The sequence below is a fragment of the Sebastes umbrosus genome, chromosome 1, assembly GCF_015220745.1.
Source record: "Sebastes umbrosus isolate fSebUmb1 chromosome 1, fSebUmb1.pri, whole genome shotgun sequence".
NCBI classification, from domain to species: domain Eukaryota; kingdom Metazoa; phylum Chordata; class Actinopteri; order Perciformes; family Sebastidae; genus Sebastes; species Sebastes umbrosus.
The window spans coordinates 25,633,825-25,886,070 of record NC_051269.1 but is presented as its reverse complement, the minus strand read 5'-3'; the positions used below and the strand labels follow the sequence as shown (position 1 = coordinate 25,886,070).

The window sequence follows — 252,246 nt, the reverse complement described above, 5'->3', positions numbered from 1 at the left end:
CGCGTGCTCACTCACTGTTGTGTGTATATCGAGCACGCGCACCACACCGCGAGCCCCCGCGGGGCCGCGCAGCTCGTACCCAAAACCACCAGGAGCTAGTGATGGGAAGTCCGTCTCTTTATAGTGGGACAGATCATTTGGCTCAGCTCACCAAGAAGAGCCGGCTCTTTCGGCTCCCAAACGGCTCTTCATTTTACCACTTCTGCCTTTTATAATTCAGCCAAATTTAGCGCTGTTTTGACCTATGATTAGTATGTGTGCACATATGTCACTTAAATTATTCAATATAATTATACTAAACCTTATAATTTCCAGAATACCATAATTTTACATGCTGCTTCGTTTCCGACTGTCACTCATCTTGTCTGCTATTCGCGCACCGTACTCTTCTCTCTTTCTCTCCTCCTCTCCCTCCTGCTCTGTACCTGTAGACCGTCAGCGCGCCGCACACCCCCGCCCCTCCCTGCTTGATGGTATGATTCTTGTCTTTCATCACCTGATTGGTCGCACGGACGTCAATAACACAACATTCTGTCACAGTCAGTGCATGGAGTGCCCGTGGCGCGGAGAAGATCATCCTATCGAGTGACATAGATGTTCATTGTTCCTTCTGCAAATCACATCCTGAAACTTGCTCTCGTTTATTCTGGTCCTGTAAATTTACATGTGAATTGTGGAAAGATGTCAACAATTTTATACTTGTTAACATTTTCTCAGATTTTGCACTGCACTATAGAAATATTATATTTGGTTGCTATGATTACAGTGACAAAGACAGTAATGCATTTTTTCTTATTAATTTAATTAAGTTTCACATTCAATAGTGTAAATTTACCAAAAAAAAGCCTAATTTCTTTGTATTTATGAAAGAAATGGAATTATATCTGTCAACAATTTCTTCCACAGAAAACGAAAAAGCAATGAAAACAATGAATGTATGCAATATCTTTAATGTTTTTAAGTGAAATTATTGTCATACTCTCGCGTTCTTTTTTTTTTTTTTAAATGTTATGTTGGTTTTGTTTCATTTCTTTTATGTTTGGCACAGCTCTTTGTTTATGTTTTCGCTAAGCTTCTTCTGTATGTAAATGTGTTTAATGTTTTCTGCTGTTACTATGTATACTGTCATTTTGAAATAAAAAAATAATAATAATAATAATAAAAGAAGATCGTCCTATCATTCTGCCTTGAATTAATAATAATAATTTAAAAAAGAGAGCCGGCTCTTATCGTTCACTTAAAGGAGCCGGCTCTTTGAACCGGCTCGTTCGCGACCAACACATCACTACCAGGAGCGAGTCTCTCCGCGCGTTCCCGTGCGCGGACCGAGGACGCAGCAGCAGCAGCTAAAGCTAAACGAAGCAGCAGCAGAAGAGCTAGCAGCTAGCAGCAGGCCCAGATTACTATTCACGGAGTCCTCCGTCGTTCATTTTGTTCAGGCGGAGACCTCCTGACCGACCGGACCAGCAGGGATTAGACAACGTGCACCATCATATATATGAGTGTGGAGGGGGGAGGAAGAATAGCGCAAGATGGTTCGGGAAACCAGACACCTTTGGGTGGGAAACTTACCCGAACACGTCCGCGAGGAGAAGATAGTGGAGCATTTCAAACGGTAGGTCTACCGTTGGTACCGTTGGTAGGTGACGCAAGAAGAAGGGAACGTCCGTTTGGCTACAGCAGCGCGCGCTAGGTGGCTAGTAGCTAGTAGCAACGGGCTGCAGCTAATGCTAACACGGCTAAGCTAACGTTAGCATGTTTAACTTTTACAAGTCTACGGGTTTCTTATAGTGCTTGCTTGTGCTATGTTGCAACACAGCGATGTTTGTTGAAGCGAAATGTCGAGATTGAAACCACTTAAGTGTAAATGTTTACAGTTTTTATAGCATTTTGGCGAACTTTTAGTTAGCTAAAGTAGCTAGGTGTAGCTAGCCACCAAAGCTAAGCTACCACCCAACCAACCAACCATTTTGTGGGAAGAAGTGGAGACATGATCAGTACGAGACCAAGAGGCAGCTAAGTGTGGACAAGCAGGGTCAAATAACATGAGATGTGCTATTTTAAACACTGGAAAACGTGTGACTCGTGTAGTTTATATCTCTGCTCAACTGGGTTTGTTGGATTAAATATTAAAATGTAGAAAATCAGTGATCTCATCGAGATGATTATATCAAATGTTAGCAAGTTGTTTAGCAGCTTGACGTCGACAGCCATGCTTTAAAAACACGGCTAAAATACACTCTGTTGTTTTCTAATTTGGCCAAGTAAATTACAAACCAGATGTTGCTCCTTTAGTAACACAACACAAGTACTTACTAGTTGAATTTAAAGAGAGATGACAGCATTAATGCTTCCCCTTGGAACTAATTTAAAACCATGTAATGTTATATATCTATATCGTTAACTTGAGTAACACATAAACAAACTCACAGATGTGCAACACAACAAACAGTACAGTCATAGTTAACAGGGGGTATTGTAGTATAGCATTACTAGTGACAGCTGTGTTTGTGGATTAAATATTAAAATGTAAATAATCTGCGATCAGTGAGCTCACTGAGCTGATTATATCAAATGTTAGCAAGTTGTTGAGCAGCTTGACGTCGGTAGCCATGCTTAAAAAACATGGCTAAAATATACTGTTGTTTCTGTAATTTGGCCAAATTTACAAGTAAATTACAAACCAGATGTTCAGTTCAGACAACTTTATTTATCCCCAAGGGGGGCAATTCATTTGTAGCATTCCTAGTCCATACATCCATACATACAACAGACAACCAATAATTAGTTAGGTCAAAGGAAACATATTAAAGGCATGGGGCAGTTGGAGGGACAAGTTGCAATAAGAACCATATAAATACATAGGATTATGGCAATAAAAAGCCAAAAAATAAGAAACAATATGTGAGAACAAAATATCTTAAAGTTCCTCTAAATAAGTCATTTAAAATGGGTATGGTCTGTGTTCAGCAGCTTAACAGCAGAAGGGATAAAGGACTTGGAGATGTTGCTCCAGCTAGTAACGTTACACAAAGTATGTACTTGTTGAATTTAAAGAGAGCTAACATAAATGCTTCCCCTTGGAACTATTTTAAAACCATGTAATGTTACATATCTATATTGTTTACATGAGTAACACATCAACAAACTCATAGATGTGCAACACAACAAACAGTATATCCAGTCATAGGAGCTATTGTGGTATATAGCATTACTAGTGACAGCTGTGTGTTTGATTGTGCTTTTTATAGTTTTTAAACACTGGCATTGGACATGTGTTATGTCCCGAGAGGGGCTGTTTGATTAACGTTAGTACATTAAAGTTTGTTTGGAAAACCTCCCAACACTCCAAACAATAATTGTACCAAATGTGGTCACGAGCATAACAATGGCAGAGACTGTTTCCTGAAGTTCAGACAGTTCATTCCTGTTTGGTGGCCTAAAGGGAAACTTCAGTGTTAACTTGCTTTTGGTTCATAATTAGAGGTGAATTATTACTGTTTTGCCTTTATTATCAGTGCTGCTTCTGCTCTCTTTACCATACTCTGGCATACAGAGAAACAGCTGCACTTGTGTTAGTATGTAATTTTCTCTTTTGTTTTCTTTGTAATTTCCTCAGGTATGGACGTGTGGAAAGTGTTAAAGTTCTGCGGAAGCGAGGGTCAGAGGGTGGCGTTGCAGCCTTTGTGGATTTTGTGGATATCAAAAGTGCGCAGAAGGCTCACAATGCTGTCAACAAGATGGGAGACAGGGACCTTCGGACTGACTACAATGAACCTGGGTCAGTCCCTAGTGCTGTCCGGGGCCTTGAAGAAAGCTCCCCCTCGAGCAGTCGAGACGTTACAGGATTCTCTAGGGGAACAGTTGGTCCAGTGTTTGGCCCACCTGTGTCCCTTCACACCAGAGAGGGACGTTATGAACGGAGAATAGATGGGTAAGTGGACACGGCCTCCCCTTTAAATCCAGGGGATTCTAAGTATTGGATAGGTGTAAAACCTAATCACATAGTGGGGTTATTCGTGAGGAATAGATGCCTCAAGGGGGTTGCACAAAGGTAATTAGGGATCGTTCCACTTTTCATCATAATTGACTCGCCTTTCCCACGGGATCTCTAAGTAAATTAACTTACACATTATCATTTGGTAAGGTAACTATAATTCAAGGTTTGACATCTGGTTTGGATATTACATCTGTGAGGAATATCCTGGTGAGTTTTGGATTTATTACATTTTGTGGGAAACTACCTTGGGGAGCTTTTGGATACTTTTTAAACATTTTCCTACTAAATATCGGATCTAACCTCGATTTTTACTTGGAATCGCTTGAAACTGGAAGTAAATCCCTAATTATGGAGGATGTACTTTTCTTTGAAGAATCTATTCAGGTAAGGATGTCCCATCTTGTGTTGTCACAATTTTTTTTCATCTTGGCCACAGCCAATGGATGGACTACTTTTACCATTTTTTGCAACTGTGGATACGGCCTGTTCTGGATTTAAGTTTTGAACAAGTGGATAGAAGAACTTTACATTTGTTACACATCACAAGAAAGACCGATGTAGTGCATATATCCTAGGCTATCTCAGTCATTTTAGGGTGAGATTAACTATATATAATAAGCACTTTTTGTCCCAAATGTGGAAGCTATACCAAGAAGACTTTGCAAGAACACGGAGGATCCAAACAATAAGTTTGTGGAGCTATTCTTGTTTTGGATTGATGGCCATGAAGACCCATGAAGACCGCATAGTTGGGATGTACCCTCCTGGATGTACGCACCCCATGTTGGATGTACTGATGTGCCCATAGTATGGATAGGTGTAGCTGCCATTCATTTGGATTACTCGAGTGTGGATGTAGCTGTGTAAAGCCTCAGCTTCAGTGAGTAGAAGAGCACCTCGAGTATGTTACAGAGAGCTGAAGACAACTTTTTCAAAGTAACTTGAAATATTGCTACAAAAAGAAGAAGCCTTCCAGTATGAACAAGCGACAAGATCCTTGGATTGTGGAATTAAGACTTGCCTGTGAGCCCATGAGGAGTTTATGTGCTGTGATCATAGTGTCTGTCAAGCTTGTGTGATGTTAAACTACTTGATATTATCAGTGGAATACATTTTTCACCCCTTTTTTTCCAAGTAACGTAACTTTTGGAACATACTGTTTCCTCATACTACAAGACAAGATCCAGTTGGATGTATTTTCCATTCGGGCACCAACTTACTGTTTAGTCAACCTGGAATTCCCTGAATTACCGTGAAGTTCATCATCTTTTTTAAAAAATCCATATTTATTTATTAAAGTCTCATGTTCCTATAGTTTTTTTTTTTTTTAACCACATGTCCAGAAATCCATAAAGAGGTCCATTTCTGTGATTGTTTTGTTTTTCCCTTTTTCCATCCAGTGAAGAGAATAAAGTAGCCTAACTGTGGATTATACATCAACAATCTACTGGCCTGGTGCTCCACAGTATTTGAAGATAACGTGCAGTGTGAATCAAGAGAAGCGTTTTTGCCTAATTAGATCAATTGATTTTTCCCCTTGCTTTTTCATTCGGGCTCTCACATTCTGATCCACCTAGATTTTATTTGGATTAGTTTCGGTAACTTCTTTTCCAAAAGGTTGGTATTGCTCTGCCCTCTGCATATTTTCTTTCTCTAACATTCCTTAGTGCTTTGTCTAATATTAGGTTTTGCACTGCTTTTAGGGAAAAGATTAATTTGATGCAAGAGAGGAAAAATATATATTTTATAAAATGCATATATACAATGCATATATGTATTTGTCATTTCTTTATGCAAGTGCCTCTTTTTTTCCAGCATCACATAAATACTACAAAGTATAGTTTTCACATTAAATACATTGATCTGAACTGCATGGCATTTTAAATTTCAGTACCACAGAGCTCCTGGATAGGCTGAATATTTAAGAGAAATGTTTGATTTTTACATTTTCTTTTTCTTACAAGCAATAGTTCATGAACAGTCAGCCTCTGAAATCAGCTCCCCTGGACACCCAGAGGAGCCAAAAGTGCTCAATGTTTTTGTTTTTGCAATTGAAAGAGATTAAGAACAGAATTTCAACATTGCTGAATTATGTGATTGTATAAGTAGATCTTCAAAATGAAACCAAGAACATTGTAGTGACAAAGTCTGGGATGGCTTTGTTTCATGTGACTGTTTATGAATTTACAGTATAGAAAACTGTGCTTGTTGATGCTGTCAGATAATTAAATGTAACTTTAGGCTGACAGTTTAGCAAGCGGAGCAGCGCCACACAAGTAAAGTCAGTTTTATTTCAATAGCCCAATATCACAAATCACATATTTGCCTCAACTGGCTTTACAATCTATACAGCATATGACACCCTCTATCTGTAGACCCTCGTCTATATTAGTGTTTACAGACAGTGCCAGCATTTGATAGGTTGACCCCATTATGTCATGTCTTGAAGAGTCAAATTATTCGGCCTATTTGTCAAGTTGTGAGGAATTTGGTATTGTTTTTTTAATCATTGTTAATACTCCTCTAGTGCCGAAAACCGTGTATACTTCCAAATGTGACATTTGAATGAAAATATCATGCAACTTTTGTTGTGAAACTTGTTGCTGAAAAGTTAAAAAGCAGTTCTTTAAGTAAAGGATGTACAGCGAGCCGGTCATTGTTGTGAAAGAATCCCCGACAGGGCGATATGGACGCCATCTCTCGTCGCCCTAAAGGGGATCCTTTCACAACAATGACATGCTAGCTGTACATTATCCCGCTTATTACACGGCTACTTACTGAAGAAATCAATATTTTGACACAAAAACGGTCTGCCAGAGTCCAACATCTGAACTGCGCCCATGGCAATGGTCTGCTATACATAGCAACAGTCTGCTATACAGAAATTATAGACAGTGATTGACCATTCGGAATCGAGTATTCAACACAGCCGTGTCATAATTTATGTTTAGCGCTTCTTTCTTCTTAGTTGATCAACTGGAACCCCATAGAAGAGACCAGTTTTTGGTTTTGATGGTAACAAATCCAAATTGACAGACATACTAATGAATTTTTACCAAGGCAAGAATGACAGGATCTCTACATTAAAATACCGGCACTGCTCTTTATAAGAGTATTAAGCTGCACAGCTTATCTGGCCTGCTCTCAGCTGTGTCCTTGCTTTACCGACCATTTGGATTTTCACTATTGTGCACCTAAATGCCAAATAATTTAACAGGAAATTGTTTGTTATGCCTTTTTTTTTTTTTTTTAATCATAGTAACTCTTTTCCCCCCTCTGTACCCTGTTCTTATTTCACAGTACCTCAGAAAGCCGTGAACGTGCATATGATCACAGCCCATATGGACACCATGAGCGCAGTGGCACTTTCGACAGACCGCGTCACTACAACGCTGAGTATTACCGAGATCGTTCCTTGTTTGCTGCTGCCGGCCCAGGGAGCAGTGCTATCGCGGGGAGCTTTGAGGCATCAGACCCACATTTTGACTCTAGAATTCGAGACCCCTTTACCCTTACTACTAATTCTTCACGACGTGACCTATACAGAGATGACAGAGGACGACGGGTTGACAGAACCTACCATCACCGTCGGAGCCGATCATCTCATTCCTCACAGTCAAGGCATCCTTCCCCACAACGGACCACGGGACAAACCCCCAAAACTCCTCATTCCCCCAAAAGAGCTCCTTTGTCCCCTGGGAGAGGTCCCCGATCTCGATCTCGCAGCAGATCTTCCAGCTCTGATTCTGTCAGCAGCACCAGCAGCACGGGCAGCGGCAGGTGTGTACATTTGTTTTGTGATGATATTAATGCTTCATGTTTCATGGGTTTGTTGACTGGATTTTGTCATTGGACAAACCATCAATGGGTATCAGCAAATCTTTTTTTGACTCAGACAGACAAGTGTCTAATCATTGTTCTCTTTTTTTGTGACAACAGCGATTCAAACAGCAGCTCAAGTGATGGATCTCGGGCGCGCTCCGTTCAGTCGTCAGCCACACACGCGCCTACTCAGTCTTCTATGGGGCTCGACTCAGATGAGCCACGCAGAAGCTTTGGAATTAAAGTGCAAAACCTACCAGTGCGCTCCACAGGTGAGTTTCTACATGGCAGCCTCTCTCAAAGAGTCATACCAATAACCATTTACACTTTTCATACTTAAGTGCCGGTGAATTGTCCTATTCTGAAAGGGCTAGAGAACACCGTCTAGCACAGAGTGATCATGTCCCCATGTTCAGAAATGTACATTTCTGTTGGTGTACACAAATCTTATTTTAATCAAATGAACTTTGTGTTATGGACTTTAATGGTTGCCAGAGGGCATTGTTTAAAATTGAGGATTGAGATTCATCACCTGAACTATTGGTGGAATTTCTAATGCATATTATATACAACAGTAGTCTCCATGTGTAGTCTCATGTGCCGTTGATAGCCATTTGTATACAGTTTTTTTTTAATTACGTTACGTGTTCAGTTATCTATTTTTTACATGCCAAGGGCTGGAGAGTATTTTACCAACTTAAGTGTACACATCATTAGAAGACTATTTCCCTACTCCACAAATTTTAAATCATTCTTCAAGTTTGGAATTGGGTAATGTATAAAATATGCAATAAAAAAGCCAAATCTGATAGAAAATTTTTATTTATCTTTCAAAATCAATGAATTTATCAATTGTCATTCACATATGTTTTTTGTCTTGCGCTGTATTTTGTGTTCTTGGTTGCTTGTTATAGCCATCCATTTTGGATGTGATCCCACTGGTGTATAGGTCACTCTGCTTCTAATATTTCCCATAGATGTGCTCTTGACAGTGTACTCGTGTGATTAGAGCAAAGGTTCCCAGGCCACAATCTTATATTCTGTACCTTTAAAATCTTTGAGTTTAAACTCTGTGATTTGTTCAAATCAAGGCAGTTAGTACGACTTAAACAAGATGCAGTGTGCTCAACAGCAGTCGAGAAATAGAAAATTCAGGTTGTAGTAGGAAAGTTAAAACATCTTAATCAGGCTTTATTCACTGCTTTTAAAGAATCAAATAAAAATAATATATTGCCGATTCAATCCATGACACTTGATTCCCCACAACAAAGAACTTAAAACAAGTGTCAGCCAATCATATCTGCTTGCCAGCCACATCAGTGTCACTGTAACAAGTATTTACAGTCCAGTTTCAATAAGAAATTGAGAATCTAGAAAAGTGTAAGCAGTGACTAGTGGAGGAAACAATGAAGTCAGCACTGTGGACAGTATCATTCCCAGGTTTATGCGCAAATTAATTCTTATTAAAAGATCCCTTTAGATAGCATTTAGACTTTGTCGCTGTTATGATTTTAATTCTATGGGAAATCTGTTTTCAGTACTCCTTTTGAAGATGGGCATTGGATAGTAATCTTTTTTTCCCCTCCACAGACACAAGTTTAAAAGATGGACTTTTCCATGAATTCAAGAAACATGGGAAGGTGACCTCAGTGCAGATCCACGGAGCATCAGAAGACCGCTATGGTTTGGTGTTCTTCAGACAGCAAGAGGATCAAGAGAAAGCCCTTACTGTCTCCAAAGGAAAGCTGTTCTTTGGCATGCTTATTGAAGTCACGGCCTGGAATGGTCCTGGTAAGTGATGGCAAATAAACAAAACAGTATTGTGATGAATGGTTGGTGCCAACAAATGAATTCAACAAACATTATTTCATAAAACCATGTTTTTGTGCTTATGGTGGAGAATATGAGTTTGACATTTAGCAGCATGTCAGTAATGTTAATGATAAACCTCTTCCCTCCCTCAGAAACGGAGAGTGAAAATGAGTTCAGGCCCTTGGACGGGCGGATAGATGAGTTCCATCCAAAGGCCACAAGGACACTGTTTATAGGCAACCTTGAGAAAACCACCAGTTATCAACAACTCCTGGACATTTTTCAACGCTTTGGAGAAATTGTGGTATGCTACCATTTGACTGTGTACTGTGAATTGGTACGTTTTAGAAATTGATAATGGTCTCTAATTGTTCTGGTTTTTCTCCTCAAGGACATTGACATCAAGAAAGTAAATGGAGTTCCACAGTATGCCTTTGTGCAATATTCTGATATTGCCAGTGTCTGCAAGGCCATTAAGAAGATGGATGGAGAGTACCTGGGGAGCAACAGACTAAAGGTAGTGTTTTTACAGTTAACAATAGTAACATTTCTGCTCTGTGTAGGTTTTCAATCTAATGTATTCTGTGTATATAATATGCATTTTCTCTTTCTCCTTGAAGCTTGGGTTTGGGAAGAGTATGCCCACAACGTGTGTTTGGCTTGACGGGTTGGCAACCAGTGTTACAGAGCAATACCTCACACGGCATTTCTGCCGCTATGGACATGTAGTTAAGGTAAGATGTTATATTTTTTCTTTCTAAAGATTTGCACCTTTTTAATTTAATGCTGTGTAGTTTTCAAAACTCTAAATGTATGTTTTTGTGCTTTTATTTAGGTTGTCTTTGATAGATTGAAAGGGATGGCCCTCATCTTGTACAACAACACAGATTTTGCTCAGGCAGCTGTAAGGGAGACCAAAGGTTGGAAGATTGGTGGCAATAAAATAAAGGTAAACAATAACAGTTATTGAGTTTATTAATGAAACATATTTTTCATGCGTGTATGTTTATGAATTTATGTGTGTTGACAACTTATTTTTTTTTAATAATTATGAAAGGTGGATTTTGCAAGTCAAGAGAGTCAGATGGCATTCTACCGATCTATGCAGACATCTGGTCAAGACATTAGAGACTTCTATGAAATTCCTACTGAACGACGGTAAATTGCTCATTGATTATTGCAAGTGATAATGTCCACAACAAAATATATTTTTCAAAGTGTCACAATTCTGTCAGTTAATAGAATGAGATTGCTATTTTGAACAGTTCTTTCAGAGGAAATTAACCCTAATAAAATATGTCTGATGTCAGGTAATCTTTAGAATCACAATTCCATTGGAAAATATTTAGGCACTTCTTAGTGCAGTTTTATAAATTGATAAATTATTTAGGTTAACAGAATTCATTCTCTTCCTATTCTCTCCATTCACTCGACAGAGAGGAACGCAGACCTCCATACCATGAATTTACAGCAGAAAGGGCTTACTATGAGAATATACGAACCCCTGGCATCTATCCAGAGGAAGCTCGAAGAGACTATGCTGCTCGAAGCAGAGAGCGTTTTCCTGAACTGGAACACTATCAGGGGGAACACTTTGACCCACGTTATGAAGATCCAAGAGACTACAGGGACTACAGAGACCCCTTTGAGCAAGACATCCGAAAATACACATATATTCAAAGAGAGCGAGAAAGAGAGCGAGAACGTTTTGAGGCTGACCGCAGCAGGTGGAGCCCTTCCCATCCAAGACGACCTGTTACTCCTACAGTATCGCCTTCACCATCTGAGCGTGCTCCCAGAGATTCAGAACGGCGTGTTTACAGCCAGTCCTCTGAGCGAAGTGGTAGTGTGAGCTCAATGTCACCACCACACTTTGACAAATCTGAAAAGACCCTGCTGGAAGTTGCCTCAAAGAGTGACAAGAGTGACAAAAGCAGCCAACCAGATCGTGTGGCAGGTGCTGAGAAAACCAAACGTGCAAAACGAAAAGAGAAAGGCGATAAAGACAAAGCTGAGAAGATTAAATCAAGGAAAGCAAAGGGGCAATCCCCATCCAACCCACTACCTGAAACAGAGCTTGAGACTGGTTTTGATGGAGGGTCTGGAAGAGGAAAGGGATCAGACCAGGACGCTCATGATAGGCAAAAATGTAAGGGGGATGGTGAATCTCTTACTGGAAGTCAGTTGGCAACTGCTCATCATGACTCTGTAAAAAGTGAAAGGTCTGAAATGAGTAAAGGTGAGAATTCAGACTTGGATGGAAAGAATCGACTCAAGAAACATCTAAAGCCTGATATTGGAAATGATGGGAAAGATTCATCAGCAGACTCAGATCGCCGTGCTGCAAGAAAAAGGCGCTTTGCTGATTCAGGTGGCAGGACTATTCGTCAGAAAAGAAGCAGGCATGAGGAGGAGGACGCTATTCCATCCTCTGACTTTGGCGCTAGTGCCACATATTTGAAGGAGTCGGATCCAGACAAAAACAAAGATTCACAGCGGAGAGATTCAAGACTCAAAACTGATAAAAGTGGCACTCAGAAGGATGGTCAAGAGGACCTTAGAGGACAAAGGGAGAAGTCAGAGGGATCTTTGGACCCACTAGAGTCAAAACGACATCCAGGGCACACTTCATCCAGGAGGTTTTCACATGAGGGGATTACAGACCAAAGCAGTATACGAGAACAAGAACACCATGCTGTTTTCAAATTTGGTGCTCAGAATGCCGACACTGACAAAAGTGTAAAGAACAAGGAAGACCATGTTGACATTGACCTCTCTCAGAGTTACCGCAAGCAAATGGAGCAAAATAGACGGTTGCACCAGCAGCAACAACAGCGCGAGTCTGACAAATCTGACAAACCAGGAAGTCCTCAAGGAAGTGAAACAGAGGACTTGGAACATCGCAGTCTTGTGCATGAAGTTGGTAAACCTCCTGAGGATGTCACAGATAATTTCCCGTCACACAAGCTAAAGAAACTAGACCAATTTGAAACTGATCCGGGAATTAAGAGGGAGCGTGTCTACAGGAGCTTTAGACAAAAAAGTGAAGATCCTGACTGGAACAACATCTCCTCTCCAGGACATCAGCACTACCCTCACCATGCAGATGAGGACTTTGTGGACCCTTCTCAGAAGGAGTTGAGTAGAAATGAGGAAAAGATTCACCCAGATCTGGAGTTATTAGTCAAAAGGACACATAACACACAGGTAAACAAGCCAAACACGCCTTTACTTACTGTGGAAGAAGAGCGACAAAAGAGATGGGAGAGCAGAGTAAAACAAGACTTGTTACCTGACCTGAACTTTCCTAGGACTCTAAGTAAAAACATTCACAATCGCAAGCGTTTGGAATATGGTGTTTGGCATGACTTGGAGCCTGGGGAAGTACGATCCGACTCTGAGGAGGACAGAGAGACCAAACCACACTCTCCCATGCCCTCCACATCTATGCCTTTTTCCGAGAGGCCAAGGGTTGACAGGTTTTCAGACCCCAAACTAGCACAGCTTGAAAGGAACAAATTCTACTCCTTTGCACTTGATCAAACCATCACGCCTGACACAAAGGCTCTGCTTGAACGTGCAAAATCTCTCTCATCTTCAAGAGAAGATAACTGGTCATTTTTGGATTATGATTCTCACTTTGCAGGTTTACGCAACAGAAAGGAGTCTGAGAAGGTAGAATCAGCACCACGACCTACGCCCTCCTGGTACATGAAAAAGAAAAAGATTCGAAGTGGATCTGAAGATAAACTTGATGACAGGAAGGAGGAGCCTAAGCTGGAGGAACCGGAACGCAGTGAGCTATTTGCCTCCCGCTTCCTTCACAGCCCTGTCTTTGAGCTGGACTCTAGGCGACTACAACACTTACGCAAACATGAAGAACCTGAGCATACACAAAACCAACAACCTGGTCAGCAAGGGTCAGTAGATGGTGAACTTGACACGGGGCCAGTTGTCCTTTTCCACAGTCGTTTTTTGGAACTCACACGACTGCAACAACAGAAGAATAAAGCCCCTCAGCTGCAAGAGGCAAAAGTTGACGCAGTGCTCACGGATGAGAATAAAGTGGAAAAAGCACCTGTTCAAGAGCAACAAGCTTTGCCGTCACCTGAAACAACAGAATCTATCATGGAGCCAGAAATTAAACCCATCAGTCCTGCTGAAGAGCTGATTTCTGAACCCCGACTCATATCTACTTCTATCGCCCATCTATCTGTGGTCAAGGACTTCCCTCCACCAGAAGAGAAATGTGTTGCGATAAATCTAGCCCCTGATCCATATACCCCTCTGTCTGTCATAAAGGAAGAAGTAAAAGAAGAGTTAAAAGAAAATGAACCTGTTGTACCCATGCACCACCCATTAACTGAGGTGTCATCTGATTCTGAACCTGCAACAATAGCAGCACCCGAACCCAGTTATTCAGTGGATGGATGTAAACCTTCTCCACCTGAAGTGAAATTGGAAATTATTACTGAGGATGTAAAACCCCTCTCTACAGAAATACCATGCCGTCGTGATTCTCGTGATGAGTTTGTTAGCATTTCAGAAGCAGAGCTGGAACCTGAGACAACACAACCAGAAGTGCCTGAGGCCCCTAGTCCTGTACCACCTAGTCTTCTAGAGGAAGAAAAAGAGACCCATTCTGTTTGGAAAGCAGTAGCAGAGCCTGAGGGAGAGAAGAAACCTCAAATTAGTAAAGTACAGATGCCCATTGATAATGACATAAATGAGGAGCCAGTCTCTCCTCAGAAAGAGCATAAAATAAAAAATAAGAAGTGCAAACAATCCCCTGCTCAAGTTGCTCCAGTTCCCGTCACATCTACCTCTGGTTCTGAGAAACAAGCAACACGCAAGAGTGAGCGCATTGACAAAGAGAAGCTGAAACGTGGATCATCCCCAAGAGCTGAATCAAAGTCCACAGGCAAATCTCCTATTCACGGATCAGAAACTGATATGTCAGAGCCGGGCATATCGGCAGGAAGAGCAAGACGAAGAAATGTTAAATCTGTGTATGCCACTCCAGTTGAAGATGATGCGCCAGTTCGTTCTGGAAAGGAAATTACAGAGTCACCGCGCTCTGCACGAAAGCGAGGTACAGACAAAGATGCAACACAACAACAAAATATCGAACAAGATCCACCTGCTCCAACCCCTGCAAATAAACGGGGCCGTCCTCCCAAGAATCGCAGACAAGGCGACGAGAGTTCAACAGTTAAAGTAGAAAAATCAAAAATGGACAACAAAGACACAGATTCAAATGAATCAGAAGGAGGGGAACGAATTCCAAGAGTGGCAAAAGGTAAAACCTCCCCTCATGGCACAAAGGGTTCATTAAATCCAATGTTCACAGTCCTAGGATCTGGATCAACAAGGAAGGGGGAAAAGACTGAGGTGGCTGAGGATGATGATCAGGAAATGGATTTCACAGATGAAGATCCTCTGGCTTTGCAAGAGTCATCAAGTTCATGTAAAGAAGATCCATCAATAAAAGCTGACCAAAAAAAAGAGGAGAAAGACAAACAAGGAAGAGAATTGGGCAGAGATAAAGATGTTTTCCATGAAAAGGCTTGTGAAGAAAAATCAAATGGAAAAGATGCAGATTCCCCAGTCTTAGAAGACAAACCCACCTTGGAAAAAGACAGGAGTGTTAGAGGAAAAACCAAGCTGACAAGGACTCCCAAGTCTCCTGTTCTCAAGAACCTCAAAATCAGACTAAATGTGACAGAGGTGAAAGATCTTCTTCAGTTAGGAGATGATGAACTTGGGAATCAAGAGGATTCTTCAAAAAAGTTAAGACCTGGCGACCACAGTGATCATGTTTCAAAGTGTCCTGATGCCAACAAAGAAGGCTCCAACAATGAAGAAAAGGAAAATGACACTTTGGAAAAAAAGGAGCTCCTGGAATCACCAAAAAGCTTAATTTCACAGGCGCTGGAATTGGAGCAGGCTGTGGAGAACATTGCTAAACTTACAGATCCAACTTTTCCAACAGAACCACCGACGCCGCCTGTCCCGCAAACAGAAGTAAAAAGTGACCCAGAAGAAGAAAAATCTTCTAATCCTGCTAGTGAGACAGAACTCATGGCTGCTATTGACTCGATAACTGCAGAAGATGGAACTGTAACCTTAACCCAAGCACCTCCACCGAGTGCTGATGTAGGTCCAGAACCTGAGATACAAGACTTGATTCCGCCTGCCAAGGAAGATGAACCTGAAACAAATACACCTGCTATACAGGAAGAACCTGTGTTCCCTACCACACCCAAAAAGGGCACCAAGGGAAGACCTAAAACACCAAAACGTTCTAAAGGCCAAAAGCAAGTAAGAAAAGATTTAAAAGAAGGACCCTCAATAAGTGAGGAATTGACAACTCCTTTAGCAGATAGCCCACCTTCCGGTGTAAAGACTGTTCCTGCAACAACTCCATCAGCAGCAACTCCATCAGCAACAACTCCATCAGCAGCAACTCCATCAGCAGCAACTCCATCAGCAGCAACTGCTGCGGTTATTACTCCTACTACGTGGAAGCCAGAACCTGAGCCTTTAACTGTCAAGGCTACAGATGTAAACGCAGAGGCAGAGTCATCTTCTGAGGAACAGATTCAACATCTTAAATCTGTTAACCCCCAGTCTAAGAGTCAAATATGCCCGAAGCCTCAACACGTGCCACCTGAGTCCATCTCCCCTTCCCTTTCTCCACCAACTAACAGGCCAAATATCAGACCCATTCAAACAAGTAGAATTCCTGTTTCTCCACCAGATTGGCACCACCAGTCTAAAGATACAGGAGTCTCCTCTTCACCTCTCATGCCGTTGGCATCCAAGGAAAACCAGCCTTTACCCTCAGACTCTGACAACATGGATACTGATCATGGCACAAGTGACTTGAGACAGATTCTTATGAAACACAAAAATATTTCATTGCCAGGAAGTAGTTCTATTCCGAGTAATCTACCCACTCTGCGAGATCAGAACCTCTCTGAAAGTAATACCCCATCAGCTGTTGTGCCAAATAAGTCACCGCTACCCAGTAGTGGAATGGCAGCTCATCCAGCTCCATCTATCATTCGACCTCCAGCCTCACTACCATCTACTGAGACAAAGTCTGTGATCTCTGTTATTGCATCCACTGCAACCTCTGTTATCAGTCGTGTTTGCAACCCTCCTGAGCCCGAGGACAAAGTAAGCATGAACATTGGAAATTCCTGTGTGGACATGACTCTACCCAAAACAACCTATAGGCCCAGCAAAGATGATACTGGATCATACCATGGGCCATCTGGCGATGGCGGGGGAAGTGCTGCGCGCTTCATTGTTGAGAGCCCTACTCTTGTTACAGGAGCTTGTCCAGGTCTGAGAGTTCATACATCTGAAGGAGTGGTAGTATTGAGCCACTCGGGCCAGAAAACAGAGGGACCACAGCGGATTAGTGCAAAAATAAGTCAGATCCCACAAGCATCAGCAGGTGACATGGAATCTCAACAGTTGGTATCCATGCCCCAGATAAAACAGGAAATGTATGGTCATTCTCATTTAGGTCTTCAAAAAGGGCCTTCATTGCAGACAGATCATGGGCATCCTGGTAAGACGCAGTCAACTTTGTCTTCTATTAAACAAGAAAGCACTGGTTTGGAAAAGATGGAATCTACTTACCAATCTGGACCTCAAGGTGTAGTGAAGCGTCTCACACAGGGTAACCAGCAAGTCATGAGTTACCATCAAGAGTACATGCCAATAAAACATCAAAAGAAAATGGACAGTGCTGATCCTCACAGTACAGATGGAGCTAAACCACCTTGGACCTCCGCTATAAGTCCTGCAATAAGCCCCCATTTGCCCTCACCACCTAGCAACCATGTAGGTTTTGTTACAGCGGCTGGTGACAGAGCTCCCTCCCATATCAGTGGTATCAAACAGGAACCGCGATCCCCTCGCAAGTCGGGTCATCCACACTCTCCATTTACCAAGGTGTCCTCACCCGTAGGCTCCTCGTCACCCAAGGGCATACCAGTGATGTTATCCACTGGCCTTCCTGCCATGCAACAGTTTATTACTGGTGTACATCACCAAGAGCAGTCGGTTATCATGCCAACTCACAGTGTGCCTGGAGGCTTGGGACGGATGTCTCCCCACCGTGTTACCCAGTCAATTCCAGTGGGGCATCTTGTCCAAGGAGACGTTCGGGTCAATACTCCACCTCTCTCTGTGATGAGCTATGGGATGCATAGTGAGCCTCTTGCCTCTCCCTGGTCGGGTCAGATGCAGTCACGGCCCACCTCACCCCAGGCTGTTGGCAGAGACAAGGTTCTCAAGGTGAACCCCGGTTCTTTGAGGGGTCATGAGGGGGAGCAAGAAGAAACCAGACGCTTCCACCAGACTCCAGGAAGACAATCTACTGCACAGTTAAAACAGGAGGCTATGCAGTCAGATCCTCGCGGGCCTCTGCGGAGTAATGTCCAGTTAGAAACTTACATGGCACAAAGAGACATGCGTGTGCTCTTGCACCAGCAGGGAGAGCGTTTGGCCACAGACCCTCATTCTGGACACATTCAAGAGACTCTTCCCTCCTCTTCAGCGCCTCCCAGCCTACCATTATCCTTGTCTCCAAGAGCACATGTTTTGCCAAAAGGTGTGTCTGAGAAGGATATAACAAAGCCATTAGAGGCAAAGAGGCCACACTCTCCTCTTCCTAAAGATGGTATGATGGGGATCAGACAGTCTGGGCAAGCAATGGCATCTCCCCAGAGAGTTCAGCTAATGCCACCAGGACCCAGTGGCTCATTCCAAGAGTACTCAGGGATGTACTCAAACCCAAGAGGCATCCATTCTCAAATACCAGAGGTGTCTCCTGTTGGACTTAACCAGCCAGCACTGAACGTCACACCAACCATGGTGAGTTCCCTGCACTTAACACTCCATTTTAGTAGGTACACCTAGCTAAAAGTAATGCAGTCTAATAAACAGTCCTGCAATAAATACTACCATCTTTGTTGAAGCTGTTGATTAAACTTCATGGTCATTCTTAATGCTGCTGTTTGTGGTGATAATCGGGATGGACAATAATAAACTGGCCAACTGAGTATATATGCGAAGGTGGGTTGATGTCTTCATGTTAGAGAGACTGTTCATGACACATTACACTATTGTTTCAAATCCCTAGGGTGCAGACCTCCAGACAAAACCAGATGGCAAGATGACGCAGCCTGTTAATATGGTGCAGTTGCTCACGGTAAGACGTAACTCATCACAGCAGTTTAAATTGTGTTCAGGGTAATTGGTCCGAACATGACCTGGCTTTGTCTGACACACTTGTCTTTGTTTTGTCTCACATATAAACAGAAATACCCTATTGTGTGGCAAGGCCTGCTGGCACTGAAGAACGACACAGCTGCAGTCCAGTTGCATTTCGTCTGCGGCAACAAAGCCTTGGCTCATCGATCACTGCCTCTACAAGAAGGAGGCGCATTGCTTAGGATTGTCCAGAGAATGAGACTAGAGGCTTCACAATTGGAGAGTGTAGCCCGAAGAATGACGGTATGTGTCTTTTGTCTCACTCCCATTGAGTAATTTTTCTGTTTCATTAAATGGGAGTCTAACAACATTTAAATTTTTCCGTCTACAGGGGGACACTGACTTCTGTCTTCTCCTCGCTCTGCCATGTGGACGAGATCAAGACGATGTCCTAAACCAAACTCAAGCTCTTAAGGCCGCTTTCATCCAATACCTGCAGGCAAAGTTGGCTGCTGGTATCATCAATATCCCCAACCCAGGTTCCAATCAGGTGAGACTGTTTATAAGGGCTGGGGGAAAAAATCAATTCAACTATGTATCGCTATTTGTTTTTTAAGATTTTGAAATTGATTTTTTTAATGCTAGAATTTGCTTCATTTGAGTATGCGGAGGAGGAAGTTACCGCTTTTTTTGTTGCTTTACATACATTTAAGTATGGAAACACTTTGGGTTTCACACATTGCCAGGAAAAGCAGAGCTAGACATCATGGCTAAAGCTGCATGCTAACTCTGTCATGGACAGGAAATGTTATCATACTGCGTTAACGTGCGGTCAAGCCAGCCGTCACTCGCATCTCCATAGTCAAATCGGCTGACTTTACAACTGTAGAGCACCCATATACTGACATTTATGTTAAATGCATTCAAACGGCCCCGATGGAGCTGACCATGGATGTATAAAGAGAACGGAGCTAACGGGAGAGCTAGCAACAGACTCGGCGAAGTTAGCGGAGTTACGTCAAGTTTTCAAAATAAGGTGTTAATAAAGGGAACTGTATATACCAAATACATATATGGAAATAAGATTGATTGATTATATTCACTAGAAGTATAAAGCATTACATGACCCCTATAAATTATAAAGAAAATACCACTAATTTGTGAAGGAAATGTCTTTATTCTTTGATTTTTGGGTTGCTGGATTTTTGTTTTTACAAATAATTCTTGACAATGACTGATATATTTGACTTCAGAACATCTCTGACCACATACATGTTGAAAATCAAATATTTTTACTGTATTAATTTAGATTTTTCAAAACTTTGAAAAAAAAATGTCCAAAGTAAAAGTCCCTAGAAGTGTGTGATTCAACTTTTCCCCATGGTCTAGTGTTAAAAAAGTTAACAAAAATCGCAGTAAATCGTAATATCGAATCACAAAAATTAAAAAATCAAAATACATATTGATACGGCACCCAAGTATCGTGACATTATCGAGTCATGAGATAGGTGTATCGTCCCAGTCCTACTGTTTATGTGTACAGGATTTTCGTCTCTGTAATCTGTTTTCATGTTTTTTTATTTTTGAAAGTTTAATAATGATTTTATGAAAAGAGATTCTTTTAACTAAAGTGACATGTATGTCTCCTTTAAAATTATTATCTTTTTTCTGTGTGTTTTCTTTTCATTCACATGACCAGAAGTATACTCTTTATACTTTATGAAACACCCCTCTGGTATCAAATCGGTTGGATTTCTCTGTAACTTCATATGTGTAATTGATGTTTTCTTTGTTTTTCCAGCCTGCCTATGTGCTACAGATTTTCCCACCATGCGAATTTTCAGAGAGCCACTTATCCCAGCTCGCCCCCGACCTTCTCAACAGGATCTCCAGCATCTCACCACACCTCATGATTGTCATCACCTCTGTGTAACCTCCACTGCTGGGAACCGTACCATCCATGGATGTTCTTGCTGATGAGCCTCAGGAAACCAGAGGAATACTGAATGAGAACTTATTTTTTTTTCCTGGACACAATGGGAATGTGTAGGATATACCCTATCAACGCTTTTTTCAGTCTTTTTCTTTTGTCTGGTATTTTTGTCCTTCTCAAAAGAACTCAGGGATGGACCAAACCAGAATCAGTCTTATTTGACCATTTCTCTGCTGTATTTCTATTTATTGGAGTTTTATTTTAATGTTCGAAGATGCTCTGAAGAAAATAATCAGGATGTTTGATGAACAACAATGAGTGACTATCTGGGTGGCCTTTTTTTCTTTCATCTGTCTTTTATTAATTGTCATATTCATTTCTTCACAAGAGTGGATCATGGAAGCTGTTGCACCGCAACGGCAAAAAAAGACATTTCAACATGTAATTTTAAATGATTATGTACAGACTTCCTCGCCCAGGCTTTCTTTTAGAGGGCGAAGAATTAGGTGTAAAACCATGGAGACCCTGTAGAGGACCATGTTCGTTTAACAGCTCCTTTAAATCCACCAGCTCTGCTCATCTTCTCACAATACTGAAGCGGTCACACTTCTGGCGCCTGCCTTTGCATTGAACAAGCTACATTATGATTTGGGAGTTTTTGAATACAGGACTTGTAAATATTTTAAATATTTAAACTTTGACAATGGAACTTGGACAACTGAACAGAGACTTGAACTCTGGGACAAACCAGGACGCAGAGTGTGGAAATTTAGATGGATATCCTTGATTTTTGGGTGTAAATACTTGTAACACAAGAAGGTTGGCAAACTCTCCCGTGGAGTCTGCTGATGGCACTTCATATTTTGTAACTCAAATAAAACAAACTCCAGAAAACTTGAATATTTAAGATATAATCCTTTATTTTTTTATGTCATGTGTGTTATTTGTCAAGAGTCTTCATTTTTAATGAGCTAAACTTTGATGCATGATTTCCTTCACTTAATACTCAAGACATGTTATTAAAACCACGGTTAGATTTCATACCATACAACAAAGGTTTAAGTAAACAGAAGGGCTGTTAACAGTTTGCTGAGTTTAAATGTAAAATGGTATAGCACTTTATTATTAAATAATCATACGGTGATTGACCAGCACAATAACATGAATTATGTGTAGGTGAATTGACAATTATAAAACATTTTACATATAATTTGGAATCGAAATTAAATTGTACCTCAGTTGCATTTGTTCATATATGAAAACAAATGCATTTATTTAGTTTAGTTCAAATGTATTTGATCTTGATGGGTCAGGAACACCACCGATTTTACCCATCAGTCTGTATACAGATCTTGATGAGTACTACTACATGTGTGGAAAAAGTTTACTTTTGTGGCTCCAGAGGGAGCTGCGTGAAATCTGATATATTGCCTCAAGTGATGTCACTCGAGTCAGCATCAGTTTTAGTCTTAAGACTACAAGTTTGAAAATGAAAAAGATCTGTGAGGCGTTAGAAATGAGTGATGTGGGCGCCTGGGTTAGCTCAGTTGGTAGAGCGGGCGTCCATGTATCAAGGCTTGGTCCTGACCGTGGCGGCCCGGGTTCGAATCCGGCCTGTGGCCCTTTCCGCATCCACTCTCTCTCTCTCCCCCCTTTCAAGACTCTATCCACTGTCCTCTCAATAAAAATGGAAAATGCCCCCAAAAAAATAACTTTAAAAAAAAAAAAGAAATGAGTGATGTTACCAGAACTCTGTAGCCTGCTGCTCATCTCTGCATGAGGATACATTAGCTGCTAATAGAATAACACACCTAAATCTCCTAACTGAGCAGGATGCATTATGGATAATGTAAGTGCTTTGACAAGGAAGAAGAAAGCATGGACTAAAAATGACGATGCTATGTTCCAAATCACATACTTTTACACTACAGCTGCCCTTACAAAGTATGTACTGTTGCCTACAGTATAGATACAACTATGACACACTACTTCCTCATAACATTGCCCCTTGAACTTTGACCCTCTTGCTCATATATCTGCTGTGCAGAGGATTGTGGGTCAGAATAGTCAGAAAAGTATGATGGCTTGCATACTGTAAAATACAACCAGATGTACTGTATTAGGACATCCTGGTATTTTTGACATACTAATTATGTTTTGGCATACTAAATATTGTTTTAGTATCACGCACATGATATCTGCTGCATTCATTTTGCTATATTATTTCAAACTGACCGACAGTGTTACAGGAGTAGAATACATGATACTGAATATAAAAGAGAAGGCTGTGTGTTACATTTACCTCAAGGGGGAGTTCACTATGTACTTAAAATGACATGTCCTAGTGTTTCACAGCTACACTGGAGCCAAAAAGTGCCACCCGCTGGTCTTCGTACTGGGAAATGTTCCTCTTCATGATGTCCATACAAGGTCCCAGCAAACGCTCAAACGCCTGGATGTCAATTACTGAAAGAAATAGAAAGTAAATCAAGATTATGTCATCCCATTGCAGGCTTCTGTGTTCCTGTCTAACAGATGGGAGTATGAAGTTTCCAAAAAAATGACTGAAGCCGTCTAAAGACAGTTGAAATTGGTGCAAATAGTGATGTAACAGACAGCCTGGAATTTAAGACAGTGCTGGGATTTACATTTAAGTCTTGCCATTATTGGGATCCACTACACACCTCTGTTGTCGAGGATCAATATGATGTCAAACTGGAGGTTAAAAGGAAAACAAACAGTGTATTGGGAGGATATTTAAATAATGAGGATCAGTGGATGTAATGTTTTTAATCACAGTGAAATGGCAGCTATCCAGATTAATTGTATTGATTTGTCCAACCTGCTTCTGTCGAAATTTAACCTCTGTAATCCACTGCAAACTGAACAGCTTTAGTCTTTTACTACTGCTTAATTGAAATTGGAAATCAAGACAAAAGTGTGAGAGTTGGAAAAACTGTGATACTGACGATGACGATGATGATGATGATGATGATGGGAGAGCTGAGCTCTGATAGGGTGCGATTTAAATGTCTGGAGGCGGAGCTCAGTTCTGGTGTTGTATAAATACTGTTTGAATTTCACTCTGTGGTCATACACATTGCTTATTTTAATATTTGGTCAGGTAGTGTGCCTCTTGACCCTGACGGTTTGTGTTGTTAACAAGTAGGAGCACCTGATAAAACGGCAACAAGCTGTGTGCGGATCATGACTTACTGCCTTTGCTCTCGTCTCCGCTGCACTACCCCTCCTACACTCACAAACCTAAGATGACTTTGCTGCTACTCCCGACAAAAAGAACAACAAACACTGGTGTTTTACCTAAACATTTGGTTTCTCCCACAGCGTAAACTGATGCTGCACGAGGTTTGTTGGTGACCAGAGCCAGCTCCCCGAAATACTGGCCTCTAGAGCAGCGTGCCACCTCCACCTCTGTGTTATCCTGCTGGCCTGCCTTCGTCTGTAACACACACATAAAGGAACCGGTGAGTGCTGCAGTCATTTAGTAGATAAACATCACACATTACCAGACATAAAAAAACAAAAAAATGTTGTCTACGTAATGGAAAAAACGAGCAATCAAATTCACAGATAAAATCGTTTTAAAGAGGCAACTAAAATAGATTCAGTACTAATACTCACTTTGCTGTTTATCGTTATCTTCACCTCTCCGGATTCCACGATGTAGAAACAGTCGGCCTCCTCCCCCTGCACGTACAGAGAGCAGCAGAAACACCACATTTATTAAGTCCAACTAGGGCTGGGCGATATGACCAAAATGTTCTATCTCAATCTAGGTAATTTCATATCTCGATAACAATATATATAATCACGATATAGTATGTTTTCTGGTAATTCAATAATTAAATACATAGTCTATATGGAATAACCGCATGGTAAAGTCTATTTTTGTATACTTGTGTGTCAATTAAATACTTGAAAATTATGTATTTTCTCATTTAAATAAGAACTTTATTGCATACATATTTCCTTCTACACACTGCGTATAATATGGAGTAAATAGATTAAGACAATAGTTTTATTTAATTACACTGGGGTATTCCTATAATTCTTAGCAAATCAGAGAAATATGAGTTAATATGTGCTTGTTATTATCAATTTAGACGACATAATTGTGTATCACGATATCTCGTCATTTGATTTCATCACGATACAATTCCATTGAAAGACGATAAATTATCATATTGAATTTTCGCCCACTCATAAGTCTAACCTGTTATTGATTAACACAACAACAACACTATACCTGCGTTATTAAGCGCTCTCCATCTTTGAACCCTCGTGCTCCCAAAACATCCACAATCTTCATCCTCTCAGACAGCTTTGTGAAAAGAAAATGAAGCATGATGACACAACAAATACACTGCTGACTAACCTGAAGTATAAGATGACTAAATATCCACTTATTCTACTATTATCTTCTTTGTGTTTCTAATACAAACCTCAAGACACTTCAGAAGGGGAACACACTCGATGAAGGCCTCATACATCCTCCTCTTCTTCGCATTATTTCTAACAATCAGTCTGTGAAATGTGGCTCGATCCTGAAAGAGCACCAAACCAAAAACGTGTTATTATTATTTTAGCCTCAATTCTACTTCTTTATTCAAGATCATCCTCCTTTGTGGGACTCACCAGGCCCCACAGGGCACCTTCCTCTGTAGCGACGATTGTGGCAGCTCGCGGCGTGTTGTACATGAGAGCCAGCTCACCAAAACTGCCCTTATTGTCATACTTTCCAACGCACACGCTCACTCCGTCCTTCTGCACAAAAATATCATACACACCCCTAGAGAGGATATGACACACAGACGGGGGAGTAGAGGTTATTATAAGACGATAGTTACAACATTATAAAAAACATTAAGAAATCTGTCACTCACTTCTGTATGACATAGAAATTGTCTCCGTCCTCTCCTTGGTCTATGATGTGCTCCTGAGGTTGGACCAGCACCTCGAACATGGCGTCCAACACCTCAGAGAACTGCTCCTGGAGGACATTAGGTGAGGGAAGTTTATTTGTACAGCACCTTTCAAGTCCTTTACATACAAGATATAAAACATTAAGACGAGATATAATAGTAGAATAATACACTAAGTTTTTAAAATAGTGCAATGAAATAGAAGATAAAAATAAGTGGAGTAAAATAGAACAAACAGGAGGAAAACGTTGTGGTGCAGCTACAGTGCAGTGTAAGATATGAATTAGTATCGTGGCAAACCAGAGGAACAGCCAAGTCAATCCAGCGCGTGGGGGCAGGATCAGGTTGGAGGAGGTGATAGAGGGATTGTTTTATCCAGATCAGGTGTTGCAGCCATTTGGCACATGGCATTGGTCACACCTGCAGCCCATCAGGTCATCAGGGGAGGCATTTGTTCACTAAGGCCCTGTTTACACTTATACAGATATTTAACAAAACTGATATTTTCCCCTCCGTTTAAAAAACTTCCAAGTAGCAGAGGACCAATCAGGCAACACCGCTTGGGCTTCAACCAAGAGGCTGGTGCAGGAAAACCAAGCGGATCTCCCTTACTACTGGAGATAATAGTGGTCCCCAGCAGAGGTAACCGCAATGTCTCATCTTTCTGCCCGACCCCTCAGGATAGACAAACAGCCCCACCTTGAGAGAAGGCTGAAGGCCAAAGTCCCTGGACGGGAGGAGTCCTTAGTTAAAGGTTGACCCCAACCCCTTTCCCCTGAATTCTTTGTTAAAAGGACACTTTATGTCTCTGAGTCTCCTATTCTATTGGGGATCTTATCCCCGAGTCCCCTGGGTTTCCACGGTATTCACAAATTGTATTTAAATACATGTTATTCCTATGGTCTAAGACAGTCCAAAAAAATATTAGCAAACATGAACAACTCTCTCCCAAATCCAAAACTAGAGTGCTAAAACTCAAACTAGTGATGTCATCGGGTATAGATTTTCTAGATGACACTGACACATTTTCTGTTTCACAATGTGAACACTAGAATAGAATAAAGTTCATTTGGGTATAAAAAAAGAAAAACTTTCTGTTTCCCATTCATCGTCTATGGAGCAGCTCCAGACTTTACACCCTATGACATCACAAGTTTGAGACTTACTTCTCTGGTTTCTGGCTTTGAGAGAGAGGAGCTCATGTTCACTAATATTGATTGAACTTTCCTCGGCCATGGAAATAACATATTGAAATTCTTAATTTAGTTGGTGTTCCTCCTGCAAAACTGAAAAGTCTTCAGCCTCGATTTAAAAGAGGGGAGAGTTTGAGTAGAGTTTGTTCCTGATGTGTGGAGCATAACAACCAAATGCTGCTTCTCCATGTGTGAGTTTGGGGACAGTAAGCAGAGCAGCAGAAACCATTCAGTGCTTTGTAATCTGTAAATCATTGTTTGACAAACACAGGAAGCCAGTTTAAAAAAAAACTTTTGTAGTGAGGACTCTGGCAGCAGCAGTCAGAACAAGCTATCTGATGTTTTTTATACACTCACATTAGGTGCCTCTGTGACCAATTTGAGTTTTAGACCTATAGAGTGAGGACATTTTTGGAAAGTGAGGACATTTTTGCCGCTCCTCAATTCTTCAAAGGCCTGTTTGAGGGTTCAGACTTAGTTTTAAGGTTCAGATCAGAATTAGGATTAGGTTAGGGGACTATAATAATGACTCAGAGTCAAAGACACTTTGTTTGTGTACTTGAAATAGATACACCACTTGCAGAGGTTAAAGAGGAAACGTCCATCGTCTAAATGTCCAGAGTCTCCAGCCCTCGCCACTTTGGTCACCTTAACAATGGTCCTTCGAGCCAGAGATCAGGACACCCTAACAGAAATATGAGTGAGGATAACCAAGGCCAAGCCTACTCCTGTGGACCTTATAATGTGCCTGAGTCCACTGGCCTACACCAGCAACTTGGAGCCAGAGATGCTTTACAGTCTGATAATGGAGCCAGACTTAAAACGGCATCATTAGGCCTTGGGAGAGGAAAGGGGAGATCAGCCCCCACCTACTTAAAAGACTATATACCAGATGCAACAGGCTGGCAGCACAGGGGCAGAGAGCAGCCTACCTGCTCTCGGACTGCAAGAGATGGACGAGAGGGGAGCAGTTCCCGACATAGCTCCTCCTCCTACTCTTATAAGAGCAGATGCTCTTATCAGTCCCTGAGAGACGCTACACAAAGGGCTATGCTGGAGGAGAGGCTTAAAGGTATGGAGCTGGATGAGCTCTATAAACAGCAGCATGAGGAAGAAGAAGCGGAAACTTATTGCAGGTCATTTGATGACCAAGCTGGTAATGACTCAAGCCAAAGTTCCTGTTCTGCTCACCACCTGACCCACCGACTGCCGAGTCTTCAGTCGCCGACTGCCGAGTCTTCAGTCGCCGGCTGCCCTACCTGGCCTCAAGACCCCATGTTCATCTCCCAGCAGGGTCCTGCCACCATGGTCCTGTCGCCTCTGTCAACCATGGTTGTCCTCCAGAGGGGTTCTGCCACCTCTCCCGAGGGGTCCCGCCTCTGTCAAGATCTTCATCCTCCTGAGTGATATGGCTTCTGTCTCCGTCCTGCTGCCGTTGCCGACCTCCACAGGGGCTCTATCTATCATCCATCTCCTCCTAAACACGTCACACCGAATATATGCTCCTGATGGCGCTGCAGGATGCAACACTGAACATTATGTACCACAATCACAAGCTCAAGGTGACGATGTATCATGAACAGGTTCAAAACTGCAAGCAGTTTTTGGGGGTGGCAACGTTGGAAAGTCTTTCATGTCTGCTTACATCCCAAATGAGCTCTGAGAGCAGCCACTGGCTCACCTGTGCCTAGTTGCCTCTGAACTAGGCACAGGTGAGCCCAATCAGCACACAATCAGCGCTCCTATAACTAGGAGGACTGCCCTGCTAACAACCAGACCTGATCCCCTGTCTTCGAGTATCAAGCATACTTGATATAGATACACCACTTGAGGTTAAAGGGGAAACACATTGAAATAAAGTCTTCTTTGGGGGAATTTCCTGGCTCTCTCTCCCTAATTGTGGTTGCCTCACATCCATGGCCTAAATGTCCCGAGTCTCCAGCCCTCGCCACTTTGGTCACCTTAACACTTAGTCTAGATAATAGTTACTCTTTTTGTAAGGAAAATAACTGCCAAACATGTTTCAGCCCGGTCTGGGCTGGGCTCGGGACTAAATTTGACATTCAAATTTAGTCTAAAAAAGAAAACCGTCACCATCAGAGGGACAACCAGTGTGTTGTACCTGCTCCAGTGTTTTAAACAGTAAAATGTCTCTGCACGCATCCTGAAGTCGACGACGCTGCTCGTCCGTTTTGGGATAAACGAGCCGAGGCTCTGCGTCATCGTCCTCGTCGTCATCGGGGTTGTACGCCTCTGCACAAACTGCAGCGGGACAAAAACAAATGAAATACTCCTCCGTGGTCGACATGAATTAATATTCATCACACATATTGTTCCAGTTACTGACCTGAAACTCTGCGGTTGTATTTACAGGCGGTGGACTCTGCAGAGAGACACAGAGGTGGACATATTAGACTAGATTTCACAGGAAGCTCCCATCATACATTATTATAGTTCCTGTGACATGTATGTGATGTTGTTTTTAAATATGCACAGTGAATTGCTTGAGTTAATGAGTGAAGTTTTGTACCACATCTGCTAGTTGTAGGTGGAGCGGACAGTTTTTTTAGCCAGCGTTTTGTTCACATGGACGTTTGCCTGACTGTGACCTTGTAGGTCAAAACTTTGCATCAAAACAACATTGCAAATTTCAGGTTCTCAATGTCCTTTGTGTGATTTTGACACCATTTGGGGTTTGAAACATCCACAAAATGTCATTTCTTAAAGTTACATCTTTCCTTTGGAGAACATGAAGCAGAAAACAAACACAAAATGATGTAATAATACTCACTAACAGTGTCTTCCTCCTCCTCCTCTTCGTCGTCCTTCTTGGACTTATTTGACTTTGTCTCAAAGGTCACTCCTTTCCGTGCATGTTTGGCGCTGCGTTTCTTGGCTCTCTGGTCGTTTCTTTGGCCCTCCAGAAGTCGTGTAAAGTGCTGAACCGCAAATTCAACCAAGTCTGGCGGCCCGCGGCGAAGCACCTCCACCGTGTATCCCTGCAGCAGCTCTTTCAGACCAGCCGGTATCTCCACATTACCCATCGTACGGGTTCAGAGGTCACGGGTTGGAGTTAGATAGTTCACAAATCTAAATATCAAATATTTTGATTTGAAATATCAACTCTAAGCGTCAGCAAACAAACATACTTCTGCACGGAGCAAACTGACTCGACCTCCTCTCGTCCCACTCTCTCTAACATTTCAGCAGCTTATTGATTTCTTTATTTAGCACGGCCTGTCGGAAAGTATTGACCAGGACTTTTCACGTCAGATGTAATTAAAGGCTGTCAGATGGATTACGACTCAGAACTTGATGATTTGGCAAAGAAACAACAACGGAGAGAGAGAGAGAGAGAGAGACACAGAGAGATATCATCAGATAGATAGTTGTTGTTTCAAATAGAAATACATTTGTTAAATGCTGCCGGTAGAAAAGCAATTACTAAAAACACCTTCAATTGATGATTGAAATTGACATTTATTACATCTTCATGACAGAAAGGTGAACTGGTTCTACTTACTACATTCTGTGTATTTTCATTACACATTTGAATTCTTATATCTTATTATTTCTTTTCTCTTTTTATTCATTCAACTTATTGTCTTTTACATTAACTATTTTCACTCAGTTTATTATCATCCTTTGTTGCAGTTGTTTAAATAAGCTAGGGATGCACTGATACTGGGTCGGATATCTGGCTGATACGGACTCAAATAGCTTGATTGGGTATCGGCTACAATGGGGGCCGATCTATTCAATTCTATGTGTATATACTATGTACATTATATACTGGAATTTGAATTCCTGTTTACGTTTTGACTAATCTTTTGTTACATTAAAAAGGTTTACACTTGATCTGTAATTCCTTAATTTTCAAGTGTTTTACCAATTTGCCAGTGCACGATTTATTTTAATGATATATAACAATTCAGTACATTTATATCTACGTATTTATTAGTTACATTTTGTTTTACAAAGTTAGGAAGGAAAACAATGTTTAAGTTAGGCTGATGTTGTCTCACACATAACAGAATGATCCTAGTCACTTCCACACAGTGACGCATAGAGCTTATTATTTAAACACTGGTATCGGATTGGTACTCATATCAGCCGATACCCAAAGCCCAGGTATCACTATCGCTATCGGGATCGCAAAAAGTTGGATCGGTGCATCCCTAAAAAAGCATGGACAGTCAAGTCCTCCATGTTTTATAACAATCAACAAATAATTAAGAAAAAAGTGCATGACAGTCTAATTTCTAAATATGGATTCTGTTTTTTAATTTCTCTACATGAGGACATTCATATAATGTTCAATCAATCTCATTATGACTACTCTCATAGTTTCACATTAACACAAACAGAAAGTGTAGCGAGCATCGGTGGTCACGGCGTGGAGGGTGACCTCACGGGAAGAGGACAGTTTGAAAGGCGTGTTTGGACTTTTTCAAACTTGACAACATAAACATCCTAAATGGGTCTCTTTGTATTTCCTGTTGCAGTGGTTATTAATGCAGTAGCTTACAGGAAGTGATCTTGGACCAAAGCTGTTGCCCTAGCAACAGAATGGCGATGAACAGGTCTATTGCTGAGAGACTGAACACACACAGTACAACATAAAGCACCTTTTCCCTGATATGCACCCCTGCTCGCAGATAACAAAAGGTAAGGCACGGCATGTTCACTTCACTCCTTTTCTTCTATAAAAAAATAACACAAAAGAAAACATGTAAAAGAAAAAGGAGTGAGAACATTCAACAGTCTTTGTGTCTGTGTGTGTTTGTGTTTGTGTACTGGTACCGAGTCATCCCAACATCTCTGGTCTGAACCCTCCGCAGGTCTGAATGATCCACATGCTCTACACAGCACCATGAGGATTCAAAGATAATCAAGCATATTATTGGAAAACTGTTAAAATCTCTTTGTGATTCAGTGTGTCTGTGTGTGTGTGTGTGTGTGTGTGTGTGTGTGTGTGTGTGTGTCTGTATGTGTGTGTGTGTGCCGCTAATAATAAACAGTTCTGTTCCTGGGATTGACATACGAGGCGATGCCGAGTCTTCATCACAGGTTCGGAGCTGCCCAGTTCAGGAACTTCATTGCGAATTCAAATCCTAAGAAACAAGCCTGAAAAAAAAGAAGGTACACACAGACAAAACTCTTTAGTTTGTGTATAATAGTGAATAAATAACAGATTTTAACATTACTTTGTTTTCTTTGGACAAAATGTACAGTTTTTAATATTTATTTTTAATTGCAGCAGAGCTAAATAAAGAATTAATGTGCCCTTATTTTGTATTTACATCCTTTATTGCTGTGTTAAAATACTTTTTGATGAATCCAGATCATGAAGTCTCTTTAAGTGTAGATCTAACCTGTAACAGCAGGAGTTCACTTTTACTGTGAGCTGATAACAGCTTTAAGACGCTGGCGATGTAATTAAAACATCCCAGTTTGCCGCATGATCTTCTTCACTTCTCTACTCTCCACTAGGGCAGCAATTAACTAACTGATTTTTATTATTGATTAACCTTCCAGTTATTTTCTTTGGTCTGTAAAATGTCAGAAAAGAGTAAAAATGGCCGTTATTCTTTCCTACAGCCGAAGTTGACCTCCTAATATTGCTTGTTTTGTCCAAAACAAAAACATATTCAGTTTACGATCACATGAGACAAACACAGGCAAATTTAAATGTTTGGCATTTTTCTTTGACAAATGACCCAAAAGATTCATTATCAGTCAGTCAATTAATCAACCGTTTGAGCTATACTCTCCACTGCCAACAATAAAAGTAAAAACGCACAAAAAATACTGTAAATTATTCTAATTGGTGAGTGTTCGCTAAATGCACAATGAAATATTGTCTGACAAACACATGATTTTCTAAAGATTTTTTAAAAGTTGTTATGGTAAGAAGTGTAATTTGTTTTAACATTCTCAGAAAAAAGCATGGCAGCTATGAGCGCAAACATATTTGATATTGTGACGACATCAAACAAACATGCATGTGCATCTCTACAGCAGCTGAAATACACTGATGAGGGCCCAGAGATGCACAGTTAACGGATTGGAAATTGGAAACATACTTCGATTCCTTGAGCATTTTTAATCTACTCAAAAATCATTCTGGTGGGAGAAGGAAAACCGATTTTGGTAATTTGAGGTGTTAAAATGTGGCACATGCTATTCGCACCCGACCCGGGCACACTACATAAAGTATGTGTATATGTACTGTATGTATATTTTTCCTGAACCTAACTAAATTTGTTGCCTAAACCTAACTAAACTGCGCCTGAAAACTGAAAATAATAATAATAATAAAAAAAAGAAAGAAAATAATAAGTCAACTAAATATAAAAATAGGCTTCTCAAGGGACTCGGATCCCGGTCTCCTGAGTCCAAATCCTGGGTTTGACCCACTCCTCCACCACAACCTACTCCCTGCATGCACTTTGTTGCTCTTTATATATTACTATTACTAGTACTACAAAATCTTTCTGCTAGAAAACTCTTCGGCTAGCTTACTATTGTTAAATTAAGTAGCATATTCAACTTGGCCGGATGTAAATAGACAAATAGGTGCTGTGTCTCAACCGGGTGCAAATAGACACTCTGTTAAAATCTACTGTGTGTTGGTGAATTCATTTATAGTTTGTATTTGGTTTTAATCTTAAAAAACGCTGTCACTACAGATTGGTGTAGTGATTGGACTCAATTCCATCTATAGCTTAGTGATACAGATGTATGTCATTTTCTAGCATCCATCACATGCTGCTGCTACTAATGATGAGATTTATTCTCATTGCATGACATATTTATGAGCACATCTTCTTTCTTCCTGAACTTCTCAAACTGAACACTGCGTGGTGTCCAAATGCAACATCGAACAGAAGAATAAGTCAAGTGTACTCACTGCGTTTGCAGGGAAAGCTCTGAGCATGACAGCGTTGAAGCCTTTATACAGAGAACGCACGCCCTCCTCTCGGAACAGCTCCCGCAGAACGTCCCGGAAACCGTTGGGATATTTTCCTTCAGGAGCTGAGGGGGGGGGACACACATCAGAAGACTCACTCACAGACTCATTTTTAAAGACAAACCTGCTGTGATGTTAAAATATGTCCTTTTTCAGACTGTAAGATATTCATTTAGTCTGAACAAATAGTAAAATCTAAAAACAAACCTGTTTGGAAGCGAGACTTGACTACGTCGGCTGGAATTGCGACCGCCCAGTTAAAGATGCCAGCCATCCCCCCAGCAAACAGAATACTGGGAACGCTGAGCTCATTATGGCTGCAGGGAGAGAAACAACAGGTTCAACTACTCAGACGAGGATTTTTACAATACAGCAGGCAGTCGTAAACACTGTGAGAAAAGAACAAATATTCACCTTTTTCCTGCTGGTGTGAGGAGGTTCTTCAACCACTCGTAGGACGTGAAGTACATCCCGCTTGCTGGAACATCTGAGTTACAAAAAAAAAGAAAAAAAGAGTGACTTCAGCGGCACTATAAACTATAAAATATAGTTATATCTAACTGATCAATAACTAAATGGATACATGTGAATGTTTTCATATGAAAACATAGAGTACTTTACTTCTTCTGACAGAATAGATGGGTGGTTTGATATGAATTTAAAGAGTCTAATCAAATCCGATGACCTACATATACACCATGTGTTGTTCTTAATACAAAAACACACAGAGGCTTTAAAATCCTGACAACATGACTAAGACAAACTGCCTCAAGAAAAAGGAACAGCGGCTACAAGTTGAAGCTGGATGATGATGATGATGATGATGATGATGACGATGATGTGTGGCACATAAATGAAACTGCATAATCCAGCGAGTTAGCGATGTTCTCCTATAACAATGTCGGACTCACGATGGACGGTTAAATACAACAAGAATAAAATCTGATGTAGCAGAACCACAAATATTGTTTTTTTTACTCCATGCGTTCTTCTTCCTTGTCAAAACCTGGCTCCTACATTACCCACAATGCAACTCAAACACCGCCATTTCTGTTGGAGATGCAGGTGTGTTATGCTAGAGGCGGCTAACGTAGCCTTGATCCGCTAGCCTCATGCAGAGATAAGGATCGGGCTACAGAGGTCTGGTAAGCTCACTTATTTCTAACTCCACACCTCTGTTTATTTAATTTTCAAACTTGTAGTCTTCAAAACCAACCGACGCTGACTCGACTGACATCAGACTTCACGCAGCTCTGGAGCCACAACAGGCTTTGTACAACTTGTTTCACATTATGCATTAGTGCTCCCCAAGAGCTGTAAACAAACTTTGATCAGTGAAATCAGCAAAGTTCCCCTTTAAAAAGGTACCATGTGGAGTTTTTAAGCCTCTAGTAGCTCTGTGGAGCGCAGTTTTTATGAGCGATTCCCCATTTTTATGCACACGAGGTCACATGACTACTCCACTGAGCTGCAGGTGGTAGAAACGTGCCCAGAAATGCAACGATGCACCAGCAAATGCAAAAAAAATACTCAAACAGTAACGTTGTTTGTTTACAGGAAAACTCCAAAGGGCACTTTTAAGTGAAGTGTTCTCAATATTTTATCGAGCCGCTGTAAATGTCAAACTTAACAGCAAGTTGTGACCTCTGCTCTCAGGTTTAGTGTGTATCAGAGTAAAGCAGCACCTCTCATGAGAGTCAGAGCGGTGCCTTTGTAGATCCCTCTGATCCCAGACTGTCTGTACAGCTGTTTGACACAGTCCATGGGTCCCGCATACTTCACCTCTCCTGTTGAAGCCTGGATCTGCACACAGAAACACACACACACACACATATTATTTTACACTCACTGTCATTTCATTTTGGCGTGTGGAATCTACTATTATTCAGTGCTGAGGACACAGTGATTAGATCCTGTATTTATGTTTAAACACATGACCTCTGACCTGTAGGAGGCATTTGATGCGCTCTCCGGGAGCCATGATGGCGGTGGTGAACACGCCGGATAACATTCCCGCAGCAAACAGCTGTGGATACCTGCAGGAGACAACGTACTTACATATTACCACCCATAGAGCGTTTGTAACAGGTAAGTGAACAGTGCGACCGCCTACGACAGAGCGATCACCTACGTCAGGATATCATCAGGGGTTTTCTGTTGCAGTTTCTTGCCCAGTCCAAACCCAAAGAAACAGACAGCAAACATGGGCGTGACTCCGATGATCGGGGCCGTCATACCTTTATAGAGTCCTTTCACACCCTGCGAGGGAAGACGATGGCGAGGAAACATCAGCATGAGAGGAATGACATTGTATGAAATATATCCCGGATATTGAGGCAGCATGCATCCTCACCTCTTTGGCTAAGGTCTTTTTAAGACAATCAATGGTTCCAGCATACATGAGGCTCTCTCCAGGTTTGGGTTTTGGCTGAGTCTGTAAACGCACCTGAGAGAGGAGAGAGGATGCACTTTGTATTGACCTCACACACACAAAAACACACAGAACCAAGCATCAACAGTTTGGACCTCATTTTGTGCACTTTGAAAGTCCATAAAGAAATGGATTGCACAGAGAACCTGACCTCAACACCACCCAACACCTTTAGGATGAGTCTGAACTCCGACTACTCCGGCACACACCGATTACAATACGTACCCACCGCCCTATTTTTTTTACAGAAATAAAACCCTTTCAGTTCATTGTGGCATATCAGCGGCATGTTATCGATCGATAGTCTGACGACAGACGCTATAATCTGAAAGTGAATGCATCTGCTCCATAAGGAGTCAGCTCAGAGTAGCAGGGGTCAGATTTCACACACACACACACACACACACACGGGACGGGAGAGAGTTGACAGACCGAGAGATGGCAGAGGATTTGATGTCGAAGCGAAAATCAAACACGCCTATTTGGCAATACAAGACACAGCCACTTGACGTTAAAGTTTATTAACTGGTGGGAAAATTTCCTCACCGTCACATCCCTAGCAGGTATCATGTTAATGTGTTACTTGGTGACATCATCACGTTACGGGAGAAAAGGCGGGACTTCAAGCGAGGCGTTTCAGGCAGTTCAGGTGCAGTGTTTCTGTAGGGGAGAGTAACTCCCTTTGGAGTGGACTTTGGGCTTTGTAAATTTGCAGACTTTTGTACGCACAAAAAACTATATAAAGCACAAAAGGTTCCCTTTAAGGTGATCATTGTGTGCTGTGTTTACAGCTTACTCTGCTCACAAGTGGCCAGAAAAAAGCAGGTATAAAGACTCGTTACCATGGTGTGAACTGACCAGGAAACTTTATAGTGATAAAATAAACATGATGAAACTCAAATCTATCGTTGGCTTTTATAAACTGCAATTTCTTCCAACATATATATACACCAATATATCTGGCATAAGCTAATATTAGCCACTGACTGCAGTGTAGCTAAGCTAATTATCTAATTACTGTAGTGTCTAAGTCAGGGGTCAGCAACCTGCAGCTCCGGAGCCACATGCTGCTCTTTAGCTCCTCTCCAGTGGCTCCCTGTGGATTTTAAAAAATGGAAATGAATAACTGTTTTTTTTTTTGTTTTATGACTATATTCTCGTAATAATACGACTTTTTTCACATAATATTATGACTTTATTCTGGAAATCTCAGATGTTTCTTCCCTCAATGTGGCCCTAATACTCCGTCGTACATTTGCACTTTGGCCCTCACTACATTAGACTTATATACTATATACTTAAACTATAAACTGTGTTACCTTCATCACAATGATCACATGTTTTGCGGCTCCAGACAGATTATTAATTATTATTTTTTGCCTATAATGGCTCTTTTGATAGTAAAGGTTGCTGACTCCTAATCTAATACAATGATAGTGGATGGCAACATTCCTGCATTCAGGTGAGATCATCATCAGCAGCAGCAACAGCAGCAGCAGCAGCAGCAGCAACAGCAGCAGCAGCAGCAGCAGCAGCAGCAGCGAGCTGAGTCATGTTAACACAGTGAATGTGGGTCAGAGGTGCTGCTGCTCCTCTGAGCTCTCTGCAGCACCACTAATATTTACATGAGTGAGTGCTACAGTGTGTTTGACATATGTTGGTCTCTGGTCTCTGTCTCTCTGCTGTCTCCTCTCTGCAAGGTGACCGGATGAACTCTGGTGTTTGTGTCCTGATGTAATGTGAGAGCATACTGTAAGTGAGACACACCAAGGTGCAGTAATCACCTTGATGGTGTCGAGTGGATGTCCTGTGAAGACGAGGCAGACGCCTCCGAAACCTCCTGCGAAGAAGTTCTTCATGGGACTGATCTGCTGCGGCTCTTTGGACATTTTGACTGAAACACAACAGACTGGATCAAACACCGACACCGGAAACAAACTCAAACACACACTGAGACAGATTTAAAAGAGAGGAGGTATAACGTTATGTGTTACCTGGTCGACGGTGAGTCTCTGAGGTGTGTTAGTGTGCTGCTCCGCCTGTCACTACTGACTGCTGGACCTTTCACCCACTTATCAACCCGGACCCGTTTCAATGCGACACAGGTGTACTCTGGTACGTCTCTGTTTGGTGTCCGGGGGGAAATAAACAGCTTGTGTTTGAAACTTGAATAACATATTCCTTTATGTTGATATATATATATATATATATATATATATATATATACAGTATATATATATATATATACATTCATACATACATACATACATACATACATACATACATTCATACATATATACAGTACATACATACATACATAGATACATATATATACAGTATATATACATAGCTACATACATATATACATACATACATACATACATACATACATACATATGTATATATATATACATACATACATATATACATACATACATACATACATATATACATACATACATACATACAAACATACATAGATACATACATACATATATATATACAGACATATATAAATACATACATATGTACATACATACATACATACATACATACATTCATACATATATACAGTACATACATACATACAAACATACATACATACATACATATATATACAGTATATATACATAGCTACATACATATATTGAAGGAACTGGCCTTCTACCTCCGAGAGGTCAAGGCCCAGTTACGTGCTGGTTAATCTTGTGTGACAAAGAGATTTTCCAAACAGACGGGTTAAAGCATAATAATACAATTTATTCCGAACAATTAATGTTGCATAAGTAAAAATAAAAGAGTTTACAGATATCTGGATCCAATCAACATGTCCCTGACAACATACAGTGCATGGGTCAGTTCGCGAAGTCTGAACCCCGAGCTCTCCCTGATCCAGTCTTTTATGGTTTACACAATATCAATAGTCATGAGGTGTGACGCGTGATGCCTCTGCTGCATTCCTCCTTCCTCGTTATCACCTTCTGGCTCCGTCCTCATGACCTTGGAACATAAAACATCATCTGCCACACTCCCCTCTTTTCTCACCCTTGACTCTATTCATAAAACATCCAATAGTGAGGCCTTTGTATGCATTTTTAGAGTATAATAAATCCAACAGACCCTCTTTTGAACTTAACTAAGTTCACCTACAGATAATGTTACATACAGATATATTTATTATACGCATAGATAATGTTACGTACAGATGTTTTAATTATAAGCATCATCACACAACCTCTTCAGGATCAACATCTTCACTATCCCCCACCATTTCCAGGAGACCCTGTCTCTCCGCTTGGAACATGGCCATCTGATAAGAAGGAGGTGCATCCGGATGCTTTTGTTGCACAGCAGAAATAATCACGCGCTCAGTGAGGTGGCGAATACATGGAATACAGCAACAACCACATAATACTAAGCATGCACACACAGCAAGGATTGAGGAGAATAGAGATACCACCATGGACTTCCATTTCCCAAAGGTACGGTCTAACCAGTCGTTAATGGGGCTGTTGATACCTGAGTCATCGTGCATGGATTCAGACAGCGTCCGGAGCCCCTCTAGCGCCTTAGTTACAGTCCCGTCCGGCGCTGTATTGTTAGGGATGAAAATACAACATGAGTCTTGGAACATTGAGCATACACCGCCTTTCTCTGCCAGCAGCATATCTAATGCCATTCTATTTTGGATCACCATCAGTGACGTAGGAGCCATTTGTTCAGCTAGTCCGGCAATTGCATCACGGGTTAGATTAGTCAAACGGAGAACATTATAGTGGATGTAGTTAATGCGGTCAACATTTTTGTTAGGAGTGATAGGGATCAGAGCGCTCATTATAGGTATGTTTTCAAAACCTGCAGCTATTTGGTCAGCTAGTTTATATTCATTAGGGGAGCTACCTCACTACATCATTCTTTATAATCTTGGTTTAGCCTTCCCCCCCTTGTAGCCCACACCTTCCACCCTGCTTCTGAGTGAAAGCATTGTCTATTGTTAAAGAGTTACTTGTGATTAGCCAGTTTTAGCAGAGTGCAGAGGCGAGGATGATAAGTAATGTATCTAAACTAGTACAGTCTGTGCTTTCCCAGGTTATTCAGATTTATCTGAGTACACAAACTCTACACAAGGGTCATGGTATTTTCTCTCACATTCCCTAAAACATTTAAAATACATGACAAATCACATGAAGAAAGTTTGTACAGAAGAACGAGGACAAGAGAGGTAAACACAAATGCTACAGCAAACGCTACTAGCAGTTTGCCGTACTGCATGATGCTTCTAGTTTGTTTTCCTGCGCGCAACTGAAAAACTTTTATCTGGGTGATCCTATTTTATACTGGTTTGGGAAAGGAAGTGAAATTTCTCTCTGGTGGATTCTCCCCACCCCTGGTTTCTCTTTTTTATCTATTTTTATCTATTTTTGTCTATTTTTGTCTATTTTAGCATTTATTCTAAGCAACAATTTTTAATACAATGTGATATATAATGTTTTTCAAAAACCACCTAGATGAGTCCACCTAAACAACCATGTTAGCCTGATTTAACTGTAAATACAGGCAAGACCTTGTAACCTTCTTTCCCTTATGTGTATCTCATCACAGTCACAGTTTATACAGTATATGAAAAATAAAAAATTATACGTGACCCTCTTTTCACGTAGCCTGGGCTCCTTGTGGGGCTGCCTCCTCTGCTTCAGGTCCTGTCCTGCTGCTGGAGCACTGTGTTAGGTGCCACCAGTTGAGTCCTTTTCCTGCGAGCTGCACAGCTGTTGCAGTTCTGGCCAGAACCTTGTGTGGGCCTGTCCAACGTGGCTCCGACCACTTCCTCTTTAACACCTTCAACCAAAGGTGTTCCGGTGGTCCGGGGTCAGGTCCTGGAACGTCCTCTGTGACAGGGGTGACAGGTTTGTCACCTGTATAGGAGAGAGCTGACACAAGAGCATTAACCTTCAAATAGTATGGTCGGTAACCGAGGTCAGGAAGGGGAGAGGGATTTTGGGACGGCCCTGGGAAAGGTCGGCCACACGTAAGCTCAAATGGTGTGAGTCCTGTTATTGTGGATGATACACAGTGCCAAATTTGTGGTGTAGTCCCAGAGCCTTTTCAACAGATTGCAGGTCTTTATTTTTGAAATGTGAACCATTATCTGACCTGATCAATTTAGGAAACCCATGTTTCGGAATGTACTCATTCACCAGATATTTAATGACTGATTTTGCGTCCTCTTTTCCCGTAGGGTTGGCCTCAACCCAACGTGAAAATGCGTCCACAATTACTAGGAGGAATCTTTTCCCCCCAGCCCTTACTCCCATATCTGTGAAATCCATAAAGATTTCCTGTCCCGGGGCAGTGGGAGAAGGATGTTTTCCTGCCCTAGGAGTGATGGTCGGTCTGATGTTACATGTACTACATACGTCACACTTATTCAAGAAGTCAGTTATAGTAGCATGTTTCCGGGGAATCCACCAGTGGCGGAGATCTCGTAACATCTGTTTGTGGCTTTTATGGTCAAGTCCATGAGTCTGAGTCAGTATTGAGGACATCCAACAGGGGGGCATAACTATTTGATCTCCGTTATACCATATACCATCAAACTGTTCTATAGCTCCCTTATCTTCCCAGATGGTTCGTTCTGCTGCTGTGGCAGATTCCTGAGCTTGTATGATGGAGAAATCAGTTATCTCAGAACCGAGATCTGCTGTGGTCATGACCATCATAGTAGGTAAATACCCTGCCGCCTTTTTAGCGGCTGCATCAGCTGCTTCGTTTCCTATACTCTCTAAATCAGTGCCCTGACTGTGTCCTTTCACTTTGATCACAGCTACCCTCTGTGGTAACTGGATTGCTTCCAACAACTCTTTCATCAACTCCTCATGAGCCATAGGTTTATTCTGACTAGTCTTAAAACCCGCTTGCACCCAGCCAGACATATCTCTGTGAATTGCATTGCACACATACGCAGAGTCTGTGAAAATATTCACTGCCTTCCCTTCCGCTAACCGCAGAGCACAAACTACAGCTGTAAGTTCTGCTGCCTGAGCAGATTGTTTCCCATCAAGAGGTAACACATTATATGTCAGCCTTTGGCCTTCATATGTAAATGAGAAAATGTCCTGTAAATGATCTGCTAAGGGCAGGCAAAAGAAGGCGTTAGCCAAATCTATACATGTGAAAGATGTATGGGCTGGGGTGAGCATCGAGAGAGCAGAGTGGGGGTTCGGTACTGGTGTAACAGGAGTCAAAACCAGGTCATTGATGGCTCTTAAATCATGAGCCATTCTGTATGAGCCGGAGGGTTTGATTACTGGCAAAATGGGAGTGTTCCACTGAGAGTAAGATTTTCTTAATACTCCCGCCTTTATCAGTCCTTCAATCGTAGGAGAGATACCCTGGGCTGCTTCCACTTTATGCTTATACTGAGGTCTCCAGATAGGGCAGTAAGTCTTCATCTCGAAAGTTACCGGTTCCATGCTGCACCTGCCAACATCAAAGGGGCCCGTAGACCACAGTGAGGAAGGGAGAGTTGCCAACATGGAAGTGGCTCCTTCACCATCTAACATCTCCCTACCGTGGTGGCGTGTTAGTAACTCATGTTTGCAAAGACCTGACACTGCATTGTAAAAAGAGAGTCTATATATGTTAGAGGATGGTGAGATTGAAACCCCCAAAAGGGAAGTGGGAACCCAGTCTGTCAGAGCGACTGCTGCTTTAACCATGGGGCCTAAGTCTTTAGCCTGATGTTTTGGAGCTATGGCTAGGGACACATGGGGAACAGCTTCTTCTGACATGCGATACCATTGTTCTTGTGCTGGGGTTAATTTTACTGCGGCTGCTACTCCTGCTGGTGCTATATAAACATCTCTTACTCCTATCCCCCAGGTTGTATCTAACAGGTTCTGTTGGAACTCATCTTGATACATAAGATCATTATTTCTGTCATAATTCAGAGTGCAGTGGAGAGGATCGGGAACAGGGAGGTAAGGGTGTAGAGCCCTAATCCATGGTTGCCACATGTTGTAAAAGTCAATCAGAGGGTTTCTGTCGGCTAGCAGGGCCCAATATATGTCTGCACAGGGTGGTGGGGCATCAGGTGAGGTATCAGGACTCAACATGCACATGCGATCAGCACTGGAGGGCGAGGAGCACACCATTTCTTCTCCTCCGGGGAAACTCACTATCACAGCTTCTGGTGAACAATGTACAGAAGCCCCCAGTGCTGCCAAAACATCTCTTCCCAGGAGATCACGTGGACAATCAGGTGCATACAAAAAGGGGTGCTCCATCACCTGTCTCCCAAGCCGGACAGGAAGGGGAACAGTAAAAGGCAGTCTTTGTTCAGTGCCGGAAAATCCCAAAACGGAAACATAGTGAGAGGAAAGGGAACACATAGGTTCAGCTAAGGTGGAGTAACGTGCTCCCGTATCCACCATGAACCATCTTCGCTTTCCGTTCACTGTCAACTGGAGACAGGGCTCTGCCAGCCCCTACCCCTCCATCTCCGTCGGGCACCCCTATGGGAACATTCCTGGTGTATATGGACCAGGTGGAGGTCCCTGCGCAGAGTACCCGCTGTATGCCTGCATTGGAGCTAGCTGTTGGTTTGGTGGAGTCTGTATTGTTGGCTGATATGACTGCTGTGGAGGCCCTCTCATCTGCTGTTGTTGTTTCTGAGGACAGTCACGTGCCCAGTGATCCGGGCTTTCGCAGATGTAACAACTGCCTCCTCTTGGTTGGGCATACCCCCTCCCCCTGCCTCCTCCTCTCCCTCTGCCTCTATTCCGGCCTTCATGATAAGGGGGCTGCTGATATGGGGCAGCTTGGTAAGGAACATGATACTGGGGTTGATACATAGCCTGTGACTGGCCCTGCAGTGGATAAGGATTCTGTGGCGGGGCTGGAGCTGGTGCTACATTTTGAGCCATCTGGGTATCTTTTTCTTTCCCTCCCTTTTTTTTTATCTGTCGCACGAGTCCGTGCATCTGCCAACTGTAATTTAGTCAACTGAGCTACCATCTCTTTTAATGACTCACTTTCCTCTTCCTCCTCCTTGGTTTCTGCATCCTGATGATGACAGAAATGTGTTTCCCATCTTGATGATTTTGCCCCTGCCATATCTGGATTCTCTTCCATCTTTCTCTTAACTCCTTCCGGAGCATGTTTTAACAGAGCTATTCTGAACAGAGGCTGCTGTGATTCTTTATCTGGGTTCACCCCCGTAGCCCCCGCCCACTCTGTCTTTGCTCTTTCTATGAACGTGCGTCCACTCTCCCCGTTCTTAATCTTAAACACCAAGCTGTGGAGCTTGCCCGCTGGTATGGGATACTTTTGTCTAATAGCATTACCGAAGGAGGTAGCGTAGGGGTTAAAGTTCCAAAGTACCACCTAACACTTGAAACAATGGTGCCATAACTTCGTTTGTATAATCACTGTCCTGTGGGGTTGGTACCGGACTAGGGGTAGGAGGAGGATAAGGAGGGGGGTTGGGATGTGGGCCAGGTGGGTACTGCTGATGGAGGGACATGTAATGTGGCGGCTGGCTAGTATGTGGGTTTGGTGGTGGGGGTGCGCTAGGACTGGGTGAGGGTTTCACTAGTGGTTTTGCTTCAGCGGTTTTTGCGTGGGTGGCTTTCGTCTGGCTGCCTAAGGCTGATAGTGCAGCCATCTGTATCACATTATATTTTACCAATATACTTGCCAACTCGTCTTCTTCCTTCCTCAATTTCCTCCTTACAAACATATTTCCCTTTTCTTTGTCTTCTCTTGCTTGCAGCAGCTTTCTATGAACCACCTGTATTAATGCTCTCATTACTGGCATAAATTTGGCTTCACTTCCCGTGGCTGGAAAATGCCCTTCCTTCACTGTCATGTTATACCACTCATCTAGGTCTTCAGTCTCTTTATTTCTAGTCTTGGGATCAAATGTACAGATTACATTGGTCCTGACTTTAGCCCATTGCTGTCCAAATGATAAACGGGGAGGCCCACAGCCACCCCGTTCCTCACAGTCTTTGTCAAATTCTCCGTCCATTCTGTCCAGTACTATTTCACACAGGTTTATTCAGTTTATGACAGTAACTAGATTCAGAGTAAATGGGTCGCTATGCCCCTCGCTGTGATCCTACCAACATAAGCTTCTACTGGACACTTTGATGTTCCAGCGATGTTGGCCCAGTATCAACAGTAAGTTTTAATTTTCCTCTGAATACTAGTTATTAATGTACACTCATACAGTTTTTATTACTAAACGGGCAGCTTTCCTCCTCTTAGTCTTTACCAAAAGGGCAGCTTGCTCCCCTAAATTAATTCAGCTTTCCTCCTTTTAGTTCTACTAAAAGGGCAGCTTTAATTCAGCTTTCCTCCTTTCAGCTTTACTAAAAGGGCAGCTTTAATTCAGCTTTCCTCCTTTTAGCTTTACTAAAAGGGCAGCTTTAATTCAGCTTTCCTCCTTTTAGCTTTACTAAAAGGGCAGCTTTAATTCAGCTTTCCTCCTTTTAGCTTTACTAAAAGGGCAGCTTTAATTCAGCTTTCCTCCTTTTAGCTTTACTAAAAGGGCAGCTTTAATTCAGCTTTCCTCCTCTTGGATTTACCAAAAGGGCAGCTTTAATTCAGCTTTCCTCCTCTTGGATTTACCAAAAGGGCAGCTTTAATTCAGCTTTCCTCCTCTTGGATTTACCAAAAGGGCAGCTTTAATTCAGCTTTCCTCCTCTTGGATTTACCAAAAGGGCAGCTTTAATTGAGAAAGTCTTTACTTCTGCAACATTTATCACTACAAAGGAGATTCAGCACAACAAGAGAGATAATTTAGAGTAAGCCAATATGCAGAGTTCGATAAAACAGGTTCTGCTCACCTTTAAGATTTCAGGGATCCCTTTCTCTCTCTCGCCGGTCTGTCCGTCCTTTGGACACGCTTCTCAATGCCGAAGATCACGTCGGGGTCACCAATTGAAGGAACTGGCCTTCTACCTCCGAGAGGTCAAGGCCCAGTTACGTGCTGGTTAATCTTGTGTGACAAAGAGATTTTCCAAACAGACGGGTTAAAGCATAATAATACAATTTATTCCGAACAATTAATGTTGCATAAGTAAAAATAAAAGAGTTTACAGATATCTGGATCCAATCAACATGTCCCTGACAACATACAGTGCATGGGTCAGTTCGCGAAGTCTGAACCCCGAGCTCTCCCTGATCCAGTCTTTTATGGTTTACACAATATCAATAGTCATGAGGTGTGACGCGTGATGCCTCTGCTGCATTCCTCCTTCCTCGTTATCACCTTCTGGCTCCGTCCTCATGACCTTGGAACATAAAACATCATCTGCCACACTCCCCTCTTTTCTCACCCTTGACTCTATTCATAAAACATCCAATAGTGAGGCCTTTGTATGCATTTTTAGAGTATAATAAATCCAACAATATACATACATACATACATACATACATACATACATACCTACATATGTATATATATATACATACATACATATATACATACATACATACATACATATATACATACATACATACATACAAACATACATAGATACATACATACATATATATATATACAGACGTATATAAATACATACATATGTACATACATACATACATACATACATACATTCATACATATATACAGTACATACATACATATATACATACATACATAGATACATATATATATATACATAGCTACATACATATATACATACATACATACATACCTATATATGTATATATATATACATACATACATATATACATACATACATACATACATACATACATACATACATACATACATACATATATACATACATACATATATATAAACATACATATATAAATACATACATACATACATACATATATACATACATATATAAATACATACATATATACATACATACATACATACATATATATATATATACAATATTTCAATCCTGTTCATTATATATGTATTTTTCACTCTCTATGTTCAACAACAATATTTTATTATGATGTCCTGTAAGTAGTTGATGATCTTTTGGGAGGTGTGATTCTGTTTTGAACAGGAATCCTTATATGAATTGAATAAAATGAAATGTAATTTTAAACAATTATTGCCATGTAAAATAAAGGCATTTTAATTTTGTTCAAACACTACAGTGTGTCTTGGATTATTTTTGAGGGAGACTTGCATTTTGTACTTTTTTCCACCCATTCAATGAGCCCTTCACAAGAATGAGCCCAATACACCTGAAGGATCCAAAGAGCACCTGTATGTGATTACCACAGAGACCCAGCAGCACTTCTACTCCATTGTCTCCTTATATGAATTGTTCAGCATTGAGTTTGTCAATGTACTTATTTTCTATTGCTGAGTTGCATATAAGAAAACTTGAATAAATAAATTAAGTTAACTGATACAAATGAAAACAAATAAAATAAATTAATATATACATAAAGAAAACTGTTTTATTGTGTTATTATATTATCTAATTAATACTGTGCTAATGTAAAATTCAAATTAAACTTTATTCATGTTTATTTACATAATAGAACTGGCAAATGCTCTGTTTATGTAGAAATTAATTCCATTTAAAAATTATTATCTTTTAGTTTTCATCCATTATACCTCTATTGGTGTATATTTAGATCATGAAGAAGAAGAGGAAAAAGAGGGTGTTATATAATTTAAAATTTAAATTACAATTAACAATGTATTACATACAGATGAAATAAAGATACTAAAGATAAATAAAATATACTGTATGAGCTCATTAACTGTATATATCTATGATACTATACTGTATATTTGAACAAGAAATCATAATATGTTAGGCCTATTTATGTAGCTTGTGCAGATTGTGTACAGTATGTCTTTAAATTTCACCTGCAGTCAGTGCTCTTCTCGTAAATCTGTGTTCTTTCTTTTTGTGATGCATCATTTTCAAAATTACAATATTATTTACAATAAATTCCACACAAGTATATATCTTTTTCCTTTCTTATACATTATGTATAGTATAAATATAAATATAAATAAATATATACATAAGAATGGAAAAAGAGGATTGGGTTAAACTGGAACATGAATACAATTTGTTTGTTTATAACAGTTTTACCTACAACATATTCACAAAACTCAGATTAATGTTTTACTATGTTGTAAACTTTACCAAAATGTACAGTCGCACAATCAAAAACAACAGATCCAACCACTTCCACTGTTAAAATATAGCTTTATTAGTTTTATTATAACACAGTCGCAGCACTTTAGCAGACAATGTCAATCATGGAAAGAACAGACCCTCATCTCTCTCTCACGCACTGTAAACAGACACACAAATAATCAATGAACGGACACTTGGACATTAACTAAAAACTGATATCACTGCTGGATTGCTTCTACCATCTCGATACGGGGTAGCCATGCCAGGGACAAAAACAGATATGTTAAAGTGTGAGATGAGAGAACATTAATCACAACATCATGGGGAAGAAACAAGGAAAGGTACGTGTTGCCGTTACAGTATTAAAACCACAAGGAGATAAAAGAAATGCCCTGTATTCCCTCTCCGTTGTCTTGATTTTCAGCAGGAGCATCAGATAATAACTGGAAATCAACAATACTGACTAATGCATTATTTTGGGTAACAACGACAGAGCACTCTTCCCCTCCAGGAAGCCAAGACTCAGTATATTACAGCGATATTACAAGTTGCTATGTAAAGCCTTATTGCAGCACAGTTAGTTTGAAAGTGAACGCAGCATACAGACATGAATCTGTAAAGAGTCAGTGACTTCTGATGCTAGAGGAGCTTTGCATATATAAGTACAGAGCGATCATCTTAAAGTGTTTGAAAAGCAGTAAAGAGACAAAAGTACCAGAAAGAAACTGCAGACGGAGCCACAGGAGAGACTCAACATGTAGCAGCGAGTTACTCAGCTATAAGCTTAGTAATGATAACACATGAGTCTGTGTGCTTTTTTCTCACTAGAATAGGAAACTGGTTCAACTGGTTCTACTTGACTTGAGTTCTAATTATAATGAACGAAGGGGTGAATGAAAGAGGAAGTCAGTTTTTTAAGAGTATTATACTCTATTAAGGAAATGATGCTTGCAGTAACACACGGTAGTTTGGTCCCACTACAAGGGAAGCACATAAAGTATTCTCACAACACTTCAAATAATGGCACCTTTATCTGTAACATGACTTCAAATCAGTTTTTTTTCATTCAAAATATTTGAATTTGTTCTAAAATTCAATTTGGTTAAAATATATTTTGGTTAGAATACGGTTTAGTCGTGGCTGCTGTTACTTTTAATTCAAAATACTATGAGTACATACAGTTAAGTCTATGGTTTTTAAGGTAATTATTGCTTGAAATTCACTGTGAAACAGCTCCACTGTTTGGCCTATATTTTGGCTATTTTTAATCTCCAAGTATGACTAAACCTCACAGGTTTATTGTGCATTTGTCTTGAAGCACAACAGTGAAAAAAACTCCCACTCCTCTAAAAAAAAACTAAAACTTCACTTCAGAAGGGAGACGCTGTGAAAAACAGGAACATCTTTCTGAAATAAACATCACATGCATGCTGCAGCCCCTGGACTACAAGTCCAAGAAAACATTGGCAAAACTGATTAGCTTCTCTCAGCACAGGCTGGCACAGATTAATACAGGGCGTCCCATCGGTTCTTCATCTTTCAAGCTTTATTGTACCTCCCTGCAGTAGACAGGAGCAGACTACAGTGTGTGTGTGAGCGTGATACTGATATGGTTAGTCCTGGTTCTCGCAGATCTGTGGGAACTCCTTGTAGATCTGCTGTACAATTAGCTTATCCATCTGTTTCGCTGTAGCGCTCCCTTCATCCTCTCCTGGATCTTCCTCCTCCCTGAGAATCCTCTGCAGCACCCCCTGCAGGTCAGACAGGCGGTGCTGGTGCTCGAGGTAGTCCGTCGAGCGGATTATGGAGTGCATGAGGGAGAGATACTCCATCCTCACCTTCACAGGGAGGGCAAGAGAAGAGAATATAATCAGACATGGTAACTAGCTGGTGATTAAGCAGATACCATTAAAAAAATATTTTTACATTTTAGGAAAACCGCTTAATCCAAGAGGTATCAATCTTCTCATCTTACTCTCAGCAAGAAAGCGAAATAGATTGTTTCCCAAAGTGTGAAACTATTCCTTTAAAGGCTGAGAACAATCAGTAGCTGTGCGTTGTGTCCAGGTCTCACCTTGTCTCCAGGTGAAAGGTCAGATATTTGTCGAACGGCGATGTCAATCATCACCATCATGTCAGTGCGGTAGAAGATGTCGGCGGTCTCTCGGCTGGCGAAAACATCCTGCAGAAACTTGAGCACTGAGTGCGGTGCAGGCGGGGTGTGTTTGAACATACACACAGGGTCGTCTGGAGAGGACGGGGGGGCAAAGAGTGAGTGATGACATCAGTAGACAGAAGGCATGGATGCAAAATGAGAAATACGACAAACGGTGGTATTTTACCGCCTCTGTTCAGAAGCAGCACCACTTTCTCTGACAGGATCTTGACATTTTGCTTCTTCAGCTCCTGCATGATCACGTTGTTGCCGGGTGCTGGGTGACACAGACAAGGCACAGAAAAAAACATGACAGATCAACGTCAACATGTATATTTGTGATAAATACGTATGTAAGCTGTTTTGTTGAGTTGTCGCTTAACAAAATGAGTGAATTTAAATTCCCCCTGGTAAGCAGTGATGCAGCCATCTAGGGCTTTTATTGTGAAAGGTAAGAAAGGCCATTGTCAATATGGGGGCAATAAGCGTATTTTTTCCCAAATTAAGAAATACAAAGTACTTTGTGGCCGTTTGTGTTGTGATGCGCTGCTCTGCTCACATTAAATACATTATTTTTGCACCGCAACTAAAGATTTGTCTCAATCACGCTGCTCTCTCTCCTCTCTGTCTGCCATTTTTGTCTTTCAGCGCAATGCATGATGGTATATAATGCCCGGTTAGTGACCATCATTGTACACTGCTTTTTACTAGGCATTTAGGGATACTTTAAGTCCGAAATATAGGGTATACTAATTCTCACTATACATTCGAACAGCACTACAAAAACTCGCTATATAGTCCACTATATAGTGAGTGATTTGGGACGCAGCAAACATACATTTCCTGCTATGAGAAGTCAAAATGTCTGTTCTCACCTGTGTGGTGCAGGTTGAAGGACAGCACGACGTTCAGGAAGATGTCAGGCAGCTGCTCTGTGGGATCAGAGGGAAGCCCGTCCTCCACCACACCCAGCAGAAACTGGACAAAGTCGTCATTCAAGTGTTCTGAAAGTAGAAAGAGTCAGGATTATGTCTTAAAGCCTCTGAACACCCACACAGGTGTTTTCAGTTATCCTGGCTGATTAGACCTCTCCCCAGGTTGAAGGTAGGCCAGAGATTTGATGGCAATTTATTAGGTCACAGGAGACTGGTTAGAGAAAATGTCTATACATGCCCACACACACCTGAGAGGAGGTCAAATCAGCCAGATTAACTGAAAACAACTGTGCGGGTGTTCATAGGCTTTAAGTAAAGAACTCATTAATGCAGGCATGTCAGGAAAACCTTTTACAATCTGTTGGATAAAGTGAAAAATGTATCGTCATGAAGCTAAACATAAAGAAGTTTTTCACTCTTTTGGAAGCATTGTAAATCAGTGACGCTCCGTTTTTGTGTAAATAATGTTATATGCAGAGGTACAACTGAAAACATACCGTAGTGATGATATGGCACCTGTTCGCCCATGGAGAAGATCATAGTAAGAACCAAAGCTGTGTAACACATCTTCTGGTGCTCTGAGGAAAGAGTTAAAACAGTTAATATCACGCTTGGGGAGTACTACAGATGAACAGTGAAAAGTAAATGTGTTCACCTTGTGTGTCATTCTGCAGGTCCCTGGCCAGCTCCATGGGGAGGATGGAGTTGAGGAGGGTGGAGATGAGAGAAGCGTCCAGGCTGCACATCGCCCCGAACACTTTGAGCAGCAGCAGCCGCAAAGACACACGATGCTCCTGCACGGTCACATGATACACTGAAAATCACCAACATGCTCACTAACACTGTAACGACACAACTTACCGTATAAAGATGATGATAATAATGAAGAATAAACGTTTAAATTCATGTTTTTCTTGAAATAGTTTTAAGTTAAAAGCATATTGTTATTATAATGTCTCACCATCTGATAATATGAAACCAGAGACAGCACATTCTCATAGTGGTTGTCCTTGCACATCCTCTTACACACTTCTGGATCTGCATCAGTCTGAAAAATAAAACAGCTTTTAGTTGTAACAGCGATGACATAATAACATCACAACTATATAACTTCCTAATCTGTTCGACATCGTTGTGGTCCCTGGACACAGCAGAGGAGGATTACGGAGCACATTAACAACTCATCTGGACATCCCTGAGGTTCGGGACAAACTGCCAACAAAGAACATTTGGCAGCCCGAAGCGTTTACAGATTCAGTCTTTGACCACACGGTTGGATTTGTAAAGTCGTCTGAGCCGGTCTGATCCCATCAAACATGTCTGGTATTTACAGCACGACAGCTGGAACCGGGTCCTGTGGTCACATCCCAGATTCATCCCGAGAGAAAACTTTTCATATTCGTTACGATGAGGATAAAACTCTGGTCCTATGATGTTTGTTAAATAAGTAGCTTAATATTTTTTCCAGCTCTCACTGAAAAGTGTCTCACCTGCATTGAAACACATTACTGTGCATATCAATACATAATGACTCATGTTGGATTGTTCCCCCCTCCTCTCTGCTGCTGTCTTTCAGGGGTTCCTGATCTCTGATCAGTGGGCGACCCTGCCCTCTTATTGAAGGGAGGCTCGAGGAGAAGGATCTCTATTCCTCTAGACCAAGCAGCCTTATGCATGTCATGTAGTTTTCTGGGTCATTAAAGGTCAGAGGGTGATGTATCCTGTACAGATTGTAAACCCCCTGACGCACATTTGTGATTTGTGATATTGGGTTAAAAATTGACTTGACTTTTCCTGTTGTTGATGTTTCATGGATCACAAGAGTTCTTGTGTGTTTATAAGCTGATTTTTTTGTATGTTATTCCTGTTTTGTAAAGTCTATTTTGTGTTCTTGTGTAACTATCCTGCTTGTTTGATATTTAATGTGTGTATTATGTAATATGTTACTGTGTGGCACTTCCCGGCAACCTATTTTTTGAAAAGTGCTATATAAACAAATCATAACTTATTTATGACTGACAGACATAAATATCCCTGAAATGTTCATGTTTGACAACAGTCAGTCAGGACTTCAGTCACATCTTCTAACACTTCTGAAAACAGACTGTTACAAACATGAATGGTAACAGGAAGTCAGAGGTCACCGGCTCCCTGCATCATACCAGTATCTTCAGCAGCTCCTCGAGGTAGCAGGCGATGAGAGCGTGGTCTTCATGAAGCGCCCAGCTACGCTGCTGAGAGTCGTCCCGGTGACGGGCGAGGTCGCTGAAGATCACCTCCAGCCTCTGCTCATCGTGACACACCTGACCCTGCGGCAGCGCTGCACTCGAAACCTACAGAGACAGCAAACATCGTGACACACCTACTTCTGCTACAACTTGAAATACCAGACCAGAGGAACATCTTTTCTGACATAGAAAGTATCTGCTCAACTTAAGTGTGGTGATAAGTTCGTCACTATGAACGACTCCTTTCACATTATAAATAGTAATTTCATCCATTGGTAATATAAAAATATTGATTACAGCAGCTTTAAAGGATAATACCGGTGTTTTAAAAGTTTGTGTCAATCGTACTGGATGCTTCTGTGCTCTGTCTGCAGGCAGGCAACATAGTTGGAGATATCAATGCTTCAGAAGAGGCTGTTCTCTGTAATTCATTTTTAAAAGTATTACAAAAACAGATATGTAGGCATGAAAGTGATCTGAGCTACAATCCTCAATTAGGTTTTGTTTAAAACTCTTTGTATTATCAGTGTTTTGTTAAGCCCCAATTGAGTGTTAAAAGCACACAGCAGAGAGCTCTAACAGAGCACAGAGTACTTCAGGCTTTATAACTGGCTGAGCGGGGTCAGAGTGTGCACACGTGTCACCATGTAAATAAAGGATGCAGCCAAAAGCTTCCAGCATTTGCTGTTTTGAGGTTACATGACACACTACCCATCATTAACCACCTTGCACCCACAGGAGGAAATAGAAATGTCTGCCAGGAAGGAATCAGTTCAGCAGTAAATTTCAAGCTTGGTCAAACTAGGGTTTAAAAACAGGAAGTGAGTGAGTGATACTGTCTCCCCCTGCGTCTCAAAACGACTCTGGGAAATGTCAGCTAAATGCAGACTGAGCTGTAACTCTAAACGCCACCGGTGTTCTCCTTTAAGCTGGTGGCGCTCCATGATGCTGAATGAAAACAAATCTGACCTTGCTCTGCACCAGTGAGAGGAGAACCTGCTCCAGGTCAGAGGAGGCTTGAGGTAGAGCTGTCTGCAGATGGCCGACCACCACGCCAACGGCGACCCGAGACAGCTCGTAACTCAGGCCCGTGTTCTTCCGCACCAGCTCGATCAGTTCGGCCCCGATGGTCATGGGAACTAGATCAGGGGTAGTGGGGCTGCCAGGAGGGCTTTCAGCGACAGACGGGGGGGCGACGGGCCATTCAGTTTCCGGCTGCTCCTCCACCACGGCGGGCTGTGAGGGAGGAGGGGTGAGCCGGGGAGGCTGTGGAGCCGGGCTCTTCTTTGCAGGAGCCGGCTGAGGAGGGGAGTCAGCGGGAGGCACGTCTGGAGGCGGCGCAGTGGGCTTCACGCGGGATGGCACGGGAGGAGGGGGGGTGCTGGACACACTTGGCAAGCTGACATCAGAGGAGACCAGTGAGTGGGAGGAGCCGGACTCTATGGAGGTGGTGCTGATCGAGAGGGAGGGAACAGGGGACGGAGCGAGAGAGGACCCTCTGGAGGGGACCTCCGGCTCGGCTGAGAAAGAGAGAGAGAGAGAGAGAGAGAGAGAGAGAGAGATCCAGTTACAGAGAGGAGAGTGAACAGAAATGACCGGACTAAGAATAGAGTGTGTTTGTGAAGTGTAGAGCATCAACGCTGCAATCTGTGAGACTGTAATAAACTTGTAAGTGATGTTGTGAATACTGAGTAGAAAAACGTGCCCACAGCGCTGCTCTCTGAGTTCTCACCTGGACGCCGGCCATTTCGCTGTTTCTCAGGGGGAGGTGGGGTGATCGGAGCCGCACGCCGAGCTTGAGGAGGCACCTGTAGGAAGTGAAACTGATTATATATATATACAGCGTGTGTGTCTGTATTTGTATATTGTTCTATACTGCACAACATGAGCATATTTAATTGTCTCTACTGTCAGAGAATCATTCCTTGGTGATGTCAGGATGGTTTAATATCTCATGATCTATTCTGTAACATTTCTAACACTCCTGTTATTGTTTTGGCTGAAGAGACATTTTAATCCTAAAGACGGGCTGATTATTTTGTATTCTTTTGGTTTCACTTACTCTCTGAGCACTTTTTATATCTTAGGTTTTTGCTACAACCTGGGAGGGATTGTATAATAGGGCTGCAACTGGTGATTGTTTTCATAATGGATATATTTGCCGAATATTTTCTAGATTAATTGTTTGGTCTTTAAAATGTCAGAAAATAGAGAAAAATGTCGATCCCAGCCACACAAAGTCCAAGGCGATGTCTTTAAATGTCTTGTTTTGTCAGTCCAAAACCCAAAGATACTCAGTTTAAAATGATATAAAACAGAGAAAAGCAGGAAATCTCCGTATTTGAGAGGCTGAAAAATACGGCACAGTTAGAAACCGACGTTATTAACGCTTTACTGGAAGATGAATAAGGAAACAGGGTAGAAAATGTACTGCTCATAAGTATCCAAAAATGTATATAACCTCTCTAAATGTTTGATGCCTGCATATTTGATCCAATTTGTGGTTTCAAATAAAACATTTAAATACCTGATAATTGCCCTGTTCTGCCTGTATGTTGTCCACGCTTCCTGACAGCGGCACGCTCCCCTGTCGCCCGTAGTCTCGGTTAAGGCCGTTGGGTGGAGGAGGAGTTTGACTGAGAGATATTTCACTGCTGGAAGATGGGAGGCCTTGTTTGGGACCGGAGGACGAGGAACTTCGTCGTGCGAGCGTCTCCTTTCTGTGATGGATCAGCTTTCTGCAACAGAAGACCAAACAATTATTCATATACAATAACATATAAATATAACAATATAGTATTTTATAATCGACTCACTGTAGAACGTCTCTCTGCTCCAGATTGTATTTGCCTCCATTTTTTAAGGCCACATTGTGGATTCCTTCGATTGCTCTGTCAATAGACTGCAACACCTCATCCTGCTCTGGAGCCTAAAGAGAGAGAGAGAGAAAAAAGGGGACAAATTAAATATTCATTATTATCATTAAAATTTAAACAAAAAGGGGAACAGACTTGTGCCTCGGGGGGCATGTGTGTGACTCCAGGCAGAAACAAACTAGGGCGCTTATCTAACAAAAACAGCCTTTTAACCAGTGTCACACGTGCTCAGAGAGGCCTCACATTCAGGCCCATTAAACCTCCACAGACGATGTCATTATCAACACGGAGAGAGCATTCCTACCCTGCCAGTCAGTGTATATGAGCTTGGATTTTCACAAAATACATGCTCTGACTAGTTCACTGTATGGACCCTTGGAAACAGGAGACTGCAGAGTACATGTGGGTGTGTCTGAAAGAAAAGTGGAAGGAAGAAGCTACTTGAAACTGAGGCTAAAACTGGTCTTCCTCAAAAATGGATCAGACAGCTGCAGCTGATCAGAACCTGCTGCTAGAGTCCTCACTAAGACCAAGAAAGTGGATCACATCAGTCCAGTTCTGAGGTCTCTACACTGGCTCCCTGTCTCTCAGAGAGTTGATTTCAAAATACCCCTGCTGGTTTACAAAGCACTAAATGGTTTAGGGCCAAAATACATTTCTGATCTTCTGCTATGTGTTATGAACCATCCAGACCTCTCAGGTCATCTGGATCAGGTCTGCTTAGTGTCCCCCAGAGTCACAACTAAACATGCAGAAGCGGCGTTCAGTTTTTATGCACCAAATATCTGGAACAAGCTCCCAGAAACCTGCAGGACCAACTCTAACTCTGAGTTCTTTTAAATCAAAGCTTAAAACGTTCCTGTTTGCTGCTGCCTTTTATTAAACCAGATAATGATCTTATACTGCACTAGAGCTTTTACTCTTGTGTGTTATACTCTATTTTAGCTTCGATCCTAGCTTTTATTTTTAGCTTGTTTTTATTTTTTCTCATCTTTAATGTTTTTATAACTGTTTTAATTATGTCTTAATGTTCTTTTGCACTTTGTCGCAATGTTCTTGAATGTTTATGTAAAGCACTTTGAATTGCCCTGTTGCTGAAATGTGCTATACAGGGAGGACGGTCTGCAGGACAGATAATGCACTATATTCAATTTTAACAGTTTTCTTCTGCACTATATTCACTTTTTTTAATAGTCTTTTATCACAGCTGTTACTCTGCACTATATTCACTTTTAACAGTTTTTTCTTCATGTCCTTGTATTTTTATATCTGGTATATTTTACTAACTTACTAACGTTTTTACTGCCCCTTTACTAACATGTTTTGCACTGTGATGCTGGAAACTTGAATTTCCCTCAGGATCAATAAAGTTACTATCTATCTATCTATCTATCTATCTATCTATACAAATAAAGCTGCCTTGCCTTGATAATAAAATAGGAGGAGCAGATGAGTTTAATTTAAAAACAATGTCTTTCTGGTCCTTGGATCTGTGCTGTCTCATGTTATATTGTATATCATCCTATATCCTGTCATCCTTCCCTGACTGCTCTCCTGTATACCTCCTCTCTGTCGCAGTGAGCAGCTGCAGTGCAGAAGGCCATGCACCTACATAATGCAACCTTCACAATAATTCATGCTTTCTTCTGCAAGCATGCATATGTTTCCTCCTGACAACAATAATTCACCCTGCAGTACATAATACAGCACAGTAACATGGGATCTGTCTCTCTCTATCTCATCACTTCAACCTTTAATGTTATACGCATTCACTTCACTTCACTCCAGGATGCGACGTGGTGGTCACGTTTTGCACTCATTGAGACAACAAACCAGATAAAAACAGGGTCATGTTGTTGTTGTTTACCTGTATTTTCTCGATGTATGACGACGGGATGTAGCCGGTTTCCCCCGAGCTGCAGCGGGAGCCCAGCCACCAGTGTTTGTTGCTCCTCTCCAGGATTAGGAAGCTTTCTCCGGCCGCGAAGTGCAGCGAGTTGGGCTCCGCGGATCGGAAGGCGTACAGAGACCGGTACATACTTTAATAACACACTTTAATAACGCAGAAATGAGCCGAAACAGCGTGAGAACCGGTGTCAGGAAGATACGGGGTGTCAGAGGGGTGAATCTGCTCTGCTGGAGGAGCTTTAGAGAGTGTATTGAGGCATGGCCCCGGTGGATCGACGCTGTCTATTTACAATGTAGCTGCTCCGATCATCTGACCTGTGACTGTAACCAGGGACAACCGCAGGGGGCGCTGTTGATCCACGAACACCAGGATGAACACGCCCCCCAGACATCTTAATCGATGGCAGAGCCAGATTGTTCAATATAAAGTCACTCTTAATGTCCTTCATGTTAATACCAAACACAATATTTTCTCTCTTGTGAGAGGAGCTAGTAGTTGGATTTTAGTTGACAGCCAGTCCTGCAAATCTTCCCAGAATGCCCCAGAATATATACAGAGGAAAAACAGATGATCAGTAGTTTCAATCTCAGTCTCACAAAAGTTGCAGTTATTGTGATCAACATTAAAGGGACTGTTTGTAAGATTCAGAAATGCTTGTTAACAGCGGCACCTGTGTCCGTTAAGTCAACGAAAGTCAGCGTCGGGCTCGAGCTTGTGCTCGCTCTAAATAGACATGAACGAGCATCGCTCGAAACAGTGAGGCGACACACGTCAGCTAAAACCACAATATCACTCTATATTTCAGCTGCGTGGCAGTAATGTTAGCTGACCAGACGAAGGTCTCTCCATGAATCACTGCTGATCTTAGTGTTGGCTTTTCCTGCCTCAGCCTCCCGATCGCGGCCGGAGGGAACAGGGGAGACACCGGCACCCGGTCGGAGACGATAACGTTTCTCGCTGCGGAGCCCCGTCACTTCACAAAATACGGGAAACCTCTGTTGGTCTGGAGGAGCTGCAGCAGTTATTTCTGCACAAACGTCCACTGTACATTCACTACATATTCTCAGAGCTACTAACTCTTCTGCAGTGTGTAGTGTGCGCGCATGCACGTGAGGTGGAGCGAGAACGAGCGCGTTGTGTGAGCGAAAGGCAGGCAGGCAGAGGAGCAGAGACTCCGGCCCTGGAGACCAAAGCTACGGTCTCCCCCGCATCCTCCGACCTTGGCCAACACTATTTTGCAAGACGGGCTTCACTAGATAGAACTTTGCGGTTTTGGTGCTTCTGTGTAGTTTGAGTCTGCAATAAAGTTTGAATTGAATTGAATATCTGGTGATATCAGATAACTGTCATTTAAAAATATATGATGTTACTTTTCCCTTAACAAACACTGTCAAATTCTTAGTGATTCTTTTATTTAACATGATATAATGCATATATATATATACATAGGTATATATATGTATATATATATATATATACACATATATATATATATACATATATATATATATATGTATATATTATACTTGATCGATTTAGCAGGTTACACAACACCGGAAGCAGGCGGCTGGTGTTACACAGAACTCTGTCCCCCCTGTGTGTTGGTGAAGTCAGTCGGTCAACATGTCCAGTGCGGTTTGTGCCAGATTCCTCCTCCAGAGATCAACTCAGGGCTTTCTCTTCTCCTCCAGAGCTGCACCCGCTCTCTCAAGGTATGGTAGTTAACTCATTTAAGGTTTATGATTAATTTAAACTGAATATTTAAACGCAGTGTTTTTAGCTTCAGCTACTGTTCCTCACATAACTGTCAGAGGTCGAGTTGCATCATGGGTAATGTAGGCGCCTGATTTTAATAATGAAGAAGGATGAAAGCATGAAAAATAAAAAAATTCTGGTTCTTCTGCACCGATTTTGATACTTTCCTTTTTTAACTGTCCATCTTGAGACCGGAAATGTTATAGGAATGAAGTGCTAAAATTGTGGAGTACTTTTTTTTTAATGTAAATCAAACCAACTTTTAAAGAAATTATATTTCTAAATCTTGTATTGTGATATTTGGTGAAAATCATTTTCCTGTTTTCATAAAAAAAAAAAAAAAGTGGATGATCTAATAAACAAAAAAAACAACTGTCCCTCATCTTGGCTAGTTTCATCCCCCCCTGTATGGAGACGAGGACATTAAACAGTCATGTTATTGTTATGAAATGCTTAAACTATCACAGGAATTTGAGATGCTCAAATATACGTTTTATCAAACAAAAGGCAATATTGGTTTAGAGACATATCTTGTATAGCATTATCCCCATAAAAAACAACATTACAATCACTATCACAGTCATGTTCTTTAGATTATAGGTCATACTAAGTCATGGGTTTGGCACCGGTATGTTCTCTTTATACATTCATGGTTGGCACAAAGTTTGAAAGTAGTTTTGTGCCTGATGAGGATCTGATTGATTGAAACATTACTCAGCAACAATGAATAAAGAAATGTTGAGGGAACAAAGAGTGCTGATTCTACTTTTTGCTGTGTCATCTCCTGTGTGGAGTTGTTTTTCTCTCGATGTGTGTTCTTTTCTCCAGTCCATTATAACTCCCAAGATTCCCATTAGGACAGCATCTCTGGCTCCATCTGGTGGAGTCAACTGTTACAATCAGTCTTCAGGCGTGTCACCTCATGAGTCGACTGCTGCTGTGCTGCTTTAAAAACCAGCAGGCGAGACAACATTTGACTATAAAGTGCAGTGTCACATATCCAAAAACAAAAGGAACTTTTTTTAGTAGTCAGGAGTGTAAGAACAGGATCAAATTTGCTGCAGCTCTTTAGATGAGCAGAAACGTTTGTGTCTCGGCTGCCTCTTTTCTGCAGAAACAAGCCTAAAGCTTTTGGCTGTCAGTTGGTTGGCATTCGATTCTTGGCTTTTAAACTGGGTCACATGGCAACAGTTCTGCAGTGCGGCCTGTCTTTTGTGAAATGTGAAGTGATGGAGAATGTGCAAAGATGAAGAGTTGCCCAATAATTACATAATTAAAGAGACTGTTTCATGCCACAAGCACTGTTGGCTCTATTAACGCTCACAATATGTAATAGAAATGACCAGTCTTGTGTACTTAATATGGCATCGGTTGACAAATTTACCTGTCTTTTGTTCCAGCCCATTTCTGTGTCGTGCACATAGACTGGGTCCCAGCGATGATGAAATGTACCAGCGTACCTCGGTGTCCGTCATGCAGAAGGAGCCGGGCACAGGGGCCATGATCCACAGCTACAGCTCCAGAGGATTCAACATCGACGGCAACAAAGTGTTCGGGCCCTGTGCTGTGCTGCCTCCTGCTATCCTCCAGTGGAACGTGAGATCAATATCCAAACTGCCTTCACAGTTCGTAATTTGTTGTGTCATCTACTGCTTCGTATTGAATTTAAACAACTATCTGTGTTTATCGTTTTAAATATCTCTCTCTCTCTCTCTGCAGGTTGGCAGTCATAAAGACATCACAGAAGAAAGTGTCTCACTTTTCCACATGCTGGAACCAAGAATAGGTAAAAAATAAAAGCACGCACACATACAGATGGGTGACAAATTAAAAGAAAAACCAACGTCAAGTGTGATGAACAGCATTCATCCAAAAGATATTCACTCATTTGGTGTTTTGATGATGGTGCTGGTGGAACATGTTGGTCCAAAACCCCCCATATATGTTAAATTTGGTTGAGATCTGGCGACTGTGAAGGCCATAGCACATGATTCACATCATCTTCATGTTCATCAAACCATTCAGTGATGTGTGTCCTGTATGGAAGCATGGTGTATTTAACTAAAACAAATCCTGATGTCATTTGACTTATGTTCTTGTGGTTTATGCAGAGATTCTTGTGCTGGGCACAGGTGCACGTGTTGAACGAATTAACCCCGCAGTCCTCGCTCTACTCAAGCGTAAAGGCATCGCTGTGGAGGTGCAAGACACGGTAAAGTATGCTCAGTGTCTCAGTGAAGTGCATATGTTCTTCCTGACGGCATGAAAGACTTTCAACAACACTTTAAAGGCTCAGTGTGTAGGATTTAGGGGGATCTATACGCAGAAATGGAATATAATATTCATAAGTATGTTTTCTTTTGTGTATAATCACCTGAAGCTAAGAATCTTTGTGTTTTCATTAGCTTAGAATGAGCCCTTCATATCTACATATGGAGCTGGTCCTACAGTAGCCCAGAATGGACAAACCAAACACTGGCTCTAGAGAGAGCCTTTCACGTTTTTACGTTGAAGTGGCGGCTTGAATTTGGTGGTGCGATTGCACCTGAAGACCACCGTAGGTTCTTCTACACTCTTGGAAAGGGAGGAGGGGTATTCAGGTAGTTGCAATCTGTAACCTCACCACTAGATACCACTAAATCCTACACACTGGTCCTTTTAAAACTAATCGAGCTGCCCTAATATACCTTTCTTTTTCATCTCTGCTGTCTTTGCAGCCAAATGCATGTGCAACCTTCAACTTCATGATCAGTGAGCGAAGAATGGCGGCCGCTGCTCTGATCCCTCCGCCCGTCAGCACGGCGCTGGAAGTGAGACAGGAATAAAGGTGTTGCGATGTCAACAGAAACCAGGACTGATTTCTGCAGATGGAGGTTAGAGGTATATGAATGATCCCAGGTCTGTGGGATGTTTATTCTGCTTCTGCACAAAGCTTCCAAAGGAACAAACTCAGTGACATCCAGCTCTGAAGAATCACTGTATTTGGTTACAACTGTTATTTTTTGGAAATGAAGGTGTTAAAAACAGCGGCTGTCACCATTACCAGGAGATCTGAGCAGTGAGCTGGTTCTTGTATAGAAATACTGTGTTATGTGTATGTAATATATGTATTTAAAAGCTTTACATGCGACTAACAATAACTCAATTGTCATGAATTTAATGTGTTTTCGTGGAATATTTATTATTTTAAAAGATGCTATTGTCTGTGAAACAGATACAAGGGATACAGATACATATGTAAAAAAAAAAAAAGTTCAAGTTCTTTGTGTATGAATCTGTCCCAGCGCTCTACCCGAGGTGTTGGTGGTGGCTGTCCTTCATCTGGATAAGCCTCTTTACTCTGTGCGTCTGTCGGCCTCCTGCAGCGCTGCCACCTACAAGCTGCCTGTGTGCAGCACATGACAACATTCAGTGGCTTTGTCCTTCTCACACATAAGCTGCCATAGATAAGAGAATCCACAAATCCTCTACATATCACTGGGATTCATCTCTTAATCATCTGCCTCTGTGCCGCATGCCCAGTGTCGGTCTGAATGTTTAAATCCCTGTCGTTCACATGCGTGATTACTTTCATCTGCTGCTGCTACTGCTGAGAAATTCAGTCACAAACTGGCTCCAGTTAAATATGTGCAGTTACTTAAGAGTTAATTACGTTGTCAAGTTAAGAGGTAAAGTTGACAGGAATGAATATGAAGCTGCCTTTACTAGATACAGTAATAATTTAGTAATGATAATAATTTCAGTCAGTTTCAGCTGACATGTCTATCAAAAATGGACAGTATTTTCTCGACAAATAAAATAAATTTTAACTACCACAAAAGCCAGCATGCTCAGGATTTGACTTTGACGGTTTAAACCATTAAACCAAAGAACTGTATAGCAAAAAAAGTTGTATTGATGGTTACAGAGCATCAACTTGTCTCATACCAAAACATTGCAAATGCAGAAGATTGAAAGTTAAAAGGACAAAAGAAAAATATGTTTTCCAAACTGTCAAAAAACTGAATTTCACAAAAAGGAGAAACAGCAAACAAATTAGACACCCAACATTAGTGTTCTCATGATTCACCCTACATGCTACTTAACACACCCTCTGCTTCACAGCTGTGTCGCAGTATAATCATCCATAATGTCATCATGGCCTCCCAGCTGTTGAGTTATTAGGTCTTGATGTTGAGTCCTCAGTCGTCATCAGAGTTGTGAGACGCGTGTCTCTGTGATCCTCCGAAGCAGAGCTCTGCTCCTGTGATCCGGCGGTACATGTCTCTGATGTCCTCACATTCAGCCTCACAGTGGTTTATTGCGTCATATGAGCGGGACACAAATATCTAGTGAAGACGGAGCAGAGAGGAGAAAATTGTCACCAGCAAGGGACCCACCACACTTCACCCCATTTAATTATTTTGCACATAAATCTCCTCATTACCTGACTGTTTATTCCATCTTCATTGGGAACTAGAATTTTGCTGACTGAAACAAATCTAGATTCAAGGTGGTGACAGGAAATTACATCAATTAAATGTTGTTTGAAATGCACTTTTACTGACACAGCCATGAGAAATAAAAATGAAAGATTTAAAAGCGCCACTAACTTTTGCATGATGGGCTCGAGAAGCTCCAGGCCGGGCTGAACTTCTTTCTCTGGGTTTCTTGTTTCTGCAGCCGTGCTCACTGTGGCGATATACATCCCGTCTGAGGCCACATTGTGGACATAGGACACTACAGATATGTAAATGTCTGCATGGACAAAACAGAAAGAGTTTCCATAAGATAAAATTCAAACAAAATAATTTATGTACATAGGATCTGTGGACTGCAGCGCTAATATACGTGAATACATGATTTATTTGTCATGGTTTGTACCAGATTTCCTGTTGAGTTGCGTTTGAGGGATGATGATTTGGCAGGAGTTGGCCTCGTGGGTGTTTTTAACCGGATGATTTAATAAACAGATGACTCTTATCACACGGCCCACTTTCCTCACTCGACTAGGGACGTAGCTGGGGTCGCAGATGAGCTGTTTACAGTGGAACACCTGTTAGAGAGACAGAAAGACAAAATCACTGAGTGCACAATGCTGTAGACCCTTTTCACACAGGCCTTTTTCGTTGAAGACATTTTGACGTGTCAGTAGGAAAAGCACAGGTGTAAATAATACTATTAATGGCTTAATTTCATTTAGCTGCTTTGATTTCAGGTTCCTGGTATCATGCATGCTGGCTCACTGAAACACTTGAGTATAACAGTGCCATCGGTAGTGTTATTAGTAACACCTGTGCTTTTCCTACTATGACAAGTCAAAATGGCTGCTGTGAGAAAGGGTTCTATTGTTGCTGCTGGACACTTCCTCCAAACATCCCAACTCCTCCACTCGTCCTCCACGTAAACACACTTGCCTTCCCCTCAGATTTCACAGCTTTCACTTTGCCGTTGTCCATCACGAGCTCGTCCACTGTTCTGTTCAGGAGGAAAGTTCCTCCGTACTCTGCACTCAGTCTGAAACACACAGAAGCAGGTTGGATAATATGAACACAACATGATCCATACTAGTGACTGTATTCTCATCTAGAAGGCCGTCATCTGACATTGATATACAGTAACTGTTTCAGTGTGCAAAATCACACGACATGTTACCTACTTGATGTTGGTCGCACTGCACTGAGAAGAGAAAAACTTTTTCTGAAAGTATTCACAGAGAAATCTGATTATTTTGTAACCTGGCAAATCCCTGTGGTAGTTCTCCCAGCCCGTACACAGGGTAGATGTAAGGACTGGTGTTGTGGCGGGCCAGAGACTCAGAGTACAGCCTGATCCGTCTGATGGTGTCCCCACACGGCTTGTCCAGATAACTGCAGGGTCACCAGGACACAGTAAACCAGATCGGTTTTAGTTTAACGGATCGCCAGTCATCATTTGTTATGTAGTTTATATATGTTCCTGTGACTGACCTCTCATTGCCGTGTAAGGCTATGGCATGACCTGTGAACTCCATGACATCTTGTCCCAGGTCAAAGCGGCAGAAGAGGTCCCGTGTGGTCATGTTGCTAGGATCCACGTCATGACAGGTCCGAGGGTTTCTCTCGTCAAAGCTCTGGGCGAAGAGCAGCAGCTTCCTGAACCTTCTCTTGTCAAACATGCCCAACAGATCTGAAACAGAGATGTTTTATTGAACATTATTAAAGAGTTAAAAATCATGCTCATTTTCAGGTGCATACTTGTATTTAGGGTTTCTACTAGAACATGTTTACATTAATGTTCAAAAAACACTTTACTTTATACCGGCTGTGCAACCAAATCAAACTCTTTGGACTCCGCTCCAGCTTTGCTCTAACTAGCTTTGTCTGAGGGCGTGCCAAACTACCCACTAGGCAAAGTGTGTTACTTGGTGACATCATCACGTTACAGAAGAAAAGGCGGGACTTCAAGCAAGGCGCTTCATACAGTTGTGGAGCAGTGTTTCTGTGGGGGAGAGGAACTCCCGTGGATTTTGTAACTTTGCAGACCTTTTAATGCACAAAAAAACTAAATAACACACTAAAGGAAAGGGAAAAAGCCCAAAAGCTTAAAAAGTCATCTTTAAATGGAGTTAAAATTCATCCTTAAAGTTTAAACAATCTTCAAGTTCATCACCTGAAGCGTGCATGGCATCATCCTCTGTGCCGGGGACTTTGTGCACTTTGCCTGCTTTGTATACGTAGCTGCCTTCAACGACTTTGAAGTCCAGATATCGAGTAACATCAGTGTGCACCAAGATTTTCACCAGCTCACCTAATACAAAGACACAGCAGAGGTCACAGAAAATGACTCATTTATAGTACAATAATGCACAAAGCAGATTTCAGATGCACTCTTCTCACCATTGGCAAGGAAAAATTTGGGGATAAGGTCGATGTTCCACTCTTTTCCACGGCTCATAGGATTATCAGGGCCTGGCACCTTAAACTTCTTGTATAGCTGTAAATGTAGAAAAATATTGAATAGTAAAAACCACAAATGAGCGATGCAGCAGCAGCTTTGCCAAATGGAGGATATACATGTTGTTTGTGTTTATGTGAACACACCTCCTCAAGGGGAGAAACGGATGCACTCTCTCCTCCATAGTAAGGATTCTTGTCAATGTGAAGAACCTTTTTGCCACTTTGAGACAATAAACCAGAAAGGACGCATTCCTGAGAGAGATAGTGGAGCAGTTAGTCACACACTGTGCATCTGTAGATCAAGACTAGCACAATGACGCCATTTAGTTGTTGTAAATCCCTTTAACAGCAAACGGGAGCTCAGGAGGTCTGCATGTGAATGACCAGTACAAGCTCATGAACAAACTTATCTCATAAAGAGTAAGACTAGTTTAGGGAACACATGAAAGAAAAGGTCATCCAGTATATCTTTAGGTTCTCAGTACAAAATGTTAATTGTAATGTAATTATAATTTTTTGCTCATACAGTAGACTACCTATTTTACAATAGGTACAAGTTTTCTTACCTTAAGTCCAGTTCCAAGCACAATGATATCATATTCCTCCATCCTAACAGCCTCTCCACTCTGTTGGAGCCGGTTGCAGTATTGTGAATGTGTCCGGGTGCATACTATGTGAATACAGATATGATAATTATAAGTGACACACATGTAATAATCCTCTTAAGACTGGCACTTCTATGCTTGTGTGTGTGTGTGTGATTGGCTTTAAGAGGTGGGGTTTCCCAGTTACTGCAGATTGAGGTATTAAGGGAAGAGGGTGGACGAAGTATTCAGATCTGTCATTCAAAATCTACTTTCTACTTAAGTAAAAGTACATAAGTATTATTAGGAAAATGTCCTTTAGGTATCAAAGTAAAAGTATTCGTTCTGCAGTAAAATGTCCCCTTTGACTGATGTATTTATTATATATGACATTATTAGATTGTTAATGCTGATGCGGCAATGTGTAAGAAACATTTTACTGTTGTAGATAATCTAACTACTTTGTACATATTTGGGTAGTTTAATACAAAGGTTTCCAACCTATAGGGTCAGGCCCCTTCAAAGGGTCACAAGATAAATCTGAGAGGTCATGAGATGATTAATGTGAGATTAAAAAATAATAAATAAAGTTTTGATACATAAGTGTGTATTCATTTGTTTGGAATTTTTATTAGCTTTTTGGAGAAATATTGTAACAGTTTGGACCTGGTTATTTAAATTAAACCATGTGAGAAGTTTGTAGGGGAAATGTTTCTTTGGTGGAGCTGCTAACAACACTAGACATCTGAAATGTGACAAAAAGCCCCAACTGGTTTAATCTTTAACAATGTATTGTATTTTATATGCTAATTGTACTTTTTTTTTTTTTTAAATATAAAATCTTAATCTGTAAAGTAACCAGTATCTATAGCTGTCAGATGAGTAAAATGGATTAAAAAGTACAATAATTCCCTCTGAAATGTAGTGGCATAGCAAAAGTACCATAAAGTAAAGTACAAGTACTGTACTTGGTTATTTATCACTGGGTACCATTATATAAGATAAAGAAATTTGCAATAAAATATGTAAAATAAAAATATTAAATATTATATATATACTGTACACACACACACACACACACACACACACACACTTGTAAGTAATACACTAAAACACTAATATGAGCAACATGCATGTCGTATTTTTGTTTCTCTTTCCAACACAGACTAAATTATAAATTAATTCAATAATACATTAATTCTCAACAACAACAGTAAAGAAAAACAGCATAATTTACCATAAGATAAGATAAGATAAAAAAAGATAAAATAATCCTTTATTAGTCCCACAGTGGGGAAATTTGCAATAAAATATAAAAATATATAAAATAAAAATATTAAATATTATATACACACACACTCACTTTTACAAGTAATAAGCCAAACACTAATAAGAGCAACATGCATGGAGTATTTTTGTTTCTCTTTCCAACAGAGTCTAAATTATAAATTAATTCAATAATATATTAATTTTCAACAACAACAGTACAGAAAAACAACATAATTTAGAAAATAAATGAAGAAATTGCGGTGGGATTGCTGGCAGCTGAAAAGCTGACGCTGAGCTGCTAAAAAAACTCCATTACCCATCATGCCTTGAGAAGAAGATGTGGACCAGGAAGTGTATTTGGGGTTGCGCAGGGTTGCGCTTGTTAAATACGCCGGCGCACTCGGGCGGCGTGGTGGAAAATACGTTTGATATTATCGCCTCGACTCCGCCCACCCGGTTGGAGTTCCGGTCTACGCCGGGTATAATTGAAAGCGCATCCTGTGTGTCATGTACCGTTGATGTTTCTTCCAGTCGCTGCTGGTCATCTTCATAAACTACAACTTTACTCTGCAGTTTGACTGTTAAACAAGTCAGAGAAATGTCTTCAGCTCAGACAGTAAGTGGTTATACTTATAGTTGGTTTTACGTGTTAAACAATAACTGTTTCTGTAGCGTTATTGCGAAGTTAGCACCTTAAAACTACCGCATTGTTCAGGTTCAGTTGTCGTTAGTTGTCAGTCAACGTTACTATGGTAACTTTAACACTAGCTATCCAGTTAGTTGAGTAGTTAGCTAGATAGTTAGTTAGCTGGTACCTCCAGATAGGTGAATGTGTTGAGTACTGTGAATGGCATGTAGTCTAACAACACTTTGTCTCAGTTTTCTTGTTGAGGTAAAATTAGCACAGAACAGAAGAGGTGTGTCAGTAGTCCACGCCTAGCTCTCTGACAGGGACACAATAACCTTTAACTTGGCCAATAACCAGGCTGACTTTCACTTTCACCAGCCCAACTAATGCTAAGTTAGTTGCAATAAATTGACCTTATTCTTATTTTATTTAACCTTTATTTAACCAGGTTAGTCCCATTGAGATTAAGAACCTCTTTTCCAAGGGAGACCTGGCCAAGACAGTCAGCAGCAAGAACACAAAGTTGCAGACTCACAGACACAAATAGAGATAGAATACAATTCACAAACACTAAAAGTACTAACATGTACATTTAAGGAGAACTATCTAAAGACAAATGGGAGGACAAAAAGGAACTTTTCTGGGAGTCAGCTGTACAACAAGGGGGCTAAAAACATTGGCATCCCATAGAGTCTGCTTCTAAAGCCTTCATTTTAGATTTTAAAATGTTTAATGATACCAGCTCCTTGATTTTTAGGTCATTTTGGAGCAAATTCCAGGCTGAGGGTGCATAATATGCAAAAGCCCTTTCCCCAGTCTTTGTCCGAGCTTTTGGGACAGAGAGCACAAAGAGGTCCTGTTATTTGCGTAATAAAAACACTTAAGTATTGTGGGAGCAGACCCAGAATCACCTTATATATAAGGATGTACCAATGGGAGAGCCTACGGGTTGCCAGTGCAGGCCATCCCACCTGAGAGTACAACTCACAGTGGTGAGTCAGAGCTTTATAAAATGAATCTTTCTCAAATAAGCATGGATAAAGAAGGTGACCTCAGTCATTGTTCACAGCAGACTTGCAATGATCATCATCACTATTTTAAAGTTAGCTACAGCTTTTTAAATGTTATACAATATAGCAAAAGTCGGGCATGTATAGCTAAACAAAACAAATTAAAATTATCTTAAAAATATGAATTGGTGCTGCCAGTTTGGCTCCACCATCCACACTACTTGAAATGTGTTAGGTGAGAAAAGCAATACTTGACAGTTTCATGTTGAGTTAGTAGTTAATAAACTGTATCAGGGTGACTGCTTTTATATTGCTATGCACTGTCTTTTAGTGATTCACATCATAATAAAATAGTTATTTGAAGTTATCATGACATACATTGGGGTTGCTGTCAGGGGCTACAACTCTCACTTGTTCCTTTAGTGTAGGCAATATGAACTTTATAATATTGAGAAAAGAGTTATAAGTGTTCCACCCAAAGTTAATGTCATCCATCTGTCTTCTGGATACTAAGCCGTGGTTATAGTTGGCATTCAACCTTACTTGTTCTTGCATGTTTGTCACAGTTTTCAGACCCAAACCAACACAAGCGTGTAACTGTTCAGTCCAACCCTGGATTCCTGGAGCGATTAAGTGAAACTGCAGGAGGAACAGTTGTTGGTGTCGGACTGTTTTTCCTCTCATTCTATGTCCTCTTCACCAATGAGGTAAAAAGCATGCACACAGTGGAAAACAGTTACGTTCATGTATATCATATCAAACCCACAATGCACACTATTAAAGTCAAATTGCTGTGTTGTGTTGAAGTAACAGCAGACTAACATTGTATGCTCTCTGTGACTGTTTCTGTTCTCAGGGACGGGCTCTGCAAACAGCATCTTCCCTGCATGAGGGTCTCTCTCAGGTTGTGTCTTTGGAGCCTTTCTCCAACCTCGACCTGCAGAACAACAACCGTTTAGTTCATCTGTCTACAGAGCTGCGCACCTCTCAGGTAGACCGTACTCTCTGTTGTGTCAAACTACTCTCTCCAATCACACGCTGATAATGACTTCACCGTTAATTATATTTTTGATTTAATTATATTCTCAAGTGAACAACTGGGATCAGACTGAACACTTTGCATATACTTAAGTTTATTATTTATGTACACGCTGTTTATTTTTATTTTTATTTTCTACTCTTCAGCTAAAATCTGTAATTTATTTCTCTTAAAACATCGTACAGTTTTGTGACGTGTATAGTGGAACATTGTTATTCCTATTGTCTATCTGTCTTTTGGGTGATATAAAACCTCTAGTCAAAAACAACAAATCCCACCTGTATGTGCATTAAATAAATCTATATACAGTATGTTGATCCAAGTTTCTGTGGAGAAAAGAGGTCAATACAATACAATTCACTATATTGTTTGTGTGTTTAAACCTCAAAAATGAATATCTGAATAAAACAAATTCTGTATCGGTCTGCCAGCTGATATATATTCTTGTAACAAGCATAGTACAGATTAGGGGGTAAAACAGGTTGTAGTTTTCAAACATCTCAATTGTTCTGACCATGTTTGTTTTATCCTGTTGCTGACAGTTTTATTAAGTGGCTTGCTAAGTTGCGATACGCTTCAGTACATTTTACGACAGGTGATTAATCATCTGCACCTGTGTCTGTGTAGCCCCTCGTTGACCCCAACTACAGAGTGGTGGTGCAGGCGGTGAAGCTGAAGAGGCAGGTGGAGATGTATCAGTGGGTGGAGTACCGGGAGAGCAAGTGAGTCTGTTGTCTGCATATGTCAACATTCAGGGTGGGGTCAGGGGTGAAAAGTGTGGCTTGAATACAGAGCATTATTCACCCGAAGTGAGTTTGTTACTGTGTGACTAATTTCAGGGACTATCAAGAGGACGGTGAGACCAAAACCGAGACAACGTACAACTACAGTGAGTTGTTCTTGTTAGTATTTGGTAACAACATGGTGCGCTTGACTCTGGTTGAAGCTTTAGGAATTGTGTAGATGTGCAGTGTGAATTGAAGAAGGGCTGACCCGAATGCTTCGAAGCTTCGACAATTGCCATGGTAATCGACCTCCAAATCAGTATTCAAATGCTTCGTTTCTTGTTTTTATATATAAGGATGTAATAATAAAGTATAAATCCCCAAATCGCCCATGAAATAGGTAATAATCAACATTTTTCATTATTCATATTCAACATGAATTATTATTAGATATTCTCAGATGGATAGATGGATATTGTTGTGTGTAGAGGTGCGTGTGTGTGTGTGTGTGTACAGCCCTAAATTGAAGCAATGTGATTCCTTTTCTTTAGACACCGAATGGAAATCCGAGGTGGTCAACAGCCGTCATTTCGATAAAGAAATTGGTCACCAGAACCCAAGGTACTCAAATGTTAAGATTATTCTGTTCTATTCGTGACATTAGAAATGACATTTCTTGTGTGTTTGTGTGCAGTTAATCTTGAATTTAATCTTTGAATCCTAGTGCCATGGCGGTTGAGAGTGTGACAGTCGAGGCTCCTGAAGTCAGAGTTGGACCTTTCAGACTGTCTAAAGGTATCTTTACTGACATAAACGCACTACATACAGAAAGTACACAGATACTGTATTGTGTGTCACATCGTTTTGATTTTACTCCTAATGAATGAACTGATCGCTCGCTCATCCTCAGGCCTGGTGGAGCAGATAAAAGACTTCCAGACGCTGAGTCTGAGGGATTTTTCCGCCTTTGACGTGGTACCTTTCCTCACCATAGATGACGACTATTTCTATCACACTCAAACCCCTCGCAGGCCGGAGGTGAGCATTGTGATGTCTTCTCCCAGATACTTAAACTTCTGGGCTCTGATGGGTTATGTATTCTACATTGGTGCAATTATTGTATTTTATTCTGTATTTAGTCTTTGTTGTTTTTTCATGAGGTTGGGGATGTGCGTGTGAGATTCTCCTTCGCTGGACTGAGTGGCGAGACGTCTCGACTCGGCCCGGCTCAAACTGTGAGTGCCGCAGATGACTGGTTAAAATATTAATTTCACCTGTGATGACGTATCGGTGGATCGTTGACTTTAAGTATTTTCTGCATACATTTCCACTGTGTCCTTACCATGTAAAGCCGATATCACGGTATTTATCATGCATCAAAATCTTTGAAAAATGAACTACTGTTCAAACTACTGCTGAAACAATTAATTCTGTGGACCAGTTGATCAACAGACACATTCATTTGAATAATAAATTGATTGTTTAAGTAATATAACAAATGTTCACTGGTCCTAGCGACTCAAATTAGAGGATTTTTTTGCATTTTGCAGTTTTATATCCTGATGAGAAGTCTTCAAACAGCTTCTTTTGTCTGACTAACAGTCCAAAACCCAAAGATGTTCACTGTCCCATGACAAAAGGAAAAGCTGCATATCCTCACAATTGAGCGAGAATGTTTGACATTTTTGCTTGAAAAATGACTTTAACGATTAACCAATGATCAAACTAGTTCTGACGATGGAATAATCGACCAGTCGTTTCAGCACTAATTGAATCTATTAGTTGATTCAGTGCACATACTGTCTTAAATTGTGATCTTGTTCATTGTGATGAACAATAACTTGTTTTTCAGGTCAGTGTTGTGGCCATGCAGAGAGGAGAGCAGCTGATGTCTTTCAAAACCAAGTCAGGAGACACTCTGGAGATCCTGTACCCGGAGGAGCTCTCTGCAGAGGTCAGTGTGGATCTCATTTATTGGAAACTGCGGTTGTTTTTGATTAGGGCTGTCAATCGATTAAAATATTTAATCGTGATTAATTGCAAATTAATTATTTTTTTGGAGGGGAGGGAATTAATGTTATAACATGCATATCCATATGTGTCTAGTTAACACATATTTTCCACTTGCTCTTTGGTTCTGGTAGTTGATGCAGTCATGTTGTTTTCTGTAGGAGGTTTTTGAGAAAGAGCTCCAGTACAACAGTATGAAGACATGGGGACTCCGGGCTGCAGGCTGGGCCCTCATGTTCCTCAGTATTCAGCTGACCATGCGCATCATCTACACACTGGGTAAACAAACACTCACTGCTGCACATACACATCATACATGGGTTTCTTTCCCTGCATCTCTCGTTCATAACACTCTCTGTTTTGTGCCTACAGTGGATTGGGTTCCCATTCTCAGAGAGCTGGTGTCCGTGGGACTGAAGATCTTCGCCCTGTGTGTCTCCTGCTCTCTGTCTCTTCTCACCATCGCAGTAGGTTGGCTGTTTTACCGGCCGTTAGTGGCTGCCGCTCTGGGAGCACTAGCTCTGGTTCCGGTGTTTCTCGCCCGCTCACGACTTCCAGCCAAGAAGAACGAATGACTAGTAAACTGATGACTGGCTATAGCTATTCATCAGAGGAATGAGAAGGTATTGTATATAAACGTTTTTTCCACAGCAGGGTTACAAAGCATACTGAACATGCTTTCTTGGGTAAAACAAATTCTATGGTGATAAATGTGTTTTGTTCCAACAGGTACAGTATTAGGCTAATCCTAAATCAATCACTGTTCAAGGGGCTTGAACATAATATTTTTGTAGCTACAGCGGGCATCACTTCATCACCCTGGAGCTTTATTCATGGTTAAAAAGAAATCACACATCAACCACTGCAGAGGCCTGTACTACGAAGCAGGGTTTAGCGTTAGCGAGGTAACTTCAGGGTTAACCCTGGGTTTTCCGTCCTACGAAGGTGGATCACTTCTTACCGGGGTAGATCGCCATGGTAACTTATGCTGAACAGCTAACCTGCTCCGGAGCTAGGTTCCAGATAAGAGATCAACTCGTATAAAAGCACCGCCTACTGACCAATCAAAGCTCTGTGCGGTGAATGTATGATATTACACACATATGAAAAACTTTAAGTCATAATCCAGGCTAAAACAAACACAGTTTAAACCGACAAATGCAGGAAGGACAGCTGGATTTATGTTGTGGGTGTTTACCGCTTTGAATTATGTTTTTATATTTATTTTTTTACTTGCTCTTGAGTCTGTTTCACACCGCTTGAGAGGGGGGGTGCAGCTGAAAGAAGGTTGAAATAGTCATACACGCCAAGTCAGTGCCACAGGGTATAAAGAGGTGTGATCCATTCATCTAATACACTACTAAAAGCTATTTATAGCTATACAACTTTATCTGACTTTTGAGTGTTCCGTTAAATTAATAACTCTGTTAATTTATGCATTCATACATTGGGAGTTTTTTTCTTTTGCCAGCTGTCCTTCCTGCATTTGGCAGCTTCAACTGTGTTAATTTTAGTCTGGATTATGGGTTTAACTTCTTCGTATTTGTCTAATATAGTTTGCTCTTCCTTTGTAAAATGTGCCGCTCTGTCTGTGGACTTGTCCATGTTTTATGATTGGTCAGATGCTGCAAACGCCACCCCGTTCATGTGAACGCTCTCACAGCCAGACTGAGAAACCCTGGGTTGATTTACCGAGTTGTTAAACCCCTTCGTAGGACCGTGGGGATCTCGTTTGTTAGGGTTAGTGAAGCCAGTTAACGAGAAGATACCCTAGGTATGTTGAACTCGCTTCGTAGTACAGGCCTCTGATGTTGTCCCGTCAGACACAAGAGGAAGCTGTTGTTGTTGCCGTTAGACTGCAAATGTTATCAGATGTTTCAAAAGTTCATCCACCCACGAAAATCCTCACTGCCTCACATCCTCGTCTTAATATTTTGTTGCTCACAATGAGCCACATAGGATTACTGTTTGACTGCAAATATAACTTTTCAAAGACTTGTCACTCCCTCCACAAAACCTACTCAGTTTACAGGTTATTGGGTATATCTCGCTAAAACATATGCAGTCTAACAAAACAGCCCTACTAGAGTTGTTCCGATACCAGTATCTGAAATGCGTCCGATACCGCCCAAAGTTCAGGTATCGGGAAGGAATAAATGGTATCGGAACATCTTTAAGCCTTACAGTTAATTCTACCATCATGAAGGTTATAATGTTCAGCTTTTGTTTAAATAGTTTTAGAGGTGTTGATTCAACTTTACGGTCATTTTGGAGGGCTGTAGTTTGTGGTGCTGTTGAACTGTGTTATGTTATACTGAGAGGTGATTATAATATGTGGTCTACACTCATTGATGTAAATGAGGTGGACAAAATATTTGTTTAAAAAAAACCACATTATAACCTTCATGTTTATTAGACTGCATTAGTTTTAGCTAGGTGTTCCTAATAAAATGGCAAGTGTATTTTCCTCATGTAAAACACAAGTTATCATGATATTTTTTTATCTGCAACACTTGAGGAAACATTTTGTTTCATTTTCAAAATATAACATTGCTCATATCATCAGGGATTTGTTCACGAATTACCAACTGCATGACTTGAAGTGATGTGTAAACATTTTTCAATTATATTCAGTTTTCATTTGGAAAATGAAGAATGTCACTGCTTTGTCTAGACAAAAATACCAAAAGAGAGAAACTGCAATTTTGTTGTATTATTTGCATGTTAAATAAAGCACTTGTTTACATTTCCTGTTGGGTTGCAAATCAAAAAGGCCTGGACGTACAGAGGCCGACAAGTTGAGCCTGAACGTTATCAGCTCACAGAGATAGCTCAGCAAATATCTTCATCTTAATTTTGTATTAACCAATTGAAATGATGGTTATGTTGACAAAGTATATATAAAAAAAAAAAAAAGATTTTTGTAACTCTCAAATAACAATATCACCTTAAAAAAAATCCTGCATCTGTCGGACCATATCGATGATAACCAAAGATCGGCTTGTATTAATCTACAATGCCACTGTGACTGACCCCAACTCTGAAATACATAGTGACTTAGATGCTTATGAAAAAAGGCCAATGTTGAATTGGCTGTATGCTGAAAAATGTTTATCCTTGGAAACATTTTGTCTGAAACCTGCTTTAAGTCTTTATTCTGTATCCCAGTGGGACTATAACTCCCTGGGTTAAGTGTCATTCAGTGTTTATCACATAAGTGATGCAAATTATCAAGATTCTTACAAAGTAATTTATTACACAAAACACTAAGTTTCCATTTGCGTTTTAACAAAATGAGTTTCCAGTCTCATATTGTGCACGTGATCATAATGCACATAGGATTTGTATATGAAGCACACAAACAAATTTCGACTTCATGTGTGCGTCTTGTTTGTTGAAATAATTAAAGGACTATTGGTCACAGTGTACAGGTACTTCACCCTAGTTGGCTGTGGAAACATTCCTCAGATCAGCAGGCAGGGCTTAAGCACTTAACTGTAGTTGGCAGGTATGACACAGCGGGTCCCCTGGCTGACCTCTTTGATTACATAGTACATGTTGATAAAGGAGGTTTCATTATGGCAAATTTACTCATGTTAAAGTACAAAAAAGTATCTTCCATAACCTCAAAATTGAATACTGACAGAACCTGACTACTTTTGCTTAAGACAAAAAAAGTAAAAGCATTACACCTTTAGTAAAAACTGGGGAGAACAGTCTTTTTGTGTGGGTGTGTTTGGGGGTAGGTTTGACCTAATGCTCCTTCTTTCCCCCCCGTAGGAAGCAGTCCTCGTGCCCCCGTTTACAGTAGGACACATTTATTGCTCTTCTTTCCCCGCCTGGCCTGTAGTGCAGCCCTGGTAGCCATCTCAAACACTTCCCTCACGCCATCCTTTGTTTTTGCAGAGCACTCCATGTATCCAAAGGCACTGATCCTGTTAGCCATGTCCCGTCCGTCCTCTGGTTTCACAGGTTCCTTAACAAAAAAGGTCAGTTTTAGGAAACAGGCATTCAACACTAGAAGACTATTTATGTGTTTGTTTATAATTCTTTTTACCTGCTTCATTTTGGCAAGCTCCCTCCGGGTGTGCTCATCGTTACGCAGGTCCTTTTTATTTCCCACCAGTATAATGGGAACATTGGGGCAGAAGTGTTTCACCTCAGGAGTCCACTTCTCAGGGATGTTCTCTAAATGAGGGGACAAAGGACACCATCAGTCAGCACACAGACACCGCTACATGGCGCACGTAGGTGAAGTTTGTTACAAAAGGTTACTCACGAATTTCAGAATGCGACAAATGTTGTATTGTAAGCAAAAAACTGACACATGTGACACGACACGAGGAGTGAGCTAATATGCTTCCCCATGTCCAACAAATGTGCCTGTTTAACTGTTTTGTTTGTAGCTGGTTTTTAAGATGACATTAGAGCTATTTTTAAATCTCAGACTGGTCTGTCTACTTCTCTCCTAAATCTAATACCAGTTCATTTAAATTACATCTGAACTGTTTACTCTCTAAATAATCCTTTTGCAAAGCCTTTGCTGTCATTTAGATGAAATGTACATGTAAAAGAGAAAAACTCTCTGTTTCAACTTACCAAGACTGTCAGGGCTGTCGATGGAGAAGCACATGAGAATGACATCAGTGTCTGGATAGGAGAGCGGGCGCAGTCTGTCGTAGTCCTCCTGACCTGCTGTATCCCAGAGCGCTAACTCGACCTGCCATAAGAAAAGGTAACACGTTATTCAGGTCTATAGGTTTGACATTATGCAGACTTAATGAGTGCATACAAATCAATATCCTGTATTCAGAAATACTCATGTATTACACTGCTACTTATTTGGTGTACATAAAAAACATCTAATTTACAATGATTGATTAACCATTTTACATGAAACAACAGCTTAACAAGTATATATTTACTTTAGCGAAGACACAATGTCCTCACGATGTTGCTCTTAGCAATCACTATCTATGCAACCATTTTCTAATAAAGACTGGGATACTGGTATTCACATTACAAAGATGAACATTCACTATTCCCAATATAATAGACTCTCATCAGTATTCAAAATTAGGGCTGTAACTAACGATTGTTTTCATTGTCGATCTGTTGATTATTTTCTTGATTAATCAATTAGTTGTTTGGTCTATAAAATGGTGAAAAATGTTAGTGTCTCCCAAAGCCCAAGATGACACCCTCAAATGTCTTGTTTTGTCCACAACTCAAAGATATTAGTTTACTGTCATAGAGGTGTAAAGAAACCAGAAAATATCACATTTAAGAAGCTGGAATCAGAGAATATTTACGTAAAAAAATCAAAATAGTCGGTGATTAATAGTTGACAACTAATTGATTAATTGTTGCAGCTCTATTCAAAATCTCAATTTACTGCTCACTATACAGTAAATTACTGAGTCATTGTCATTTTACAGGTGTGATTGTGATTTTTGCATCTATAAAATCAGACACATGGCATTGTGGAATTGTTAATGTGAATTCTGAGTGTGAAATGTACGCACTATGTAGTGACTTTAAAAACTCCCACATTTGAATGAAAAAGTAGTGTTTCACACAGAAATCAGACAAATAAAGTAAATAAATGCAATATTCATTAAGTAAGAGTTATGTCAGACACAGCAGTGAAGATAAATTTGTGCAATGTAAACTTATTTAATTTTTCTTTAAACCATATTATTTAACAGTTTATCCAAAGTATGAACCTAACTTGAGTAAGAGCTGTTATTGAGACTAATATGTGCTTACCCATTATACTCATGTCTTCAACAAGCATTTCATCAAAAAAAAAAAAACCTCAAGATAAGTCAACTTTATCCTATTAATCAACACATCAAATCACATACAACCTGTACGATTGTTGGTAAGAGGGAGTGGAAAGCGAATACAACCAGCACTCCAGCTGTTGTTGTAAGTTACTGATGATGATGATGAAGAGCAAAATGATTCATACCTGTTTGCTATCAACTTCAATGTCAGCAACGTAGTTCTCAAAGACCGTGGGCACATAGACCTCTGGAAACTGGTCCTTACTGAACACAATGAGCAGACAGGTCTTCCCACAGGCTCCATCTCCCACTATGACCAGCTTTTTCCTGATTGCTGCCATAGCTGCAGACAGTGGACAGAAAAAAAACAGTTTACAACATGAGCACACTATCTAACAGGGAGGTCAATTTTATTGCATTCAGGCATTATGCAACTGCTACCTCTACGCCTGTGAGAAACGATGAACAGCCACTAACCTTCAGCTGTGTTGACACAACCCTGAAACCGACACCTGAGGCTAACTATTTAGCTTTCTGTGGCAGCATCAACATCACGGCTGTTTATAGTTTTATACCAAATTATGGAGTAGCTTTTCACATCTATCAATAAACTGTTCATCTGTCAAATGTTTCAAAAGTCACTTAAAAGGTCATTTAATTGCTGTCTTGTAATTGCTTTTCCCCATGTTGTCCATGTATCTGTTTTTATGTTTTTTATTTTTGGTTGGTTACGATTGCCCAGAAGTCTTTATAGATATTTAAATCAATATCCTCCTCACAAATACCAACCATACACTTCCACGCAATACACACAAACTTGTCTTTTTTTTTTTTACATGTTTATTGTATTGTTATTGTTGTTATTATATATATATCTTGTCCTAATTGTTTGTTATCACTATTATGTAGTCATATTATTTCTTTATATTAATCTTGTCTCTAGGTGGAGGCTTCAGATAAGCCCAGTGTGTTTGTTTATTTGTTTTGCACAATTTAAGACTATACAACATAACAAAAAAATAAATGAATAATATACAGTGCAGGAAGAGGCAAAAAAACCCACTGGGCTTATCTGAAGCCTCCACCTAGAGACAAGATTAATATAAAGAAATAATGTGACTATATTATAGTGATAACAAACAATTAGAATAAGATATATATAATAACAATAACAATACAGTAAATATATGAAAAAAGACAGGTGTGTATGTGAGTGTGTGTTACGTGGAAGTGTATGGTTAGTGTTTGTGAGGAGGATATTGATTTAAATATCTATAAAGACTTCTGGGTAATCGTAACCAAACAACATTGTGAGTGGGAAAAAATACAAAACATAAAAACAGATACATGGACAACATGGGGAAAAGCAATTACAAAACAGCAATGAAATGACCCTTTAAGTGACTTTTGAAACATTTGACAGATGAACAGTTTATTGATAGATGTGAAAAGCTACTCCATAATTTGGTTCCCCTAAATCTTATCGAAAATTGACCTGTACTAGTGAGGAATTTGGGAGGATGAAGATCTAGGTTGTTTGCCTCTTTCTGCACTGTATATTATTAATTTATTCATTTTTTGTTATGTTGTATAGTCTTAAATTGTGCAAAACATATAAACAAAATAGTCAGTCGATCAGCTTATACAGTAGGATTTTACACAAGGAAGGACACGTGTTTGCAGCATGCACAGTCATGTTGATTTAGGGCTTAAAATGTAAGTCAGACTAGGAACTCTCCTCCATGATGATACATTTCCTCTCCAGTGTTTCTGACCCACCCTGGATCAAGATTGACAAATATACTCCATTTATACCGTTTCTCCAACATCACAATTACAGCATTGACTAAACTAACCTAGAAGTTAAACATGTTGCTGGCTGGTACCAACAATAGTGAATCATAGTAGAGTAGTCTGACCTAGATATCAGTCAGCTTGGAGGTTCTGTTTACAAAAGACTAGACGCTTAGCTACAGTAGCTAACCAGCCAAGGCTTGTTAAAGGAGGTTAGAACACGCGTCATATCTGCACATGCGCAGTAGAATCTGGTCGCCGAAATTGAGCCAATCACAACGCACGACCGCAGCTTCAGTCACACTGCGCATGCGTCATAAGGGAGACTAGTTACCCATCCTCTTTTAATAGGCCTTGTAACCAGCTAGCTAGTGTTAGCCGGCTAGTGCGCTAAGTTTACATCTTTTATGATATCATTTCAAAGGTGGTGCAGGATACATGTGAGATATTTATGATAAAATACATCTAATAGTGGTGTTTGTGTTCTTTACTAACTACTCAACCAAACCTTTTTTCCTTAAAGCCACAAACCGGTACAGCTAGCTTAGCTTAGCATAACGGAAGTCCCTCTATCGGTCCGTTAGCTAGCTGGCTAGAGGCAGCACAATATCTGGTGAAACTATAGGTTAATAATATATATAAAGATATGTTATTGTTAATAAAACGTACTGTAAAGGTACCGCACACACATATGTGCTTGTAGATGTAACAGGCTTACCTATTGATTGGTTTAAAATCTATCCACTTGATGTTTAAGTTGGTGCTTTGTTGGCCTCCGTCGCTGCTCCCTGACTGCTGCTGCTGCTGCTGCTGGAGGATTAACAGGAGGGAAGTGAGGGGGTGGGGAGAGGAAAACAATACACTGCTCTACAAACATTACAACATTATACCTTACAAATGTACTACAGTATTATGATTATCATAATAAATATTATTATTATTGTAAATGTGATTATTATTGTAAATATGATTATTATTTTAAATATGGTAATAATGATAACAATAATAATAATGCTTATTATTATTATTATTATTATTATTATTATTATTATTATTATTTTACACTTAGAGAATTTATTGGATCTTTTTTTGTCAAAAATAACAATACAGAACAGCACCATCATTTACAGGAGGGAAGTGAGGGGGTGGGGAGAGGATAACAATACACTGCTGTACAAACATTACAACATTATACCACAGAAATGTACTACATTATTATGCTTATTATTATTATAATAAGCATAATAATTATTATTATTATTGTAAATATGATTATTATTGTAAATATTATTATTATAATAATAATAATTATTATTATTTTACACTTAGAGATTTTATTGGATCTTTTTTTTGTCAAATATAACAATACAGAACAGCAACATCATTGACAGGCATTATGACTTTCACAATGTCCAGACAGACATCAAACTGTATTATTATTATTATTATTATTATGGATTATGGGCAGGGGGTCTTTATAAAACATTTAATTTTTTTGCATATAATTTTCTATGATTGTCAAAACATTAAAAATATACCTTATACATTTAGTAAATTATTTGTATACATATGATTATTATTATTGTTATTATTATAAATTTGATTATTATTATAATTATTTTCTTTTTTTACACTTATAGATTTTATTGGATCTTTTTTGTAAAGAAATAATAATACAGAACAGCAACATCATTACCAGGCATTATGGCATTCACAATATCTGGATAACATACATAAAAATGATGGATTATGGGCAGAAGGTCTTTATACAGCATTTAATTTTTTGCATATAATTTTCCATGATTGTCAAAACATTCAAAATATACCTTATACATTTACTACATTATTTTTATTCATATGATTATTATAAATTTTATTATTATTATTATTATTATTATTTATTTTTGACAGTTAGAGATTTTATTGGATCTTTTTTTTAGCAAAAATAACAATACAGAAGCGCAACATCATGACAGGCATTATGGCATTCACAATATCCAGACAGACATCAAACTGTATATTATGGATTATGGGCAGGGGAAAAATTACAGATTTCTTAAGGCACATTGTATGATACATGAGGGAGGCAGAGCTCTTACACCTCATAACAACAATTATATTGTACATAGATTAAGGAAATTATTGTTATTATTATACATTTTATTTTTGTTATTATTATTATTATTATTATTTTTTTACACTTAGAGATTTTATTGGATCTTTTTTTTGTCAAAAATAACAATACAGAACAGCAAGAGAAAAACAAATCAGTTTAAGTGGAGAGAAAAAAGTCTTAATATAACAAGAATAAAATCATAACTTTTCGAGAAAAAGAGTCGCAAGATAACGAGAATAAAGTCATAACTTTACGAGAAAAAAGAAAATAACATGTAAAATTATTACTTTATAATAAATTATTATGACTTTATTCTCATAATATTACGACTTTTTTTTCTCGTATGAGTTATTCATTTCCACAAATTAAAAAAAAAAATCACAGGGAGCCACTGGAGAGGAGCTGAAGAGCCGCAGGTTGCAGACCTCTGGTCTATGTGGACAGCTCAGGCCTGTATTGAAGCTCAATGCCTGTAGAACTGATGTAGTACCACATTTCCTCCACTAGGTGGAGACATAGACCGTGTCTTCAGATGGACGGCTGTTGGCTGCTGGATGGAGACAGACTGCAGATGCTCCTTCATGTCCTGCAAATGAATACAGACGGCTGGAATCGACCCAAACAGTGTTGATATGAACCTCAAACACAACTTTTGATTACAAAACAACACAGGTAATACACCATTTATGATTATGGTTGTATAAAGTGATTTTTTTTCTTTTCTTTTGGTCGTAGATAAGACTTGGATGTCTCAGCTTTTGCAATGACATATTGTTGTGTGGCTATAGCATGAAGTACTAAATTGCTACCACTCATGTCTATAGTTGCAACTTCCATCAGTACAGGGGGCACTACAATGTTGAGCTGCTATGGCTGAAATGAACCTGCTTTGGGGCTTCAGGGTAAAAACTAGCTGCTGGGCCCCATAAGTGCTCATTCTCCTCTCTGTGACCTGTGTAGGCCTCCATTACTCCTGGAATAACAGGCCTACATGGTCCCAGGTTTGCTGTTTGGTAATTGATCAGTTATTGGTAATTTGATGAAAGAAATGTCTATGAAACACAAATTAATTCAGGAATATGCACCATTTAAGCACAATAGGCTTTTTCACAGCTGACATTTTCACTTGCCATAGTAGGAAAAGCACAGGTGTTACTGATAATGATTATTCAGTTCAGGTATCTCAGTAAGTCATAACATAATGATTATTAGGTTCAGGTATCTCAGTAAGTCAGGACCCTGACATTTTGACATGTCATAGCAGGGTAAACACAGGTGTAATTGATAACATTAATTATGGTCCCATTCTACTTAATGTGTCACATGTGAGCCAGCATACAGGGCTCTAGTTAATGTTATCAATTACACCTGGGTTAACCTGCAATGGTCTAAATGGCTGCTGTGAAAATATGTCAAAAAGACATTTACCAGCTAAAATAATGAAGGTTTTTTTAAAAAAGATTTGGACATTTCAAGATCAAGTAATGAAGCAGGACCCACCTTAATGCTGTTATCATGCCAGTGCTTTAGTAGTGCATGTTTTCATATTTCCAAGACAGGGCCTGCGGGACCCACCTTGGCAGATATTGTAATGTAGTGATGCTACGCAGCTAATAAAATGACCATAAACCAGTTGAGGTGTAGTGAACCTGCAGGGGCTTGCAGGGCCCCTATTGGTCTGGATCCCTGCTGGGGCAGTCACCTACTTTGTCCATAGTAATCCACCTACTGTATGTGAGATACTTGTACTTAACTTGAGTATTTCCATTTTTACTCCTCTCCATTATTTTTAGGGCAATATTGAACTTCTTACTCTACTACATTTATTTTCTTGGTATACTGTAGTTACTTTGCAAAATCTGATTTTATGAAACACAGAGCTTATAAAAAGCATTGTGTAAAGAAGTCAAACTATTAGCCTCACCTAAAGGAAATGCTGTTTACACATTGACACATCTATAATTAGAATCAAATAATATAATATATAATAATATAACACCCTGAAAGGGGCTATTGCATCATGAGTACTTATACATTTAATACTTTTTGCTCATAGAAAACTGCTGCGTATTAAATCAAGTGCTTCATAAACTAACAGCCAGCCACTTCACTTTTGGGTATAGATATTTTCTATACAACCAATGTGTTTATGATTAAATTGAGAGCATAAAATTGTTTATCTATCCTCTTATTGTTGCTAATTTTGCTAAAGTCAATGAATAATCGTGAAAAATATTCGTGATTATTATTTTGGCCATAATTGTACAGCCCTAGCCTCGACCGGTTGGGTTATGAGAGAGAGAGAGATAGAGAGAGAGAGAGAGAGAGAGAGAGAGAGAGAGAGAGAGAGCGTTGTGGTATTGCTTCTTTTACATAAAGTAAAGGATCTGAGTACTTCTTCCACTACTGTATGTACAGTATGTGGTAAAATCTGCATAAACGTCAGCTACTTATCCTCTGTCAGTTGTTGACCTGGTGCAATAAAGAGGATATTGATCGCAGGGCAGAAATGTCTATGTTTTCATGAACCTGATAACGATTATAAATAATGATTTAAAAAAATGGTTTGAATGTTTCAGGCTGAGAGGTTGAGCCAGGCAGAGAAAGAGAGTCCGTTGTCAGTTGCTGCAGCAGTGTATTAATAACTGCAGCTCTTACTCTAATCCTGATAAGAGGCTTTCTCAGCAGCACTGCTCAGTTCCACCTCGTGGAAACACAACTCAGGCGTGTTTCTGTGAAAACAGCAATACTAATACATCCCATTCATCTGTATGTTCAAGTTGCCAGAAAAAAATTTCTGAGGTTTATTTTTTTCTGAAATCCACAGGCATGTAAGATCCTCTTCTGAGAAAAAATAAAAAATAGCTAACAGCTTTTTTTTTTTCCACTAACAGACTTTAATGTTCGTCTAATGATTTTTAAGAAGATATTTGATTTTAGGAAAAGTATTCTGCACATAAAAGAAATACAAAATACACACTTTACCTTGTCTTTTATTATATCTTTTAAAATTACTTGTCACCCATGTGTCATGTCATGTGTCATGTAGTGTCAGCCTGACCTCATAATATTGGTAACAACATGTCTTATCAATGTACCCTTGAATTTTTAATTATACTGTGATTGGCATTGTCCAATAAAATCCAGACATGAGAGTCATTACAGTGTTACTCAGCAGGGAACAAACCTCTTGTGGCTCCAAACAAAATAATGATAAAAACGCATGCTGTGTCAGGTCAGCCACGACATAAAAAGGAGGGTGAAAAGACAAGAGATTGTGTGATGACTATGATAGTGCCCAAAAGTGTTACATGAGATCACTGTTGACTTGCCTGAGGAAGAACTTACAGATCGAAACATTGCCTTAAAAACAGTGTGCGGACCTCCTCGGTGTCCTGTGTATCTCTGTTGGCTCAGCCGTGGTTCATCAGGTTCATTGATTTTGTGAAGAGTGAATAAACATTGCTTTGTTCAACACTCTTAGTGAACCTCGGGGCCCCGCACGATAAGCTCCAAAACAAAGGAAAACAAGACATAAATCAAAATTATTCCGATGATATCTCTATGGGAACAACAAAACAACCAGTGGCTGTTTTTTTCTTTTTTTACTGATTTATGGTCTGAAACATGCAAAAACCTATGTGACTCTGTTCTTACTGGTGGGAAATAGGGCCAGGAGACACATATTGGCATTGTAGAAACAAAATCAATTTAAAGTAGCTGAAACAAACAGATGATAATAATAAAAATATTACTCTCAGTAGCACTGTAAGACTGAGCTAATTCATGTCAATGTTCTTCCTCTGGGCCGCTTGCCGTTGCCTGGGTGTCAAACTGTCCCAGATTTCCAGTGTGTGGTCGTGGAGTGTGACCCTGACTGACCCACGGTCTCTGTGTCCTGCACCAAAAAGACTGAGACCCTCATATGTGGAAGGGGTAGTCCTGCAGGTAGCGCAGCAGAGGCATCGGGAGTGGCAGCAGGTCGGGACAGCTAGTGTGTCTGTTGATGGTGAGGCGCGTCAAGTGCTGCAGAGAAGGGAAGGCCTCTGGTTTGTGCAGCGGGTGCGTCAGCTTCAGAGGCACTCCGTTGTCCTTAGCCGTGTGCTTGGCAGGGTCACGCTTTGTTTGGGGATGGACGCCGTTAGACGCCTGGCCCTGCGGCGTGCTGCCTGAGGCTGTGTAGTGCTGTATGAGGCTGAGAACATCTGGGAAGGACTGCAGGGGAGGCAGGCCGGGGGAAATGGAGTCCAGCCAGAAAGAGCCCCTGCTGTACTCGATGCGTACACTGGTGGGTCCGCAGCGGGTCTTCACCGACAGGGCCAGCATGTACCGAGGATGACTGCTGTCCCGCACCAGAAACGTGCCTTCAGACTGTTCTAGGAGAGCTGCCCGAGCTTCACTCGCTGAGCTGGAGCCCCAGTACCAGCCTGGGATCACACACATGGATATTTTACTTTTACATGAATGTAGCTTTGGTAAATATAGCCATATGACTGGTGTTACTGGTAGTGGGGTTAGTGGACATTATGTCACCCCTCCCCAAATGTGTCATATCAAATGAATAATATATGAGATGGACTCAAAACAAAGTCAGGTGTTGTATTTCAATGAAATAAAAGTCAGAATCAGTGAGCCTGCTGGTGTACCTGACGTCTGTAGATAGTGGAAAGTGGTGGTGATGCAGCGGAGGTCCTCTGCTGGGTCACAGGGTGGAGGAGAGGGATGTGAGCGGCAGGAACCTCCTCGCTCGTCATGATGGACGATGGCCAAAGCCCGGGCAACCATTTCTGACTGACAGCAGCCCTGTTAATATACGCGGAACATCACATGTTAGTCAGGTATTGATGGCAGAGGCGGCTGTAGTTCAGTCCGTGGGGACTTGGCTTAGGAACTGGAGGGTCGCCGGTTCAAGTCCCCCTGTAGTGTGGATTGGTAGCTGGAGAGGTGCCAGTTTTCCTCTTGGGCACTGCCGAAGTGCCCTTGAGCAAGGCACTGACCCCCTAAAACTGCTCCCCGGCACTGTATAGTAGCTGCCCACTGCTCCTAATATACTAGGATGGGTTAAATGCAGTAGCTAAATTTCACTGTGTGCTATATACAATGTGTGACACTACAATTGGATTTACATTACAAAGTTTTTTGTGCAAGCTTACAGGTATATTTTATCTGTTACTCTCTCAAGTAAAGTAAGTAATGGACATTTTTAATAGATGTTAAATATATTTTTTGGTTTCCTTTGTCCAAAATGAGCAAACAGGCACAAAACCAACCAACCAACCAACACGGTGGAAGAAGTACTCAGGTCTTTTTTTACTTAAGTAAAAGTAGCAATACCACAGTGTAGAAGTACTCCTACAAGTTCTGCATTAAATTGTTTATAGTATTAGCATCAAAATATACTTAAAGTGGACCTACAAAAAGTAAAAGTACTCGTGCAGAATGGCCCATTTCAGAATATAATAATGTATATTATATTGTTGAATTATAATTATTGATGAATTAACGTGCTCATCACTTTAATGTTGCAGGTGAAGCTAATTTTGATTACTTTATATACTGCTGTGTAGCTTGTGAATTTCACCAAAGGATAATTTTTTAATTTCTTTATCCATAACAATACATCATAATTTATTTGTTGGTTATATTGTGTATTATTAATCTGAATCTGCAAAGTAATTAAAGTAATCAAATAAATTAAGTAGAGTAAATAGTAGTACAATGTTTGCCTCTGAATTGTGGTATAGAAGTATGAAGTAGCAGAAAATGGAAATATTCAAGTAAAGTACGTCAGAATTAAGTACATTACTTGAGTAAATATAGCCTACTAAGTTATATATATAAATGGTAAAACAACCAAAAGCACACACAACACAGAATTAAAAATAACTAATAAATGAGCTCCAGCAGTTTAGCAATCATTCAGACAATTACATTATTTATATAAATAAACAGACTTTGGAGAAACATGAACAAATACAGTATGTATGTCACTGGTTTAAAATAATCTTACCTAAAATCAAAGAGAATCATAAATCCAGTTTGGTAAACAGTTGAAAAACATTCCAGTGAATAATCCAGCAGTTCCTCACAGTAAATAATAAACCATCATGGCTGAATAGTCTCTGATGAAGACGAAAAAGAGAAAATATTCCTTTTTACTATCTGCTCTACTCATAAAAAATGAGAAAAGATAATATCCCTGTGTGTTGTCTGGTGGTCTGCTGTAAGTGAAACTGAGGCTGTGAGCTTTATATTCAGTCAACGGCAGAAAACAGCTCAGTTCAGTTTGTAGTTCCAGGAATCAGTTTCCAGGAAAAGGTTTTGTGTTTCAGTGCCCGCAGTGACAGACAGGCTGCTGCTGCTGCTGCCTGCAGCCTCACTGAGCTCAGTCAACACAAACCAGCAACACACAGCTCTTCCTACACGGATTTCAAAATAAGATGTCACAATGTGGCTCCTAAGTGGCAACTGTGAAGAAAAGCTCTTATGAAGCAGGATGAAAATGTAAAATTGGAGTTCAGGTGTTATAGACAAGCTCGTCCTAAACCTGCTGTGAGAATTAAAACTAAGTTATTTGATCATTTCGACTTTGTCTGGTATATTTCATAATGCCACTTTACATCACAAATTTTGAATTAAAAATAGCTGGAATTAAATAAAAAATGACTTGCAATTGGCTACTGTCAAATAGGGTAGGATAGGCAGGATAAAACATGTCACAATAATGAGCTGAGTTGTAAAACTTTATTGGCTTAACTCATAATTGGCTATATATGTTATATTATGACTTATTAAGACCACATTGAGGGTAAGAAATCGGAGATTTCTAGAATAAAGTCATAATATTACGAGAAACAAAGTTGTAATTTAATGAGATTAAAGTCACTCTATTTCAAGAAAAAAAGTTGTAATATTTCAAGAATAAAGTCATACCTTTACGCGAAAAAAGTCGTAATATTACGAGAATAAAGTCATACCTTTACGCGAAAAAAGTCGTAATATTACGAGAATAAAGTCATACCTTTACGCGAAAAAAGTCGTAATATTACGAGAATAAAGTCATACCTTTACGCGAAAAAAGTCGTAATATTACGAGAATAAAGTCATAACTTTACGAGAAAAAAGTAATTTCCTCCTCCACAAAAGAGGCAATTTCCCCCAGGAAATATTAATTAATTATTATTATTAATTAATATTAAGTATTTTGTTATTTGTGAACCATATACTAAAGTATAACTTAACAATATGCTCCACGTTCCTCATTTTCACACAGGCTGCTCTATTTCCCCTCTCAAATAACATGTAACATTACTACTTTATAATATTATGACTTTATTCTCATAATGTTAAGACTTTTTTCTCGAAATCTCAGATTTTTTTTTTTTTCCTCAATGTGGCCCTAAAACTGTCGTATTATATACCCTCAGTTGCCACTTTATTAGGTACACATATCTAAAACTAATACAGTTTAATACAACAGACCTGCAATGAATCCCACCTTTACATAGTTTTTGTTGAACATTACAACCTTCATCAGCTAGGTGTACCCAATAAACTGGCACCTATATGCATGGGGGCAGCTGTGGCTCATAGTTAGAGCGGGTCGTCCTCCAAATGTTTGATCCCCAGCTCCTCCAGTCCACATGTCGAAGTGTCCTTGAGCAAGATACTGAACCCCAAATTGCTCCCGAAGGCTGTGCCATCGGTGTGTGAATGTGTACAAAGTAGGCTTGGTTTACTGTTTTCATTTAATCCAGAATTAAATCTGATTGTAGAGTTTTAAATATGATTTTGTTTTGTGTCCACCATCACCCGTTGTTCCTTCTACACTGACATTTTTCAACATTTTATGTTGAAGGTCCGTAGTCTTACTTCCGGTACTGTCTGAGTTACCTCTGTCTGTTTTGACGCAGCTGCCGGCAGTAATGTGTTTAATGCTGCTTTTGTGTTCAATGGAAATACTGTTTATTCAGCCTTTGCATATCTGTGTAACACTGTGTAAAGATTTATATCTATAGGTCACTTTAATCATAAATTAGTTAATAATGTGCAGTAAGCCAAACATTAAATTATTAACATCTCTTCCCACCATGCTGTGAATAATAACCTTTCAGCCAGTGTTTATTTATTTCTCTCTTTCTGTGTATTATCATGCAGAAAATTGCCTGCAAATGGTATATTTGTTTTCCTGGAAATTAACTGAACCGTGTCGTGTCAGAAGGCTTCACGAAGTCAAGGTTCACCATCGCACGCCACACGGCTCCCATGTACAAAGAAAATGACCACTTGAAAGCTACCATTCAGCCGTTTCCAGGAAAACGTGTTCACATCAACCGTCTTTCCCGAGAGGTTTGAAAAGAGCAGAACTGCACAGCTGAAGGCTTCTGGGTAGAGAGACTTCCTGGAAAACACACACAACCAATTGACCTCTACTGATCCCCACTGCTGCTGCTGCTGCTGGCCTGCATGACTACAGCATATCACACACACACACAGAGTCAGAGAGAAATGAGGACAGAAACGCTACAAAATAAAGAAAATATTTTATTGTAGGACCATGTAAAACAGCGGCCTTCAGTTGAGCGTAGTCAAACCTCGCTCAGGTGACTGAAGAAGGCATCTGTAAATGTGATGTGGATGAATGTGAATGTAAACCTCGGGTAAAGGCTGCCTATACCAGGCAAAATGAAGGATAATCCACCCTAAAACAGAAATGTCATAGCCATTTCCCGATGATTGTGAATCAACATTAGTGATATTAATAATTCCAGAGACAGGAGAAGGCAAATCAAATAGGAAATGGTGCCTTTAACTTGGACACAAATGGGCAAATATTACTTAATCAAGAAAATAATATAACTATAAAAAGCATTTTAACCCTTTAACACCCAGTTGTTATCTGAGGGCTCTACACTTTGGCTTTTGTACGGATTAAACAAACAAGATATAATGGGTTAATTAATGAGCTTTAGACGTGCTGGTAGGCCAATTTTGTTACCTTTGGACAGAACCAGGCTAGCTGTTTCCCCCTGTTTCCAGTCTTTATGCTAAGCTAAGCTAACTGGCTGCAGCTTCGTATTTAACGTTTTGTGAGAGGTATCAATCTTCTCATCTGACTCTCAGCAATAAAGTGAATAATTGCGTTTTCCCAAATGTCATATTCCTTTTGCAGTAAGCTCCACACTGTCTGGCAGTAACACACTTATTGTGTATCAGATTGTTAAAAGTCTTTATTGAAGCTATATTCATGTTTTTATTATATATTTTGACATATTCAAACCTAAGACTGCATGTTTTTAATGGCTTTCACCATTACATGAAATGGAAATATTATAGATGTTTTGTGCATAATTTTTTTTACACATTTACCCCAAATTCAGCCAGACATATTTGGTACCTCTGGAAAGTTTTGTTTCTCCACTACAAGTGAAAATAAATAAAGTGAAAGTTTGGCTGCACAATAGTTAGTAATGTCTGACCCGCTGGTGGGTGAGTAGGGTTTAAAAAGATAAAACAGGCTTGTTTTCACAATTATCTATCTCAGAATACTAATAATATTGACATTTGATCATGACTTTAATGTGTTTTCATGTACAATTTAATTAATAAACCAAAAGATGTGTCCACATATCAGCCAATCAGCCGACTATTCTCAAACTACCAACAGTGTTCAGGTTTGACAAAGCATTTTAGTTAAAGATTATTTTTAAGAGAGTCTTAGCTTCTATCACTTTCAGAGAAATCTTCACATTTAGAAGCTTTCTTTCACCACAGGAAAATATATATGAATTCTGCTTTATGGTGGATCTATGTTTTCCAGGCCTGCAACTAACGATTATTTTTATTGTCGATTAATCTGTTGATTATTTTCTTAATTGATTGATAAAGGAGTAAAGAAACCAGAAAATATTCACATTTAAGAAGCTGGAATCGGAGAATTTTGACTTTTTTTTTCTTAAAAAATTACTCAAATCGATTATCAAAATAGTTGGCAATTAATTTAATAGTTGACAACTAATCGATTAATCGTTGCAGCTCTAATGTTTTCCTGTTTTCAGGGTGAAACTTGTGTCCGCAAGTAAAAAGAAGAACTATCTAGAAGCTAAACAGTCAAATAACAAGTCAATTCATAGATATTGTGTTGGTGTATTCGTGTATAATGTCGCGTGTGTGTGTGTGTGTGTGTGTGTGTGTGTGTTTGTATAGTGTCTAACTATCTTCCCCGTTCTCCCCTGCACCCTTGATGAGGCGTTTGTTGCCTCTCTTCCCTCCCGGTCCGCGGGGCTTGGCAAAGGCCTGCTTTAAGGTGTGCTCCATCGGGTGGACCTCCTCGTACAGGAAGTCTTCTGTCAGGCCGTCTCCATTGTCTATCTCCATCTGCACACACAGAATAACACACAGATTAATGGCTACTCTTTAATATGATGACCAGTTTATTGTGGCCTTGTTTATCTCTACAGTGATATATTATTTATTATAATTTAATTTGTGGGTGATTTGTGTGTCCTGTACCTTTTTGGTGACCTCCAGCTGGTAATCTCTCTCCACCTCGTCCAGTAGTCTGTTCTTACAGCTGGAATACAACATGCGCTCCTTGATACTACAGGTGTACCCAGGCATCGAATATATGAACACTGGAAGAGAGATAAATTCGTCACTTACGCAGCTGATATTTACGACTTCACTGGATCTGATTTACTGATCATTTCTGCTGTTAAAGCAAAAACCTGTCTCAGACGCTAAAAAATACACTCACAATCACTCCAACCTTTTCTAAACCACACACTACTCCAGGGGTGGATCACAATGGGTTTATCACTTATAACAAATGATTGCATACAGCCCGGTCGCACGAAAAGGCGTATGAATGACACGATAATTTGCAAGGCATTTAGCGTGCAATAAGAACACCGTTCTTGCTTTTGGTGTGTCATTTGTACGTCATGTAGTCTGTAGTGAGTTCAATGTAAACGCATCCGTGTAAATAAGCCACACTTAGAGCTAGTGACGTAGAATAAAAAGTGAGAAAGACCGCTTACGGTGGGTGTGAGGGGAGGTGGATGGGTCCAACAAACACAGGACTTTCAACCAGGAGATCGGTGTTTTGTTTTGTAAGTTACATGTTTTCCATACTTATGTGACGTTGTGCGTATTTGACTTAATTTATGTACGTATTTTAAGCCCAACCATGATGTTTTTCCTAAACCTAAGAGAGTGGTTTTGTTGCCTAAACCTAACTGTGGTCGTTACTGTAGTTTTGTTGCGTGGTGTACAAATGACACGCGAAACGCCTAAAATGCGTTCTCGTGACATGTGGAATGTCCTTGTAATGTTCTGCTATTTATACATCTTCCCATGAGATCGGGTTGAGTGATAAAATAGTCACGAGATCCATTGTTAATATACGTAAAACTATGGATTTGTGCAGCTTTAAGCTTTGGTTTGGGACCCACATGGTGTCGCTTGATAAATTATGTGAGGTTAAGGGAGATTATAAGACTAACATACTTTTTAATAAAAGATATTCAGTTGACTTTATTGTAATTTCTGTATTATTCACATGGAGCTCCCTTCTGTCTCTTGAAAACAGAAAGCTAAATGTTAGAACTTGATATGTCTATACGATAAGTAGACAACATGATGTTACTGTCCCTCCCTGCATTAAACCATCGCTCTGCTCACACCCGCAGTGAGACCACTGACCCAGCGCCTCCTGCAGCTGGCCCTGGTGGGAATGTTTGAAGACGAAGAAGTGGTATCTGGGTGAGTCTGAGGGAATCCTGTAGGGCAGCTCGCGGGTCTCTGTAGGTTTGGTGTGAACCAGCTCAATGGTCTCTCTCTCTACATCCAACCTCTGCAACACAACACACAGAAACAAGCTTTGTTCAGGGGTCAAGTCACGCAGAGCCAAAATAAAATATCCCGACAACGTGTTACATGTTGCAGGCTGGTTTTGTGTCCGGGCTCACCAGCTGTATGTAGTTGATGCGTCTCTGCTGGAGTTGCTGCAGAGCTCGTTTGGCTTCTTCTTGTAACGGGAATGCAAGACCTTGAAGAGTCTGTGGCCTTTTGTCTAAGCCAAACTCCATTGTAACCTACAGGATAAAAAAAGACATAGAAGACTCCGTGTTGATTTGACCCGACACATGACAGAAAATTAAAAGCCAGTGAGATAAACAGATGTAACAAACCCTCGCTCGTGCTGTTGGAGTCCCAATTCGTCTACGTTCATCCTGTGGACATAAGAAACAGCTTTTAATATCTCTTCTTCATGCACGCACAGTTGTATTTGTATTAGGAAGAAATTGTACGTACCCACACAACTTTATCCTGCAGGAAGGAAGTAGAAGAATGAGTACACATAATATACGTATGCGGTTCTTATCATATTCAGACAGTTGTTTAAACTTTTACCTCTGTGACTTTAATACGTTGTAACTCCTGCTCGGCTGCAGTGAGCGGAGCCGGGGAGCAGCAGGAGGACATGTGTCGCAGGTATCCCTGGAAGCACACGTCATCCTGCAAACAGTCACACAAACAGGATGATAGTTAATCACGTTTAAGATTCAATGATCAGCTGTCATGCTGGAGGGATTTCTACTCACCTCAACCGTGCCAAACATTTCATCTTTAATATGACCTCCTCCAAACTCTTTCTTCAGCGTGGCACGGGTCGCTGCATACACCATCTTCTGCCTCACCTAACGGGTGCCGGGACAGACAGGACGATATAATGACATGGTTTCGTATTTTGCACAGCTGTGCAGAATGATGAGTGTGCAGAGTTTGACACTAAAAGGCCGTTTTTTACAACAATGCTGCTGAAGGGGGAAAGTTTCTCTGTGCTGAAATCTGTGTGTGCAGCAGTTTTAACTTTTGAATTCAACAATATTTGCGTAATCATAGATTCTGGGTTTTTCAATGAGGGAGAAGTAGTAGATATAATAGTGTTTTTATATCTTAAACATGATTATATTCTCTTATACACAATGGTGTTTTATATCGTACTTGCTACGTTTTTATTTAGTTTTTGATCGGGTATATTCCTTTTTGGTAGAAACTGTAATTTAAAGGTGCTCTATGATATCCAGAGCATTAATATAGCAGTATATTCTGTCAGCAGTGCTGTTGTTTGCGCCGTTAGCTGCGAGCCACAGGCTCAGCCGTTGCCATGTTGAGAGCCCTGCAGTGGCAATAGAAATGCTCCCAATCTGACATTTCCAGCCTTAAAGGTAGAATGATGTAACTACAGAACATATATGTTGTATGTTGTGTAATACCATTTATTACACCGCTTTGTTGAATACTCGATTCTGATTGGTCAATCACAGCCTTCTACGGTCTGTTATTTCTTTATAGCAGACCGTTGCTATGTATAACAGACCGTTACTATGGGCGCAGTTCTGATGTCGGACTTTGGAGGATCATTTTTGTGTCAAATAATTTATTTCTTAACTAAGTAGCCGTGTAATAAGCGGGATAATGCACAGCTAGCAGGCCAATATTGTGAAATAAACCCCTTCAGGGCGATGCAGAACTCCTCCGCTGCTCTGTCGGGGTTTATTTCACAACAATGACCGGCTTGCTGTGTATTATCCCTTATATAAACAATAAATCATAAAGCATTTTTTAAATTAAAATATTTTTCAATTGTGGTTATTGGCACAATCTCAGCTTAGCATTTTTTCTGCCTGCACTTGAAAATAACTTCAAAATGTCACCCAAAATCAAGTTTTATGTTTTTTCGATAAATTTTAATTTAGTTAAGTTTATGTTTTTTAGAATTAGGGTATTTTTTATTACAATAATTTTGGCAGCAGACTTTGAATGCTTAAATTTGATCAGTGATCAGTGACAACATGTCAATCAGCCGCTCCAGACATACTGGTGATTGGTCAGGTGACCAGGCGATGAAGATCCACTCGTATCCCTGTGCATTCTGGGAGTCCAGGCGGTAGAGGATGTAGCAGGGCTCCTGAGGCGTGAGCAGAGGAAGCAGGAACTGATCGTAATCCTTGTCCCAGCTGTGTGCTGGCTCTCTGTAGGAATCTAACACCAACTCCTCTGCAGACACAAAACATGTATCAGCATCTCAGGATTTAGAACAAGTCAACTGAAAGCTCAAATCCTTCTGAATACTACAAACATCTTTACCATTTATGATGACAATCTTCATTACTCTGATGGCACCTCCCCTCGCTCGGGCCAGAAACTCTTTCAGCTCAGATGTTGCTAAAGTAATACAAGGTGGACAAGTCAAAACTGAGGATGGGGGGCTGAAAGCAAGTGAGACAGAGTTGGGTAAGTAAGAACCTGAGACTCCACTTCAGGGAGAAAATTTGATCCGCTGCCAGATAGTCACACCATCACCTACAGTGACTCACACAGGGGACGCATACGTACCAAAGAACCACTGAGAGATTTCAGTCTGAGCGATAAAACAGCCTAATTTCCCCTCAATTTTCAAAATAGCGGCACTGTAAACCAGATTTAGCTGTTTATTGCACCCACTGCCTCTCTGTCACCATGGTTACCAAACACAGAGGTCTCATAAATGATGTAAGATCAGGTGAGAAAGGTGAGAGAGGTATGCTTCTGCCAACCCGTCCCCCAACGCTCCAATTACCAAATGCCAAAACACACACATATAGCTCTTAAACTATCCATAAATGGTGCTAAATATCATGATTACTGGTATCACAACATAGAAGACAGACATTTTAACTGTGAATCAGTCGTATACTGTACAGGCTAACACTTCTATAGATGTGGAGACAATTATTTAGATCTACAGGTTTATGAAGTCAGTGAAGTTAGGGGGTCAATTTAAGATGATCTTAAAATAGGATGTTATCAGTGAGATTGTGAGGATGTGCCATGACACAGCTCAAAAACTAAAAAGAAAATTTAAAAAAACACTAAAAAACAGGAGACAACTTGACTAATACACAAAAACAATTGGCTTCAAGAAAACTTTCCTTTAAAAAAATTAATTTACCGTTAATTCCAGTTTGGTGTGACATCTTTTGGCCGTCAGCTTCACGCTCCTCTCATGCAGGAAGGACCAGGTCCAGGTCTCTGTGTCCTTGCTCCTCTCGCTCAGCAGGTAGGCTGCCTCTCCACTGATGGCAGACAGATGGACCCATGCGCATCAGTGACATAAACGCCTCGAGGGCGACTCGGGAGACTCCTAACACTTGAAACACAATCTGCGGAACTGCGGCTGATGAGTAATAACGTGCCTGTCAGTGGATATGCCACCCTAACCACTGATCTAAAACTCTCTGCGTATCGATGACCACAACTTTAAAAAGTCTCGGTGGGGGAGCGTCTCTCAAGTCACACACTGTCCTGTACTGTACTGTGTGTGAGGCCGTGTAGGAATCCACCGCTCATGACATCAGTGGTCAGTACAGTGTTTTCAGATGCTGTCAGGGCGCCACATGTAATGACATTTTATCACTCATTCACACACAGAGCGGCTGATCGGCTCAGGCAGACGGCATGATCTCAAATTCCATTCACCTGGTCACAGAAATGTGACACCGAGCGACAATCTGACCTCTACATTTCAACATTGTTTAATAGAGCAGGAATGGGGAGGTTTCATGTATTCGTGGTCTGTACAATTTGACCTAATAATAAAAAAAAAAAGTGAGATAAGGGTAGGCACCTGAAGTAACACCAGCCCGCTATTAAAACATGAGAGTGTGAATTTTCTTATGCCAAAATATAAACACCTTTTATCCCAAAGTGTGAGGTAAAGAGCTCCAGATGACTTGTGTGAACACTAGAGGAGTTGGCTCCTGAACAGGCAGTACTAATGGATCCATTACTGGCCACTGACAAAAACACAAACACACTCATCAAGGTAACACAGACTCACAGGATAGTACAGTGTGTATGGTAATGGGGAGCGAAAGATGGTGAAAAAGAAAAAGAAATGTAAGGTGCCAAATGTTCAAACACCTCATTTCTCTCCCTCCACACAGCTTTCGTGCACAAAGAACGCACATGCGGAGGGAGGTGAGAGAAAGATAAGTGTGTACCTGTGAGGTTACCTGTGATGGGATCATTCATTATTCACTCAGTGGTGAGTACACAACCCAAGCATCTATACATTATTCAACAGAACCCCCACCCCCCTCCTCTACTTCAGGAAGACACACTTTATGTGCACAAAAAACACCCATTCATTAAATTGATTAAAACTGCGTTTCTCTCACGTTAGTGTTCACAGATTGGTTTACTGACTGAGGAACTTGTGTTTGCAGCTGTTTAGTGAGCTCATGTCGGTGTACAGTAGCATCATTGTTCTGAGAATATACTAATCCCATAATTATCTAAATTAGTCACATTTATAAAGACTTTGTTTTTATTCATTGTGTTTAAGGTTGTAATCATTCATATACAATGAGCAACTAATTAATATCAGTCTTTTTTATTGGATAAAATGATGTGAAAAATCCAAATTTTATAAGTAAATGTGCCCCATTTATTGGTTTATTGGTGTTTAAAGCTGAAACAATAAATCAATTATTTAATTGATAGAAAATTAATCTGCAGTATTTTGACAATAAATCAATCATTTGTTTTTTTCAAGCAAAAGTGACCAAACTACCTAGTTACAGTTTCTCAATTTTGAGGATTTGCTGCTTTTCTTCATCTTATATGATAGTAAACTAAATAACTTTGGGTTTCATATGGTTGGTCGGACAAAAGAAGCATATATGCTGCTAGTTAAACAACATACTGGTCGCTTTATCTTGTTTTTATCGCTCGTCTTGATATATATGTTCTGCTTCCTCTGTTGTTTGTTGTTTGAACTTATTTACTTGTATTGTTATGTTGCACACAGCTGAAGAACTGCTTAACAGATTTCATTGTTCTTAGCAACAAAAAAAACCTAATCTGTCAGATTAATCGATAATGTAAATAATCATTAGTTCAAGCCCTAGTACTGTACATCAAGATCTATTTGATGTATGATAAATTTAAGGATGTCAAAAAAGGAAAAAAACTGTGGCTCCTATTTTTATCTAAAACACTTTATTATCCAATATTCAAACATTAAAAACACTGATTAGTTAAATTTCACATGAAATATCAAGATATAGCATTAAAATGTTCACACAATGTAATGTACCTGAACTGTACTGTACAACTGAGGTGGGATTTTGTTGTCCCAGCACCATCAACCTTTTTAAAAGTTTAAAAATACTTCAGGTGAAAAGTAATAAAGTAAAATAGTGTTTCTCTGATAAACTATCAGACCACAAGATTCTTATCAGGCCAAGGAAGGCCGTCCAACACATAATCCTACGTCTCTGCATGATTTACAACGAGGACTCACTCCGGCAGCGTCTCTCTATGAGTCATCAACACACGGGAGCCAAAATGTCTGTTGAGAGAACAGAAGAAGGAGATATTACTTTCATTAAATTAGTCCAACAGCAGCTGCTGTACATGAGAGACTGACGTGATACGTTTGATCTCACCATGTGAGTGCAGGCACTGGCGAACGTCATGTATCTGGGGTTGAACTGCAGCGTGTTGATGGGTCCGGGATGTTTCCCGTCCAGCACGGCCACCTTCATCCCACTCTCAGTGCTCCAAACGTGGACTCTCCCGTCCTCTGAGCCTGCACAACAAGACACATGTTTATCACAGTCGCAACAGAGAGACCAAAACAAAGAGACCAAGATATTAGAACTGAGGTGTTCCTGCTCACCGATCATGACAAACTGAGAGTCGGGAGTGAAGCAGGCCTCCAGGGAGATGCCTTTACTGTTGTTGTAACCCTTAAAACAAGCAGATAGGAAACACCTTCAAGTAATCATAGTAATATACAGACAGATGTAATTCAGTAGGTTTCTAATCACTGTACATATCTTACAGAAAAAGTGTGCAGCACAGCTCCATTGAAAGCATTCAGGACACGAATCATCCCTCCATTGGTGGAGAGGAGAATCTGTTTCCCATCATTACTGAACTTGAGTCCAGTCCAGTCACAGACGCGATTAAACCTTGTCTCAAAGGAGGCAAAGGGACCCTTTTCAAAGAAAGATAAATATAACAAAGAAAAAACATAAAGCAGGTGCATGAAGGTCAAATCCTACTGAACCGCTAACACAGAAATTAGCATTTTTACCTTGTCGAAAGCACGGAGGTCGTATAGTTTGATGGCCTGTGATTCCACCCCGGCAGCAAATATCAGCCCATCAGGGTCAAAGGAACATACAGGTTTCCCCAGCGGATTAGTCAAACCCTGAAACACAAACACACACAAATAAATCCAGAGAAAAGTTGCAACAGAGAGTCTGGATTTAGATATTTCAGCCTTGCTAATTAATGACTGCAGTTTCTGTCAAACATTGCTCTTATTAAAGGAATACTTCACCCACAAAATGACCATTTGTATATGAATTACTCATCCTGCGTTACCTTGAACTCTTGAAGAAAACTTTGTTTTTCTCAAGGTTTTCTTCAAGAATTCAAGGTAACAGGCGGTGAGTAATTGATATACAAATGGTCATTTTGTGGGTGAAGTATTCCTTAAATATCTCTCCCTATTTAGTCTTTGTTTACAGTGTAATGTCTTACAGTTGAGACGGCAGATCCAAGTGTAGCAGCGGTTCCTAAAGCAGGTCTGGGGACACCCAGTGGTCACAGGACAAATGCTTATTTAAAAGTGGGGTTGGAAACTAAACTGCTGATGTACAGGACTGTGATGTGCAGTAATCTGGGAAGTCCTGACCTAAAGTAGCAGTAGCTGTAATTAAACATTTGAGTAAGTTCCCACAGAGAGCAGAGGAAGTATAACTTTCCAGCCAGATGACTTACTTGACAGTTTGGAGCGCGCAGATCCCAGATCCGTATCGTTTTGTCCAACGAGCCCGAGATAAACGTATCATCCACTGGTGACATGGAGAGAGCAATAACTCTAAAAGATAAATCACAAACACAAACTTTAATCATTTAGTAACAAACTATCATTTTAGAGAAGCTAAAATAAGACAAGAAAAGAGCAGATAAGACAAAGTGAAACTTAATGATGCCTGTGGAGGACTGGGTGCATGCTAATATTCTGTGTTTATGCTGTGCAGAAATGCATTTTAAGAATACAATTTTCTTCGTGTATTTGCAAAACATTGAGTGAAATTGTGAACATATTTGTTTCCATATCTGTGATGATCATATTAGAATAACAACTTAAAAGATGTAGGGAGCATAAAAATGTACATGTGTAAATGCACGTTGTATCTTCTTGGTTTGCACTAGGTTTGACATGTCAAGTGTTGGAGCATAAAAATACAGGATCTGCAGTAGAGCTGCAACAATTAGTCAATTAATCGATTGGCCAATCAACAGAAAATTAATTTGCATCTGTTTTGATAATAAATTAATAATTTAAGCCATTTTGGGGTTAAAATCTCTCAAATGTGATTTTGAGTTTTGGACTGTTGGTTGGACAAAACAAGACATTTGATGTCAGTAAATTGTAATGGGCATTTTGAACTGTTTTCTGATGTTTTAGAGACCAAATAATTTATTGAGTAATCAATAAAATAATCAGCAGATTCATCAATTATGGAAATAATTGGTGGATGCACCCCTAATGTGCATAATACTGTATGTACTTGGATGGTACTTTTCAACCTCTTTGTATTCATATTCTTATATATATATATATATATAATTGCTTTGTGAGTGTAAATAAACTACTTTGTTAACATGCATACCACATTTTATATTTTTATCCTTTTTTTACTCACCTTGCAGTGTGACCTGGAAAATACCGGATGTACTTGTTGTCAGTGAGAGACAGGTATCGGATGGTATCTACAAAAAAACAACAATGATATTTCATTTTCCAAAACATACCAGAGCACATATATTTGCACTATATTATAGTTTATAGCCTATTGATTGTTTGGTGCTTTGTGCCAACAGCTGACTGTCAGTACTGAGTTATTACCATCTAGTTTGTTGGAGCTGTAGACCACTGTCTGTGCATCTCCATGTGTGTAGCGGATGAGGTCTACTCCATACTTCTTGCTGTACAGGGTCCCATTAGGTCTGACAAGGGACAGTCACAGATTATTTACACCTGATAATCACACTGCCATGATCCAGACACATTCATGTGGACCAATAAAGATATTTAGACAATTCAGATATGAAAACGATCATTATTTTCATATATTTATATATATATGAAATGAATGATTGTTTTCATATCTAAATAAAAAATGTGTATATGCATTACACACTTGTTTTTGTAATGTAATAATAACATTGTCCACTCACTTTCCTTCTCTGATGTCATACAACACAATGCAGTCGTCGTCGCTGCTTGATATTGCATTTTCACCATTTGAGCTGAAGTCCACACAGTTGATTTTTTGTGCATTTTCTCGATATGTTCTTGCAACCCTGAAACTTCTCAACACGCTGTCTGTGATCTTCATGTCTGCAGAGTTTCATACTAAACAGCCTTTATACTGTGTTAAAACGCCTCTCCATCAGGTCCCACTGGTTTAACGAAGCCGGCCAGTCATTGATGGTCTAATAATGCATGAACAGTATCATTTAAGAGCCTCCACGCGGAATTAATCCTTACATTTTCAGAAAAACAGAAAATAAAACCAAACACAACATTCAACCAGAGAGCAACCTGGAGTGACAACCTGATACACTCGTTTTGTACATCATTATCTACCAGGTGGGCGGTGTTCTCCAATCAACATTACATTCAATAGCTTCAACAACGAACCGGGCAGTGGCGGTGACACAAACCAGTACACAATACCAGAAAACGGAAATACGTCACACAACCACAGGAAATTGTTGCTGCATAGTTTTTTATTGAAGAAAATTAATTTAGAAACATTAAGCCATTGTAATCTAAACTCAATACTTCTAACATACAAGGCACAATTGGATAGGGAGGATAACTTAAATTATAAAAAATAATATAATAACAAAAATGAAAGAGGGTAGAAAATAATTCAAGGAACATTTATAATTTATAACTGATTTTAAAGGTTAGATCTATTTTTTTCTGCCATCACTTAATCCAAATTTTTTTGTGAAAGCACATTTTTGGAGTGGGTTCACATAAATTGCAACTTTTTTTGTGATTTTTAATCCAGTCCACAATTTAAAAAGATGGTATCCGTTTGACTGAATGAGTGTAAATTTCAGCAAAAATATTTTTTATTATATTTTTTATTTTTTTATTTCTGTGTTGGAGAAATTACATTTCTAATTTATAACTGTTTTTTAAAGGTTAGATATATTTTTCCTGCCATCACTTAATCTTTATTTTTTTGTGAAAGCGCATTTTTGGAGCGGGTTGAAATAAATTGCAACTTTTTTTGTGATATTTAATCCAGTCCACAAGTCCAAAAATTGCATTTGTTTGACTGAATGAGTGTAGATTTCAGCAAAATATTTTACTTTTTTAAATACAACTATTAAAATATCGGATTTTTGTATTTTTATTGCTTTTTTTTGTGTGGAAAATATAGTTTGTATAATTTAGTTTAGTTTAGTTTAGTTTATTTAGTTTATTGATCACATACACATTGATATGGCAGTGAGATTCTTTGTTCCTGTTTGTTACTCTCTCGTCCCTGTATAATAGAAAATCGATCAATCAATCAATTGAATAACAATAATGAAGTAAAATATAATCATGCTTTTATTGTGAAAGGTGCGAAGCCAGAGACCGGAAGCTGTGAGCATGTGTCCTCTGGATTTTGTTTGTGCCTGCTAGTTAATGTGAACTGTGAAGCTTACACTCCAAAATGAACAGCTGTAGAAGAATAGCCTGTAGTGACTGGACGTCCGGCCTGAACACCGCCTTCTCTCGGGTCAGATGGAGACGGAGCAGCGCCGCTAGAGAGGCTCCAGCTCCAGGCTCAGACCCAGCAGAGAAGCCCCGGCTGAGGGCGATCGACCTGGCTCGGAAGGTCCAGCAGGAGAGGACAAAGACGAAGCCTCCACCGGCCGAGGAGGCGGCTCCTCTGAGCGGCCAGCAGAAGAGGGTGATGGAGCTGAAGCGGTTCAGTCTGCAGCTGCAACATGTTCACCCCAACGTGCTGGCCAAGCACCTCCACAGAGGCGTGCTGTACCAGGACAAGGATATAGTGGTCATCAACAAACCTTATGGTGTTCCTGTCAGAGGTAAAACCATCAGGAGCTGAAAGCTGTTAACATTATTATTATTATTTACACTGATGTAAGTTTGAGTTACAGTGAAAGAGAGTTTGTGTGAGATTTGGTTAGAGAAACAGCATGTAAGGTTATTTCTTTAGAGCTGAAACGATTAGTTGATTAATCAATTAGTTGATTGACTGAAAAAATGTCAATTAATCCTTTGCCATTTTTCAAACTAACTGCCACAACTTGTCTGGTTCCAGCTTAATTCACATATTTATATACATTGATCAGCCATGACATTATGACCACTGACAGGGGATGTGATAACATGGATTATCTCGTTACAATGGCACCTGGCAGGTGAAGGGATATATTAGACAGCAGGTGAACATTTTGTCCTTGAAGTTGATGTGTTGGAAGCAGAAAAAATGGGCAAGCGTAAGGATTAAATGGTATCGGAACATCTTTAATGGTAACCACATAGAGTGTAGTATTGTAGTATCTGTATTAGAATGGGTTTGAAGATATTGGCAGACATGTGAGTATCTGGACCTGAATACATGTACATGTGTTGCTCTCAGATGACGGAGGGGTCACATCCATCGCCTCTGTGCTTCCTGTTCTCTCCAAAATGATGGATGGGATGAAGATCAAGTCTGACTCTCAGCTGCTCCCCTGTCTGAAGCTGGAGAAGGAAACACCAGGAGCTCTCCTGCTGGCCAGGAGTGAAGACATAGCGGCGCACATAGTCAACCTTTTAAGAGATAACGACGTGCAGAGAAAGTACTGGTAAGATGCATTGTGGGGTTAAAATGGGACTAAAGATTGTGCGTCCATATTGTCACACCAACATGTTAACATGTTAGTCATTCTTTCACGTGTTCTCTGCTCCTCCTCAGGGTCGTCACAGTCGGTGTACCGGTTCCATCTGAAGGAGTGATTGACATTCCCATCATAGAGAAAGAGGTCACAGGCTCTCGGCCTCACTACAAGGTGTCTCTTCTTCTGACGCTGTAATAATTAGTTGTTAGTTAATCAACAGCCGGAAAATTAATTCAAAATGTAATAATTATTACTGTAGTCATTAGTAAAATAACAAAACAATCGCAAAGAGCTGGGGTTTTTTTTCTGTGTTTCATGTTAAACAGTAAATTGAATACTTTGTTGTTGTTTTTTGCTGTTTATCACATCGAGTTAACCGACTGTATATTGGCTGTTTACAGTTTCAAGTAAATTACTAGACAATGATTAAATAATTATTAATTTTGGTGTTACAATATTGTCGAACTATTCATAATAACTTTTTTTTTTTTATTTCAGATGGCACTCAGTCCTCTCTTCAAAATGAATGAGGAAGGCGACGGCGTGACCAAAGTCCGCGCCCATCGGCAAGCCTATCCTGCTGTGACCAAGTACAGAGTCCTGGACAGCAGCAGTGGTTGCAGCCTCGTTGAGCTCGAGCCTTTTACTGGTAAGACTGGAGCTTTTTCTGTCCCAGGAGTTAACAGCCAATTCAGTTTGTTACATTTCTTTTTAAGACAACTAGACACATTTTTGTCTACATGTCGGCTTCTTTTTTCGAGTCCTCACTAAGACCAAGAAAGTGGATCACATCGCTCCAGTTCTGAGGTCTTCACACTGGCGTTTTTTCTGTCAAAGAATTGATTTTAAAACACTACTGTTGGTTTATAAAGCACTGAATGGTTTAGGGCCAAAATACATGTCTGATCTTCCGCTATACTATGAACCATCCAGACCTCTCAGGTCATCTGGGACAGGTCTGCTTTCTCTCTCTCTCTTCTTTTAAATCAAGGTTGAAGAGTTTTTCTGTTTGCTGCCTTTTATTAAATCAAATAATTCTTAATTTCTTACATTGCACTGTAACTTTTCTTTCTTGTATTTTATACCTGTCATATTCTATTTTAGCTTGTTTTAATTTAATGATGAGTAGTGAGGAACCCACAGTTTGCTGTTCAGCGGATTGTTTAGGTCACTAATTGTATCTTTTATAGTGTGTTTTAATGTTTTATGTGAAGCAGCTTGAATTGCGTTGTTGCTGAAATGTGCTAAAAAAATAAACTTGCCTTCCTTTCTTGTGTCCTCAGGAGTGAAGCACCAGATGAGGGTCCACATGGCACTTGCTCTGACATGCCCCATTCTTGGTGACCATAAATATTCCAACTGGAACAAACTGGCCCCCCAGGTAAAATATGTTTACAATGTACCACAGAGAATCTGTTTACAAGTGCCAGATGCCAGTAAAACTTTAGCAGCAAACTACTAACAATCAGCAGACGCCCCTTAAGCAAGAGTGATTTATCATCAGCTGCTTTTTGATGCTGCTCTGTGTTGATCAAATGAGGACAAACTGAGGCATATCCGGTGTCCCTGCAGTTCCTTGAACCATTCCTGAATAATTTCTGCCTAATAAAAGCACTACTGCATGATGGAAAAGAATAAAAAAGGTCTTTTACAGATCAATGTTAAGGTATGCTTTGGCATTAAGGTGAGAGTTACAGATATTGTTTGTTAAATATCCCAGTTACATATGCATGATGGTTTTAATCGATTGACAGCCATGGTATATTATTAAACATATACAAACAGGATATGAGGAGCGACATTTCTGCAAGAGCTCAGCTTCTGTCACTAAGTATGTGTCTTCAATATACAAATTTGTTCATTTTGGTGCACAGAAATTACCAGAACGTGTGCTGGGAAAGCTTGGACTGGAACAGAGCAAGATCCGGTATCTTCCTCTTCATGTTCTCGCTCGACAGCTGACACTGCCAGGAACCAATGGAGCCGACATCAGTGTGTTCTGTCCCCTACCGAAATACTTCACACAAACGTTGAATCGACTGCGGTTAACGCTTCCTGAAAAGGACCATAAATAACCACCTCAGCAATCCAAGGGATGTCTAAATGTGGTTTGCATCGGTTGTGAAAGATTTCAGACTGCAACGTGGGTGAAAAGTGTATCATGTGTACCATTCAAGTTAAATGGAAAATAAAAATATACTGTATGATGACGGGCTATAGAGTGCTACAGGAATGAGTCCTAAAACCCAGAAATTAGTTAACATTTTTGTACTTCCGGTTCCATCGTCTCAAAGTCAATGGATTTTTTGAATGGGTTTTTGTTCTACAACATAAAATTCGTCAATAAATACCCCACTAGTGAATTTCTGCCTTCAGTGGATAAACAAGCACAGCCTTTAAAATCAGTCATTTGCTCAGATTCAGCAGCTCTCAGAGGTTTTGTCATCAAGGTGAACGGTCAGAGAAGATCTCATGATAGAAATTCACATCAAGCTCTTATTATTAAGGGCTATTTTTATTGTACAATTAGTTATTAATCAATAAAATTCTTTATTACATTAACATTATATCAATGTTAAAGGTAGTATACAAGCAGATAAACTGGCAAAGAAGGCTTTTAAAGTATCTGACAAAAAAAAATATTAAAGTAGTAAAATCATTAATTAGAACAGCCATAATTAATGCTTGGTAGAAGGAATGGGATACAGAAAATAAAGGGAGACATCATATACAAAAGTCAATTCAGGTTAAACAGTTTAAAGGAATATATTGTTACCGTAGAGAGGAGGTAATCACAATACAACTAAGGTTCGGGCATGCAGGTACCCAATCCACGTTTTATTTATTTGGGAAAAGTCAATCAAATCGGTGTCAGTGGTGTAACATCCTGGGAGATGTAGAACACATTATGATTCATTGGAATAAATATAATTCAGAGAGGGAGACATGAGGAAATAGAGTACATGAGACAGGGCAGGGGTGGAGTTTAAAATCATTACTGCGCACAGGACAGGACTTCAGGGAAATCATCATTTGAATAGAAGGAAGTATAAAAATAGGAGCAGTATATACAGTATTGACAATAAACAGACTATTAACAAAATTGCACAAGTGGAAAAATGATATTGCACAGTATTATATATATTTATATTTATATTTATATATATATATAGATATATATATAAATATAAATATATATATGTATATATTTATATATAAATTTTCTTTCTTTTCTCATCAGTATTCAGATAATATGTCATGACTCTACACACTCTGATACAGTAGGTGGTGGTATGCAGTTGGACGTGGTATGCAGTCACGTCGGACACGTAAGCGCTTTACAGCAGGGATGACGTATTTTTGTAGGCCAACCAGGAAGTTAGCATCGCATTGGTTCCCCTCGATTACTGCAGAAATTAAGCTCTGTGGCCAACAAAACTTATACGTTTTGTTCAACAATTTAATATTCACAAATGAACACCACGTTTATGATTTTTCTGAAGCGTGAAATCAATCAGACAGAAGTAAAAAGCGAACTACATCGATGAGATGGACTAGTCAACGTGATGACGTACGGAGTCTGCGTAATGACGTATAGTAGTCTCATTTAGCCACTTGATATAGCAATCGCCTTTTTTATGACACTTAAACGCTTCCAAGTGCACTAGTGGGATATTTATTAACGAGTTTATATCGCAGAACAAAACCTTTAAATCTATTAATCATGTGTTAGCCACAGACCTTATTTCAAGCATCTAACCAGAAAGCCCATTCAAAAAGCCCATTGACTTCCAGACCAGGGAACCGGAAGTGCAGAAATGCTAACTCATTTCCGGGTTTTCGGACTGTAAACAACGGTTCACATGGATGTACTCAAGATCCTGTAAACTACTGCAACTCAAACTTTACAACTTTTTAGATTTATCAATATATTGTCATTTCCAGTTGTAGTTTTGTCCTTCAAATTGTAGCTAACGTTAGCTACCCTATAGAGCCAGGCGATGGTTTGCTGCTTTGCCCCGAGATGCAGCCACAAGTCATCGGATGGGATCTGCTCGTTTTATCGGTTCCCGACGGATGTTGTCCGGTGGAGACTCTGGGTTCGGTCCATCAGGTGAGCTCACCGTGATAACACCTCACTGACTGGCTTTACATGGTCAGGGTGAAACTGTCATGATGCACAACGCCAGTAGTGTTTGTAGTGTTTTAACATCATCACAGGATAGTATTGAAGCAACCATCAAATGTTGCATAACCAGAGAAACAATTCCTTAAACTGACATCTGATGCTCACTAATATTAATTGTCAGGTCACTTTTGGAAAGCTTTGCATAAAGTAAATAAATCAATAACTAAAAAATGCTACTTTGTTTGAAGATAATTATGCAATAATTATGAAGTTTAACCATGTAACTGAAGCCAGTACTAATAGAAATCATAGATGACATGTGCATTAATGAAGAAATGTAACCATTATAATCTTGCAATTACTGTAGGTGTAAATTGTGGGAGCATTATATTTATAATTGATTTAGTGTGCACCCTGATATTTGTGTCTTAATCTACTGTTAAGGACATGTGCATTAACATGCTGATCACTCTGTGCAATAATTATATAATTATCTGACGGACACTTTGTGCAATAATCTAGTAAAACTGTCATCTCATCAATATACATATTGTATTTTTATATTTTATATTGTATTATCTTTTATATTTTTTATATTTATATTGCACTATCTCTTTTTGTTGTTGTATTATCTTTTCATTAGCAACTTAGTGCTCTTATGTGTGAAGGTGTAACTTCATGAAACTAATATTATATATCTTCAACTTTTCCCCCCAGGCGAGCTGACAGGAAGCCCAGTCCCCACTCCCGCATCTGTAGTTGTCATTTTCCTTCAGGAAAAAAGAAAGCCCCTGTTTTATTCCCAAAGGAAATCCCCGTTAGACAAAAGACTGAAGATCATTCCTACTGCTTGAGGGATGGAAACCCTGATTGGAACGAATTGGCTCCAATAGAGATGGATGAAGTGGAGGAAGGAGCTATACAGCTTGTGACTGTTAAGGAGGAAGCCGTGGAGGATCCTCAACCATTTACCAACATACTTGAGGAACCATCATGTAGTATAACGGTTGAAGAAGAGCTGCAGTCTGAACGAAGATATAGGATTCAGCTGGAGATCCAGCTAGAGCAGTCCAGAGCAGAGTTGGAGTCTCTCAAGGAAAAGCAGAGTTACAGTCGTGACAGGTATTCTGCGTCTCAGCTGAGTGAAAGTGTTCTTCGGATGGAGACGGGATTACCAGATAAAGAGACCTTCGGTGCTGTGTGTGAATTTGTTGCTCGTTATGAAGATTCCATTACATACCAAGCTGGTTGGAGACCCAAAGAACTCAATCTTGAAGACCAGATTTTCATGACCCTCATGAAACTCCGTCACAACTACACACACCTGCACCTGGCTGCGCTCTTCCACTGCAGCGTACGCGCTGTCAGGAATGTGTCAATAACATTCATAGAGGTTCTTCACAGGCTCCTTTTTAGAGGTGCTCTATCAAGCCCCCAGGAAGTGCGCCGGGCTTTGAAGCGAATTTTACATAGCGGACAAATGGTGGAATTACAACTTCCGTGTCCGTCACGTGATGCCGCTGGGTCCAAAAAGACTTCTTCCCATAGATTTACATTGGGAAAGAGGCGTCTGTAAATCAGCATCAGTAATAGTCATTTCCCCATAGGGACACTTCACATCCAGCACCATGGAAGACGCCACCAGACCATCTGGAGATGCTCCCAACAATCCTGATGGAGAGAGCCACAAGCCTGACTCCTGGACTGGCATCTGTGTTGCAGTGGTGAATGCCAGTCCCCCTCTGTACAGACAAATCACCATCCAGTGCTTGTTTCTGCCCCAGAAGAAGAAGAAGAAGTGAAGCAGTCACACGCTTGGACTTGAGGAGAGTTGCTGGCAGTCAGCCTCTCCTAAACAAATGCCAGTTTGGGTTGGTCAGTTGTTGCCACCTGAATGGCCCTCTGTTGCTCCTCTGACAAGGCCGCGCTGGCAAGGATAGCCTCAGGTCCCTGATGCTCCACAATTTTAGGAACAGAAAGCGTTGTCAAGGTGTATGGTTCCTCTTCTGGCTCAGGTGAGAGAAGTCAAGACATTCCTGAGAACCTGCACCAGCAACTCCTTTGTTCTGCGAGGTAAAATTACTGTTTTTGTCAAAGGAGTCTGGTTTGAAGAGCGCATAGATGATGGCTTCAGTTCCGTTGGGAAGGGTTGTCGGACAGTAAAGCGGTGGAAGTATTCTAAATATAGAGTACACTTAAACTGATGTTGATTTTTTTTTAGGTGGCTAAAATATGTTTTGCTGCTGCCCCCGTCCACAGCTGTACATTGCTTAGCTTCCTTGTGGTAACTCCTGTCATCCAAACTATCCCTTTCATTTTAATAAACTTATTTTAAGGGAATGTGTGTGTGTGTGTGTGTGTGTCTAAGTGATTGGGTGTTTTTTTACATTTGAAGATGTTAATTGTAGTGTTTGCTGTTGGGGGGAGGTTGTATTCTACTTCTTTCTGGTCAGCTCACAGTAGTACAAAGTGATAAAAGTTTGAATTTGTAAATTCTACTAAATGACATTATACCAATATAACATAGCACGGATCAGGTGAGGACACTTATCTGTTGCTGCCTTTAAATTTATATATAGCAAAGCTGGACAAAGTATTTGAACATTATGACAATTCTTGAGCTGCTAATTTTTTTTAGTATGGAGGTTATATTTTCTTTTTATTTATTAGTTTATTTAGTATGTATCTTTTTACTAACATGTTTTTGCACTATGGAACTGTGATGCTGGAAACTTGAATTTCCCTCGGGATTAATAAAGTTACTATCTATCTATTTATATAATGTTAATAACAGACCAGCATACTGGTCTATAATGATGTGACTAACACTAACAGGGCTGCCAACTTTTCAATTTAGTTTGGAGTGAGAGGCGGTATCGGTGAAGTTAGTGCGTTTTATGAGTAGGCCTTCTGTGATATTACCCACCGCAGAGGTCAGAGGTCATCACTCCTCAACCGCCAGTCATTTATGTTTAAAAAGTTCAGCAGCCAAATTCACAATTTTAAATTGTTTATATGTGAAAAGCCAATTTTAATAATCACAGTCAATGATGCCAACCTCCAGACATCAGAGTCTACATGATGCTGATTAATCACTCTGACTTCAGTTAAAAAGTTTGAACCGGAGTAAAAACATCCTTAAACGTAGCGTCCTGCTGTCAAACTTGTCTGTATGCTGACTCGCTGAATTCTGTTTTGTGGTTTACGATGCTTTTCCATCATTTCTATTTGCCAATTTCTGTTTGATGAGATGGATTCGTGAGATGACACAGCTGTTATAGCTGGAATATCCCATTGGCTTTTTGTCGAGGGACCCTGTGCGATGCTAACTTTCTGGTTGGCCTACAAAAATGTTGTGAGGTTATGTAAAATTATCAAGCGGTAAATGACTGTACAGTGCTATCCAACTCATTTTTAGTAATAAACAAATGAAGCAGAACTTTATCACAACTATTTTTGTCAATGTAGTAATCCCAATCGTACATGTCATCTCATGGGAGGCACCACCAGGCTTATGGATGCTGATGGTGTGACAAGTTATTTTTGAAAAAGGCCCACAACTAATCCTCATTTCAAATGTCAGAGTTGCATTTCCACAGACAACACAGCGCTTTATACTTTTCATTTTTGAATTGCTTCTCATGACTTTTGATACAAGGATTAATACTGTGTTAGCTAAACAAAGGCGTTTCCATCTGCATGTCCTGTTTAATAACCTAATACATACATACAGGAAGAAGTTGGCAAAAATCCTTGATGGGTGTTTAAATCACTAGCTTTGACCTGAGAAAGAATGACTACAATATAGCACTTTGACCTTGTGAATATCTGAGGTTCAACTCACTCAATGATCCACAAGCATGAATTATAACGTCATTTTTGAAAACAGGCACAAGTTCTTCAGCTTTGAACGTATCAATACGTGATCCAAAATGCAGTCCGTATACAAAAAAAGGTTGTGGTCCCTGTAATTGTTCATTAAGATGTCATGTATCATAGTGGGACTTTGAAGAGATGCACGATGTGGTAAATGGTCTGTGAGGTTAAGAAGTGAAAGGTTAAATATCCTCATATCATATCGACACTTTTACAGGAAACCTCTGCAGAGCTCAGAGGGCAGGAGGTCAATCATAGTCCAGCAGTGGTGAGACTAACGCCTCCCTTACTTGCCAGTTTAAAGGTTACAGAGGCAATGGCTTACAAAGGTAGTCAAGAGAAAGAACAGTCCGACCCATCAGCTGAAAACAGAAAATGTAAGAAGAGAAAAAAAAAATCTTTGCTGTCGCGATGCACTCCTCTGAGAGAAATAATGATTGTTCCCTTTGATTTGAGATGATGGTCATTGAGGTTTATAGAGTCAGGATGGATACTGCATAGTCAAACAATCAGTGACTGGAGAACAAGTTCCCACGAGTCCAGTCGTCCTCTCAGTTTAGCTCATGATGTCCACACCGATGATCTCCTGTATCTCTCGTACCACAATGATGCGGGCCAACACGTGCTCCACTTGCTGACTTGTGAGGGGCTGGGATGAGTACCACATCGGGCTGTTCGGTGCGACGACAGGCTCTGGAGTCATGTAGTATGCGTCGTTGCGTCCCTTAACGCTTTGAGGACTGGAAAAGGAAAAGGGAGTAATTTGAGTTATTTATATCATTCTGTAGCTTCACAGTGGTGTTCCTTATGTATTCAAATCCAAACATTCAAATTTTGGTTCAAGGTTTGTATGTTTTAGTGTCAAAATGCTGTTTTCCCCAAGGCCTTCTAAAAACTTTTTCCCACGTGACCTGAGGTAGGTTACTGAATGATGACGCTGCTATATATACAGTATATTATTATAGTCAGTGTATTAACGTTACATACAATAACTTAAATGGCAATCGACATGCTCCCAGTTTTGAGAAGCAGACGGAAGCAAAGCAATGTACGGCTGTGTGGACGCGCGTTACAAAATAACACCAACATGCTAGCCAATGAATGCAGGGGTAAACCAGCAACTCCCTTGTTCCCTGAGGTAAAATTATGATTTGTGAATGGAGTCTGGTGGCTTTGAAGACCACAATATAACGGCTTCAGTTCCCCGTCGGAAAAAAGCTGTCCGATGACGAGGTAAAGCGGTGAAAATATTCAAATATATATACACTTGAACTGATATAGATTTTTTTAGGCGGCTAAAATACGTTTTTCTGCTGCTTCCGTCCACAGCCGCTTTACCTCGCCGTCAGACAGCCCATTCCGACAGTAGCTAAAGCCGATCTTCAAAACCAGACCAGACTCAATTCATAAAACAGCCATTATACCTTTTGGCTATATCTACAGTGAAGAATGATCCAGTTACGCAGGATTTATGTGATTGAGTGTCACTCACCATTTGAAGAGATAAAAGTCATAAAGTTTAATGGGGCAGCGAAGAGGATTCTCAGGATCCTCGATCTGCTCTTCATACATGTCATCAGTTCCTGAAACAGATGTCACACAACAGGTCAGCAACTTCTGCTGTCAAAGGCGGCGACTCATAGCAAGACTTGCACATGAGGCTTACTGTATTGAGCACCTTTCTGTGCTGCGCTGTTTGGACCTTGTCCTTTGAGAAGGCGGATACTGGTTGCTTTGTCCTTGGCGTTAGCGGGGTTCTTCCTCGTGTGTCTTAGGACCTTAGAGAACGCTACTTTCATGTGCTGTTCAGGTGTCGTCAGGTGGAAATGCCTTTGACAAACCACACACAGTGATTAGATCTCAAATACACGTCTGTGTCATTTAAAAAGAACTGATCCAGGTGAGACGCGGTTACTCACTTAGTGTTGAAATACATTAGCGTTGTGAGCAATGTGGCCGGTGAATGTGCACCAAGCTGTTTACACTCCCACAACATCTCCTCGGTCACATGACTTGGGATGACGTAACCTAAAATGAAAACACACAATGAGCAATCCTTTTTCTACAGAATTAAATAAAAAATGTAAATGTTGATTCTGTCTTACCTAAAGGATGGACACTGGGTCTCCAACCATTCAGGATTTTGTGTAAACACCCACAAAAACGTGTGTAATATGGATCAGAGAAAATATCATCCACACGTCCATTTTCGGAGAGATACTAAAAAAAAACAAAAACAAACGTGCAGGTTAAAACTTCAAGTAGACAGCCTTTTGGAATGACACTGTTTGAGCATGGGATACCAACCTTTTGTATGCACAAGAACACATAATATAGAACATCGGATGTGAATTGCTCTTCGTCAGATCCTCGTGCCTCCTGCGTCATCAGGGAAAGACCCAGGTTTAGCTCCGCTACTGCGCTGGACACCAAGTCTTCTTGAAAACGCAGGGGCTGACGACCTGTACGCGACCACAGACAGATGAGCAGAGGCAACGTTTTTATTAGCACCATAACGTTTACATGCTTATTTCTCAGTGTCAACCAGAATAAAAGTTATTAATGAGCACAATATGAACAGCGAATACATCAGAAATCAAAACTGACATTTCATTGCTTCCAGTGGTTTGAGTAAGTATAGGAAATGATAGATATCAATGTTGTTGACAAATTTCACATGCGTGTTCAAATACTTATTGGTTGACTTACGTCCTATGGGTGCGAGCTTTGTCTTTTCCTGCTTGTTTAGCTCTGCGTTTTTTCTCTCCACCCAAAGGCGCCAGACCTCCAGGCCTTCTTCTGGCTTCAGGCAGATAGGAACCATAATCTCTGTAGGCGGTTCGTCATGACCCTCTGTTTCTATGTGACCCTGCACGAGACCGAAATAAAAGCGTCTCAGTTGAGGATTTCTGGGAAAGACGACGGCAAGGATAAAACTCATCTTTGTAATCACATGATGATAATTCCGCTAGATAACAGACCTTTTCAAACTGGACAACATAATCTTTTTAAATGGGCCCCTTTGTATTTCCTGTTGCAATACTTGTTAAAGCAGTAGCTGACAGGAAGTAGACTTGGACCAAAGCTGTTGCCCTCGCAACAGAATGGCAATGAAAAGGTTCATAGTATAATTAAGCAGGGACTAATTGAGATTAATTGTTTATCCATTTTATGCATTGAGCTATGGAAAAACAGGGTACACAGCATAGGACAAACTCAGTTAGTGAAAAAGTCAGTCTGAACCTGCAGATGGAGCTGCTGCTCTTGCCCCTCCTCTCCTTGGCTCTGCTGTTGATTTGGGTCCCATATGTGCACCGACTGTGCAGTGTTGTACGTCCCTCCTACAGTCTGCACCGCCACAGGGATGTGAATGTTGCCGTTCATGAACTGCGCTGGGAACAGGGTCTGTACTATTTCTTCCTGTGTCCCGGCGGAGGCCGACTGCAAATTTGCGGACCTTGATGAGGAACTGGAGGACAGTTTGTCCTTACCGTTGGTGGTGGTAACTTGCATTTGGCTGTATTCCTGTGGTATGGCAATGTGAGTCACCCCCTGCTGCTGTGGAGTGGAGTACACAGGGATGGTCCAGGTCTCACCTGTGGGACCCGTGATTGTTCCTGTAGTGCTATACAGCTGAGCGCTGTCAACTGTGAGCAAATCTGGTCGTAGCGACACATAGCTTTGCTGCTGCCCTTGAGGGATGGCCAGAACCGTGGCCACCTGCTGGCCCTGTGGAACAGCATACGACACAGCTACAGGTACATCCACCTTACGCTTCTTGGCAGGTTGGAGAACAGTTGAGACAGTGGCGGACCTCCTCTCTGCCTCCCTGGGAGAGTCTTGCTGCTGTGAAGGAGACATGGCCTCTATGGTCTGAATCTGGATCTGTTGGCCATCTTGTAGCTGAATTTGTTGGCCACCTGGTAGCTGAATTTGCTGGCCACTCTGTAGCTGAATTTGTTGGCCACCTGGTAGCTGAATTTGTTGGCCACTCTGTAGCTGAATTTGTTGGCCACCTTGTAGCTGAAATTGCTGGCCGCCCGGTAGCTGAATTTGCTGGCCACCCGGTAGCTGAATGTGTTGGCCGCCCTGTAGCTGAATTTGCTGGCCACCCGGTAGCTGAATGTGTTGGCCGCCCTGTAGCTGTATTTGCTGGCCGCCTGGTAGCTGAATTTGTTGGCCACCCTGTAGCTGAATTTGTTGGCCACCCTGTAGCTGAATTTGTTGGCCACCCTGTAGCTGAATTTGCTGGCCATCCTGTAATTGAATATGTTGGCCACCCTGTAGTTGAATATGTTGGCCAGCCTGAAGTTGAATTTGCTGACCGCCTGGCAGCTGAATATGCTGCGTTCCTTGTAACTGGATTTGTTGTCCTCCAGCTACAGCGGCAACCAGCTGCGCCTGAATCTGTGGAAAAAAAGTCGACATTGTCACAAACCAGCATCACATGGATGCACTTGATATGGGTGACTGTTTAAATAAACCCCGTACTTGCTGCTGCTGCTCCTCTGTGAGCTCTCCCTGTTGGACAAAATGGGCTGTTGAGATTCCCTGCAGGTCCTGCTGAGAGGGCGAGGCCACCTGAAGAACCTGGCCAACTGTTTGGCCCTGCTGCTCCTGAATCTGAACCTGGCACAGAGGGAGAGATTGAAAATAATCAGGCCTGTCAGCAGTCATAAAATGAAATGACTTTCTTTACTGTTCACTGACACTTTTTTCTATATAAAATTTTTAATTTAGATGATAAAGTGAGTTTATCTAGAAAATAATTCTGACATTTCTGATAATAAAATGTGAATCTGCACTAATACAAAAACAATCAATACTAAGCAGGTAAAACAGTCTACATGTCACAGTGTATCAGTGAATTTAACAAACTGATTCCTTTCCACAGAGAAAGTTACAGAGCCGTGTTGTTTTTTGTTAAAGTGAAAATCCACAACAGAATAGTTGTCTCTTGTCCACAATTGGCTTAGGTCATATTTAAAGGATTTAAAATGTTAAGGACATAGTGACAGACACAAGTGCAGCCACATCTGAGTGAAAGTATCAGAGCTGAGGGAGCAAAGCTACTTCACTGCAGCTTAACTTTAACTTATAAACTCAAACACCACACCGCCTTCTAATTTGTTTTCCTCTTGGCAGTGAGTAATGACAGTTTCTGGACCCTGCAGGCCCCCACACACGTCTTGTGCAATTTCAACATGCTGTGCGTTCCAATACCCAAACTACCATACTATGGCAGTATGCCAGAAAAAGATGTATGTCCAAATACATAGTATGTCAAATGCAGTATTTCAAAAAATACCAGGATGTCCTACTGCATCCGGTCACATTTTGCAGTATGCAAGCCAGCATGCTTTTCTGGCTATTCTGACCCACAATCAGATACAGTATATGAGCAAGAGGGTCAAAGTCCAAGACGAAATGTTATGACGAAGTAGTATGTCCCATTTGTATGCATACTGCATGCAACAGTACGTACTTTGTGACGGCAGCTGCTTTATGTACTAAAATTAAAAACTAAAAAATATGCGATTCGGAATGTAGCCATCGTATGTCATAGTACGAGAACTGACATCAGTATATACACTAACCTGCACCTGAAGCTGCTGTTCAGACTCTTGATGCACAGACAGATGAGGTGAAATCTCTTCCGAGCTCACCTGTACCTGTTATAAAGCATGCCCATATAAGAAGTGCAGCAGATTGCGCCACAGTGAAGAGGACAGTAATATAATTCAACATTAACAACCCATAATGGAAGAGGGGACCTGCTCTTACCGGACAAGCCAGCTCTAAGAGAGAGCCAGCTACCTCTGTACTGTCTGCGTAGACACAGTTGGTATCCTGCTGCTGCTGATACACCATGGCTGTGGTGGTGGGTGCCCCTCCCTGCTGGCTGAACTCCTGCAGCACCTCTGGGCCCTTGGAGAGGGACTCCAGGAACTCCTTCATCCTGTGCTGAGGCACAGTGCGGGCCTTCTGCCGCACATACTCATCAAAGGAGACCACCCCACTGTCCTGCTCGTTCATCCTCAAATGACCTGGAGAGAGATACACATTTACAAACATGTGAGAATCAAATCCAAAAACAGCTCATATTTATACTGTATTTAAAGCATCTATAATAAAGATCCAATGAAGAGGGGACAGTGCAATTACATAAACAAGACATAATTAGCTAAATAATGTAATTTGAACCCCCTATTAGATAAATAAGGGGGACGTTTATAATAACATAGCACACAGGCCACATTATGACTATGCTAGGCTTCAATCAACGTTCAGCATCACAGTCACAGCTAACTGTGCGTTATTATAGTACGAAAGGAACTTATAGTTAAATGTTTATAAAGCATCAATAATACATTTGCCTGACTTTTATGTCCTGATTGTCTTAATAATACGTTACAGCTACTGGTTAGCATAGTTAGCTTCACCATGCTAACAAGCCACTGTTTTGTGACGTTAACTTGTGTTTAACATATATATATATATATAAACTGTGAATTATGCAATTAATCTACATATTTCTTCACAGCATAAGTTAACAAAACATGAAAGTAAACAGTCCATTCATTTTATACACAACTTCACACTAGTGCAGCATCACAGTCACAGCTCACAGCTCACTGTTAGTGGTTATAATATGAAAAGTTAAATGTTTATAAAGCATCAATAATACATTTGTCTGACTTTTATGTCCTGATTGTTTTAATAATACGTTACAGCTAGTGGTTAGCATAGCTAGCTTCACCATGCTAGCAATGGCACTGTTATGGACAGTTGGCTTGCTAGCAACGGCTAACTGTGTTAAACATATATATATATATATATAAACTGTGAATTACGCAATTAATCTACATAACATAAGTTAACAAACATGAAAGTAAACAGTCCATTCATTGCAAACACAACATAACACGCTAAGCTAACACAATGCTAACGTTAGCTTAGCGTCATGCTAACGTTAGCTGGTTAGCATGATGCTAGCTCGACGGCTCGTCTGGATCCTGTCATGCTACCTTAAATAAAAACGAAATCCTCTCCTTTCCGCCAAGGCACGGTGTTTAAAAGTGAAAAAGCCGATAATCGTCTAAGAGCTACTAGCACTCCGTTCAGTCAGCTACATAATGCGGGACGCGGCGGTGAAACCCCGCAAAACAACGATTAGATGGAGATAGAAGATGTAACAGCAGCGAGGAGGAGGCGGTGGCGGGCTGAGGCGAGGTCTGACGTCTCTCTGCTTTCAGAGGGAGAACACTAGTTTCACAGCTCCAGTAGAGATATCCAGTTAGATCTTGAGTGGTTTTACTATAATCTTACTATTAACCTCCTCTGTGTTTATATCCAGTGAGATGTATATGTCACAATGACGGAAGTTAGTAGGCCCCGAAAACACAACGCGACTCCTCTCAGTCCGGACTGCTCTCTGCTCTCCGTGTCTCTGCCAGGAGACGGACGGCCCACCGCGGGCTGCTGATGTTAACTACAACCTCTGAGAGCTCCCATCCTTCTCAGTCAACACCATGCAATACACAAAAGCTGTAATCATGATGCTTCAGCACAGTTCAATGTTTGGTTATTCAATTCAGAGACACTCACATCATGAATAGTTGGTGATTTGGAGCCATTCAATATTATAATTTTATTTTATCTGGCACTGAAAGACAGAAAGAGAGGAAATAACAGAGAGGGAAATAAACATGCAGTCAGATAGATAGATAGATGGATGGATGGATTGATGGATAGATACAGGCTATATATATATATATATACATATATATATATATATATAGATAGATAGATAAATAGATAGATAGATATAGGCCATAGATAGATAGATAGATAGATAAATAGATAGATAGATAGATATAGGCCATAGATAGATAGATAGATAGATATATAGATAGATAGATATACTGTAGGCTATAGATAGATAGATAGATAGATAGATAGATATAGGCTATATATATATATATGTATATATATATATATGTAGATAGATAGATATAGGCTATATATGTATATAGATAGATAGATAGATGGATGGACATATATATATATATATATAGATAAATAAATAGATAAATATATATATATATATAGATAGATAGATAGATAGATAGATAGATATAAGCTATAGATAGATAGATATAGGCTATAGATAGATAGATAGATATTAAATCTGAATGGAAAGCATTCATTATAGACTATTTCTAAAAGAAGAAACCAAAATGTACAGTTCACTTCAAACTTTGCTGAATTTGTTGTTTATTGGCCTCACGATAACCTCTATAGGCCACAATACCTATGAGATGTGGTTGAAAGCTCTGGAAAAAGCCTGTAAATGGACCTTATTTTTTGTCAGAATCACCTTTATCACTATATCTCTGACTCTGTACAACAGGACTCTGGAAAGCAAGTCATTTAAAATCGACACATAAACACATCTATAAAGTGCAGCAGTGTTAAAACTCTTTCCAGGGATGTTGTGCTGATTTGAAGGCATGTACCTTTAACAGGATCTAACTTCCCCAGTCTGCCTTAAAGAGCCAGGCATGTGCTGCTGAGGGCCTCCCCCAGTGCTCTCCACAACAAACTGCCTCTCGCCCGTCTTAAGGTGGACCAACACAGATCCACTGTGTGCATAGGCTGAGTCCTCTACACACTGGATAGGAAGGAGTTAATTCCCACACTCACTGCAGTCTGCAGGGGCTCTCTGATGGAAGTGGTGGTGGGAGTAATATATGTATATTAATATTTTTTTCTGAAATAAATTTGCTTAAAGTGATACTGAAAACATCATCTAAGTGGTGACTAATACATAGACATATACATTTTAGCGTACAGTAGGCCTATGCATAACATCTAGCCTACTTATGTCATGTCATGTTTGGCATAATCCCTCACATGTGCATACTTTTCAAACTAATGAGTTGACATGAAACATAGATTAGCGTGTCTAGTTGGCTTCACCTTATCACTTCATGTGACTTTGCGCTACTTAATGTAATCCTTTAGAAAGGGATTTACCTTAACACAACTGTTGTAGAGAGAGAGAGACAGGTGAGGCTTGTGGGCTATTATTAATAGTCAATTATTTGCTAAACTAAACTTTCTTTTTTTAAATCTACATATGTGAAGACAAGAACCTCCCATTCAAGCTTTTTTTTGTCAGAATTGGCACCTGATATTTTGTTTTTTTTGCAGGTGACATCAGGTTGGGAGGCTGCCAAGTAGCCAGCCGGTGCGGTAATAGGAATAAGACGTCAGCTTGATGGCTGTGAGCATACCTGTAAATCCAACAGGTTCAACCCTCACTGTGATGATCTTTACGAACCACATCAGATATCAGATTGTACTGCAGCTAGAGGTGGAGTGCTACCGATGCCATACTAAAAAGAAACACAGGTACAGCTGAGTTATCTGGTTTTATTGAGTTTTTCTTCAGTAATCTTTAGTTTATGGGAGAGATTGTTTTAGCATTGGGATATTGTGTTTTGGTAATGTTATGAAATGACTGTTAATAGTTGGAATAGTTGGATAATCACCTGCTTGTTTTAGAGATTTCAAGTAGCCTTGTGTGTAAAGCTTTTTGAATGCTTTGCATTATTATTGCAAATGAGATGCATTTTTTTTTGCACCTGAAGTTGCATTTGGGAATACAAGTCACCTGTAAAAAATGTTTATGTCATGCTGAAAATAACATTATTAAGCATTATACTTGTGCTTTATTGTCTATTTTAATCAGTTTTTTCTTTTATATCGTGTGATTTGCATATCATTGAAGTGGCAGCTTAACATTTGCGATCAAAAGGTCACAGACAGATCAGACTGGCTCATGCTGTGAACCTCCAAGCTGTGTTGTATTTCTGCTGAGGCAAACCCTGCACAGATGTTGTGGAGTGAGCAAACCCACTGGATTATACCGGGGGAATCATTGTCCTTTATAGGATTGAAACGCAAGGTTAATTATCTGGGAATCTGTGTGACTCTTCACACCTACCTAACCGCTAAAATCTTAAGTCTTTTACAATTATATCAAACAGTGTACTGTAACAATACTGCATCCTGTTGATACAGAATAAGGGTCTAATTCTGAAGTGGAATCGTTATATTAATGTAATCTCTACAGGTGATGTCAACCTGACTGTTCCTCTCTTTCTTCTATGTTGTTCTACAGGTTTTGGACGTGATATCAAGTGTTAAAAATGGGGCGTTCATCTTTGCTCTTCATTACGCTGTCTCTCTCTTCACTTGGAAGCCTTATTCAAACTTCACATTCACTGGACAACTCAGTCCGAATAACTCGAAGCGCGGGCAGTGAATTGATGTTCTACTGGGAGAGCAGCAGTGACTCTGTGGAGGGCAGTGGACTCAGTGTTGACAGTACAGCATCACAGACACTCGTCTTTCCAGAGAAGTCTGAGCGAGCTGGCAATGAAAACCATTCTGAGTCTGGAATCACATTAACTACAACACCAGCACTTACCTTGCACCACTCAGCTGACAAAGCTAATACTTCAATAACAGGATACACTCACTCCAGAGTATACATGATCTCAGAGGAAGAAGGCAGCCACATAATGACTGAGGAACACTTAAAAGAGAGTCACACATCCAAAGTAAATGAAGATTTTCCGGATGGTAAGTAAACATAGTTAATTGAAGTCAAAACAGATGTCATAAATTCCTAATTAATTTCCTTTAAAGGAACAGTGTGTAACATTTCGGGGGCTCTATTAGCAGAAATGGAATATAATATTCACAACTATGTTTTCATTAGTGTATAATCACCTGAAACTAAGAATCGTTGTGTTTTCATTAGCTTAGAATGAGCCGTTTATATCTACATAGGGAGCGGGTCCTCTTCTCAGAGTCCGCCATGTTGCTCCACCATGTTTCTACAGTAGCCCAGAATGGACAAACCAAACACTGGCTTTCACGTTTTTACGAAATCCATGATACCGCCAACCACCGTCTGACTTCTGTCCTAAAGTAATGTTATTATTGTAAGGATGGCCTCTGAGCGAGGCGAACAGCGTTACAAGCATTTTGCACTCAGCGCCTCACGTTACCGCAGTCTTGGAAAGGGAGGAGTGAGCGGAGGTGTACTCAGTTGGTTTCAATCCGCAACCACACCACTAGATGCCGCCCAATCCTACACACTGTGCCTTTAAATTAAATGTAATATGGAAATACTCTCATAATTCTAAATATATGTATTCCTCTTTCTCCCTCTCGCTGTCTCTCATTTTCAGATTTGGACAGCCCTAAACTCTTTGTCCAAAACGATGCGTTAACTCCCACAACGAACCAGAACCTGTCAGGACCTGCAGGCCCCTGTGTGCTTAGTCTGGGTCCTTGTGTAGTTATTACAAATGGCACCAATCTGCTCTGGGATGACATGAGACGCACACTGGCATTTGCCTGGGAGCTACACGTCTTTGGATCAGCCGGCCTCTTCATATTGATGGCAGCCCTGGCAGTTGTGGGAATAGTCGGTGCGTGCGCTCTCCCTCAGCCCCTCCGTGACGCCCTGATTTTGGCAAATGCTCTCCTAATCCTGAGTGGAAGCCTGCGTGGCTTCCTCCTTCTACTTGATCCTTATGGCACCCGTCAGATCCTGTCTCGTGCCACGCTGGCTGCGCTCCATAATGTTCCTCTGCAGCTCCTCCTGTGGGCGCAGGTTGCCCTCACACTGGTCGCACTCAGAGGGTCTAAATTATTACTTTTCCCGCTGAAGCTGCAGCACCAGCACCCGTGGGTGGTTGGAGGGCTGGCTGTATCACATTGCACTCCATTACTTGTAGCAGACCTTTTCTCTCCAACGTTATCCCCTGCTCTCCCTCTGTTGCTGCAGACCCTCTCCCTCTGCTGGGGCCTCCCGTTCTGCATGGGAATCCTCATCAAGTCTTTTTCTCATCTACACCCCCACCTCTGGTCTTCTCTGCCTCAGTGGGCTCCTTCACTGAGGATTGAGAAGCGTGCAAAGCGAGTAACAGCGGTGTGCGCTTTCTTCGGGTTTCTCTGCTTCAGCCTGCAGATGTATAGTCTCCTCTGGCTTTATGGGCTTCTGGGGAACTGGAGGCGCTTTAGCTGGGGCTGGTGGCTCAGCCAGTTTTGGGCCAGGATTCTTGAGTTAGCTTGGGGATTTTCACTGCTCGTCCTGGGATCCTGGATCTTCTGGACAAAATGTGGGGGTCATTCAAGGGGCGATCATCATGGGCAGGACACAAGTGAGGTGCCTACAGCGCCGAACGAGACCAGATTGTGGGGTCGGGTCTTGGCCAGCATACAGGAAGGACCACTAAAAAACTCTGAGAGAACCTGGGAGGACCTGATGCCAAGCAACTGGGCAAAGTATAACCTGTCTAGAAGAGGTTTCAGCAACAACTTAATGTGTCCGTTTGACGATCAGCCATCCACAGACTACACACCTGATCCTGTCAGCACTAGCAGCTCTGACTCTCAGGCTGCACTACTGTTGCACAAAGTTGGTGAGCGCGAATGTGTTCTTTCACTTATAGAATTTGACATGCGGCCTCCGTCTCCCATTAACCTCAGGCGCAGTATTGACGACGCCCTTCACCATGGACAGCTTGTAGCAGAAGGTCTGTTCACATCTCCACCTCCCTCTTGGACACAAACTACGGCAGACACAGCTGATGGAAATGGTGGTGCAATAACTCTCCCTCCAGCTTATTTTGGCTACGATTGGACGTTGGACACAGAGCCTATTTCTGCGTCCCCGCTGATACAGCCACTCAGTGTCACAACTGATTATAATGGTAGTGTTGGATCTCCAGCTGCTGCACATCAAGGAGAAGAATTTAACTCAGCAGGGATGTATCAGTATGACTGGTGTGAAGACGAAGTCACAGACCTCTGAGCTGTCTCTTATGTCAGGAGCACCGTCTATCATCTAGCCTCCATGAAATGGCACAATCACATAATGTGGACAGTAACGCTCTCGCAAGACTCATCTAAGCAATAACTGATTTACTTAAAATTGACTTGAATGTAATCAAATTAATTAAGATGTGTATATTTTGAAAAATCTTGAATATTTCAATGTTTGTGTTTTCTAGCACAACTTAATCACCAAGTAAAGTGCATGGAAATGATTCCCAGTGGACATTATGAGTATTTCACAATTGATAGAGTTTTATAATGTGTGTTGCTATATGCCAGTGTTATAACCAGTTTTTAATCAGTACGCCTCTCTCTTATCAGATTAGTGTCGTAGCTTCTTCACTGATTAAAAGTCATGTGCATTTGTTTGGCTCACCTTTGATAATGAGTGAAAGCTGCATTATTTTCTTCTGTAAAAATGAACATGATTGTATGTTTTCATTGTGTATAAAATAAAGTGAATTTATATGAGTTACTTTGATGAATGTGCAGAAATGTTGCATTAAAACATTGAGAACTGCAGCTGGAACCATTTTATGTGTAGCAAAATTTGCAATTCATAAATGCACTAATATTGTTCTAATGTTTGATTTCTCCTTCAAAGGCTACCGACAGTACTCATATATCAATTTCACTGAAATGTGTTTTTTGAAAACGTAATCTTAACTGCCTTTTTAGTTGAATTTATTGGCATGGAAATGTTTGGGAACCCCTGGCTTAGGCTACCTCACCAAACTGGCTGTGATTGGTCGGTCAATTAAGACACATTGAACACTAGCCTATGTATGATGCTGTGTTACCACCACCCTCTGTTTCCTGCTTCCCCTCTGGGATGGTATTGAAGATGGGTGGTATCACAGCAAATGACCTCAAAGTTAAGGGTTAGTGACTTCACATACTGGCATTTTATTGGCTGCTTTAGAGTTATTTTCTCATCTGTAATTAAAACCATTGCAGTGTCTGACACGTGGAAGTCCCTTTAATCGATCTGGAGCAGTTATGGATTTGCTGTTTAAGTGCTCTCTGGAGGACTGAGGCTTACTGCACCCTATAACAGAGGCTTGTGCATAGAGATCAAGGTATGGTGGCCCCTCTTGTGGTTGAAAATGGAAGTGTGCACATGCTTTTGAGTTACTCAGTTTGTGTCCTTGCAGGATGAGAAGTATTTACTCTCTTTGCTGTTGGCGGATGTTGAGCTCTCAGTCACATGCCCTCCATTACCGGACATTAAGGCTATACTACAGCAACAACTACGGCTCCTAGTGGTGATGGCCAGGTCCTGCAGAATCCTCAGTACCTCCAATGTTTTCTCAATACCCAGTGTTTCCTGGGCCGACTCCTCCTCCTCCACCACCCAATCCTGCTCCTATAGGGCCACCATTGCCACAACATCCACAGCTTCCATCAGGTGATGCCACAGACTCCAACACTGAAAATCAAGAAGCACCTGAAGCTCAGCACCATGCATTTCCATTCAGTATCCACAGTTCCCTCTGTTTCCCAGCTCTGTACCACCAACTACTGCCAGTAAAAACACTGCTGCTTCCCCGGCCCAACTAACTCAGATGCTGCAGTATCCACAGTATCCATCTCCCCCCCCCCCAGAATTCCCCATGGTACCAGGAATTTTCCATCCAACAACCCCTCCTCTTGCCACTAGCTCCGAGGCTTTGGTAACCACACCTGCCCCCTCCACCAGGCATGATGGGAAGCCTTGTGTTCCCCAGCAGCCACAGTTTCCCCCTCAATATTCTATGCAATTCCCAAAACTCCCGCTTCCTCCACAAGGTCAAGCTCCTCAGGATCCCAAACCTGTAATCATATCTGGGTTATCCTCAGATCCCTGTGCTGTATCCTCTTCCTAAGTATCCCTCTCAAAGACCCAATACTCTAACTGCTGCTGCTGTTACCACCTCAACAACCAGTGCAGCCAACACTCTGAAGCCTGCAGCTCATTTAATAATCCACACCCTTATATGCCAGCATACTATGCTCCTCAGTAGACTATCAATCCAGTATTTCCTGATCCTCCTGCAAACCCAGCTCCAGTTGATCAGCATGAGCGTCAGCCCATGTACCACGCCATGCCTCCGTTTTATTTGTTCAACTTCTCATCAAAGGCCAAAATCTGCTGTGAGAAGCTGGTAAAGGTTCTGCTGATTGTTTCCAGGAGCTTCACAGACTGACCTTCATGCATTTTGGTTAACATCACAGATTTGGCCAGCAGAGCTATAACAGACTCTCTGAGCAGCATTTCTTGCTTTGCATTTAGCAAGAGGGATTCAAAATATAAATGTTCTGAAGACAAATAAAGGGAAAGGTGGGCTGCACAATGACTGTCTGATTATGTTTCTCTGAAATAATGATGTGTAAAGACATTCAGGACCATAGCTGGATTCTAGAAACACTGAGGCCATGAGCCCACCCCCAACCTAATGTCTTTTTTTTCCTTCTTTAAGTGATTATTAATGTTATTTATTCTGGTAAAGTTCATTCATTATATTTTCTGCACATTTTTATTTCTCAGCATGAAGCAATTTCTTGGGCTGCAACTAACACTTGCTTTCATTATTGATTAATCTACCGTTTATTTTCTTGATAGTTTGGTCTATAATCACAATTTCCTTCTTCAAATTGCTTGTTTTGTACGACCAACAGTCCAAAACCCAAAGATGTTGAGAGATGCACCGATCTGACTTTTTCAGTCCCGATACCGATAGCGATACCTGGGCTTTGGGTATCACCTGATACCGAGGGGAGTACCGATCCAATACCAGTGTTTAATTAATAAGCTGTATGCCTCATTGTGTGGAAATGACCGGGATCATTCTTTTATGTGATCATGGATCATATGGGATCATGGATCATATAGGATCATATGTGATCATGGATCATATAGGGATCATAAAGGATCATGGATCATATAGGGATCATGGATCATATGTGATCATGGATCATATAGGGATCATATGGGATCATATGTGATCATGGATCATATGTGATCATATGTGATCATGGATCATATAAGGATCAAATAGGATCATATAGGGATCCTGGATCATATGTGATCATATAGGTATGTGATCACGGATCATATAGGGATCATATGTAATCATATAGGGATCATGGCTCATATGGGATCATAGATCATATAGGGATCATATATCATATAGGGGTCATATGTGATCATACAGGGATCATGGATCATATAAGATCATATGTGATCATATAGGGATCATGGCTCATATGTGATCATATAGGTATGTGATCACGGATCATATAGGGATCATATGTAATCATATAGGGATCATGGCTCATATGTGATCATATAGGTATGTGATCACGGATCATATAGGGATCATATGTAATCATATAGGGATCATGGCTCATATGGGATCATAGATCATATAGGGATCATATATCATATAGGGATCATATGTGATCATATAGGGATCATGGCTCATATGGGATCATAGATCATATAGGGATCATAGATCATATAGGGATCATATGTGATCATACAGGGATCATGGATCATATAAGATCATATAGGATCATATAGGGATGGTTATGTGTGCCTGGTACTCAGCTGTTCTGACGTCGAGCACGCTGTCTGACGTCACCGTGGGAGTGTTCCACCATCGGGAGAAATGAACGGTCATCAACACAATCCTCTCAGCGCCCATGTAAGTTACAGCCAGCTAAACACTCATTATGCGGAGCGGTCTATGAATGAAATGTGTTTCCATATGCTGTTATCCGGTGTGAACAAGGGTTCCGGTTGATTGACGTTGTTTACCCGGTTGTCGCTGGCCGCCTGGCGGGCTGCCCTGTCTGTCTGTAGCTAACCATGGAGCCGTGGAGCTACAGACTCTCTATAGCAGCCTGCTAACTGACAGCCTGAGCGGACAGGCGGCGAGTAAGCGCCTGATTTCACCACCCAGGTTAGTCTGGATGGGTGGATGCTAAGTGTAGTTACATGTGAGTGATTAGGAATTAATGCTTAGTAAAGGTTTAACGTTGGAGACAACACCCAGGGCCGGATTCAGTGATATTAACAGACATGCTGCATTAAATTAGACTATAGCTGACTCTGAACAATTTTTGACAAATTCTTGGCAATACACAGCCCTAATAGATAGATAGATAGATAGATAGATGTATTTTATTGATCCCAAATTAGGAAATGATTGTATGACAGCAGCAGGTTATGCCACATTAATATGGTGACATTACATGGTGGCCACAGTTCAAATCAGTAATGTTGGGTAGTAAAGTTGAATGTAAAGGCACATGAGTCTGCATAGATAGTAGGGGTGTAGGAAAATGTAAAAAATATTGATTGATTAGGTTTTGTGATACTGTATCAATTCTCAAAGACACGGTATCGATTTTTAATTAATAGTTTACATGCAAAGATTGACTGAAAGATATGCACCAAAGTAGTGCTATGATGTTGGATGTGACAGGGTTACTGTGATAAATGCTAATGCAGATCTCACTGTTCTGACTGCATAGAAAAGTTACCTTTTTTTTTTTACTCAGATTTTCTTGCACATGGTGGTGTGTTCTTTATGCTATGACAGTTTTCCTAAAATTACATTAAAAACATTCGCAATATATCGCATTGCTTACAGTATCGCAATATATCACAATATATTGAATCGTAACCCTTATATCATGATACGTATATAGATAGATAGATAGATAGATAGATGTACTTTATTGATCCCAAATTAGGAAATTATTGTATGACAGCGGCAGGTTATATAGGCATTGCACAGGAACAGTAAACACATAGTAAATTTCAACACTAGAGATAAATATCTATAGAATACATAATATAAAGAATATATCAGAATACATATACCTGACTACAACAACTAACATATAAAATATAAACATGTGATAAAATACTATATACATTAGCAAAATGATAACATATATTAGCAAAGAGTATACATTATTAGTAGCTATAACAGTAATGCGAGGTCATTTCTTTTGGTAAACAGATGCACGCTGTTCCCTATAGCCTTACAGCTTACATAATTTGTAAAACATTGTCTGACATTTATCTGGATGGGTGGATGTTAAGTGTATTTACATGTGATGTGAGTAAGGAAAAGATAATTAATGCTTTGTAAAGGTTTAACGTTGGAGACAACACCCAGGGCCGGATTCAGTGATATTAACAGACATGCTACATTAAATATGACTATAGCTGACTGTGCACAATTTTATGACTTTGTCCTCAGTTAAACTGTCTTTTTATTACCAAATGTAAAGACTCTATTATGCAAACCTACACTGCTGTGAGGACTTGAACACGCCACCGTGAAATACAAGACTCCCAAGGTGTGATTAAGAAAGCCTGGTGGGAGGACGTGACAGATGGCTACCCAATACCTCCTCTCTCCTCCATATAGACTCTCCATATAGACTCTATTCACCTGGTGTGTTGGAGCTTCTCACACCTGTGAGGGCTGTTTCATGGTGGTATCAGGATTTTCATCCATCTCTATGAAATGGAGTTACATTTTTTTAATTGTTAATTATGTGTACAAGAGTTGATAAGATAAGATATTCCTTTATTAGTCCCACAGTGGGGGAATTTGCAATTTATAGACATATATATATATATATATATGTGTGTTAGAATACATATACCAGACTACTACAACTAACAGAAAATATAAAATATAAACATGTGATAGCAAAGTGTATGAATTATTAGTAGCTATAACAGTAATGCGAGGTCATTTCTTTTGGTAAACAGATGCAAGATGTTCCCTAGCCTTGCAGCATACATAATTTGTAAGGTATTGTCTGCCATTTATCGAAACCTGTTACCATCCATTATAAAAAAAATAAAAAAAATTGTTGTTTTACAACAGCACGTTATCCAGGCATTGCACAGGAACAGTAAACACACAGTAAATGTCAACACTAGAGATATATATCTATATTCAATTCAATTCAAACTTTATTGCAGACTCAAGGTCCAGATAAGATAAGAAAAGATAACATAAGATAATATATTCTTTTATTAGTTCTGCAGTGGGGAAATTTGCAGTGTACAGCAGCAAAGGGGATAGTGCAAAAAACAAGATGCATCAGCTATAACAGAGTAAAAAAAGAGCTAAAGGAAGTGTAACAAAATATGAACCATTTAAATAGAAGGAAGTATAACAATAGGAGCAGTATATACAGTATTGACAATAAACAGACTATTAACAAAATTACACAAGTGGAAAATGATATTGCACAGTGAGAATGAAATGAAATTCCACCTGAAAATATCAGGTTATTGTCAGTTTTAGGTGTGTAAGTGTAAGTGGTCCACTGGGCGGTGTTAAGTGTAGTGTAATGTCATAAACGGATGCCTCAATATTTATGACTCAATATCTTTATTAATAATGTGACATTTGGGTGTGACAGTTGTTACTTTATTACATTTTAGTAACTGTATCACTAAACTGTAATGGTATCTATGAGATTGTGCAACAACCAAAATGCTGATGTAGGAGTATTTCAAGTTATTTGAACAGGTATACCACATTAATCTATGGTGACATTACATGATGGCCACAGTTCAAATCAGTAATGTTGGGTAGTAAAGTTGAATGCGCATGAGTCTGCATAGATAAGTAGGGGTGTAGGAAAAATATCAAAGATATTGGATATCGCAATATTATGTTTTGTGATACTGTATCAATTCTCAAAAACGCTGTATCGATTTTTAATTGATAGTTTACATGCAAAGATTGACTGAAAGATATGCACCAAAGTAGTGCTATGATGTTGGATGTTACAGGGTTACTGTGATAAATGCTAATACAGATCCCACTGTTCTGACTGTATAGAGAAGTAACCTTTTTTTACTCAGATTTTTTTGCACATGGTGGTGTGTTCTTTATGACAGTTTTCCTAAAATTAGATTAAAAACATTCGCAATATATCGCTTTACTTACAGTATCGCAATATATCACCATATATTGAATCGTAACCCTTATATCATGATAAGTATCATATCGCCAAATTCTTGGTAATACACAGCCCTAATAGTTAGGCAGATAGATAGATAGATAGATAGATAGATGAACTTTATTGATTCCAAATTAGGAAATTATTGTTTTACAGCAGCAGGTTGTATAGGCATTGCAGAGGAACACTAAATACACAGTAAATATTAACACCTAGAGATAAATATCTATAGAATACACAATGTTACGAAATTCAGGTGTCAAAGCAGCAAAGCGCAGATACAGAGGTACAGGTGTACAAAAGATTATAAAACAATAAATAGAAATACAGAATATACATAGTAACTGGACATAGTGAATGGACATAGCGTGTACTGTCCGTCAATAAAAAAATGTAGTATGTAATAAAATAAATAGATGTAATATGTGCAGTCTATAAAATGGTATATTGGGATGTAGAGTAAAGTAAGTTTAAAGTTTAAAGTGCACCAGTGGTTAGAAGAGGTGGTTGCAGGTAGTGCAGATAGATGCAGATTTTTTTTCATTTATTTATTTGCACATAATATAAAACTGCACAAAATCCAGTCAGTGAAAAAAAAACAAGAAATGTATCAGGAGAGGTCAAGAAGCCACAGGCTTATACAAAGGACCTCCTCCCAACCCCAGAAGAAAAAAAAACAATAACAAAAAAGGAAGAAAGATCTAAACTATCATAATTTTAAAAATACAATAAAAGTTAAACAACAACAAGAAGTACACAAAATGTGCAGAAAAACCCTAACCATACTGGAAAATAATCCAATAAAAACAATGAAATACATACAAAAAACAGTACAGAAGAAAAGAAAATATATCTAAACATATCAAAAGATAATTAGACATCGTGAATTAAATGTGATGATAATTTCCTTTTACAATGTTCTAAGGATAACGAGCTCTTGATAATAATAATGTATTTTGGTGCTCCATATTTGTACACTACTATATCTGAGGGAGTACTGGCCATGTTTTGTTTTTGTAAAAAGGCAGGTGAAGATGATTAACCTGTCTAGTATTATATGAATGAATTTGAGAATTAGATTTAAAGAAGTTGCTAAACGATGATGGTAGAGAAGAAGGCAAGAACATACAGTATTATAATTAAAAGTTTAAATGCTCTGGTTGTTATGAAGGCAGCTGTTATACGTGCTAACTACTCAGTACACAGACCCTGACGTATTTACACATACAGTAACATAACACTTTGACTCCGCCCCGCCCCGCAGCACCGGTGTGCTCCGTGGAGGAAAACGAACACCCCCCGGTGCACCACCACAGTTAGCCTGCCCTGCTAGCTACAAGAGGAGCAGACAAGCCATCAAAACCGGGGTCAACGATGTATCCGGACTTTATCTACCTCCACGGTTGGCACCACCCGACAATAAAACGATAAACTACATTGATGTTTTCAGTAAATATCTCCTACAGCCGAGTGTTTTTAAAGGCTAAGGCCTACGACCGTTGGTTAGCAAAGGGATGCTAATTCCATCCTCTTCTTATCTCTAGCTAACGTTACTAACGTTCAACCGTTGACCGACTAGTCTCAGTAACTTAGCAACGTAAAACGGTTGACCGTTAGGCTCAAGACTAGTCTCAGTAACTTGGCAACGTTCAACCGTTGACCGTTGGGCTCAAGACTACTCAGTAACTTAGCAACGTTCAACCGTTGACCGTTGGGCTCAAGACTACTCAGTAACTTAGTAACGTTAAACCGTTGACCGTTGGGCTCAAGACTAGTCGCAGTAACTTAGTAACAGTAACTTAGTAACGTTAAATACAGACCAGTATTTATGATGACTTTTATCACTCCAGCTGCTTTATTTAATATTTAAACATACGTGTAACTACTGTTACCCTCCATGTATAATGACACCAATGCACCTGTAACCTATCGAGTCATTAACTAACCTGAGCCGTGTGGTGATAGTATAAAGCTCTCTAACGTTAGAGTGTGTGTTTTAATCAAACTGTGTGTTTAACGTCGTAACAGAAAAGGGGAAGTTTATTGTTACTAGTGAAGGGTGAAGTGGTGATGATCTCATCGGAATGTATATCCGCGTATTCATGCGGAGAGCGGTGCTCGTCCGGGTACGTTGTTGTGTTTAACCATTTGTGGTGATGGTGAATTATTCTATCTCAGTTGTGGCTCTAGAAGACAGGAAGTGGTTCATCTCCTGCAGATATAGACCCAGGAGGCTGTTAGGCACTCTTAATTAACATCACAACAGTTAATTAAACTCCTTGGAGGCCTGTGCTGTGCATGATTAAACCACGTTTTCATTTTGCCATTTTTAAGTTATGAAGCCACAGACTATAGTTGGGGGCAGAATAACTGCACAGCTATCTGAATAGCCCAGACTCTAATAGGCTATATTATTGCTTTATAAAGTTGTTATGGTTAACATTTAAAGGGACTGTTTGCAAGAATCAGAAATGCTTGTTAACAGCGACATCTGTGGCCGTTAAGTCAACGAAAGTCAGTGCACCCGGTCGGAGGCGATAACGTTTCTCTCTTCACAAGACACGGGAAACCTCTGTTGGTCTGGAGGAGCTGCAGCAGTTATTTCTGCACAAACGTCCACTGTACATTCACTAGATTTGCTCAGAGCTACTAGCTCTTCTGCAGTGTGTAGTGTGCGCGCATCCACGTGAGGTGGAGCGAGCTGAGCGAAGGCAGGCAGGCAGAGGAGCAGAGACTCCAGCCGCACGCGAGCGCGCATAAGCAAGCGTGCATGGGACACCGACCCGGGTGATTTATACGTGTAAGAAGTTACAAACAGTCCCTTTAAGTTATGAAGCAGGGTCTGAAATTAAGTTTTTTCCTCACGTGCCACTGTGGCAGGTCACTGAACATTTCTACTAGCCACACAATTTTTTTTGTCTGCCACTTCTGAAATCTATGTAGAACGCTTCAGAATCGTAAACACTAGGACTGTGTATAATAGCAGAAAAAGTAAAAAAAAAATAAAAATAATACAGCCAACATTTCCCCTTTTTTTGGCAGGTGGCAGGTGTTTATTTCATTCCCTGTTATGAAGCCACAGACTATAATTGGGGGCAGAATAAGTCCACAACTACCTGAATAGCCCAGACTGTAATAGGCTATATTATTGCTTTATAAAGTTGTTATGGTTAGCATTTAACCATAATAAATTTATAAACCATAAGCATTTATTGGGGATTGGTATTTCTGTGCACTAATGAATGTTTTGGTCTGTCCCAACTCAATTTTATTACATGTGTCATATAGACAGGTGTATACATGAAATTTGACCTCTGCATTTAAGCCATCCTAAGCATTAGGAGCAGCTGTAAAGCTGTAAATAATACTAATTAGGGCTGTCAATCGATTAAAATATTGAATCGCATGATTGTCCACAGTTGATCGTGATTAATCGCAAATTAATCACACATTTTTAATCTGTTCAGAATGCACCTTAAAGGGAGATTCGTCAATTATTTAATACAAATATGCTTGCTTTATGCATATGTATGTATATATGTATTATTGGAAATTAATTGATAACAAAAAACTGACAAATATTGTCCAGAAACCTTCGCAGGTACTGCATTTGGCATAAAAAATATGCTCAAATCATAACATGGCAAACTCAAGCCCATGTCTGTAAAGGGGAGACTCGTGGGTACCCATAGAACCCATTTTCATTCACATATCTTGAGGTCAGAGGTCAAGGAACCCCTTTGAAAATGGCCATGACAGTTTTTTTTGCGAAAATTTAGTGTAAGTTTGGGGTGTTATTTAGCCTTCCTCCCAACAAGCTAGTATGACATCGTACCAATGGATTCCTTAGGTTTTCTAGTTTCATATGAGCTCGCTACAACCTAAAAATTGCAAGTTGCATTAATGTGTTAAAGAAATTAGTGGCGTTAAAATTAATGTGCGTTAACGTGTTATTGCGTTAACTTTGACAGCCTTAATACTACCACTACTACTACTAAAAATAATAATGATAATGATGGTAATGATCATTAACATAATGATGGTTTTAGCTTCCAAGATGTTTTACTATGTTCACCAGCTAATGGCTAACCTCACAAGATCAAGGTGGCTGCTGGTTTTGGAGCCAGTTGCTTTCCACCTACTGCAAAACTTCTCCTCTGATCTAAGAGCTGATCGGTTTACATGTTGGTTCAACAACATGATGTTTTATAGAAACTTTTTCTTTCTTGTTTAATTGGAGAAATTTTGATTTTATTTGTTGGATTTTGCATTATGAAGGTTTATTCTGTTAACAGAATAAGTGTTGTGTGGTGACATTTATCAGTCAGAGAGATTGAATGCATTAAGCTGATATTACAGATAGTTCTCTCGACTGCATACAATTTATGATAGTTCTGGTCTACAATATATATTCATGAAGTGATACAAAACCATTGGTAACAAATGGGATGTGAGGATTCTTAAAATAACATCTGATGTGAAGCCCTGATGGTATAAATATCTGACAGATCAATGACTATAACTATTGTCCTGTTTTTCTGCTTTCATGTCGCCACGTATTTTGACGATTCATATTTTGAATTTATTTAGTTTGAGGTGGACAGACCCAGCAACCAAGTCTGGGCAGCCGATTTATACACAGCGGTAAACTGATATGATGGCTGCCTTACATGAAAATAATCAATCATTACTGAGGTTAAACCATAGTCTGGATGATCACAGATAGCCTATGTAGTGTAGCATTTCATTAGGATACTCTGTCCTACAGTAAGATATCATTAAAACAAAAAATATTAGAGACTTTTTATAATAACATTTTATTAAATCGGGGTGTCATTTGTGTGTCTGAAGTTGTCAGTTTCAAAATGTGAGAAAATTCCCTTCATAACAAACCCTTTCTAACGCTGTCTTGCCTCTGTGTTTTTTGTTTTTCTTTGCAGCATGTGATTTTTCTAAATGTCCACGGAAACAGCTGACTAAAGTTTGACAGCTATCCCACCAGTTTTCCAGTTGTGAGAATTTCCCGGAAGAAGCAGTGCTGGAAATTTGCTCGGATTAAGCCTTTTCCTGTGTTAATAGATCCACAAATCATCTGCTGATGACCACATCTGAAGGTATGTTTATCTGCACTTGGACTCTTGCTGAACTGTGTGTATCTCTGTCATAATGAAGTTGTATAAGTTATTTATTTTTAAAAGAAGAATATCAGTCAAAAGAAGAAGATTAGTAAGCCTATTAAGTATGTATGATTGTTAAAAATAGAAGAAAAAAAAAACATTTTTCAGAGAATTGTATTTGTATATTGTAAGTCCCTAAAAATAACAGGAAATTAATATCTGATACAATATTCACAGGAAATAATCTGCTCAAAATTAATTCAAATCGCTTGTTTAACACAAACTTCCTGCAGTTGTTGCGTTCACTATTTGGGTTAATTGTACAGTTTATTAGTTGTTCTGTACGGTTATTGTTATGCATTGAATATACACCGATCAGCCATAACATTAAGATCACTGACAGGGGAAGTGAGTAATATTGATTATCTCGTCACAATGGCACCTGGCAGTGGGTGGGATATATTAGGCAGCAAGGGAACATTTTGAAATTTTAACTTTGTTTAAATTGCTGAAAGTGTTAATGCTGGTTCTGATAGAAAGGTGTCAGAACACACAGTGCATTGCATTTTTGGTTACGTATGGGGCTGCGTATCCGCAGACCGGTACGGGTGCCCATGCAGTCCTAATGTTATGGTTGATCGGTGTAATGTTAAATATCCATAAAATATGTCCCTTAGTCAGGGGTCGTCAGTTTACTCAATGATAGAAAAGGTTGGGAACCACTGGTCTACATACATTTTAAAGCAAGTGAGAAGAAAAATGGAGGGAGAATGCAAAGGAGCTTCATCCCATTTTAAATATGCAATATAAACATGACTAAATTGATTTTTTTTGTAAACACAATCTGAAACTTACGACGGAGTATTAGGGACACATTGAGGGAAAAATAAATATCTGCGATTTCAAGAATAAAGTAATAATAAAATAAAAGTTGTAATTTAATTAGAATAAAGTAATACTATTTCAAGAAAGAAAAGTCGGTAATATTACGAGAATAAAGTCATACCTTTACAAGAAAAGAAGTCGTAATATTACGAGAATAAAGTCATAACTTTACGAGAAAAGAAGTCGTAATATTACGAGAATAAAGTCATAACTTTACGAGAAAAAAAATCGTAATATTACGAGAATAAAGTCATAACTTTACGAGAAAAAAAATCGTAATATTACGAGAATAAAGTCATAACTTTACAAGAAAAAAAGTAATTTGTGTGCTAGTCTTAAGTGATATGTGCAGATGTAGGAATACTGGAATAAAGCGTGTAGGCCTCTGCTGTAGCAATGACCCAAGAGGACACATTGCTCCCAGATCAAAATGGACTTGCTGTCATTAAGCAGAAATGTTTCTTTAACACGAGTAAGAGCTTAAATGCTTCTAGATATGCAGAGCATTCTGTAGATGGTGTGACCTTGGAGCACTGCATGTACAGAGAGTGATAGGCGAATGTTGGCTGACCCACTTTGAAGAGAACACTTTGCCCTTAGCCTAGAGGAGTCGGACGTCATTGTAATTTCATTGTAGATGAGGGATATAGTTCCGTGTCTGTGTGGACTGTCTGTTCCTATGTCTTGTCTTTAGTTTCTACTGCAGTACGTAGCACTGAGTCACTGAATGACTGTCACTCTCTCTGTCTATGATCAGTGATTCAGAATCCGGAAATGTGGTGGAAGAGAAACTGTTTTTCTGATTGGAGGCATTCACAGATGAAGCTTAGTGTTAAACCAGCTGTCTACATAGTTGTGTAGTCTATATATGATAATTGATAGCTGTAACATTACGACATTATATCAAAGAGCCAGATGTGCAACTGTACCCGGCATCTGTGAGTTTCAAAGCAGCAGCCATGAAACCCCGCATATTAGGGCTGCAACTAACGATTATTTTCATTATCGATTAATCTGCCTATTATTTTCTAGATTAATCGATTAATCATTTGGTCTATAAAATGACAGAAAATAGTGAAAAATGTCCTTCCCAGTTTCTTAAAGTCCAACGTGATGTCTTGTTTTGTCATTCCAAAACCTAAAAATATTCAATTTAATATGATATAAAACAGAGAAAAGCAGGAAATATCCATATTTGAGAGGCTGAAAACAGGATTTTCTGCCATATTTTGCATGGAAAAATTATTTTAACAATTAATCAATCGATTAGTCGACTAATCATGCAACTATACTGCACATGCGAACCTGCTCTCAGGAGCGTAGACAACTCTGGTTTAACACAATGTGTAACATAACTACATTATGTAAACTTATGTTTGAGTGAATGCAGTTGCCAGTAGTGTGTTCATACTTAAAGTATTGCCCTTACACAGGGAAGGATGCTTGATGCAAATAATCTATTGATGTTTTCATTTGTTTTGAGTGAAATGAGCCATGGCAGTAAGTGAAAAGTAATGCCATTTAAAAATGAAAAACCTGCATGTTAATCAGCAATACTAAGGGTAAGGGTACTCTTTTCATTATTGTACTCTTCACTACCACCTACCCTTTAGCAGAGTGCTTTCTTATCCAACACTGCAGATCTAACAGCAGGACCAGCAGTAATGAGTCACTGTGTATCACTAATGGAGCATTTCATAGGGTTTTTTGGTGCTAGATTGTGCTGCTGGCTTGTTAAGTGATACTTCGTGCTGACTCGTGGAATCGTTTTTCCATTTGTCTGCAAAATAATCCATGTACTGTACTATAGTCAGACCCGTCAATTTAGGCTTTGGATATTTAGAGAAACATGCTTCTTCTCACTAGTATGCCTTGTAAAACAAGTAACGTGAGCCGCAGAGTGCAAAACCGTGGTAACGCCTTTCGCATCGATCAAAGGCCATCCTTACCATAATAACACTACTTTAGGAGCAACGGAAGTCCGATGGCGGCTGGCGGTACCATGGTTTTGCACTCCGTGGCTCACGTTACCGCCGTTTCACAAGCCATGTCGGAGAATTACGGTGGCCTTTGGGTAACATAAAAACATGAAAGTCTCTCTCTAGAGCCAGTGTTTGGTTTTGTCCGTTCTGGGCTACTGTAGAAACATGGCGGGGCAACACGGTGGACTCCGTGAAGAGGACCTGCTCCCTATGTAGATATGAAGGGCTCATTGTAAGCTAACAAAAACACAACGATTCTTATTTTCAGGTGATTACACACTAATGAAAACATAGTTATGAATATTATATTCCATTTCTGCAAACAGATCCCCCTTGAAATGTTTCAAACTGCTCCTTTAAGGATAGCGTGCACATTTGTTGGCTCGTTGGCCTGGGAGATAAGGAAGAACAGGAGGTCTACCTCAGGCTATCAGGGCTACAGATGAGTTGTGCAGTGACGGCTCCTTTGAGCAGCGCTCATGCCATGTTTACTGATAATGTCTAAGTAGAACTATTAGTATTATTAGGTGAACAGTGTCTAGAGCTTCTGTCGTGTTAATGTTGTCATGTCACGTGTGCTGTAATGTACAATAGCTGCCATTATAACAGAACAAGGCTCATCGTGCGTCGACTTACTGCTGGCTCTTAAGATTTTAAACAAAGGTCCATTAGGTTCGTTGACAATTTCATACAGTCAGCATGTTAGAAGCTTTTAAGTCTCTCATCTGGTGTAGCACCCCTTTACATATCCATTATTACCAGTTAGTTGAAGGTTTGTGTTCAGGTCTGTTTATTTCTTAGTGATGCTACAGTAATCCTATTTTTGAACCTTTTTCCCTTTCTGTTGTATGGAGCATATTATTTAGTTTTTTTTTTCTTTCTATTTCTGTTCATTTAGCCGATCCTGAGTTGTGAGTCAGTAGAGGAGAAGCTGGGCTGATGGTAAGCTTTCTGTCACACTCTATCTCACCTCCTCTCTGGCTTTCTTTCTCACTGTCTCATTACATGTTGGTAAAGCAAATGTTTTTTATGTAATCTGTCATCTGAGAGCCAAAGTCTACAGGGTTTAGGCTTGTTATAAAATGAGCTGCAAAGAGAGGAGACCTCCGTGGATCGTTGAACACCTTAAACAGATGAGAATTGGATAATAATCACTGTCCGTTTAGAATTTCATTTATGTTTTCCACACTCTTTGTTAGCCTCATCCAAGCACTCTCTATTATGTTGATAATTAATTTCCATAATGAATACTTTCTGAAATGTAATTATTCAACATTTGTACAGTCAGGCTTGAATATGCAGAAATAAACAATAGAAAGTGATTTCAGAAACAGCCTCAAGCATTGACCTTCAACATGTGCAATATAACAAACTCTGACATTTCAGAAACTGTTCTCAAAGCTTGTTTATTTTGTAAGACTTTGTGTTTTTGCATTACCGGGTTGGCACTGTCAGACATGCCGCATGCTGTTAAGCTAAAACGGATACCTACTGTTTTCATTCAGCAGAGAGAAAATATAGCTTTTCTTTCAATCATGAATTGTTTTTGACAAAATGAACAAGAAACCTTATGTTGAACTGTAAGAAAGTGGTCATGTCTGTGTCAACCTGCACCTGCACCTTAAGTTGCTTTGTGTTTTTATATTCTGCTGCTTATTATGTTCATCACTCACTGCTGCATGTCATAATTCATTTTATTTTCCTTTTGTGGTAGACAAGCATGACATTGAGCCAAGCCACAGATGCATGTCCACTCAAAAGGCCCAACTGAGCGCCGTCCCCTCTGCTTCCCGGCTTTCAACCAGTCGCTCAGAGGGGGGGTGTCGACGGGGCGTAGCTAGTCCCCTGCACCCCCGAGTAGAACCCCACTGTGAAACTGGAGGTCTCTGATGGATCAGGGTAATAGTGAGCAGAGTCCAGAGGAGCCGGACACAGGAGGCCGAGCGGAGCCGGAGATCGGCAGGAGGGCGTCGGAGTCAGAGCATGGCTTGTCCAAAATCACCCATAATGCCCTGGAGAACATGGGAGCGTTGGGCCATGGCCTGAAGCAGTTCTTCCAGCCACAGCGCCGACGCTCCTCCGTTTCCCCACATGACTCCGTCTCGTCCTGCACAAGCGCCCCTCCCTCCGAACCCACTGATGTAGGGTCAGAAGTAGGGGACGCTCCCGCTTCCTCGGCCCTCCCTTTGGATTCTGACAACCCTGCCGCTTCCGCCCCTCCCGCAGCTCTGAGCCGCGTTCTGCAGCAGATCCGAGGTGCTCCACCAACGATGAAGCGAGGCACCAGCTTGCAGAGCCGGCGCACCAAGGTGGGGGGCACTGGGGATCCTCCCCAGAAAGGTAGCCCACAGATCCACCGGCGCAGCACCCATGAAGCCCTGCTGCAGGCTGGACGCCCACGCTCCTCCTCGACCACAGATACACCCACCAGCCCAGCTCTAGCTGACATGCTGCTGACCTCTGGTTACCACTCAACCGAGGAGCCTGACAAGGTGAGTGTCAGTGTTGTTAAGTGGTCCAGGTGTGAAATACACCGTAGCCAAGCAACAGTACATTATTTACAGAGTAGGAAGTGATGCACTGGGAGGTTTGTGATATAGGTTACATAGGCAATGCCTAGAGTGCCAGTGTGTGGGGGCGCATGGAGAAGGAGAAAAAAACGAATCGCTTGGCTCTTCTTCTGTGAGTCATAACTCAGTCAAATCTGAACACACAGACATACTCACTCCTGGAATAAGCGTGACTTTCCCTTTACAGGGATATCTGCAATGTCCGTCACAGATAAACGCCCATAGATTCAATTAGAAATCATAGAAAAAAAAACGCTTCTTATAACTTTAGAACTCGTATTCATCAAGTTGAGACGTTTTCTTCAGTATCAAAAGTAATCCAGTAATTGTTGTCTGTGCACTGAGGACTCAGGAACTGCTAATAGATAATGCAGTATCACTTTCCAAGATTCTAATTTGCCAAACCGCAAAACAAATACACGCAAAAAACTGGGCTCAAGGTGATGCCAACAGATAACTCACTGACTCCATGGCAACATATTTCCTGCTTGCTTTCCCAAAGCTTGATGGGAACTGTCGTTCTAAAACTCACAACCTGTTTGTCCCAAATAAAAGAAATTAAATAAAAAATGATAGCACTGACATTTAGCTCTTTCTTTTTGCACTTAATACATTTATATGCATTAGTCTGAGTGTTCCACCAACATTATTATATCACTGCACAGCTCCTCTATTCATGTACAGTATTTTCGGTGTGTTGGAAAAATACATTTTTTAATTTGTAAAGCCTGCTTAGCACAACTTCCATAACAAAACATGGCATTATATTACTGAATTCAATCCTAAAATTGTGTATTCATAGAAAAGTTGGCTTCAGGACATAAAACATTCAAATGCAATTCATAATACAGAGAGACACTGTGCACCCATGAGGAAACAAATGCATTGTGTTTGTTTGCAACCTCGCTGTAAATGCAAAAGATTAAAACTGATTCATGCACTAATATCTCCTGTGCAACAATGTCAGAACAAAGTGAATTGTGCACACGTGTTAAAAGGCTGTTAATGGTTTGTGTTTGCCTGGATGAACCGGTGAATGGGGAGATGAGCTGTCAGCGGTGGAAGGTCAGCGTTTGCCTTTGAGTGGTTGGTGACTCTGTGCTCTAAGCCTTTCTAAATTTAGCCTTTTGCTGTCTCTGAGTGTACTTGGGGTCAGAGAAGGCTTGTAGGGCTAAACAAACTCAAACTTGAGAGATAATTTCTTTCTTTTCCTTTCTTTCCATTGATATAAATCTGTAAACAATGTCTACAGTGTTATTACACTATACTGTAAAAGGGTGTAAAAGAGGACTTTACATAACAGATTAAAAGAAAAGATGAAAAAAATACACTCAAAAACGGCTTTATTTTAAAGTAGCTTAACAAAAACAAAAGTACAAGAATGTATGAAACCTGACACAGTAATCAGAGCAGACGATAAGAAGTCTTTTCACACTATATGGTCATTGAAGTAGCGGCCTTGATGCCAGCAGTATGCCAGGAGAATCTCTGGAATGACAAATAGGGAGAAAGTAGACGTCGTAAGACGAGGGGGGTCGTGCCACACTGAATTAAGTTTATCAACAGATGTCATAAGCAAGATGGAAACATTGCACCCCCCATTTGTTCCTTCCTATTCATCTTAAAAAACGTATGACCTGTAATTTGAAATTGATAATCCTCAACTGAGGTTGATTGATCCTCCGTGGAACACGAGTCATCTCTTTGTCACCCCGCTTGGTAGCTTTCAACAAAGACAGATAAAAAATGAATTAGCCAAGAACCTGTTTTTTGCTGCAGTGTTTCTATTACTGCTCTATTGCTAGATACCTGCAGTTTAAGATAACATGCATGGACTCAAATAGGTAATTTGTTGGTAAATGTTAGTGTATAACTAAAACAGTTCTGTAAAGTTATTCATTAGCAGCTCTTTGTAATCGCCTCTGTTGGTATAACATTTTAACTACATCCTCCTGTACTGTATGTTGTCAGATAACACAACGTTCTATTCTAGCTTAATGGTTCACATTGAAACCGGTCCACGCATACTTTACATCTTTACATGCAGTTCTTCAGAGTACAAGGAGCTCAAACAGCTGGCACATTTCCAATAGGGGCTGGGAGCTGTTTTGATGGGTCCAATTCAGTTTGTGTTAACTACCAGGATTTCATTTTTTACCTCTCCTCTTGTTGCCTCAGTTTGAGCCTCAAGGCTTTAATGACTGTTTATGGCTTCACATTATTTGCGCTGGGCTTTTTAACTAAACTACCTCCGGAGGGGTAAAATTAAAATCAATGTCATAACTCCTTCTCAATCCTCAGTTAACTTGGCCTATTTTTTGAGCTTTTGTTCCCCACAACAGTCACTGCATCTCTCCACCTGTGACTCATTGAACCGGAGCTGTGACGGGAACTTTTGTTTTACAGGCGCCATCTGCTGTTGTGAAATGTGAATGCATAGTGACAAGTGTCTGAAGGTTTCAAATGTTAGTTTCCAGAGAAAAAAAACAGCCTTATATTAAAGCCAATGCAGCTGATTTAAAACAGTGTTCACATTAGATACTCTAAGAGTTCTCATTAGACAAAACCTTCAAAATTATAGAGAGAGACAATATCATTAACACCAAATTGCTAAGTATTATCAGCGTCACATCGCCCAGTGCTCGCACAATAATGCATGATTAAGTCCTATTGTAACAAACTTCAAATGATCAAAAGCATTTTTTCATATTTTTACCTTTTCTGTTTTTTTGAACAGCTGGATCGTTATGATGGATCAGGCCCCGCTGTGTCACCCAACACGCTCCCGTACGGTGCAGACGGGTATGATGTAGTTGACAGTACCCCAGACCCCCAGCGAACTAAGCAGGCCATTGCCCAACTCCAACAGAAGATCCTCAAACTCACAGAACAGATCAAAATTGAACAAACCGCACGCGACGACAACGTGGCCGAATACCTGAAACTTGCCAACAACGCAGACAAACAGCAGAGTGCACGCATCAAACAGGTGTTTGAGAAGAAGAACCAAAAGTCAGCTCAGACGATCCAGCAACTGCAGAGGAAGTTGGAGCATTACCACCGGAAGCTTCGAGAGGTGGAGCACAACGGCATCCCTCGCCAGCCCAAAGATGTTTTCCGAGACATGCACCAGGGGCTGAAAGATGTCGGAGCCAAGGTGTGTTCTTTTCCTGGTCTCGTCATTGTTCTTTTGTCGCCAGAACCCACTCTCAGGAAGGGTTCCATGTCATTTTATTAACAAAAACTTTGCATCCGAAAAATATTTCACCTAAATTTGTTGACTGAGTAACCAATAAAATGAATAATGGCTGCATTCCATTTAGGTGTACTAGTATGGCACATGGTTTACTGGCACACATAAGTGGAACAGAGTCAAAATCACCAATAGCAGTTTATGTAGTAGTTTTGAATCAGGTGGATGTCTCACTTGAAAGCAGAAACCTGAATTAGTTCCTCAGTTGTTCCAGTTAAAGGGTCGGTTCACCCAGACAAAACAAAAACGTTTCCACTTGCTGATAATGGTATGTAGCCATGCAGATATTATTATTTTTTTTAATGTGTGTTTATTATATTTGAGAGTATAGCAGGAATACAAACAACAAACGAGAAAACAAAAACAAAACACAAATGGATAATAACCACAGTCATATTTAAATGAAATACAAAGCAGTTTTTCTTTAAAAAAACAAAACAAAAGTGTAAATACATAGTTAAAAAAGAACGAATATACTGTACACAACAAGTTGCTTTACATTGGACACAACACACTAGTCCTCACACTGAAAACACTTCAGTACAAGGTCCCAGATCTTATCGAACACACCTCCTCTATCGTCATTATGAAATCTCTGCCTCTCCACATGTAATACTTCATAAGGGTTGCTGCAAATCCTACGTGGATCCAGAGTCCATTTTCCACACTCACAAGATTAACTTCAGTTCCAAACAAAACAGCCATTTCGGCTATGAGTGGATCAGGTTCCCAAAGCTTCCCAAAGCTTCCCAAAAACCTCTTGAGAAACAATGAGAAATGCTTTTCCAATATGTGTAAAGTTTACTGCATGACTAGAAAGAATGTGTTACATTACAGATCATAGACTAAACATTGATTACAAACAGGTGAAACAGTAAAAAAGCTGTGTAACTTTTCCCTGGAATGATAGTCTGTGTCACGTTTTAAACTGTATAAGACTACGTCTGACATTAACTGAACAATCATGTATACTGTATACTCTTTAAACATCCGCCCCAGACCTCATTTTTCTAGTTCTACATTCCCATGCAGATAGCAATTAGTTTATGGCACTCAAAGCACTAAAAAGTAATGGGTGGAAAATATTCATTATCTCAAGAAGGAACCCTCCTGGTTAGCCCACAGTGCAGAGTTAGCTGTTAGCTCCAGTGATTTGATAAGAGCCTTGGACTTTATAAAGACTGTTGATGGGTTTTCACTGCAGGATCATAATTTGTTCTAAAGTAATACAGATCACACTGTTCCTGTGTTTAATGAGTAAGAGATGATGTACAGCGAGCCGGTTATTGTTGTGAAAGAATCCCCGCGTCAGGGTCCATCTCTCATCGCCCTGAAGGGGGATTCTTTCACAACAATGACCCGCTAGCTGTACATTATCCCGCTTATTACACAGCTACTTATTTAAGAAATCAATATTTTGACACAAAAACGGTCCACCAGAGTCTGACATCAGAACTGCGCCCATAGCAACAGTCTGCTATACATAGAAACGGTCTGTTATACATAAAATTACAAACCGCAGAACACCGTGATTTACCAATCAGAATCAAGTATTCAACACAGCCGTGTAATAAGGAATGTTAACGTCTGTCAGGCAATTTACAATAGCAGCACGACGCAGCCTCAGTACTGACCTGAACTCACTCATTACAGGTGACAGGGGGCCTCTCCAGTTTCTCTCAAGCCACTCATTCTGCAGCTGGAGCCGTGGTGTCGAAGCCGAGGGAAATCGCCTCCCTCATCCGCAACAAGTTTGGCAGCGCTGAATATATTGCGGGCCTGAAAGACTCCTTGGATGAAACCCAGGGAGATGAGGGTGTTGGCCCCGGAGGAACGAGGGCCCTCGGAACAGGACCGCTGCAGTCCAGCCCAAAGTACGGCAGTGATGAAGACTGTTCTAGCGCTACTTCTGGCTCTGCAGGAGCCAACAGCACGACTGGAGCTCCTGGAGGCCCCCCTAGCTCCAAGGGCAACACCCTCGAACACGGCCAGGCCTCAGGCTTTGATGCTATACTCCATGAGATCCAAGAGCTCCGGGAAAACCAAGGTCGACTGGAGGAGTCCTTTGAAAACTTAAAAGCCCACTATCAGAGGGACTACACGGTGATCATGGAGGCCCTGCAAGAGGAACGATTCAGGTATTATATCCTATACACTGTAGTATAGTAGGTCTGTCCGGGTATAGAAGGAAAACGTCCTGTTTGTGATGTACTGTTGTCGCTGTTTTGCAGGTGTGAACGTTTAGAAGAACAGCTCAATGACTTGACTGAGCTGCACCAAAATGAAATTCTCAACTTGAAACAGGAACTAGCCAGCATGGAGGAGAAGATTGCTTACCAGTCTTATGAACGAGCGAGGGACATTCAGGTAAGCTTCACCAAGTTGAACGTGATGTTTCTGATTTTTGTCATCAGAGCTACTTCACTGACTGTCGTATCTCTGAACTGTAGGAGGCGCTGGAGGCTTGTCAGACGCGCATCTCCAAGATGGAGCTGCAGCAGCAGCAACAGCAGGTGGTGCAGCTCGAGGGTTTGGAGAACGCCACAGCACGGACTCTCCTTGGAAAACTAATCAATGTGCTGCTGGCCGTTATGGCAGTCCTTTTGGTGTTTGTGTCCACGGTGGCTAACTGTGTCGTCCCCTTAATGAAAACACGCAGCCGCACGCTTTCCACGCTGCTCCTCGTAATCCTCCTCGCCTTCCTCTGGAGGCACTGGGATGCCATTTCAGAGTATCTGCATCACTTTCTTCTGCACCCCAGATGACCGTCTTATTTAAATGATGAAGGGAGAGAGGGTTTGGGGCTGATGTGTGAAGGGAGGACACTGACCCATACAGGGAGTTGAATCTCAATAGTCCTTCCTTTTCTTCCTCTTCAGCAGCTTCTCAAAACACTCAGGAGGGGTTGCGTCAGAGGTTTTGTCACTTTATCTTTTTCTGAAATATGTTTTGAGAGGAGTAAAACAGAGAATAAGGGGAGAAAAGGCTGGATGTTTGGTATCGACTTGCTATCTTTGGTGCAAATGGCACAAGCACATTAGTGTGAGGGTGAATGGGGCATAGTTGAAGGAGTGGCTGAGAGAACCGCACACTTGATTTCTCTCTTTCTGAGTGAATTTGTTTACATGTGGAGAACTTTGCATTGTTTCCCCACAGAAGAAATTGTAATTCAGAGTTTTATTACTTTTGAGCTGATTCAAGTGGTATTGTTTTGAAGTCACCGCTATTTTTAATACAGCTGATTTGATGGCTTTTTATTTTTATTTTAACTGTAATGAGCCGACAGTGTTCTGCTGACTTAGTTGTCCATATTCTCTTTTTGTATGTTCTCTCTCTTCTGGACTTGCTACTCTGGTTTTTTCAGTCTGCTCTTTCCCCTTTCCCCCTTTACTCAATCTTTTCAAATTTCAGCTTGTGTGACCAACTCTTCCTCTTCCTGCTCACTACACTCTGAAGAATTGGGTGCTTGCACATCAGCTACATTGCTCTGGAATCAGACTTGTCACTGGATCAAATAGTAGTGGGTTCTTGACTTGTTTCTTATGGATGTGTGAAGTCAATAACACTGGTTCTGCCACAACCAGGATATTACTATCAAGAACTTTGAAGTTTGGAGTTGCGACCCTGCCCTCTGGGCCAACTGGATTCTACTATCCTGGTGGCTTTTCCACTGCAGAAGAATAATCTATGAACTGAATTAACATACTTGAAGAGCGGTTAAAAGTGCTCAAAGACTCAGTGCTTCCGTACTGTTTCTATTAGTGACAATGAAATAGTAATACTTTTTAGTTGATTTTTTTATTTTTTAAAGACAAATAAATTTGCTGTTTTAAAAGGTGAAATTGAAAGTTGAACTTATTTGTCTCCAATGTCATGAAGTTGCTAAATTGTACATCATATATTACAATACAAAAAGCGTCTTGTTGGGGTCCCTTTGGTTCACTTGTTGCCCATATGTGTGGAACATACTGTATTTAAGAAAGTAGTTGTTCTTCCAGGTTTTATGAACTCAGTCACCAGTGTGAATCTTAATTTGTAGGAGACAGGTAATCCCCGAAGATTTACAAAACATAAAAAAGATGATTAATTGGATTTAAGGCCATGGTTTCTAACTGACTGTTCGGGCATCTAGTGAGGATTCCCCCTGGGCGCCTCCCTCGGGAGGTGTTCCAGGCACGACCAGCTGGGAGGAGAACACGGGGAAGACCCAGGACTAGGTGGAGAGATTATATCTCCACACTGGCCTGGGAACGCCTCGGGATCCCCCAGTCATAGCTGGTTAATGTGGCCCGGGAAAGGGAAGTTTTGGGGTCCCCTGCTGGAGCCGTTGCCCCCGCGACCCGACCCCGGATAAGCGGTTGAAGATGGATGGATGGATGGATGGATGGATGGATGGATGGATGGTTTCTGACTGTAGTATGCCTAGTTAATACACTATCCTGCACATATGTTATTTTGTTGCTGTCTTACTTGTTTCAAAGGTGATAAACCAAAAAATGTGACATATTAACACTCAAACTGAGTTTACCACTCATTCCTTCCTCCTAGTACTGCCAACGTCTTGAAGTACATTAGGGTTAGTGAGGGAGGCCAACAAGAGGCCTTTTTCATAGCAGACATTTTGACATGTCACAGCAGGACAAGCACAAGGGTATTTCATAATATTAATGATGGCTGCATTACATTTAGATGAGAAATGTCAAAATGTGTGCTGCCAACAAGGTCTAAGTCAGGGGTCAGCAACCTGCAGCTCTGGAGACACATGCGGCTCTTTAGCTCCTCTCCAGTGGCTCCCTGTGGATTTTTTAAAAATGGAAATGAATAACTGTTTTTTGTTTACATTTTCATTTTTATTTATCATTGTTGTAGGTTTATGGTATGACGGTACGATGGAGTATTAGGGCCACGTTGAGGAAAAAAATAAATCTGAGATTTTGAGAATAAAGTCATAATGTTACGAAAAATAAAGTCAGAAGTTTACGAGAAAAAAAGTCGTATTATGAGAATGAAGTCATAATATTATAAAGTAGTAATTTTATGTGTTATTTTCTTTTTTCTCTCGTTAAGTTATGACTTTATTCTTGTAATATTACGACTTTTTTTCTCGTAAAGTTATGACTTCTTTCTTGTAATATTACGACTTTTTTTCTCCTAATATTATGACTTTATTTTGGAAATCTCAGATTTTTTCCCCTCAATGTGGCCCTAATACTCCGTCGTACATTTGCTCTTTGACTCTCACTGCATTAGACTTATACACTATATACTTAGACTTTAAGATGTGCTGCCTTCATCACAATGCTCAAATGTTTTGCAGCTCCAGACAGATTTTCTTCTTTTTTTTTTTTGCCTAAAATGTCTCTTTTGATGGTAAAGGTTGCTGACCCCTGGTCTAAGTGCATCAGTGTGTGCAGAAGAATATACTGAATGTTTAATAAGCAACTGTTTAGCTAACAGGTACAACCAAGCCAACAGGAGAGTCAGTCAACACCGGTCTGTGCAGCCCACACAGTCCTCAGAAGAAGAGGTCTCTAATCAGGCACAATAATTAAAATCACCTGTGTAGGTTGACCGGAAGTGAAGGCCTACAGGTCACTTTAAGACCATTTCCCGTGTCCATGCGCCTTGGAGGTAGGTGAAGTGCTAGAAACCCCCTCTCTGCTTCAAAATCTTTGATTGATTTGACCCAGCTTTATTTTGAAAATGAACCTTGTTCAACCTGACTTCATCCAGCTTTCCCTCTGTACATCGGATTTACAGTTTTTGGCTAGATAGATAGATAGATAGATAGATAGTAAATTTATTGATCCTGAGGGAAATTCAAGTTTCCAGCACCACAGTTCCATAGTGCAAAACATGTTAGTAAAAAGGCAGTAAAAAAGTTAGTAGTGCAAACTACAAAAAAATATACCAGATATAGAAATACAAGGAGATGAAGAAAACTGTTAAAACTGAATATAGAGCAGGGTAACAGCTGAGATACAGGACTATTAAAAAAAATTAATATAGTGCAGAAGAGACTGTTAAAGGTGAGTATAGTGCAGAAGAGACTGTTAAAACTGAGTATAGTGCAGAAGAGACTGTTAAAGGTGAGTATAGTGCAGAAGAGACTGTTAAAGGTGAGTATAGTGCAGAAGAGACTGTTAAAGGTGAGTATAGTGCAGAAGAGACTGTTAAAACTGAATATAGTGCAGAAGAGACTGTTAAAACTGAATATAGTGCAGAAGAGACTGTTAAAGGTGAGTATAGTGCAGTAACTCCAGTAGTTTAGTCTATGAAAGTGCACTGTGTGCATTATTATCTTAATTATAACCACATTGACTTTAACTAATGCATTTTGACAACTTATTAAAACAACTCTTAACATAAAGCACAGCTGTTGATGGTGATTAATATCAGAGGATCCCAATATTATAAAACTGTTTTAATCTCTATTTCATATTTCTCTGAATACTTCACTGTTGCTAAGCAACATGAACACCCGTTAGCAGACTGGACCGTTAGTTTAGCAGAATGCTAGCCGTTAGCAGCTAACACTTAGCCGTTAGCTAACTGTTAGCAGACCGTCGTGTCGCTGTGTACATTCATTATTTTTGCACGCAACGATTACAAACTGAATGCCGAGAATGTTCAGAATAGTGTTATGATTGTTTACAAAATGCTAACTGCTTTTAAATATTAACGCAAAGTGAAAACATCTAGTGTGCTAAACTAGCTAGCTAAGCTAATAGCTAACGTTACATCTGTTCTGAATGAGATGTGATGTAGATACCTGACAGGCTGGAAGACACTGAAATACACAACTTAAGCTTACTAGGTAAGTAGCTACCAATGTAACGAAGTTTATGTAAATTCATCCACATTACAAAAAGCATATTCTCTCATTTATGTGGCCATGCAGATTTGGGTTTTAATTGCAGGCCTTGGGTTATCTGTTAAATCTCTGCAATTCAGTGGAGGTGAATGGACTTTTGGTGATGCTTAAAGCAATGAAATGTTTTTCTTTTACAAATTTGACATAGTATTATAGTTTTATAGACTTTTTTGATAGAAACTGGTTCCAATAAAACCAGTTTACATCGAGGTAACAGCATCCTTCAGGCCAAAGACATACATGCACCAAGGCCTGAGAGTCAAGTTGAGTGCTTTCCTGGTTCATTCAGTGTTTTGTTACTAAAACACACACTCCCATAATTTTAAAATTACCATTTTATGTACAAAAAGGCCACATGTTAATATATTTTATTCAATACGACATAGCCATCTAATTCTGGTGGAAACAGTGGATGCAGGGGTTAAGATGGTAACGTCATACCAGACCAGAGAAGAGGTCTCGTGGTCAGATTCTCACCTTGAAGAAACATTTTGTCTATGCTATTGTAATATGAAAAGCAAGATAAGATAAGATAAGATAAGATATTCCATTATTAGTCCCGCAGTGGGGACATTTGCAGTGTACAGCAGCAAAGGGGATAGTGCAAAAAAAAAACAAGATGCATCAGCTAACACAGTAAAAAAAAGAGCTAAACAAAGTGTAACAAAATATGAACCATTTAAATAGAAAGAAGTATAAAAATAGGAGCAGTATATACAGTATTGACAATAAACAGACTATTAACAAAATTGCACAAGTGGAAAATGATATTGCACAGTGAGAATGAAATGAAATTCCACCTGAAAATATCAGGTTATTGTCAGTTTTTGGTGTGTAAGTGGTCTACTGGGAGCAGTGCTGGTTGTGGAGTCTGACAGCTGCAGGAAGTAAGGACCTAAGAATATGGGTTTTGGCATGATCAAATTAAGTTAAATGCAAAATGGTTCAGTGGCCTGAGCAGTTGCCTATTAACCCAATCCTGCCCATTACAGGTGACAGGTGGTCTCTCCAGCTTCTCTCATCAGCTGGAGCTTTGGTGTCCCAGCTGAGCAAAGGCTCCTCCCTCATCAGCCAAAGTTTGGCAGCACTGATAACATTGCAGCCCTGAAAGACTTTAGATGACATCCAGGAGAAGGAGGGTTCTTAGGACAGGGCAGCTGCCCTCCAGCCCGAAGTTTGGCAGTGATGATAACTGTTCTGCTACGTCTGGCTCTTCAGGAGTCCATGGAGGACCTCCTAGCTCCAGGGACAACACCCCTGACCATACCCAGGCATCAGGCTTTAATGCTATACTCCATGAGATCCAAGAGCTCAGGGAAAACAAAGGCCACCTCGAGGAATCCTTTCAAAACTTAACATCCTGCCACCAACAAGACTATGCATTGATTGTTGAGGCCCTACATGAGGAGCGATACAGGTAGCATATGCTTACTATAGTACTCTGTGGGCTTAAAGGAACCTTTCCTGTTTGTGATACTGTGGTCATTACTATTTTGCAGGAGTGAACGTTTAGGAGAACAGCTCAATGACTTGATAGAACTGCACCAGAATGAAATTTTGAATTTGAAAGAGGAGCTAGCCAGCATGGAGGAGACTGCTCATCATTCTAACCAAAGACCAACAGATATTCATGTAAGCTTCACTAGTGTACGTCTTTTTCACAGCAGACATTTTTATGTCATAGCAAAAACAGCACAGGCGTTACTAACGTATAGGTGAGCCAGTTCCATTCAGGTTTATTGGTATGAACAATCGTTAATTAATATTAGCTACACCTGTGCTTTTCCTGCTGTGACCAGTGTTGGATTACAGTACCAACAAGGCAAAGCAGGTAACTGCCCAAGGGCCTCTCAACCTCAACCTCAGGGACCCTGAAAAATCCAGGCATGTGTGTCAGCTGGTTTTGGTAGTGTAGTTGAAAATGTGTTTAGGAAAATGCACCACTAAAGCACAATATCCACTGACATAAGGGCATTACTGTGGGTATAGTTCCTGTTTTGAAGAGGGTCCCTGTGTAAAAATCTAGTTTTAATACTTGCATCAATTCGTTAAAAGCTGCATATTCATAAATTGAAGTGTATTACCAGCAAATCAGGGGCCAACTAGTATTCCCGTAGAGAAAAACTGCTCACATTGCACAGAGAATGGGGGTTGCGGGGTTAATAGGAGCCCTGGGGCTCTGTAGCAGGTTAATTTGATCATGACTATCACAAGTCAGAATATCTGCCATGGAAAAGATGTATGGATGAAACGATTGGTGCTCTGTGTCTAATTCCTCTGATAGGTCATTAGAGCACCTTCACTGACAGTTTTGTCTTTACCCTGTAGGAGGCGCTGCAAGCATGTCAGACACGTCTGTTCAAGATGGAGCAGCAACAGCAGGTGGTGCAGCTTGAAGGTTTGGAGAACACCACAGCACAGACTGTTCTTGGAAAACTAATTAATGTGCTGTTGGCTGTTCTGGTGGTCATTCTATTATTTGTGTCCACAGTGGCTAACTGTGTCACAACATGCAACCGCATGCTTTATACACTGCTTTTTGTAGTCCTCTTCTCTTTCCTCTGGAGGCACTGGGATGTCATTTCAGAGTATCCAAAATACTTTTTCTGCACTCAACATCCTGACAGGGGAGATCTATAAAACGGTCTCAACTGCAGCATCAATCTGGCATCTCTTCAGGAATGTTGTGCAAAAGACTTGAGCATTAAGGATCCATATTTCATGTTACTCTTCAGTGCAACAACACTCCCAATAAACAAGTGAAATCAGACTCAAGTTCAATTTTAAAATGTCCATTTGTGTTCACAGGGTAACTTGTACATCCTTTATATTGCCAGTTAGATTTAAAAAAAAAAAAAAAAGAAAAAGAAAAAAAACTTATTTAGGAGGCCACTTCAATCATTACCTTTTGCAGTCTGTGCTGCTGTAGTGGAAGGCCATTAGTCAAAATCAACTTATGTTGAATATATTTTTAATTTAGGATATACCTTTAGCCTACTGTATATCCTGAAAAGCAGAATCATGCATCACAGAGTCATGCTCCAAATACATTGAACTTAGAAAGCACACAAGATCTCCAAAAAAAATTAAGATTTTATTGCAAAACAAAAACAGTATGACAGTCAATTATAAAATTTACTTTGCAGTCTTCTTCCCTCGTTTCCCAGTCGCTTTAGCAGCAGGGGCTTCGCTGCCTGCTTTAGCAGCCTTGCTCCGAGACGCCTTTCCTGCCTTTGTCTCCTTAGTGGTCTTTGCTGCTTTAGTTTTGGCTGGAGGCTCAGAGGCTCCGTCATCGTCATCATCATCATCATCATCATCATCGTCGACTGCAGCTTTTTTTGCTTTTGGCTTCTTTGCTGGAGCAACTTTTGAGGCAGTAGCCTCTGGGGCAGCATTCTCCTTTTCTTTCTTGGACTTTTTGGGAGGTTTTGGTTCTTCTTCCTGAAATGGAGAAAAAAAAAAAAAAAAAAAAAAAAAGTCAGACTGGGCTGTAGCCAGAATTTTTTAAATATTAGATCATAAGTGCAAGCAGTCCTGTCAACCCCCAGTGAAATGTACATCTTGAAATGCTGTAATTTGGATAGTTTCCATTTTAATTAGGCCTAATTCACATTAGTTTGTATTTCTACTGAACTGTTAACAGGACACTGAATAAAAGAGCATGTATGCTCAGCCAACATACAAGAATAGGTTAAATAAATTAAAGAGATTGGCCTACATTTAATCAGATGTAGGCGCCAGAGTTTCTAGATGATGGCCTTAAAGCCGTTTTCTAATTCTCATATCTGCCAGGAATAAATTCTGGCAATTTTCTTTAAGTTAATTGTGCATTTATCTTGGCCAGAAAATGGTCAAATAAGACACCCAGGTGTCAATATTGGTCACCTTTTAAAAACCATGTAGGCCTATATGTGCAACTTCAAATAATAAAGGCCAGTTTACTGCAGGCCAGTATATATTCCCAGATAATACAGCAAACATGAACACTTGTCATTGTTTTCCATGCAGAGCACACCAACAGTCTCACCTCCTTTGACTCAACCTCTTCATTTGCAGTCTCTTTCTTCTTCTTCGTGGCACCTTTAAGAAGTTACAGGCTATTAAAAACATATTATAAGGTGATTTACAGGAGGTTGTAGTCATTTTTAGGTTTTATTCATACCTGCTTTTTTGGGCTTCTTGGCTCCATCCTTGGCTGCTGCTGCTTTGGGTGCTTTTTGCACATTAGGATCTGCATTCTCAGTTTTGGGTTTTGCCTCCTTGACTTTTGGTGCAAGCTGCAGAAAGGACAAGAAAAGACCGGATTAATGACCCATTATTTGACTTGTTTTGATGAAGCTGACTTTGACATCTTACCCTGAAGCTCCCTGTTGCTCCTGCAGTCGCATTGGCGTTGGCAGGACGCACCAACGTGCCACTCTCGAGTCCTTTCTTCAGCGCTTTACGGACGAAGGTCTTCAACCTCACCAGATCCACGGAGGGGTAATTCTGTTTAATATAACTCTGTATCGCTTGGGATGAAGCCCCTTTACGCGAGTCCAGCTCTTTAAGTGCTTCTTTCACCATGATCGCTGTGGAGGGATGAGTTGCAGGTTTGCGCAGCGTCGCAGCATCTAGACAGCAAAAAAAACAACTTGGCGTTAGTTTTAAATCATGAGTTCAACAGTCACACATCTTTTTGTTTAAATGAAAAACAAGCAGACCGGATTTTTTCTCTTCCACTGATGCATCACTGGAGGTCGGTGCAGGTGGATCAGCAGAGTCTGCTGCTGGCTTTTTAGGAGGCATTACTGACAATTCAATATAAAAAAAGATAAAACAAGAAAACCCTCAGCACGTTACGTGAAGCCTAAAACAATGCTACAACTGCACGTCTCCGTCTTTATGCAGCTGCTTCCGGTAAAATGACACCAGGTGAATCACATCAGCATCAGGTGAGATTCATTAGGGGTTGTTAATTAAAGCCAGCAAGGAGCGTGGCCAAATGCTTCATCCACCCACTTAAAAACAACAACAAAAAAGATTTCTTTATTGAAATCGATGCTCATTAACAGAGGTACAAACAGATACATAGACAGTTGAAAAAAACAAACAAAAAAGACAAACTAAACTAACTTTCAGTATGTTAGAACCTACAATATAAATATTTTCCACACAATCTTCTGAATTAAAAGGTTGATCAACAGCACCAGGGTTTTGTAGAAGTATAATAAGGACACTTTCTGGTAGCTTCATCCACCTACATGAGGCACTATAGACACCTACATGTGTCATTGTACCTCACCAAAGTCCAATTAATCTTTTGCAATATTTTAGAGAAATGCTTCTCATTTTGAAAAATATGAGGATTGTGCAAAAGTGCAAAATCCTACTTCCAATAATCGAGAAAATGTCTTAAAACTTTAAAAAAAAATCCCACTAAATGTGGATAAAAAATAATCAGACATAAGGTGCACAAACCAAACCTCTCACTGTTGTGTCAGATATGGTTTTCTATTCTTACCAGATTACAAAAGCAGCTGCATAGACGTGGTCTCTATGTATATTGGTATTTCTATAGCCTTTGTTTTGGCCAGCCTTATAAACTGAATGTAGGTCGTCTACACACCGGTGCAGCCTTGCAATAGCCTAACTGTCATATTGAAAATAAGCTATAAATTGAGAGATAGCAGGCCCTGTGTGTGCTGACATGGAAGGACTGACCTACTTTGTACTTTCATCTCATGAATACAGTCTGTAAAGTAAAGATAAATAATAAATACATTTAACTCAATGTAGAAAGAAGTAATGCTGGAACTAACATTCAATGGTTTTGTCAATGAAATGTTTAAAAGCGTGTAACATTACTAACTACAGTAGGCTACATGTGGAATTGCATTCATTTAACAGATAAATATGGATAAAATAGCCTCACTGGCCTTATTAATGGGTCACCATGGCAACAATTTGCATGGGGTTTTTCCTCAATCATATGCGAATATAACACTAACCTTTCACTGACTGTCAGTCACTGACTTCAACATCCACTGACACTATACACTATAATATATGAATACTGTCAAACTGTTGTTCACATATATTATTACAAATAGAGAACAATATCACTGATTCAGCAATATTCAGTATTTTCCCCTTCACAACTAAGAAACTCATATATATTACTGGCTATTGTCCTTTGAAAAACCCATTGGATACTTTTGACCTTCCTGTTTTTACCGTTCACATGTGTCTCTCCCAATACCACTACACATTTATTGGCCTCATCATTTTTAATAATGCGGTACTTTGACTACAGAAACCATAAAATAACCCCATTCTGTTATCTTGCTTCACCAGGTAGCCCACACTCTGCTATGATAGATCTAAATATACAACATGTACTGGGGCTTTACAGGCGATTTCAAGTACAGTTGTTGTTTGTGGCTCGTCCAGCGTTATTAATTCTGATACTTGCTGTGGTTTTTCTGAGAGCAGGTTCTGAAAATTAGACTTGTGCCCGTCAAAGTCAGTCAGGTATAGTTTTTGGAGGATTTCTGGACAGTATTAGTATTCAGCATCACCATGGTTGACTGGACACCTGCTATTGGTCATCCTCATGTGTGAGTTAAACCTCTTATCTTATAGATTCTTGTGCACTAATATGGGTACATTTTCATTTTCATTCAAGCATCAGATTAATGTTGCAATCATTCTGCATTTCACTAAAGTTTCTGATAAGTTGTTATTGTGTTTATTTCTCTTGTTAGCACAATGTTTTTTCCAACAGATTCCTTTCATGTGATGAAAGCACATGGTCAGTCCCTGATATCTTAATATTATTTTTCATGGCCAGTCTTACTTTTACCACCATATGAGAAATCCATTTCAGTCCGCTATTAATTTGACAAATTTGACACATAGTTTGGTTGTACAGTGTGTTTTTTTGTATAATCATATATGTATGCAATTAAAGCAGCAGTGGGTAGAAATGGAGTAAATATGATTACAAAAGTTATTTTTATAAAACGGTCACTATATGCTGACAGCAGTGCATGAGACAGGTAATCACAGGAAAAAAAAAATCACGTGCCTCTGTGTCCTCTGGTGTCCGCCGGTGCTCCTAATGTCATCTGCAAGCTTTCACAGACCGGAGGAAAACAACCAATCAGAGCCGAGCTGGAGTCTGCCGTCTCTGAGCAGCTGTCAATCACTCGCGAACACCGATCAAGCGGTCAAACTAGGCAGCGCTGATCAAATATGAATCAATATTCTGTTACTGTAATGCCTATTTCTCTCCTCAAATGTTTTCAGAAACATCTTGTAGTGTACTGACTAGCTGTGAAATGAGAAGTTTGTGACCCGGCAGCCATGGTGAGATCAGGTTGGGGAAATACCAAGCACCGCCCACCAACCGGAGCAGGCAGTAGCCTATGGGTAAAGTAAAATGGGGAAACGTGGGGTCATTGACCTTTCTGGGACATTTCAGTGGTGAATGGTCAGGACAAAAATGGACTAACTGCATGTTCGGTTAGAGCAGACCATGAACATGCAAAGCGTGTGTGAACAGGTGTGAGCAGTTTTTAAACAAATGACAAACTCTTTTTCTAGTTCTTCATTTAGTCTATGTAGCCAATCTAAATATATTACATGTTCTAAGTGTTTTATAAAGTGCTTTGAAAAGCAAGTATATGTAAAGTGTGGGTGTATCTGTGGCCTGTTAGGTTCAGCTTTGGTGCTAGCTGTGGTTTTCCTGAGAGCAAGTTCTGCAAAATGAAAAAGGAAATTAAGGTCATCAAAGTCCACATAGTCAAACACACAAGTACCTTCTATATGTACAGTCTTCTTCAGCTTCATCATGGCTGGACGCCTGCTGTTAGTCGTCCTCATATGTAAGTTAAACTTTATTAAACTTTTACATCAGGTTGAAAGAAATACAACATTAACATTATACATTTACTATTTATTGGTTTATTGATTTTATTGATTTATTCTCCAACAGATTTCTTTTCCAAGATGAAAGCAGAAGGTCAGTACCTGAGTTTAATATTAGTTTTCATGGCCAAGTGAACTGTTATCACAGTAAGGACAGTTTAGTAAAGTCTGCAATTAATTTGACAATTTTTACACATAGTTGGCTGTATAGTACTTTTAGTCTATTTTCTATGCTGTACAATAAATCACACTTGCTCATTAGGAATTATTATTATTTATCTTAATGCAACTGTGAAGTATCTGATAAAACAAACAAATACATTTATCATCAGAATAATTAAATGTAATTTTCAGTTATCTAATATATACTTACATTTTCAGCTCTTCTTCAACCTAAACTGACAGTGAATCCACCGGTGATCACAGAGACAGAAACAGTCACACTGGACTGTCAGACTCCATCATCTGTTAATGTGTCTCCGTGTTATTTTCACGTTGTAAGAGGAGGACTTGGCAAAAGCCTCCTTTGTCGTCAGACACTGACGGGAACTGAGCTGCTTTTGTTGGTAAATCAGAGTTCACCTGCTGAGGTTAAACTGACGTGTTTTTACCTTGCAATGACTTCATCTCCTGACAGTGACACGTCATCCATCATCATTCGACGTAAGTGAACACTATAGTATGTCCACATTTGGGTTTGGTCTTCAGAAGAAGAAGAGATAGAAGATTTAGAATGGGCATCCTCTGCCATTATACATTTATCATCAGAAGTATTTTATGCAATTTTCTGTTTTTTTAATCCAACATATACTTATATTTTCAGCATCTCTTCCACCTAAACTGACAGTGAATCCACCGGTGAACAACGAGACAGACTCAGTCACACTGATCTGTCAGACTCCATCATCTGTTCCTGTGTCTCAGTGTAATTTCAACACTTTAGGTGGAGGAACTGTCAATAGCTTCTCATGTCGTCAGACACTGACGGGAACTAAGCTGCTTTCGTTGACACATCAGAGTTCCCCTGCTGAGGTTGAAGTGACGTGTCTTTACACTGTAAAGCTTGGAGACAAAATGTATCCATCTCCACACAGTGTCACATCCTCCATCACCATACACAGTGAGTGATTGTTTCTTACTTCTACTGATATTATTATGTCTTGCTAAAGTATCAGCACAAGAAAAATTGTGTTGTGTAATATTTCAGGTATGAATTTGATTTTACAAACCGCAGAACAAATAGAAAAAAACTGATTTAACAAAGGTAAAGGTGATCAACATTTTTGTTAGTCTGAAATTTTTTTTTATTTCAGATTATTTTGGACTGATCAATGATAGACTTGAATGCAATTTCTTTGTATAACATATTATAGACACATCGATAGCAAAATGCTAACTCATATCCGGGTTTAGGTCTCATTCCTGCAGCACTCTATTGGGACTGCGCAAATTAGACATGCATTAATATATATATAAAGGATGACTGCATCTGTTTTTAATTTTTTGTCATTTGAAAATTGAGACAGTGTGACATCAGAATCATAATTAAACATTCTCACTGTATACTTACGGATATATACAAAATACAAATACACAAATAATAAGGCTGTCCAATGCAGTTGACTACAGAAATATTTATATATTTGTACACTGTCTCTATTGTGGAGAGAGAGTCAAGCATGACCCAGATGATGCCAACATATAGTATGACCACAGATAGGACATTTTATACATTAAGGAAGCAGTCCAGAACATTATTACATAGCATGAGCCGACATCATTCAATGGACAACATTAATAACATTCTCCTGACACTCAGGTCTACATTTAAACAGCTACATTTATTATAATTACTGCTCAGGGTCTTGGGCTCTGAAATTGGGGACATCTAGGCTGCTGGGTCTACGAACCCTTAAGACCTGAAACATCCCTCTCAACAGGTATATCTTTGTTTAAAATCCAGTATGTCTATATATATATATATATATACATTTTTTTTTTTTTTTTCCTGGCTTATTAGGTCTGACTGTCAGCAGTCCTGGTGCTTTCACTCCTGTCCCTCCTGCAACACCAGTGTCAAGTGATGACTGTAAGTATCTCAATGATATGTGGTTTTTGTCTTCATTTATGTCATTATGCAACAGGTCTGACTACTGTCTATGAAAACCATGACTATATCAAAATCTATTGGACAGATTCCCGTTAAATTTGACAGGCACATGCATGATCTCGAGATGACGAAGCCTTTTCATTTTTAGCTTTGAGTTTGAGTAAGAATGTCTCCCTCACACATAAGATACTTATAAACGGGCAGAGTGCCATGAAATTTGCTGAAAATGTTCCTGCTATCAAGGGAATATCATCAAAATTATTTGATTTTAAGGAGCTTGTGTTTCTTCTTGTCCCACCACCACCAAACTGGCACTCGTTGATGGTCTCTGTTCAGTCAAACAGCTATCGAAGTTGATTGTAGTTGTGACTGTTTGTGGAGTATCTGTGGGCGTCATCCTGCTGGGATCTGCAGTTCTTTCAATCACAAAAAGGACCGGTAAGAATGCATTAACCTCAAGAAAGTTGTGTCCAACAAATGTCCAATAATCATGTTTACAGGCAATACAAATGTTGGCAACGTCTTGCATTTAGACCGTGAAAAGAAAAAAGCAAACATACAAATAAAACCTACTTGGATGAATGGACTTCACACATGCTTTATTCTTATTCTGAAACCCAGCTGCTCTTGTAGGGAATATTGGCACTCGTTGATGGTCTCTGTTTTCGTTTTTTCAAGTAAAGCATTAAGAGTGGCTTTTATATCCAGTATAACCACTTTTATGGGATTATTAAAGTTTCCCAACATAAATGATCACTTGTTGTTTATCATTTTCTTTTCTTTCTGCATTTCCTAGGAAAATGTGTTCGCCTCAGGTAAGAAATATTTTTTTTCAAATATTTCCTGGTAAAGTTGAGAGAGTAATAATATGTATGTTCTTCATCATCATCACTCAGTTGACATAGTTTCAGGCATTCATTCTTACCGTAGTCCTCTTCTGGCAAACAGCTTAAGAGCATTGGGATGTTAGACAGGAAAGAGCTGGTCCACCTGCAGTCAGAGACTGTTATGCCAGAGACACTTAGTGATTAAGTGTTTGATCATTTATTGGTTATTCAGTTAGATTTGGTGTAAAAGACTCATAACTGATGGCTGTAAATATAAAGTACATGAACAATAGATGCTTGCAAAGGCAACAAATCCAAAATGCTCCAAGAGAGGGAGCTGCAGCAGCAAATGGTGTTGACATGACACAACTGATGCAAACTTCAGTGCTCCACCTGAATAAATACGATGGTCCAGTCCATGTTATCCCAGCAGATTGTATCATTCACATCATAGAGAGATGTTTGTTGAGAATAATACTATATTCTTCTTCAAATTACATTCTTTGGCCATACATATGTTTTCTGCTTTCCTCTGTAATGAAGACATGCTCTTTATGAAAACCTTTTTTTACTCCTTTGCCTTTTAGCCCAAAAGCCAACACCACCGGTAAATCAAAATGTATGTAACACTGGATTATAACCAATTATTTATAAACACATGTTTCATGTACTTTACATTTTAGAGTATAGTTTATAAAATTGTTTTTTTTCTGTTTTTAGATGTGTGTGGATATATGGAAAATCTCAACATTGGAGAGGTAATTAAAAACATCTGTATCCATTCATTCAGTGATCACGCTGTCCTGGATAAGGCTTCTCTCACTTTACCTTCCCTCTATCCTTCTGATAAAGTACCTGCCGAGTGGTTACGATGAAACTTACAGTATCGTCACTTATGAATTCAGCAAAATTGGTGAGCTGTTTTTGTCTTTCTACCAGCTTGAATGTTTTTTTTACAGTATGTTTAATACACATTATGGGGAAGAGGTTTAATTATTAGTATTTATTTATTTTTTAGTATGTATGACTACTACTGTATGGGTTGTACAATAGAATAAATAGATTACACATTGTTACATTACAATTCCTGATGTGTTGGCAGTGTGGCAGGACATAAATTGAATGTGCAACTGGTATATTTTAACAATTGCAGGATGCAGGAAGACTTAAGGAACTTAAAAGCGCCATCAAGTCATGTCTGGTTGTTTTATTTCCCCCACTAGAGTGACAAACGTTGACCGCAGCACTTCAGAGGAAGCAGCTGCATCAGACCAGAGAGATGACGTGTGCAGCACTCGAAAAGCTATAGTTATAAAATTGTGTTTCTCGGAAAGATTTGAGATGGGTCTAAAATACTTTGGATTGGTGGGGTTAAGTCCATTTTTTTTTAAAGAGGCTGGAATTTGTTTAATCTAACACAAAGTATAACAATCTTTTGAAACAGGTGAGTAAGCTCGTCAACTGCCTATAAACATGTGGAATATTTATATCTAAGGAATACTAAAGAATATTCACGTTTAGGCAAAAAAACGTTTATACAATCATGATAAAGAAACTAGGAGCTCTTCCATATTAGACTCCTCCAAAATAATTATATACAGTGTACATTTTAGCTTCAATATTTTGGTGAAATTATTGACCGTGTGCTGTCAGGTATGTTCCTTGTGGGATATATTTTCTGAGATAACGCATAACCGATAATCAATCAATCTATTAAGTAGTTCCAGTAGGAAATTATTGCATTATTTACCACTTACTTTTTGTTTTTACTGCTTATATTCTATAATATCTATAAACAATGTTAAACCTATGGCCTGTGCTACTACTCTGTGTGTGTGTGAAGGTCAGCCAACAGGATGAGGTGTGAAAAACGCAAACGCATGCTTTATATGGCTATGATAAACTCTTGTTTTGCCAAGCTTACAGAGATAAATTATTAGAACCGGTCCCAAAGAGATAAGTTGTTGGAGAGACCAGGTACGCCCAGCTAACAAGGGAAGATGTAACAATTAGACGGGGCTGCTGGTAGACAAGGTACCGTTTTTAATAGGCTGAAGCCATGGGACAATGCATGGGTGGATTGACCAAGAAAAAAACTTAGTTGCGCTACATAAGATACGGTAATGTTTTGAAAATCATCAGCATATATGGTTAAAGGAAAAAGGCTGGTGAAACAATAGTGGGGTGAGGGGTCTGTTTTCCTCAACAAGCCCTACAGAAAAAGGAGCTATTGAATAAATGTATGTCTTTTTACTCTGGGTTCAGTCTGCTCCATGGCCCAGCTTGATTTACCTGTACTCTGTCTTGATTTTACAGTAAATCTTTATTACATTGAACTCTACTTGATTTGTCTGAATTATTATTTCAAGAGTAATTATAAAGCGTGGTAGGGAACCTGAAGACATCTGGCCCAGCTGAAGGTTTTTCACACACATCCTTAAAGCTCTTAAAGTAAAAGGGTACAATGCAGCGGTGACATGTGAAAACTGCAATTAAAACGGTCCCTCTCTGCTAATTCAGGGTAAAATATTAGTATTTGGATTAACCGTCTTGAGGGTATCGGTGAGTTGACAGGTGGACAATTGATATCAGTTTTTAGTTTTAATTTTCCCCAGGCAGTAGGTAAAGTAAAGGAGTCCATGGGAAACATGTTGGCATTGACTTTACTTCAACTAGAGCAAACAATGAAGAAAGAAAGAAAGAACTATGAAGTGAAACGTAGATTTCAGTGGTGAATGGTCAGGACAAAAATGGAAGAACTGCATGTTTGCTTAGAGCAGACCATGAACATGCTAAGTGTGTGTATAGGTGTGAGAAGTTAGAGAACAAATGACGAACAAACTCTTTCATTTTATTCATTTAGCCAACACTGTGGTCGACTTGATCTAAATATATTTCATATAAGTTTTTTATAAAGTCTTAAAAAGCAAGTAGATGTAAAGTGTGGGTGTTTCTGTGGTCGGTTCGTTTGTCAGGTTCAGCTTTGGTGCTAGCCGTGGTTTTCCTGAGAGCAAGTTCTGCAAAATGAAAATGACACTTGAGTACATCAAAGTTCACACAATCAAACACACAAGTATCTTCTATCTGGACAGTCTTCTTCAGCTTCATCATGGCTGGACGTCTGCTGTTAGTCGTCCTCATGTGTAAGTTAAACCTATAGATTTTTTCATCATTAATGTAGTCTATCAGAAACTAATGCATGTTCATAGTTGCAAACATGACATTAATATATAATGTCAGCCATTATGTATCAGCATGTTATCTACACTTATGTTTTATCTTTATTATGGATTTCATGTTATGTGTGTTCTTATTGCCTGTGTTGTTGCTCTGTGCTTTTTATTTGTGAATGTAATGTGGAACTGCAGTGCAGAGTCTAGATTCCCCATCGGGACAAATAACACATATCTTTGTCTTAATATTCTACATTTTGTGAAGGTATTAATGAATTATTATCATGTCTATTTACTGTATATTGTTAACACTTTATATTTCCAACAGATTACTTTCACGAGATTCTAGGAAAAGGTCAGTCTGTGATCTATTGCCTTTCACGACCAGCTGTACTGTTTTCTATCACATAATATTATCAAATAAATGCAACTATTAAGTATTTAATATAACATATGTCTACCTCTAAACTTTCAGATCTTCCACCTAAACTGACAGTGAATCCACCGGTGATCAAAGAGACAGACTCAGTCACTCTGGACTGTCAGGCTCCACCATCATCATATGTTCCTGAGTCTCTGTGTTATTTCTACACTGTGGGGCGAGAAACTGCCAGAGTCTTCTCTTGCCTGCAGACACTGACAGGAACTGAGCTGCTGAGGATGTCCCATCAGAGTTCACCTGCTGTGGTTAAACTGAAATGTTATTACACTGTAAAATTTGGAGACATATATTCTTCATCTCCACACAGTGACACATCCTCCATCACCATACGCAGTGAGTGACTATTTTCCCCATTCTTTGATATGTTATCATGTCGTGTTAGTGGAAGATATCTCAATGACGTGATGTTATATTTCAGATGTTTTTAAGGAACTGAATAAAACTAATAAATTCCCATTAAAATGTCACCGGTGTTACATTTAGCATTTCTATGTTTACAGTTTTGTCAGTTTGATAAATTGCTTTTACTTTTCAAATGGAAACGGCCACTCAGTCGTTAGCAAAAAGCAGTGACGTAGGTTACAGCGCTGATGCCCTCTATAACAGCATGGACGTCTTTAAATATACAACTAATCAACACATCAGTGGCAGCATTACCTGTGTTTCTCCTGAACCAAAGCAGACAGAAATATAGTCTGGAGCTGCTCAGTTTCCTGTAGCTGAAACTGAGGTCAAATGTTTTGGCTAAGTTTTACAATATAAGCTAATCAATAAGGTTATGATTAATGTGAATGCTAGCATCAGCTGAGTCAACGTTAGCTGTGCTAAGTTTGGATATAAGTGTTGACAGAGTGACTGATCGACATCGCCATCCCTAGAGCCATGCCACTACATGTTCACGTGTGTAAATGTTGTACTTAAAGGAACAGTGTGTAACATTTCGGGGGATCTATTAGCAGAAATGGAATATAATATTCATAGCTGTGTTTTCATTAGTGTATAATCATCTGAAACTAAGAATCGTTGTGTTTTCGTTAGCTTACAATGAGCCCTTCATATCTACATAGTGAGCAGGTCCTCTTCATGTTGCTCCGCCATTTTCCTACAGTAGCCCGGAACGGACAAACCAAACACTGGCTCTAGAGAGAGCCTTTCACGTTGTTACGTTACCTGAAGGCCACCGTAGTTCTCCAACACGCTTGTGAAACTGCGGTAACGTGAGCCTCAGAGTGTAAAACCGTGGTACCGCCAGCCACCGTCTGACTTCCGTAGCTCCTAAAGTAGTGTTATTATGGTGAGGATGGCCTCTGAGCGAGGCGAACAAGGCGTTACAACGGTTTTCCACTCAACTGCTCAAGTTACAGCAGTCCTGGAAAGGGAGGAGTAAGCGGAGGGGGATTCAGTTGGTTGCAATCTGCAGCCACACCACTAGATGCCACCAAATCTTACACTCTGTACCTTTAAGACATTGTACAAATAAGAGAAATAGGAAAAATGTTAATTTGTACCCACATAAAATTGACAGACACAAATCCGTCCCCTGGAGATGTTGTTGAAAGAGAATCAATCATGGCCTCCACAAAATCAGCATCTACTATGACCACAGGTACATGTTATACATCTAAACAGTAATCCTGAACATTATTACATATCACTTCTATAAAAGATTTTCTTTGTGTATTTATTCACCAGATTTGACTACTGAAAAGCCTGGTGCTCCCACTTTTGTAACTCTTGTGAAACCAGCATCAGGTAACAAAATAACAGATGTATCATATGTGACGTTAGTTAATCACAAATTATGTTTTTCTTCTATTGCTGCCCGCCTTGCACAAATGCCCCGTCCCACACAGTTGTCCACACAGGAAGCTGACAGATACAAATCCATCTTCTTTTGTTGTAGATCTTGTGGAAGAAGAGTCACACATGACGCAGTCTAAGCCGACATCTACTACGACCACAGGTAGGACATGCTATTCATTTAAATAGAAATCCAGAACATTATCACGTAATCACGTTATTATGAAAGTTTAAAAAGTTGTATTTATTCACCAGGTCTGACTGTTAGCAAGTCCCATGCTTCCACTCCTGTAACACCTATAAAACAAACAGGTAACAAAATTACAGATAAAGTGTGACTTTAAATAATCACAAATCAATCCGTGTTTCTGAGTATTATGACTATTTTGAAAAGTACTTTTCTTCATTCACCAGGTCATACTGTTGGTACATCAAGTGACTCGGGTAGTTCTGTCTCTACTTTCATAACTTCAGGTGACAAATACTTTCTCAATGATTCCCACTGACTTTGTTAAATAGTTTTTTTGGGGCATTTTATGCCTTCATTCAATAGTGATAGAGGAAAAATTACAGGAAATGAGGAAGCGAGATGTGCAGCAAAGATTTATCTAGAAACAAAATGTTGAAATATGTCATTTTAATATTTATTTTAATATATATTTTTTAATATTTTCACTGTTGAAACTTCTATGGATCTGGAATCAGAAACCAATATTACAGGTGAGCATAAATGCCAAGACGTATTGCTGTGAATGTTTTTATTTTATTTATTACAGTAGGACAGACACTTCATAAGTCTAACACTAAAGCTAGTTTCTTCCCTGTAACCCCATTAAACCCAACAAAAAGCACGTCATTACTTACAGATAGACTTCTGCATTTAATTAATATGAAAAATGAGATGCAATTCACTTTAGTAAAGTATTTTTCTGAGTTAGTTAAGTTAGTTTGAGCAATGCAAACATGTCCTTTTTGCAAAAATATGAACAAAATGTTAACAAACATTTAATATTTTGATGTTAGAAATTGTTACCACCTTGTGGACACATACTGTATTATATGTTTCTGCTGGGTTTGAGCAATATGTATTGCTCTTCTGTGTCACAGTGAAGCAACCTGTTGTGATTAAGATCCTGAATTCAGTGATTCATTATGTTCACAACTTTATTTACATGTTAAATTCATATCAGTTGCAAAGCAATACATTGTCCTTCATTTTTATATTTGGTGTGCCATGCACTGGAAGACATTCAGTAGGTACACAGTCTTCCTGCTTTCTATTTACAGTGTATTCAGTTTCTTGTATAATTGTATACATTCATTCTTACCGTAGTCCATTCTTACCGTAGTCCTCTTGTTGCAAACAGTTGCAGATTAGGGGCCTTGTTGATGAGCATTGTGATGTTAGACAGGAAAGAGCTTGTTCACCTGCAGTCAGACTCTGTTATGCCAGAGACACTTAGGGCTTAAGTGTTTGACCATTTATTGGTTATTCAGTTAGATTTGGTGTAAAAGACTCATAACTGATGGCTGTAAATATAAAGTACATGAACAATAGATTCTTGCAAAGGCAACAAATCCAAAATGCTCCAAGAGAGGGAGCTGCAGCAGCAAATGGTGTTGACATGACACAACTGATGCAAACACAACTTCAGTGCTCCACCTGAATAAATACGATGGTACAGTCCATGTTATCCCAGCAGATTGTATCATTCACATCATAGAGAGATGTTTGTTGAGAATAATACTATATTCTTCTTTAAATTGCATTCTTTGACCATACATATGTTTTCTGCTTTCCTCTGTAATGAAGACAATGCTCTTCATGAAAACCTTTTTTTACTCCATTGCCTTTTAGCCCCAAAGCCAACACCACCAGTAAATCAAAATGTATGTAACACTGGAATATAACCAATTATTTATAAATACATGTTTCATGTACTTTACATTTTAGAGTATAGTTTATAAAATTGTGTTTTTTTTTCTGTTTTTAGATGTGTGTGGATATATGGAAAGTCTCAACATTGGAGAGGTAATTAAAAACATCTGTATCCATTCATTCAGTGATCACGCTGTCCTGGATAAGGCTTCTCTCACTTTACCTTCCCTCTATCCTTCTGATAAAGTACCTGCCGAGTGGTTACGATGAAACTTACAGTATCGTCACTTATGAATTCAGCAAAATTGGTGAGCTGTTTTTGTCTTTCTACCAGCTTGAATGTTTTTTTTACAGTATGTTTAATACACATTATGGGGAAGAGGTTTAATTATTAGTATTTATTTATTTTTTAGTATGTATGACTACTACTGTATGGGTTGTACAATAGAATAAATAGATTACACATTGTTACATTACAATTCCTGATGTGTTGGCAGTGTGGCAGGACATAAATTGAATGTGCAACTGGTATATTTTAACAATTGCAGGATGCAGGAAGACTTAAGGAACTTAAAAGCGCCATCAAGTCATGTCTGGTTGTTTTATTTCCCCCACTAGAGTGACAAACGTTGACCGCAGCACTTCAGAGGAAGCAGCTGCATCAGACCAGAGAGATAATGTGTGCAGCACTCGAAAAGCATTTTGAAGTTATACAATTGTGTTTCTTGGAAAGATTTGAGATGAGTCTAAAATACTGTGGATTGGTGGGGTTACGTCCATTTGTTTTAAAGAGGCTGGTATTTGTTTAATCTAACACAAAGTATAACAATCTGTTGAAACAAGTGAGTAAGTTCGGGTCAACTGCCTATAAACATGTGGAATATTTATATCTAAGGAATACTAAAGAATATTCACGTTCAGGCAAAAAAAAACATTTATACAATCATGATAAAGAAACTAGGAGCTCTTCCATATTAGACTTCTCCAAAATAATTATATACAGTGTACATTTTAGCTTCAATATTTTGGTGTAATTATTGACCGTGTGCTGTCAGGTATGTTCCTTGTGGGATATATTTTCTGAGATAACGCATAACCGATAATCAATCAATCTATTAAGTAGTTCCAGTAGGAAATTATTGCATTATTTACCACTTACTTTTTGTTTTTACTGCTTATATTCTATAATATCTATAAACAATGTTAAACCTATGGCCTGTGCTACTACTCTGTGTGTGTGTGAAGGTCAGCCAACAGGATGAGGTGTGAAAAACGCAAACGCATCCTTTATATGGCTATGATAAACTCTTGTTTTGCCAAGCTTACAGAGATAAATGATTAGAACCGGTCCCACAGAGATAAGTTGTTGGAGAGACCAGGTACGCCCAGCTAACAAGGGAAGATGTAGCAATTAGACGGGGCTGCTGGTAGACAAGGTACCGTTTTTAATAGGCTGAAGCCATGGGACAATGCATGGGTGGATTGACCAAGAAAACAAACTTAGAGGCGCTAGATAAGATACGGTTATGTTTTGAAAATCATCAGCATGTATGGTTAAAGGAAAAAGGCTGGTGAAACAATAGTTGGGTGGGGTGTCTGTTTTCCCCAACAAGCCCTACAGAAAAAGGAGCTATTGAATAAATGTATGTCTTTTTACTCAGGGTTCAGTCTGCTGCATGGCCCAGCTTGATTTACCTGTACTCTGTCTTGATTTTACAATAAATCTTTATTACATTGAACTCTACTCGATTTGTCTGAATTATTATTTCAAGAGTAATTATAAAGCGTGGTAGGGAACCTGAAGACATCTGGCCCAGCTGAAGGTTTTTCACACACATCCTTAAAGCTCTTAAAGTAAAAGGGTACAATGCAGCGGTGACATGTGAAAACTGCAATTAAAACGGTCCCTCTCTGCTAATTCAGGGTAAAATATTAGTATTTGGATTAACCGTTTTGAGGGTCCCGGTGAGATTATAGGTGGACAATTGATATCAGTTTTTAGTTTTAATTTTCCCAAGGCAGTACAGGTAAAGTAAAAGAGTCCACGGGAAACATGTTGGCATTGACTTTACTTCAACTAGAGCAAACAATGAAGAAAGAAAGAAAGAACTATGAAGTGAAACGTAGATTTCAGTGGTGAATGGTCAGGACAAAAATGGAAGAACTGCATGTTTGCTTAGAGCAGACCATGAACATGCTAAGTGTGTGTATAGGTGTGAGAAGTTTGTGAACAAATGACGAACAAACTCTTTAATTTTATTCATTTAGCCAACACTGTGGTAGACTTCATCTAAATATATTTCATATAAGTTTTTTATAAAGTGTTTAAAAGCAAGTAGATGTAAAGTGTGGGTGTTTCTGTGGTCGGTTCGTTTGTCAGATTCAGCTTTGGTGCTAGCTGTGGTTTTCCTGAGAGCAAGTTCTGCAAAATGAAAATGACACTTGAGTACGTCAAAGATCACACAGTCAAACACACAAGTATCTTCTATCTGGACAGTCTTCTTCAGCTTCATCATGGCTGGACGTCTGCTGTTTGTCATCCTCATGTGTAAGATAAACCTATAGATTTGTTTTTATTATTAATGTAGTCTATCAGAGGCTAATGCAGGTTCATAGTTGCAAGCATGACATTAATATGTTATGTCAGCCATTATGTATCAGCATGTTAACTACACTTATGTTTTATCTTTATTATGGATTTCATGTCATGTGTGTTCTTATTGCCTGTGTTGTTGCTCTGTGCTTTTTATTTGTGAATGTAATGTGGAACTGCAGTGCAGAGTCTAGATTCCCCCATCGGGACAAATAACACATATCTTTGTTTTAATATTCTACATTTTGTGAAGGTATTAATTAATTATTATCATGTCTATTTACTGTATATTGTTAACACTTTATATTTCCAACAGATTACTTTCACGAGATTCTAGGAAAAGGTCAGTCTGTGATCTATTGTCTTTCACGACCAACTGTACTGTTTTCTATCACATAATGTTATCAAATAAATGCAACTATTAAGTATTTAATATAACACATGTCTACCTCTAAACTTTCAGATCATCCACCTAAACTGACAGTGAATCCACCGGTGATCACAGAGACAGACTCAGTCACACTGACCTGTCAGGCTCCACCATCATCATATGTTCCTGAGTCTCTGTGTTATTTCTACACTTTAAGTGGAGGAACTGCCAGAGTCTTCTCTTGTCTGCAGACACTCACAGGAACTGAGCTGCTGAGGATGTCCCATCAGAGTTCACCAGCTGTGGTTGAAGTGAAATGTTATTACACTGTAAAACATGGAGACATAAATTCTCCATCTCTACACAGTGACACATCCTCCATCACCATACGCAGTGAGTGACTATTTTCCCCATTCTTTGATATGTTATCATGTAGTGTTAGTGGAAGATACCTCAATGACGTGATGTTATATTTCAGATGTTTTTAAGGAACTGAATAAAACTAATAAATTCCCATTAAAATGTCACCGGTGTTACATTTAGCATTATTCATGTTTACAGTTTTGTCAGTTTGATAAATTGCTTTTACCTTTCAAATGGAAATGGCCACTCAGTCGTTAGCAAAAAGCAGTGACGTAGGTTACAGCGCTGATGCCCTCTATAACAGCATGGACGTCTTTAAATATACAACTAATCAACACATCAATGGCAGCATTACCTGTGTTTCTCCTGAACCAAAGCAGACAGAAATATAGTATAGAGCTGTTCAGTTTCCTGTAGCTGAAACTGAGGTCAAATCTTTTGGCTAAGTTTTACAATATAAGCTAATCAATAAGGTTATGATTAATGTGAACGCTAGCACCAGCTGAGTCAACGTTAGCTGTGCTAAGTTTGGATATAAGTGTTGACCGAGTGACCGATCGACATCGCCATCCCTAGAGCCATGCCACTACATGTTCACGTGTGTAAATGTTGTACTTAAAGGAACAGTGTGTAACATTTCGGGGGATCTATTAGCAGAAATGGAATATAATATTCATAACTATGTTGTCATTAGTGTATAATCACCTGAACCTAAGAATTGTTGTGTTTTCGTTAGCTTACAATGAGCCCTTCTTATCTACATAGGGAGCAGGTCCTCTTCATGTTGCTCCGCCATTTTTTCTACAGTAGCCCGGAACGGACAAACCAAACACTGGCTCTAGAGAGAGACTTTCACGTTGTTACGTTACCTGAAGGCCACCTTAGTTCTCCGACACACTTGTGAAACTGCGCTAATGTGAGCCTCAGAGTTTAAAACCGTGGTACCACCAGCCGCTGTCTGACTTCCGTAGCTCCTAAAGTAGTGTTATTATGGTGAGGATGGCCTTTGAGCGAGGCGAACGGCGTTACAACGGTTTTCCACTCGACGGCTCAAGTTACAGCAGTCCTGGAAAGGGAGGAGTTAGGGGTATTCAGTTGGTTGCAATCTGCAGCCACACCACTAGATGCCACCAAATCCTACGCACTGTCCCTTTAAGACATTGTACAAATAAGAGAAATAGGACAAATGTTAATTTGTACCCACATAAAATTGACAGACACAAATCCATTCCCTGTAGATGTTGTGGAAAGAGAATCAAGCATGGCCTCCACAAAATCAGCATCTACTATGACCACAGGTACATGTTATACATCTAAACAGTAATCCTGAACATTATTACATATCACTTCTATAAAAGATTTTCTTTGTGTATTTATTCACCAGATTTGACTACTGAAAGGCCTGGTGCTCCCACTTCTGTAACTCTTGTGAAACCAGCATCAGGTAACAAAATAACAGATGTATCATATGTGACATTAGTAAATCACAAATTATGTTTTTCTTCTATTGCTGCCCGCCTTGCACAAATGCCCCGTCCCACACAGTTGTCCACACAGGAAGCTGACCGATACAAATCTATCTTCTTTTGTTGTAGATCTTGTGGAAGAAGAGTCACACATGACGCAGTCTAAGCCGACATCTACTACGACCACAGGTAGGACATGTTATACATTTAAATAGAAATCCAGAACATTATCACGTTATTTTGAAAGTTTAATAATTTTTTTTTATTCACCAGGTCTGACTGTTAGCAAGTCCCATGCTTCCACTCCTGTAACACCTATAAAACAAACAGGTAACAAAATTACAGATAAAGTGTGACTTTAAATAATCACAAATCAATCCGTGTTTCTGAATATTATGACTATTTTGAAAAGTACTTTTCTTCATTCCCTAGGTCATACTGTTGGTACATCAAGTCACTCGGGTAGTTCTGTCTCTACTTTCATAACTTCAGTGAAACCAGAATCAGGTGACACAAATACTTTCTCAATGATTCACACTTTGTAAAATAGTTTTTTTTTTTGCATTTTATGCCTTCATTCAATAGTGATAGAGGAAAAATTACAGGAAATGAGGAAGCGAGATGTGCAGCAAAGATTTATTTAGAAACAAAATGTTGAAATATGTAATTTTAATATTTATTTTAATATATTTTTTTAATATTTTCACAGTTGAAACTCCTATGGATCTGGAATCAGAAACCAATATTACAGATGAGCATAAATGCCAAGATGTATTGCTGTGAATGTTTTTATTTTATTTATTACAGTAGGACAGACACTTCATAAGCCTAACACTAAAGCTAGTTTCTTCCCTGTAACCCCATTAAACCCAGCAAAAAGCATGTCATTACTTACAGATAGACTTCTGCATTTAATTAATATAAATAATGAGATGCAATTCACTTTAGTAAAGTATTTTTCTGAGTAAGTTAGTTTGAGTGATGCGAACATGTTCTTTTTGCAAAAATATGAACAAATAACTAACATTTAATATTTTGATGTTAAAAATTGTTACCACCTTGTGGACACATACTGTATTATATGTTTCTGCTGGGTTTGAGCAATATGTATTGCTCTTCTGTGTCACAGTGAAGCAACCTGTTGTGATTAAGATCCTGAATTCAGTGATTCATTATGTTCACAACTTTATTTACATGTTAAATTCATATCAGTTGCAAAGCAATACATTGTCCTTCATTTTTATATTTGGTGTGCCATGCACTGGAAGACATTCAGTAGGTACACAGTCTTCCTGCTTTTGTGTTCAAAGTGAAACTGACACTTGTTTGTGGTTTCCAAAACAGAAACATGGACATGGATGTTGGTGATAGGTGCAGCTTGTTTTGGAGGTGTGATCTTACTGGGACTGGCACTTTTCTGTACCAAAAGATGTACGGGTGAGAACTTGATTCATGTGTCCAATAAAGCTTGAATGTATTTTTCCTCCGTGTTTGTGGGAGCTCTCAAAGAATCTGAGCAGCAGACCAGGCTGAGAGAGCTAATGCCACTTATTAGACACATACGTGAACATAAATCTCAGTTAAATCAACAATCTGAACTAACGCCATGCTTCTCTCTCTCTCTTTGTTTTTGCATTTTTTCAGAAAGATGTTCCAACAAGAGGTAATTTAAACCTTTGTTTTACTTTTTCAGCAAAAGCTGAGTTAGCAGTGAGGTGTTATCTATCACAACTGTTCAGCTTATTCACAGCAAGTAGCAGCAGCAGGACATTAGTTGTTGAATCAGTGTAGAGAATTCATTCATCCACACCATTTTCCCTGTTAAACCCTGGGCTTTAAAGTAGAGGTCAGTGGTCTCAGAGGTGTTTGGAGAAAGAAATATATCCCTCTGGATATTCTGTTTACAGTGTATTCTGTTTCTTGTATAACGAGGACTCACTCTATTAAAACCTTTCCTTTTCCTTGTATTTCTGTGTAGGACACAAGCCAGTGTAACCGGTAATGTACTCATTTACATTGTGTTACTCATATATACAGCAGTATATTGCATTTATATTTTGGTCTTCTAGTGTACTGAGGTGTGTTTTACATCCTGTTGCAGATGACTTAATGTGCATGAGAACTCTTAACCACAGAGAATCGGTAAATTAAAAACCTTGTTTCTCAGATGTAACATTCACATCACCTAAAATAATCAAACATTTGAATAGCAAGGCTCCTCAAGGTGAAAAGTTATTCATGATTCCTCTCACTTCCTTCCTTTTAGTTACCTGCAGGTAATGCTGAAGCCTACAGTGTGATCACCTCGGTACCTGCTGCTGACTGTCCTACTGGTGAGCTGCTTTTCGCTTTACACCTACATGAATGTAGTTCTTGTACAGGGTGGAAAACAGGTTTTATGCTGTAATAGAAATAATGTAAAAATATTCTCAATTTATTTGCAACATTACTTATTGAGAAAATGTCTTTTTAAAAATATACCAGAAGGTGTGTACTATAGTATGAATAATATAGTTAGATTTATATGCTTTTATAACTATATAATTGAATAAGCACCACAACAACAACCCTAACTCATTTTAGTGTATCACTAGCACGTGTCCCAAAATATGGTAGCCCTAAACGGGCATGATTAAAACATTTTTTAAAAATGACATTTTCTTGAGATAACAAGATAATTAACTCATTATTACGAGAAAACAAAAGGTTGTTTTCTTTTATTTCTTAAAATGTTTGGGTCACATCATGGTAAATGCATTCAAACTAGGCATGGCTGACAGTGATGGACTTGGTGAAGTTTGTTGAAAGATACACGTGTGACTACGTTCGGTTTTCAAAATAAGGGTACAAATATATGGAAATGAGATCCATTGGATTATATTCACCACAAGTATAAAACATGTTACCTGTGCTGTGTCAATTATAAATTACAAAGAAAATACCACAACATTTTGAGGGAAATGTCTTTATCTTTTGATTTTTGGTTGCTGGAAAAAATGTAAATGAATAATTCCTAACAATGACTGATACATTTGAGTTGACATCTATGACTACAGACACAAAATCCTTCCACTAACTTTACCAAGTCCATCACTGTCAGCCATTGATGCATACATCCGTTTTGTCAGCTCGATCTGGGCCGTTTGAATGGACTTACTGTCAGCTGATTTGACCCAAACATTATAAGTAATAAAAGAAAACAACCTTTTGTTTTCTTGTGATAACGTGTTAATTATCTTGTTTTCTCGAGATAACAACCTAATCAACCCGTGATCTCGAGATAACGGCATTAAAAAAATGTTTTAATCATGTCTGTTTAGGGCTTCCGTACAAAAAGGGGCTTTTGTTTCCATAATATTTTTACTGGCTTGTGATACAGGCAGATATTTAATCACTGAAGAATTATGTCTAAATTTAGAGCACTATGACGGTGCAATAAAATGCCAAACTTGACAGTCATCTTAGTGTGTTGTTCTCTCTCTCAGGTTCTGAGAAGCTGAAGGGGAAAGAACCTCAAAATGAGGATGTAAGTGAGACATGAGGCACAGTGTCGAATATGTTTGCAATATAGATATATGCTATAGATTTAAAGGGCTCTTACAGTTGGTTTCTTTCTTCTCTAGTCTGACATATACCGCGTGTACTCCACCATCTCTGAGGAGCCACCTCCATCAGCCCTGAAGGACATGGTGTACAGCACTCTGCAGACACATTGAAACACAAACCTTTTTATACTGTATAAAGAAACAGAAAGCTGACAGCCTAAAGAACCGTTTTAAAACCTTGTGTAATTTCTTAAAATACATTTTTAAACTTGCCTTTAATACCTTGAGAAATCGATGATATGTGTGGTCCCATGTTGACCTGCGAAAAGTCTTTGACACAATCGACTGTGGAATCCTTCTTTCCAGACTAAAAGCAACTGGCATGAATGAATTTTATCTGTCAGAGAGGGACCAGCAGGTTGAGGTTGGGGGGTGCCTCTCTGAGCCTTTGCCTATCACTTCAGGAGCCCCACAAGGCGGTGTCCTGGGCCTCCTCAATCTTTGTTTCTTTATGCAGATGATTAAGTTATTCTGACAGAAACAGGACATATTAGTTGATCATTTAAATACATTATGGATCTGATTTTACATGTAAGGTCATAGTTTATCTTGTTTGGATCAATAAAGCTACGGCTGAACTCTGACTGGGGATTGCTGTTCGTTTGTGAAACAAGACCCTGACACAAACATTGAAACACAAACTCCAAGAAGCACAAACTGGTGAGAGTCATCCTCTGGCTTGTGTCTTACAACTTCACTGACTTCCAGTGGAGGGTTTAGTCATATTTATTTATGATTTATACTGTATTTTGTAGGATGAAAGTCTCAGCTGCTAATTATTTAGTTCTTAATATTATTATTTTGAGAAGGTGGAGGACGTTAATAGTGTGACGTTTATAGTGTAGCAAAACTAAATCTTTACAGATTCAAGTCTAGCATCGGGTTCACATCAGGAACGGAAGTGCCACGCTATGTTAATTGTCGCACGAGCTGGCTGTTCGCACCAGAAGCACATTTATTCGTGCCGGTCAACAAGCGATTCTTCTCCTCAGCTGTTCACTATAGAGCTGTCTCTCTCTCTCTTGTGTGTGTGTAGTGTGTCTGCTCGTCTCTCTCGCTCTCTGTTAAGACACAACTAACAAATATATGGAATAAGTATGTAATTTAAAACCCACGATCACAAACGGCAGTGACACTAGACTGTTTATATAAATATAATGGATGGATTTCGAAATTTGATTGGGGGAGGGAATCGGAGAAATTAAAACTCCAGGAGAACAGCAGAGAGAGAGAGGAGGGAAGTCAAAGGTGTTCGTGGGATGCATATTTTTTATCATCTTATCAGAATCAGATCATTTATATCTCTTATAATATATAATTTATACCATTTATAGTAGATTATCAGTGTGTTTTCTTGCCAGATTTATATTTTCAGCTCTTCTTCCACCTAAACTGACAGTGAATCCACCGGTGATCACAGAGACAGAAACAGTCACTCTGGACTGTCAGACTCCATCATCTGTTCATGTGACTCCGTGTCTTTTTCGTGTTGTAAGAGGAGGACTTGGCAAAAGCCTCCCTTGTCGTCAGACACTGACAGGAACTGAGCTGCTTTTGTTGGTAAATCAGAGTTCACCTGCTGAGGTTAAAGTGACGTGTTTTTACCTTGTAATAACTTCATCTCCTGACAGTGATGCGTCCTCCATCATCATTCGACGTGAGTGAACACTGTTGCTACAGTATGAGCACATTTGGTTTGTGTCTTTCAGAAGAAGAAGAGATAGAAGATTTAGAATGGGCATCCTCTGCCATTATACATTTATCATCAGAAGTATTAATGCAATTTTCAGTTTTTTAATCCAACATATACTTATATTTTCAGCATCTCTTCCACCTAAACTGACAGTGAATCCACCGGTGATCGACGAGACAGACTCAGTTACACTGAACTGTCAGACTCCATCATCTGTTCCTGTGTATCAGTGTAATTTCTACACTTTAGGTGGAGGAACTGTCAATAGCTTCTCATGTCGTCAGACACTGACGGGAACTAAGCTGCTTTCGTTGGCACGTCAGAGTTCATCTGCTGAGGTTGAAGTGACGTGTCTTTACACTGTAAAGGTTGGAGAGAAAATGTATCCGTCTCCACACAGTGACACATCCTCCATCACCATACGCAGTGAGTGACTGTTTCTTACTTCTACTGATATTATTATGTCTTGATAAAGTCAAGACAAGTCAAGATCAGCACAAAAAAATGGTGTGGTATAATTTTTTAGATGTGAATTTGTTTTTAGTGGTTACAAACTATAAATCAAATAGAAAAACACTGATTTAGCAACCGTCCATTAAAATGACACATGTGGGCAAAGTTCTGCTTTTTCTTAGTTTGATAAATTGTTTTTTGATGCAATCAAATGATATATTTGAGTATACATTATTGCATAATATACTACATAAACACATCAGAATTATAGAACAGATTGTCATTTTAGTTGTTAAACATGATGTGTGTGGTGTTGTATGACAGACATCTGTAAACATCAGCACTGTTTGAAATCACAGACTCATCTTAAAGTGTGCTTGATATTATAAAATATTTTTTGTATTTAATGATTTTTCATTCATCTTTTTGTAGGTCAAAAACCCCAGATGACTCTTCAGCATTTTCCAGGTGACCAGGTTCTCTTTATTTGCACTCTGCCTGGATCTGCTAATCATGATACGAGCTGTAACCTGTACTTTGGAGAAGCAAGTGATCCAGTTACAACAACAACCATAAAGAGGAAAAGGAGATCAAACAATCAGTGGTTCTGCCAGTTTTATGTCACAATTGATGACTTGCTGAGACGTCTACGTGTAGTTCAACAAAGCGATGCCAGCTGTGACTACAGTTTGGGAAGTGAACCCAACTCTTTGTCTCCTCGTAGTGATGGAAAGAGCTTGACTGGTGAGTCAGAGAACACACGGATACACAAACTACAACACATAGATTTGTGAATTCTGACTGTAGACCATAGAACGACTCCATGTTTGTGTCTGTATTCAATTGAATGTCATTTGAAATGTTCAACTGTGACATTTTGTGGTCACACATACAAGGTTCATAATAAAATCATATACGATTTTGAGATTTAAATTTTCAGTAGGCAGAACGTTTTTGGCATCATTGGGCAAAAATTCCATAATAACCTTTCAGCATATTGTAATTCAAGCGTTCTGAGAGAAAACTAGACTTCTGCACCTCCTCATGGCTCTGTTTTCAGGCTTTAGAAAATTTAGTTCGTGACAGGAGACTTTGACCAATCACAGGTCATTTCAGAGAGAGAGCGTTCCTATTGGCTGTGCTCCGGCTGGTGGGCGGTGCTTGGTATTCCCTCAAGAGATCTCAACATGGCTGCCGGGTCACAAACTTTCTCATTTTACAGCTAAACAGTACACTACAAGATGTTTCTGAAAACATTTGAGGAGAGAAATAGTCATTACAGTAACAGAATATTGTTTCATATTTGATCAGCGCTGCCTAGTTTGACCGTTTGATCAGAGTTCGCGAGTGATTGACAGCTGCTCAGAGACGGCAGGCTCCAGCTCGGCTGTGATTGGTTGTTTTCCTCCGTTCTGTGAAATTTTGCAGACGCACCGGAGTCTGCAAGATTTTAGAGGACACCGGGGGACACAGAAGAATATGATTTTTTTCAGATTACCTGTCTCATGCACTACTGTCAGGATATAGTGACCGTTTTATAAAAATAACTTTTTAAAATCACATTTGCTCCATTTCTACCCACTGCTGCTTTAAGTCGACACACCAATCATCACATCAAAAACATACATACCTATGCATATACACATGTCCACAACTGTAATAAAAAAAGTAGTGTGGTTTCTAGTTTTGTGATGTGCAATTGCACAGATACGCTGTCCCACACCGTTGTCCACACAATCATTGTCCATCTTTCTTTATTGTAGATATTGTGGAAAAAGAGTCCCGCATGACGCAGACTATGCCGACATCTACCATGACCACAGGTAGGACATTATTCATTTAAATAGAAATCCAGAACATTATCACAAAGCCCTTATTATATTTGTTATTTTGAAGTTAAAAGATGTTTGTTTATTCAGCAGGTCTGACTGTTAGCAGACCTCATGCTACCGCTCCTGTAACTCCTCTAACTCCTCTAACTCCTGCAACATCAGGTAACACATTTCAGATATATTAAGTGTGACTTTGATTAATCACAGATCATACAGTATGTGTTTCTGAGTATTACGACTATTTTGAAATTCACCAGGTTGGACTGTTGTTACGTGAAGTGACACTGGTAGCGATAACTATATTAAGGAAGCAGTCCAGAACATTATTACATAGCACCTCAGTATTAAGTAGTTTGGAAATTTGAAGAGGTCTTTGTCTTTTTATTTGCCAGGTCTGACTGTTAGCAGGCCTCATGCTTCTACTCTGGTAACTCCTGTAAAACAACCATCAGGTAACAAAATTACAGATATTAAGTGTGACTTTAGTTAATTAAATGTGTTTCGGTATATTCAGTATTTTGAAATGTACTTTTGTTTATTCACCAGGTTGGACTGTTGGTACGCCAAGTAGCACTGGTAGTTTTATCTCTACTTCCCTAACATCAGTGAAACCAGCATCAGGTAATTATTCTGTTTTTCAATAATACACATGGTGTTTATATACACACTATATAAAGTAATATTGTAAAACACTGAATGTGTTTATAAAAAGTGATTATCTCTGTCAAAGCACATACCAAGCTGATGGTTGCTGAGTGGTTACTCAGATAGTGTGTGATAGAGATGCATGTGCTTAAATGTGAAGTTACCATTCCTATTGTGCAGCTGTAAGCCCACATTGTTCAAGTAAAATAACAATTTGCTGCTTAACATGTGTACCCCCAGTACAAAGGAAGATTATATATAGTTTTACTGTTAATATGTTTTTGTGCCTTCAACAAACAGGTACTAGTATGACTCCTATGAATCCAGAATCTACCGGTGAAATGACAGGTAGCCTACTAAAGATTCTTATTATTGCATCAAAATGGTGCTTGTGGTTGAAATACTGTAGTTATGCACAGTACATGTTAATGTTGTGAGAAGTGAGACTGACACTTGTTTGTGACTTCTATTGTTGCAAAGCAAAAACGTGGATATTGAAGTATGTAGCAGTTGCGGCTGGTTGTGGAGTAACTGTGGGCGTCGTCTGGCTGGTTTCTGCATTTTTCTGCAACAAAAGAAGAACTGGTGAGAACTATGTTGATTTGTTTGTCTAATGAAGTCAACATCTGTTTTTTTTATCTGGGTGTTCACACATACTGTTTTCTATTAAGAACTTTTATCTGCTTATTAAACTTATGTAAGCTCTATAATTGTATTTTTACAATCATTGCATTTTAAGATTTATTCAATTTGAGAGGATTAAACAACTACTCAAAAAATACAAATTGTTATAAGTTAGATTTAGCAAAAATGTTGTGCTCTTTAAAGGAAGCTTTCAAAGCATCAAGCAGCATTCAATTTTAGTCAGGAACAATAGCAAAAGTATAGCTCATAAGGAGGAGGTTGGTGAAAGGAGCTTCAGCAGCAAACTTCACTGGCGCAATTGTGTCAGGAGAATATCAGTGAGAAGTGTCATCTTATAATGGCCGTGCAGCCCGTGCTGATGCTGCACATCTGGTGATGGAACAACTGATGGTAAAGCATGAATGAAACACATGATGCCGGTCAGCTAATGCCAGAGCAGCTTCATTGCTTTGTCTGAACTAACACCTTTTGGTTACGATTGGCCACACAGTTTTCCTAGGCTCACACTCACATATACTTAAATTCTATTTGCAATTTCCAAGAAATGTTTGATGCAGATCCACATTTGTTCGGGTGAACAGAGTTCATGTAGCTCACAGCTACTAACACAACTATTGTGTAACTCATCAAGTGGCAAATAATAAACATGCACAAGCTAAATCTCACGCTGAAGGTAAATCATGCGTGCCGTGTGGGAGACCACCACCACCACACTGAGACAAAAATGACCTCCTTTGTTTGGGTCCAACTCTTTTTCACACGTGAAATATTGTATGAGAAGAGATGGTATAGAATTGTTCTGTATCGTGTGGAGACTCTCTCCAACCTACGTAGTCCATATGTACGGGGTACGCTTTAAGACACATCACTTGTGGTGGCGGGGTACAATTGCTGAGAACCAGATCATCTGGGGCCAGTTGAATGAGGCTCACCATAGGCACAGTTTGAACTTTAAGGTTGGGGTTCACCAAACAATCTAGAGGGAATGTGATGTTTACAACACAGAGAAGTCTAGAGCATTGGGATGCTGTGTGTCGTCTACATAATACACTATGTTTCAGTAAGTTCCCTAACTGAATGCAACGCGAGCGACCGTCAGTGACAGAATCAGTTTGATTGTTTTGCCTGCGCTGCGCAATGTGACGCTGTTTTGAGCTGATCTTTTGTCAGACATCCTGTTTCTATTTACTCCTGTTGCTCACTTGGAAAGCGCCGCAATTGACGAGGAACGGCTGATTCAAATTCTTGAATCCAATCAGATGGACTAAAGGCTTTTATTTTTATATACAGAACGACATTATTTGAGATACAAACCTTGCAATAAAATGCCAAACTTCATGGAAAACGATCATCTTACTTTGTGTGTCTTTCTCACAAGCAGGTCCCAAGGAAGTGAAAATGCGGCGGGAGTCTCAACATGACAATGTAAGTCTGACTAGAGGGACAATATTAAATAGATTCATCATATATATATTAATAGATGCTAAAGTTGATTTCTTTCTTTTCCCAGTTGGACATATACCATTTGTACTCCACCATCGCTGAGGAGCCTGCTGCATTAGCCCTGGAGGGTATGGAGTACAGCACAGTGCAGCTACACTGAAGCACAAAGTGTTTTATATTGTATAGAGAAAGCCTGCAGGATTGTTAGTAATGTAAAACTTGTGTTTAAAGTTGACTGGTATAATCTAGACTAATGTTAGACAGCTGTAATGTCTTCCTCAGATCAACCAAACGGTCAGATTAAACCAAACTTCTACTAACATTTTCCAAGTTTTACAGTTAGATCCAATTTTCAAGTTGTGTTTTATGATGTACAAATCACAGCGTGGGTTCCAAACTGCATTTCAATTTACCTTTTTTAGATTGAAAATGTATTTAGTTTTACTCATACAGTATATAACTAAAACAAACATTCACTTTACTCCTGTTTGTAGTTCTTGTCTTGTTTTATAACGTGTTTTCTGTATTTTTGTAACTGGATATATTGTCTGAGAACTTTGCGACCATACTTTATGAATAAATGTACACGCATTTACATGTTACTACTTCTGTATATCAGTTTTCTCAGGCATGTGGTTCAGAGTTATGTGGTCACCTTGACAAATTATGGCTGGATATATGAATATAACATTCTGAGATCTTCTTCATGCATCTTTAGCTCTTCTGAAATGTCTTCTGCTTTAAAACAAGGAAAAACTGGCAGAATAAAGCAAGTCAACATTTTCTGTTGTCTCTCAGCTATTTTACCTGTGTAACTTAATAGTCTGTGTGGCAATTAAAAGTGGAAATGGAGCGGGAGGTTAGTGGAAGTCAGAATTGTATTTGGCCATATTGTATGATTGTCTCTAAAAATTGGAGGTTGGAGGAGGCCCAGATGAATGTAAAGTTGGTCTGAAGTGTCAATTTAAAAAAAATTGGAAAGATATTGACAAAAAATGGCCCTTGACGCCCTATTGCATATTTTGCTTTCCAAAACAGAGATTGTGCATGCAATGGGAGGAGATCCAGATGGACATGAAGTTTTTTTTATATGTTTATGAAAAATAAATGCAAAAGCTATTGACAAAAATCTGAACAGCCCCTTGGCCCATTTGCGTGCACCTTTGAGACGGTCCCTAACTTTAGTTTCTTATTTTAGCATCTTCTCAGATGTTTTCTTCTTCAGAATGCATTACTCATATTACGCATATCTGAATAATGTATGTATTGGTGTACACAGTAAAAAGCTGCACTAAATAATTACTGTATTAAAGTATTTTGTCTTGAGACTAACTAAAGGTGTTTGGCTTCACAAGTCAGCACTAGTTCTGCCAGTTTAGAAAAAGCAACAAGTAAAAAAATTAAGACAATAAGAAAGCAACAGAAGGAATAAACAAACTTTAATTTCTCTGGCTAGTTCGGGCGGCTGTGGCTCAGAGTGTAAAGTAGGTGGTGGTTCGATCCCCGGCTCCTCCAGTCCACATATTGAAGTGTCCTTGAGCAAGGGTTAACCCCAAATTGCCATCGTCGTGTGAATGATTTAGATCCTGATGGGCAAAGTTTGCACCTTGCATTGCAGCCTCTGCCATCAGTATATGAATGTGTGTGTGAATGGGTGAATGCTGACATGTGGTGTAAAACGCTTTGAGTGGTCGTAAGACTAGAAAGACGCTATATAAATGCAACTCACCATAGCTAGCCAATACTGAAGATGTGATCTAAATATACAGATAATGTCAAGTGAAGCTGTGTTTCTGTGTCACTTCTGATGGTCGCTGTGGTTTTCCTGAGAACGTGTTCTGCAAAATGACGCTCTCTGTAAAAGTTCCCACAGTCAGACACACTAGTGTTGCCTTTAAAGGGTTCTTGGACATTCACGTTATTCAGCTTCATCATGGCCGGACGCCTGCTGTTAGTCGTCCTCATGTGTAAGTTAAACCTCTTGTCAGTTTCTTTCATTGTAAATGTAAGTAGATACACCAATACAGGTTATTTTATTCTATTTGCAAGATTAATTATTTATTGGTGTCATGTTTTATTAAACTTTTACATCAGGTTGAAAGTAATACAACATTTACTATATATTGGTTTATTGATTTATTCTCCAACAGATTTCTTTTCCAAGATGAAAGCAGAAGGTCAGTACCTGAGTTTAATATTAGTTTTCATGGCCAGGTGAACTGTTTAGTAAAGTCTGCAATTAGTTTGACAATTTTTACACACAGTTTGGCTGTATAGTACTTTTAGTCTTTTTTCCATCACACTTGCTCATTAGGAATTTTCTTATCTTAATTTAACTGTAAAATATCTGATAAAACAAACAAATACATTTATCATCAGAATAATTAAATGTGATTTTCAGTTATTTAATCTAACATATATTAAAATTTTCAGCTCTCCTTCAACCTAAACTGACAGTGAATCCACCGGTGATCACAGAGACAGAAACAGTCACTCTGGACTGTCAGACTCCATCATCTGTTCCTGTGTCTCAGTGTTATTTTCATGTTGTAAGAGGAGGACCTGGCAAACCCCTCCCTTGTCGTCAGACACTGACAGGAACTGAGCTGCTGAAGATGGCTCATCAAAGTTCACCTGCTGAGGTTAAACTGACATGTTTTTACCTTGCAATGACTTCATCTCCTGACAGTGACGCGTCCTCCATCATCATTCGACGTGAGTGAACACTACAGTATGAGCACATTTGGGTTTCAGAAGAAGAAGAGATAGAAGATTTAGAATGGGCATCCTCTGCCATTATACATTTATCATCAGAAGTATTTTATGCAATTTTCTGTTTTTTAATCCAACATATACTTATATTTTCAGCATCTCTTCCACCTAAACTGACAGTGAATCCACCGGTGATCTACGAGACAGACTCAGTCACACTGATCTGTCAGACTCCATCATCTGTTCCTGTGTCTCAGTGTAATTTCAACACTTTAGGTGGAGGAACTGTCAAGAGCTTCTCATGTCGTCAGACACTGACGGGAACTGAGCTGCTTTCGTTGGCACGTCAGAGTTCATCTGCTGAGGTTGAAGTGACGTGTTTTTACACTGTAAAGCTCGGAGAGAAAATGTATCCGTCTCCACACAGTGACACATCCTCCATCACCATAGTCAGTGAGTGACTGTTTCTTACATCTACTGATATTATTATGTCTTGATAAAGGATCAGCACAAGAAAAGTAGTATGGTGTAATATTTCAGGTGTGAAATTGTTTTTAGTGGTTACAAACTATAAAACAAATAGAAAAACACTGATTTAGCAACCGTCCATTAAAATGACACATTTGGGCAAAGGAATGCTTTTTGTTAGTTTGATAAATTGTTTTTATAATGCAATCAAATTATATATTTGAGTATACATTATTGTATAATACACTACAAAAACACATCAGAATTATAGAACAGAATTATCATTTTAGTTGTTAAACATGATGTGTGTGTTGTTGTATCACAGACTTCTGTAAACGTCAGCACTGTTTGAAATCACAGACTCATCTTAAAGTGTGCTTGATATGATAAAATAGTTCTTCGTATTTAATGATTTTTCATTCATCTTTTTTAGGTCAAAAACCACAGATGACTCTTCAGCATTTTCAAGGTGACCAGGTTCTCTTTGCTTGCACTCTGCCTGGATCTGCTAATCATGATACGAGCTGTAACCTGTACTTTGGAGAAGCAAGTGATCCAGTTACAACAACAACCATAAAGAGGAAAAGGAGATCAAACAATCAGTGGTTCTGCCAGTTTTATGTCACAATTGATGACTTGCTGAGACGTCTACGTGTAGTTCAACAAAGCGATGCCAGCTGTGACTACAGTTTGGGAAGTGAACCCAACTCTTTGTCTCCTCGTAGTGATGGAAAGAGCTTGACTGGTGAGTCAGAGAAGACACAGATACACAAACTAAACACATAGATGTGTGAATTCTGACTGTAGACCGTAGAACAACTCCATGTTTGTGTCTGTATTCAAATGAATGTCATTTGAAAGGTTAAACTGTGACATTTTGTGGTCACACATACAAGGTCCAAAATAAAATCATATAAAATTTGAGAATTAAGTCGACACAACAATCATTACATCAAGAACATACATACTTATGCATACACATCGCCACAACTGTAATAAAAAGTCTAGTTTCTAGTCTAGTTTCTAGTTTTGTGATGTGCAAATGCACACATATTCTGTCCCACACAGTTGTCCACACATGACACTGACAGGTTCAAATCCGTCTTTCTTTATTGTAGATATTGTGGAAAAAGAGTCACGCATGACGCAGACTATGCCGACATCTACTATGACAGGTAGGACATGTTAAATAGAAATCCAGAACATTATCACAAAGCCCTTTTTATATTTGTTATTTTGAAGTTAAAAGATGTTTATTCAGCAGGTTTGACTGTTAGCAGACCTCATGCTCCCGCTCTTGTAACTCCTGTAACATCAGGTAACACAATTTCAGATATATTTAGTGTGACTTTGATGAATCACAGATCATACAGTATGTGTTTCTGAGTATTATGACTATTTTGAAATTCACCAGGTTGGACTGTTGGTACCTCAAGTGACACTGTTAGCTATAGCTCTACTTCCCCAAACCAGCGTTAGATAATTATTCCGTTTTCCTACAATTCACATAGTGTTCATATACACACTGTGTACAGTAATATTGTGAAACACTGAATATGTTTATAAAAAGTGATTATTTCTGTCAAAGCACATACTAAGGTGATGGTTGCTGATTGGTTACTCAGATATTGTGTGATAGAGATGCATGTGCTTAAATTTGAAGTTAGCCTTCCTATTGTGCAGCTGCCAGCCCACATTGTTCAAGTAAAATAATTTGCTGTTTAACATTTGTACCCCCAGTACAAAGGAAGATTATATATAGTTTTATTGTTAATATGTTTTTGTGCCTTCAACAAACAGGTACTAGTATGACTCCTACGAATCCAGAATCTACCGATGAAACAACAGGTAGCCTACTAAAGATTCTTATTATTGCATGAAAATGGTGCTGGTGTTTTCCCTTTCCTTTCATATATTATCATATTGTGTTATAGTGTAGCCTATAACTCAGTGACATGGTGTCATATTTCAAGTGTTTTCTAGGGACTGCAAAAAAGGGAAAAACAATGATTCAACAACTTCTGTTCTCATTACAATACCTGTTTTAAAACACATCATCTAAATTGATACATTTGAGAATGAAGTGAACTACAACATCATAAACATCGTAATACAACTATTTCTGATTTTTAATGTTAATGTATTTGTGTCTTCCATTACTTTAGCTTTCACTGTTGCAGGTAGCTGGACCTCTGCTGACACAACTCTAATGAATCCAGCATCTGGTGATGAAATAACAGGTACACCTACATTTGAATTAGTTCATCAAATATATATATGGATAATTTTTTTTTGAGGTGAATCAACTTCTCAGTATGAACACTTGAATAGCCCTTGTAACTCATTAGGTCCTAAAAGTTGTAAAATGCACTAATAGCCGAATCAAGAGTTATTTTACTTCCTCCGTTTATGTGAATGAGACCCAGGCCGAGGCTGGAGCGAGGGCTGGGAGGCGGGGGTAAAGGTGCTCTATGAGCCCAATGGCTGCGGAAGATCGCCGGAAGATCCGGGTACTTCATCACTCGGCAGTCGAGCCATTTTGGCTTCATGTGCCACTGAGCAACTCTCATAGGTAGGGTATACTGTATATGCACCCATAGACTGATGAGCTGAATAAGCACAGCTGGTTCATTAAAGGCAGCTGTAATGACCCAGCTCACAAACATTTTTTGTTATATTTAAAGTATATTTTTGAACAGCAGGGTGTGCCTTGCAAATTCTTGAAAGCAGGTCATTAATCTATATTTAGTTTTCGATATTGAAACTGATTTGATATTTAATTATAAAAACAATATAGGACAGTTCTTGTGACCCAACATTACCTCTAGCACCGCCAATTTTTGCCCCAATACTAAGTTCATTCCATGAACACGTTCATATTGTTGGGTGTAATGAACATTACTATTTCTCAGGTCCAAGAGCAGGGCTGAAGGTTTTTAGACTTGTTGTTGTATTGTCTTCCATCCTTTATGTTAACACTGTAGGCAGGCACTTGTTAATGTCATCTTCTCTTAATGCAGATAAGATGACATTGATGATTGGAGCAGTTGTGACTGTGGGAGTCGTCTTGCTTGGATTGGTACTTCTCTTTACTCAAAGCAGTATTGGTAAGAATCAAACAACATTAACCATGTGTTCATTCTAAAACTCAGCTCCAGTTGAAGGAAATGTTTCATGTGGTTTCACATTGTTTTCAATTAAAGACAGTTTACATTAGTTTCTGGTGGCAAAATGTAAAAGAATGACTGCTACATCTAGTATCCCTGTTTATTAGGGAATATTGAAGCTTCCTGATATCAATAATCACTGGTTATATTATTTTTTTGCATTTTCTAGAGGAAGGTGTTTCCAAGAGGTAAGAAATCCTATTTCTCAAATATTAAACTTGAGTGAGACCCAGTATGTATCTTCTTTTCAATCATTGCTCTGGATTGTAGTCTTAGTTTCAGATATTCATTCTGTCAGTTGCTCAGGACGTCCATTCCTCTTCTGACTGCCTCTGAGCTGCTCCACCGGTACAGTTGCAGATTAAGTGCCTTGCTTGAGGACACATGGACATTTGGCAATAAAGTTCTTTGAGGGACCTTTCAAAACAGTCTGAGCAGCAGTGATAACTCTGCCTGGGAAACTAACACCTCCAGCACATTGAAAACATATATGAGGTAGCATACATAATTCAGATATCGCACTATATCCTTGTTAAGTCAACAAAAAGACAAAACTTAAATAATAAGCATAAGAGGGAGGATTTTGGAGTGGTGGAGCAGCAAGTAGGTGTTGACATGAAGGAATCAATACAGTGCTAGTGACAACATGTCAGGTTAGAAAGGTTTATTCCATATTTACCCGGCAGAACCTGAAATACACACTTTTCAGTGACATAATTTAGATGTTTGGGGAGAGTAATACAGTATATTCATTTGGAAATGTGTACTGTGCTTTTGCTCTCCTCTGTAATGTAGAAACACTCTTTACAAAACCTGTTTTTCTATTTCCCCCCCCATTTAGACCAAATGCAAACAGCACTGATTTGCAAGGTGGTTATGATGAAACCTTCAGTATCGTCACTTATCAATACAAAACTGGTGAGTTGCTTCTCTCTTCCTAATGTAGCATAAGGCTCATAGTAGGGCAATCAGGATATCAGACTTTCATTACATGGATATCGTGGTCAAAAGAATTCACAATAATAATATTTTTGTGATATCTATAGAAAAATTTAAATAATATTAATGCTATCAGTCAAATTAATTTTAAACTTTGTTCATTGTGTGTTTTGTCTCTTTTTTTGGCAAATAAATTACACTCAAAATACAAGTGTAGGGAGGTGGAGAGAGCGTCTGTGACCATAACTGTACATATAGATTTATTTAAGAGGCCCTGGATTATTTACACAATATTATCATATGTGTATTAACATGATATGAATATTTCATGTTTAAATATCACAGTTATTGTCAAAACCGGTATATCACAATGATGTTCATAGACATTGCCACTTGGTGGTGCAAGTTCTGCTAAAATGCTCTAGTGGCCATAATTTGAAGAGGCATAATATCCCATTACAGGTACAAAATGTGCATTCTTATATTTCAGCATGACAGATACTAAACATGTGCAACTTTTATATCTCGATAAATGCATAATGCTGGCAAACATTTACACTTCACTGAGGGCAGTTAAGTTATGTCTGTTTCTTTTTCTTCATAGAGTGACAACAACAACACCTCAGAGAGAACAGCTACATCAGCCCTGAGAGATGCAGTGTACAGCACTCCAAAGTCAATTTGAAATCAAAAAATATTTTTTCTTGCAACTTTTTACACTTTACTTTCTAATGTACAGTTGTGATGTTTACATTATTTACACCATTATCCCAAAGAGCAAAAACTAGAATGGTGTAATGGCTAAATTGGACTTCATGGAATTGATAGAAACAGAAGCTAGGTCAGAAGATATCGTGTTATGTGTTGCCTTGCTTTAAATAATAAAAACATTATACACAAAAAAGTCCCATTCATTTAAAAAGTTGAGGTTGAGTATATAGTGCTTTAAACACGAAATGTATTTTTGTACCAAAGTGCTTTACACAAGAGATTCACATACAGTATGTGTGACAGGGTCAAAAATGACTTGTGCATGTTTTATGTTTTATGGTTGATTTTATTCTATTTTGCATGTTTTATGGTTTTTATTCTATTGTGTGTTTTATCCCTGCATGTTGGTTGTTTTGATTGCTTTTAATACGTAAATTGAAGTGTTTTTAAGTCATGAACTGGAATGAGACCCATGGACAGCCACACCCCCAATCAAAGAGACTGATTAGGAGAGGAGCAGCAGGTGTGGCGGAGAGCCTGCAATTAGCAGGATGCAGCACAGGTGGAGAGGACACAAAAGGAGAGAACAGCTTGCAGCAGAGGAGAAGATCTTCAGTCAGAGACAGTCCAGAGACAGCAGTGCAGCAGAAAGGCCCTCCTGCTACTACCTACCAGCCCAGTGACCTGAGAGTCCTGTGAGACTACATGCAGCAGACCGTGTCCGCCAACGCAGATTCACTCAAAAAACGTAAGTACCCTTTGGTACATTTACGTGGCGGACACACTGAAAACAGACCAGGATAGCTTTTATCTGGAGTTGTGATAGCAAAGTAGTGGAGAACACACTACTGGTCCTGGTCTCTTGTTATTTCACAGTTTTGGACGGTGCTGGAGAGACGGGCAGACGGCTGTTGGAGTACGGGAGGAGCTAAGACGCGGACACGAGGAGGATCGCTGGAGTGGACTGAACTGGATTAAAGAGCCGGATTGGACTTGATTGGACTGGACTTTTTATAGGGTTTTTAACCTTGTTGCTAGTAACATTTTATTCCTTTTAGCTTTTAGATTAATCATTCATTTTTAGACCCATGCTATTTTAATTGCAATAAATCTGGTTTTAAATTGATTTAAACTTCTGCCTGTGTTTTTAACTCTGCTCCCCTGATGTAAAAGAACCTGAATTTATCAGAGTCCTAGGCTCCAAGTATTTCCTAGGTGGCGTTGTCAGCTCTAAGCAAAAAACATTAATTGTTAAAATCTAACGGGTACTTTAAGTTGCGGCCTTGCCATTGGCTGTTGGGCCCGGGCCGTATACAAATTCCTACAATGCACATACACAGAAAACACTGTAAAAACCAACTACAAAACATGATTTAACACAAAACAACAAACAGAATCAATCAATCAACCATTTGCAAGGAAACATAATTTTTAAGGTGACTTAAAACTCAGCCGATAAGACATTTTACCAACTAGAGGGAAGAACACAGAGCCTGTGTAGCATAATTTGGAAATATGAATTAAAATGCTTGAATACCCTGTACATTTATTGGAAATATCTGCATTTTTACTTCGAGCAGACCATGAACATGAACACAAATGTGAGCAGTTTTGTTTTTAATAACTGTTTTAGTGAAGACAGCCATTATATTTACTTACATTATTTCCTGGAGACTTACCAATTGGGGACTCGGCTTTTGTCTCCAATTGGACAAGCCGTCCCCAATTAATTGGTCTTTAGTCTGAAATGTGTCCCCAAAGGTGGCCTAAGTAGGAGCGCACACACACACTCACTCACACACACACACACACACACGTGTTTATAGGCTATATAATGACGTGAAAAAAATGTGACAAATGGGGACATGCCTTTCCCAAGGTCCTGGAGACTTGGGAATCACACGCACGCATGTACGCGCGCTCGCATGCATTGTGCAAAGACACAATGTGTAGGATTTGGCGGCATCTTGTGGTGTGGTTGCAGATTGCAACCAACTGAGTACCCCTCTGCTCACTCCTCCTCTGCGGCTCACGTTACTGTGATAACAGTACTGTGGTGTCTTTTCTGGGCTACTGTAGAAAAATGGCAGAGCAACATGGTGGACTCCGTGAAGAGGACCCGCTCCCTATGTAGATATGAAGTGCTCATTCTAAGTTAATGAAAACACGATTCTTAGTTTCAGGTGATTATACACTAATGAAAACATCGTTATGAATATTATATTCCATTCCTTTAAATAGATCCCCGAAATGTTACCCACTGTTCTGTTAAGAGGCCTCAAGTGTGTCGGATTCAGTCTAAATAAAATACAGGCTATGCTTTAAAAAGTAAGTCAAGTGTGTGTTTCTGTGTCCTGTCTGTTAATGAGGTTCACTTCTGGTGCTAGCTGTGGTTTTCCTGTGAGCAAGTTTAAAAGTGTAAAATGAAACCGCAGTACAGGAAGTCCATGTAGTCAGACCCACAAGTATCTTCTATCTGGACAGTCTTCTTCACCTTCATCATGGCTAGACGCCTGCTGTTTGTCATCCTCATGTGTAAGTTAAACCTATAGATTTTTTTCATTATTAATGTAATCTATCAGAAACTAATGCAGGTTAACATTAATATATAATGTCAGCCATTATGTACCAGCATGTTATCCACACTTATGTTTTGTCTTTTATATAGTTGGTGATTTCATGTTATGTGTGTTCCTATTACCTGTGTTGTTGCTCTGTGCTGTTTATTTGTAAACTGTGGAACTGCAGTGCAGAGTCTAAATCTAATCTAATTTTCCTAACAAATAATAAATATCTTGATCTTGATTCTCACCTCTGTTTAACATAATTAAACATTGGATGGAGTTTTAATATTCTACATTTTGTTGAAGGTATTAATTAATTATAATCATGTCTATTTATATTGTTAACTCTTTATATTTCCAACAGTTTTCTTTCACGAGATTCTAGGACAAGGTCAGTCTCTGTTTTCACTGTATGGGAAGTTTGGTGTAGTCTGCTATTGATTTGACTATTTTTACACATGGTTTTGTTGTACATTATATTTTTATTTACTTCCTCCACATTAATCAGTATTTCTCAGTTTGGATTATTGTCATATTAATGTAATTATTCAGTATTTGATATGTAGATCTCTTTCCTTTCAGCTCTTCTTCCACCTAAACTGACAATGAATCCACTGGTGATCACAGAGACAGAAACAGTCACTCTGGACTGTCAGACTGCATCATCTGTTCCTGTGTCTCGGTGTTATTTCTACACTTTAAGTGGAGGACTTACCGGAGTCTTCTCTTGTCTGCAGACACTGACGGGGACTGAGCTGCTGAAGATGGCACGTCAAAGTCCACCTGCTGAGGTTGAAGTGAAATGTTATTACACTGTAGATCTTGGAGAGAAAAAATATTCTCCTGACAGTGACACATCCTCCATCACCATACAACGTGAGTGAACACTGCTGCTATAATAATAATAATAACTTTATTTACATAGCACCTTTCAAAACAAGGTTAAAAAGTGCTTTACAATAAAAGCATGATAAAAGTAATTAAAGTTAAAGTAAAGTAAAGTAACTAGATATAATCATATAAATACAAGATAAAATAATGTAAATAAAAGTTACAACAATGCGCCATCAGTTAAGAAAAAGACAGAATATAAAAGTGACTCTTAAGAAGAGATTTAAAGGAAGATGCTGAGTTTGTTCCACAGTTGAGGTCACCTTTGTTGACAGGTTTGTATTTTGGAACTGTTAGTGGGCCTCATAGGGAGTCAGTAAATCACAGATATAGGCAGGAGCCAGACCATTCAAGGCTTTAAAAACAAGCAGTAAAATCTTAAAATCAATTCTAAAACTCACAGGTAACCAGTGAAGGGCAGCAAGGATCGGTGTGATGTGGTCGCTTCTCTTAGTACGTGCTGAAAGCCTGGCAGCAGTGTTTATACCAACTGCAATCTTTCTGTAGACTTATATTTTAAGAACTTGCTACAGTATGAGCACAAACAACAAAGTGACTCTCAACATGGGGTTCGAGTCCTCAAAGGAAGTGTTAGAAGAATATCAATGGGTATCGTCTGCCATTATAAATTCACCATCAGAAATTATGTTTTAAAAATTAAATTTGTAATTGTTTAATCCAACATTTGCTTGATTTTCAGCATCTCTTCAACCTAAACTGACAGTGAATCCACCGGTGATCACAGAGACAGACTCAGTCACACTGATCTGTCAGACTCCATCATCTGTTCCTGTGTCTCAGTGTTATTTCTACATTTTAAGTGGAGGAACTGTCAATAGCTTCTCATGTCGTCAGACACTGACCGGAACTAAGCTGCTTTTGTTGGCAGATCAGAATTCACCTGCTGAGGTTAAACTGAAATGTTATTACATTGTAAAGCGTGGAGAGAAAAATGATCCATCTCCACACAGTGACGCATCCTCCATCACCATACGCAGTGAGTGACTGAGTTTTTCCACATCTACTGATATTATAGTATTATGTTTCGATACAGTTTTGGCACAAGAAAAATTGTGTGGTGTAATATTTCAGGTATGAATTTGTTTTTAGGGGTTACAAACTGCAGAACAAATAGAAAAACACTGATTTAACAAACGTAAAGGTGATAGATATTTTTTTGGAAGTCTGATAAAAATCCCCACAGCACTTTATGACTTTATTAATACAGTTATCAACCAGGAAGTTAGCATCGATTGCAAAAATAACTCATATCTTGGTTTTAGGTCTCATTCCTGCAGCACTCTATTGGGACTGCGCAAATTAGACATGCATTAAAGGATGACTGCATCTGTTTTTAATTTCATGTCATTTGAAAATTGAGACAGTGTGCCATCAGAATCATAATCAAACATTATCACTGTATACTTATGCATATATACAAAATACAAATACACAAATAATAAGGCTGTCCCATGAAGTTGTCTTCAGAAATATTTATTTATTTGTACACACTGGAAATTTTTCAGCTTAAATCCATCCTCTTGGACAGAGAGTCAAGCATGACCCCAATGATGCCAACATACAGGACTGTCTCAGAGAATTAGAATATTGTGATAAAGTTCTTTATTTTCTGTAATGCAATTAAAAAAACAAAAATGTCATGCATTCTGGATTCATTACAAATCAACTGAAATATTGCAAGCCTTTTATTCTTTTAATATTGCTGATTATGGCTTACAGCTTAAGAAAACACAAATATCCTATCTCTAAATATTAGAATATTTCCTCAGACCAAGTAAAAAAAAAGATTGATAACAGTAAAACAAAATCAAACATTTGAAAATGTCCATTAATGCACTCAGTACTTGGTTGGGAATCCTTTTGCACGGATTACAGCATCAATGCGGCGTGGCATGGAGGCAATCAGCCTGTGGCATTGCTGAGGTGTTATGGATGCCCATGATGCTTCAATAGCGGCCTTTAGCTCATTTGCATTGTTGGGTCTGGTGTCTTTCAGCTTCCTCTTCACAATACCCCACAAATTCTCTATGGGGTTCAGGTCAGGGGAATTGGCAGGCCAATCGAGGACAGTAATGCCATGGGCAGTACACCAGTTACTGGTGGTTCTGGCACTGTGGGCAGGTGCCAGATCATGCTGGAAAGCTCTATGGAGATGAGGATTTCATTTTCCAGCATGATCTGGCACCTGCCCACAGTGCCAGAACCACCAGTAACTGGTGTACTGCCCATGGCATTACTGTCCTCGATTGGCCTGCCAATTCCCCTGACCTGAACCCCATAGAGAATTTGTGGGGTATTGTGAAGAGGAAGCTGAAAGACACCAGACCCAACAATGCAAATGAGCTAAAGGCCGCTATTGAAGCATCATGGGCATCCATAACACCTCAGCAATGCCACAGGCTGATTGCCTCCATGCCACGCCGCATTGATGCTGTAATCCGTGCAAAAGGATTCCCAACCAAGTACTGAGTGCATTAATGGACATTTTCAAATGTTTGATTTTGTTTTACTGTTATCAATCTTTTTTTTTACTTGGTCTGAGGAAATATTCTAATATTTAGAGATAGGATATTTGTGTTTTCTTAAGCTGTAAGCCATAATCAGCAATATTAAAAGAATAAAAGGCTTGCAATATTTCAGTTGATTTGTAATGAATCCAGAATGCATGACATTTTTGTTTTTTTAATTGCATTACAGAAAATAAAGAACTTTATCACAATATTCTAATTCTCTGAGACAGTCCTGTATAGTATGACCACAGATAGGACATCTTCTGTATTAAGGAAGCAGTCCAGAACATTATTACATAGCACCTCAATATTAATTAGTTTGAAAATCTGAAAAGGTGTTATGTTCTAGTTCACAGAAACGTGGACTCAAAAGCAGCACACCACGAGAGTCTTTAAGGGGGAACAAAAGAATATTTATTTTAACAAAAAAACAGGTTCCAGGTTGATCCAGGAGCAGCGTGCAGGAGTGAGCAGGCAGGTAGGTAGTAGCCACAGCTGGCAGATGAACAGACCTGAGCACAGAGCAAAACGAGGTAAGTCCAAATGATCCAAAAACGAGAGCAACAGCAAAAACAAGAGCAACAAATTTAGAGAGCCTGATTTAGGTAAATACCACGGAGGGTGACGGAATGATCTGGCGATGACTGGCAGGAAAACCGGGGTAGATATACTGCAGAGGTGTGTGTAGATTGGATGATTGTTCTCAGCTGCTCCAGCCGAGCCCGCCCAGAGGAGGAGGAGGAAGAGGAAGGCCACACCCCTCAACACACTGACAAACTAGACAAACCAGGGGAAAACACACAAGAGACAAAAGGACAGGGAAACATAGGAAACAAAAGGAAACCCTAGACTACAGGCAGTGATAACATGACAAAAGGTCTTTGTCTTTTTATTTGCCAGGTCTGACTGTTACCAGGCCTCATGCTTCCACTCTGGTAACTCCTGTAAAACGAACATCAGGTAACAAAATTACAGATATTAACTGTGACTTTGGTTAATTATACGTCTTTCAGTGTATTCAGTATTTTTGAAATGTACTTTTGTTTATTCACCAGATTGGACTGTTGGGACGCCAAGTAGCACTGGTAGTTTTATCTCTACTTTCCTAACATCAGTGAAACCAGCATCAGGTAATTATTCTGTTTTTCAATAATTCACACTGACTCTTTAAAAAATGTTTAAGTATATACAATATATTCACATGTACATTGAATATGTCTTAACAAAGCACATACCAATGCGATGGTTGCTGATTGGTCACTCAGCTAGTGTGTGATGGATATGCAGGTGTGAAGTTGGCCTTCCTACTGTGCAGATGCTAATCACATATTTTCTGATCTAGACAGCCCACAAAAAACTGACTGGGTTTTCTTATTTCACAGTTTGTGGGTTGGTAGGCACTCCAGATACCCAAATATACGTGCACAAGCACTGAAAAGTTTTTCATTATATGTCCCCTTTAATATTTGTTTAGTAGCAGTACAAACAAAGACAATAGTTTTAGTTAATATGTTTTTGTGCCTTCAAGAAACAGATACTTGTATGACTCCTATGAATCCAGGATCTGGTGATGAAATAACAGGTAGATACAATATTCTTATTATCACATTAAAATGTTAACATGCATTACTGTGGGTTTTTAATAACATTTGTGGCTATGCACTTGCTAGGTTTGAGAGTTAGTACACCTGGAACTAAAGATAGCTCTAACCCTGCAACCCCTCTGAAAACAGCTTCAGGTGAGTATATGTAATTCTTTAGCACTTGAATTCAGTGATTAAATTATGTCTAAATTACTCAGTAACTTTATCTCAGTAACAAAGCAATACTGTGCTTTCCATTTTATATATTTGGTGTGCACTGTTATTGGTGGTTGAAAGACTCGTTATCCTCATGTCTTCCTGTTTGTTAATGTTATGAGAAGCAAGACTGACACCTTTATGGCCTCTATTGATGCAAAACAGAAACATGGATATGGAAGTTTGTAGCAGTTGTGGCTGGTTGCGGAGTAACTGTGGGTCTGTGCATCTTGCTGGTTTCTGCATTTCTCTGGAACAAAAGAAGAACTGGTGAGAACTATGTTGATTTGTTTGTCTAATGAACTCAGAATCTATTTTTTTACGTGGGTGTTCACACATACTGTTCTCTGAATATCAGTGAGAAGTGCTGACCGCCAGCCGTAAGCTTCAGTGTTCAGTTTGACGAACAGTCACATTTGTCCTTTACACACATTCTAGCTTGTCTTAAAAACAGGAAATATTTAATGCATTTTCACATTTGTTCAGTTGAACAGACTTCACGTAGCTAACATCTACTAAAATAACTATTGTGGAAATCATCAGCTTGAACAAACATGCAAGAGCTGCATCTCAAACTAGAGATGAGCGTAAACCACGCGTCGAAGAAACCACCACTGTACTGAGACAAAAATAACCTCCTTTGCTCAGGTCTAACTCTTTTTCACACGGGAACAAAATATTGTATGAGAAGAAATGGTACAGAATTGTTCCCTCAGCAGCTTATTTTGTGAACTTGAAAGTGTAATGCTGCTTGTGACCATCAAATTCTTGAATCCAATCAGCTGGACTGAAGACTTATGTCTTAATTCAGAGAAATGTATTATTTGATATACAGACTTTGTGTCTTTCTCTCGAGTAGGTCCTGAGGAAGTGAACAGGCGACCGGAGTCTCAAAATGAGATTGTAAGTCTGACATGAGCGACTATATTAAATATATTTTCCATTTATATTAATATATGCAACAGTTGTTTTTTCTTTTCCCAGTTGGACACATACCATTTGTACACCACCATCTCCACGGAGCCTGCTGCATCAGCCCTGATGGGTATGGAGTACAACACAGTGCAGTTTCACTGAAACACAAACTGTTTTATATTGAAAGAGAAAGCAGACGGCCTGAAGAACTGTTAGAAATGTAAACCTTGTGTTTGAAGTTGACTGGTATAATCTATAGGAGTGATTTTCAAAGTTGGGGGACGTCAGGGGGTCCTTAGCAAATTGGAGGGAAGATGAGGGAAAATGCTAAAATATATATACATATTTTTTAAAATAAAATGTTCTTATTATTATAAAATACAATTTATAATAATACATAATATATCAAAATCTGATTTGCCATGCCCATCTTTCTAAAACATCCTTCATCACGTCATAAGCTGTCAGTGTTGACCTGTAACGGTCTGCACCTGCCACCAAGCTGCTCCTGAAATTTAACTAGCCAGCTGAGTTGCTAGCATCTAGCTAGCTAGTGCTAACTCACAAAAAATGGACACCTTTTTGAAAAGGAAAAGACCTGACGTGCAGATACAAGCACACAGACACAATGTTGTTGAATGTTGTTAAAGTAAACTGACAAAAAAATGCTTCTAATGGAAAACAGAAATATTGAATCTATTGGAATGATTGCTGATTTGAAATTCAAATAATAGTAAGAATTATTATTATTGCATTGATAAAAGCTAGCAATTAAAACCATGAACTCATCTTTACAATGTTTACTGAGGTAATTAATCAAGAGAGAAGTAGGCTCATTTTCTCACAGACTTCTATACAGTCTGATCTCTTCAGACCCCCCAGTTGTATATAACTAGAACAAACGTTTAGTTTACTCCTGTTTGTCATTTTGTTCTGTTTTCTAATGTGTTTTCTGTATTTTTTGTAACTGGATATATCTTGTCGGAGACTTTTGTGACTATGCATTATAAATAAATGTATATGCATTTACAACTTACTGCTTCTGTACATTTGTGACATGTTTTAGCCCATTAACTGTCTTGAGGGTCCCGGTGAGTTGACAGGTGGACAATTAATATCAGTTTTTAATTTTAATTTCCCCCCGGCAGTACATGTAAAGTAAAAGAGTCCACGGGAAACATGTTGGCATTGACTTTACTTCAACTAGAGCAAAAAATGATGAAAGAAATATGAAATGAAATGTAGATTTCAAATGATTAATAAACTCTTTCATTGTATTCATTTAGCCAACACTGTGCTAGACTTGATCTAAATATATTACATGTTCTAAGTTTTTTATAAAGTGTTAAAAAGCAAGTAGATGTATAGTGTGGGTGTTTCTGTGGTTGGTTTGTTTGTTATATTCAGCTTTGGTGCTAGCTGTGGTTTTCCTGAGAGCAAGTTCTGCAAAATGACACTTGAGTACATCAAAGCTAGCATCATGGCTGGACGCCTGCTGTTAGTCATCCTCATGTGTAAGATAAACCTATAGACCTATTTTTATTATTATTAATGTAGTCTATCACAAACTAATGCAGGTTCACAGTTGCAAACATGACATTAATATATAATGTCAGCCATTATGTATCAGCATGTTAACTACAAAAAGACTGTTTTATCTTTATTATGGATTTCATGTTATGTGTGTTCTTATTGCCTGATTTGTTGCTCTGTGCTGTTTATTTGCGAACGTATCGTGGAACTGCAGTGCAGAGTCTAATTTCCTCATCGGGACAAATAAAACACATCTTTGTCTTAATATTCTACATTTTGTGAAGGTATTAATTAATTATTATCATGTCTATTTACTGTATATTGTTAACACTTTATATTTCCAACAGATTACTTTCACGAGATTCGAGGAAAAGGTCAGTCTGTGATCTATTGCCTTTCATGTCCAGCTGTACTGTTTTCTATCAGATAATATTATCATATAAATGCAACTATTAAGTATTTATATAACATATGTCTACCTCTAAACTTTCAGATCTTACACCTAAACTGACAGTGAATCCACCGATGATCAAAGAGACAGACTCAGTCACTCTGAACTGTCAGGCTCCATCATCTGTTCCTGAGTCTCTGTGTTATTTCTACACTGTGGGGCGAGACACTGCCAAAGGCTCTTGCCTGCAGACACTGACAGGAACTGAGCTGCTGAGGATGTCCCATCAGAGTTCACCAGCTGTGGTTGAAGTGAAATGTTATTACACTGTAAAATTTGGAGACATAAATTCTCCATCTCCACACAGTGACACATCCTCCATCACCATACGCAGTGAGTGACTATTTTCCCCATTCTTTGATATGTTATTATGTAGTATTAGTGGAAGATACCTCAATGATGTGATGTTAGATATCAGATGTTTTTAAGGGACTGAATAAATCCATTCCAATTACTAGAATGGCACACGGAGAGTGCAGACCTCCGTCATGGTGCCTGACGGTGTGTTTCTGTGTAACGTATTGGCAGATTCACACACGTATCTCTCTGCTCTCAGAAGGAAGGAGGCGGGGTCACGCGTCATCAACGCGTCATCAGTTACACTGTGCATGTGTTATACTCTGTGGTCTTAATGCTCAGGCTGATCGGAATCCTTTAAAATATTCATGAATCCGTATGATGATCCGGATCGCCACCAAAATCTAATAGATTGTTCATTGTGCCACACCCCACCCGTCCAAAAGATGTCATTCAGATCCATCATAAACTTTTGGAGTAATCCTTCTAACAGACAGACAGACAAACCAACAAACAAACCAACAACGGTGAAAACGAAACCTCCGGCCCTTGGCCTTGGTGGAGGTAAAAATACCACTGGTGTTACATTTAACATGTTTACACTTTTGTTAGTTTGATAAATTGCTTTCATGTTATCAGATTCCTCCTTATTATGTGTGATGATTTTTATTAGAGTGTAACTCACACTCACCTAAGATGACACACGTAATTATCATTATGAATCAGTAAGTTGAATGTTGATTCATGTAAAACCTTTTAATGGAGTTTTGGGTCAGTGTGGATTGAACGGACAAAATGCTTCAATAGCAGTTCGCTCACATCTTGGTCACAGGTATTAATGAATAATTAATCACGTCAATTTGCCTTGTTAACACTTTATATCTCCAACCGATTACTTTCACGAGATTCTAGTACAAGGTCAGTCTGTGATCTATTGTCTTTCATGTCCAGCTGTGCTGTTTTCTATCAAATAATATTATCATATAAATGCAACTATTAAGTATTTATATAAGTTATGTCTACCTCTAAACTTTCAGATCTTCCACCTAAACTGACAGTGAATCCACCGGTGATCACAGAGACAGACTCAGTCACACTGACCTGTCAGGCTCCATCATCATCATCTGTTCCTGAGTCTCTGTGTTATTTCTACACTGTGGGGCGAGAAACTGCCAGAGTCTTCTCTTGTCTGCAGACACTGACAGGAACTGAGCTGCTGAGGATGTCCCATCAGAGTTCACCTGCTGTGGTTGAAGTGAAATGTTATTACACTGTAAAACATGGAGACATACATTCTCCATCTCCACACAATGACGTATCCTCCATCATCATACACAGTGAGTGACTATTTTCCCCATTCTTTGATATGTTATTATGTAGTGTTAGTGGAAGATAATTCAATTACGTGATGTTATAATTCAGATGTTTTTAAGGAACTGCATTAATCTAATAAATTCCCATTAAAATGTCACCGGTGTTACATTTAGCATTATTCATGTTTACAGTTTTGTCAGTTTGATAAATTGCTTTTACTTTTCAAATGGAAATGGCCACTCAGTCGTTAGCAAAAAGCAGTGACGTAGGTTACAGCGCTGATGCCCTCTATAACAGCACGGACGTCTTTAAATATACAACTAATCAACACATCAGTGGCAGCATTACCTGTGTTTCTCCTGAACCAAAGCAGACAGAAATATAGTCTGGAGCTGCTCAGTTTCCTGTAGCTGAAACTGAGGTCAAATGTTTTGGCTAAGTTTTACAATATAAGCTAATCAATAAGGTTATGATTAATGTGAACGCTAGCACCAGCTGAGTCAACGTTAGCTGTGCTAAGTTTAGATATAAGTGTTGACCGAGTGACCGATCGACATCGCCATCCCTAGAGCCATGCCACTACATGTTCACGTGTGTAAATGTTGTACTTAAAGGAACAGTGTGTAACATTTTGGGGGATCTATTAGCAGAAATGGAATATAATATTCATAGCTGTGTTTTCATTGGTGTATAATCATCTGAAACTAAGAATCGTTGTGTTTTGCGTTAGCTTAGAATGAGCCCTTCTTATCTACATAGTGAGCAGGTCCTCTTCATGTTGCTCCGCCATGTTTCTACAGTAGCCCAGAACGGACAAACCAAACACTGGCTCTAGAGAGAGCCTTTCACGCTGTTACGTTACCTGAAGGCCACCTTAGTTCTCCGACACACTTGTGAAACTGCGGTAACGTGAGCCTCAGGGTGTAAAACCGTGGTACCGCCAGCTGCCGTCTGACTTCCGTTGCTCCTAAAGTAGTGTTATTATGGTGAGGACGGCCTCTGAGCGAGGCGAACAAGGCGTTACAAGGGTTTTCCACTCAACTGCTCAAGTTACAGCAGTCCTGGAAAGAGAGGAGTAAGCGGAAGGGGATTCAGTTGGTTGCAATCTGCAGCCACACCACTAGATGCCACCAAATCCTACACTCTGTACCTTTAAGACATTGTACAAATAAGAGAAATAGGACAAATGTTAATTTGTACCCACATAAAATTGACAGACGCAAATCCGTTCCCTGTAGATGTTGTGGAAAGAGAATCAAGCATGGCCTCCACAAAATCAGCATCTACTATGACCACAGGTACATGTTATATATCTAAATCGTAATCCAGAACATTATTACATATCACTTCTATAAAGGATTTTAAAATTTCTCTGTGTATTTATTCACCAGATTTGACTACTGAAAAGCCTGGTGCTCCCACTTCTGTAACTCTTGTGAAACCAGCATCAGGTAACAAAATTATAGATGTATCATATGTGACGTTAGTTAATCACAAATTATGTTTTTCTTCTGTTGCTGCCCGCCTTGCACAAATGCCCCGTCCCACACAGTTGTCCACACAGGAAGCTGACAGATACAAATCCATCTTCTTTTGTTGTAGATGAAGAAGAGTCACGCATGACGCAGACTAAGCCGACATCTACTACGACCACAGGTAGGACATGTTATACATTTAAATAGAAATCCAGAGCATTATCACGTAATCACATTATTTTGAAAGTTTAAAACGTTTTTTTTATTCACCAGGTCTGACTGTTAGCAAGTCCCATGCTTCCACTCCTGTAACACCGATAAAACAAGCAGGTAACAAAATTACAGATAAAGTGTGACTTTAAATAATCACAAATCAGTCCATGTTTCTGAGTATTATGACTATTTTGATTCCTGTTAAATTTGACAGGCACATGCATGATCTCCAGATGACGAAGCCTTTTCATTTTTAGCTTTGAGTTTTAATAAAAATTTCTCCCTCACAAATAAGATACTTATAAACAGGCAGAGTGCCATGAAATTTGCTGAAAATGTTCCTGCTATCAAGGGATTATCATCAAAATCATTTGATTTTAAGGAGCTTGTGTTTCTTCTTGTCCCACCACCACCAACCTGGCACTCGTTGATGGTCTCTGTTCAGACAAACAGCTATCGAAATTGATTATAGTTGTGACTGGTTGTGGAGTATCTGTGGGCGTCATCCTGCTGGGATCTGCAGTTCTTTCAATCACAAAAAGGACCGGTAAGAATGCATTAACCTTAAGAAAGTTGTGTCCAACAAATGTCCAATAATCACGTCTACAGGCAATACAAATGTTGGCAACGTCTTGCATTCAGACCGTGAAAAGAAAAAATGCAAACACAAAAAAACTACTTAGATGAATGGACTTCACACATGCTTTATTCTTATTCTGAAACCCAGCTGCTCTTGTAGGGAATATAGTAGTATTCGTTTTGTCAAGTAAAGCATTAAGAGTGGCTACTATATCCAGTATAACAACTTTTATGGGATTATTAAAGTTTCCCAACATAAATGATCACTGGTTGTTTATCATTTTCTGTTCTTTCTGCATTTCCTAGGAAAATGTGTTCGCCTCAGGTAAGAAATATTTTTTTTCTCAAATATTTCCTGGTAAAGTTGGGAGAGTAATAATATGTATGTTCTTCATCATCATCACTCAGTTGACATAGTTTCAGACATTCATTCTAACCGTAGTCCTCTTGTTGCAAACAGTTGCAGATTAGGGGCCATGTTGATGAGCATTGTGATGTTAGACAGGAAAGAGCTTGTTCACCTGCAGTCAGAGACTGTTATGCCAGAGACACTTAGGGATTAAGTGTTTGACCATTTATTGGTTATTCAGTTAGATTTGGTGTAAAAGACTCATAACTGATGGCTGTAAATGTACAGTACATGAAAAATAGATGCTTGCAAAGGCAACAAATCCAAAATGCTCCAAGAGAGGGAGCTGCAGCAGCAAATGGTGTTGACATGACACAACTGATGCAAACTTCAGTGCTCCACCTGAATAAATACGATGGTACAGTCCATGTTATCCCAGCAGATTGTATCATTCACATCATAGAGAGATGTTTGGAAAGAGTAATGCTATATTCTTCTTCAAATTACATTCTTTTGCCATACATATGTTTTCTGCTTTCCTCTGTAATGAAGACATGCTCTTTATGAAAACCTTTTTTACTCTTTTGCCTTTTAGCCCAAAAGCCAACACCACCGGTAAATCAAAATGTATGTAACACTGGAATATAACCAATTATTTATAAGCATATGTTTCATGTACTTTACATTTTAGAGTATAGTTTATAAAATTGTGTTTTTTTCTGTTTTTAGATGTGTGTGGATATATGGAAAGTCTCAACATTGGAGAGGTAATTCAAAACTTCTGTATCCATTCATTCAGTGATCACGCTGTCCTGGATAAGGCTTCTCTCACTTTACCTTCCCTCTATCCTTCTGATAAAGTACCTGCCGAGTGGTTATGATGAAACTTACAGTATCGTCACTTATGAATTCAGCAAAATAGGTGAGCTGTTTTTGTCTTTCTACCAGCTTGAATGTTTTTTTTACAGTATGTTTAATACACATTATGGGGAAGAGGTTTAATTATTAGTATTTATTTACTTTTTAGTATGTATGACTACTACTGTATGGGTTGTACAATAGCATAAATATATATCACATTGTTACATTACAATTCTTGATGTGTTGGCAGTGTGGCAGGACATAAATTGTGCAACTGGTATATTTTAACAATTGCAGGATACAGGAAGACTTAAGGAACTTAAAAGCGCCATCAAGTCATGTCTGGTTGTTTTATTTCCCCCACTAGAGTGACAAACGTTGACCGCAGCACCTCAGAGGAAGCAGCTGCATCAGACCAGAGAGATAACGTGTGCAGCATTCGAAAAGCATTTTGAAGTTATACAATTGTGTTTCTCGGACAGATTTGAGATGGTCTAAAATACTTTACCATTTGTTTTAAAGAGGCTGGAATTTCTTTAATCTAATCTGTTGAAACAGGTGAATAAGTTCGGGTCAACTGCCTATAACATGTGGAATATGTATATCTAAGGAATACTAAAGAATATTCATGTTCAGGCAAAAAAAAACATTTATACAATCATGATAAAGAAACTAGGAGCTCCTCCATATTAGACTTCTCCAAAATAATTATATACAGTGTACATTTTAGCTTCAATATTTTGGTGTAATTATTGACCGTGTGCTGTCAGGTATGTTCCTTGTGGGATATATTTTCTGAGATAACGCATAACCAATAATCAATCAATGTATTAAGTAGTTCCAGTAGTAAATGATTGCATTATTTACCACTTACTTTTTGTTTTTACTGCTTATATTCTATAATATCTATATACAATGTTAAACCTATGGCCTGTGCTACTACTCTGTGTGTGTGTGAAGGTCAGCCAACAGGATGAGGTGTAAAAAACGCAAACGCATCCTTTCTGTGGCTATGATAAACTCTTGTTTTGCCAAGCTTACAGAGATAAATGATTAGAACGGGCCCACAGAGATAGGTTGCTGGAGAGGCCAGGTACGCCCAGCTAACAAGGGAAGATGTAGCAATTAGACGGGGCTGCTGGTAGACAAGGTACCGTTTTTAATAGGCTGAAGCCATGGGACAATGCATGGGTGGATTGACCAAGAAAACAAACTTAGCGGTGCCAGATAAGATACGGTTATGTTTTGAAAATCATCAGCATATATGGTTAAAGGAAAAAGGCTGGTGAAACAATAGCGGGGTGGGGTGTCTGTTTTCCCCAACAAGCCCTACAGAAAAAGGAGCTATTGAATAAATGTATGTCTTTTTACTCTGGGTTCAGTCTGCTGCATGGCCCAGCTTGATTTACCTGTACTCTGTCTTGATTTTACATTAAATCTTTATTACATTGAACTCTACTTGATTTGTCTGAATTATTATTTCAAGAGTAATTATAAAGCGTGGTAGGGAACCTGAAGACATCTGGCCCAGCTGAAGGTTTTTCTCACACATCCTTAAAGCTCTTAAAGTAAAAGGGTACAATGCAGCGGTGACATGTGAAAACTGTAATTAAAACGGTCCCTCTCTGCTAATTCAGGGTAAAATATTAGTATATGGATTAACCGTCTTGAGGGTCCCGTTGAGATGACAGGTGGACAATTAATATCAGTTTTTAGTTTTAATTTTCCCCAAGCCGTACAGGTAAAGTAAAAGAGTCCATGGGAAACATGTTGGCATTGACTTTACTTCAACTAGAGCAAACAATGAAGAAAGAAAGAAAGAACTATGAAGTGAAACGTAGATTTCAGTGGTGAATGGTCAGGACAAAAATGGAAGAACTGCATGTTCGCTTAGAGCAGACCATGAACATGCTAAGTGTGTGTATAGGTGTGAGAAGTTTGTGAACAAATGACGAACAAACTCTTTAATTTTATTAATTTAGCCAACACTGTGGTAGACTTGATCTAAATATATTTCATATAAGTTTTTTATAAAGTGCTAAAAAGCAAGTAGATGTAAAGTGTGGGTGTTTCTGTGGTCGGTTTGTTTGTTAGATTCAGCTTTGGTGCTAGCTGTGGTTTTCCTGAGAGCAAGTTCTGCAAAATGAAAATGACACTTGAGTACATCAAAGTTCACACAGTCAAACACACAAGTATCTTCTATCTGGACAGTCTTCTTCAGCTTCATCATGGCTGGACGTCTGCTGTTTGTCATCCTCATGTGTAAGATACATTTTTTTTTATTAATGTAGTCTATCAGAGGCTAATGCAGGTTCATAGTTGCAAACATGACATTAATATATAATGTCAGCTATTATGTATCAGCATGTTAACTACACTTATGTTTTATCTTTATTATGGATTTCATGTTATGTGTGTTCTTATTGCCTGTGTTGTTGCTCTGTGCTTTTTATTTGTGAATGTAATGTGGAACTGCAGTGCAGAGTCTAGATTCCCCCATCGGGACAAATAAAACATATCTTTGTCTTAATATTCTACATTTTGTGAAGGTATTAATTAATTATTATCATGTCTATTTACTGTATATTGTTAACACTTTATATATCCAACAGATTACTTTCACGAGATTCTAGGAAAAGGTCAGTCTGTGATATGTTGTCTTTCATGTTCAGCTGTACTGTTTTCTATCACATAATATTATCAAATAAATGCAACTATTAAGTATTTATATAACCTCTACCTCTAAACTTTCAGATCTTCCACCTAAACTGACAGTGAATCCACCGATGATCAAAGAGATAGACTCAGTCACTCTGACCTGTCAGGCTCCATCATCTGTTCCTGTGTATCAGTGTTATTTCTACACTGTGGGGCGAGAAACTGCCAAAGTCTTCTCTTGTCTGCAGACACTGACAGGAACTGAGCTGCTGAGGATGTCCCATCAGAGTTCACCTGCTGAGGTTAAAGTGAAATGTTATTACACTGTAAAACTTGGAGACATATATCCTCCATCTCTACACAGTGACACATCCTCCATCATCATACACAGTGAGTGACTATTTTCCCCATTCTTTGATATGTTATCATGTAGTGTTAGTGGAAGATACCTCAATTACGTGATGTTATATTTCAGATGTTTTTAAGGGACTGAATAAATCCATTCCAATTACTAGAATGGCACTCGGAGAGTGCAGACCTCCGTCATGGTGCCTGACGGTGTGTTTCTGCGTAACGTATCGGCGGATTCAAACACGTATCTCTCTGCTCTCAGAAGGAAGGAGGCGGGGTCACGCGTCACCAACGTGTCATCAGTTACACTGTGCATGTGTTATACCCTGTGGTGTTAATGCTCAGGCTGATCGGAATCCTTTAAAATATTCATGAATCCGTATCATGATCCGGATCGCCACCAAAATCTAATAGATTGTTCATTGTGCTACATCCCACACCTCCAAAAAATGTCATTCAAATCCATTACGAACTTTTGGAGTAATCCTGCTAACATGCAGACAGACAAACCGACAAACAAACCAACACTGGTGAAAACGAAACCTCCGGCCCTTGGCCTTGGTGGAGGTAAAAATACCACTGGTGTTACATTTAACATGTTTACACTTTTGTTAGTTTGATAAATTGCTTTCATGTTATCAGATTCCTCCTTATTATGTGTGATGATTTTTATTAGAGTGTAACTCACACTCACCTAAGATGACACACGTAATTATCATTATGAATCAGTAAGTTGAATGTTGATTCATGTAAAACCTTTTAATGGAGTTTTAGGTCAGTGTGGATTGAACGGACAAAATGCTTCAATAGCAGTTCACTCACATCTGCTCACAGGTATTAATGAATAATTAATCACGTCTATTTGCCTTGTTAACACTTTATATTTCCAACCGATTACTTTCACGAGATTCTAGGACAAGGTCAGTCTGTTATCTATTGTCTTTCATGTCCAGCTGTACTGTTTTCTATCAGATAATATTATCATATAAATGCAACTATTAAGTATTTATATAAGTTATGTCTACCTCTAAACTTTCAGATATTCCACCTAAACTGACAGTGAATCCACCGGTGATCACAGAGACAGACTCAGTCACACTGACCTGTCAGGCTCCATCATCATCATCTGTTCCTGAGTCTCAGTGTTTTTTCTACACTGTGGGGCGAGAAACTGCCAGAGTCTTCTCTTGTCTACAGACACTGACAGGAACTGAGCTGCTGAGGATGTCCCATCAGAGTTCACCTGCTGTGGTTAAAGTGAAATGTTATTACACTGTAAAATTTGGAGACATAAAATCTCCATCTCCACACAGTGACACATCCTCCATCATCATACGCAGTGAGTGACTATTTCCCCATTCTTTGATATGTTATTATGTAGTGTTAGTGGAAGATACCTCAATGACGTGATGTTATATTTCAGATGTTTTAAGAAACTGCATAAATCTAATAAATTCCAATTAAAAGGCCACCGGTGTTACATTTAGCATTATTCATGTTTACAGTTTTGTCAGTTTGATAAATTGCTTTTACTTTTCAAATGGAAATGGCCACTCAGTCGTTAGCAAAAAGCAGTGACGTAGGTTACAGCGCTGATGCCCTCTATAACAGCATGGACGTCTTTAAATATACAACTAATCAACACATCAGTGGCAGCATTACCTGTGTTTCTCCTGAACCAAAGCAGACAGAAATATAGTCTGGAGCTGCTCAGTTTCCTGTAGCTGAAACTGAGGTCAAATGTTTTGGCTAAGTTTTACAATATAAGCTAATCAATAAGGTTATGATTAATGTGAACGCTAGCACCAGCTGAGTCAAATTTAGCTATGCTAACTTTGGATATAAGTGGTGACCGAGTGTCCAATAGAAATTGCCATCCCTAGAGCCATGCCACTACATGCTCAGATGTGTAAACATTTTGTACGTAAAGGAAAAGTGTGTAACATTTTGGAGGATCTATTAACAGAAATGGAATATAATATTCATAACTATTCATGGAGTTCGCCTTGTTGCTCCGCCATGTTTCTACAGTAGCCCAGAAAGGACAAACCAAACACTGGCTCTAGAGAGAGCCTTTCGCGTTTCTACATTACCTGAAGGCCACCTTAGTTCTCCAACACACTTGTGAAACTGCGGTAACGTGAGCCGCAGAGTGCTAAACCGTGGTACTGCCAGCTGCCGTCTGACATGCGTTGCTCCTAAAGTAGTGTTATGATGGCTATGGCTATGAAGGCTAACAGCATTACAATGGTTTTCCACTCGACTGCTCAAGTTACAGCAGTCCTGGAAAGGGAGGAGTAAGTGGAGGGGGATTTAGTTGGTTGCAATCTGCAGCCACACCACTAGATGCCACCAAATCCTACGCACTGTCCCTTTAAGACATTGTACAAATAAGAGAAATAGGACAAATGTTAATTTGTACCCACATAAAATTGACAGACACAAATCCGTCCCCTGGAGATGTTGTGGAAAGAGAATCAAGCATGGCCTCCACAAAATCAGCATTTGCTATGACCACAGGTACATGTTATACATCTAAATAGTAATCCAGAACATTATTACATATCACTTCTATAAAGGATTTTTTAATTTCTTTGTGTATTTATTCACCAGATTTGACTACTGAAAGGCCTGGTGCTCCCACCTTTGTAACTCTCCAGAAACCAGCATCAGGTAACAAAATAATAGATGTATCATATGTGACGTTAATTAATCACAAATTATGTTTTTCTTCTGTTGCTGCCCGCCTTGCACAAATGCCCCGTCCCACACAGTTGTCCACACAGGAAGCTGACAGATACAAATCCATCTTCTTTTGTTGTAGATGAAGAAGAGTCACGCATGACGCAGACTAAGCCGACATCTACTACGACCACAGGTAGGACATGTTATACATTTAAATAGAAATCCAGAACATTATCACATAATTTTGAAAGTTTAATATTTTTTTTTTATTCACCAGGTCTGACTGTTAGCAAGTCCCATGCTTCCACTCCTGTAACACCTATAAAACAAACAGGTAAAAAAATTACAGATAAAGTGTGACTTTAAATAATCACAAATCAATCTGTGTTTCTGAGTATTATGACTATTTTGAAAAGTACTTTTCTTCATTCCCTAGGTCATGCTGTTGGTACATCAAGTGACTCGGGTAGTTCTGTCTCTGCTTTCATAACTTCAGTGAAACCAGCATCAGGTGACACAAATACTCCGTTTCTCAATGATTCACACTGACTTTGTAAAATAGTTTTTTTGGGGCATTTTATGCCTTTATTCAATATTGATAGAGGAAAAATGACAGGAAATGAGGAAGCGAGAGGTGCAGCAAAGATTTATTTAGAAACAAAATGTTGAAATATGTCATTTTAATATTTACTTTAATATATATTTTTTAATATTTTCACAGTTGAAACTCCTATGGATCTGGAATCAGAAACCAATATTACAGATGAGCATAAATGCTAAGATGTATTGCTGTGAATGTTTTTTATTCATTTATTACTGTAGGACAGACACTTCATAAGTCTAACACTAAAGCTAGTTTCTTCCCTGTAACCCCATTAAACCCAGCAAAAAGCACGTCATTACTTACAGATAGACTTCTGCATTTAATTAATATGAAAAATGAGATGCAATTCACTTTAGTAAAGTATTTTTCTGAGTAAGCTAAGTTAGTTTGAGCAATGCAAACATGTCCTTTTTGCAAAAATATGAACAAAATGTTAACAAACATTTAATATTTTGATGTTAGAAATTGTTACCACCTTGTGGACACATACTGTATTATATGTTTCTGCTGGGTTTGAGCAGTATGTATTGCTCTACTGTGTCACAGTGAAGCAACCTGTTGTGATTAAGATCCTGAATTCAGTGATTCATTTTGTTCACAACTTTATTTACATGTTAAATTCGTATCAGTTGCAAAGCAATACATTGTCCTTCATTTTTATATTTGGTGTGCCATGCACTGGAAGACATTCAGTAGGTACACGGTCTTCCTGCTTTTGTGTTCAAAGTTAAACTGACACTTGTTTGTGGTTTCCAAAACAGAAACATGGACATGGATGTTGGTGATAGGTGCAGCTTGTTTTGGAGGTGTGATCTTACTGGGACTGGCCCTTTTCTGTACCAAAAGATGTACGGGTGAGAACTTGATTTATGTGTCCAGTAAAGCTTGAATGTATTTTTCTCAAAGAATCTGAGCAGCAGACCAGGCTGAGCGAGCTAATGCCACTTATTAGACACATACGTGAACATAAATCTTAGTTAAATCAACAATATTAAATAAGTCGGAGGTTGGGGTGGTGGAGGGAGCTGTGGCAGCCAAAGGTGTTGACATGAGCAAATCAGCAGTGATGATGATAAGTGTCACTTTGTAATGTGTGCGCTGTACACCAGCATTAATATGATTGGACGTTACTAGTCACTCAACTGTGAATGAGCCAATACTTGTGAAGCAAATCAGAAACAGCTGAACCCAATCAGCCAATACGAGCACAACTTCAGTGCTCTGCCTGAACTAACGCCATGCTTCTCTCTCTTTTTTTGTTTTTGCATTTTTCAGAAAGATGTTCCAACAAGAGGTAACTAAACTTTTGTTTTACTTTTTCAGCAAAAGCTGAGTTAGCAGTGAGGTGTTATCTATCACAACTGTTCAGCTTATTCACAGCAAGTAGCAGCAGCAGGACATTAGTTGTTGAATCAGTGTAGAGAATTCATTCATCCACACCATTTTCCCTGTTAAACCCTGGGCTTTAAAGTAGAGGTCAGTGGTCTCAGAGGTGTTTGGAGAAAGAAATATATCCCTCTGGATATTCTGTTTACAGTGTATTCTGTTTCTTGTATAACGAGGACTCACTCTATTAAAACCTTTCCTTTTCCTTGTATTTCTGTGTAGGACACAAGCCAGTGTAACCGGTAATGTACTCATTTACATTGTGTTACTCATATATACAGCAGTATATTGCATTTATATTTTGGTCTTCTAGTGTACTGAGGTGTGTTTTACATCCTGTTGCAGATGACTTAATGTGCATGAGAACTCTTAACCACAGAGAATCGGTAACTTAAAAACCTTGTTTCTCAGATGTAACATTCACATCACCTAAAATAATCAAACATTTGAATAGCAAGGCTCCTCAAGGTGAAAAGTTATTCATGAATTCCTCTCACTTCCTTCCTTTTAGTTACCTGCAGGTAATGCTGAAGCCTACAGTGTGATCACCTCGGTACCTGCTGCTGACTGTCCTACTGGTGAGCTGCTTTTCGCTTTACACCTACATGAATGTAGTTCTTGTACAGGGTGGAAAACAGGTTTTATGCTGTAATAGAAATAATGTAAAAATATTCTCAATTTATTTGCAACATTACTTATTGAGAAAATGTCTTTTTAAAAATATACCAGAAGGTGTGTACTATAGTATGAATAATATAGTTAGATTTATATGCTTTTATAACTATATAATTGAATAAGCACCACAACAACAACCCTAACTCATTTTAGTGTATCACCAGCACGTGTCCCAAAATATGGTAGCCCTAAACGGGCATGATTAAAACATTTTTTAAAAATGACATTTTCTCGAGATAACAAGATAATTAACTCATTATTATGAGAAAACAAAAGGTTGTTTTCTTTTATTTCTTAAAATGTTTGGGTCACATCATGGTAAATGCATTCAAACGGCATGGCTGACAGTGATGGACTTGGTGAAGTTTGTTGAAAGATACACGTGTGACTACGTTCGGTTTTCAAAATAAGGGTACAAATATATGGAAATGAGATCCATTGGATTATATTCACCACAAGTATAAAACATGTTACCTGTGCTGTGTCAATTATAAATTACAAAGAAAATACCACAACATTTTGAGGGAAATGTCTTTATCTTTTGATTTTTGGTTGCTGGAAAAAATGTAAATGAATAATTCCTAACAATGACTGATACATTTGAGTTGACATCTATGACTACAGACACAAAATCCTTCCACTAACTTTACCAAGTCCATCACTGTCAGCCATTGATGCATACATCCGTTTTGTCAGCTCGATCTGGGCCGTTTGAATGGACTTACTGTCAGCTGATTTGACCCAAACATTATAAGTAATAAAAGAAAACAACCTTTTGTTTTCTTGTGATAACGTGTTAATTATCTTGTTTTCTCGAGATAACAACCTAATCAACCCGTGATCTCGAGATAACGGCATTAAAAAAATGTTTTAATCATGTCTGTTTAGGGCTTCCGTACAAAAAGGGGCTTTTGTTTCCATAATATTTTTACTGGCTTGTGATACAGGCAGATATTTAATCACTGAAGACTTATGTCTAAATTTAGAGCACAATGACGGTGCAATAAAATGCCAAACTTGACAGTCATCTTAGTGTGTTGTTCTTTCTCTCAGGTTCTGAGAAACTGAAGGGGAAAGAACCTCAAAATGAGGATGTAAGTGAGACATGAGGCACAGTGTTGAATATGTTTGCAATATAGATCTATGCTATAGATTTAAAGGGCTCTTACAGTTGGCTTCTTTCTTCTCTAGTCTGACATATACCACGTGTACTCCACTATCTCTGAGGAGCCACCTCCATCAGCCCTGAAGGACATGGTGTACAGCACTCTGCAGACACATTGAAACACAAACCTTTTTATACTGTATAAAGAAACAGAAAGCAGACAGCCTAAAGAACTGCTAACCATGTGTAATTTTTTTAAATACATTTTTAAACTTGCCTTTAATACCTTGAGAAATCGATGATATGTGTGGTCCCATGTTGACCTGCAAAAGGCCTTTGACACAATCGACTAAAAGCAACTGGCATGAATGAAATAGTTATCAGATGGGTGGCTTTTTATCTGTCAGAGAGGGACCAGCAGGTTGAGGTTAGGGGGTACCTCTCGGGGCCTTTGCCTATTACTTTAGGAGTCCCACAAGACGTTGTCCTGGGCCTCCTCAGTCTTTGTTTCTTTATGCAGATGATTAAGTTATTCTGACAGAAACAGGACATGTTAGTTGATCATTTAAATACATTATGGATCTGATTTTACATGTAAGGTCATAGTTTATCTTGTTTGGATCAATAAAGCTAAGGCTGAACTCTGACTGGGGATTGCTGTTTGTTTGTGAAACGAGACCCTGACACAAACATTGAAACACAAACTCCAAGAAGCACAAACTGGTGAGAGGTGTCCTACAACTTCACTGACTTCCAGTGGAGGGTTGAGTCATATTTATTTATGATTTATACTGTATTTTGTAGGATGAAAGTCTCAGCTGCTTATTATTTAGTTCTTAATATTATTATTTTGAGAAGGTGGAGGACGTTAATAGTGTGACGTTTATAGTGTAGCAAAACTAAATCTTTACAGATTCAAGTCTAGCATCGGGTTCACATCAGGAATGGAAGCGCCACGCAATGTTAATTGTCGCACGAGCGGGCTGTTCGCACCAGCACATTTATTCGTGCCGGTCAACAAGCGATTCTTCTCCTCAGCTGTTCACTATAGAGCTATCTCTCTCTCTTGTGTGTGTGTAGTGTGTGTGCTCGTCTCTCTCGCTCTCTGTTTAGACACAACTGACAAATATATGGAATAAGTATGTAATTTAAAACCCACGATCACAAACGGCAGTGACACTAGACTGTTTATATAAATATAATGGATAGATTTCGAAATTTGATTGGGGGAGGGAATCGGAGAAATTAAAACTCCAGGAGAACAGCAGAGAGAGAGAGGAGGGAAGTCAAAGGTGTTCGTGGGATGCATATTTTTTATCATCTTATCAGAATCAGATCATTTATATCTCTTATAATATATAATTTATACCATTTATAGTAGATTATCAGTGTGTTTTCTTGCCAGATTCGCTTGCGGCACGTGGATAAAATAGACCAGATGCTGAAACTAGTGCTGAAGATCGCAAGCCGGCTGCAGAGCTCCGTGGCGCGGTGTGTGCTTTTGTGAACAGCTCAATTGATTAACAGGGGAACCGAAAGGACACGGGGCTGCACTTCTCCAAAAATTGCGGCACTTCCATTACTGATGTGAACCTGGTGTAAGAGGGGTAAGCATTCCTCTGTATGCTGTTGCCATAGAATAGCATCAGCTTCCTTCTTTAGTCCTACCCAGTGGGCTACCTCCAGGTCTGAGAAGTGAAGCCAGACAGACAGATCCCCCTACATGTTACATACTGTTCCTTTAAAAATAGGAGGTTGTGTAAATTGTAGGGGGTCCAGATGAATGTGAAGTTGATTCATAATATGCCCTTGACGCCTTATTGCATATTTTCTTTCAAAAAAGAGATTGTGCATGCAATGAGAGGAGGTCCAAATAAAAAAAAAGGTTTGTTCGAAATATTTCTGAAAAAAGAAAGAAAAGCTATTGGCAAGAATCTGAAAAGCTCCCTGGGTTCATTTGCATACACTTTTGAGACGGTCCCTAACTTCAGTTCCTCATTTTACTATCCCCTGTCAAGTTGAGCACAGGACGTCTGATATTACAGTAACAATGATCAGATGTTGCTCGTATCTCTTAAGAGCACAGTATCTTTACATATCTGCTAATGTATTTGTATTTGTTTACACCCCAAGTATGCACGGGTGTTTAAAAAATCTCTTTTAGTAAAAACCTGCATGTTGTTTGGTTTCAATTTCCATTTCAGCAATAGTCCTGCCAGTTTAGAAAAAACAACAAGTAAAAAAACAATAAGAAAAACAATAAGAAAGCAACTGCAAAAACTTTTATTTTTCTAAACCAGAGAGCCAAAACAGTGTTAGATGTGATCTAAATATACATTATCACACATACTGGGGCTTAACTGCTGCAAAGTGCAAGTGTGTTTCTGTGGCCTGTCTGTCATTGTGATTCATCTATGATGCTCACTGTGGTTTTCCTGAGAACGTGTTCTGCAAAATGACACTCTCTGTAAAAGTTCACACAGTCAGACACAGAAGTGTTGCCTTTAAAGGGTTCTTGGACATTCATGTTATTCAGCTTCATCATGGCCGGACGCCTGCTGTTACTCGTCCTCATGTGTAAGTTAAACCTCTTGTCAGTTTCTTTCATAGTAAATGTAAGTAGATGCACCAATACAGGTAATTGTATTTTATTTGCAAGTGCAAGATTTATATTGGTATCATCATCTTTTATATCAGGTTGAAAGTAATACAACATTAACATTATACATTACTATTTATTGGTTTATTGATTTTAATGATTTATTCTCCAACAGATTCCTTTTCCAAGATGAAAGCAGAAGGTCAGTATCTGAGTTTAATATTAGTTTTCATGGCCAAGTGAACTGTTATCACAGTCAGGACAGTTTAGTAAAGTCTGCAATTAATTTGACAATTTTTACACATAGTTTGGCTGTATAGTACTTTAACTCTATTTTCTATGCTGTACAATATCACACTTGCTCATTAGGAATTTTCTTATCTTAATGCAACTGTGAAGTATCTGACAAAACAAACAAAAACATTTATCATCAGAATAACTAAATGTAATTTCCAGTTATGTAATCTAACATATATTTATATTTTCAGCTCTTCTTCAACCTAAACTGACAGTGAATCCACCGGTGATCTGGGAGACAGAAACAGTCACTCTGGACTGTCAGACTCCATCATCTGTTAATGTGTCTCCGTGTTATTTTCGTGTTGTAAGAGGAGGACCTGGCAAAAGCTTCCCTTGTCTTCAGACACTGACGGGAACTGAGCTGCTTTTGCTGGTAAATCAGAGTTCACCTGCTGAGGTTAAAGTGACGTGTTTTTACCTTGTAATAACTTCATCTCCTGACAGTGATGCGTCCTCCATCATCATTCGACGTGAGTGAACACTGTTGCTACAGTATGAGCACATTTGGTTTGTGTCTTTCAGAAGAAGAAGAGATAGAAGATTTAGAATGGGCATCCTCTGCCATTATACATTTATCATCAGAAGTATTAATGCAATTTTCAGTTTTTTAATCCAACATATACTTATATTTTCAGCATCTCTTCCACCTAAACTGACAGTGAATCCACCGGTGATCAACGAGACAGACTCAGTCACACTGATCTGTCAGACGCCATCATCTGTTCCTGTGTATCAGTGTAATTTCTACACTTTAGGTGGAGGAACTGTCAATAGCTTTTCATGTCGTCAGACACTGACGGGAACTAAGCTGCTTTCGTTGGCACGTCAGAGTTCATCTGCTGAGGTTGAAGTGACGTGTTTTTACACTGTAAAGCTTGGAGAGAAAATGTATCCGTCTCCACACAGTGACACATCCTCCATCACCATACGCAGTGAGTGACTGTTTCTTACTTCTACTGATATTATTATGTCTTGATAAAGTCAAGACAAGTCAAGATCAGCACAAGAAAATGGTGTGGTATAATTTTTTAGATGTGAATTTGTTTTTAGTGGTTACAAACTACAAATCAAATAGAAAAACACTGATTTAGCAACCGTCCATTAAAATGACACATGTGGGCAAAGTTCTGCTTTTTGTTAGTTTGATAAATTGTTTTTTGATGCAATCAAATGATATATTTGAGTATACATTATTGTATAATACATTACAAAAACACATCAGAATTATAGAACAGATTGTCATTTTAGTTGTTAAACATGATGTGTGTGGTGTTGTATGACAGACATCTGTAAACATCAGCACTGTTTGAAATCACAGACTCATCTTAAAGTGTGCTTGATATTATAAAATATTTTTTGTATTTAATGATTTTTCATTCATCTTTTTGTAGTTCAAAAACCACAGATGAGTCTTACACATTTTCAAGGTGACCAGGTTCTCTTTGCTTGCACTCTGCCTGGATCTGCTAATCATGATACGAGCTGTAACCTGTACTTTGGAGAAGCAAGTGATCCAGTTACAACAACAACCATAAAGAGGAAAAGGAGCTCAAACAATCAGTGGTTCTGCCAGTTTTATGTCACAATTGATGACTTGCTGAGACGTCTACGTGTAGTTCAACAAAGCGATGCCAGCTGTGACTACAGTTTGGGAAGTGAACCAAACTCTTTGTCTCCTCGTAGTGATGGATACAGCTTGACTGGTGAGTCAGAGAACACACGGATACACAAACTACAACACATAGATTTGTGAATTCTGACTGTAGACCATAGAACAACTCCATGTTTGTGTCTGTATTCAATTGAATGTCATTTGAAATGTTCAACTGTGACATTTTGTGGTCACACATACAAGGTCCATAATAAAATCATATACGATTTTGAGATTTAAATTTTCAGTAGGCAGAACGTTTTTGGCATCATTGGGCAAAAATTCCATAATAACCTTTCAGCATATTGTAATTCAAGCGTTCTGAGAGAAAACTAGACTTCTGCACCTCCTCATGGCTCTGTTTTCAGGCTTTAGAAAATTTAGTTCGTGACAGGAGACTTTGACCAATCACAGGTCATTTCAGAGAGAGAGCGTTCCTATTGGCTGTGCTCCGGCTGGTGGGCGGTGCTTGGTATTCCCTCAAGAGATCTCAACATGGCTGACGGGTCACAAACTTTCTCATTTTACAACTAAACAGTACACTACAAGATGTTTCTGAAAACATTTGAGGAGAGAAATAGGCATTAGAGTAACAGAATATTGGTTCATATTTGATCAGCGCTGCCTAGTTTGACCGTTTGATCAGAGTTCGCGAGTGATTGACAGCTGCTCAGAGACGGCAGGCTCCAGCTCGGCTGTGATTGGTTGTTTTCCTCCGTTCTGTGAAATTTTGCAGACGCACCGGAGTCTGCAAGATTTTAGAGGACACCGGGGGACACAGAAGAATATGATTTTTTTCAGATTACCTGTCTCATGCACTACTGTCAGGATATAGTGACCGTTTTATAAAAATAACTTTTTAAAATCACATTTGCTCCATTTCTACCCACTGCTGCTTTAAGTCGACACACCAATCATCACATCAAAAACATACATACCTATGCATATACACATGTCCACAACTGTAATAAAAAAAGTAGTCTGGTTTCTAGTTTTGTGATGTGCAATTGCACAAATACGCTGTCCCACACCGTTGTCCACACAATCATTGTCCATCTTTCTTTATTGTAGATATTGTGGAAAAAGAGTCCCGCATGACGCAGACTATGCCGACATCTACCATGACCACAGGTAGGACATTATTCATTTAAATAGAAATCCAGAACATTATCACAAAGCCCTTATTATATTTGTTATTTTGAAGTTAAAAGATGTTTGTTTATTCAGCAGGTCTGACTGTTAGCAGACCTCATGCTCCCGCTCCTGTAACTCCTGTAACATCAGGTAACAACATTTCAGATATATTAAGTGTGACTTTGATTAATCACAGATCATACAATATGTGTTTCTGAGTATTATGACTATTTTGAAATTCACCAGGTTGGACTGTTGATACGTCAAGTGACACTGGTAGCTTTAGCTCTATTAAGGAAGCAGTCCAGAACATTATTACATAGCACCTCAGTATTAAGTAGTTTAGAAATTTGAAGAGGTCTTTGTCTTTTTATTTGCCAGGTCTGACTGTTAGCAGGCCTCTTGCTTCTACTCTGGTAACTCCTGTAAAACGAACATCAGGTAACAAAATGACAGATATTAACTGTGACTTTAGTTAATTATATGTGTTTTGGTGTATTCAGTATTTTGAAATGTACTTTTGTTTATTCACCAGGTTGGACTGTTGGTACGTCAAGTAGCACTAGTAGTCTTATCTCTACTTCCCTAACATCAGTGAAACCAGCATCAGGTAATTATTCTGTTTTTTCAACAATTCACATAGTGTTTACAGTATATACACACTATGTAAAGTAATATTGTAAAACACTGAATATGTTTATAAAAAGTGATTGCCTCTGTCAAAGCACATATCAAGCTGATGGTTGCTGAGTGGTTACTCAGATAGTGTGTGATAAAGATACATGTGCTTAAATGTGAAGTTACCCTTCCTATTGTGCAGCTGTAAGCCCACATTGTTCAAGTAAAATAACAATTTGCTGCTTAACATGTGTACCCCCAGTACAAAGGAAGATTATATATAGTTTTACTGTTAATATGTTTTTGTGCCTTCAACAAACAGGTACTAGTATGACTCCTACGAATCCAGAATCTACCGGTGAAATGACAGGTAGCCTACTAAAGATTCTTATTATTGCATCAAATGGTGCTTGTGGTTGAAATACTTTAGTTATGCACAGTACATGTTAATGCTGTGAGAAGTGAGACTGACACTTGTTTGTGACTTCTATTGTTGCAAAGCAAAAACGTGGATATTGAAGTATGTAGCAGTTGCGGCTGGTTGTGGAGTAACTGTGGGCGTCGTCTGGCTGGTTTCTGCATGTTTCTGCAACAAAAGAAGAACTGGTGAGAACTATGTTGATCTGTTTGTCTGAAGTCAAAATCTGTTTTTTTTTTATCTGGGTATTCACACATATTGTTCTCTTTTAAAAAAATGCTCTGCTTATTAAACTTATGTAAGCTCTATAATTGTATTTTTTACAATTATTGCATTTTAAGATTTATTCAGTTTGAGAGGGTTAAACAACTACTCAAAAAATACAAGCACAAGGTCAAAGAATAGGTCATTTATAGCAAATTGTTATAAGTTAGATTTAGCAAAAATGTTGTGCTCTTTAAAGGAAGCTCCAAAGCATCAAGCAGCATTCAATTTTAGTCAGGAATAATACCAGAAGTATAGCTCATAAGGAGGAGGTTGGTGAAAGGAGCTTCAGCAGCAAAGTCATTGGCGCAATTGTGTAAGCAGAATATCAGTGAGAAGTGTCATCTTATAATGGCCGTGCAGCCCGTGCTGATGCTAAACAGCTGGTGATGGAGCCACTGATGGTAAAGCATGAAAGAAACACATGATGCTGGTCAGCTAATGCCAGCGCAGCTTCAGTGCTTTGTCTGAACTAACACCTTTTGGTTACGATTGGCCACACAGTTTTCCTAGGCTCACACTCACATATACTTAAATTCTATTTGCAATTTCCAAGAAATGTTTGATGCAGATCCACATTTGTTCGGGTGAACAGAGTTCATGTAGCTCACAGCTACTAACACAACTATTGTGTAACTCATCAAGTAGCAAATAATAAACATGCACAAGCTAAATCTCACGCTGAAAGCAAATCATGCGTGCCGTGTGGGAGACCACCACCACCGCACTGAGACAAAAATAACCTCCTTTGTTTGGGTCCAACTCTTTTTCACACGTGAAATATTGTATGAGAAGAGATGGTATAGAATTGTTCTGTATCGTGTGGAGACTCTCTCCAACCTACATAGTCCATATGTACGGGCTATGCTTTAAGACACATCACTTGTGGTGGCGGGGTACAATTGCTGAGAACCAGATCATCTGGGGCCAGTTGGATGAGGCTCACCATAGGCACAGTTTGAACTTTAAGGTTGTGGGTTCACCAAAAAATCTAGAGGGAATGTGATTTGTACAACACAGAGAAGTCTAGAGCATTGGGATGCTGTGTGTCGTCTACATAATACACTATGTTTCAGTAAGTTCCCTAACTGAATGCAACGCGAGCGACCGTCAGTGACAAAATCAGTTTGATTGTTTTGCCTGCGCTGCGCAATGTGACGCTGTTTTGAGCCGATTTTGTCAGACATCCTGTTTCTATTTATTCCTGTCGCTCACTTTTAAAGCGCCGCAATTGACGAGGAACGGCTGATTCGTGAAGTTGAAATGAGGAGTTATCTATACGATACCTTCTCATTTCACTACAAAAAACCTACATAAGGTGACCAGGAGATCGCATGAAAGTTTCCTACTTGCTGGTTATATTTTATGTTATTTCCAGTATATATCACATAAATGTGTGTTTTCTGTTTAAAAAGTACAAATGTCGGAAGTTAGCAAGTATCATCCATCTTTTAAGTGGTTACGTTTCCAGTCTGATCTCGAGCACGCAGCTGATAGGTTTGTGGTTTGTTTACATGACATAAAAGAAAGTGCATTTTAAACAGATTCAGTGTGGACATCGGACACCGATGTTATTGTAGGTAAATAAAAAGACCACAAATCTATCTTCCTATCTTGTTGGTTTCTTATTCTATCAATAAGAAGACACAACAAGGTTGATATTGCGGTCAGTAGGGGGTTCAGGGTGAACTGTCTTAAAGAGTATGTCAGCTGGCCCCGTGGGAGTCAGTACCTGTATATATGGACTATGTTGAGTGGAGCGAAATAACCTGGGCTACACATGTAACCTTCCGTTCTCTTAGCAACTGGTTTATTTTTTTTTGGTTAAGAGATTAACTTGAAAGTGTAATGCTAGCCAATATCGTGACCATCAAATTCTTGAATCCAATCAGATGGACTAAAGGCTTTTATTTTTATGCAGAGAATGACATTATTTAAAATACAAACCTTGCAATAAAATGCCAAACTTTGTTGAAAACAATCACATTACTTTGTGTGTCTTTCTCACAAGCAGGTCCCAAGGAAGTGAAAATGCGGCGGGAGTCTCAACATGACAATGTAAGTCTGACTAGAGGGACAATATTAAATAGATTCGTCATATATATATTAATAGATGCTAAAGTTGATTTCTTTCTTTTCCCAGTTGGACATATACCATTTGTACTCCACCATCGCTGAGGAGCCTGCTGCATTAGCCCTGAAGGGTATGGAGTACAGCACAGTGCAGCTACACTGAAGCACAAACTGTTTATATTGTATAGAGAAAGCCTGAAGAACTCTTAGTAATGTAAAACTTGTGTTTAAAGTTGACTGGTATAATCTAGACTAATGTTAGACAGCTGTAATGTCTTCCTCAGATCAACCAAACGGTCAGATGAAACCAAACTTCTACTAACATTTTCCAAGTTTAACAGTTAGATCCAATTTTCAAGTTGTGTTTTATGATATACAAATCACAGCGTGGGTTCCAAACTGCATTTCAATTTACCTTTTTTAGATTGAAAATGTATTTAGTTTTACTCATACAGTATATAACTAAAACAAACATTCACTTTACTCCTGTTTGTAGTTCTTGTCTTGTTTTATAACGTGTTTTCTGTATTTTTTGTAACTGGATATATTGTCTGAGAACTTTGCGACCATACTTTATAAATAAATGTACACGCATTTACATGTTACTACTTCTGTATATCAGTTTTCTCAAGCATGTGGTTCAGAGTTATGTGGTCACCTTGACAAGTTATGGCTGGATATATGAATATAACATTCTGAGATCTTCTTCATGCATCTTTAGCTCTTCTGAAATGTCTTCTGCTTTAAAACAAGGAAAAACTGGCAGAATAAAGCAAGTCAACATTTTCTGTTGTCTCTCAGCTATTTTACCTGTGTAACTGTTAATAGTCTGTGTGGCAATTAAAAGTGGAAATGGAGCGGGAGGTTAGTGGAAGTCAGAATTGTATTTGGCCATATTGTATGATTGTCTCTAAAAATTGGAGGTTGGAGGAGGCCCAGATGAATGTAAAGTTGGTCTGAAAATGTCAATTTAAAAAAATGGGAAAGCTATTGACAAAAAATGGCCTTTGACGACCTATTGCATATTTTGCTTTCCAAAACAGAGATTGTGCATGCAATGGGAGGAGATCCAATTGGACATAAAGTTTTTTTAATATGTGTATGAGAAAATAAATGCAAAAGCTATTGACAAAAATCTGAACAGCCCCTTGGCCCATTTGCGTGCACCTTTGAGACGGTCCCTAACTTCAGTTTCTTATTTTACCATCTTCTCAGTTGTTTTCTTCTTCAGAATGCATTACTCTGTGCATATCTGAATAATGTATGTATTGGTGTACACAGTAAAAACCTACACTAAATAATTACTGTATTAAAGTATTTTGTCTTGAGACTGACTGAAGGTGTTTGGCTTCTCAAGTCAGCACTAGTTCTGCCAGTTTAGAAATAGGCAACAAGTAAAACAATAAGACAATAAGAAAGCAACAGAAGGAATAAACAAACTTTAATTTCTCTGGCTAGTTCGGGCGGCTGTGGCTCAGAGTGTAAAGTAGGTGGTGGTTCGATCCCCGGCTCCTCCAGTCCACATGTTGAAGTGTCCTTGAGCAAGGGTTAACCCCAAATTGCCCCCTGAAGGCTTTGCCATCGTCGTGTGAATGATTTAGATCCTGATGGGCAAAGTTGGCACCTTGCATGGCAGCCTCTGCCATCAGTATGTGAATGTGTGTCTGAATGGGTGAATGCTCACATGTCAAAACGCTTTGAGTGGTCGTAAGACTAGAAAGACGCTATATAAATGCAACTCACCATAGCTAGCCAATACTGAAGATGTGATCTAAATATACAGATAATGTCAAGTACAGGTGTATTTCTGTGTCATTTCTGATGCTCGCTGTGGTTTTCCTGAGAACGTGTTCTGCAAAATGACGCTCTCTGTATGAGTTCCCACAGTCAGACACACCAGTGTTGCCTTTAAAGGGTTCTTGGACATTCACGTTATTCAGCTTCATCATGGCCGGACGCCTGCTGTTAGCTGTCCTCATATGTAAGTTTAACCTCTTGTCAGTTTCTTTCATTGTAAATGTAAGTAGATACACCAATACAGGTAATTGTATTTTATTTGCAAGATTAATTATGTATTGGTATCATGTTTTATTAAACTTTTACATCAGGTTGAAAGCAATTCAACATTTACTATATATTGGTTTATTGATTTATTCTCCAACAGATTCCTTTTCCAAGATGAAAGCAGAAGGTCAGTACCTGAGTTTAATATTAGTTTTCATGGCCAGGTGAACTGTTATCACAGTCAGGACAGTTTAGTAAAGTCTGAAATGAATTTGACAATTTTTACACATGGTTTGGCTGTATAGTGCTTTTAGTCTATTTTCTATGCTGTACAATAAATCACACTTGCTCATTAGGAATCTTATCTTAATGCAACTGTTAAGTATCTGATAAAACAAACAAATACATTTGTCATCAGAATAATTAAATGTAATTTTCAGTTATTTAATCTAACATATATTTAAATTTTCAGCTCTTCTTCCACCTAAACTGACAGTGAATCCACCGGTGATCACAGAGACAGAAACAGTCACTCTGGACTGTCAGGCTGCATCATCTGTTCCTGTGTCTCAGTGTTATTTCTACACTTTAAGAGGAGGAACTACCAGACGCTTCTCTTGTCTGCAGACAATTACGGGGACTGAGCTGCTTTTGTTTGCGCATCAGAGTTCACCTGCTGAGGTTAAAGTAAAATGCTCTTACACTGTAGAGCTTGGAGAGAAAAAATATTCTCCTCAAAGTGACACATCCTCCATCACCATACAACGTGAGTGAACACTGCTGCTATAATAATAATAACTTCCTTTACAGTATATAGCACGTTTCAAAACAAGGTTACAAATTGATTTACAATAAAAGCATGATAAAAGTAATTAACATCCAGAACTCAAGATTTAAACTAGATAAAATCATATAAATAGTTACAAAAATGCGCCATCAGTTAAGAAAAAGCCAGAATATAAAAGTGAGTCTTAAGAAGAGATTTAAAGGAAGATACTGAGTTTGTTCCACAGCTGAGGTCACCTTTGTTGACAAGTTTGTCATTTGGAACTATAGGACCCCATAGGGAGTCAGTAAATCAAAGATATAGGCAGGAGCCAGACCATTCAAGGCTTTAAAAACAGGCAGTAAAATCAATTCTAAAACTCACAGGTAACCAGTGAAGGGCAGCAAGGATTGGTGTGATGTGGTCGCTTCTCTTAGTACGTGTTAAAAGCCTGGCAGCAGTGTTTATACCAACTGCAATCTTTCTATATACTTATATTTTAAGAACTTGCTACAGTATGAGCACAACAAAGTGACTCTTAACATGGGGATCGGGTCCTCCATTGGCCATTGTAAATTCATCATCAGAAATTACGTTTTAAAAATTCCATTTTCAATTGTTTAATCCGGCATTTGCTTGATTTTCAGCTCCTCTTCCACCTAAACTGACAGTGAATCCACCGGTGATCACAGAGACAGACTCAGTCACACTGAACTGTCAGACTCCATCATCTGTTCCTGTGTATCAGTGTTTTTTCTACATTTTAAGTGGAGGAACTGTCAGAGGCTTCTCTTGTCTGCACAAACTGACGGGGACTGAGCTGCTTTTGTTGGCACATCAGAGTTCACCTGCTGAGGTTAAACTGACGTGTTTTTACATTGTAAAGCGTGGAGAGAAAAATGATCCATCTCCACACAGTGTCACATCCTCCATCACCATACGCAGTGAGTGACTGAGTTTTTCCACATATACTGATATTATAATATTATGTCTTGATAAAGTATCAGCACAAGAAAAGTTGTGTGGTGTAATATTTCAGGTATGAATTTGTTTTTACAAACTGCAGAACAAATAGAAAAACACTGATTTAACAAACGAAAAGGTGATAGATATTTTTGGAAGTCTGATAAAAATCCCCACAGCACTTTATGACTTTATTAATACAGTTATCAACCAGGAAGTTAGCATTGATTGCAAAAATAACTCAAATCTGGGTTTTAGGTCTCATTCGTGCAGCACTCTATTGGGACTGCACAAATTAAACATGCAAAATACAAATACACAAACAATAAGGCTGTCGCATGAAGTTGTCTTCAGAAATATTTATTTATTTGTACACACTGGAAATGTATCATCTTAAATCCATCCTCTCTTACTGTAGATATTGTGGAGAGAGTCAAGCATGACCCCGATGATGCCAACATATAGTATGACCACAGATAGGACATCTTCTATACTAAGGAAGCAGTTCAGAACATTATTACATAGCACCTCAATATTAATTAGTTTGAAAATCTGAAAAGGTCTTTGTCTTTTTATTTGCCAGGTCTGACTATTAGGAGGCCTCATGCTTCCACTCTGGTAACTCCTGTAAAACGAACATCAGGTAACAAAATTACAGATATTAAGTGTGACTTTAGTTAATTAAATGTGTTTCGGTATATTCAGTATTTTGAAATGTACTTTTCTTTATTCACCAGGTTGGACTATTGGTACGCCAAGTAGCACTGGTAGTTTTATCTCTACTTCCCTAACATCAGTGAAACCAGCATCAGGTAATTATTCTGTTTTTCAATAATACACATGGTGTTTATATACACACTATATAAAGTAATATTGTAAAACACTGAATATGTTTATAAAAAGTGATTATCTCTGTCAAAGCACATACCAAGCTGATGGTTGCTGAGTGGTTACTCAGATAGTGTGTGATAGAGATGCATGTGCTTAAATGTGAAGTTACCCTTCCTATTGTGCAGCTGTAAGCCCACATTGTTCAAGTAAAATAACAATTTGCTGCTTAACATGTGTACCCCCAGTACAAAGGAAGATTATATATAGTTTCACTGTTAATATGTTTTTGTGCCTTCAACAAACAGATACTAGTATGACTCCTACGAATCCAGAATCTACCGGTGAAATGACAGGTAGCCTACTAAAGATTCTTATTATTGCATCAAATGGTGCTGGTGGTTGAAATACTGTAGTTATGCACAGTTCATGTTAATGCTGTGAGAAGTGAGACTGACAATTGTTTGTGACTTCTATTGTTGCAAAGCAAAAACGTGGATATTGAAGTATGTAGCAGTTGCGGTTGGTTGTGGAGTAACTGTGGGCGCCGTCTGGCTGGTTTCTGCATTTTTCTGCAACAAAAGAAGAACTGGTGAGAACTATGTTGATTTGTTTGTCTAATGAAGTCAGAATCTGTTTTTTATGTGGGTGTTCACACATACTGTTCTCTGAATATCAGTGTGGTTTCACATTGTTTTCAATTAAAGACAGTTTACATTAGTTTCTGGTGGCAAAATGTAAAAGAATGACTGCTACATCCAGTATCCCTGTTTATTAGGGAATATTGAAGCTTCCTGATATCAATAATCACTGGTTATATATTTTTTTTGCATTTTCTAGAGAAATGTGTTTCCAAGAGGTAAGAAATCCTATTTCTCAAATATTAAACTTGAGTGAGAACCAGTATGTATCATCTTTTCAATCATTGCTCTGGATTGTAGTCTTAGTTTCAGATATTCATTCTGTCAGTTGCTCCGGACGTCCAGTCCTCTTCTGACTGCCTCTGAGCTGCTCCACCGGTACAGTTGCAGATTAAGTGCCTTGCTTGAGGACACATGGACATTTGGCAATAAAGTTCTTTGAGGGATCTTTCAAAACAGTCTGAGCAGCAGTGATAACTCTGCCTGGGAAACTAACACCTCCAGCACATTGAAAACATATATGAGGTAGCATACATAATTCAGATATCACACTAGATCCTTGTTAAGTCAACACATTGACAAAACTTAAATAAAAAGCATAAGAAGGAGGATTTTGGAGTGGTGGAGCAGCAAGTAGGTGTTGACATGAAGGAATCAATACAGTAGTAGTGACAACATGTCAGGTTAGAAAGGTTTATTCCATATTTATCCGGCAGAACCTGAAAGTCACACTTTTCAGTCACATAATTTAGATGTTTGGGGAGAGTAATACAGTATATTCATTTAGACCAAAAGCAAACATCACTGATTTGCAAGGTGGTTATGATGAAACCGACAGTATCGTCACTTATGAATACAAAACTGGTGAGCTGCTTTTCTCTTCCTAATGTAGCATAATGCTCATAGTAGGGCAGTCAGGATATCAGATTTTCATTACATGGATATCGTGGTCAAAAGATTTTACAATAATTATATTATTATAAACTTTGTTCATTGTGTGTTTTGTCTCTTTTTTTGGCAAATAAATTACACTAAAAATACAAGTGTAGGGAGGTGGAGAGAGCGTCTGTGACCATAACTGTACATATAGAATTATTTAAGAGGCGCTGGATTATTTACACAATATTATCATATGTGTATTAACATGATATGAATATTTCATGTTTAAATATCACGGTTATTGTCAATACTGGTATATCACAATGATGTTCATAGACATTGCCACTTGGTGGTGCAAGTTCTGCTAAAATGCTCTAGTGGCCATAATTTGAAGAGGCATAATATCCCATTACAGGTACAAAATGTGCATTCTTATATTACAGCATGACAGATACTAAACATGTGCAACTTTTATATCTCGATAAATGCATAATGCTGGCAAACATTTGCACTTCACTGAGGGTAGTTACAGTAAGTTATGTCTGTTTCTTTTTCTTCATAGAGTGACAACAACAACACCTCAGAGAGGCCAGCTACATCAGCCCTGAGAGATGCAGTGTACAGCACTCCAAAGTCAATTTGAAATCCAAAAATATTTTTTCTTGCAACTTTTTACACTTTACTTTCTAATGTACAGTTGTGATGTTTACATTATTTACACCATTATCCCAAAGAGCAAAAACTAGAATGGTGTAATGGCTCAATTGGACTTCATTGAATTGATAGAAACAGAAGCTAGGTCAGAAGATAACGTGTTATGTGTTGCCTTGCTTTAAATAATAAAAACATTATACACAAAAAAGTCCCATTCATTTAAAAAGTTGAAGTTGAGTATATAGCGCTTTAAACACAAAACGTATGTTTGTACCAAAGTGCTTTACACAAGAGATTCACATACAGTATGTACCTCGTACACAAATTCGCTCGCACTCTTGCGTGCATGCACGCATGCACGCGCGCTCGCATGCATTGTGCAAAGACACAATGTGTAGGATTTGGCGGCATCTTGTGGTGTGGTTTTTCAGATTGCAACCAACTGAGTACCCCTCTGCTCACTCCTCCTCTGCGGCTCACGTTACTGTGATAACAGTACTGTGGTGTCTGTTCTGGGCTACTGTAGAACCATGGCAGAGCAACATGGTGGACTCTGTGAAGAGGACCTGCTCCCTGTGTAGATATGAAGTGCTCATTCTAAGTTAATGAAAACACGATTCATAGTTTTAGGTGATTATACACTAATGAAAACATAGTTATGAATATTATATTCCATTTCTGCAAATAGATCCCCCGAAATGTTACCCACTGTTCTGTTAAGAGGTCTCAAGTGTGTCGGATTCAGTCTAAATAAAACACAGGCTATGTCAAGTGTGTGTGTTTCTGTGTCCTGTCTGTTAATGAGGTTCACTTCTGGTGCTAGCTGTGGTTTTCCTGTGAGCAAGTTTAAAAGTTTAAAATGAAACCGCAGTACAGAAAGTCCATGTAGTCAGACACACAAGTATCTTCTATCTGGACAGTCTTCTTCACCTTCATCATGGCTAGACGCCTGCTGTTTGTCATCCTCATGTGTAAGTTAAACCTATAGATTTTTTCATTATTAATGTAGTCTATCAGAAACTAATGCAGGTTCACACATGCAAACACAACATTAATATATAATGTCAGCTATTATGTACCAGTTTATGTTTTGTCTTTTATATAGTTGGTGATTTCATGTTATGTGTGTTCCGATTACCTGTGTTGTTGCTCTGTGCTGTTTATTTGTAAACTGTGGAACTGCAGTGCAAAGTCTAAATCTAATCTAATTTTCCTAACAAATAATAAATATCTTGATCTTGACTCTCACCTCTGTTTGACAGAATTAAACATTGGATGGAGTTTTAATATTCTACATTTTGTTGAAGGTATTAATTAATTATAATTATATCTATTTATATTGTTAACTCTTTATATTTCCAACAGTTTCCTTTCACGAGATTCTAGGACAAGGTCAGTCTGTGTTTTCACTGTATGGGAAGTTTGGTGTAGTCTGCTATTGATTTGACTATTTCTACACATGGTTTTGTTGTACATTATATTTTTCTTTACTTCCTCCACATTAATCACTATTTCTCAGTTTTGATTATTGTCATATTAATGTAATTATTCAGTATTTGATATAGCATATTTATATCTCTTTCCTTCCAGCTCTTCTTCCACCTAAACTGACAATTAATCCACCGGTGATCACAGAGACAGAAACAGTCACTCTGGACTGTCAGACTCCATCATCTGTTCCTGTGTCTGGGTGTTTCTACACTTCAAGCGCAGGAACTGTCAGACGCTTCTCATGTCTGGAGACACTGACGGGGACTGAGCTGCTTTTGTTAGCACATCAGAGTTCACCTGCTGAGGTTAAAGTGAAATGCTTTTACATTGTAAAGCGTGGAGATAAAAATGATGCATCTCCACACAGTGACGAATCCTCCATCACCATACAACGTGAGTGACTGAGTTTTTCCACATCTACTGATATTATAGTATTATGTCTCGATACAGTATCAGCACAAGAAAAGTTGTGTGGTGTAATATTGGAGCTTGGAGAGAAAAAATATTCTCCACACAGTGACACATCCTCCATCACCATACAACGTGAGGGAAAACTGCTGCTATAATAATAATAATAACTTTATTTATATAGCACCTTTCAAAACGAGGTTACAGAGTGATTTACAATAAAAGCATTATAAAAATAATTAACATCCAGAACTCAACATCTAAGCTAGATAAAATCATATACTGTAAATAGTTACAACAATGCTCCATCAGTTAAGAAAAAGCCAGAATATAAAAGTCAGTCTTAAGAAGAGATTTAAAGGAAGATACTGAGGTCACCTTTGTTGACAAGTTTGTATTTTGGAACTGTTAGTGGGCCTCATAGGGAGTCAGTAAATCACTGATATAGGCAGGAGCCAGACCATTCAAGGCTCTAAAAACAAGCAGTAAAATCTTAAAATCAATTCTTAAACTCACAGGTAACCAGTGAAGGGCAGCAAGGATTGGTGTGATGTGGTCGCTTCTCTTAGTACGTGTTAAAAGCCTGGCAGCAGTGTTTATACCAACTGCAATCTTTTTATATTTTAAGAACTTGCTACAGTATGAGCACAAACAACAAAGTTACTCTCAACATGGGGATTGAGTCCTCAAAGGAAGTGTTAGAAGAATATCAATGGGTATCGTCTGCCATTATAAATTCACCATCAGAAATTATGTTTTAAAAATTCCATTTTCAATTGTTTAATCCAGCATTTGCTTGATTTTCAGCTCCTCTTCCACCTAAACTGACAGTGAATCCACCGGTGATCACAGAGACAGACTCAGTCACACTGAACTGTCAGACTCCATCATCTGTTCCTGTGTCTTGGTGTTTTTTCTACATTTTAAGTGGAGGAACTGTCAGAGGCTTCTCTTGTCTGCACAAACTGACGGGGACTGAGCTGCTTTTGTTGGCACATCAGAGTTCACCTGCTGAGGTTAAACTGACGTGTTTTTACATTGTAAAGCGTGGAGAGAAAAATGATCCATCTCCACACAGTGTCACATCCTCCATCACCATACGCAGTGAGTGACTGAGTTTTTCCACATCTACTGATATTATAGTATTATGTCTCGATACAGTATCAGCACAAGAAAAGTTGTGTGGTGTAATATTAGAGCTTGGAGAGAAAAAATATTCTCCACAGTGACACATCCTCCATCACCATACAACGTGAGTGAACACTGCTGCTATAATAATACTAACTTTATTTATATAGCGCCTTTCAAAACAAGGTTACAAAGTGATTTACAATAAAAGCATGATAAAGTAATTAACATCCAGAACTCAAGATTTAAACTAGATAAAATCATATAAATAGTTACAACAATGCGCCATCAGTTAAGAAAAAGACAGAATATAAAAGTGACTCTTAAGAAGAGATTTAAAGGAAGATACTGAGTTTGTTCCACAGCTGAGGTCACCTTTGTTGACAAGTTTGTCATTTGGAACTATAGGACCTCATAGGGAGTCAGTAAATCAAAGATATAGGCAGGAGCCAGATCATTCAAGGCTTTAAAAACAGGCAGTAAAATCAATTCTAAAACTCACAGGTAACCAGTGAAGGGCAGCAAGGATCGGTGTGATGTGGTCGCTTCTCTTAGTACGTGTTAAAAGCCTGGCAGCAGTGTTTATATCAACTGCAATCTTTCTATATACTTATATTTTAAGAACTTGCTACAGTATGAGCACAACAAAGTTACTCTTAACACGGGGATCGGGTCCTCCATTAGCCATTGTAAATTCATCATCAGAAATTACGTTTTAAAAATTCCATTTTCAATTGGTTAATCCAGCATCTGCTTGATTTTCAGCTCCTCTTCCACCTAAACTGACAGTGAATCCACCGGCGATCACAGAGACAGACTCAGTCACACTGAACTGTCAGATTCCATCATCTGTTCCTGTGTCTTGGTGTTTTTTCTACTTTTTAAGTAGGGGAACTGTCAGAGGCTTCTCTTGTCTGCACAAACTGACGGGGACTGAGCTGCTTTTGTTGGTAAATCAGAGTTCACCTGCTGAGGTTAAACTGACGTGTTTATACATTGTAAAGCGTGGAGAGAAAAATGATCCATCTCCACACAGTGTCACATCCTCCATCACCATACGCAGTGAGTGCCTTTGTTTTTCCACATATACTGATATTATAATATTATGTCTTGATAAAGTATCAGCACAAGAAAAGTTGTGTGGTGTAATATTTCAGGTATGAATTTGTTTTTACAAACTGCAGAACAAATAGAAAAACACTGATTTAACAAACGTAAAGGTGATCGATATTTTTGGAAGTCTGATAAAAATCCCCACAGCACTCTATTGACTTTATTAATACAGTTATCAACCAGGAAGTTAGCATTGATTGCAAAAATAACTCAAATCTGGGTTTTAGGTCTCATTCGTGCAGCACTCTATTGGGACTGCGCAAATTAGACATGCAAAATACAAATACACAAACAATAAGGCTGTCGCATGAAGTTGTCTTCAGAAATATTTATTTATTTGTACACACTGGAAATGTATCATCTTAAATCCATCCTCTCTTACTGTAGATATTGTGGAGAGAGTCAAGCATGACCCCGATGATGCCAACATATAGTATGACCACAGAAAGGACATCTTCTATACTAAGGAAGCAGTCCAGAACATTATTACATAGCACCTCAATATTAATTAGTTTGAAAATCTGAAAAGGTCTTTGTCTTTTTATTTGCCAGGTCTGACTGTTAGCAGGCCTCATGCTTCTACTCTGGTAACTCCTGTAAAACGAACATCAGGTAACAAAATTACAGATATTAAGTGTGACTTTAGTTAATTAAATGTGTTTCGGTATATTCAGTATTTTGAAATGTACTTTTCTTTATTCACCAGGTTGGACTGTTGGTACGCCAAGTAGCACTGGTAGTTTTATCTCTACTTCCCTAACATCAGTGAAACCAGCATCAGGTAATTATTCTGTTTTTCAATAATACACATGGTGTTTATATACACACTATATAAAGTAATATTGTAAAACACTGAATATGTTGATAAAAAGTGATTATCTCTGTCAAAGCACATACCAAGCTGATGGTTGCTGAGTGGTTACTCAGATAGTGTGTGATAGAGATGCATGTGCTTAAATGTGAAGTTACCCTTCCTATTGTGCAGCTGTAAGCCCACATTGTTCAAGTAAAATAACAATTTGCTGCTTAACATGTGTACCCCCAGTACAAAGGAAGATTATATATAGTTTTACTGTTAATATGTTTTTGTGCCTTCAACAAACAGATACTAGTATGACTCCTACGAATCCAGAATCTGCCGATGAAATGACAGGTAGCCTACTAAAGATTCTTATTATTGCATCAAATGGTGCTGGTGGTTGAAATACTGTAGTTATGCACAGTACATGTTAATGCTGTGAGAAGTGAGACTGACACTTGTTTGTGACTTCTTTTGTTGCAAAGCAAAAACGTGGATATTGAAGTATGTAGCAGTTGCGGTTGGTTGTGGAGTAACTGTGGGCGTCGTCTGGCTGGTTTCTGCATTTTTCTGCAACAAAAGAAGAACTGGTGAGAACTATGTTGATTTGTTTGTCTAATGAAGTCAGAATCTGTTTTTTTATCTGGGTGTTCACACATACTGTTCTCTGAATATCAGTGTGGTTTCACATTGTTTTCAATTAAAGACAGTTTACATTAGTTTCTGGTGGCAAAATGTAAAAGAATGACTGCTACATCCAGTATCCCTGTTTATTAGGGAATATTGAAGCTTCCTGATATCAATAATCACTGGTTATATATTTTTTTTGCATTTTCTAGAGAAATGTGTTTCCAAGAGGTAAGAAATCTTATTTCTCAAATATTAAACTTGAGTGAGAACCAGTATGTATCTTCTTTTCAATCATTGCTCTGGATTGTAGTCTTAGTTTCAGATATTCATTCTGTCAGTTGCTCAGGACGTCCATTCCTCTTCTGACTGCCTCTGAGCTGCTCCACCGGTACAGTTGCAGATTAAGTGCTTTGTTTGAGGACACATGGACATTTGGCAATAAAGTTCTTTGAGGGATCTTTCAAAACAGTCTGAGCAGCAGTGATAACTCTGCCTGGGAAACTAACACCTCCAGCACATTGAAAACATATATGAGATAGCATACATAATTCAGATATCACACTAGATCCTTGTTCAGTCAACACATTGACAAAACGTAAATAAAAAGCATAAGAAGGAGGATTTTGGAGTGGTGGAGCAGCAAGTAGGTGTTGACATGAAGGAATCAATACAGTACTAGTGACAACATGTCAGGTTAGAAAGGTTTATTCCATATTTACCCGACAGAACCTGAAATTCACACTTTTCAGTGACATAATTTAGATGTTTGGGGAGAGTAATACAGTATATTCATTTGGAAATGTGTACTGTGCTTTTGCTCTCCTCTGTAATGTAGAAACACTCTTTGCAAAACCTGTTTTTCTATTTCCCCCCCCCCATTTAGACCAAATGCAAACAGCACTGATTTGCAAGGTGGTTATGATGAAACCTTCAGTATCGTCACTTATGAATACAAAACTGGTGAGTTGCTTCTCTCTTCCTAATGTAGCATAAGGCTCATAGTAGAGCAGTCAGGATATCAGATTTTCATTACATGGATATCGTGGTCAAAAGAATTCACAATAATAATATTTTTGTGATATCTATAGAAAAATTTAAATAATATTAATGCTATCAGTCAAATTAATTTTAAACTTTGTTAATTGTGTGTTTTGTCTCTTTTTTTGGCAAATAAATTACACTCAAAATACAAGTGTAGGGAGGTGGAGAGAGCGTCTGTGACCATAACTGTACATATAGATTTATTTAAGAGGCCCTGGATTATTTACACAATATTATCATATGTGTATTAACATGATATGAATATTTCATTTTTAAATATCACAGTTATTGTCAAAACCGGTATATCACAATGATGTTCATAGACATTGCCACTTGGTGGTGCAAGTTCTGCTAAAATGCTCTAGTGGCCATAATTTGAAGAGGCATAATATCCCATTACAGGTACAAAATGTGCATTCTTATATTTCAGCATGACAGATACTAAACATGTGCAACTTTTATATCTCGATAAATGCATAATGCTGGCAAACATTTACACTTCACTGAGGGCAGTTAAGTTATGTCTGTTTCTTTTTCTTCATAGAGTGACAACAACAACACCTCAGAGAGGCCAGCTACATCAGCCCTGAGAGATGCAGTGTACAGCACTCCAAAGTCAATTTGAAATCAAAAAATATTTTTTCTTGCAACTTTTTACACTTTGCTTTCTAATGTACAGTTGTGATGTTTACATTATTTACACCATTATCCCAAAGAGCAAAAAACTAGAATCGTGTAATGGCTCAATTGGACTTCATTGAATTGATAGAAACAGAAGCTAGGTCAGAAGATAACGTGTTATGTGTCGCCTTGCTTTAAATAATAAAAACATTATACACAAAAAAGTCCCATTCATTTAAAAAGTTGAAGTTGAGTATATAGCGCTTTAAACACAAAACGTATGTTTGTACCAAAGTGCTTTACACAAGAGATTCACATACAGTATGTACCTCGTACACAAATTCGCTCGCACTCTTGCGTGCATGCACGCATGCACGCGCGCTCGCATGCATTGTGCAAAGACACAATGTGTAGGATTTGGCGGCATCTTGTGGTGTGGTTTTTCAGATTGCAACCAACTGAGTACCCCTCTGCTCACTCCTCCTCTGCGGCTCACGTTACTGTGATAACAGTACTGTGGTGTCTGTTCTGGGCTACTGTAGAACCATGGCAGAGCAACATGGTGGACTCTGTGAAGAGGACCTGCTCCCTATGTAGATATGAAGTGCTCATTCTAAGTTAATGAAAACACGATTCATAGTTTTAGGTGATTATACACTAATGAAAACATAGTTATGAATATTATATTCCATTTCTGCAAATAGATCCCCCGAAATGTTACCCACTGTTCTGTTAAGAGGTCTCAAGTTTGTCGGATTCAGTCTAAATAAAATACAGGCTATGCTTTAAAACGTATGTCAAGTGTGTGTGTTTCTGTGTCCTGTCTGTTAATGAGGTTCACTTCTGGTGCTAGCTGTGGTTTTCCTGTGAGCAAGTTTAAAAGTTTAAAATGAAACCGCAGTACAGAAAGTCTGTGGAGTCAGACACACAAGTATCTTCTATCTGGACAGTCTTCTTCACCTTCATCATGGCTAGACGTCTGCTGTTTGTCATCCTCATGTGTAAGTTAAACCTATAGATTTTTTCATTATTAATGTAGTCTATCAGAAACTAATGCAGGTTCACACATGCAAACACAACATTAATATATAATGTCAGCTATTATGTACCAGCTTATGTTTTGTCTTTTATATAGTTGGTGATTTCATGTTATGTGTGTTCCGATTACCTGTGTTGTTGCTCTGTGCTGTTTATTTGTAAACTGTGGAACTGCAGTGCAAAGTCTAAATCTAATCTAATTTTCCTAACAAATAATAAATATCTTGATCTTGACTCTCACCTCTGTTTGACAGAATTAAACATTGGATGGAGTTTTAATATTCTACATTTTGTTGAAGGTATTAATTAATTATAATCATGTCTATTTATATTGTTAACTCTTTATATTTCCAACAGTTTCCTTTCACGAGATTCTAGGACAAGGTCAGTCTCTGTTTTCACTGTATGGGAAGTTTGGTGTAGTCTGCTATTGATTTGACTATTTTTACACACGGTTTTGTTGTACATTATATTTTTCTTTACTTCCTCCACATTAATCACTATTTCTCAGTTTTGATTATTGTCATATTAATGTAATTATTCAGTATTCGATATAGCATATTTATATCTCTTTCCTTCCAGCTCTTCTTCCACCTAAACTGACAATTAATCCACCGGTGATCACAGAGACAGAAACAGTCACTCTGGACTGTCAGGCTGCATCACCTGTTCCTGTGTCTTGGTGTTATTTCCACACTTCAAGAGGAAGAACTACCAGACGCTTCTCTTGTCTGCAGACAATTACGGGGACTGAGCTGCTTTTGTTTGCGCATCAGAGTTCACCCGCTGAGGTTAAAGTAAAATGCTCTTACACTGTAGAGCTTGGAGAGAAAAAATATTCTCCTCAAAGTGACACATCCTCCATCACCATACAACGTGAGTGAACACTGCTGCTATAATAATAATAACTTCATTTACAGTATATAGCACGTTTCAAAACAAGGTTACAAATTGATTTACAATAAAAGCATGATAAAAGAAATTAACATCCAGAACTCAAGATTTAAACTAGATAAAATCATATAAATAGTTACAAAAATGCGCCATCAGTTAAGAAAAAGACAGAATATAAAAGTGAGTCTTAAGAAGAGATTTAAAGGAAGATACTGAGTTTGTTCCACAGCTGAGGTCACCTTTGTTGACAAGTTTGTCATTTGGAACTATAGGACCCCATAGGGAGTCAGTAAATCAAAGATATAGGCAGGAGCCAGACCATTCAAGGCTTTAAAAACAGGCAGTAAAATCAATTCTAAAACTCACAGGTAACCAGTGAAGGGCAGCAAGGATTGGTGTGATGTGGTCGCTTCTCTTAGTACGTGTTAAAAGCCTGGCAGCAGTGTTTATATCAACTGCAATCTTTCTATATACTTATATTTTAAGAACTTGCTACAGTATGAGCACAACAAAGTTACTCTTAACACGGGGATCGAGTCCTCCATTGGACATTGTAAATTCATCATCAGAAATTACGTTTTAAAAATTCCATTTTCAATTGTTTAATCCAGCATCTGCTTGATTTTCAGCTCCTCTTCCACCTAAACTGACAGTGAATCCACCGGTGATCACAGAGACAGACTCAGTCACACTGAACTGTCAGACTCCATCATCTGTTCCTGTGTATCAGTGTTATTTCTACATTTTAAGTGGAGGAACTGTCAGAGGCTTCTCTTGTCTGCACAAACTGACGGGGACTGAGCTGCTTTTGTTGGCACATCAGAGTTCACCTGCTGAGGTTAAACTGACGTGTTTTTACATTGTAAAGCGTGGAGAGAAAAATGATCCATCTCCACACAGTGTCACATCCTCCATCACCATACGCAGTGAGTGACTGAGTTTTTCCACATCTACTGATATTATAATATTATGTCTCGATACAGTATCAGCACAAGAAAAGTTGTGTGGTGTAATATTAGAGCTTGGAGAGAAAAAATATTCTCCACAGTGACACATCCTCCATCACCATACAACGTGAGTGAACACTGCTGCTATAATAATACTAACTTTATTTATATAGCGCCTTTCAAAACAAGGTTACAAAGTGATTTACAATAAAAGCATGATAAAGTAATTAACATCCAGAACTCAAGATTTAAACTAGATAAAATCATATAAATAGTTACAACAATGCGCCATCAGTTAAGAAAAAGACAGAATATAAAAGTGACTCTTAAGAAGAGATTTAAAGGAAGATACTGAGTTTGTTCCACAGCTGAGGTCACCTTTGTTGACAAGTTTGTATTTTGGAACTGTTAGTGGGCCTCATAGGGAGTCAGTAAATCATAGATATAGGCAGGAGCCAGACCATTCAAGGCTTTAAAAACAAGCAGTAAAATCTTAAAATCAATTCTAAAACTCACAGGTACCCAGTGAAGGGCAGCAAGGATTGGTGTGATGTGGTCGCTTCTTTTAGTACGTGTTAAAAGCCTGGCAGCAGTGTTTATACCAACTGCAATCTTTCTATAGACTTATATTTTAAGAACTTGCTACAGTATGAGCACAAACAACAAAGTGACTCTCAAATGGGGATCGAGTCCTCCATTGGCCATTGTAAATTCATCATCAGAAATTACGTTTTAAAAATTCCATTTTCAATTGTATAATCCAGCATCTGCTTGATTTTCAGCTCCTCTTCCACCTAAACTGACAGTGAATCCACCAGTGATCACAGAGACAGACTCAGTCACACTGAACTGTCAGATTCCATCATCTGTTCCTGTGTCTCAGTGTTTTTTCTACATTTTAAGTGGAGGAACTGTCAGAGGCTTCTCTTGTCTGCACAAACTGACGGGGACTGAGCTGCTTTTGTTGGCACATCAGAGTTCACCTGCTGAGGTTAAACTGACGTGTTTATACATTGTAAAGCGTGGAGAGAAAAATGATCCATCTCCACACAGTGTCACATCCTCCATCACCATACGCAGTGAGTGACTGTTTCTTATTTCTACTGATATTATTATGTCTTGATACAGTATCAGCACAAGAAAAGTTGTGTGGTGTAATATTTCAGGTATGAATTTGTTTTTAGGGGTTACAAACTGCAGAACAAATAGAAAAACACTGATTTGACAAACGTAAAGGTGATCGATATTTTTGGAAATCTGATAAAAATCCCCACAGCACTCTATTGACTTTATTAATACAGTTATCAACCAGGAAGTTAGCATCGATTGCAAAAATAACTCGTATCTTGGTTTTAGGTCTCATTCCTGCAGCACTCTATCCGGACTACGCAAATTAGACATGCATTAAAGGATGACTGCATCTGTTTTTAATTTCATGTCATTTGAAAATTGAGACAGTGTGCCATCAGAATCATAATTAAACATTCTCACTGTATACTTACGCATATATACAAAATACAAATACACAAATAATAAGGCTGTCCCATGAAGTTGTCTTCAGAAATATTTATTTATTTATACACACTGGAAATTTTTCAGCTTAAATCCATCTTCTTTTACTGTAGATATTCTGGACAGAGAGTCAAGCATGACCCCGATGATGCCAACATATAGGATGAACACAGGTAGGACATTTTATACATTAAAGAACCAGTCCAGAACATTATTACATAGCACCTCAATATTAATTAGTTTGAAAATCTGAAGACATCTTTGTCTTTTTATTTGCCAGGTCTGACTGTTACCAGGCCTCATGCTTCCACTCTGGTAACTCCTGTAAAACGAACATCAGGTAACAAAATTACAGATATTAACTGTGACTTTGGTTAATTATATGTGTTCCAGTGTATTCAGTATTTTTTAAATGTACTTTTGTTTATTCACCAGGTTGGACTGTTGGGACGCCAAGTAGCACTGGTAGTTTTATCTCTACTTTCCTAACATCAGTGAAACCAGCATCAGGTAATTATTCTGTTTTTCAATAATCCACACTGACTCTTTTGAAAATGTTAAAGTATATACAATATATTCACATGTAAATTGAATATGTCTTAACAAAGCACATACCAATGCGATGGTTGCTGATTGGTCACTCAGCTAGTGTGTGATGGATATGTAGGTGTGAAGTTGGCCTTCCTACTGTGCAGATGCTAATCACATATTTTCTGATCTAGACAGCCCACAAAAAACTGACTGGGTTTTCTTATTTCACAGTTTGTGGGTTGGTAGGCACTCCAGATACCCAAATATACGTGCACAAGCACTGAAAAGTTTTTCATTATATGTCCCCTTTAATATTTGTTTAGTAGCAGCACAAACAAAGACAATAGTTTTAGTTAATATGTTTTTGTGCCTTCAAGAAACAGGTACTTGTATGACTCCTATGAATCCAGGATCTGGTGATGAAATAACAGGTAGATACAATATTCTTATTATCACATTAAAATGTTAACATGCATTACTGTGGGTTTTTAATAACATTTGTGGCTATGCACTTGCTAGGTTTGAGAGTTAGTACACCTGGCACTAAAGATAGCTCTAACCCTGCAACCCCTCTGAAAACAGCTTCAAGTGAGTATATGTAATTCTTTAGCACTTGAATTCAGTGATTAAATTATGTCTAAATTACTCAGTAACTTTATCTCAGTAACAAAGAAATACTGTGCTTTCCATTTTATATATTTGGTGTGCACTGTTATTGGTGGTTGAAAGACTCTAGTTATGCACATGTCTTCCTGTTTGTTAATGTTATGAGAAGCAAGACTGACACCTTTATGGCCTCTATTGATGCAAAACAGAAACGTGGATATTGAAGTTTGTAGCAGTTGTGGCTGGTTGCGGAGTAACTGTGGGTCTGTGCATCTTGCTGGTTTCTGCATTTCTCTGGAACAAAAGAAGAACTGGTGAGAACTATGTTGATTTGTTTGTCTAATGAACTCAGAATCTATTTTTTTACGTGGGTGTTCACACATACTGTTCTCTGAATATCAGTGAGAAGTGCTGACCGCCAGCCGTAAGCTTCAGTGTTCAGTCTGACGAACAGTCACATTTGTCCTTTACACACATTCTAGCTTGTCTTAAAAACAGGAAATATTTAATGCATTTTCACATTTGTACAGTTGAACAGACTTCACGTAGCTAACATCTACTAAAATAACTATTGTGGAAATCATCAGCTTGAACAAACATGCAAGAGCTGCATCTCAAACAAGAGATGAGCGTAAACCACACGTAGAAGAAACCACCACTGTACTGAGACAAAAATAACCTCCTTTGCTCAGGTCTAACTCTTTTTCACACGGGAACAAAATATTGTATGAGAAGAAATGGTACAGAATTGTTCCCTCAGCAGCTTATTTTGTGAACTTGAAAGTGTAATGCTGCTTGTGACCATCAAATTCTTTAATCCAATCAGCTGGACTGAAGACTTATGTCTTAATTCAGAGAAATGTATTATTTGATATACAGACTTTGTGTCTTTCTCTCGAGTAGGTCCTGAGGAAGTGAACAGGCGACCGGAGTCTCAAAATGAGAATGTAAGTCTGACATGAGCGACTATATTAAATATATTTTCCATTTATATTAATATATGCAACAGTTGTTTTTTCTTTTCCCAGTTGGACACCTACCATTTGTACGCCACCATCTCCAAGAAGCCTGCTGCATCAGCCCTGATGGGTATGGAGTACAACACAGTGCAGTTACACTGAAACACAAAATGTTTTATATTGAAAGAGAAAGCAGACAGCCTGAAGAACTGTTAGAAATGTAAACCTTGTGTTTGAAGTTGACTGGTATAATCTATAGGAGTGATTTTCAAAGTTGGGGGACGTCAGGGGGTCCTTAGCAAATTGGAGGGAAGATGAGGGAAAATGCTAAAATATATATACATATTTTTTATAAATAAAATTGTATTATTATTATAAAATACACAAAAATTTACACTTTTTTGAAAAGGACAATACCTGACGTGCAGATACAAGCACACA

General features: G+C 39.2%; 20 protein-coding genes and 7 long non-coding RNA genes across 51 annotated transcripts; 18 read left to right on the top strand and 9 right to left on the bottom strand.

Moving 5' to 3' along the window:
• The first annotated feature begins 1,248 nt into the window (after window positions 1-1,248).
• On the top strand, window positions 1,249-21,698 carry si:ch1073-335m2.2 (msx2-interacting protein). Of its 3 annotated transcripts, XM_037777280.1 has the most exons (16): window positions 1,250-1,615; window positions 3,620-3,934; window positions 7,301-7,780; window positions 7,940-8,094; window positions 9,413-9,613; window positions 9,787-9,938; window positions 10,026-10,151; window positions 10,255-10,368; window positions 10,470-10,583; window positions 10,692-10,792; window positions 11,071-16,070; window positions 16,116-18,526; window positions 18,795-18,863; window positions 18,974-19,168; window positions 19,257-19,415; window positions 20,667-21,698. In XM_037777280.1, exons 1-16 carry the CDS (start codon window positions 1,533-1,535, stop codon window positions 20,796-20,798), a joined length of 9,807 nt encoding a protein of 3,268 aa, XP_037633208.1. In that variant the 5' UTR covers window positions 1,250-1,532; the 3' UTR covers window positions 20,799-21,698. The 3 variants fall into 3 exon arrangements, with proteins under 3 accessions (XP_037633198.1, XP_037633208.1, XP_037633218.1); XM_037777270.1 differs by having other exon boundaries at window positions 1,249-1,615; window positions 11,071-18,526; XM_037777290.1 differs by lacking the exon at window positions 1,250-1,615 and adding an exon at window positions 1,722-2,020 and having other exon boundaries at window positions 11,071-18,526.
• On the bottom strand, window positions 21,699-30,103 carry prkar2ab (protein kinase, cAMP-dependent, regulatory, type II, alpha, B). The gene is made up of 11 exons (XM_037778078.1): window positions 29,726-30,103; window positions 29,282-29,317; window positions 29,057-29,196; window positions 25,703-25,809; window positions 25,455-25,608; window positions 25,262-25,363; window positions 25,066-25,140; window positions 24,441-24,506; window positions 24,120-24,258; window positions 23,101-23,264; window positions 21,699-22,298 (listed from the first exon to the last, which is right to left on the bottom strand). Exons 1-10 carry the CDS (start codon window positions 29,976-29,978, stop codon window positions 23,140-23,142), a joined length of 1,197 nt encoding a protein of 398 aa, XP_037634006.1. The 5' UTR covers window positions 29,979-30,103; the 3' UTR covers window positions 21,699-22,298; window positions 23,101-23,139.
• A 1,090-nt stretch (window positions 30,104-31,193) lies between these two features.
• On the bottom strand, window positions 31,194-38,470 carry slc25a20 (solute carrier family 25 member 20). 2 transcript variants are annotated; one of them, XR_005207875.1, is made up of 11 exons: window positions 38,333-38,470; window positions 38,123-38,232; window positions 36,261-36,353; window positions 36,039-36,166; window positions 35,853-35,943; window positions 35,593-35,710; window positions 34,322-34,394; window positions 34,115-34,224; window positions 33,848-33,972; window positions 31,940-32,061; window positions 31,194-31,903 (listed from the first exon to the last, which is right to left on the bottom strand). XR_005207875.1 is itself a non-coding variant. In XM_037777796.1 (10 exons), exons 2-10 carry the CDS (start codon window positions 38,225-38,227, stop codon window positions 31,999-32,001), a joined length of 906 nt encoding a protein of 301 aa, XP_037633724.1. In that variant the 5' UTR covers window positions 38,228-38,232; window positions 38,333-38,470; the 3' UTR covers window positions 31,194-31,998. The 2 variants fall into 2 exon arrangements, 1 of the variants encoding a protein (XP_037633724.1); XM_037777796.1 differs by having other exon boundaries at window positions 31,194-32,061.
• Window positions 38,471-48,545: 10,075 nt separating this feature from the next.
• On the bottom strand, window positions 48,546-58,725 carry LOC119492743 (NCK-interacting protein with SH3 domain-like). The gene is made up of 13 exons (XM_037777452.1): window positions 58,555-58,725; window positions 56,628-56,740; window positions 56,339-56,549; window positions 55,544-55,619; window positions 54,781-55,331; window positions 53,746-53,916; window positions 52,545-52,631; window positions 52,239-52,377; window positions 52,081-52,161; window positions 51,524-51,652; window positions 50,836-50,925; window positions 50,568-50,740; window positions 48,546-50,331 (listed from the first exon to the last, which is right to left on the bottom strand). The coding sequence occupies exons 1-13, from the start codon at window positions 58,723-58,725 to the stop codon at window positions 50,107-50,109; spliced, it is 2,217 nt and encodes a 738-aa protein (XP_037633380.1). The 3' UTR covers window positions 48,546-50,106.
• A 1,421-nt stretch (window positions 58,726-60,146) lies between these two features.
• Window positions 60,147-64,110, top strand: ndufaf3 (NADH:ubiquinone oxidoreductase complex assembly factor). Its single transcript, XM_037777956.1, has 5 exons — window positions 60,147-60,308; window positions 61,752-61,947; window positions 62,071-62,137; window positions 62,463-62,563; window positions 63,069-64,110. The coding sequence occupies exons 1-5, from the start codon at window positions 60,220-60,222 to the stop codon at window positions 63,174-63,176; spliced, it is 561 nt and encodes a 186-aa protein (XP_037633884.1). The 5' UTR covers window positions 60,147-60,219; the 3' UTR covers window positions 63,177-64,110.
• A 419-nt stretch (window positions 64,111-64,529) lies between these two features.
• zgc:112334 (uncharacterized protein LOC619199 homolog) lies at window positions 64,530-67,962 on the bottom strand. Its single transcript, XM_037777657.1, has 11 exons — window positions 67,835-67,962; window positions 67,413-67,520; window positions 67,209-67,305; window positions 66,982-67,119; window positions 66,300-66,498; window positions 66,069-66,200; window positions 65,748-65,847; window positions 65,215-65,386; window positions 64,944-65,088; window positions 64,778-64,832; window positions 64,530-64,679 (listed from the first exon to the last, which is right to left on the bottom strand). The coding sequence occupies exons 1-11, from the start codon at window positions 67,874-67,876 to the stop codon at window positions 64,533-64,535; spliced, it is 1,335 nt and encodes a 444-aa protein (XP_037633585.1). The 5' UTR covers window positions 67,877-67,962; the 3' UTR covers window positions 64,530-64,532.
• Window positions 67,963-69,583: 1,621 nt separating this feature from the next.
• LOC119492852 (transmembrane protein 43) lies at window positions 69,584-75,370 on the top strand. Of its 2 annotated transcripts, XM_037777694.1 has the most exons (13): window positions 69,584-69,737; window positions 71,326-71,466; window positions 71,616-71,750; window positions 72,426-72,520; window positions 72,638-72,687; window positions 73,075-73,144; window positions 73,248-73,318; window positions 73,434-73,561; window positions 73,684-73,758; window positions 74,376-74,477; window positions 74,695-74,812; window positions 74,906-75,156; window positions 75,263-75,370. In XM_037777694.1, the coding sequence occupies exons 1-12, from the start codon at window positions 69,720-69,722 to the stop codon at window positions 75,106-75,108; spliced, it is 1,206 nt and encodes a 401-aa protein (XP_037633622.1). In that variant the 5' UTR covers window positions 69,584-69,719; the 3' UTR covers window positions 75,109-75,156; window positions 75,263-75,370. The 2 variants fall into 2 exon arrangements, with proteins under 2 accessions (XP_037633622.1, XP_037633612.1); XM_037777684.1 differs by lacking the exon at window positions 75,263-75,370 and having other exon boundaries at window positions 74,906-75,192.
• Window positions 75,371-77,228: 1,858 nt separating this feature from the next.
• On the bottom strand, window positions 77,229-82,988 carry LOC119492984 (rho-related GTP-binding protein RhoA-B). The gene is made up of 5 exons (XM_037777931.1): window positions 82,835-82,988; window positions 80,508-80,665; window positions 79,133-79,253; window positions 78,591-78,721; window positions 77,229-78,509 (listed from the first exon to the last, which is right to left on the bottom strand). The coding sequence occupies exons 2-5, from the start codon at window positions 80,661-80,663 to the stop codon at window positions 78,336-78,338; spliced, it is 582 nt and encodes a 193-aa protein (XP_037633859.1). The 5' UTR covers window positions 80,664-80,665; window positions 82,835-82,988; the 3' UTR covers window positions 77,229-78,335.
• Window positions 82,989-87,207: 4,219 nt separating this feature from the next.
• LOC119492964 (cytokine-inducible SH2-containing protein-like) lies at window positions 87,208-90,587 on the bottom strand. Of its 2 annotated transcripts, none has more exons than XM_037777906.1 (3): window positions 90,243-90,587; window positions 88,879-89,035; window positions 87,208-88,659 (listed from the first exon to the last, which is right to left on the bottom strand). In XM_037777906.1, the coding sequence occupies exons 2-3, from the start codon at window positions 89,015-89,017 to the stop codon at window positions 88,154-88,156; spliced, it is 645 nt and encodes a 214-aa protein (XP_037633834.1). In that variant the 5' UTR covers window positions 89,018-89,035; window positions 90,243-90,587; the 3' UTR covers window positions 87,208-88,153. The 2 variants fall into 2 exon arrangements, with proteins under 2 accessions (XP_037633834.1, XP_037633826.1); XM_037777898.1 differs by having other exon boundaries at window positions 88,879-89,039; window positions 90,242-90,586.
• A 3,644-nt stretch (window positions 90,588-94,231) lies between these two features.
• LOC119492899 (WD repeat-containing protein 82-like) lies at window positions 94,232-105,048 on the bottom strand. Of its 2 annotated transcripts, XM_037777783.1 has the most exons (17): window positions 104,543-105,048; window positions 104,211-104,311; window positions 104,008-104,074; window positions 103,076-103,175; window positions 102,384-102,500; window positions 102,129-102,284; window positions 101,964-102,033; window positions 101,731-101,873; window positions 98,118-98,291; window positions 96,838-96,933; window positions 96,647-96,751; window positions 96,548-96,562; window positions 96,424-96,465; window positions 96,202-96,327; window positions 95,936-96,086; window positions 94,745-94,866; window positions 94,232-94,609 (listed from the first exon to the last, which is right to left on the bottom strand). In XM_037777783.1, exons 1-17 carry the CDS (start codon window positions 104,701-104,703, stop codon window positions 94,442-94,444), a joined length of 1,914 nt encoding a protein of 637 aa, XP_037633711.1. In that variant the 5' UTR covers window positions 104,704-105,048; the 3' UTR covers window positions 94,232-94,441. The 2 variants fall into 2 exon arrangements, with proteins under 2 accessions (XP_037633711.1, XP_037633704.1); XM_037777776.1 differs by lacking the exons at window positions 94,232-94,609; window positions 94,745-94,866; window positions 95,936-96,086; ... (4 more) ...; window positions 96,838-96,933; window positions 98,118-98,291 and adding an exon at window positions 101,259-101,633 and having other exon boundaries at window positions 104,543-105,034.
• Window positions 105,049-105,941: 893 nt separating this feature from the next.
• Window positions 105,942-109,584, top strand: rpusd4 (RNA pseudouridine synthase D4). Its single transcript, XM_037777708.1, has 6 exons — window positions 105,942-106,423; window positions 106,981-107,188; window positions 107,299-107,392; window positions 107,720-107,870; window positions 108,505-108,602; window positions 109,096-109,584. The coding sequence occupies exons 1-6, from the start codon at window positions 106,045-106,047 to the stop codon at window positions 109,294-109,296; spliced, it is 1,131 nt and encodes a 376-aa protein (XP_037633636.1). The 5' UTR covers window positions 105,942-106,044; the 3' UTR covers window positions 109,297-109,584.
• A 947-nt stretch (window positions 109,585-110,531) lies between these two features.
• LOC119492882 (52 kDa repressor of the inhibitor of the protein kinase-like) lies at window positions 110,532-113,677 on the top strand. Its single transcript, XM_037777757.1, has 2 exons — window positions 110,532-111,335; window positions 112,068-113,677. Exons 1-2 carry the CDS (start codon window positions 111,223-111,225, stop codon window positions 112,924-112,926), a joined length of 972 nt encoding a protein of 323 aa, XP_037633685.1. The 5' UTR covers window positions 110,532-111,222; the 3' UTR covers window positions 112,927-113,677.
• Window positions 113,678-114,343: 666 nt separating this feature from the next.
• On the bottom strand, window positions 114,344-122,720 carry LOC119492722 (glutamine-rich protein 1-like). Of its 5 annotated transcripts, none has more exons than XM_037777405.1 (12): window positions 122,255-122,720; window positions 121,011-121,273; window positions 120,824-120,898; window positions 119,718-119,855; window positions 118,470-119,633; window positions 117,936-118,095; window positions 117,534-117,688; window positions 117,332-117,446; window positions 117,146-117,254; window positions 116,893-117,056; window positions 116,719-116,809; window positions 114,344-115,966 (listed from the first exon to the last, which is right to left on the bottom strand). In XM_037777405.1, the coding sequence occupies exons 2-12, from the start codon at window positions 121,260-121,262 to the stop codon at window positions 115,783-115,785; spliced, it is 2,607 nt and encodes an 868-aa protein (XP_037633333.1). In that variant the 5' UTR covers window positions 121,263-121,273; window positions 122,255-122,720; the 3' UTR covers window positions 114,344-115,782. The 5 variants fall into 5 exon arrangements, with proteins under 5 accessions (XP_037633333.1, XP_037633358.1, XP_037633341.1 ...); XM_037777430.1 differs by having other exon boundaries at window positions 116,905-117,056; XM_037777413.1 differs by having other exon boundaries at window positions 122,556-122,720.
• Window positions 122,721-123,425: 705 nt separating this feature from the next.
• On the top strand, window positions 123,426-128,829 carry LOC119492767 (proline-rich transmembrane protein 3-like). 2 transcript variants are annotated; one of them, XM_037777490.1, is made up of 3 exons: window positions 123,426-124,643; window positions 125,416-125,879; window positions 126,494-128,829. In XM_037777490.1, the coding sequence occupies exons 2-3, from the start codon at window positions 125,444-125,446 to the stop codon at window positions 128,122-128,124; spliced, it is 2,067 nt and encodes a 688-aa protein (XP_037633418.1). In that variant the 5' UTR covers window positions 123,426-124,643; window positions 125,416-125,443; the 3' UTR covers window positions 128,125-128,829. The 2 variants fall into 2 exon arrangements, with proteins under 2 accessions (XP_037633418.1, XP_037633426.1); XM_037777498.1 differs by having other exon boundaries at window positions 123,426-125,879.
• Window positions 128,830-131,706: 2,877 nt separating this feature from the next.
• On the top strand, window positions 131,707-152,780 carry tmcc1b (transmembrane and coiled-coil domain family 1b). 5 transcript variants are annotated; one of them, XM_037777568.1, is made up of 9 exons: window positions 131,819-131,833; window positions 131,992-132,091; window positions 140,072-140,245; window positions 144,014-144,057; window positions 144,830-145,607; window positions 148,423-148,842; window positions 150,592-151,076; window positions 151,170-151,305; window positions 151,389-152,780. In XM_037777568.1, the coding sequence occupies exons 5-9, from the start codon at window positions 145,005-145,007 to the stop codon at window positions 151,701-151,703; spliced, it is 1,959 nt and encodes a 652-aa protein (XP_037633496.1). In that variant the 5' UTR covers window positions 131,819-131,833; window positions 131,992-132,091; window positions 140,072-140,245; window positions 144,014-144,057; window positions 144,830-145,004; the 3' UTR covers window positions 151,704-152,780. The 5 variants fall into 5 exon arrangements, with proteins under 5 accessions (XP_037633479.1, XP_037633496.1, XP_037633487.1 ...); XM_037777551.1 differs by lacking the exon at window positions 131,992-132,091 and having other exon boundaries at window positions 131,707-131,833; XM_037777559.1 differs by lacking the exon at window positions 131,819-131,833 and having other exon boundaries at window positions 131,846-132,091.
• A 1,639-nt stretch (window positions 152,781-154,419) lies between these two features.
• LOC119485624 (transmembrane and coiled-coil domains protein 1-like) lies at window positions 154,420-158,587 on the top strand. 2 transcript variants are annotated; one of them, XM_037765441.1, is made up of 4 exons: window positions 154,420-154,569; window positions 156,805-157,229; window positions 157,312-157,444; window positions 158,141-158,587. In XM_037765441.1, exons 2-4 carry the CDS (start codon window positions 156,931-156,933, stop codon window positions 158,450-158,452), a joined length of 744 nt encoding a protein of 247 aa, XP_037621369.1. In that variant the 5' UTR covers window positions 154,420-154,569; window positions 156,805-156,930; the 3' UTR covers window positions 158,453-158,587. The 2 variants fall into 2 exon arrangements, with proteins under 2 accessions (XP_037621369.1, XP_037621308.1); XM_037765380.1 differs by lacking the exon at window positions 154,420-154,569 and adding an exon at window positions 155,428-155,755.
• Window positions 158,588-158,890: 303 nt separating this feature from the next.
• On the bottom strand, window positions 158,891-160,714 carry LOC119485561 (histone H1-beta, late embryonic). Its single transcript, XM_037765259.1, has 5 exons — window positions 160,516-160,714; window positions 160,169-160,425; window positions 159,975-160,089; window positions 159,840-159,892; window positions 158,891-159,253 (listed from the first exon to the last, which is right to left on the bottom strand). Exons 1-5 carry the CDS (start codon window positions 160,598-160,600, stop codon window positions 158,948-158,950), a joined length of 816 nt encoding a protein of 271 aa, XP_037621187.1. The 5' UTR covers window positions 160,601-160,714; the 3' UTR covers window positions 158,891-158,947.
• A 2,424-nt stretch (window positions 160,715-163,138) lies between these two features.
• On the top strand, window positions 163,139-238,287 carry LOC119494335 (flocculation protein FLO11-like). 4 transcript variants are annotated; one of them, XM_037780150.1, is made up of 15 exons: window positions 163,139-163,680; window positions 163,791-163,817; window positions 164,105-164,386; window positions 164,547-164,843; window positions 184,930-185,241; window positions 186,261-186,320; window positions 186,417-186,491; window positions 186,722-186,781; window positions 186,876-186,950; window positions 194,043-194,090; window positions 194,408-194,482; window positions 195,263-195,349; window positions 195,579-195,597; window positions 196,251-196,327; window positions 196,953-197,037. In XM_037780150.1, exons 1-15 carry the CDS (start codon window positions 163,647-163,649, stop codon window positions 196,955-196,957), a joined length of 1,533 nt encoding a protein of 510 aa, XP_037636078.1. In that variant the 5' UTR covers window positions 163,139-163,646; the 3' UTR covers window positions 196,958-197,037. The 4 variants fall into 4 exon arrangements, with proteins under 4 accessions (XP_037636078.1, XP_037636082.1, XP_037636092.1 ...); XM_037780172.1 differs by lacking the exons at window positions 163,139-163,680; window positions 163,791-163,817; window positions 164,105-164,386; ... (6 more) ...; window positions 196,251-196,327; window positions 196,953-197,037 and adding exons at window positions 190,877-191,029; window positions 191,213-191,239; window positions 191,496-191,777; ... (4 more) ...; window positions 237,342-237,418; window positions 237,996-238,287; XM_037780154.1 differs by lacking the exons at window positions 194,043-194,090; window positions 194,408-194,482; window positions 195,263-195,349; ... (1 more) ...; window positions 196,251-196,327; window positions 196,953-197,037 and adding exons at window positions 187,455-187,559; window positions 188,998-189,044; window positions 189,130-189,587 and having other exon boundaries at window positions 163,143-163,680.
• On the top strand, window positions 165,264-175,698 carry LOC119494400. 4 transcript variants are annotated; one of them, XR_005208190.1, is made up of 8 exons: window positions 165,264-165,663; window positions 165,744-165,812; window positions 166,170-166,271; window positions 166,630-166,648; window positions 167,248-167,279; window positions 167,381-167,418; window positions 167,513-167,573; window positions 167,884-168,536. It is a non-coding gene; the product is annotated as an uncharacterized LOC119494400 (long non-coding RNA). The 4 variants fall into 4 exon arrangements; XR_005208191.1 differs by lacking the exons at window positions 167,248-167,279; window positions 167,381-167,418; window positions 167,513-167,573; window positions 167,884-168,536 and adding exons at window positions 173,934-173,965; window positions 174,070-174,107; window positions 174,202-174,262; window positions 174,573-175,698 and having other exon boundaries at window positions 165,264-165,812; XR_005208189.1 differs by having other exon boundaries at window positions 165,264-165,812.
• LOC119494424 lies at window positions 171,965-172,543 on the top strand. The gene is made up of 3 exons (XR_005208212.1): window positions 171,965-172,027; window positions 172,179-172,238; window positions 172,331-172,543. It is a non-coding gene; the product is annotated as an uncharacterized LOC119494424 (long non-coding RNA).
• Window positions 197,585-198,185, top strand: LOC119494412. Its single transcript, XR_005208206.1, has 2 exons — window positions 197,585-197,807; window positions 197,936-198,185. It is a non-coding gene; the product is annotated as an uncharacterized LOC119494412 (long non-coding RNA).
• On the top strand, window positions 200,159-204,566 carry LOC119494372. The gene is made up of 4 exons (XM_037780216.1): window positions 200,159-200,499; window positions 201,215-201,511; window positions 203,946-204,005; window positions 204,101-204,566. Exons 1-4 carry the CDS (start codon window positions 200,229-200,231, stop codon window positions 204,196-204,198), a joined length of 726 nt encoding a protein of 241 aa, XP_037636144.1. The 5' UTR covers window positions 200,159-200,228; the 3' UTR covers window positions 204,199-204,566.
• LOC119494421 lies at window positions 210,572-211,155 on the top strand. Its single transcript, XR_005208211.1, has 4 exons — window positions 210,572-210,652; window positions 210,746-210,805; window positions 210,957-211,010; window positions 211,103-211,155. It is a non-coding gene; the product is annotated as an uncharacterized LOC119494421 (long non-coding RNA).
• LOC119494396 lies at window positions 211,400-213,275 on the top strand. The gene is made up of 6 exons (XR_005208188.1): window positions 211,400-211,589; window positions 211,928-211,946; window positions 212,566-212,597; window positions 212,700-212,737; window positions 212,832-212,892; window positions 213,199-213,275. It is a non-coding gene; the product is annotated as an uncharacterized LOC119494396 (long non-coding RNA).
• Window positions 218,800-219,289, top strand: LOC119494430. Its single transcript, XR_005208214.1, has 3 exons — window positions 218,800-218,859; window positions 218,962-219,036; window positions 219,274-219,289. It is a non-coding gene; the product is annotated as an uncharacterized LOC119494430 (long non-coding RNA).
• Window positions 224,279-236,744, top strand: LOC119494362. 3 transcript variants are annotated; one of them, XM_037780192.1, is made up of 11 exons: window positions 224,279-224,872; window positions 225,070-225,096; window positions 225,383-225,664; window positions 225,830-226,126; window positions 226,586-226,897; window positions 227,917-227,976; window positions 228,076-228,129; window positions 228,361-228,420; window positions 235,823-235,897; window positions 236,222-236,269; window positions 236,401-236,739. In XM_037780192.1, exons 1-11 carry the CDS (start codon window positions 224,821-224,823, stop codon window positions 236,532-236,534), a joined length of 1,401 nt encoding a protein of 466 aa, XP_037636120.1. In that variant the 5' UTR covers window positions 224,279-224,820; the 3' UTR covers window positions 236,535-236,739. The 3 variants fall into 3 exon arrangements, with proteins under 3 accessions (XP_037636120.1, XP_037636111.1, XP_037636131.1); XM_037780183.1 differs by having other exon boundaries at window positions 228,073-228,129; window positions 236,401-236,738; XM_037780203.1 differs by lacking the exon at window positions 236,222-236,269 and having other exon boundaries at window positions 228,073-228,129; window positions 236,401-236,744.
• LOC119494417 lies at window positions 233,188-233,930 on the top strand. The gene is made up of 3 exons (XR_005208209.1): window positions 233,188-233,333; window positions 233,517-233,543; window positions 233,829-233,930. It is a non-coding gene; the product is annotated as an uncharacterized LOC119494417 (long non-coding RNA).
• Window positions 238,288-252,246: the final 13,959 nt, after the last annotated feature.

Excerpts from the sequence above, each read along its gene's own strand:
- si:ch1073-335m2.2 (XM_037777270.1), top strand. The coding sequence starts at position 1,533 with ATGGTTCGGGAAACCAGACACCTTTGGGTGGGAAACTTACCCGAACAC. Across the intron at positions 10,152-10,254 it reads TGGGGAGCAACAGACTAAAG|CTTGGGTTTGGGAAGAGTAT; the intron begins GTAGTGTTTTTA and ends TTCTCCTTGAAG. Across the intron at positions 10,369-10,469 it reads GCTATGGACATGTAGTTAAG|GTTGTCTTTGATAGATTGAA; the intron begins GTAAGATGTTAT and ends GCTTTTATTTAG.
- prkar2ab (XM_037778078.1), bottom strand. The coding sequence starts at position 29,978 with ATGGGTAATGTGGAGATACCGGCTGGTCTGAAAGAGCTGCTGCAGGGA. Across the intron at positions 25,141-25,261 it reads CCCTTCTGAAGTGTCTTGAG|CTGTCTGAGAGGATGAAGAT; the intron begins GTTTGTATTAGA and ends CTTTTCACAAAG. Across the intron at positions 24,259-24,440 it reads AGATAACGATAAACAGCAAA|ACGAAGGCAGGCCAGCAGGA; the intron begins GTGAGTATTAGT and ends TGTGTGTTACAG.
- slc25a20 (XM_037777796.1), bottom strand. The coding sequence starts at position 38,227 with ATGTCCAAAGAGCCGCAGCAGATCAGTCCCATGAAGAACTTCTTCGCA. Across the intron at positions 34,395-35,592 it reads CGCTCTGACTCTCATGAGAG|ATGTTCCAGCAAGCGGGATG; the intron begins GTGCTGCTTTAC and ends TTTGTAACTCAG. Across the intron at positions 32,062-33,847 it reads GAGCTTTCCCTGCAAACGCA|GCTTGTTTCTTAGGATTTGA; the intron begins GTGAGTACACTT and ends CTTTTTTTTCAG.
- LOC119492743 (XM_037777452.1), bottom strand. The coding sequence starts at position 58,725 with ATGTACCGGTCTCTGTACGCCTTCCGATCCGCGGAGCCCAACTCGCTG. Across the intron at positions 55,620-56,338 it reads CAGAACAGGGCAATTATCAG|GTGCCTCCTCAAGCTCGGCG; the intron begins GTATTTAAATGT and ends CACTTCCTACAG. Across the intron at positions 52,162-52,238 it reads CCTGCAGAATGACACACAAG|AGCACCAGAAGATGTGTTAC; the intron begins GTGAACACATTT and ends CTCTTTCCTCAG.
- ndufaf3 (XM_037777956.1), top strand. The coding sequence starts at position 60,220 with ATGTCCAGTGCGGTTTGTGCCAGATTCCTCCTCCAGAGATCAACTCAG. Across the intron at positions 60,309-61,751 it reads GCTGCACCCGCTCTCTCAAG|CCCATTTCTGTGTCGTGCAC; the intron begins GTATGGTAGTTA and ends CTTTTGTTCCAG. Across the intron at positions 62,564-63,068 it reads CTGTGGAGGTGCAAGACACG|CCAAATGCATGTGCAACCTT; the intron begins GTAAAGTATGCT and ends CTGTCTTTGCAG.
- zgc:112334 (XM_037777657.1), bottom strand. The coding sequence starts at position 67,876 with ATGGAGGAATATGATATCATTGTGCTTGGAACTGGACTTAAG. Across the intron at positions 66,201-66,299 it reads GCCTTACACGGCAATGAGAG|TTATCTGGACAAGCCGTGTG; the intron begins GTCAGTCACAGG and ends GTGACCCTGCAG. Across the intron at positions 64,833-64,943 it reads CTCGAGCCCATCATGCAAAA|ATTTGTTTCAGTCAGCAAAA; the intron begins GTTAGTGGCGCT and ends CCTTGAATCTAG.
- LOC119492852 (XM_037777694.1), top strand. Across the intron at positions 73,759-74,375 it reads GACTCGGCCCGGCTCAAACT|GTCAGTGTTGTGGCCATGCA; the intron begins GTGAGTGCCGCA and ends CTTGTTTTTCAG. Across the intron at positions 74,478-74,694 it reads CGGAGGAGCTCTCTGCAGAG|GAGGTTTTTGAGAAAGAGCT; the intron begins GTCAGTGTGGAT and ends TGTTTTCTGTAG.
- LOC119492984 (XM_037777931.1), bottom strand. The coding sequence starts at position 80,663 with ATGGCAGCAATCAGGAAAAAGCTGGTCATAGTGGGAGATGGAGCCTGT. Across the intron at positions 79,254-80,507 it reads TTGAAGTTGATAGCAAACAG|GTCGAGTTAGCGCTCTGGGA; the intron begins GTATGAATCATT and ends TTCTTATGGCAG. Across the intron at positions 78,722-79,132 it reads CGACAGCCCTGACAGTCTTG|AGAACATCCCTGAGAAGTGG; the intron begins GTAAGTTGAAAC and ends CCCCTCATTTAG.
- LOC119492964 (XM_037777906.1), bottom strand. The coding sequence starts at position 89,017 with ATGGTTGCCCGGGCTTTGGCCATCGTCCATCATGACGAGCGAGGAGGT. Across the intron at positions 88,660-88,878 it reads CCACTATCTACAGACGTCAG|GCTGGTACTGGGGCTCCAGC; the intron begins GTACACCAGCAG and ends GTGTGATCCCAG.
- LOC119492899 (XM_037777783.1), bottom strand. The coding sequence starts at position 104,703 with ATGAAGATCACAGACAGCGTGTTGAGAAGTTTCAGGGTTGCAAGAACA. Across the intron at positions 102,501-103,075 it reads TGCGCGCTCCAAACTGTCAA|GGTTTGACTAATCCGCTGGG; the intron begins GTAAGTCATCTG and ends TTTGTGTTTCAG. Across the intron at positions 101,874-101,963 it reads CTCTCAGTTTGTCATGATCG|GCTCAGAGGACGGGAGAGTC; the intron begins GTGAGCAGGAAC and ends CTTGTTGTGCAG.
- rpusd4 (XM_037777708.1), top strand. The coding sequence starts at position 106,045 with ATGAACAGCTGTAGAAGAATAGCCTGTAGTGACTGGACGTCCGGCCTG. Across the intron at positions 107,189-107,298 it reads GACGTGCAGAGAAAGTACTG|GGTCGTCACAGTCGGTGTAC; the intron begins GTAAGATGCATT and ends GCTCCTCCTCAG. Across the intron at positions 107,393-107,719 it reads GCTCTCGGCCTCACTACAAG|ATGGCACTCAGTCCTCTCTT; the intron begins GTGTCTCTTCTT and ends TTTTTATTTCAG.
- LOC119492882 (XM_037777757.1), top strand. The coding sequence starts at position 111,223 with ATGGTTTGCTGCTTTGCCCCGAGATGCAGCCACAAGTCATCGGATGGG. Across the intron at positions 111,336-112,067 it reads CTCTGGGTTCGGTCCATCAG|GCGAGCTGACAGGAAGCCCA; the intron begins GTGAGCTCACCG and ends TTTTCCCCCCAG.
- LOC119492722 (XM_037777405.1), bottom strand. The coding sequence starts at position 121,262 with ATGAACGAGCAGGACAGTGGGGTGGTCTCCTTTGATGAGTATGTGCGG. Across the intron at positions 116,810-116,892 it reads ACAGAAAGGTGCTCAATACA|GAACTGATGACATGTATGAA; the intron begins GTAAGCCTCATG and ends CATCTGTTTCAG. Across the intron at positions 115,967-116,718 it reads GACTTTTATCTCTTCAAATG|TCCTCAAAGCGTTAAGGGAC; the intron begins GTGAGTGACACT and ends TTCCTTTTCCAG.
- LOC119492767 (XM_037777490.1), top strand. The coding sequence starts at position 125,444 with ATGGGGCGTTCATCTTTGCTCTTCATTACGCTGTCTCTCTCTTCACTT. Across the intron at positions 125,880-126,493 it reads AAATGAAGATTTTCCGGATG|ATTTGGACAGCCCTAAACTC; the intron begins GTAAGTAAACAT and ends TCTCATTTTCAG.
- tmcc1b (XM_037777551.1), top strand. The coding sequence starts at position 145,005 with ATGGATCAGGGTAATAGTGAGCAGAGTCCAGAGGAGCCGGACACAGGA. Across the intron at positions 145,608-148,422 it reads CAACCGAGGAGCCTGACAAG|CTGGATCGTTATGATGGATC; the intron begins GTGAGTGTCAGT and ends TTTTTTGAACAG. Across the intron at positions 148,843-150,591 it reads TGAAAGATGTCGGAGCCAAG|GTGACAGGGGGCCTCTCCAG; the intron begins GTGTGTTCTTTT and ends CACTCATTACAG.
- LOC119485624 (XM_037765441.1), top strand. The coding sequence starts at position 156,931 with ATGACATCCAGGAGAAGGAGGGTTCTTAGGACAGGGCAGCTGCCCTCC. Across the intron at positions 157,230-157,311 it reads CTACATGAGGAGCGATACAG|GAGTGAACGTTTAGGAGAAC; the intron begins GTAGCATATGCT and ends ACTATTTTGCAG. Across the intron at positions 157,445-158,140 it reads AAAGACCAACAGATATTCAT|GAGGCGCTGCAAGCATGTCA; the intron begins GTAAGCTTCACT and ends TTTACCCTGTAG.
- LOC119485561 (XM_037765259.1), bottom strand. The coding sequence starts at position 160,600 with ATGCCTCCTAAAAAGCCAGCAGCAGACTCTGCTGATCCACCTGCACCG. Across the intron at positions 160,426-160,515 it reads AGTGGAAGAGAAAAAATCCG|ATGCTGCGACGCTGCGCAAA; the intron begins GTCTGCTTGTTT and ends TTTGCTGTCTAG. Across the intron at positions 159,254-159,839 it reads AAGAGGTTGAGTCAAAGGAG|GAAGAAGAACCAAAACCTCC; the intron begins GTGAGACTGTTG and ends TCTCCATTTCAG.
- LOC119494335 (XM_037780150.1), top strand. The coding sequence starts at position 163,647 with ATGGCTGGACGCCTGCTGTTAGTCGTCCTCATAT. Across the intron at positions 163,818-164,104 it reads TTCCAAGATGAAAGCAGAAG|CTCTTCTTCAACCTAAACTG; the intron begins GTCAGTACCTGA and ends TTACATTTTCAG. Across the intron at positions 186,951-194,042 it reads ATCAGTGAAACCAGCATCAG|GTACTAGTATGACTCCTACG; the intron begins GTAATTATTCTG and ends TTCAACAAACAG.
- LOC119494372 (XM_037780216.1), top strand. The coding sequence starts at position 200,229 with ATGAATCCACTGGTGATCACAGAGACAGAAACAGTCACTCTGGACTGT. Across the intron at positions 200,500-201,214 it reads ATCCTCCATCACCATACAAC|CATCTCTTCAACCTAAACTG; the intron begins GTGAGTGAACAC and ends CTTGATTTTCAG. Across the intron at positions 201,512-203,945 it reads ATCCTCCATCACCATACGCA|GTCTGACTGTTACCAGGCCT; the intron begins GTGAGTGACTGA and ends TTTATTTGCCAG.
- LOC119494362 (XM_037780183.1), top strand. The coding sequence starts at position 224,821 with ATGTTATTCAGCTTCATCATGGCCGGACGCCTGCTGTTACTCGTCCTC. Across the intron at positions 226,127-226,585 it reads ATCCTCCATCACCATACGCA|TTCAAAAACCACAGATGAGT; the intron begins GTGAGTGACTGT and ends ATCTTTTTGTAG. Across the intron at positions 228,130-228,360 it reads TGTAACTCCTGTAACATCAG|GTCTGACTGTTAGCAGGCCT; the intron begins GTAACAACATTT and ends TTTATTTGCCAG.